This window comes from Phycodurus eques, chromosome 7, assembly GCF_024500275.1.
Source record: "Phycodurus eques isolate BA_2022a chromosome 7, UOR_Pequ_1.1, whole genome shotgun sequence".
Taxonomy (NCBI): Eukaryota; Metazoa; Chordata; class Actinopteri; order Syngnathiformes; family Syngnathidae; genus Phycodurus; species Phycodurus eques.
The window spans coordinates 2,588,077-2,870,296 of record NC_084531.1 but is presented as its reverse complement, the minus strand read 5'-3'; the positions used below and the strand labels follow the sequence as shown (position 1 = coordinate 2,870,296).

Sequence of the window (282,220 nt, the reverse complement as noted above, 5' to 3'; positions counted from 1 at the left end):
ACTACAAAATATTTGAATATCATTCATTCTCACATTACCCAAATGCTACTCTTTTTCCATATAGAAATGCCCACATTTTCCCCACATGAACAGGAAGTGTCCCAAAATGGACAGGAAGGTTGTGGTACTAAATAGTTGTTCAAATAGGTGGGTTAATTTAAGTGGATACAGTAAAGATGTTTTATATTGGAGCCAGTTGTATTGCCTTCTTCCATTAGGGGTTGAAGTTTCATACATACAAAAACATACACAAAACATGTTAAAAATCAGACGATATGAAAACAATTAAGATCATTTTTTGCCATATTGCCCAGCCCTAACTGGATGTTTCCAAATATATCAGCATACAAATGCACCTTGAAATAGCTTCTTGGGAGGTCATTTATGCCGATACAAAAGAGAACTGGTCCCCAGAACGCGCCTTGTGGGATCCCCCACTTAACGACGAAGGCGTCTGCCATGCTTCCATCTCAAGGGTACTGTTCGAATCACATTGTATTTGGTATCCAAATACCAAAGGGTGAACAAAGAATGGTTTTGATCAAAGTTTAAATACTGTGTAGTTCACTGGCTGTTCACTGTCGGTTTGTGCTTGCTCATTGATATTTATTTCAGAGTCCTGATATGTGCCCTGTTACAGTATGTATGAGTTTGTCACAATGTGAATGAAACTCATTCTACAGGGCATATATGTCAAACTCAGGGCCAGGGGCCAAATTTGGCCCACGATGAAATTATATTTGGCCCGCAAGACCATATAGAAATGTGTATTAGAGCTGGCCCGCCAGTATATATCATATGCGCCACTAATATTACAAATCCCAGAATGCTTTGCTAGTGTGTTGGCCCATCAGTCTAGACTGGCATGCGCCCCTTCACTTTCTGTTGGAATCGTTAGCAACTATGCTACCAGTCTCCTCGAGCAAATTTACACTTCCCCTTCCCCAAAATGGCCAAACGAAAGATGAAAAACGGTTAACTTCCAAGACAGGTGGGAGGTAGATTATCTGTTCACTAAAGTAAAAGACAGACTTGTTTGTCGTGTGCGGAGTAACGTGGCTGTAACAAAGAATATAACATAATGTAATTAATGTTTTTTTTAATGCCCTTTATCAACTCCTAGACAGGAACTGTTAATAGTTTGAAGTTTGGATTTTGATTGAAGTACATTTTTATTTTTTGGGGTTGTTTTGTTGTTGGCCTTCGAAGAAATATTTACATAAAAAAGAGGTTGTTGGAGATAGATAAATAGAAGATAGAGAGGCAAAAGAATTCATGTTATCTATTTAAATACAAAACAAAAAACAAATACCACTGATGTCTTTTATCGCACATTTGATTTCTTGTGTTTATAATTTTAAAGTTTGTTTCTTCCCGATTCGGTGTTGAAGAGAAATGTAAGTTTGTTGTCATATGATAAACTTTAACGCTACATTTCTGCTGAGTGGGGAAATACGCACATCGCCGTGATTTTTCATTAAATATTGAGTTTGGCCCGTGACGTTGTCCCAATTTTGAATTTTGGCCCACCGTGAATTTGAGTTTGACACGCCTGGTACAAAGCATCGTTACATGTACACAATGCTCCCACTCAATGTGACATTGTCACCAGCCCATTTTTAAACAATTACACATTATTTATGCTTTAATCTTCTTTTTTCAGAGTTGCAGTTCTGTACAGTATTTCCAGCACTGACACGGAATAGGTGGACCAAAACACCTCACCAATATTCCACCTTCAGAGGTAATATCAGAGTTGTAACTTAGCCAGAACAAATAGAATAGAATAGAATCACCTTTTATTGTCATGAACATGCATGCATGCATGCATGCACACGGAATTTGTTTTCTGCATTTAGCCCATCACAGTGAACACAATCACAAGTTCGTGGAACACACTGGAGCAGGGGGCAGCTGAAACGCCCGGAGAGCATTTCGGGGTATCAGTGTCTTGCTCAAGGACACCACAGCCGTTGGCGGATGGTCCAGTCGGGGACGTGAACCTAGGTCCCCCACCTAGGTTCACGATGATCAGGCAGGCGATGATCTTAACAGGCAATGATCTTAACCATTGGGCCACGGCCACTATAAAAAAAGTGTCCTTCATGTTTTCTTAAAAGAATTGTACACATCTTACAAATCCTGCCTGGGTAATCAAACATATGAGCACAACTTTGTGTTTTCTCATTTACAAAATAAAAGGAGGGCTGTGAATATCAAAATAAGAGCATCCATCCATCCATCCATCCATTTTCTGAGCCGCTTCTCCTCACTAGGGTCGCGGGCGTGCCGGAGCCTATCCAGCTATCATCGAGCAGGAGGCGGGTTACACCCTGAACTGGTTGCCAGCCAATCGCAGGGCAGATACAAACAAACAACCATTCGCACTAACATTCACACCTACGGGCAATTTAGTGTTGTCAATTAACCTACCACGCATGTTTTTTGGATGTGGGAGGAAACCGGAGTACCCAGAGAAAATCCACGCAGGCACGGGGAGAACATGCAAACTCCACACGGGCGGGGACGGGGATTGAACCCTGGTCCTCCGAACTGTGAGGCAGACGCTCTCACCAGTCGTCCACCGTGCCGTAAATAAAAAGAAAGTATTGTGTGTTCAAATAAGGTGTTTAACTTCAGAATAATTCTTTGAAAGAAACTATCAAAATACAGATAATACTTCATGTTTTGATCATATGGGTAGAAGCAAAATCATGCATTGTAAAAATGTATTATACATAGGTCGAAGGGTTTTCCAGAATTTTGAGGTCAAATTTGGGGTGCGCATTATACATGGTTGCACATTATGCACGAGAAATTACAGTATACATGGGGGGGGGGGGGGGGACACAGTTGCAGCAATATCATACCTTTTCTGGGTTCTGTGTAAATAGAAAACATGACTTATGGTTTTCTTTCGCGAAAATGATCCTGTTGAGGCCACAACACATCTGACCATGTCTTACACCCTTCATGATAGATGAAGCACACTTCCAAACATGATATTGCAGTTTCTCAAGGAAAACATGTGAAAGCATCCTTAGTCCTCTTTCTTTTTCAATTCTGGGATTTATTGTGGCTGTAAGAGCGATTTGCAGGTAACGCATACTACCAAACTCCATGTTGAGGTCTTTGTTTCAGTATTTTCTGGTTCCTCTTTGTTCATCCTGACAGTAGAGTGCCCTTAGAACCCTTCATTTTTCAAAGGAACACTTAACAAAATGAGGTGCGCTTGTCACCCTAACAGCCTTTTGCCATTGGCTAACAGGTTTCCTATAAAGGTCAATTGCTCTCATCCGTAATCTATAAAGAGTGTCACGTAAGCACCGATGTATGTTTGTCCATCTGGCCAGGCCCAGTGTTTAAACCAGGGAACACACAATGCCCATCAGAATCAGAATCAGAATCAGAATCAGACCCATGCCAGATTTTGCTCTACAGTAGTTCCCCTTTGCGCACACACAATTAACATTCATATCCACACTGTGGCCAAGGTTAATCACATGCACATTTCATTTCACCCTGACATAAGTACAACATGCTCTGCTGCTAATGTGGTTAGAATGATTTATGGAGCTCGTGCACTGAATAATTCAGTAGCAATAACGTTTTCAAGAGAGTAAGGTAATATGTATTCATATAGTTGCTCAGTTGTTTTCACCTAGATTAAGTGCATCTAACCTTGAGCATGTCTGTTCTCCCAAGATGTTTAAGCGGTGATGAATTCAAACATAGGCAATACATTTACATTTTGTAAAGCTAAAATGATAGGCTCATCTTAAAGACAGTAATTCTTCTGTGGATGGGTCATTTTGTGTCTGCTCTGTGTATGGATGTGTTTGAGCGTGTGCGTGTGTGTGTGTGTGTGTGTGTGAGTGCATGCACAGCAAAATAATTTATTTACACGTGTAACTATTACTACTATTGACAGTGTTCACATTGATGAACTTTGAACTATGTACAGTTGCGTGTGTGTTGGCGTGCATATTTACAACTACCCCTGTGATATTCAAGCTTGTGCTTGCTCAGCTGTCCCTCAACTCTACTTGAAGGGTCAATACTGTCAGTATTTCAAGACGTCAGCACCCTCATGTCGCGCGGTGGTCCAGGACTTTACTACCCCTATTACAAACTGCAGGAGGGATAGAGATTTATTTGGATGTTTGATTCTTTTTAGGTACAAAGGCTTTGAACATGCTAATCTGAAAAAGATAGGCCACTAACTTCTTTGGCCAGTTTAGTGAGCTTCGAACGAGTGGATAACAAGCAATGTTCAGGTCAAGTTTATCCACTCCATTTATGTGCGTTTTGTATTCCATATCACACTCTTTCTATGTCCTTTTTTCTACACATCCACTATGTGCATTGTATTGTGGTGGCATGTTGTAAGCATTTTCACAATGTGTTTGTCCTACCACGCAACCACCATTACCTTGCCGTTATGGTAGGCAACCTTTCGCTTTGGACCAAACGTATTTTATGTTGCCATTTTTATGGGCTGAGATTGCCCTGTGTTCTTCCTCAGCGTCCCGCAGACAGTCTGTTTGTCAGGTAGACGCTCACACAGGTCCGCTGAATTCTAAAAATTGTCCATGAACAGTGCGCAGCCATGTCCTGCGTGGCGGTCAAGGAGCACAAAAACAACATGAGAGAGTACAGGCTTCCCCTATGTACGGCAGCATGTTGAAGCGATATCCCGTCTTCGAATCACACAAGATTTAGGAATCTATTCCATACTTGACCAGTTTTTGTGGCTTATATACGCAGAAGGACAGGCGCCCCTGCAACTTCATCATGACTTCATTGATGAATGTTTTCTTCAAGCTGGTACAATGTCTTGAACTTGCCCACCAAGTTGTCAGGCACTGGCCAGACTGTGCATTCTATCAGAAGCATCATGTGATGTAGGAACCGCCATTTAATTTGGCCGCATAGTATTGCAAAACATGTGCTTACGTGTATCCACTCATCTGTTCCTCTTGGCTCGGCATCCAATTTATTGCTCCTCATTTCATTTATTCAGTGTTTTTAGCCAAACTTTTTTGTGCACTGCTGTTGAAAACTAAAAGAATGACAGTAAAAAATAGATTTAATTCATCTAGCCATCAATGCTCCACGTCACATTTTGGCCATTTCTGCAGGGTTCATCATCTGTACATGTATAGTATCGTGGGGCAAACTGGCATGCATGATGGAGGGTAAAAGTTAGCTTGCAAGTTAGTTAGTTCTTACCTCTTTCATGACCTTCTGGGGGTTCAGGGGAGAACGCCCTGCTGCTCCCGGTTGAACTCGACGGACAGTAGTCGTCGGACGAATCCACTTCAGGCTCAGGGCTGGAAGTCCAAATCGCCATCGGCAGACGAAGCCTCAGGTGAAGTGGAAGTTACCTGGTCGCAATCTCACCGCTTGGTTTCGATTGTTCGACAGTACGGTTGTTACGGCTTTGAAGCATCGTCATCTCCCCACGTCTGGCATCTTCATTTGACAAACGTGACATCAGGTGTCGAGTGTCTGTATTTATCCATATGTATATATATATATATATATATATATATATATATATATACATGTCCATCTTCCATCAACCATGCTCCTACACCTCTCCACACCCTCTCTGCTGATATTTTCTTATGATCATGCTGACAGAGCTCTGATCAAAGGCACTGGTGCCATCTAGTGTCAATTCACCACAGTAAAATCCTTCCCAAACCTTGATATTTACAGTGGAGCAGCACCAAGCCTTGCAGTACCTGTTTCCATGAAAAAATTTTAAAAAGTATGAATGTTTATGGCACTTAACAGATGGATTTTAGCAAATGTATTCATATGTTTTTGGCACTAAATGAGTTAAGATGGAAACAGAAACTAATGTGTTAAAATGCAAGAACAAAATCAACATCAACATCGGCCACCCGGGGCTCTCTCATTGGGCTGGCGAGTGATGGATGTATTGTTTTTACAGTGGGGTGTCGGCTTACTCATACCCGCCCGAGGTGCACTCTTTGCGGGCATGGGATGCAGACAGACTACGGCTTCACCTGAGGCCTTAATGGATCTTTTTTTTTTTTTTTTTTTTTTTTAATAATCCCCCCCAAGTATTTGGGTTCTGCCGGTGGGTGGGTGGTTATTATGGGAGTTGTATACATCCGATTACCCGATTAGTTAAAAAGGAGGGGGGGCAATTACTCGTTTCGTTGACGAAATATATATAAGGATAATCGATTCTAAAAAGATTTGAGAGTGACAGCCTTAGCAGGAGGAACTGTTGCATGCTTAGGGCATTGTGAGCAGGCGTATTGTCATTGTGAAGAAGCCACAAGTTGTCCTGCCGCAACTTTCACCACTTCTCGCGTACTACATGATGCAAACGCAGCAGGATCCCGTTGTCGATGTGGTGATTCATTGTCCAGCCCACATTGAAAGGGAAAACCCGTAGTTTGTGTTTAAAATATCTTTTGTGACACCAATCCTGGAACATTTCTCACACACCTCCTCCATACAGTATGTATGTAATAATCTGTGGGGCAAGGACCTTTGACTTGAGTGTGATCCACATGTGTCACTGTTCTGGCCAACCAGATGATCCTTGGTGTATAAGTACTGTTTTCTGTATAAGGCCCTGTATTTTGGGAACATTTTTGCTCTGTTCCTAAGAGAATGCCTTGGAGGAATCCAAATAACTGAAATGCTCCTCTCAGCAAGATCTTGCATGGAGGAAAGGAAGAAGGGAAGACTAAACACTATCTGGGATTACCGAGGTGCACCATGAGATCTGTGCTTCATACAGATATGGGGACGATAGAGGTGATATCTTCAGTCTGGTACACATAAGATTTTGAACATCAATTTTTGGAATGTAGGAGACCCCATACATGACGAGAAATTAGAATTATTGTGAGGAAGCAGTGTAGAAAATGGATGGATTCATCAAGTCTCTACTCCTGCCCTAAGGTACGGAAACTGCTTTAGAAATGAAGGAAAGCAAGCGTGCATTACGTGGCGGGGGTCGCTCAGTGTGTCAGAACTTGGCAGTGAAAAGCCTTGGCTTGAGGATCATAAGGTGGCCACTTGAATACCAAATATGGACCAAAAAAATCGACAAATTGGGAATGGTTACTTTGTAGCTTGCTGCTGCTGGTGTCTTGAGACGTGTTGCCTGCCTCTGGACATTTCTTCCTCAAAACATCTATAGACACTGAAAAGGTCAAGTATGTTTCTTCCATATGGTATAATAAAATAGCGTAAATAATTTTCCGTGAGTGTACCAGCTCACATATTTAACAGTGGGGGGGGGGGAGTGCAATTTCATGAAAAGATGAATGTTAGACAAGAGTCACAGTTTTCATTTCCCAATGAATCAGTCAAGTTTCCCTGGTTAATGAGACTTCCCCAGTCCCCAGGTGCCAAGATGTAAATGTACAGACCCCACTTGAAATGGTGACCCTCTTAAAAGTTTTAAACTGGATTTCCCTCCAATAACCAGAAGTTGTTTGTGTTTTGGAAAAGATGGATTTAGGTGAAAAACCTCAAACAGAAAATACAAGCATGTATATAAATACACAGTTAAACAAAAAGTGCAAACAAAATACAAAGCATTTATCAATTACATTTAACCACATAAAAAATGTTTAAAAAAAGATTATTAATCAAGTGAACAAAGGTTAAGGTAAGTTTAAGATATGTTTGTTAAGCAAGGTGATTAAGCCAATTTTTGTTTTATGAAAAGCAACGTTTTAAAATAAATCTTATTTGAATACATTCTGGGCGGCACGGTGGACAACTGGTTAGAGCGTCTGCTTCACAGTTCTGAGGACAGGGGAGGGCCGCTTATCCTCACAAGGGTCGCGGGAGTGCTGGAGCCTATCCCAGCTTTCAACGGGTAGCTCACACCCTGAACTAGTTGCGAGTCAATCGCAGGGCATGTTTTTTGGACATACTTGGCAAATAAAGATGATTCTGATTCTGATTCACACCTACAGGCAATTTAGAGTTGTCAATTAACCTACCATGCATGCTTTTTTTGGGATGTGGGAGGAAACCGGAGTGCCCGGAGAAAACCCTCACAGGTAAGGGGAGAACATGCAAACTCCACAGAGGCGGACCCGGGGATTGAACCAGCGTCCTCAGAACTGTGAGGCAGACACTTTACCCAGTCGACCACCGTGCCACCTGATTGAGAGTCGTTAGCGCTATACTGTTTATCCAACTTTGCTGCATAGTTCCTCTGCAATGTTAATTTCTTTAGTCAGCAGGTTTCTAGCTCGATTATACAGGGTCCTGTCCCCGCTTTGATATGCGTCCTCCTTAGCTTGGCCTGCCCGATGATAGCTGGGATAGGCTCCAGGATGCCCGTGACCCTAGTGAGGAGAAGCTGCTCTGAAAATGGATGGATGGATGGATACATTCTGAAGATTTTAACTTCAGATACAAATGCAGTATCTAAGTAAGCAATACATTAGCACCCTCATGCATTTGACATTGGCAATATGGAATTAACAATTGAAACAAATTGCAACAGAAGAACATTCGCTCACACGCTTACCGGCTGTCCTTCTTAGTTGAAAGGGTTTGGTTTCTGCACAGCTTGAAAGTCTTTTCCTCTGAAAAAGCCCGAACAAAGTCTTTCCGTTGTTTGGCTTGGACATGTGTCTGCTTGGTCCAGTGTGTTCCTTTGCAGTGAGTGTATCACTGTTAAATTCACCATGTGCTTTGATTGGGGCTGAGGGCAATCCAGGGCCAGGCAGGCACATTGACAAAACAATCACGAAACACCAAATCTTGATGTGAGCAAAAGTAAACAGACATCATGAAGAAGACTTAATATTTAAATAATCACTTGCTTCTAATCACTGCATCAAGCCTGAGAAAGACATTGCCACACTTTTGCGTTTATTTCTTGTGATTATTTCTTTCACAGTTCTTTTGTGTTGGGGAATTACGCCATTGAGTCTGCTCTTTAGCAGGTAAAATGAATGCTCTGTTGTGGTTGAGTGTGGCCGTTGACTGGCCATCCGCTGATGAACTCTTTTGTTGTTTCAGCCCGAGCCCGAGCCACCTCATCTGGCTCCTCTCAATGCGTAGGAGCAGCAGCTCAAAACTGAGCCCCTCCCAGATGACCGAGATTCTCACCCTATCTCTAAGGGAGAGCCCGGACATCCTGCGGAGAAAACTCATTTCGGCCGCTTGTATCCGCAATCTTGTTCTTGTGACCGAAAGGGTAGGAACGTAGATCGACGGGCAAGGGTAGGAACGTAGATCGACCGGCAAATTGAGAGCTTCGCCTTTCGGCTTAAATTGAGAGCTTCGCCTTTCGGCCTTCTTCACCACAACAGACCGATACAAAGTCTACACCACAGCAGACGCTGCACCGATCTGCCATTCGATCTTCCTTTCCATTCTTCCCTCACTCATAACCAAGACCCCAAGATACTTGGACAGACCCGGTGACAAAGGGCAGTCTCGGTGGAGTCCAACCCTCACCGGAAATGAATCCGACTTACTGCTGGCAATGAAGACCAAACTCTGACACTGATCGTACAGAAACTGTCATGGGTGTGTGTTCCGGTTGTTGTCTTCACCACCTGTGCCTCGTTCACCCTAATTACCCCTTGCATTTAACTCCGTGTCTCATTCTTTCTAGTCGTCAGTTCGTTGTACCTTGTCGTCGGGTTCCAGCATTCCTTGTTTCCACGTCACCGACTTACAGTAAGACTAGACCTGTTCCGATTATCGACCTTGCCTTTTTGCCTCACATTTTTGGATACTGTTGCCTTTTCGGATTGCCTGCCTGTGTACCGACCGCTGCCCGTATATTAAACCTCTCTTTTTTTTAAACTGTCCATTTGTAGTGGAGTCGTGCATTTTTGGGTCCTATCCTCTGTTCCGTTCATGACAGAACAAACTGGCGATAACATGAACCCAGCAGACTCAGACCTTATTTTATGACCTTATTTTAGGGAACCCATGGTTGAAATTACATAACCCCCACATTGACTGGTCCTCTGGGCATGTTATGTCTTGTGCCCAGAACTGTTTCAAGCCTCCATGTGATGTTCAGGGATATGTTTCAAATGAAAATCTACAGACCCCATCAGGGGATCCTGATTTATCTGCCCTCCTGTTACCAGGACATGAAAGACGTTTTTTCCAAATCCAAGGCAAAATCCCTTCCACCCCACAGAGCTTATGACTGTGCAGTTGACTTCCTGCCTGGAACCACACCTCCACGAGGGAGGTTGTTCTCTCTTTCAGGGCCAGAACACAAGGCTATGAAGGAGTATATGGATGAATCACTGGAAGCTGGGATTATTCGCCCATCTTAATCCCCTGCGGGAGCCGTATTTTTCTTTGTGGACAAGAAGGACAAGACTCTGTGACCCTGTATCGATTACCGGGGTCTCAACGACATAAATGTGAAAAACAGGTACCCTCTTCTTCTCATCTCAATTGCGTTTGAGTTCCTGGAGGGAGCCAAGATTTTCACCAAACTGGACTTAAGAAATGCATTTCATCTAGTCAGGATAAGGGAGGGGGATGAATGGAAAACAGTATTCAACACACCAACGGGACATTACGAGTATTTGGTAATGCCTTTTGGACTAACTAACGCTCCAGCTGTTATCCAGAACTTTGTCAATGATATCTTGCGTGACATGTTGAATGTGTACGTTTTTGTATATTTGGACGATATTTTGATATTCTCCCCGGATGAGGATACTCACATCATTCATGTCCGCTCTATGTTGCAGCTTTATGTGGTTCCGACCTTAAGGGGAAGAGTCATCCACTGGACTCACACTTACCGGACCGTATGTCACCCAGGCATTGTCAAACTCAATCGGTGGTCGAACAGAGCTTTTGGTGGCCCAATGTTAGAAGGGATGTTATCAACTATGTCAATGCTTGCCATGTATGTGCTGCAAACAAGCCCTCTCGTAAACGTCCTTCTGGGGAGTTGCGACCCCTGCCAATACCACAACTTCCTTGGTCAGACATCTCCGTAGACTTTGTGACGGGATTACCGGGACTCTAAAGGAAATACCACCATTCTCACAGTCGTGGACAGGTTCTCCAAGATGACACACTTCATTGCACTTCCGAAACTCCCTCAGCTATAGACACTGCCGAGTTAATGATACACCAGGTATTCAAGTTTCATGATTTCCCCAAGAATGTGGTATCTGATAGGGGTCCCCAATTCATTGCGTGATTTTGGAAGGAGTTTTGTAGTCTCATAGGTGCTACCGTCAGTCTGTCATCTGGGTTTCATCCTGAAACCAACGGACAAACCGAGAGGCTGAACCAGGACCTGGAGACTGGGCTCCGATGTCTCGCTGTACAGGAGCCACATTCCTGGTCTCAGAAACTGGTTTGGGTCGAGTTTTCTCACAATTCCCTACTCTCTGCATCTACTGGTCTATCGCCTTTTCACGTTGTGCATGGTTACCAATCATCTCTGTTTCCTGCCATAGCCCCAGAGTCCACGGTTCCAGCTGCATTGACCTTGGTGAGACGCTGCAGGAGGACCTGGTAGCGAGCCCGCCAGATGCTGCTGCTCCAGGGACGGTCCTACAAGATAGCAGCTGACCGTAGGAGGACATCTGCCCAGAACTACAAAGTGGGAGAGGGAGTTTGGCTCTCTACCAAACATATTCCACTCCGGGTGGAGTCCAGGAAGCTCGCTCCCAGGTTCGCGAGCCCGTCCAGCAGGGGACCCAACCAGGGGCACGCCACCGACCCCCTCAGGACCCAGGGAGGTTCCGAGCCCAACCGAAGCGCCCCGACCAGTCCCAAAGGGAGGGGCATGGCCACCGGACCACCGCTCCCCCCACAACCCCCCCTCTCCCACCCTGCCCAGTGGGCCCTACCGACACCATCACCACCACCCCCACCCCGGGAGAGCATGGGAGCCCCTCACACACAGTGTCATTAACCCACTAAAGACGCCCAAAAAATGTGGGCTTTGTCACTGTTTTTAAATGAGATGCTATACATTTTAATATCGCTGATATTTTTTAGTCTTTATTTTATAAATGTTTTTGTTTTATGCACTGTATAATTTATATTGCCTGTATAATTTCTGCTGCCTCTTGGCTTTTGAAAAGGGGATTTTCTTTTCTCTCAGTAAGCTTTTACCTCTTTCAATAAAGGATAAATAAAATGGAAAATAAGGCCAGCCTGCTGGAATGTGATGTGAGACCTTGATCTGTCAATCAAATTACACTGAAAATGAGTTCGCTGAAGTCAACTACTGTCTGAATATTGATGTGTGGTGCTGTGGTATATGGTGGTCCATATGTGTGGGTGTGTGCGCGCTGATGTTTTAACGATATCGCCGTGGTCAAGTGAGCTTGAGCTCCAGCCCTTAGCTCGTTAGCTCGCATGCTAGCGAATGTAATATACAGTTACCGTATTTTCACGACCATAAGGCGCACCGTATTAAAAGGTGCAGTCTCAGTTACGGGGTCTAGTTCTGTATTTAACACATACATAAGGCGCACTGTATTATTGGGCGCAGGCATGGTAAAACATACGCTAGCTTAAAACATACGGTAGCATGCATGCATGCACGCTAAAACAATGTTTTTAAAAAGACTGAGTTCAGTTGTACTTTATTGAAGTAATTAACAATGCACTCACGTTATTTTTTTTATCAACCCTCATCCACAAATCCATCAAAGTCCTCATCTTCTGTATCCGGAATGAACCGCTGGGCAAGTACTCCATCAAATACTCTAGGTTCCCTCTCGTCATTGTCGGAGTCAGTCTTGTTGCCGTGCGGCTCCTCGGAAATGATGCCGGCTTTTACGAAAGCTTGAACAACAGTGCAAGCAGACACAATCCATTCACAAATTGTGGCGTAACTTGCCCGGCGCAGCCTCCTAGTCTTAGTAAAGCTGTGTTCGCCGTCTGTCATCCATGGCTCCCACGCCGCTCGCAACTTTACTTTGAACGCCCTGTTTACACCATGTCCAGCAGTTGGAGTTCCTTCGTCAAGCCTCCCGGAATGATGGCAAGCTCCGAGTTATTGCACTCAGTCGAATGGTGACTGTAGAGACGCTTCTCCCAGCTGTTCTTTGATCATTAATCCATTGCTCGAGTTGGTCTTCCAACTCGGGCCACCTCGCCTTGTTTCCTTGGAAAATCAGCTTCGTCTTCTTGACTTGGCGAAGCTCATTTTCGTGCTTCCTCCACTTGTGAACCATGGATTCGTTGATCTTGAATTCTCTCGCGGCTGCTCGATTCCCATGTTCCTCCGGGTAACTAATAGCTTGCAGTTTAAACTGTGCTTCGTAAGCGTGTCTCTTCGTAGGTGCCGTTTTCGGGGGGTCCTTAGCCAAACCGATGTTGTTTTGCACAATGCACACCCCGGCACTATATACCTACTGGGGGTGTGCCTTTAGCGTCCTACTTCACACGTACCCTTCCCCCTTTAACGTCTGCATGCTGTCCTCAGTCACGTCCGCCTTTCCTCTATATAAGCAGCGTGTCGGCAGGAAATGCTCCCAGTCAGTCAAGCGGAGCGCTCATCAAAGTCACACAACAACATTTACAGATTTTGGAACTTGGTGCACACATAAGGCGTGCCGCATTATAAGACGTGCCCGTCCATTTTGGGGGAAAAAAGATTTTTAAGTGCGCCTTAAGGTCGTGAAAATACGGTAACTTTCCCTTTATTCCAGTTGTGTGCATCTATGGAGCAAACGCCGTTCTTCCAGCGAGTTGCTGTGTTATGAGTGGCACGGTGAGTGTCACCACAACAATTAAAATTTATCGAGTCAAGAAAAAAGTCCTGTGTCCGTTGTATGGAACAATAACCTGCCCAACTCTGCCTCTGATTGGCTAGCACCGAGACAGGATTCGTACTTTTGATTTGCTGTGTGTGGAAGCTCTTCACCAATACACACACCCAGACACACCCACCCACGCACGCACACACACGCACACACTTACACATACACGCACACACACTCGACCACAAAGCCCTCCAGCAGATAGTAAATGCTGCCAGACTGCTCACCAGCTCCACTTCAGTTCCATTGATTACAATTACCACAAGTGCTGTTTGGGAAAGGTGAGGGACATTATCCAAGATACTGTACCTCCCACTCAAAGCGTGGATTCCATCCCTCCCCCCCCCCCCCCCCCCACCTCCCTATGTTTCACATTTATAATCAGCTGCACATTTCTTTTCATGATACCTGGTAAGGATTCTCATATACAGTTGTGCTCATAAGTTTATATACCCAGGCAGAATTTGTGAAATATTGGCAATATTGCCAAATATGACTGATGATTAAATGGGGACCATCTCATTATTTTCTTTGTTGCTGTTTTGTTTAAATGATTGTGCTAGTCTGTAATGCCTTGTAGTTAAATTTTAATCCCATTAAAACTATAATAATGTGTTTTGACTGATAACTTCATGTTTTCTTTAAAGAGTATATTACACATCTAACAAATTATGCCAGGGTATGTACACTTGTTACCGAATGTATCCTACAGTTATGTACTGTATTTAGATTTTTAAAACATTTGTTTTTAAAAAAGGCACTAAACATGCCCAAAAAATGTCATGTAAATTTGACACAGCACAGAGAAGAGTAATGATAACAAGCCTGCCAAATTTGAATGAATAAAAAAAATCGCTAAGTATATAAAATCAGGCTTCAAAACTTGAATAATAAGGGCCACCTCTCAGCTCTCAGACGCTATGGGCGTGTCGAATGGATGCACCAAAAGGAATCAAACATACCGATTGAGTGATAGCATAAACGATGTAAAATTACGTCAGGAGGCTCCTCTTCAAAATTGAATGGTTATTCTGAAATATAATCATTAAACAAGTCAACTTACACTCGTTGTTGGTGACTTAATGTCGCAGCCGAACCGTCCATCGCTTTTTTATTTCCTCATTTTATTGGCGCTTTGGGCGTCACTGAGCTGTTCTGTAAATTGAGGCACCCAGCGAAGACGCATTTTCGGGGTGTAGCTGTCGTTAGCTTACTATCTGCACGCCGGAGAGGTAAATGGGCCTTGTTATGGAAGGTAAGCACAGCTCACACTCAACTGAGCAGCAGCCAAATGAAATGACGTCACTTTGTAGTTACAGTATATAGTGGGGGAGGGAACTCGCATCTAGAAAGTATACGTCCCAGCCCCGTCACGGGGCTGTTTTAACCCGCCCAGAAAATCAGGAAAACTCAAACGGTGAAAAAGATGCTTTCGCTATATCTCAACAATTTAGCACGATATTGTTAAATCTTTGCATATGTTTTCAGCACCTATCTTCGAAACAAAACACAGATATCTGCTTAGTGCCACTTTTCAACTACAGTTCATTGACTGGGTACCTTTCACCGTCTCTTCAGCCTTTCCATCTTCACTTGCTGCTCTCTCTTTTCACTCTTCTCTGTGGCATTGCATGGCACTGAAATACAATTTAATCCTTTTTTAATGGCTGAATTGCACTCTGGTGAGAAATTCTGAGGTATTCTTGAATTCTCACTTGATACTTGATCTCTAAATTTTGGGGGCATATTTTCTTTCCCGTACGTTCTGGTTTGTTTCTGAATGCTACAATTGGGGAATTCATATTTCACTCCACATTCAATGATTGTCTGGAGAAATGAAGGAGGCTGTAGGGATTTTGAAACTAGATCAGTCACACATATATATATATATATATAGAGAGAGAGAGAGAGAGAATATATTTAATTTGATCGTAACATACAACCCACCTGGAAATATCTGCATTTATCTTCATAGGATTACAAAAATGTGTAGATGCTTGCATATGGATGAGTGCACAGTATCTGTGAGTCATTGGGAAGGTATTGTGAAAAAATACTTTCGTCCAAGTCACTTGTTTATCAAGATCTCTTGTGTTTTGCATAACTATTGTAACTGTAAGCTATCAAAGGTTATCACGCCCAAAGTAGTCAAAGTGTGCGCGTGTGTGCGTGTGTGTGTGTGTCTCACTCACTTTCACGTTTACGTACAAAGGCACGCACACGCACTCACACACACAGTTGCTTTCACGGACCTCAATCGGCAGTGTCCTGAGAACGGTGTGCAAGTTTAGGAACTTACTGTATTGTGTTGGCATGTCAAATCTGCACTAAGTTGCTGATTTAATGTGGCTTCAACTCCACTAATATTTAAGTTATTGCTTCATGTTGATGACATCATCCTGTAACGTGTGTGGCGTACATTACCAAGTAATCGGTATGGTTAAGCTTATGCTTTTTTGTACTGTGGATACATGATATTCCTGCCACTTGGCAGCTGCCGAAAGTCACTAAAAAGTTACTTTTTTGTATAACTTAGTTACTTCTGAAAACAAGTAATCAGCAAAGTAACTAAGTTACCTTTAAGATCAAGTAATCTGTAAAGTATCTAAGTTACTTTTTCAAGGTAACTGTAGCAACACTGAGAGCTCGTTTGATTGGACACGATTGAACTCGGCTGTGATCACACCCACAACAGCGCAGTCCACCCTCTGTTTTTTTAAGTCCAGGTTAAAAAAATCTTCTTTTGTTCTCATGCTTTTTAGAGTATTTCCACTTTTAAATGATATTTCTTACACTGTACACTGTTTTAATTGTACTTTTATTTTATGTTTTTTTTCCCCTTTGTTTTAAATGTTTCTAAGATATTTTTGTCTTTGTTTTGAAATGCTTTTAATAATGTAAAGCTCATTGAGTTACCATGTGTATGAAATGCGCGATATAAATAAATTGGCTTTGCTTTGCTTTTGGCGGCACGGTGGTCTGAGGACCCGGGTTCAATCCCCCGCCCCGCCTGTGTGGAGTTTGCATGTTCTCCCCGTGCCTGTGTGGGTTTTCTCCGGTCACTCCGGTTTCCTCCCACGTCCCAAAAACATGCATTAATTGACAACTCTAAATTGCCCGTAGGTGTGAATGTGAGTGTGGATGGTTGTTTGTTTGTATGTGCCCTGCGATTGGCTGGCAACCAGTTCAGGGTGTACCCCGTCTCCTGCCCGATGACAGCTGGGATAGGCTCCAGCACGCCCGCGACCCTAGTGAGGAGAAGCGGCTCAGAAAATGGATGGATGGATGGATGGATGCTTTGCTGCCGGAGGTCTAACCCGCATCTGCGCAGCGTTATCCCACACGCCATGCCGGATTTGCGCCAGTCACAAAGATGAATAATTTATTCACACAATTTCATACTTTTATCCAAGGAGGACTTTGTTGAGTGTTGTAAAGCACTCCGAGACCTGCTCCAAATGCCTTTGCATAAACATTGTTGTCGTTACATAAGGCGCACACAATCAGAGGAGAAGCCAAACCAAAGACATTTGGAAGATCTGTAAAACCGAGGCATAAACACAAACGTAAGGTTAGTGGGTTATTAAAATCACAGTCAAGAAGACAGATCTTGCCACGTTCCGTTGGTGATTAATAAAATATTACGTCAAGACAAAGGATTATACCATTACAACAACAAAAAAATGCATGGAATGCAGGAACTGAAGAGCAGCCAGTGCGCACAGATATCAACAGAATACCAAAGGAGATTTAGCAAGTTGCGTGTAGTTCCTCCGAGATTAGAGGAGAAGGAAGGAAAGGAGATGTGTCGGAGGAGGCAGAAATGAAGAGAAATGAGGAGCAGCAGTTTTGGAGAGGCAGAGCGGTCGAGAGAATAACAGCAGGTGGTGTGGAGACCCATGCGGCTGTATCTCTGCTGTCAGCTTCGAGGATCCCTGAAGTGTGCATGGATCTCTGCTGGCTGCGGTCCGCTCCGCGTGGACTGGCTGGGGGCCGGCGGAGGGTCTACGGGCTGTGGAGGCAGTAAGAGCGCAGAGAACGCCTGCGACTACTGAGCGGCACGCAGCCGATATTTGGGACATGTCGGGGTGGAGAAGAAAAAGAACGGAAGCTATCTGCCACGCAGGGGAGTGAAGCGAGAGGGGGAGGCTATGGATATGCCGGAGGATGAATCGTTGTTGAAGAATGAGACGCAAGACGGGCGGGAGCCGAGCCGGGGAGGCGCGCGTCCTGCATGGGCAGTCACAGCGCTGGCCAGCGTGCTGATCTTCACCACTGTGGTGGATGTGTTGGGGAACCTGCTGGTCATCATCTCTGTGGCCAGGAACCGTAAACTCCGAAATGTGGGTAAGAAGCTAAAATCAAGTGGCATACACGTGTGTGCGTGTCAACAAACAGCCTCGCGCATGTGGCGTCGGCTGAGAAACAAAGCGTTTTGATGCGAATCAACCTTGACTGAATGAAAGATACAAGTCAGTCGAGATTTGAATTCATTCATGTGCCAAACCCAGTGGGTTGTTTTCAACCGCCTCCTTCATTCATTACAGACGAGTAAGTCTTGCTTAACGTGTCTGGTCATGGAGCCGTTCGCCTTTCACACAGTGACAAGAACTTGACTCTTGCAGGTTGAAGGTTTCACTTATTTACTGCATTGGTTTGCTCATGTAAAGTGACTGAGGAGCCATGGATCAGATCATTACCACATAATCGTGTGCAATTACTGTGTTCCTCCTTGTTGGTTAAAAAAATTGGGTGATGATGTGTATGTGTGACAATGGGGGGGAAAAAAGTTGCAATCATAATTGCTAACACAATTACAGCTACAGTAATTACAGTAAACAAATGGGATGGATACAACCCGTTTTAAATCTGCATAAACCTTGTTAAGTTGCATATTTGAAGATCACTGATTCCATCTGTGGAGGTGGCATCATTGAGGTGCTCTGGTGTTAAGGTCTATTCTGTTTATGTAGTATATTCATAAGGACACTGGAATGGTGCTTGGATTCTTTCGGAAACAACGACATTTAAATGTATTCAAATAAGAACAAACAGCTCCCTTTTAACGTTTACATACAGTAAAACAACATCACCAGTACTCAATATATAGCTTCTATAGGTCATAAGATCACATTTTCACGTGATTAATAGCCATCAATCTCATTTCCATTCATCATGGACACCTCCTATCCTTTCTTTGTTCTCTGCCATGGTGGTGCTCAAGAATTTCAGCTGATTTTGGGATAGAGGCAGACAATATAGAATCTTCAGTTAAGTGAACATATGTGATTTTGGAAGCAAGTTAGTGTAGCTGGAGAGAATCCACACAAGCACTGGGAGAAGGCGCAGAAAAATACACAACCAAATATATCGAATTAAATCGTTTTAAAAGGTAACCAATCGATTATATCGGTATTAGGAAATAACGCATTGGATTTATTTTTATATAGATGCATGTGTGTGTGTGTGTGTGTGTGCGTGCGTGCGTGTGTGTGTGCGTGTGTGTGTTTTAGCACTTTCATTGGTAAAGGCGTTAAGTGTTACCCGATTAATTTTTCCTGTCTGTGACATCGCATGTGATCATGGAAGTACCAAACACATTTTTTTTTTTCCGCCGCTATTTGGTGGGCCGGTCTGAGTAGCAAACACCATCTCCCATGAGCCCCTGCGCACTGCACAGGGAAGGAGCACAGCAAAGCGTAAAACAAACGCGAACGTTCTGTGAAGCTTAAATCAGAAGTGTGGACGCATTTTGGTTTTGCAGTAATCAAAAACAATCGAGGAGGAAACATGATGGACATTCAATAAACTGTTTGCCGACCGTGGTTGTCTATAAGTCGGGTAAATCAAGTAATATAAGGACTCAAAGCCACTAAGTATTTGAACAATCACTGGGAGCCAAGAAGCAAGCGAGCAAACATCAATTCGTGAGACATTTCAAGCAGGTTTTCCTCATGGGAGTACGAGAGCTCAAATGTCGGTTAACACGTTTGAGCCAAGATACATTCCATCACGGACATACTTCAGTAAAACGCTCGACGGATAGCTGTACGTCACAAACTACCCAGCTACGTAATCACTCCGGCACACATTGTGACTGCAGGTGAGTGAGTAAAAATAAATATGATTAGAACATTTGAGCATTATGTATTCTGTGTTCAATTACAATGTGTTGATTCTTAATGTTCGTATTATTTTTATGTTGAAAAACAACATCAGAATTAGCAGGTAAACCTATTGTTAATCCAACCTGAAGAGATGTTACTTGCACTTCATTCAAATAAAGTGTGAATGCATATGCCATTAATGCTTGTTTATTGTATCTATAATTACTTTCACCAAAATGACAAAATGAATTTCGGAAATTTCACCTGTACTGTCTAGTATCCAGGTATTTACGTATATCATAGTCACACTGGTTGAATTTTTGGCTAAAAGGTTACTGAATCGATTTCAAGCCACTGAATCGTTTCGGGTCATATCGTTCTCGAACCATTATCAGAAACAGAATCAGAATCAGAATCATCTTTATTTGCCAAGTATGTCCAAAACACACAAGGAATTTGTCTCCGGTAGTTGGAGCCGCTCTAGTACAACAGACAGTCAATTTACAGAACAACTTTGGAGACATAAAGACATTGACAAAAAACAATTGTGCAAAAAGATGCCTCTAGCACTTAGAGCAGTTCGAATGACTAATATTGCGATAGTCCGGTGCAATGACCATAGTGCAAAGGGCGCTGAGACTTCAAGGAGTGTATGCGGTTTAAAGTGACGAGTAGTGCGATCATCTGGGACAATGTTGGTTGTGCAAATCTTACAGATACTCCTCAATCAGTGTGCAAATGGAGCAGTCCTTGAATCGAATCGTGATACAAATCATTGTTAAAACGAATCATGACTCCCGCTAATTGATATGTATTGTGCCAGAAAATCCGTAGAAGCTTTTCACTGTTCCCTTCTGCCCCTATAAAATTGCAGTAACTCTAGCTAAGTAATGATTACCCAGTGATATATAGACCTTGTTTTGAAAATAGAAAATTCATCCATCCATTTTCTATACCGCTTATCCTGTTGAGTGACTGGGGGAGCTGTAGCCAATCCCATCTGACTTTGGGTGAAAGGCAGACTACACCCTGGAATTGTCTCCAGTCAATCACAGGGTACATAGTGAGAGACATGCATTTATACTCACATTCAGCGAGTGGCAAGTACCACTGCCCGCACCCAAGTCAGGAAAATGACTTTCTAGTAACTTCAGTAACAACAGGACTTTTATAAAAATCAAGTGAATTGGATTTTAAGGGGAGTTTTTTTTTTTCTAAAGAAGCTGTGGCATTGGTGCCTTTGTGTATTGTATACATTATTTGAGCGGGCCAGGTACTGTATATCATATGTTTGAGTTTCAGAGGTATTTGTGTAATGGGGGCAAGCTGGGCTTTGTGGATGTAATACGAAACCTCACTTTCCAATCCTAAAAGACGGTTCTGGCTGCTGGGTTAGCAGCCCTGGCTGTTAACTCAGCGGTCAGTCAGTGCTCTCGTCTCCCGATGCGGGACAGAGTGGCGGTGTGAGATTTATCCCTGGTGGGGGGTTGATGCCACACAGAAAAGTGTCCGTGGTTACATTTGGATAATGACTGAGTTATCATTTGGTTAGAAACCATTTATGCATGTAGTTTTGACATTTTGAAAGTTCAGAAATGACCACATCGTAGTCCACATCCTTTGAGACAATAGAGACAGCACCTATGCACGTCGTTTAGATGCAAAAAAAGGAAGAATTAGATCTTAAACTTGAAAAATCTAGCAACAACAGAATTATTTTCAATGCTGCCATTGCAGCACTTCGTTATATTTCTTCACCAAAAGGTTGACACAATAGACATGAACGCTTAAAAAAAAGAAAAAGCGCCTAATAATAAAGGGCTAAAAGACAGCATTGTGCCACAGATGATGGACGCAGATATACTGTCCATCCATCCATTTTCTGAGCCGCTTCTCCTCACTAGGGTCGCGGGCGTGCTGGAGCCTATCCCAGCTGTCATCGGGCAGGAGGCGGGGCACACCCTGAACTGGTTGCCAGCCAATCGCAGGGCACATAGAAACAAACAACCATTCGCACTCACAGTCATGCCTAGGGGCAATTTAGAGTCTGCAATTAATGCATGTTTTTGGGATGTGGGAGGAAACCGGAGTGCCCGGAGAAAACCCACGCAGGCACGGGGAGAACATGCAAACTCCACATACGAGTCTTCAGAACTGTGAGGCTGACGCTCTAACCAGTCGGTCACCGTGCCGACCAGATATACTGTATTGTCAAAATGTCAGTTATACTGACTTCCTCTGATACTCCTAATATTTCCACAGAAAAAGAAATTATGAGAATACACTGCTACAGAATAGGTTGTCGTGATTTATTCCAACCACTCAAGTAGTTGAGAGGATCACAAAAGCTATGATGGTTCCTAATTTTCAATAGCGACTTTCAATGAGCCGGCACAGTGATCGACTGGTTAGCACATCTGCTTCACAGTTCTGGGGACCGGGGTTCAAATTCCGGGCCCACCTGTGTGGAGTTTGCATGTTCTCCCCCTGCCTTGGTGGGTTTTCTCCAGGCAATCCGGTTTCCTCCCACATCCCAAAAACATGCGTGGTAGGTTGATCGGAGACTTCCCGTAGGTGTGAATGTGAGTGCGAATGGTTGTTTCTTTCTGTGCCCTGCGATTGGCTAGCGACCGGTTCAGGGTGTACGCCTGAATGCTATGCTACATGCATGTATCTGTGTTGAACAGGCAAAGCTACTGAAAGACCAACATCGGCATCTTCAGGCCACAGTGCCAGAGTGAAGAGAAAGAGAATTTTCAATCCAGTGCTTCTGATGCTCTAATTAGAAATGCCAGATTAGATATGCTCCATGAAGTTTCATCTCCCTCTTTTGTGTTCAAATCATTTGCTTGTCCACCAAAGTCAAGAATCTTGGGATTCATCTCCCTCAAAATACCAAGAATTTAACTCTCGTTTAACTGTTCATTTGAAGCAGCAAAACAGAATACATAAAGTAAATTGGCAGTCGTTCCAACATGAGTTTCAATTATGTCCAATAAAACAGACAGTCTTTCCCCTGTTTGCAGGTTTAGCAGCTTGACTGCTGTAGTAAAAGGCTTTCCTCCATTTGTGAATTTTTGCCCATCAATTAAAAATAACATTTGTAAGGATGAGAGCGCTCACAAGTTATTTTCTTCCATCTTTACTGGATGTACCAGTCAAGCATTTGTCAAAATGATCACAAATCAAAGCATTGGACACAGAATTATGCATATTATGCAGCAGAAATGAGGGTATTATCCATTTGATTGATTCATGAATTGATAAAGCCTGACCAACAATTTTTCATTTTGCAGGGATCTCGTTTGATGCGCGTCCCACGTCTGAGACACAAAAATTAGCAGGGACGCATGAAGCATATTCAATCTGTGTCTATAGACATGTGGTTCAAGGCCCGCCCTATGTACAGTATGTGTCTGTGTGTGTGTTATATGTGTATGTGTGTTGGTGAAGAGAATCCACACACAATGAATCAACAGTACGAATCCTGGCGTGGTGCTAGCCAATCAGAGGCAGAGTTATCGTTCCATACAATGGACACAGGAGTTTTTTTTTCTGGACTCGATAAATTTTCATTGTTGCGGTAATACCCGCCGCGTCACTCACAACGCAACAAGTTGCTGGCAGAACGGCGTTTGCTCCGTAGATGCACACAACTGGGACAAAGGGAAAGTTAACTGTTTATTACATTCACTAGCCTGCGAGCTAGTGAGCTAAGGGCTGGAGGTAAAAAGCTAACTCAACCGCAGTGCCATCGTTAAAATGTCAGCGCTCGGAATTGTGTGTGTGTGTGTGTTCCCCACATAACACACACACACACACACACGGACACACACACACAAACGGGAAAGTCAGCTGTTTATAAACCATAACCACAGCGACATATGTTATCAATTTTCAGGCAGTAGTTGACTTCGGTGAACTCATTTTCATCGTCATTTGATTCACAGGTAAAGGTCTCACATCACCCTCCAGCAGGGCGGCCTCATTTTCCATTTTATTTATCTTTTATTTAACCAGGTAAAAGCTTATTGAGAGAAATCTCTTTCAAAAGCCAAGAGGCAGCAGAACCTATACAGACAGCAGAATTGATACATTACGTAACACGACAACATTCATACAATAAATAAAAATAAAGACTAAAAAATAACATTGATATTAAAATGTATGGCATCCAATTTAAAAAACAGTGACAAAGTGTAAATGCTTTCGAGTACATTCATGGGGATTTTTTATTCATTCAAATTTGGCAGGCTTCAATAATTTTTTTGGGCCCCTTTACTGGGTTAATGACTATATAGCCTTTGTGCCAAATATTTAATATTTATTTAAGTGAAGTTTTTGTGAACAGAGAATGAGTCTGATTTGTTTGTATTTTTTATTTATCTAAGATATTTTATTTATTGTTCTACATTACAATGGAAATGTGCAATATAGTTTAGAATTGAAAGTTAATTGTTCTTAATAAGGATGTACTTGACTTATTATTCTCGATAATATTATATCAGTGGCATAAAAGAACATTAACGACACAATCATTTATTGTGATAGTTTTTGGGAAAATATATGGTCCTAAAAAATTTGCTACCATGGCAGGCTGGAGCATAATACAACCCCAATTGCAATGAAGTTGGAACATTGTGTTAAACATAAATAAAAACAGAATACAATGATTTGCAAATCATGTTCACCCTATATTTAATTGAATACACTACAAAGACAAGATATTTAATGTTCAAACTGATAAACATGATTGTTTTTAGCAAATAATCATTAACTTAGAATTTTATGGGTGCAACACATTCCAAAAAAGCTGGGACAGGGTCATGTTTACCACTGTGTTACGTCACCTTTTCTTTTAACAACATTCAATAAACGTTTGGGAACTGAGGACACTAATTGTTGAAGCTTTGTAAGTGGAATTCTTTCCCATTCTTGCTTGATGTACACCTTCAGCTTTTTAACAGTCCGGGGTCTCCGTGGTCGTATTTTACGCTTCATAATGCGCCACACATTTTCAATGGGAGACAGGTCTGGACTGCAGGCAGGCCAGTCTAGTACCCGCAGTCTTTTACTACGAAGCCACGCTGTTGTAACACGTGCAGAATGTGGTTTGGCATTGTCTTGCTGAAATAAGCAGGGGCGTCCATGAAAAAGACGTTGCTTGGATGGCAGCATATGTTTCTCCAAAACCTGCATGTACCTCACAGCATTAATTGTGCCTTCACAGATATGTAAGTTACCCATGCCATTGGCACTAACACAGCCCCATACCATCACAGATGCTGGCTTTTGAACTTTGTGTCCATAACAGTCCGGATGGTTCTTTTCCTCTTTGGCCCGGAGGACATGACCTCCACAATTTCCAAAATTGTTGATAAATGGCTTTTGCTTTGCATAGTAGAGTTTCAAGTTGCACTTACGGATGTAGCGCCGAACTGTATTTACTGACATTGGTTTTCTGAAGTGTTCCTGAGCCCATGTGGTGATATCCTTTACACATTAATGTCTATTTTTGATGCAGTACCGCCTGCGGGATCGAAGGTCACCGGCATTCAATGTTGGTTTTTGGCCTTGCCGCTCATATGCAGTGATTTCTCCAGATTCTCTGAATCTTTTGATGATATTATGGACCGTAGATGATGAAATCCCTAAATTCCTTACAATTGTACATTGAGGAACATTGTCTTTAAACTGTTCGACTATTTTCTCACGCACTTGTTCACAAAGAGGTGAACCTGGCCCCATCTTTGCTTGTGTGTGCCCAGAGGCAGAAGGGATAGGCTCCAGCATGCCCATGACCCTAGTGAGGTTAAGCGGTCAGGAAAATGGATGGATGAATGGATGGATGGATGGGAAAAAAAAGCAAAGCAATAAAATTAATCCATTCCACCCTCAAAAAAGAAGTTACGGTAACCTTGTTTGTATCCACCCGTCCACTGTCCATTTTTTTCTGCTTATCTGGGGTTTGGTCGCCGGTGCAACAAGGAATCCCAGACTTCCCTCTCCTCAGCCACTTTGCCCAGCCCTTCCCTGGGGATCTCGAGGTGTTCCCAGGCCAGTTAGATAACATTGTCTCTCTAGCGTGTCCACCCGGTGGGACGTGCCTGGGACACCTCATCAGGGAGATGTCCACGAGGCATCTGAACCAGATGCCCGAGCCACCTCAACTAGCTCCTCTCGTTGCGAGAGAGCAGAGGCTTTACTCTGAGCCCCTCCCGGATGGCCGAGCGTTTTACCCTATCTCTGAGGGAGAGTTGAGACACCCTGCGGAGGAATTTTAATATATGAGGATTTTTTTCGATAATCGATATTATCCTGTATAGTTATAAATGTGTGGCCTTACACATACACCATATTTTTCATCTTTAAGAAGGTTTTTGAATCTGGTTGATCGATCTCACTACTTTCTGCATGGGTCAGCATTCCTTCTGTTCTCGTGGATGTATTCAGATATCCGGTGACTGCTGCTGTGCCGTAATTTGATATGTAGGAGAAATGCCACATAGTTTCACTTAAACTATGCATCTCAAGTCTCACAAGAAAGTTACAGAGGAGGAAGCTTCTGCCGTTTTTCATACTTGTTTTACAGTCGTGCTTACCATTATTGGCACCCCTTCATTTTTTTTGTGTAACCTGTATACGGTAATATCTACAAAAATAAATGGAAATGTACCAAATTTATATCATCATCTATTAATTGGAGGTTCAAAGTAATTTAACAAAGAAAGATAATGTAATTTCAAAGAAAAATAATCAGAGAACATATATCCATCCATTTTCTGAGCCGCTTCTCCTCACTAGGGTCGCGGGCATGCTGGAGCCTATCCCAGCTGTCATTGGGCAGGAGGCGGGGTACACCCTGAACTGGTTGCCAGCCAATTGCAGGGCACATAGAAACAAACAACAATTCACACTCATAGTCATGCCTACGGGCAATTTAGAGTCTCCAATTAATGCACGTTTTTGGGATGTGGGAGGAAACCGGAGTGCCCGGAGAAAACCCACACAGGCACGGGGAGAACATGCAAACTCCACACAGGCGGGCGGGGATTGAACCCGGGTCCTCAGAACTGTGAGGCTGACACGCTAACCAGTCGCCCACCGTGCCCACACACACACACACACACACACACACACACACACACACACACACACACACACACACACACACACACACACACACACACACACACACACACACACACACACACACACACACACACACACACACACACACACACACACACACACACACACACACACACAACAGTGCAGGGACCTGCGCAAGGATCCTGTTCGTGGACTTCAGCTCAGCGTTCAACATTATCATCCCTGAACTCCTTTCCTCCAAGCTTCTCCAGCTCAGCGTCTCGCCTGCCATCTGCCAGTGGATTTGCAGCTTCCTCACGGGCAGGACACAGCAAGTGAGGCTGGGAGAGACCACCTCATCCACATGCAGCATCAGCACTGGGGCACCCCAAGGTTGTGTCCTCTCTCCGCTGCTCTTCTTTCTCTACACGAACGACTGCACCTCAACGCACCCGGGTGTCAAACTCCTGAAGTTTGCAGATGACACCACTGTCATCGGCCTCATCAAGGACAGTGACGAGTCTGCATATCGACAGGAAGCGGAGCGGCTGGAGCTGTGGTGCGGCCGACACAACCTGGAGCTGAACACGCTCAAGACTGTAGAGATGATCGTGGACTTCAGGAGACATCCTTCGCCACAGCTGCCCCTCACGTTGTCCAGCTGCCCTGTGTCAACCGTCGAGACCTTCAAGTTCCTGGGAATTACAATCTCTCAGGACCTGAAGTGGGCGATCAACATCAACTCCGTCCTCAAAAAGGCCCAGCAGAGGATATACTTCCTGAGGCTTCTGAGAAAGCACGGCCTGCCACGGGAGCTGCTGAGGGAGTTCTACACAACGGTCATCGAATCAGTCCTGTGTTCTTCCATCACAGTCTGGTTTGACTGCTACAAAAAAGGACAAACTCCAAATGCAACGGACAATCAAAACTGCTGAAAGGATTGTCGGTACCCCCCTACTCACCCTTGAGGACTTGCACGCTGCCAGAACTAAGACAAGAGCGTGCAAAATCCTCTCGGACCCTCTACATCCCGGTCACCGGCTCTTCCGGCTCCTTCCCTCAGGTAGGCGCTACCGATCAATGCAAACTAGAACTAACAGACATTCCAACTGCTTCTTCCCTCTTGCAATCAACTTCTTAAACAGCTAACTTACAATTTCATTGCAACATCCTGCCAATTTCTTTTGTCTGAGTTTGTTGTCACATTTCTGTCGGGCCAATTATATACTACTCGTGCACTCACTGTAGTAGTCTCATGACGCTGCACTATTTGGATATCTGTTGTTGACCAATACTGGCCACTCATGCCAGAGTAGCATCTTCGCGATTGGCACACTGACTGAGTAGTATCTGCACCTTTTGTACAATCAACATTGTCCCCGATTATCGCGCTACTCGTCACTTTAAACTGCATACACTCCTTGAAGTCTCGGCGCCCTTTGCACAATGGTCATTGCACCGGACTATTGCGAGATTAGTCACCCGAAACTGCTCTAAGTGCTAGAGGACTCTACATCTTTTTGCATAATTGTCAAAAAAATAAATAAATAATTGTAACGGCATTACCAGATAACTAGCAACCCTTTATTGCCCAGTGACTGTTTTTCTCAATGTCTTTATGTCTCAAAAGTGTTCTCTGTCAATTGACTATCTGTTGTCCAACTACGGGAGTTGCTCCAACTACGGGAGACAAATTCCTTGTGTGTTTTTTGGACATACTTGGCAAGTAAAGATGATTCTGATTCCAATTCTGATTCTGAATAATTCCACAGAGGTCTGGCCACTACAGCTTACCCAGGGCAACTCTGTGGGAAAGGGTCAAATGTCTTCCTTTGGGTGTTGGCTACGTGGGTAGAGGTCTGGAACTACTTAACCTTCCCACTCTTTTTTCCACACCACAGGAGGTCCCATATAACTTTAAACACCTTATATCTAAAGTGATTTCAGAAATGTGTTTCAAGATAATTGCTGAAAACATACAAGGACTGAGAGCTGTGTAGTACTCAAATGTGGAGATTATTAAATTGTTTTTCACCATTTCAGTTTCCCTAATTTTTTTTTTTGGTGCCCATTAACCCACTTGGACATCCAGCACGATTAACCCACTTGGACATCCAGCACGAGCTGCCTCTCTACCACTATACAACAAATAAGCGCCTTTGTTCCATCAGTGTTTCAATTGCAAGTTACTCAGTTATAGTTATTTGGCCCATTTCTACCACTAAAGCGTGCAGTTAGCTAGCTAGTTATGCCTACAACATGAAAATTGCATCTTCCCTGGATTTTCAGAACAGGTCGGTGTTGTTATTTAAATTCCCAGGTGTTATGTATTTTGTGTTATTCAGGCCACCGTAATATGTTGAAATGCAAAGCATTGTGGGGTTTATATAGTAACTAGCAGGAACCATGTGCTTAAATGTCTGCCATGTTTGTCTTGGGAGTTGCAGGCGTAATAATGTGTCCCGCTGGGTTTAATAAATGGTTAACTTTCCTTGAAGTGTCTCTGTTATGTGGATCCACCGACTCAACACTAAGCGAGGCAGTGACATATTCAGTTTCAGGTTACTTTATTTGTAGGTATATTTGTTTTGCAGCAAGAGTTATACATGCAAAGACAACAACCACAACAGTAGACAAACAGGCTCCTATGGAAACTAATCCCTAAACCTAAAATGTACATTAAAAAAACAATAATAATAAATAAATAAACAAACCTCACCTCTACCTTATGTGCGCAATGTTACTATGTTGATATGTCGTATTGGATGATCCCGCTGTCAGTTTGCGAGCTAGCTGGAGGCTAGCACCTGTCGTTGCAGCGTGAAAAAGCCCTGCAACGACTTCAAACTAAGCTCCAACATGAGTAAAAGCAATAAAGTAAAATGAAGGCTTCCGTTTTTATGCATTTTCACCTGTGTACAAGACAAAACATTTGTCCTTCACACAAATATAAGCAGCTTTTTGCTTTAAACTGGAACATACTGTGTTGGTCATGTTTATCTCTGACATTCCAAACACATACAGTCTCCCCGGACCTAATTATTTTACAGCCAATCCAATTAAGTGGCTACCCGTTCTGTTTCTCGATGGGTTTCAAGGGCTTAGAGAGGAAGATCACTATGTAAAGCATGTAGATGTTCTGAGACCAACCATGTGAACAACTAATTGTGCAGCGAAATACCAGTATCATTGATGAACTGCATATGAACAGAGTATATCTTAAATAACTGTAAAAATCATTTGAATGAGACTTTAAGAGACTTACCTTTTCAGCTACTTGCAAGTTTGTTCCACGAACTATTAATCTAGTTTACAACTTTGTAAATGTGTTTGAGTCGGCACGGTGTACGACTGCTAAGCACATCCGCCTCACAGTTCTGAGGACCCGGGTTCAAATCCGGCCTCGCCTGCGTGGGTTTTCTCCAGGTACTGTGGTTCCCTCCCACATCCCAAAAACCTGCACGGTAGGTTGATTGAAGACTCTAAATTGCCCGTAGGTGTGAATGAGAGCGCGAATGGTTGTTTTGTGTTACATGTGTCTTGTGTAGTGTATGTTGGTTGTGAATAAAAGCGTAATTAATTTAGGAAAAGAATAAGCCGGAAGTGAACGCATAGTTCGACATACGTTTAACGAGATAATCAAACTTTCTACCATGTATCTTTTTATGTGTATATTTGAGGAACAGTGACGAAAAACCTCGATCAATCTCAGAAATTTAGAAGGCTGCTACATGAATGAGATACGAGTTCTCGATTACAGCAGTTTCACTATTAAACTCAAGCACACCCAAAGCACGACAGGAAGTGTAATTTTATAGAAAATTGTATTCAATCTAAAAGGGTAATAATAATAATAATAATCCATCCATTTTCTGAGCCGCCTCTACGCACTAGGGTCGCGGGCGTGCTGGAGCTTATCCCAGCTATCATCGGGCAGGAGGAGGGGTACAGCCTAAACTGGTTGCCAGCCAATCGCAGGGCACATACAAACAAACAACCATTCGCACTCACAGTCACACCTGCGGGCAATTTAGAGTCTCCAATTAATGCATGTTTTTGGGATGTGGGAGGAAACCAGAGTGCCCGGAGAAAACCCACGCAGGCACGGGGAGAACATGCAAACTAAACTCTACACAGGTGGGGCCGGGGATTGAAACCCGGTCTTCAGAACTGTGAGGCTGACGCTCTAACCAGTCATCCACCGTGCCGCCAATAATAATAACAATAACAATAACAATAATAATAATAGAAAGGAAAATAGGCATACGTAAAGAAAATTAGGACATCGCTGGACTAAAAATGAGCGTGAATAGGTTACAGCTCGTATAAAGTTGGAACTTGTGTGAAACTGATCTTTTACCCCAAAATTATTAGCCACTAGTTTTGTACATTCTGGCAACGATTGCCATGCTCTACTCACGACTGTAGATCAGTTGGCCCTGGGGATGGTCTGTTTCCGAGCATCTCAGGAGGAAAGGAGGCAGGTTTAGTTGAAAAAGAAGATGGACAAAAAGTAAAAACAAAAGAGATGCAAAAATAAAGTTGTTGTTCCGTTGGGGTGCGCGCGTAACTTTTCCTGCCGTTTGACCTTGTTGCAGGCCCCGCTCTTGCTCACAACTGCGGGCGCAACGGGTACGGATGCCGGGAGTTTTTTTTCTGGAGCTCTGCCAACAGACCAAGGCTGGGATAAAACGATCGAAGCTGCATGGGCGGCTCCTTTGATCGGACGCCGCCCCCGCCTTCATGGTCAGGCGCCGCTTGCGCATGTGGTGGCAACAAACGACAAAGAAAGTGGGAGGCAACAAAGGACAATGAAAAGGGGAGGGGGGAGGTGTTGGCCGAAGCTGCCCCATAGCTGAAGGGATGTTAGCCAGGAAGGACAGAGAGCCAAGAAGACCAACAAAAAGAGAGAGATCAAGCATATAGAATAAGTCGCACCCATCGACTTGGATTTAGTCTAAAATTTTGGCCCATAAAATGGGTTTAAAAATCATATATTAATCTAAAACATTCCCAAAATTGTACTCTTACTCATAGATCAAGCATATAGAATAACTGTCTAAACTTTAGTCTTGGCAAATCAACCAATTGTTCAATACAACATAATTCCGTACTGTTTGGCTTCAAATCAGTTATTGGTGGTGACAGCAGATAAATTTACCACAAAGCCTTTGTTTAGAAGTTTGGGAAACAGATTATTTCAGTTCTATCCCATAGCTGGGTAGACTGCATGGATTGAGATTGACAGAGACAAGAGAGGGAAAGAAGGTACCGTAGATATATAGACAAAAATAGGATAGGTTGATTGGAGGCTCGGGAGGGATAAAACGTGAAACAATAGCTGCATCAATACAGTAATATTCCAACGAAGGTAGGAATTAAAATAAAGTGAATTTTTAACATAACTATGAATAGTATTACTAATAAAAATAATAATAATAGCAACAATGGCATTGTTGTTGGCTGCATTTCTGGGAGCAAGACGACTGACTACAGGGGAGTCAAACATGACTATTCACCCAAATACTAAAAATCATGAATTTATGTAACAGTGTTGTTTTATGCAGCTATGGGAGCGGTAGAGGCTTCTACAAGAGAATGAGGAGATAAGTTGGTAATATACAATATGAATGTGAAGAGGTCGCGATAGAAATGAGGAGAAGCTAAGCTGTCCAACAATATACAGTTCAGTATGTAAAATGTACAAACAAAAATACATATCAGGATTCAGTAGCTTTTTGTAGTGAACAGTGGGGCAACAAACACCTTAATGCGTGACCATCTCTAAAATTTTTAATCCACATGTCAAACAGTTCAATGTTTCTTTACTTTGTGCACAACTTGCTGTTCTCTAACTAGAACAAGAACAACTTTATTTGGGGTTAATCAGAGCCTTTAAATGGAGACAGATGTGTGCGTACTCCCATTTAATACGAGTTTGAATATCATAATTGTTAACACAGCCACACCCCATTTATTAGTGGTTGTGTACAACCACATTATCTCAGTTGTTTAATTTTGCTTCTCCTCTTGAACAAATATGAGTTGTACAGGTTAGAGGGCACAATAATGGAAAAAGATTTTAACTTATTTATCTTGGTCTAATATTTTTGTATCACATAAAATGGCTTTTGAACATGGGTGGATAAACTTTTATAGCAACTGTGGCTACAACATATGTAATAATAAATAATAATAAGCAGTGAACCACGGCTTGTTGTTGTTGAATGTGCGAAATGATTTTGTTGGTACACACACATCTTCACAGAAACTGATATAGGATGTAACAGTGTCCGTATATTCATCCAGGAATTTTCAAAGACACTCCAGTCTGTGCAGTCTAAGCAGCTTTGAAGTTCCATCCTGGCTTCATTGGTCCGCTTTTCACTGTTTTCACTGTAGACTTCGTGCATTTAAGTTCTTTCCTGTACGTCGGTATTAAGTGAATCAAGCAGTGATCAGACGAGCCCAGGGCTGCACGAGGTATAGCACGGTATGCGTTTTTTACCGTAGTGCAGCAGTGTTCTAAAATGTTATTTTCCCTGGTAGGACAGTCGATGTGCTGCTTGTATTTAGGGAGTTCGTGGTTGAGTTTAGCTTTGTTAAAGTCCCCGAGAATAATGAGGGGTGAGTCCGAGTGTTTTTTTTTTCAATTTCGTTGACTTGTTCGGCGAGCGTTAGCAGTGCAGCGTTCGTGTTAGCTTGAGGCGGAATGTAGACAGGATGAATGATGCAAACTCACGCGACGAGTAGAATGGCTTACAGTTTAAAAACAGCAACTCCAAATGCGGGCTGCAGTGCATATCCCGCCAACCACACGGTTAGGCTTCATCTTGGATTCTCATACTAACATATCAACTCACAGGTTCTTACAGGTGTTTAGACACTGAAAAAGAATCCCATCGCACCACTCATCTGTAGCATTGCCTTGCTCATTTCCCACATCCTGTCCTGTCCTGCCCTTTTCTCTCCTCTCTCATCTTGTTCTCTTTGTTAGTTATTGCATGTCCTCACCGGGTGTGTCCCCACATCCACAAATAAGAACACGATTTGACTGTTGTAACGTTACTTGTGCTCAACTATCTAGACTGTCTAACTATTGTGTCCCATTTTGCTGTTTTCCTCCTTTGTAGATGTGCGAGTGTAAACAGATGATACATTCGGCGATCAACCATGGCCAAGATGCAATTGCTAAGTGTTCTGCTACTTAAACATACCTTTACTTCTCTGTATGTACCGGTAGTTTTATTACTACATGTTGGAGGGAATTTTATGTGTTTGTTTTTTCAAAGTAACAACATATTAGACATGCATGAAGAAGCAATCTTACGATTGAGATGATCGCAATTTGGAGCATTGACACTTTTCCAATTAAAGGAGAAGTCTACAGCATCTCAGCCATGAATGGTTTTATGGGGGTTGTGTCGGATTTAAAATCCTTCTATGTCTATCGTTTCTTTGGGAATCACTCAGTTGTGAGAGCTGGTCTGATATTTCACCATACACCTTTGCCATGTTTATTTAAGAAAAAGGAATTGGTTATTCTTGTCACCTGGACCGGAGAAACTGCTGCACCGTGGTGTGACATCATCTTTATTCAGCGTTACGAAGATTGAAAATTATAGAATGTTACGAATCTCTGTTTTGATCTTTCAATATTTGTTTACTTCTGTAAATCAAGCATAAAATACATGCTTTTAGTCAACATTAACAACTTTAAATGTTAATGTGAATTCCACATTTTGTGTTTCTATTTTCCGTTGGAAGTGCTGTGTCTCAGGTTTTTGGTTGTTATTTTCTACTATGTAAACAGTGCATTATGAATGTTTTCCCCCCCACAAAATTTGTCATATCCATTGTCAATGGGATTTGTGTATTTGCCAATTTTCACTTATTTGGAATTTCAGTAATAACTTCTCCTGGCTCTGCCTCATGCTCCCTTAATAGATTTATCTCTGCTCCACCCTGTCTTACAGTCTCTTATCATCTTTATGGACTTACGTCCTTTGTCCTTCCTTCCTACTCACTGCCAAGGTCACGCTTTACTTTGCTTTCTTGTTGACCCGGACTCTGTGCTGAATCGTTGAGTTTCTCCTTTAACAAAATAAGGTTGTCAGGTTATCCTGGTGCTGATTGTTGCACCTGAAAATGTAGATGGAATTCTTGCAAACAGTACTTTGTTTAAACATGATAAATCCATAATTTATCTCAGCGACTGCTGGTAAATAAACAAAAAGGTGAGCACTGAATTGTCTTTTAATTAAAATAAATAATAATAGATATCAATAGATATCTCTGATTTGAAGTACAGTATTTGTTTTAATGACTTAGCGAAGGCTTCTTTCTGTCCTACATCGGATCCACGCACCCCTTTTATCACATGCAATATTAAAAAAGTACACGTGACATCCGGTTGAAACTAACACAATATTTTTGTGTTCATTATTGCAGCCCAGCATTTGTAATTTACAAGACCTCAATGCAAGTAGCAGCAAAATACCCCTGAGCTCTATCTGTGCTTTGAGAGTCTATATTTAAGCATGAGAATGAATTGACATAGTAGCTTTCTATTAATACCTGAGAGGCTGTCAGCTACCATCTATAATTAATATAACTCCTGCTTGTGTTGCTTTTTTCCCCCCAAGTCTTCTGTGCTCTGATCTGTGTTTTCTTCAGGTCACACGCACACAGTGATGGAAGGTGGAAATACGTTGTTCAGTCTTCTCACAGTCCCATTATATAACCATCGTCATCACTTGAGATTGTGTGTGCGTGCGCGCCCCTGAGAGATCTCCACCTCAAATGATCTCTGTTTGCGTCTCTGTTATGCTGTATATCTCCTTGTTTATTACTGTTCAGTTTCTCTTCCTCGGCATAATAATTGCATCAAGCATGTGACCCACTGATTTCACCAACTGTTGCATTCTTCTTTTTAGGATGATTTTCCAGGCTTTGGCCACAGCCCTCTTCAGTCATTGTTAGTTTTGGGGGGTTACTCCCTTCCGTATCCTCTTTAGCAGATAATATGCATGCACGATAGGGTTTGAGTCTGGTCATTGATTTAGCCAGCCCAGTACGTTTCATGAAGTTTTTTTGTTAATTTATAAATAATAATAAATAATAATAATTAATAATAATAAAAGTCTCGTGAAGTTTTTTTGTTAATTTGCTTTATAATGAAGGATTTCCCGATACGTTTGGGTTTTTCAACTGGCACAGAACATGTGTCTGTGGACTTTTCAGGTCTGCCGGAACAATTTTACTGTGTCACAGTGGACTTTTTAATCTGCCGCTGTGGTTTCTTAGTATTTTAATGGATATTTATTGAGAATCAAATTTCATCAGTCAAACAGAACAAGGTTTCCAGAAGGGAGTGAGAAAAGAAGACAACAAAAGACAAAGCACGAGCTGTAAACAAGATGAGGAAAGTAAATCATTATATCAGGGCTATGAAATGGAAAAAGTAAAAACAAGGAACAATTAGCACACACACACATATATATATATATATATATATATATATATATATATATATATATATATATCCATCCATCCATTTTCTGAGCCGCTTATCCTCACTAGGGTCGCAGGAGTGCTGGAGCCTATCCCAGCTATCAACAGGCAGGAGGCGGGGTACACCCTGAAATGGTTGCCAGCCAATCGCAGGGCACATTTAAACAAATAACCATTCACACTCACATTCACACCTACGGGCAATTTAGAGTCTTCAATCAACCTCCCACACATGTTTTTGGGATGTGGGAGGAAACCGGAGTGCCCGGAGAAAACCCACGCAGGCACGGGGAGAACATGCAAACTGCACACAGGCTGGACCGGGGATTGAACCATCAGAACTGTGAGGTAGATGCTCTAACCAGTCGCCCACCGTGCCGCCATATATATATATATATATATATATATATATATATATATATATTTTGAAAGGTTTATCGCTCTGACTCAATGCATTAAATGCTCACATTTCCAACTTTAGCCCCACAACACATGATGTCCTATTTCCCTTTTCATATGCCTATTTTTCTTTCTTTCAGCATCATTTGTTGTTTCCTTTTTGTAGTTAGACACCTCCGTGTGTTTCCCTATAGATCCCTTGTAGATTTCATTAAATATTCTATAATATTCCACTCCTTGTTGTGTTTGTGTTTTGAGTTTAATAATGAGGCCTCTGTAATCTAGGATTCGTATTTCATAAAATGTAGCAAACTTTAGATTATGAGACTCATAAAAGGTTTCTCGTCGCTTTTTCTACATTTTATACATATTAAAAAGAGACGTGGCACCCTTTACGAGACAAAATAGTGAGATTATAACGTTATGTGTCAAATCCCGCTAAACCGGAAGCAACACAGGCATTGCTGCTTCGACAATTTTTTTTCTTAAATAAATTACATTTTATCCAAACGCCAATATACGCTACAGTGATCACTAATGTCATTTGACTCCAATTCACCAATCAGACGATACAAGGCAGTCACATGACACACGTACCCTTCGTGAGCCAATCAAAATGACTCATTTTGGGGGTGGGGGAACAGCCGCACGAGTGTGTTTACTTTCCAGACTCCAAAAACCAACAGCTTTGTCATGCAGCTCTTGAATTGTGACTGGCTAAACTCGGACCTTTCAGCCCACTTCTAACTTGAGAAAACACCTTGCGGTAATGTTTCTATATTTCTTTTGGCAGTGGATATGGCAACATTAACCCTATCCTATGGTGTCGCACCTGTACACGCACACACAATGACTACGTCTGGTCAGCACACAGCTTCTTCATGAAATCATTTAAATGAATAAAGCAAATGTTTCTGTAGGGCCCAATGCTTGTGTTGTTGGTTTTGGGACAGTTAAAAATTTAAATGGTGGCCGACCCCCATATATTATTGTTTTTTTATTATTATTTTGTTTTATGTTGTGTATGTGTATGTATATATATATATATATATATATATGCATCACATAAGTCAACAATATTACAAGTTAAACAACTAATGTTAACTACGTTAGTAAATCCATAGCAAATTCATAGAAATTTGATAACAAAATACCTGGTAATCTATAATTTGACTGCTTCATTTTAACGAGCTGTGTGTGTTTCTTACCGACGACGTGATCGACCAAGCACGTTCTCCCTCCTGATTCATACTTCATATCCTGATGACACAACATGCAGGATGCCTTCCCAGGTTTTTTAATCTTTCTAATATTTTCGTGAAGGTTTTATTTCCGACTTTTAATTCCAACCAGCGGCAATTCCACGGATTCTTGATCCCATTATCCTGATCAAGCTTCTTTACAATGTCGGTCTCGCCGTCCTCCTTCCGTACTATGTCCCTCCGTGGCACCAACATACCGCAAACTTATTAATGTAAAAAGCTGATGGCATACAATGAATTTAAATGTGTAGACAGATGGCACCGATAAAATATAGAGATTTTCACCTTGCCTGCCGTATTACAGTCTTCAATGCTATAAATATGACGGTCATGGTTACAGACCGTCATTGTCAATGTTGACAGAGTACTACGTTAACCCCTCTCCAGAATTTCTTTGGCAAATTTACACGATTTACATATATGATTTCTCGACGAGGAAAATCTGCGGAATTCTATGGATCCGTGGACTTTTCCCAGCCCTGTTACTGTATACACCTAGAACAATGACACATTCGATATGAGTGATGTATGGGGCAGTAGTGCTATACCCTGTGAGGGAAGGACAGGACAAGCTAGGACAGGAGGGGAAGAATGCAGGACAAGGGTTGTGAACCCGGCTGTACAACTGAAGTGAGGTGGGAGTGGCTATGTACAACTCCAATTCCAATGAAGTTGGGACGTTCTGTTAAACATAAATAAAAACAGAAAACAATGATTTGCAAGTCATGTTCAACCTATAGTTAATTGAATACACTACAAAGACAATATATTTAATGTTGAAACTGATAAACTTTATTGTTTTTAGCAAATAATCATTAACGTAGAATTTTATGGCTGCAACACATTCCAAAAAAGACTGAGAAAGTTGAGGAATGCTCATCAAACACCTGTTTGGAACATCCCACAGGTGAACAGGCTAATTGGGAACAGGTGGGTAACATGATTGGGTATAAAAGGAGCTTCCCTGAATTGCCCAGTCATTCACAAGCAAAGATGGTTTGCTTAAACATATGCTGCCATCCAAGCAACGTCTTTTTCATGGACGCCCCTGCTTATTTCAGCAAGACAATGCCAAACCACATTCTGCACGTGTTACAACAGCGTGGCTTCGTAGTAAAAGAGTGCAGGTACTAGACTGGCCTGCCTGCAGTCCAGACCCGTAGCCCATTGAAAATATATGGCGCATTATGAAGCGTAAAATACGACAACGGAGACCTCAGACTGTTGAACAGCTGAAGCTGTACATCAAGCAAGAATGGGAAAGAATTCCACCTACAAAGCTTCAACAATTAGTGTCCACAGTTCCCAAACTTTTATTGAATGTTGTTAAAAGAAACTGCTGCCTAAGAGCCAAACCGCTGCTTTTGCGGGAGAAGCTTCACTATTTGCTTCACAAACTCCGGCAGTTCGAGAGTGCTTCGGAGTGTTGGTATTCTTTTTTTTATTGCTGCTTTTAATTTATTGTATTGAAGCAATTTTCCGCCTGTTATTTTAAATTATTCAAACAGTTCATTACGTGTCCTAAAAATATTATTGTTAAATAGTTGTCGTAGGTGGTGAATCCCACGTTGTTCCCATGTGGTAAAATAAAGGGATATATTGTTAACTTTGAAATCCGGATTGTGCCAGACTGGGGAGAGCATATTGGGAGCTAATTGAGATCCTGTAGTTTCAAGACTTTTCCACCAAGCCGTTAAGGTGGATGCGATTATTGGGTTCTTGAAACATTTAGAGAGTTTAAAACCTGTAGAAATAAATGGGAGTTTTGAGAGTTTGAGGTTGTTGCAGTCTCTCTGTTCCAATTCTAGCCAAGAATGATGCTCCTCATTGTGGTGCATCCTTTTAATGAGGTATTGTAATTGGTTAGCTAATGTAAATAATAGTGTTTAAAGTTGGGAGCATTTAGGCCCCCCTCCTTTTTTGAAAATTCCAGCTTGGCATTCCTATTCTTCTTGATAATGAGCATCTTCTGGCGAGGCTCCTGAACTTATGTATGTTCATGAAGTCTTCTGTGAAGAGTAGATTGTGATACCTTCACTCGTGCCCTCTGGAGGTTGCTGCTGCTGATGTCGCTAACGGTTGTTTTAGGGCAGCTGTTTTCATTGATCTACCCATTCACTATCTTTAATTGATTGGACAAGTGGTTTTGTTTTTTCACCAGTACCCAGCTTTCTGGTTGTCATGTTGGTTATACCTCTAACGAGTATGAATATAGTCTTCACAGGGAAAGTCCAAATCTGAAACTGAGAGCAGACCTGCAACACAATGATTAATAGGACACATCAGGACAACTATGAAACAGGTACCTGTCAGTCACACATTCGAATATTTTGCTCAAATGAAAAATGGTTCCGTTCAAACAAAATGTGTTGTCTTCTACATTGTTTATCTGGAGATCTACTCAATGTAACCCTCTGGAATTAAAAGTTAAAATGTTGATCTTATAATTTTTTGCTTTAAAAAACACATGTAATCAGTCTACAACAAAAATAAAGGAATTGGATTCACTGTCAGGTGCACTTGCACTATCCATTTGAAGTTGTTTATTATTGTAGTTGTACTTAGTAGTAGTGTATGATTGTATTTCTTCAAACTTTTAGAGTTGTTTTTAATAGTGTGATACTCCGATGCAGTTGAATAAACACAAACTCGAGGCATCTCTAAGTAAAATAAAGTTCTCCAAAACACTATATAAAATAATTGACTGTTGCTGTAACCTAGCCACTGGTGTGTGTGCGCCCGCATATAGAAGGTCACCTTGAATCAGCTATGGGGGTGCATGGGGCGTTTCGGCTTTCCTGTTCTCTATTACAAAGGTTATAGAAATAAAATGCGCTAAAACGGATCCTAGTTCCTAATTTTCTCAGTCTGACACTTAATTTACACTGATGTAGAAGCTGAACGTACACACGACTACAGTATTACAAAGTTGTTGTTCTTTCATTCTGGTGCAGCCATCACATTCAAGTTACCTTCAACATTGAATGGTGCAAGTGTGCATTTACTGTACATAAAACACCTGACTTATGACTTTTGAAGACATTAAGGTCAATGTGGTTGAATGGGTTGATGAGAATGGAGTAGGGTACAAACTATGTATGCACCTGTTCTTTCTGCCCCCCATTTATCTTACTGCCCTACAGTTAGGCAGGTAACGGTGCTGTGTAGAGTCCAACCTGTCGTTCTCTCTTAGTCACACTCTCTTCTTGTCCCGATGAATAGCCAGCGAGATGAGATTCTCCAGTGTGGAAGTCCCATCTCAGGTTGCTACTTTCATTTTAGGATCGAGGTTAGCCCTGAATAGACTCAGGGCTTCATCGTACCATCCGCTCTACGCCGCCAGAATGCAGATGTAACAGAATATTCTGCGACAGATTACTTGTCTGTCTAAACAGTTTGTTACTGGTCCCCTCTCTCCGAAGGGAACTCTTCTCTTCTCCCCCCCAAAAAATTCAAAAGAAGACCGTATCTCAGGGCAAGCACTAATACCGGCCATGGCCCATGTGGCAGCTTTAACGCCGCCTCTCCCCCAGTCAGCTGGGATAGGCTCCCCACGACCCTAGCGAGGACAAGCGGAACAGAGTATGGATGGATGGTATCAGTGAGTATTGAAATTTTAGTCCTTGTACTTGGTTTTTAAAAATAAATAAATAAATAATTTCAAAAATGCTATTGGTAAATCCCTAGGTTCTGCTATTCTGCGTTTCCACTCAGGTGCTAATTTTAGACCTTGAGCTGTTGGCGCACAGACATTTATCAATTTAAGTAAAAATATTTTGTATAGCCCTATATCACGAAAGAGTCTCAAAGGGCTTCACAGGCCCACATTTATCAGTCAAAATAAATTCATAATTGAGAATCCAAATTTGAAGACACTTTTTGCTAATTCAAATAAGCAATTCTTTGTGGTAGGACATTTTTTAACATGACACGCCAAACTGCACTTATCAAGCAAGTAAATCAATTTTTTGTGCAAACTCGACGATGTTTGGTTTGGAGTTTTATCACTCTAAATTTGTGTCACTAAGCTTCAGGCACTTGTTCATAAGCCTGTAGCACAGTTTCTTTAATAGTCATCATAAACGTTTTTTCTCAATGAACATATTAGCACACACCGCTTGGGCTTCCCCCACGTTTACATTGCAAGATTAAAGACCAAAATTCTACTGGCCACTTTAAGGCAACAGTAACACAATCAAAGTAAGACTACACTTCACTCGTGAAATGGAGGAAGTTTTTTCCCACTCCCAAGTGACTAAGGGAAAGAATCAAGCAAGTGGCAAGTCAAGTCATGCAATCTTGCTCCAGTCACAACATATATTGGAGTGGTAATAAAACGTTTTTTTCCCACATTTAATTTCACAAATCATAACAAAAAAAGTAAAAGTAAAAAAAATAAATTTTAAAAAGTAAAGTAAAAGTATTCACACCTTATAAAAGTTAAATGAACAACAACTGATATTATGATTGATTTAATTTATTGCACTGAATTGTTTTTAAATTGTATTTCAAACTCAATTTAACGCAATTTTATTTCTGAACAAACTATGCTGTGTACATTGTGATGACAACCTTGTAACTCCTGCGGTTCTTAAGAGAGTTAACTTTTCTGTTGGTCAAATATTGATGTGTACCTAATGGGCTAATGGAGAAATGGATTCGTAATTAAGGGAATAATAAATGACAAATGAATAATGTTGCTATCTTCCAAAAAAATAATGTGAACAAAATCTGCATTACTCTTGTGTCCTCTACTTTAATTAAATCACTCAGTCGGGCTTATTTATTTAGAAGCACTGACTCTGGACAGTTGTCATTAGATTGCTTAAAGGTTTTGTTTCATATTTTATGGTCTCAATTTAAAAAATATAGTGCAGACAGGGTGGCACAGTGGGAGACTGGTTAGTACATCAGCCTCACAGTTCTGAGGACTGGGGTTCAATCCCTGGCCCCGCCTGTGTGGAGTTTGCATGTTCTCCCTGTGGGTTTTCTCCGGGCACTCCGGTTTCCTCCCACATCCCAAAATCATATGTGGTAGGTTGATTGACAACTCTAAATTGCCCGTAGGTGCGAATGTGTGCACGAATGGTTATTTTTTTTATATGTGCCCTGCGATTGGCTGGCAACCAGTTCAGGGTGTGCCCTGCCTCTTGCCCCCCAGTTAGCTGGGATAGGCTCCAGCATACCCGCGACCCTAGTGAGGATAAACGGTGTATAAAATCAATGGATGGATGGATGGATGGATGGATAGTGCAGACAGCTTTATCACAGAGCCAGGTGACATTTTAATGGTGACACTTCAAAAAATACCTTCAGTCGTATAAAAATTATATTCACACGTTGCTACTCACAATTTCTACCGTACTTACTAATGATGGAACATTACGGAAGCGTATTGTATTCATTTGGATTAAAAAAAAAAAAAACTCCTGTTTTTGTGAGTAATTTTTTTGAGGGCTTTGTTTTTCTGACAACTTTTTTCATTTTGGAGACCCCTCTATACGCCCACTACAGAGAAAAATCTTAAAGTCGTTTAATGTAAAAAAAACTGGAATCAATCGTCACCTACATGTATGTGAACATATGTACTGTATGTATGCCCACTTCAGTCTCTGAAAATATCAGAACGATCCCCCATTTTTGGGTGATTATATTGACAAAGTGTTTTCCTGATTAGAGGACTGTCCCGGTATCCGTGCTCCACCGACTGAGTGCGGAGCACGCACCCACACGCACGCACACAGACACACACCATTTAAACTCTATATACTGTATACTGCCTATATCAGTGACTTCCAGGTGAATTAGTTGTCACGTTGTCTGGAGATGTCTCCCAGATATCTTCCTGGTGAGAGCACAAGCAATATTTTGGTCTACCAGTGGTGTCTCCGCCAGTGAGATAGGCCCTTAATATATTGTTTGTTTCACAAGTCCCCTTTTCAATTCTTCACACCTTCTAATTTAACAAAGAGAGTCGTATGGTTAGTTCCATGAAGCGCTTTTGACCCATGCTCCTAAACTGTTTTATTCATTTTTTGTTAATATAACAGGGATCTTGGCACAAGTAAACTCCCTAGAAAGTGCCCTTCTATTTTAGTCCCCTACCAGTTTCCAAGCGCGCGTTTGTCTCTCCTTTAACTGACACAGTGTTTTGGGTCAGATTGCTGAGTCGGTAACCTTCCTGTCACATGACAACAGATTAGAGATGAGTGCTTACCCCGGCTTTGTTTGACTTTTCTACACTCACATTTAAGGTTTTTCCTCTGCTGTTAAATGATGGATAGAGTTTCCCCTTGGAAGTACATGAAGAAGACGAAGTCACTTCCTGGCTCGAAAGTAGTGCTGATAAACCAATATATGTCATTGTACATCTTGCTTTCAGAGTGTAGACTATTAAGTTCTCCTATAAAATTCCACTCAGTGCTGAAACTATCCTACCGACTTTGATGTATCTGTCTCATTAATGCTTCTTAAATCACATAATTATAAGTGTTAGCTATTTTCAGTGATCCTTTTACTAGAGATATACAGGACATTATACATATAGTATTTGTGTGCCCAATTATTTATGGATCAATGATTCTAAAGCAGTCAGGAGTGCAGACACCTGGAAAATAATGTATACCTCATAAACATTCAAAAAATTAAATATGAAGGCAGAGTCACAAAGGCTTCAAAATCCAAAACTGGCAAAAGGTTGCTGGGACAAGGATTGATGTGGTCTCTCCTTGTGGCCCTGAATACTAAACGCAGAGAAGTCAGTGATTTCTTGGTAATGTGTGTTTTGTGGCACAGTAGTATGCAATCCAGTAAAATGCAAAGCACTTTTCTCCAAACCAGGTTGTGTTCCAAATTTTTGATAACTATTGACACATCGATATAAAATGCATGCAATGGATAGAGTCACTGATGGTGTAGTGGTACACTTGCCTGACTTTGGTGCGGGTAGTGCGGGTTCAGTTCCCACTCAGTGACGGTCTGAATGTGAGTGCGAATGTGCCTTGTGACTGGTGACCAGTTCAGGGTGTAGTCCACCTTTTGCCCAAAGTCAGCTCGGCGTCATGATTCTGGAGAAGTCAGCGTTTTCCACACACATGAAGAGTTTTGGTCGGAAATATTGAACACGTTAATAATGTGAGATTGTCGGCCCCGGCCTATTTCAGACCCTAAAACTGGGACAAATTCACTCTTTAGAAATTCACGCATTAGAACTAAGGACAATTTTGTAGGATAATCTCATAGATTTAAGATTTCTGGCGTTTGACGTGCTTGGTCGGGAAGGGGCAGAATCGGCACAAAAACTTTATGTGTGCCTGAATTGTGTCCTTGTTTTTCGATGGGTTACCACTGTTCCTGGTTTTGTCCAAGCATGTCGCGGTTGCACCATACAGTTGTCCAGGTTTCAAGACTGACTATTATGATGTTTTCTTTCTCTTACCTTTAACAGGAAATGCCTTTGTGGTGAGCCTAGCCTTCGCCGACTTGGTGGTAGCATTCTACCCTTATCCTCTGGTGTTGTATGCCATCTTCCATGATGGCTGGTCATTGGGAGAGACCCAGTGCAAGGTAAGCAATTATATGATCTAATTTAAGTAGACCTTGGTTTCAGTAATGGATACATGATTGGGAAACTGCCAATTTATTAATTATTTCTTTTCATGCCCACTTATGGCGGCACGTCACACGACTGGTTAGCACATCTGCCTCACAGTTCTGAGGATCCGGGTTCAAATCTGGCCTCGCCTGTGCAGACTTTGCATGTTCTTCCCGTGCCTGCGTGGGTTTCCTCCCACATCCCAAAAACATGCGTGGTAGATTGATTGAAGACTCTAAATTGGCCGTAGGTGTGAATGTGAGTGCGAATGGTTGTTTGTTTATATGTGTCCTGCGATTGGCTGGCGACCAGTTCAGGGTGTACCCGGCCTCTCGCCCGAAGATAACTGGGATTGGCTCCAGCACACCTGCGACCCTAGTGAGAATAAGTGGTACAGAAAATGGATGGATGGACGATGTTTATTGAAAATGCAGCCGGACAGAAAAGGGTTTTAGGGGACAGACAGAGGGAGAGAGTGGACAAGGGGAATAGGCGTGAGAACCACAGCAGAACAATAGTCAGACAGTGTAGATATTTGAACAGAAGTAGCATTCCAACAGTCAAATCGTGTTCTTGTTTGTGGATGTGGTGGGGCAGTGAGGACATGCAATAAATAGCCAAGAGAACAAGATGAGAGGGGAGAGAAAAGGGCAGGACAGGATGTGGGAAATGAGCAAAGCAGTGCTACTGACGAGTGGCGCGGTGGGATTCTTTTTTTAGTCTAAACACCTGTAAAAACCTGTCAGTTGATATGTTAGTATGACCTGTGTTGTTATTAGTGGTCCCAGCACAGCAATTAAAGCCTATAGTGTGTCGATCGAACTCATCTGTCACATCTCTGTCAGGACAATTATACTGTACATTACTCGTGCAGCGGCACGGTGGGTGACTGGTTCGCACATCTGCCTCACAGTTCGGAGGGCCGGGGTTCAAATCCTGGCCCCGCCTGTGTGGAGTTTGCATGTTCTCCCGGTGCCTGCGTGGGTTTTCTCCAGGTACTCCCACATCCCAAAAACATGCATGGAAGGTTGATTGAAGACTCTAAATTGCCCGTAGATATGAATGTGAGTGCGAATGGTTGTTTGTTTGTACAGTATGTGCCCTGCGATTGGCTGGCGACCAGTTGAGGGTGTACCCTGCCTCTTGCCAGGAGATAGCTGGGATATGCTCCAGCACGCCCGCAACCCTAGTGAGGAGAAGCGGAACAGAAGATGAATTAATTACTTGTGCACTCACTGTAATAATCTCGCCGCCCTGCACTACTTGCATATCTGTTGTTGACCAATACTGGCCACTTATGTGCTGGAGAAGTGTCTGCACCATTTCTACAATTAACATTGTTCCAGATTATCGCACTACTAGTCACTTTAAACTGCATACATTTCTTGAAGTCTCTGCGCCATTTGCGCAATGGTCACTGCACCAGACTATTGTTCTATTAGTTATTTCAAACTGCTCTAATTGCTAAAGCACTCGGCATCATTTTGCACAATTGTCTCAGAAATAAAAATAAAAACATTGTACCAGCATTACCACGTAACGTTTTATTGCTCAGTGACTGTTATTATGTTTTTATGTCTCAAAGTATTCTCTGTCAGTTGACTGTCTGTTGTCGTACAAGAGCGGCTCCAGCTACCGGAGACAAATTCCTTGTGTGTTTTTGATATACTTGGCAAATAAAGATGATTCTGATTCTGATTATGCAAAATCACAGGAGTAAATGATTTGATACTCTTAGGCTCTCATGTACAGTATACTGTATGTTTGTTTATTCTATGCTGTCATTGGTCAAATGGTAAATGGGCTTTCAGTTGGATACTGCTGTTCTACCTTCAAGGTACTCAAAGCGTTTTAACACTGTCTTCTCATTCATTCACTGATGACGCAGCATCAGGAGCAACTGGGGGTTCAGTATCTTGCTCAAGGACACGACATGATCACAAGGGCTGAGGGTCGAACCCACAACCTTCGGGTTGGGAGACAAGCCATGTCGCCCCATTTATCTCTCTAAATGTCCATCTCTTTCAGATTAGTGGCTTCCTGATGGGTTTGAGCGTCATTGGCTCCATCTTCAATATCACAGGTATCGCCATCAACCGCTACTGTTACATCTGTCACAACTTCAGCTATGACAAGCTGTACAGCAACCGGAACACACTGCTGCTGGTTGCACTCATCTGGTTCTTGACAGTCATCGCCATTGTGCCAAATTTGTTTTTTGGTTCCCTGCAGTATGATCCCCGTGTCTACTCATGCACATTTGCACAGACTGTCAGCACTTCCTATACCATCACAGTAGTGGTCATCCATTTCTTTGTGCCAATTTCTGTGGTCACTTTCTGCTACATGAGGATATGGATCTTGGTCATTCAGGTAAGGCGCAAGGTGAAATCTGAGGTACGTCCTCGCATCAAGCCCAGCGAGTTGAGGAACTTCATCACCATGTTTGTTGTGTTTGTGCTTTTTGCAATTTGTTGGGCACCACTCAACTTTATTGGGCTTGCTGTTGCCATTAACCCAGAAAAAGTTGCACCTCGCATCCCGGAGTGGCTCTTTATCGTCAGCTATTTCATGGCTTACTTCAACAGTTGCCTTAATGCCATCATCTATGGCCTACTGAACCAGAACTTCCGGAGGGAGTACAAGCGTATTGTCATGTCTGTATGGTGGCCACACCTCTTCTTCCAAGAAACATCGCGAGGAGGGACTGATGGCATGCGGAGCAAACCATCACCAGGACTCAATAACAATGACCAAGTAAAAGGAGAAACTCTGTGACACAGTTTGTCACTACTGTGCCAAAGCCTCAACAAGCACTTGAAACAAAATGGTCGCGTGAACTACAGTCATATGAAAAGACAAAAAAAACATGTTCATCCTTTTTGTGTGCCATTCGTAACATTTAAAGCTCATCAATTAAATTTTTTTACTGATTTCATCAGCAGTCTTGGGGCCTGATTGAAAATGAAAGCCGATGAGGAGAACTTTTCCGCTCATATAAACATTTTTAAATGCCAGAAACAAAAATTATCACGACAAGATGACAAAACTCCCTTGAACTCTCGATTTCTTTGCATCTGGGTCATTTCAGCGCAAGGTGACAAGTCGTGCTGATGCATTTTTTTGGTGTGCTCTCTCAAGTTGGAAATGTAATGTTTCACAGGATGGGCATATACATCCAACTGCCACCCGTCAGTATGAATTAAAACAAACAAAACATGGCTTTTCGCCCAAAATGATCAAAGCGATAACAATTCTTTACTGTAACTCAATAATATGTTTGTGTCTTCAACTGTCACTTCCAGTTCTATCACAGCAAACGTCTTGTGTGCTTGAAGTGCCCTCCCAAATTTTCCATGATGAAAACCATCAGAGCTACCAAAGGTGCAAAAGCCTCTTAAATTTGGCGGGCTGTTAGCAACAGCTTTTACAGCTGTTGCTAACAGCCCGCGCAATCTGTTAGAGTCAGTCAACATGCAATTTAGTGCCTGCTATTTGGGGTCTTAGTAAAAGATCAGAATCGTATTAGATCACACGCAACATGCCAACCATCAGCACTCCTAATCTGTGAGAGTGAACACGCAATTTAGTGCCCGCTAATTGAGATCTTAGTCAATCAGGCCCTTGGTAGGAATTAGACTGCTATTCGTGTACTACTTTTTCTTTTTTTTTTTTTTGTAAGCACGCATGAATTGCTGCTCAGAGAAGAAAAGTTTATTTAAGGAGGGCAATAGTGGGAGATGTTGTCTTGGGCCTTTTTGTGTGACGTTTGCATGTTCTCTTGCCTCTTCGCTTCCAAAGCGGTTTGGTTAGTTAAAAACTATATTACCCAGACATACATATGAATGTGAGTGTGAGTATTTGTCTGTCTCTATGTATCAACCACGTGATTGACAGGTGATCAGTACCAGTTGCACCCCGCCTCAGTTGAGACAGGCGCCAACTTCCCTGTGACCCTAAAAAGGATGGAAAATGAACAGAATATTTATGTAGCATAAGTAAAAAAAAAAAAAAAAAAAAAAGCCTTTCACTTTCTTTTCATCAGTCATGAAATTCAGACACATTTTATAATGTCATATGATTTTATGTTTGTGGGAATTATAAAAATAAATACTGTAAATAAATTGATGAGCTTTAACATGCAAAATGTTTAAACGCACACTCAGGGTGCCTGTGTTGTTTCGGTAATATATCTTTTAAAACAATGGCACCAAAATACAGTTGTAGTCTTACAATGTTTGGTGACAATTGTATGAAACACAGCAGCTTGTTTATCTTCTTAATATCATATTAGTAAGGTACAACCGTGCAAGGTGTTTGGCAACACCAACTGTTTCTGAAGGTACAGTATATTGTATATCAGATTATTCTATTACAATTTTCATTGTATCACTTTTATGACTACCATGACAAAAATGTGTTATATTTTATTCACTTTGATGGTGGTTGATACCTCAAGTTTTTAATTGTCATAAAAAGGTGCCTGTATTGCTCATTTTCTTAACCTGACCAAAAACATTAACCACTTATACCAGACCATACATGGACATCCTGCTGTAAGATTGTTTACACTCTGATGTCAATGTTTCATTAGACTTAATGGGAATAGGCAGCATAACTACATACAATATATATTGTAAATGTTTTTGAAAAAACAAAACAAAACAAAACAAAAAAAACATGCAGAATATACCATAATTTGGGGGTTGGAGAAATATCTTTAAAAATGTTTTTTTTTTTAAACCATTCAGGTCGTTTCATGGATGTACTACATCACAATCTAGGTGGAATTAATATTGATGTTTTATGGAATGGTAACGCAGCATCTTTATGACTTTCATGGCACATACTGGCATAGACATAAAGCTGCCATAGAAAGGAGAGAGTTTTTTTTCTCTCCAAGCACTTAAAAAAGTGCACATTTCTTAAATTTAAGTCTCATGAAAACAAAAGGACATTTGGTACAGTGGTACCTTCAAAATTGAACACGATCTATTCCGGCCAGCTGGTCAACCTCCAGTTTGTTTAAATTAAAAACCATTTCCCTTCTTCAGTCAAACTGCCACCACAATCTTTAAAGTGACAACGATTGAAAAGGAGCTAGCCAGTCACCGAAAAACTAATTAGAATTTTGAGGTACCACGGTATTCACTTTTTTTGTCAAAAGTCATTCAAATTCTAAATAATGACTACGATGGGCTTTACCTGCGTCATTCCAATCTGTTGGTATTTGGGTCAATGATAAATTATTTTTTTTAAGTATTTTCAATATTGATGTAATGCATATTTTTTTAGTCCAGAACAGTGTGTTTGAATAAGTCTCATTTCTTGAATAACTGTTTTAACTTCACCACAAAAAAAATGTTTCTTTCTTTAAATGCTGCTTTGTCAGCATGTTCAATGGCTACATCTCTTTACAATAGTAATGCTATACTGTATATAATGTGAGGATACGTACGCCATATTCACGTTTGCATTTGCATTGTTGGGCAAAGGGTTCCATAATTGCAAGCTGATGGCAAACAAGAGATGTCGCACCATGTTTTTTGCTCTCAGCTGAAAAAAGTAAGTGGGATAGTTGTGTTTAAAATGTATTTTGCCACTGAGGTTTTAAGTTGTGTTGTCTTTGTTGCGACTTCAAACAAATTTGACATTCCAGCTCTTTGGTGTTAGCGGGATAGCTGCGTTCATCTGGCTTGTATCCAAAATGTTCCCACATATTGGTGGTGGCGTTAGGCTTTGGAACTAATTCCATTAATTGCATTAACTGTGCAGCTACCAGCTCGGGGTCAGAAAACTTAGCTTCGTGTATCCGAGCGCAGGCATCGTCAAAGGCACGCACGCGCACACGCACGCAGACACGCACACGGCCAAACAGATGGAGGGTCCCCGCTCTTCACCATGTCTGATTGGTTTAGAGACCACGCTGAAACCCATCGTGTCTGCTTTCAAGCCGCGGAAATGTTTTTTTTATTTCTCAAATGACTGGGCACCTGTACGCACTCGCTTTTTTCCCCCTTCAAATTACCGTATTTTCACGACCATAAGGCGCACTTAAAAGTCTTACATTTTCTCCAAAATGGATGGGGCGCCTTATAGTGCGGCGCGCCTTATGTGTGAACCGAGCACCAACATCTATAAATGTTGTTGTGTGATGAACGACACGCTGCTTACACAGAGGAAAAGCGGACGTGGCTGAGGACAGGGGAAGGACGCTAAAGCCTCGCCCCCAGTAGGAATATAGCGCCGGGGTGTTTATTTATTTATTTTATTATTTATGTTATTATTATTTTATTTTTTTACCACTTTACTGACTGGGAGCATTTGCGGGGTGTGCATTGTGCAAAACACATCGGTTTGGCTAAGGACCCCCGAGCAGACGCGAGAGAATTCAAGATCAACGAATCCTTGGTTCGCAAGTGGAGGACGCAGGACAACGAGCTTCGCCAAGTCAAGAAGACGAAGCTGAGTTTTCGCGGAAAAAAAAGAAAAACAAAACGCGGAAACAAGGCGAGGTGGCCCGAGTTGGAAGACCAACTTGAGCAACGGATTAATGAGCAAAGAATAACTCGGGGCTTGCCATCATTCCGGGAGGCTTGACGAACCGCTGGACATCCGTATAAACAGGGCGCTCAAAGTGAAGTTGCGAGCGGCGTGGAAGCGATGGATGACAGATGGCGAACACAGTTTTACTGAGACTAGGTGGCAGCGCCGGGCGAGTTTGTGAATGGATTGTGGACGCTGGGCTAACATGTCTGCTTGCACTGTTGTTCGAGCTTTCACGCGGCAACGAGACTGACTCGAACCTGGCATGTTTGTTTGATGGAGAACTGGCACAGCTGTTCAATTCGGAAACAGAAGATGAGGACTTTGATGGATTTGTGGATGAGGATTGATCAAAAATTAACGTGAGTACATTGTTAAATACTTCAATAAAGTACAACCGAACTCAGTTTTTGCTCCCACTGCCTTTTTCAAAACATTGTTTTAGCCTGCATGCAGCGTATGTTTTAAGCTAACGTATGTTTTACCATGCCTGCGCCCAATAATACGGTGTGCCTTATGTATGTGTTCAATACAGAAATAGACCCCGCGACTGAGACTGCGCCTTTTGATACGGTGCGCCCTATGGTCGTGAAAATACGGTAGTCGCACTCTAGAGTCCTGTCTCGTCCCACAAAAATATCATCGGCCAGATTTCCAGTACCAGGCCAGAGTACGAAGCCATGCGCCCGAAGATGCAGATCGATCGTACTTTATGCGTCCCCTGCTAATTTCTGTGTATCTGAGACGCGGGAAGCACATCAAACGTGTTCCCTGTATATTTTTTTATAATAATGGACCCAAACACAAAAATATGCATGTCATGTCATGTCATTGACCCATGTACCAAATCCAAAAAACATACTTGGCTTGGAGTAAATAGAAATCTCTTTTGACAATTGTTGAATTTATCACCTTTTGCAACAATTACGGCTACTTTCAGAAAAAATACGAGTCAATTTTTGTCCATATGCGGTTATTTTGATGTTGAGGTGTTGACGGCTCATGCAACGCTGCTGGCATGAATTCTCCTTGAAATTTCTGCCTAATAAAAGAAGGAAATGATATGCATGGAGCAGTTTAGCTTCCAGTTATGTGTTGAACCAGTAGCTGATTGTCAAGAATAATCCCAAAGATGGAGAGATCACTGTATAAAAAAATAAAATAAAAAAAAAAAACCAACAACATCCTTATAACCACAAACTGCTAGTGATTGAACCTGGACAAATATCCTGCAGGTTAAAATGCAACAAACTAAGCCACTCGAGCCACCTGGTTTATAGTGAGAGTACCACAGATGCAATATTTGCCTTGAGGGTATTGATGGAACAGTACAGAGAAGGTCAGAAGGAGCAACATTGTGTCTTTATAGATCTAGAGAAAGCCTATGACAGAGTACCCAGAGAGGCACTGTGGCACTGCATACAGAAGTCTGGAGTGGCAGAGAAGTATGTTAGAATACTACAGGACATGTATGAGGGCAGCAGTACAGTGATGAGGTGTCCTGTAAATGTGACAGAGGAATTTAAGGTGGAGGTGGGACTGCATCAGGGATCAGCCCTGAGCCCCTTCTTGTTTGCAGTGGTGATGGATAGGCTGACAGATGAGGTTAGACTGGAATCCCCGTGGACCATGATGTTTGCAGATGACATTGTGAACGCAGGGAGCAAGTGGAGGAACAGTTAGAAAGATGGAGGCATGCACTGGAAAGCAGAGGAATGAAGATTAGCCAAAGTAAAACAATATATGTGCATGACTGAGAAGGGTGGCGGGGGAAGAGTGAGGCTACAGGGAGAAGAGATAGCAAGGGTGGAGGGCAGTTGGTGTTTGAGAGGAGGATGCAGGAGATAGGCTTACATGGAAAAGGATGACCTAACGGGACAAGAAGAAGAAGGAATGTAAAACAAAGGTTAGTCTCTAAAAGCACAAATACCTAATGAAAGCAGGATCACGCTGTACTTATGCAGTTTACAGTTTGGAATCTTAGTAACATTGTAATCTTAGTAATGATGAGAATCAATACTTTCTCTATGCATTTTATTCTTCAATTGATTCTAAGAGAACACGAAACACGGACAAAGGCCACTCATATGTTTGTGAATAGTGCTCTCTTTATTTAATGTATCTATCTTAGTCAAAAAAAATAAAAAGTGGCTCAGCTGGTGCAGGCTGATCTTCAGGCTTGTGTTTTCTTTTGTCGCAAAGAATGTGCATGTTTTTAAAGAATCAGAGTTTCAGTTATCTCTGTGATTGTGGAATTATTATGGACAATTGCTTTTTTGTTTTTTGCTTTCTGTCAAATGCTCTTGAGATTGATTGACACCTGATACACCTAACAATGGTGATAAAGCATATTTAATGACTGTTATCAGTAATTGCATTGATTTAAAGTTGCACTTATCACTGTCTTCCCCTTTTTTGATCCTTTTCATCCTCGTCAACACTTTTGTCACACATGATATACTACTAGTATAGTAGTACTACTCTGCTGTTAATCTCCAATGTCAACCTTCCTGCCATAAATTATGTGGTAAGTCAAAATTGGTAGAACGCTTACATAGAAATATGTCCGATGTACCAGTATTGAGAAAAAGTATTTGCCTCCTTCTCATATTCTTATTATTTTTTTTTTTGCATAGTTTCCCAATGTTAATGTTTAAGATCAAACAAATGTAAATGTCAGACAAACCAAAGTAGACATAAAATACATCTATTCAATGGTGATTTTATTTATTAATGAAAATGAACTCAGCTTTCCAAAAAAGTTGATTAACCACAGCTATTTCATCATTTTACAAGGGGTACAATGACTGTTTCACACAGGGTCAGGTAGCTTTAAATATTTTTTTCCCCTTCTGAATAAATAAATTACTGTTTACAGCAGCATTTTAAAGACATAACTTGGGTTATCTTCATCCGATATTTACATTTGATGATCTTAAACATTTTAGTGGGGGAAACTGAAAAAAAGAGAGAGAAGGGGCCGAATACTTTTTCACTGCATTGTATGATGATGTTTGATCCCAGATCATTTAAGCCTGTTTGATCAGATATTATTAAAATGACACAGAACATATGACATCAATAGGGTCCGTGCTTGGGCATACAGTAGAAACAAAATTACATATAGCATGGTGCTGGCATGCTAGGCAACTAGTAAAATCTACACAATTATATTTTTCTGATGTTTTCCCCATCTTTGACAAATTTCACATTTTGTATGACCTCAGGCAAACTCAACTTTGAGATCCACTGTACTTTCAGGTAATATTGTTTTATGTCAGAACAAGAGCCGATGTTAATGATGTCTGATCTAAAATGCTTGGATTAAATGTAATTTTGGTGCAAGTTAGCACTTCACTGGGTTCAGAAGTTAATAATTATAATTGTGAAAATAATCTTACATGTGGTTTTCTGTCTTCGGTCAACACTCACAAAGTAGCAAAATTAGGTTTAAGTATTTAAAATAAATCCTACATTATATTATATTAACTATGAAGTAAATAATCTTGATTTTGTTTTTTTAAGAACCCTAAATATTATGTGAGGTTTTTTACAATTTACAGTGCTTAACTTTTCGTTGGTTACCCCATGAACTGTTTGTAAAAAATAGGTGGACGCTACCTATTTTAATCTGTGTCAACAATCATGATACAGACATTTCATGTACAATTGTTTTCTTAACTTCTTACACTATATTCATTGGAGAGCATCCATTGAGTTGTTCACTCTGCCTCTATGTCATTTTTGTCTTTTTATAGAGTTGAAAATATGGGCTTGGAGCAGTAGCACCAGACATGACAATACTATCCTTCTTACTGACTTCCCTTTGCATAGGGAGGAAAAACAACAACAATGCCCCATAGTGTTTTCTTTTTTCTTTTATCAAAGAATAGAGTGCAATGTACTGCTTACTGATTGTGAGGAACATGGTCGATGCATTCATTGACTGTGAAGACGTTAAGACTGAATTTCTAAAAGGTTATTACATAGTGATTAGTTTGAGGTGCAAATGGTTCATGAAATAATTTTGAGGCTAAAGAAACAGAGAACAAGTAGCCGCTGAATATGGCAGCTTAGATTTGAGCTTGTTTGACTGTTTTTCTGCCCATGAAAGAAAATATATTTACGATATGCAGATAGAAATCCTGATTTCTTGATACATTAACACAATATTTGCCAGATTACATCATGGAGTTGTCAAGTGTTTCCATTTTGGGAAAACGTGCCAGTAACAGAGGTATAACACAGCGCCCATCTGATAAGAGAAATTACTTTGTGATTCTGTAAGTGACAGAAAATACAAAATATATTGCATTTATTACTGTGACATATGAGAAGTATGTACAAGTTTGCTGTTGTAAAACGTTAATATGTCAATAAAAATATTTATGATTCTTATTGTGTTAATTTTTTTTATTATAAATGTAGTGTTTTAATAGTGGGGGCTATACATTTACAGTATATAACTTTTACTCTCTGATCGGGTTCACCACAGTACAGTAGAGGTGTCCAGAGTAAATGGGATAGGAGACACTCCACTCAAAAGTGTGTGTGTGTGTGTATATATATATATATATATATATATAAATTATGCACAAAGTATTAAATATAACAACATATGGAACCTGGCCATCAATGACCAATTATTGATACATGAAGCAATAATTGTGCAATTAGAGGCCCCAACACTGACAAAGCCTAGCCAAGGTTCACTAGTCATCAACATGGGACAAAACAGTAGCCGGGTTTACACGCAGACTTTTTTGTCATTCCGATTGAAGATTTCTAGTCAACTGTTCACATGTGACGTGATCTATTCTCATCTGGTGTATACAGTGCACGTCACTACATTGAATCGGAATAGCCGTGTGACATGCGCACATCGACGTCACTTCATTTATCAAGATGGAGGTCAATTGTCTATTTAGCACAGTAGTTTGGATTGTTTTATACACTTCTATTAACGCAACAGCTTGATAAAAAGTTACGAGCGACTTACGACACTCAGATTACTGCCTTAAAAGAACATGGGAAAAAAAAAGAACATCTAACATGGACTTTGTATAAAAGTGTACATTTCAGTTAAAAAAAACCCACCTTTGTTTTGTCTTACGTGTCCAGGAAAGGCCCCTCTGATAGCTACTTCTGTTTGACCAAGTTTTGTACCCGCTTTGTCCATATTTGGCTAAGACTGCCCCATTTCCTCTGATTGGTTGCCTCTGTAAAGAAGACCCACTTCTGAGAGCACACGTGTTTGTTGTGTTGACGACTGGTTAGCACATATTTTAAAATAATTAGATTTGTAGATAATTTTAGAATAACTCCAAATCGTACATTCCTTACTGCGATTAGCTGGCAACCAGTCCAGCGTGTACCCGGCCTCTCGCCCGAAGATAGCTGGGATAGGCTCCAGCGCGCCCGCGACCCTAGTGAGGAGAAGCGGTACGGAAAATGGATGGATAGATGTACATTCCTTTTAGGCATTCTTTGGCGGTTCAATTATTAATAGTTAAGGTTTGGGTGAAGGGAGCTACAGTATTGAGAGGAAGATTCTGTCTCGTAAATGATGACTATTTTTAGTATTACTATTTTGTGTTTTGTTTATGTTTTGTGTACAGTTTGTGTAGGCCTACATCACATTGTACAGGTTGTTGTATTCTGTATGTCTTTATTTATATTTGATTTTGCCTTGTTTTACTCTGCTGTCTCCAGCTCGGTCGGCATTGCAAAAGAGAATCTGTTTTCAATTGCCCACCTGGATAAATAAAGGTTAAATAAAAAAATATGATAAAACATGACTGTATGTCTGTGCAGCAGAATGCAACCAGTGAAGAATCAGGATTCAAACTTTTAGACGATTACTGTACAATTATGTACTCCTTGCATGACCTCCATCCATCCATCCATTTTCTGAGCCGCTTCTCCTCACTAGGGTCGCGGGCGTGCTGGAGCCTATCGCAGCTGTCATCGGGCAGGAGGCGGGGTACACCCTGAACTGGTTGCCAGCCAATTGCAGGGCACAAAGAAACAAACAACCATTCGCACTCACAGTCATGCCTACGGGTAATTTAGAGTCTCCAATTAATGCATGTTTTTGGGATGTGGGAGGAGAAAACCCATGTGCCCGGAGAAAACCCACAGAGGCACGGGGAGAACATGCAACCTCCACACAGACGGGGCTGGGGATTGAACCCGGGTCCTCAGAACTGTGAGGCTGACGCGCTAACCAGTCGGCCACCGTGCCGCCGCCCATGACCTGCTTGAGGATAAGCGGTACAGAAATTGGATGGATGGATGGACTCTCATTGAAGAGGCTGTAATCTTTTTTTTTTCTTTCCGAGATTGACCCAGATTAAAAAAATATATTTTGTTTCAAGCAATATGTGTGTTAAACTGTGTGTATTGTGAAGCTGAGTTTTACTTTTGGAATTTAACACTGAAATGTTTTCCTCAAGTGTTCCCTTGCTATATCGTGGCTCACTTACTGCGGATTCAGTGGATTACAGATTTTCTTTTCAAATTCATATCGCGCATAATTCGCCATATTGCTGGATTTTAAATTTATTCTGTAATTTTTTCGTTGTGGTAAAATAAACGCTTCTGATCCTAAAACATTAAAACTGTCAAAAATAATAATAATAATACCTGGAAAAAAATCATTAAAACGTAACGGAATAAAATGTACATATCGTGTACAGTAATACCGTGCATTACTGTATGTTTAAGAGTTTAAATGGCGTTTAAGAGTATACAAAGTGTTTATAAAAGTAAGGTGGAGGTTAATAGGAGTGTCGGGAAGATTAATAAGAGTCTGGGAAGGTTAATACAGCTTTAAACTGTTTAATAATAATAATAATTTTATATATATGTATATATATATATATATATATGCGAGTGTGTGGTTGTTTCTTCAGGGATTTCACCTATTGTGGGGGTGGTCCGGAACCATAAGGGATTACTGTATTCCAAATTGTTTAGATACACCTGTATCTATTAGATGATCAGATAACCTTACATGTGGTAAAAGTCCTGTATAATAATTTGGGGTGGGACCTGATAAGAAAAAAAAATAATTAGAGGCTTTGTAATTAATTAATCTCGATTAATTGAATTTTAATCATATAACAATATTGGTCCTAAAATGCAACACGGCTTAAAGTCAATGGATTTTAGTGGACGATTGAATTAAATAATAGACACAGACAGGAATATTTTTAACTCTGGAAAAAATGCATTTCAATAAATTATAGTACAAAAACTGATAGAAAATATCCCTGGCCGAAATTAAACAGACACAAAATTAAACTGGCATTTTAGGACCTTTTTTATTCGAACAGTTTTTGCCTTTAAATGGTTTCTGCATGGCAGTTAAAAAGTTGGAGCACATGTAGGGCGGGTTAAAGCGCTTCGGTGGTATGAAAACTCCTTTTTGCGCAATTCGCACAAGCCAAGCTTATCAAGGCTTTCATTGTTTTTTTTTTTGTTTATTTATTTAAAAAATATTTTTTTTTAAATGAAATTGTTTCATCCAATTTCTACATTTTGGTGGCCCAGCTTTGATGTGTGCGTCAGTGTAATCGGCGTACCAGTAAATCCTGCACTGACAAAGGTTGCGTTGTTTGGAACACAAAATGTGATTTAAATGTTAACTTTTAAAACGAATTGATTTGTAATGAATGCGTTTAAGTCCCACCCCAAAAAATTATATAAAATATTAGTACACTGCATTCAGATAATACACAAACAAACTTCAATATTTTCAAGTTTAATAGTTAAAGAATGGAAAAAGAACTTTTGTTCATCTTTTGGCACGCACTCTCAAACAATCCTTCCATATCCATCTTCACAGAGGCACTTTGGTAACAAACAGGCCAACTGTGAGCCAGCGAGCTGGTAAACACAATGTACACCTCCACGGTTATTGTGGAGAATTCTTAGCTCTAGGCGTCAAACCACCTTTGCCACCCAAAACACATCATACGTAGGTCTCAACATGGCCACTTTGACAATCATGTTTTACTTCTTTTATTTAGACAAAACCAAATAAAAGGCACATAAAACATTGCGCATGTTTTCATAATATTTCTCCATCAACATTTTAAAAAATGTAGGAATGTTTTACCTTTCTGCTAATCAGAAAGCCTAACCTTCGTATGTACAAAACTTGTTAATGATCTAATACAAAACGTTTTTATAAAAAGATTTTTTTTCTTGCATGTGTCTGTCATAACTATAACTAAGTCCTCTGATCTAAACAGTTTGTACAAAGATATACATTCATTTGCCTTCACAACATTTGCCATATTAAGCCCCCCCCCCCCACCCCCCCAAAAAAAAGAACAGATTACAGTTATTTGGCCAAATAAGTGTTTTTAAAGGCCCCCTCCAAAGTTATTAAAAATGTCATTCTTGCACAATCCTTGACTCAATTCTACTCCCATTTCAAGGTGTTTCCTTAACTGGACAATTGTCACAATCATGTTTCATCAAATAAAATGCTAATGCCATAGTTTGGTTGTCAGACAGCTGTCAACATCTGAAAAAGGGTTCTTTTAGAGTATATTTCATCAAACAAGACCGGGAGGAAACATCACCGTGTGGAGAGGTCTTGCAAAGTATTTCAGGCACATTTGTTGATGGCCACTAGAGAAGGACATATAACAGCACATGCTCGATTTTACCCTATTATTTTTTTTTGTGTTTTGTTTTCATATGTCACTAATCCTTCTATTTAAAATAAAAAATAAAAAATAAATGTTCACCTTAAACCTATAATGGAGACACTCAGTCCACATGCAACATTGTGAATAAAAATAATAGCTATTAAATGAATACAAATTTCAAAGATCATAATGCCATTCCACATTAGAGCATTTCCATTGGGGGACAGAGTTGAGATGCATAATGAAATGAGAACATTTGGGCATTCAAAAAAACAAGGAAATGTGGCCTGGGCAACAACAGACAGAGCCCTTATCTCATTTCAACAAACTAAAATGCCCGTTAAAGTACCACTGTGTTGTAGTGTGCATATCCTTGTTTGCTGCAAGTGCTTCAGAGCCAAAACTGAACGAAATCCTCGACTTCAAACAGGCTTTACATTGTCAAATTTGTTTGGCCCAAACATCACACAAAGCCACAGAATAATTTAGGCTTGGAATAAAAACAAATTAGTACTGCACTGCATTCAGCCGGTCAAGAAATAAGGATATAACTCATGTTGGGGCGTAGTCTAAAGGATCAAAGTGTCAACGCGGTAACACAACATGACACTCCAAATATGTAGAAACCAACATCTGTAAGAAAAGTTCATGCTGTGAGACAATATGGTAGGCTACTATTGCTGTGTACTTGTGAAAAGAAACCAAAAAAATATTTTTCTCAGACTTTGTAGAATGTCGTGATATTAACAAACAATGCTTTTTATTTAAGAAAAAGTTTGAAAATCAGTGGTTGACAAGTTGAAAAACGCTGTCTGACCCTTGACCTTTGCTTCCTCTGACATGAGTGAGACAAACTTAAGCCTCCAAGTTTCATTATTATTTTAAAAACAATTCGGTACAAGGACCAGCCAATCAGAGGGAAGGGAGTGAAATGAGGCTACATTCAAATCTTGCTAGCAGCTTGAAAACTGTGTACTCCAGGTTTAAGAATTGCAACATGTCTATTAGCCTTTAAAGATTATCAGGGTAAAAACCTAACTGGCCACTTCACAGGAGCAATAAATCTTCCTTTTAGATCACAGCCTCAACAGTTTCATGCCAAACCGAAAAAAATAGTTTAAAAAAATTCAAGATGTACAGAGGAAATTCACATCAAAAGAATGCTGGTGATAATTTTTTTGCATTGTCTTTGGAAAACCCAAAATAAACAGTATATTGGTGAGAAGTGTTTTTACAACAAAAACTTTACTTTTTGACGGTGTTGATCTCAGGATAGGATATCCTCACCACCCCATGAGGCATGCAGACTGTTTTGTCCAATGGGATTGTTGCCCTGCCACATCAAAGCCACCTCGAGTTTAAATTTATTACAGAATAATCTGGTACATTTATGCAATTGGTGGAGAAAGCTTTATCTATTGATCATTGCAAAAGCTGTTGGATGGCCATATCAATGCTCGTAGTTATTACATTGTAGCTTGTGGTGCAAAGTCAGACTGGCACTTCCACAGGTAAAAGGCTACAAAATAGTGTTTTACATTTACAAAAAAAACAATAATAAAATAAAAAAATAATAAAATTACACCAGACATAATATATTTCAAGAGACTAATCTCAGTGATCAGTTTAACTTGCAAAATTTGGATCCTATGCCTGTTGAAGTAAACATTCTAACCTACCCAACAACTTTGGGCTTGCACATGTGCAACTAAGCAAATCTATTGACCTCTACAGTTAATACACACACAAAAAAAAAAAAAAAACATTCTATTTGACCTTTCATAATACTGTCTTTTAAGGGTGAAACCTCAGGAGACTTGCTTTCAGTTGAAAGAAAAAAAGAAAAAAAAGAACACCCTTCTTGCTGTACCGTTAACTGTCATGTCCACATATACAGTACATTAAAATAATTCCAAATTGATGACATCACATAAGTGTGTAGTTTCCAGCAGTGATGACAAGTGACTAGTTTCCAGCCATTTAAAAATGCAGACAAAGGAAGAATTGATTTAAAACAGTTGTTCTAACCAGCATCAGAAACATCAATGCAACTGAAAATATTGCTCAACATCGCCCTCCAAAATGAAAGCCGTTTTCATCCCCTTAAAATACATTAACTACTAAATACTGATTAGTCCTCTAAAATATTTCAAAACTAAAAACAACCTTATTAGGAAGCATTTTTTGCACCCTCTGACAATACACCTCGGCATAAGATTTGTTGTAGTAAGGTGTCACACTTTGACATCAAATGCCCAGCAAATCATATATTTCCAACTGTTCACTTCGACGACCGTGACACTGTTGTTCAGTGATTTAGCAGAAACTGAGAAATTAGGAACGAGTATAGGCCCTTTCCATGTGTTCACTAGGAATGCAGCTGCAATGAGCAAGCTACCAACTACTTCTTGCTTATGTATTTAAAAAAAAAAAAAAAAAAAAAAAAAAGTTTAAAAAGCAAGAGAGAAAATAATGGGTGGAAGTGTAACTGCTGACAATGTAGTAATACTATAATAATAAAAATTCATGATCATACTGGTGAATATCTGTTTGAAAATACAATTAAAAGTAGTGTACTACCTGTACTAAAATGTAACAATATACAATTGAGTTGACTATGATAGATGCAATGATGATGGCATAGGTTAAAATACGTGGAGCAAAATTTAAATCTAACTACCGGTAACAGCTTCTAATGTGACGCCTTTGTCAGGAAGCGGTTGATTTAAATTTATTTTGGTTTCCCAATTTTTTGAAATATATGATTCAAAAGGGAAACATGTTACTTCAAAAATCTTTGGCATACGTGTTTGCTTACATGTTTGGATAAAAGAAAAATGAGAGTTTGATCATTTAGACACCAGCCAATCTAACAGTTGTTCTTCTACATTTGTCCCTTTTATAGATAAACGTCCGAACTCCTGTTTTCTAAGATGAGGATCAACATGGAAAGTCGAACTCTGTTTTTTTTTTTTTTTTTTTGTCTTGGCAGGAGTTTTTTTTTTTACAAATGTATAGGGACGGTTTTGGAGGTAATATTTGATTTACATTTTGCATCAATGTGATGAATTCATTTGTCAGATATGTAGATCATTGAGTTTATAACTTACTTTTTTCAGGATCAAGTGTTTTCCCAAGTATCTTCCTCTCATAAATAGTTACATTAATTTTAGCACTAATTTATGCAATTCATAATCCATGTAGGCTGTAGGGTGTTGTTGCATTATTTAGGACGGTATGCCAACTTCAGTGTTGAACATATTGCCCATACACTGAAGAACACAATTTACTAAGATTTGACAGATTAATCTATTATTAGGCAGTTACATTCTCAACAGTTACTCAGCGGCTAGAAAACAAACTACCAAGGGGGTGAGGATGGCAGGACTTGGGATAGAAAAGGCAGGCTCTCCATGGGCCTCATTGCAATGTTAAGTGGGCCGGTGATATTCATGGGCATTGGGGTGGTGATGGCCACAGGGTGGGCGATATTCATGTGGGCAGTTGTAGGGATGTTGACAGAGGCTAGGTTCACAGGGCCCGTGATGGTGACAGGGTGCTGCAGGTTGACGGGGTTTGTAATGTTGACCGTGCTGGTGGTGATGTTCATCTGAGCGGCAATGGTGACCGGATTGCTGGCATTGCCGCCACGGTGCATGGCCGAGGTAATGGCTGCAGAGTTGGTGACTGGCGTTGTCGTGGCGGAATTGTGCACGTTGTTGGTATCTATGATAAAAAAAATAAAATAAAAGCCCAGTCACCTAGGGATGAATTTTCAGAACTTCTAAACACGTACAGTAAACCCTCATTCATCCTCGGGGTTACGCTCCTGAAAGCCCCCGCAATAATTGAAATTCGCAACTTAGTGGTCAATTATTTATTACATCATTATATAAAATAAGTTTCATATATGCAATACAATGCCAATATGTGATACTTTATTGTGGTGCAGATATTTTATCTGTCCACTTGAGGTCACCATCCACACTCTACACAAACACATGCCTTTGTGCTCTCCTTGGGTGAAGCACACAACAGCACAGATGGACATGGTGTGAACAGGCGGTTTCTTGCCTTAAGCATTGGCACCGTTGCTCACAATGACGGGCCTGGCAATGTAGTCAGCTAAAAGCATTATCGGAACCCAGAATTCATTATGGTGATATTTTTAAATACAGTTACAGTAGTAGAAAATCAAGCTAAACGTTGCTCTTTACTTGCATTTGCGGACCTATAGAAAACATATATTAAGGTGAGTAACTGCACTACACGGACCTAGAGAAAACAATCTGTGATGCACTGAATCTGCAATAAGTGAACCGTGATAGCAAGGGATTACTGTACAGTAAAGCGATCGTTCCAATCAGCTCCGTAATGTTTTTACCTGGGTCACTGGAAATATAAATACATCATTTCAACATTATGCCAACTGTAATAATATTGTTGGAGAAACCTACCTTTGTGAGAGTTGTCAATTAGGACTTGAAAGGAGTTATTTAAAATCTCTCCTACCGTCAAATCACCTAAGGGGTAAATTCAAAAAGCAGGATCAATAGACTAAACGGCTAACTGTCTGATTGCTTAAAAGTTACAATTTTGAACATTAATACATTGTATAAAACATCCTCAAATCTATGTGTAGGAGGCTAGATGAACAAAAATGCATGACTGTTAATAGGACTGTCCGATTAGTTTATGGCAAGGACATTGTCAATGTCAGCAAGTCTTGCCCAAGCAGCAGCATGATTTTTAGCTGTTGGGGCATTTTTTGTCCCAGTTTTATCTAAAATATAATATCAATTATAAACGGTTCAGACAAACAAAAAGTTGAAAAAGCCAATCTAATAAATAACAAGATAACAGCCAGGTAGTGTGCATCTAGCCTGCATGATGGTCCAGTTTTTGTATAAATCAAATCTACTGATCCTGCTTCATGAACTTTAACCTAACACTGGCACAATCATACATACTACAAACATAGAAACCTTAATTTCACCAGTCCTCAAAGAAAACACATCTTCAAGGGAAAAGGTGCAACATGACTAAAAACTGGCCACTTGTGTTTAGTAGAGTCTATAATAGCATGTTTAGGGTTTTTTGCTACCAACTACAGGACTGGATTACCTTTTCGTGGCCCTGAGTGGTTCCACTGCCAGTCACTTATGCCTATTCAAAAATACAGACACATGAGGGGTTACAAAAGCACAGGGCAACACTGCCATCATCTGGGAGCATTGGTTGGCATAGTTAAGAGTATTGAATTTTTGTTAAAGGGTGTTTACCAAGGATGTGTCACAAAGTGGTATAGAGGGTTTAAGGAAAATAAAATATTGAATCTTTATTTGGCTCATTTAGAACCTTATTCAAGACATACTAATCAGAAAATAATAATACACATCGTGCTTGCACCTGGACACGGTCGTTCTTGCGCGCTGCCCCGTAGCCTTTTAACACTGCACCAGTGCGGTGTGAAAAGGCCTTAAGGAGTATTTGATTCATGAGTGTCTTGGACTGCAGAATTTGTTATACCTAATTAACATACTGGCCACTGTTAACCATAAGAGGACTACAATAGAATAGAATAACTGTCGTCACTGTTACAGGAACAAGAAATCAGGTAGGCATCTCACAATTTGCAGCGCTGAGGTAAAAAAATATAAGCACGAAATTATCAAAAACTCACATTTATAGAATATGCAGTTATTCACATTTGGGATCAATGTCCATATGATATGGTAGGAGTGCGATATCTACGTTCTGGTATTGCACAGATTAATAATCTGACAATATTGCACCGATCTTGTTCATTATATCCCACTTACGTGTAAAAGGGGTGTAGTTCTTACCATGGAGGGTTAGAGGGACTAGAATATATAGAGAGATGTCTAATGGGAATGCTACATCTGCTACAATTGATGTCATGTCAATTGTGGTTCGAATCTCTATTACCCCAGAGTTGGAGTTCACCTGAAGAAGTTACAAGTATTTTTAGACCGACTCGAGCGATAGCAACATTATGGAAAATAGACTTTTTAACTGCTTGTATGCAAATTGTTGGATCTCTGGCGTGCCTACCTTTCCATTCAATTGTGAAATAAAACAAATATTTTTGTTAACTGCCTATTTCTGCAAATAGGCCTGTAAACAGGGTTATCGAAATTTCTGGCCCACTGTTATGGAGGTATTTGTATTTAGCGATGTCTCCGCACAGACTCGCTACATTAATTGACAGTGTGATTCCGCAGGATGGTGAGGTGAAGGTTATAAGAGTAAACAAAAACTAACAAAATAACTAACTAAAAGTGAAAAAAATGTCAGTTTTCATCTTTGTTAATTTCATACGTGAGCTTTCTGGGTTGACTTTAAAAGTTATTTCGGAACAAGGAAGGTCAAACAGTCGTCGTAGATTGTAATTGTAGATCTTTTACTGTGTGTCACCTAGAAACTACGTCATCAGGCAGTAGCCAATAAAAAGGCGTTGCCTGATGATGTCACTTTTAGGCCTCCCTCTGCGCTCTCCGCTGGCCAGATGACAGGTTTGACATGGGTCCCCGTCGTGTGTCATACAACTCAGCCTGAAACACAACACTAGGTAATAAACAAGTGTTCTCCTTTTTTGGTTCATATATGAACAAATAGTACATACAGGGGGGCAAAAAAGTATTTAGTCAGCCACCAATTGTGCAAGTCCTCCCACTTAAAAAGATGAGAGAGGCCGATAATTTTCATCATAGGTATGCCTCACCTATGAGAGACAAAATGAGGGAAAAAAAATAAAATCCAGAAAATCACTGTTGATTATTAAAGAATTTATTAGCAAATTATGCTGGAAAATAAGTATTTGGTCACCTACAAACAAGCAAGATTCCTGACTATCACAGACCTGTAACTTCTTAAGAGGCTCCTCTGTCCTCCACTCGTTACCTGTATTAATGGCACCTGTTTGAACTCATCAGTATAAAAGACACCTGTCCACAACCTCAAACAGTGACACTCCAAACTCCACTATGGCCAAGACCAAAGAGCTGTCAAAGGACACCAGAAACAAAATTGTACACCTGCACCAGGCTGGGAAGACTGAATCTGCAACAGGTAAGCAGGTTGGTGTGAAGAAATCAACTGTGGGAGCTATTATTAGAAAATGGAAGCCATACAAGACCGCTGATGAGCTCCCTCAATCTGGGGCTCCACGCAAGAGCTCACCCTGTGGGGTCAAAATGATGACAAGAACAGTGAGCAAGAATCCCAGAACCACACGGGGGGACCTAGTGAATATGACCTGCAGAGAGCTGGGACCAAAGTAACAAAAGCTACCATCAGTAACACATGGGATTCAAATCCTGCAGTGCCAGACGTGTCCCCCTGGTTAAGCCAGTAAATGTCCAGGCCAGTCTAAAGTTTGCTCGAGAGCATTTGGATGATCCAGAAGAGGATTGAGAGAATGTCACATGGCCAGAAGAAATATCGCATCACATGGCCAGATGAAATATCGCATCAAAAGTACGTGAACATACCTCAAGCAATCCTTGAATTAAAGTCCTCTACCGAGCACCGGTGAACACCAGCCCACGTTTTTCCTCATTTTGTTCTTATAATACAAACAGTGCAATCCATTTTTGTCATCGTCGCCATGGTGACGGTGTATCAGGTCACGTCTGAGTTGACAAGATAAAGCCCAGTGATCGTAAAAGACGGGCTGCGTTGGTATCGGAATACAAGATTTTATTGCAGTTGTCTGACATAGTGCAATTGTGAAAGACCAAATTTGTCTTGTAGTCTGATCCACGCATTATGTGTTGTCTGTCCCACACCGCTGACACGTTTTTTTTTTTTTTTTTTAAATAACTATTGGTTGTCAGATATTTACAGCCGGGCAGCGACGTTTCGGACGTTATCTTTTCAGACCCCTCTCGTAAATGAAGCAAGCCTTGATACGCGCTTTGCGGAAACGCACCCCCATTACCCGACACACATTTGGAAGACTCAGCACATCTCGTAACATCCCCAACCACATGCATTTTTCATCCATCTGTTCGTCTGTCTGTCCGTCAGTCTAAGCATGCACGAGTACACTACACCCAAAAACAATGACGCACCACAGCACTGTTGTAGTATCCGTGCATTAAAAGGTTTCTACGATACAGTGGAATGTAATGAATGCACTGCTACAAGAGGTATTGTAACTGTGAGGCCAATTCTTTTATTTCCGTCCAGACTGAACACAACTGGATCTGACATGAAAAGATATGAGACAGTCAGAGATCCACATTTCCAGTATGCATATTAGTTACCCCTCTAAGAATTGAGTACATTTTCTTTGAAGAGACAAAGATTTTCCGAACCAAAGTGATGGAAACTGTAACTATTTAGGGGGGGGGGGGGGGGGGGGGGAATTGTTCAGGATCCACAACATGCAACCTCCTGCGAGAAACCCAGTTGAGACGTCGTCATGGCTTGGGCTTGCATCTTCTAGGACGGGGTCATTAATACTAATCGATGTAATATGAAGGCAGCAGTAAAATGAACTCAGAAGTCCACAGAGATATTTTGTCTTCAATTTTGAAGAAAAAAAAAAAAAAAAAGATGCAACGGAACTGATTGAGAGCTCTTTATTTGTGTAGCAAGATAACGACTCAAAACACGAACAAAACAAAAAGGATTTTGTCAGAAAATGTTTGTAGTTTTAGACTGGCCAAGTAAATCTCCAGATTTATAGTCAAAAGAATACATTTTACCCGCTAAAGAAGTGACTGAAGGTATTATCCTCCAAACAATTTAAAGAGGCTAGGGTAAAATCCTGGAAAAGCATCACAAAAAGAAGAATGCAAAAGTTTGGCAATATCATCCATCCTCTCTAATGCTTATCCTCAATAGGGTTGCGAATGTGCTGGAGCCTATCCCAGCTGACTTCAGGCAGAGGCGAAGCACACTACCATAATTTCTCATATATATATATATAATGCGCAATTTAGGAAAAAAAACAAAATCTTCAGAGGCGTGTATGATACATAGGTATGGCAAAAGTTAGAAAATTATTTTACAATGAAATGTGGTATATTACGAGATACCTTAGAAAAGACAGTTTTAATGTGACGCTATAATTTTGTATTCTATTGCGGTTTACATTAATGAGTATCAGATGCAGATCTAAGTAACTGTTGATCTCTGCCTCTCTGTGAAGCCCTTGTGTGATTAAGGGCTATACAAATTAAGGTTGGGAACGATAAACCGACGCAACCGTCCGTAAAGGTGAGAGATAGGACTGTATCGGTAGCAGACTAAACTATCAATACAAAATCCGCCACGGTAGTAGGGCTGTGGACCTGATATCGCGAATGCTAGGAATCTGTTGCCTGAAGGTTTATCGTAATCATCTCGTAAAACAAGCCCAAGAGGTCTCGCGCTATGCTCCGCAGGTAACATATTTACAACCAAACATAGCAGTGGTGGATCTAGCAACACTACTAGTTTAACTACATATCTTCATCGCGTCACTATTTCAACATCAAATAGCTTTTTCAGTAGTTAAGCTACTTTCGTGGTCACAGCGATAGTAAAGTAGCATTCCCCCAGGAGTTGTAAACATTGAATGTCACGTTACGTACCTTATCTCAAGTCCGCCGTCGACACCGGGGCCGGCAGTGAAATGTGCGCCACAGATAGTAACGATGCAGACAATATGGCAAAGGTATGTACAGCTCGGCAATTTCATTGGGATGTAACTCAGCAAACTAATGCTTCTTCTTAAGTCCTCGCGGTCCACTGATACGTTCGTGTTGGTACTGTGCGACCCTAAATAGAAACTACCTAGAGGACACACAGCCAGGTAAATACCGAAGTTGACACAACAATCGCCAGTTGAACTAAGCTAGTTATTGCGACGTAAAAATAAAAAAAAGTCAGCCTGCACTGAGGATAAAACAACAAACAAAAAAAACATTTTAAAAAAAGCAGGTGTGTGTGCGCCGTGGCGGTCCTATCTTGAATGGCACAGTGTGCAAGACCCCCGATAGCTCTCTAAATATTGTTTCTGCAGAATTTGAGAAGAGAACCTCTTCAAAATTAATTGTTGTGGACCATTTAAATAATTAATTTGATATTTAAACAACAACAACAACAAAAAAAAGGAACACACCGTATTTTCCGGACTACAGAGCACATCGGATTACAAACCGCACCCACTTTGTGTATAATTAATTTTTTTTTTTTTTTTTACATTAGCAGCATCGGACTATACGCCGTGGATATATACGTTGTGAAATTAGATATTGACACAAAGATTTTGTAAATGTTTATTTACATACCTGGTTTCCAAACAGTGCCTGTAACACGGCAGCAAAATGGCTCAAACATAACAGAAAAGTCATTGTTTTTATTCATCCTCCTCCTGTTCACTGAAACCACTGAAGTCGTCGTCTTCAGTGTCAGAGTTGAAGAGCCTCAAAACGTCTCCGTCACACACCATTTCAGACTCTCTGTTGCTCTCATTTTCATCTTGAGACACAGTTACCACTGAAGTTGTGCTGTTCTCCTCACGTAGCAGTCCAAGCCTTTCGAAATCCGTTGGTGATCGTAGATTCTTTCACACTGATCCACGCTTTTAAGATCCACTGGCAGACCTTAGAAAAGGATGATCTTCGCATGCGGCCTGTTTTTCTGAAAGATTTCTCGCCGCTGGTCATCCAAGCCTCCCACTCACCTCGGAGTGTCGCTTTAAAAGCACCACTCTCACTGCTGCAAAATCTTTTTTGTACCTCCAGGAATCACAGCTGGGATTGAGTTTGATCTCTTGATGGGTGTTTTCACAGAATGTGTTATATGGGCCCTCATACTGTCCAAAACAAGCAATGCTTTTTCCGGTGAAAAAAATCCTCCCGGACGCCTACTGTAACACTCCGTCAGCCATTCAGTCATTAAGCTTTCTATCATCCACCCTTTTTGTAAACTTTTATAACTATGCCTTTTAGGAGTTTTTCTTTCGGCATAGTAGTCTGCTCAAAAAAAAAAAAAAAAATCACTATCGGTGCAAGTTTTTGTCCAGACGCAGTGCAGCTCAAAACGCACATGAAGTGCATTCTCTCGTGGGCAGTTACGTGCAGCAGCTCTATTCCCTTCCTGGATGGACGGATCGATGGCTTTCAACTCAATAGCTGCATCATACGCTTTTCGTCTTATACTTTCCATGACGAGGGTGTGAAAAATAAAAAATATTTTGCATTCATGCGTGTCGTGCTGCGCTTTGCGTTGAGCGCGACAAAAAGTAGCGTCGTCTTCTACATGCAGGAGGCATCTGCGCATGCCCAAACCCTAGTGCATTATGGGAAGCCGTCATGTTTTAAGCAGAACAGGTTTTTGTTGTACGTTTAAACAAGTTGGGCCTGTCTTGTTTTTGCACTCATTGCATCCCCTGATAGCCGTTAGCGGAAAAACAAAAATCTATATTTTAGCCGCATCATTACGTAGGCCGCAGGGTTCAGAGCACGGGGAAAAAGCAGCAGTTTATAGTCCGGAAAATACGGTATATTCTATATATTTTATATATCCTGGACAAAAAACTTATCCAGACTGCTCAGGACCTCAGACTGGGCCGAAGGTTCACCTTCCAATAAGACAATGACCCTAAGCACACAGCTAAAATAATGGAGTGGCTTCAGAACAACTCTGTGACTGTTCTTGAATGGCCAAGCCAGAGCCCTGACTTAAACCCAATTGAGCATCTCTGGAGAGACCTGAAAATGGCTGTCCACGAACGTTCACCATCCAACCTGACAACACTGGAGAGGATCTGCAAGGAGGAATGGCAAAGGGTCCCCAAATCCAGGTGTGAAACACCCACTTTAAGGGGGTCTGAATACTTTCCGTACCCACTATTTTATTTTTATTTTATTTTTTTAAACAGTGCTATACAGCAACAATACTCAGGGTTAAGTGGTCTTTTACATGTTTGAAAATAGGGTTAGACAAATGTCATTTTATAGAATTAGGTTAAGTCAAGGTTCTTTATGATTAGCACATCTGCAAATGTTAACTATCAAATTTTTTTCTGCACCGAATCAAATCAATAATTGTATCACTCCCATACTGATTTGAATCATATCTAATGGTTCCGCCTGTAAAGATATTGTTTTTGATCGAATTGCTACTTGTGTATCTAGATATGTATCAAATTGGCCTTATGCCAGAGATTCCCAACCCTAATGCAAATAAACTTGACTCATATTAATGGTCGATGTCACACTGTCTACCACAAATAAGGGAATTGCGCTCACAGTTCCAATACTTTTCGTAGGGAGTGTGTATTCAGTTCTAAACCCCCTCATCTGTCAATGAATTGTGTTCAACTAGGTAAAACTAGCTATTTGCATTTTTGTCACATCTACTACTGTATTTGCACAACCATAAGTCGCACTTAAGTCTTAGATTTTCTCCAAAATGGACGGGGCACCTTATGTGTGCACAGAGTTCCAAAATCTGTAAATGTGTGACTTCGATGAGCCCTCCGTTTGACTGACTGGAAGCATTTCCTGCCGACACGCTGCTTATATAGAGGAAAGGCGGATGTGACTGAGTACAGCATGCGGACGTAAAGGGGGGAGGAGGATGCTAAAAGCACGCCCCCAGTAGGTATATAGCGCCGGTATGTGCAATGTGCAAAACAACATCGGTTTTGCTAAGGATCCCCGAAAATGGCACCTACGAAGAGACACGTTTACGAAGCACAGTTTACACTGCAAGCTGTCAGTTACGTGGAGAAACATGGGAATCGAGCAGCCGCGGGAGAATTCAAGATCAACAAATCCATGGTTCGCAAGTGGAGGAAGCAGGAAAACGAGCTTCGCCAAGTCAAGAAGATGAAGCTGAGTTTCCGCGGAAACAAGACGAGGTGGCCCGCGTTGGAAGACTAACTCGAGTAATGGATTAATGAGCAAAGAACAGCCGGGAGAAGCATCTCAACAGTCACCATTCGACTGGGGTCAATAACGCTTGCAGAAGAAATGAAAATCGAACATTTTCAAGGAGGTCCGTCATGGTGCTTTCGTTTTATGAAATGGCGCCATCTATCCATCCGGGAAGGACTACTGTGGCGCAGCAACTTCTGGCGGATTACAAGGAAAAGCTGGCCATGTTCCGCTCCGACTGCAGTAAAAAGATTGCCAACAAACACATCCAGCCCAACCACCTCACCAACATGGACGAGGTGCCGCTCACTTTTGACATCCCGGTGAACCACACTGTAGAGAAGGGGACCACCACGCTAGTGATGCACACAACGGGGCACGAGAAGTCGGCTTTTACTGTTGTGCTTGGTTGCCATGGTAATGGACAGACATAAAACAGCATTGTAAAAACAATTTACACCACCTTTTTATAGGAGATGAAGTGGCATCACAAATTGTCAAGTTTGTTCTACAGCTATGCACTGCCACCCCGTGCTGTTATACTTGAGTACTGTATATGAATTAATCTTAAACAAATTAACAGAATGCATACAATTGTAGCATGGCACAGCAATTGCAGCATTTTGGTGGGGGAACGAGAAATAAACCATATGCAGTACTTTTAAGCTAAAACTAACATAACATCAAGAATTTCAATATTTATCATTTTAATTGCTCTATTATATAAATTATAGGTTACATTATATCCAAGGCTGCATGCAGAAAAATCGAAGGCTATAAGAGCAACTTTGATATCCTTCAATTTAAATTTTAAACATGCCAAAACCACGTTATTCACCACTGTGTACCAGTACTGACGACATGTATAACACGTGTCCTAGCTTTAATCACTACTTAGAAATTTCTCACACGTTACAATTCTCAGAAATTTCCTGAACTTGTAGTTCACTAAGCCCCTCAAAAAATTCTAGTCGAGTAATATAATTTTTAAAATCCATATGATAATCTGTATTACCGTAATTTCTCGTGTATAATGTACATCCCCCCCCCCCCAAATGTTTTTTTCAAGTCAATAGTGCGCATTATACATAAACACTTCAGAATAATTATTTGAAAAAACTAACAAAATTCAGATAATACTTCATGTTTTGATCATATGGGTAGAAGCAAAATCATGAATTGTAAAAATAGATTATACATAGGTTGAAGGGTTTTCCAGAATTTTGAGGTCAACTTTGGAGGCATTATTAAAGGCATTAAAAGGCAGTGGGCCGAACTTGGCCCACAGGCCGTAGTTTGGAAACTTGCTCACTGCACGGGCGCTTCTAATACCAAACAAGCCCATATCTTCAGGAAACCTATGAGATGTATCAACACTGCAAATACACATTTGACTGGATTGTATTCAGGATTTCGAGTAAAGTCGGAATGGAATTGTGAGTGTTGAAGACAGCCTACCTTTATTGTTACATTGGTTGCTGAAGCTGGCCTGACCATGAGTCTTGAGGTGACTTGTGATGTAGGCAGCACTTAGCATTTTGCCACAGATGTTACAGGTAACTTTGCCTTCATGTCTGATCATGTGGGAGCGTAGACGGTCTTTGGTAGCGAAAGCAGATGTACAGGCCTTAAAGGAAAAGAAAAAAAACACAGATCGCCCCCTCAAATTATTACTTATGAAAAAGCTAGATAGAAGCTCATTGCATGCAAAAAATATACACAAAAACGCTCTTTAAAGGAAACCTTATGACAGCATAAAACAAGTTCTAATATTTTCCATTTAATTACTTAAGAATACACACGTCATTGCAAACTTTGACTTTCAACACTGCTCATTATTTGTAAAGCAGAGGTGGGAGAATATGCATTCATTAAAGATCAATCAAGATGTATAAAAAAAATAGGTAACGTGATCGAAGCCAAGTCGTCTAAATTGTAACCGAATCAAATCGTGGTGACTAAAGTTCCCACCAATAAAGTAAATGCTGAACTTCTGATAAATCTCTCGTATTAGATCGGCAAGTGTGGCCAAATGCTTGAACGCTACCATACATACATAAAGTACATACATACTGCATCTATGGTCACGTTAAATGTGACATAATCACAAAAGGATCTTATTGATTGTGTCGTCATCAGTTACCGTTACTTGGCACTTGAAAGGCCTCTCTGAGGAATGGACATGCTTGACGTGACAGCTTAGGTGATCAGGCCTGCACAGAAAGATGGAGACATTGAAGGCAATTGAGAGAGTGATCTACAGTGTTAGCAAAAAGTAACAACTGAAGTTGGTAATTTCTTAGTTATTGTTTCTCAATCCATTGTGGCGCTATATAAAGGCGAAACCCCCAAATTTCTTTTTAATAACAATACAAATCTCATTGTCTTTTATTTGATTAAAACAACAACACTTTTTGGTAAATAAGCTTTTCTACCTTCAAGGTACTCAAAGCGCTTTAACACGGTGTCCTCATTCACCAACTGAAGATGCAGCATCAGAAGCAAATGGGAGTTCAATATATTGCACAAGGATACTTGGACAGAGCCCAAGACAGAACTCCCTTTTTTTGAAAAAGTACATGGGTTGATTTTACTTTTCTTTTTTAATTCTAAATAAAATGTTCTGCAATGTTTTTTCACAGCGGGCTTCTTTTAGCAATATCGTAATAATGCCGAGAATCTGTATAATTTTGGTCATACCATGATGTGAAATTCTCTACTTGTGCAAGTACTACTTGTGCATGTCCTATTAGTATTTTTTTGTGCATATCAGGTGCATAAATACAGGGACATTGGCATAATTCTCATCTTTTTGGCTCTAAGCACCAACACACTGGATTTAAAATTAAAGAGATGCAGCTTTAATTTGAGGGTATTTACATCCAAATCAGGAGAACAGTGTAGGAAATTAGGATATATAACAGTTTGTATATGCGCCTCCCACTTTTTAGGAGACCAAAAGTAATGGGACAAATTAACAATCATATCAAATTTTCAGATTTTAATACTTTGTTGCAAATCCTTTGCAGTCAATTACAACTGAGGTTTGGAATGCATAGAGATCACCTGATGTGGGATTTCATCCCTGGTGATGCTCTGCTAGGCCTCTAATGTAACTGTCTAATGTAACTGTCTAAATATCAGTGGGCAAGTGAAATGCATTTTCAATTGGATTAAGGTCAGGTGATTGACTTGGCCACTGTACAACATTGAACTTCTTTGCCTTAAAAACCTCTTTGGTTGCTTTCGCAGTATGCTTTGGGTCATTGTCCAGCTGCACTGTGACACGCCGTCCAATAAGTTCTGAAGCATTTGCCTGAATAAGAGCAGATATCTGAAACACTTCAGAATTCATTCTGCTGATTTTGTCATCAGGCATATCAATAAATACAAGGGAATCAGTTCTGTTTTCAACCATCCAAGCCCACTGTTGGCCAGCCATGGAAAAGCTGAGTAGCCAATTGTCCCACTACTTTTGGTCCCTTAAAAAGTGGGAGGTATATTACCAACTGTTGTAATTCCTACACTGTTCACCTGGATTTGGATGTAAATACCAAATTAACATTGAAAGGCTGCAGTTTAAGCACATCTTGGTCGTTTCATTTCTAGTCACTTGTGGGGGTGTTTAGAGCAAAAAAGATGAGAATTCCGTTGAACTTTCTCTGTCCCAAAATTTATAGACCTGACTGTTTCATCTTTAATACAATGTATTGCACCTGATTTACTGCCATTTGATAGTTCTTAATGTGCTCAAATGTGTTTGGAGGTTTTAATTAAAATTAAACAAGAACAAATTAGCATCCACGTACCTGGAGAACCCTTTCCCACATACAGAACAAATATAAGGCTTGTGAACTCCACCATCATGGGAGCGCGCATGATATGTCATTCGATCCTTCCTCTTGAACCGCTGATGGCAGATGGGACACTCAAAGGGCTTCTCATCAGAGTGCGACAGCTTGTGGCGGTTCAGGTGATAAACATCCCTAAAAGCCTTTCCACACATATCACAGCCGTGGTTCTTTTTCACAGGTTTGGGGGGTTTCTTAGGGATGTTCTGCTGCTGTTGGTGTTGCATCGGAGTCATGATACTCGTGCCCGTTGCGGTTGATGTGGTGGCTGTAGTCAATATACCAGCTACAGTAGTAATGTATGAAGGGGTTCCACCATTATCACGAGATACAGTGGATATGATTGGCACCATGGTGGGAGCTGTTTGTGTCTTCTTAGGCCGCGAAACCATCTTAATGCCGGTGTGGCATGACTCGTGTCGCCGCAGGTGGTAGCTGTCCCGGAAAGCCTTGTTGCAATAGCCACAAATGAATGGAGTCTTTGATTTAGGCTCTTTTTTGACCACAGCAAGTGGAGGTCCACCACCACCACCGCCTCCCCCAGTCCCACTAGCCACATTGTCTTTAAGAAGTTCTGCAGCACTGACTGGTGGTTTCTGGTCCAACACTATGGGCAGCACTGGTTTCTGATCAGGCGGCTCTGTTCCAGAAGTAAGCAAAGGCAAGAGGCTGTTCCCGGCTAATTGGTGCTGGTGGTGTAGTGCCTCATTAGCCTGCTACATTGAGAAAAAGAGAGCCAGAGAATTCTTTTGAGTCAAACAGAATAGAAAATCAAGGATGTTTGCATTCAGTGTCCAGAGTAGGGCTGTCATTATCAAATATTTTAGGATGCATCAATTACTCCATCAATTAAGTGGATAACAATATTGTTTTCGGATTACTTTTCATTAACAGGGCTCGAAGTTTACCGATTCCTGATTACCCGTGGCAAGTCAAAAATAGTCACTGGCAAGCTAGCAAAACAACATTCCCGATCAGGCAAGAGTATGTAAAAAAAATAAAAATAAAAAAATAAAAACATTGTATGTGGAGATGTTACAATATTCACGTTTTCACAAAATTAAAAGTGGCTCGATATTATCGTGGCCTTGTCTCGGTATAAAATAATGAGCCATTGTGCTTGAAGTGTAGTTTTCTATACGAAGCCAAGCCGCTTCGCCAGGCTACTAGTCATTTCAGTGTAAACGCACCCGATTGGACGGATAGCTCATGTGACCATGTGTGTGTGAGTCTAAAGGAATACACTGATTGGCTGACTGGCCCATGTGACCACAGCATTGAGAGGAGTGTGCTATCGTAACTTTGACGGCGTACTACGCCTGTCAGAGCGTCACTTCACAATCAACTAGATGAAATCGGGGCGGCTTGTTGTTCACGCCAGCCTCTGTGCCAGCAAATGCAGACCCACAGGTCGGGATCGATTGCCGTGGACCTCCACTTCGCGAAGCCAGCATCCTGGCTCGGTGGCGGCCGCCAATGGGAAGCCCGTGAGTCGGCTCTCCGCCTGTTGCCGCCGCCGCCCCCTCTCTTCCGCCGGATTGTTTAAGCATATTGTAACAGTATCACTCTTTAATGGTGTACTAGTAAGTTGAAAGCCCTGTGAATGAATGTCACACGGAGAGGAAATAACGATTCTCACTCCCTTTAAAACATATACCTCCGCAATTACAACCCCAATTCCAATGAAGTTGGGACGTTGTGTTAAACATAAATAAAAACAGAATACAATGATTTGCAAATCATGTTCAACTTATATTTAATTGAATACACTACAAAGACAAGATATTTAATGTTCAAACTGATCAACTTTGTTTTTAGCAAATACTCATTAACTTATAATTTTATAGCTGCAACACATTCCAAAAAAGCTTAGTCCCAAAAAAAAAAAAATAAGTCCACTCCATATTACTGCAAAAATAAATCATCTTAGGTACTTCCCTCTTCAAATGTAATGTCTGTGTTTCAAATAAAAACTGCTCAGAAAAATCATTTTACAATATCAATATGCCGAGGAAAAGAAACTACGTAGGAGTCCTATGATTAGTTTACAGTCACTTGGCTGTTTCTAAACATGCATTGCCTTTCAGAGTTGTTCCTGCCTTTCTAACTTGACTTTTTGTACTCAAGCAAATAAATCACTGTTAGTAGGCAGTAGTTAGAATAGCAGCAATCTCTAATTTTATAACAAAAAAAAGACAAATTCTGTTAAATTACTGAAAAGAATTTCTCAATGGACAGTTTTGTTATTGTAAGCATAGCATGATTATTATTTATTATTATTACAGCATTTTGGAGGTACTGCATATGAATGTAGACATTGGCTGGAAGGGGATAGAAATGCACAGTAATGTGTGTGACACGTAAAGATCTCTTTTCCAAAACAAACCTGTGGGGAAACGCACAGAAACTACTGAAGCCTATTGGGAAGGACTCGGCGAGCAAGAAGAAAAGAGTGGTTTTTCGGTATTCCTGCTTTCACCTCTTCGTCCCACCTGTACCGTCAACCTACCTGCAGTAGGTTTCTGTGTCGCTTACCATTTGAGTGCACTTGACCAAACAGGGCAAGCTCAAGATTGACACTGGCAAGCAAAAACCTTGCTTCGAGCCCTGATTAACCAATTATTGTTGTTTATTTCGTACTGTTTAAAGATTAGACAAAACCAAACAACTAAGTAAAATCACACGAGAGGGAGTGATGATGTGTACACCGTTTTTGAAAGAGAGCTTCATCTTGGGTACCAATTAATGCGAAGGGCTATTAAGTTTGATATACACTTCTGCGGCTGCCTCCGGTTCAACTATATGTCAATTGCAGGTTATTCATACGACGGCTGCAAGTAAAGATTATTTTGGTAATAGATTAAACTGACAGAGGCCCCCTCTGGAGCCAAGCCTGGAGGTGGGGCTCGAAGGAGAGCATCTGGTGGCCGGGCCTGCACCCATGGGACCCGCCCAGGCACAGCCCGAAAGGGTAACGTGGGTCCTCCTTTACATGGGGTCACCACCTGTGGGAGAGGGCATAGGGTTTGGGTGCAGTGTGAACTGGGTGGTGGCCGACGGCAGGGACTTTGGCGATCCGATCCCCAGCTACAGGGAAGAAGCCCGGGTTGGTGTGTGAGGCTGAGAAGTTCCGACAAGGGTCCTGACTGTTGTTTGTGCCTATCCACCAAACAGCAGTTCAGAGTACCCACCCTTTTAGGAGTCCTTGTATGGGGTACTGGAGAGCACTCCCGCTGGAGACTACAACATTCTGCTGGGGGACTTCAATGCTCACGTGGGCAATGACAGTGACACCTGGAAGGGCGTTATTGGGAGGAATAGAGGTTCACCTCTTTGTGAACAAGTGCGTGAGAAAATAGTCGAATAGTTTAAGGACAATGTTCCTCAACGTACAATTGCATGGAATTTAGGGATTTCATCTACGGTCCATAATATCATCTAAAGGTTCAGAGAATCTAGAGAAATCACTGCATGTAAGCGGCAAGCTCGAAAACCAACATTTAATGCCCGTGTTCTTCGATCCCTCAGGCGGCACTGCATCAAAAACCTACATCAATGTGTAAAGGATATCACCACATGGACTCAGGAACACTCCAGAAAACCAATGTCAGTAAATACAGTTTTGGCGCTACATCCGTAAGTGCAACTTGAAACTCTATGCAGCAAAGCAAAAGCCATTTATCAACACCATCCAGAAATGCCGCCGGCTTCTCTGGGCCCGAGCTCATCTAAGATGGACTGATGCAAAGTGGAAAAGTGTTCTGTGGTGTCTGACGAGTCCACATTTCAAATTGTTTTTGGAAATTGTGGACGTCGTGTCCTCCAGCCCAAAGAGGAAAAGAACCACTGGTATTGACGCAAAGTTCAAAAGCCAGCATCTGTGATGGTATGGGGCTTTGTTAGTGCCAATGGCATGGGTAACTTACACATCTGTGAAGGCAGCATTAATGCTGAAAGGTATATACAGGTTTTGGAGAAACATATGCTGCCATCCAAGCAACGTCTTTTTCACGGACACCCCTGCTTATTTCAGCAAGACAATGCCAAACCACATTCTGCACGTGTTACAACAGCGTGGCTTCGTAGTAAAAGACTGCGGGTACTAGACTGGCCTGCCTGCAGTCCAGACCTGTCTCCCATTTATTATTATTTATTTATGTTTAACACAACGTCCCAACTTCATTGGAATTGGGGTTGTAAACATGCGCTTTACCTTTTCAATACAGACATACATGTGTTTACTTTTGTACTCCATATCCACAAATAAGCTATCTTGCAAATGTGTATGTTTTGATTACAATTTCCATAAGGAAATACTTTAACTACTTGTAACTTGTTTTTAATCAACGTAAACATCACATAATTTATCAAGATGGAGGTCAGTAGTCTATTTAGCACAGTAGCTGCTATTGTTTTGATACTTTTATTGAAGTAACAACTTTATGAAAACAAGTTACAAGTAGTTAAAAACATTTCCGCAGCAAACCAGCTCTGACAGCAAGCTGGCATGTTTTGAAGTGGGTAAACGATGACATCACAGCACGGCGTCAGATAAATTCCCTGCATGCTCAGCGCCTTCCATCCATCCATTTTCTGAGCCGCGTCTCCTCACTCGGGTCGCGGGGGTGCTGGAGCCTATCCCAGCTGCCGTGTACAAGCAACGCAGCGTGGGGTGGGGGAGTAAAACGGACTCGAACTCTGGACAACACCCGTCCATATAGCTGGGACAGTGAGAAAGTTAGAGTAAACATGTCATTAACAGTATTTATTACAGTAATTTAATGACAGTAAGTTAGCACCCATTATTTCTGTCATGTAATGTTGATTTGACCTAAACTTATTTCCGTGGCCAAGTCTTGAATGCCCCCTAGAGGTAATTGGTGTTTTAACTTCTGTCTAAAATGCTAGAGAATAATTTGAGCTAGGCTCCAGCACACCCGCAACCTTTGTGAAGATAAACTGTACAGAAAATGGATGAAGGGATGGACACATTGCTCCATCTTGTGATCAGATCGGTCATCGGTTATCGTTTTTTTGTAAACTTGCTGATCGGCCCCAAAACTCGTGATCGTGTAAAGCCTAGTACATACAGTAACATCATGGCCCACGGGGATTCCAGTCTAACCTCATCTATCAGCCTATCCATCACCAATGCAAACAGGAAGGGGCTCAGGGCTGATCCCTGATGCAGTCCCACCTCCACCTTAAATTCGTCTCTCACACCTACAGCACACCTCACCACTGTTCTGCTGCCCTCGTACATGTCCTGTATTATTCTAACATACTTCTCTGCCACTCCAGACTTCCGCATGCAGTACCACAGTTCCTCTCTGGATACTCTGTCATAGGCTTTCTCTAGATCTACAAAGACACAATGTAGCTCCTTTGACCTTCTCTGTACTTTTCCATCAACATCCTGAAGGCAAACAAAGCATCTGTGGTACTCTTTCTTGGCATGAAACCATACTGTTGCTCGCAAATACTCACTTCTGTCCTGAGTCGAGCCTCCACTACTCTTTCCCATAACTTAATTGTGTGGCTCATCAACTTTATTCCTCTGCAGTTCCCACAGCTCTGCACATCACCCTTGTTCTTAAAAATGGGCACCAGCACACTTTTCCTCCATTCCTCAGGCATCTTCTCACCCACTAGAATTCTATTGAACAAGCTGGTCAAAAACTCCACAATCACCTCTCCTAGATGCTTCCATACCTCCACAGGAATGTCATCAGGACCAACTGCCTTTCCATTTTTCATCCTCTTTAATGCGTCAGATATTTACAGTACTGCGTCAAAAGACAAGGCTAAAAATAAACTAGCTTTTGGATTCAAATATACTGTGCACGATGGCGACGCGGAGTAAATGTCTTTTGCAGCGCCGATCATCGGCGAATTATGACAAAGCTGATCAACCGTTCAGCATAAAATGCTAATTATCGGCAGACACCGATCAGGCCGATAAAATCGGTGTAAAGTCTACTGCCAACTTACTGTAATTAAATTATTTTATTGTAATTAAATTACTTAACACACACCAAAGCTTCAGGGAATGATTCGACAGAACGCTGACATGTTTACATACCACCGTTAGTGCTAGCCGTAGCTTGCTACGTTACATAACGTTTTGTTGCCTGCTTACGAGCCCTAGCGTATTAAAAGTACGTGACCATACATACCTCAAGCAATCCTTGAATTAAAGTCCTCTCCCGAGCACCGGTGACCACCAGCACATGTTTCCCCTTTCTCCCATTTTGTTCTTATAATACAAACGGCGCGATCCAGTTGTTGTTGTTGTCGTCGCCAAGTGTATCTGGTCGCGTTTGAGTTGACAACATAAAGCCCAGTGATCGTAAAAGACGGGATGTGGTGGTATCAGAATACAAGATTTTATTGCAGTAGTCTGACAATGCAATCGTGAAAGACCAAATGTGTCCTGTAGTCTGACCCACGCATTACATTTTGTCTGTCTCAGACGTGTTGTCTGTCCCACACCGCCAACATATATTTTTTAAATGACTTTATTGGTTGTCAGCTATTTACAATTCTATGTCAAATGACAAGGGTAAATATAAACTAGCTTTTGGATTCAAATATACTGTACACGATGGCACCATGAAGTAAATGTCTTTTGCGGAACTGACGGATCGGCAAATTTATGACAATAAAGCTGAGCAGCATAGAAAGATAATTATCGGCCGATACCGATCTAGCTGATCAGATCGGTGTAAAGTCTAATAGACAAAACAAAAAAGCTGAACTCCAGCAGTTCTAGATGTTTCTGAAGAGCAGAGTGGATATTTGCCTTTGGGTATTGTTGGATGTTGTATTTGTATAAGTTACAGCCATATTTATTGCAATGTAAGTTATTTGATGATAAAACAATCGCATTAGTGATGCTAATTTTTGGTAGCCAGTCGATGGTGTTTCCCATTGCATGTTACCGTTAAGAGAGCAGATTTACTTTGGCTAATAAACATTTATGACCAAACGCTTAAAGCAAGAACCCTTTGGCTCTAATTTAGAGAACTGTTCGCTATCTGCCGAACAAAACTGCATGTTCACGAAAGGGAGAATTCTTACATTTACAAGAGAAAACAAAAACTATTGCCACAACAAAATTTGTATGTCACGTTTTCCACATGAGAGGGTGTGCTTGAGCAGCACTTCAACACTTCAACATGGAGCTCATCAAATATTAATCAACAGTAAGCAATTTTGATTAGTTAAAAAGCAGCTAAGAATAAACGAGAATGTGACACTCTGGGATAAGGAAAGTCCACAAATAAGGCGCATCTTTAAGCCATAAAAAACTCAGTGCATGTATCTGGGGTATTTTTCTCCTTACATTTCGCTACATAATGAAACTTGAAACTTGTTGTCACTAAAAAGTGATCAAATATTTTCATCCCATTTCATCTCTAAATTTGCCTCATGAATTACAAAATGTCCCAAATTAAAAGACCTGGTGGATTTAAGTAAATAAATACAGTGGAACCTCGGGTTACAAACTTAATTGGTTCACTGACCCCGTTTGTAACCCGAAATGTTCTTAACCCAAGGTAACGTTTCCCATTGAAAGGATTGGAAATGCAATTATTAAGTTCCAACCCCAAAATTAAATTATACTTACCTTTTTTTTTATCTTTGTGGTGTTAAAAATAATTATAGTACAACACAGAAATAAGTAAAAACACACTATATTAAAGAAATAACACTAAATAAATATGACAGTTTATTGCTCATTAACTGAGGAGGGGAACAGGGAGGAGGACTAAGCTCATTGAAGAAGAGCCTTCTTCCGTAATAACGGGGAAATTCTGAGATTCAGGTGTTTTTTGTTTTTTCCCCCGGCTGTTTCTTTTTCAATTCATTGGTTAAAATTGGAACAACAAACCTGATCCAGGGAAGCGTTTCTTTAAAAAAAAAAAAAAAAAAAAAAAAAAAAAAAAACAAAATCAGAACTGGGATGTCACATTGTCATCTAAATTATTAATTGCTCTGTTGGCCAATTTGATACACATTTCTTTTGATAATTTTTTGTATTGCCTTGCTCACGCCAACACCAGTGAGGACTTTCTCAGTTTTGTCAGTCTAATAAAGAGCACACACAAAAAAACAAAGACACAGCGCCTAACTTAGTTCCATTCCATGACGCAGTCAATGACGGTTGCACAACCCACAGAACTTTCTGCTCATCTATGAAAAGCGCTTCGTAACATTATCTTGAGCAGTTTCCCTTTATATCTTGGGTGCTATTCTGACTTGTTAGCCCTTTGTTTATTTTGTATTTTTTTTTTTTAAAGTTCCGCACGACGATAGCGCACCTCCTTCAGACTTCATAATGTGGCGGCTGCTGTTCGCATTTGGCTGAATGTACGTATAGGCGGAACTTCCACCAAACGAACGCCTCCGTTGAGAGCTATTTTGACGTGATTACGGCAACATTAACCATTTGTTGTTTTAATTAAAGAGATGCTACAATTCAATAACATACATACTCTAAATAGTTTTTGTTTTTTAACCAAAATAGAATGATTTTCAGACTTTTAACGTCAATCACAAACGCTATTAGATATGCACAGAGTCAATGGGTGCCACGTCGCGAGAGTAGAAGCACAAGATTGATCCTTCAGTTCATCCATACCAAAACCGTTCGCAAAACAAAAATAACATGTAACTAGAGGTACGTTTTCTACGATAATTTTGTAGGTAATCTGAATTGCTCGTAAACAGAATGGTTTGTAACTCGAGGTTCCACTGTACATATATTATTGGACATGGTGCACGGGTTGAGTTTTGGGAAAGGTAGTGATGATGCAGAGAAACAGAAGCACAATTTAAAAAAAAATTTAAATTAAAATTAAAAAAAGAAGGCCCTCAACCAAAGATCAGGTACAAAAACAAGGCTCTCGCAGGGAAGGTCAGCATAACAGCAGCTTTTGAAACAATCTGTACAGAGGACATCTTAAGTCTGCAGCTGCTGGCAGGCATTGTACAATTGGTCATGGCAGATTCACAGTGGGATAGACAGAACAGACGGCGGGAGATTGTATGAATATTTTGGCAAGAGAAAAAGAAGAAATGCACATTGTAACTGGCTGGTTTACAACTGGTCAGCTCAGAAACGTGGTGATTGAGAAAGACTAGTTCTTTTCTTCAATTAACATAGGGCAGGGTTAAAGTCCTGACCCTTGGCTTTTCAGGTTCAGCCAAGCATCCCAACACAGTCAGCCAAGCAGGGGAGATGTTGTGTGATTGGTAGTGGGGGGTGGGGGGCAGGAACCAATGTGTTCTGTTTTACCCCACTGTGTTCTTTTATGTACAACACAAATCAGAGCCCTGATACGCTTGCAGCCCTGAGTGGGGTGGGGAACGTTCAGCTGCCACCAGTATCCCGGAGCCGTGCTCTGTGTTTTAGCGTGGCGGAGCGAGTCGGGGGCTGTCACACATTGTCGAATCGCTTTTATATTTGCCACACTGCAGTACTTTGACTAGAATTATTACTGCAATTAGCATTTTCTGAGCATATGTATTCACTATTGAGAAAACCGAAGCCTTCTGTCATACCACGCTGCTCTGATGGTTTTGATACAAATTTGCTCTGAAGGGTGAAATCCCTCTTTCAAGATAAATGACAGAAAAAAGGGAGTAACGGCGAATGGAAGGAAATGTCATCACTCCGTAATTACTTTCATTTGGAAAAAAATTTCACAAAATTTGGAGATACACGTTTATCACTGGACAGTGACAAGACAGTATATAAAACCAACTTGCACACACAAGATTATCTTTCTGTCTCCATTGTATCCCTAACTGCCACAATGGCACCAAACAGCATCACTCTAAAGTTGTCTGTCCACACCAGTTCTTTGCCATTTTTACTTACTTGAAATTTGACAATGTTTTAACCATAAATGCTAAAAAAAACAAAGCTACACACTATTGAGTCTTTGTATTTAACAACTAAGAAGACAATGACGTCATGCTTTCTAAGTGTATTGGTTGCGAACATTAAAAATATTTCTTGTAATGTGTTTCATATATAGGCTGGATCCAGGGACGGGATGGGGTTTATACCATCTTGCTGAAGTGAGAGGAGGAGTCAGGAAACTTATCTGCTGAGTCAGAATTAAACTAAGCTATAACATTATTTAGCACGTACCACAGCAAAACAAATGATCATCCTTCTCAAATAACTCCTACACTATTATATCATGTATTAGAGTGTAGAAATTGTTCAACTTATACCAATTCATACAGACCATAGCCCTATCTAATAGAAAATAAATGCTTTACCATCATTTTGTGGCATATGTAGGCGATTATAAACCTTTAAAGCAGACGCGTCAATGACTCACAGATTTTTGCTACTCGTGGCAGGATTCCGGGAACACTGTAGCTCAACTTCACATAGCTGACGTTATTAATTTTAGATTGTACACGAGTTGAGACTGCTTCTACATCGCTTCTGCTGGTTGCAACTAGGCTTTTTTGGGGCCGATCACCGATCAGCAAGTTTTAAAAAAACGATAACCGATCACCGATCTGATCACAAGATGGAGCAATGCGTCTATTTATATGACTTGTTCATTTATTGTAAAAACTTGTGTACTGTATCCATCCATCCATCCATTTTCTGTACAGCTTATCCACACAAGGGTTGCGGGTGTGCTGGAGCCCGTCCCAGCTCAAATTATTCTCTAGCATTTCAGACAAAAGTTAGAACACCAATGACCTCTCGCGGCATTCAAGGATTGGCCACTGACATAAACTTTGGTCAAATCAACATTACATGGCAGAAATAATGGGTGCTAACTTACTGCAATTAAATTACTTTAATAAATACTGTTAATGACATGCTTACTCTAACTTTCTCACTGTCCCAGCTATATAGACGGGTGTTGTCCAGAGTTCGAGTCCGTTTGACTCACCTCGACCCCACGCTGCGTTGCTTGAACACGGCATTTGCCTCGTGTACATTCTTCAGGTGCTTGATCAAATTTGTTGTGTTAAAGCATTTAGATAACGTTCACCACGATGTACTTCAGTTGTGCACAGACTGCAAATAACTTATGTGTTGTAAGTCTGAGACACCGCAAAATAGTCCCACACCGATGACGCGTTTTTTCACCGACAAGATTGAAAAAAAAACTTTATTGGCTGTCAGATAGTTACAGTACTGCGCAACAAGACGCGTGACAAGGCTAAAAATAAACCAGCTTTTGGATTCATATGCGAAGTCACGGAGTTAAATGTATTGTGGGGAGCCAATCAATGACGTCATAGATCGGATCAGCGACTTATGACATGAAAGCCGATCAGCATAAAATGCTAATTATCGGCCGATAACACCGATCAGATTGGCATAAAGTCTAGTTGCAACCAAGTAGTGCACTCTATTGTTCTTCAACTGCTTTAAGATACAATAAACAGAATTCTATTCAATCAACTAATCAAATGTTTTCACTAAGCTTTTGAAAATAATTTTTTTTCCGTCATAATGGGTAAGAGCGAGACAGCACCTAAAATTTAAGTCAAAGAATCCACAGTTCAGAATAATTGCTGAAGCAAGTGTGACAGTCTTATTCTAAATATTGTTTATTCCTAAATTAGCATTCCATCCATGTGGTCAAATAAATAAATACAAATAATGCACTATCAGCATAATACAGCAATTACTTTTGACTTCAGTTGTGTGCCAAGCCAAGTTATGATTCCAAGCAAATCAAAACCTTCATTAGATCAGAAAATAAAACCTATTGAGATCAAAGTCTCTTTTTTAAGGGTGATCTAATTCAAGTCCTACAAGTAAATGATTATTATTAATCACTATATTTTGTACAACTGGTTTGACTGTTTTGGGGTATCAGACTATGTCAGATAAAAGAAAAGTGTGCAGTAGCTGGAAACATCTTTCTGCAAGCATTAAAGATCTAAGAAAGGAATTGTGCCAATACAATAGTTAAGTAAAGGTACTTTACGAACTTTGAATCCCTCTGTCTTAAAATGTCAGACACTGTCCACCACTAACGTTTAATTTCGCAATGGTGACAGAATGTATTCATTCGTGGTGGTTGTTTTTAAAGGCCACCATCAAGGTAGAGAACACAGTTCTTAACCATGACCATATACTGAGAACTAAACTTTTAAATTAAGTCGTTCCCTGCCTTTGCTGTACCTCAAGTTGTGACATAAGTTGCAAATGGAAAGTGTATTCACAATATTCAATAGTTCTAACTGGTTGGTCATGTTACACATCTATCTATATTATGGCCCTATATTATGTTTTCAAATAAACATAGATGTCTACTAAAAACTGTTACGTCTGATGTACTGGCCTTCCTAAACTTAATTCGTGTTCACGCTTGTTATTAATGCGATGCTCGTGCGGTTTGTGGTAACATCCAAAAGTTTGCAATCGTTGCGTTTTAGCTTCTCGCAAGGGCTCCGCGTGCTATCTATTTTAGCCTCGAGTTTACATCGTTATCAGCTAACTTAGCTTTGTGGTAAACCCAGTTCCTTCCATGCGTCCCGCATGGGCGTGCGCTCATCAAATATACTAAATCACTGACAGAAATCCGATAGGTCAATTGTGAAGGAGAATTCAGCAGTGCTGAGGAGAAATGAAGCCTGCTGGGCTAAACGATGAGCCGACACGCTTAGCATGGCTACATTGAAAAGCATTGAGTTAGCGCGCGCGCAACAGTAGCTCAATGGCGATTTGATGTAAATGCACTGTTTTAAAACACCGAATGATGCAAGTCCATTGTTATTTAACCAGCTCAAACGAAGTGGGCTTCAGGTAATATGTGCACCAGACAAATGGGAAATGTCTTCGATACAGGAGTTTGCTGCTGGATGAGCTAGCTAGCGAGCTAATGCTAAAACCTTTGTTTTGCTGGGCAAACTCTACTTCAGTTTCAAAACGCAATACAAACATCGCTATTTGACTAACATCACTTGCACCTTTCTACAACGTACCTGTATTTTCTCAGACAACATGGGTGCTGTGTTACTTACCTGAAATAAAAACGTACTCCAGCTCGGTTCCATTGCAACTCTTATGCTAAAACCTGCAGGAAACCAAGAAGGAATCCTCAACAAAGCAGCCAACTAAACATGGCAGCAACTTCCTGTCACCCCGCAGGCTGAACCAAATAAAATCGACCAGTCGTCTGGATTTGACCAATAATATTTCGGATGGAACATTTCCGTTTTGTCAAATTGTTAATGAAATATGTTTCCACCCTAAAATTAAATTGGGATTCTTTTTTATATATTATATTATTACATTATATCTATACTTTTTACGATAAATTCTGCTTTAATTAATATGTAAACCTTAAGAATTTTAAAATTCAAAGGACAAAATGTGAGAAAAAGATGTACACATACCTGCGCCCACCTGTGCAATATAATAAAGAGATCAATCCTCTGCCACTAAGAGATATTTTTAGTTTGTTTACTATAGATATTGTTTGCTGTGATATAAAACGGCAACTATTACGTACAGCTCTCAGTATCCATCCATTGTCTTCCGCTTATCTTAGCTTCAGCAGGGAAGCCCAGACTTCCCTCTCCCCAGCCACTTCCTGCAGCTCTTCTGAGGGGATCCCGAGGCGTTCCCAGGCAACCCGAGAGACGTTGTCTCTCCAGCGTGTTCTGGGGCGTCCTCGGAGTCTCCTCCCGGTGGGTCGTGCCCAGAACACCTCACCAGGGAGGCATCCAGGAGGCATCCAAAACAGATGCCCGAGCCACGTCATCTGGCTCCTCTCAATGCGGAGGAGCAGCAGCTCTACTCTGAGCCCTTCCCGGATGACCGAACCTCTCACCCTATCTCTAAGGGAGAGCCCGGACACCCTGCGAATCACATCCACCCCCGGGGCCCTGGCACCAAGGAGCTTTTTCCAACCACGTGTTTTTTAACCACCTCGGTGACCTGGGGTATGGGGGTACCGAACCCCCTGATACAGGCTGTTCAGGCCCTGTACGACCAGTGTCAATGTTTGGTCCGCATTGCTGGAAGTAATTTGGACTCATTTCCGGTGAGGGTTGGACTCCACCAAGGCTGCCCTTTGTCAGTGATTCTGTTCATTACTTTTATGGAGCGAATTTCTAGGTGCAGCCGTGGTGTAGAGGGAGTCCGGTTTGGTGGCCTCAGTATTGCATCTCTGCATTTTGCAGATGATGTGGTTCTGTTGGCTTCATCAAGCTGTGATCGCCAACTCTCACTGGAGCGGTTCGCAGCCGAGTGTGAAGCAGCTGGGATGAAAATCAGCACCTCCAAATCTGAGACCATGGTCCTCAGTCGGAAAAGGGTGACTTGCCCTCTCCAGGTCGGGGATCAGATCCTGTCCCAAGTGGAGGAGTTCTATTATCATAGGGTCTTGATCACGAGTGAGGGGAAAATGGAACGGGAGATCGACAGGCGGATCGGTGCAGCGTCTGAAGTGATGCAGACTTTGTATCGGTCCGTTATGGTGAAGAAGGAGCTAAGCCGAAAGGTGAAACTCTCGATTTACCGGTCGATCTACGTTCCTACCCTCACCTATGGTCACGAGTTGTGGGTCGTGACCGAAAGAACAAGATCCCGGATACAAGCGGCCTAAATAAGTTTCCTCCGCAGGGTGTCTGGACTCTCCCTTAGCCATAGGGTGAGAAGCTCGGTCATCCGGGAGGTGCTCAGAGTAGAGCTCCTCCGGATATAGAGGCGCCAGATGAGGTGGCTCGGGCATGTGCTCAGGCTCGGGCTTGTGTCTCCTGGACACCTCCCTGGTGAGATGTTCCGGACACGTCCCAAGGGACGACCCAGGACACGCTGGAGAGACTACGTCTCTCGGCTGGCCTGGGAACGCCTCGGGATCTCCTCAGAAGAGGAAGTGGCTGGGGAGAGGGAAGTCTGGGCCTCCCTGCTCAAGCTACTTCCCCTGCGACCCGACCTCGGATAAGCAGAAGAAAATGGATGGATGGATAGTATCTAGGAAAATTTGCATGATAGTATTTTTTGTCTTGTTTTAACAGACCCAAAAACATTTCTTGTACATTTTACACATAACAGCAAACAGTCTAGTTAACAAGGCGGACAATCAATGAATGGATAAAAAAATAAAAAGATCACAAAGTATGTGAAATCAGGCTTCAAAATGGTCAAGAACTGAAACATTCTTTCAGCTTGCAGACGCTGTGGGCGTGTCGCTGAATGCTGTCAAAATCCCGCCAGCCTGGAACTTACAGCTGTCAATCAAATATATGCCTTCTTTTATGGTTCCTAAAATGGGAGAGTAGAATTTCCAGCATCAGAGATTGCACATGGTTTCACAAATTGCAGAGACGCAGCCTCTGAGCTGGCATAATGACCATAAGCCACGCCACCAGGACAATTTTCCTTCCTTTCAAATTAAGCAGGACAACGAGCTTCTTTGGCCACCAAGGTGCGCCATAAGCGGCCTTAGTCGCGCGACACGCACTGGTCATCCTGGATGAATGTTTTCCCCTCCTTCTCCTCACCTCACGATCTGCGGCTGGCAACTGTGAGACTAATGGCCCTAACATTGTCCGGCGGCTTCTCTAACCACTATCGAGCTGGCAATGGGCCACAGCGGATCCTGTCAGGTTGGCCACTGCCTTGCAATGCAATTTGCGTGGTGCCAGATGGCAAGACGCTATAGCCTAAATAACAAAAAAAAAAAGATTGATTGCTTGATTTGGTGATCGGTTTATATCCCAGAAATAAAATGGACTTGGCATTACATGGAAATTGTTTAGCTTTATATGAACAGAAAACTATTCAGTAATATTGTCCTCCTTTAAGGAAAACTGCTCTCATTATTCAAATATCAAATTCAAATTCAAATTAAATAATAATAATAGTATTAAACTCACCAAAGTTATGTTTTTGGTACAGTTGGCATATGAACATGAACATTAATTGTGTTCTCTAATGTAAAACAAAAAACTGGAACATGAAAGTCAAACATCCATCTATCATTCCATCCATTTCCTTCCGCTTATCTGAGGTCGGGTCGAGGGGGCAGCAGCTTAAGCAGGGAAGCCCAGACTTCCCTCTCCAAAGCCACTTCGTCCACCTCTTCCGGGGGATCCGAAGGCGTTCGCAGGTCAGCCGGGAGACATCTCTCCAGCGTGTCCTGCGTCGTCCCCGAGGCCTCCTCCCTGTGGGAGGTGTCTGGAACACCTCACCAGGGAGGTGTCCAGGGGGCATCCTAACCAGATGCCCAACCTACTTCATCTGGCTCCTCTTGATGCGAGGAGTAGCGGCTTGACTCTGAGCCCCTCCTGGATAACTGAGCTTCTCACCCTATCTCTAAGGGAGAATAGGGACAAAAACTCATTCTCCATCTTGTTCTTTCAGTCACAACTCACAGTTCGTGACCATAGCTGAGGGTAGAAATCTAGATTGACCGGTAAATTGAGAGCTTTGCCTTTTGGCTCAGTTCTTTCTTCACCACGACAGACCGATACAGAGTCTGCAGACGCTGCACCAATCCGCCTGTCGAGCTCCCGCTCCAGTCTTCCCTCACTTGTGAACAAGACCCTGAGATACTTGAACTCCTCCACTTGGGACAGGATCTCTTGCCCGACCCGAACAGGGCACTCCACCCTTTTCTGACCTTTTCAATGGCCTCAGATTTGGAGCTGCTGATTTTCGTCCCAGCTGCTTCACACTCGGCTGTGAACCGCTCCAGTGAGAGTTGAAGGTCACGGCTTGATGAAACCATCAAGAAGCAGATACACAATGCTGAGGCCACCAAACCAGACCCCCTCAACACCTCGGCTGAGCCTAGAAATTCTGTCCATAAAGATAATGAACAGAATTGGTGACAAAGGGCAGCCTTGGCAGAGTCCAACTCTCACTGGAAATGTATTTGACTTATTGCCAGTCATACAGGGACCGAACAGCCCTTATTAGGGGTTCCGGTCGAACGTCTGAAAGTCAAACATATAAGTAAAAAAAGACTGCTCTCTGGTGCAGCTTTTTTGTTTTGTTTATATATTATTATTTTATTTATTTATTTATTTTTTTGCTGTTGAGCACTATTTAACCACTAAGTCCATAATACCTCTCAATATGCCAAACCACGGTTAGTGGAAGAAATTGTAAAATAATAATAATAATAATAAAATAAATAAATAAATAAATACAATTTTTAAAAAAAAGGAATACAGTATAAAAGACACTATCCATATCCACTGACTTTGTGAAGTAAAGGCCTTGACAAGCCGATAAGCGTTGGAACTGGAGCAACTGTCATGTCTCTAAAGACTGTATCTGTGTAATCCTGTCCCTCCCAATGAAAGTGAGAAATGTCTCAACCAGCAATTGTCAAGCCTTCTAAAAATCGTAATTCTGCAACACTCATTGTTACATTCACTGTGATATGAAAACTGTATTTCACTCACATTGTCAGTGCTGGAGATGTAATTTTGTAAACACACAAATGTATAATATTGTAGTTCCTAAAAACCTGTTGTTTTAATATAATTTAACAGCTAATGTGTAACCTATTTTACCAGCTAAACACAGAGCTTTTACATAAACTGGCATTGTGTCTTTCCAGTTTGTTCCATACACTGTTGAACCGTTTCACCGTTCCCAGCTTTTCAGAAAAGGAACCCCCTCATTGTGGTTTGCACTGTACATTGCCTGCCTTTGTAGTCCCACTGCACAATGCCAGTTTCAGACAGACTGGTTTATTATGTGTGGTCAGCCTATTCTCCCATACCAGGCTCGACAGGATTCATCTCATCAAAATTTGAAGATTTAAAAAGCCATAAAAATGCATTGCAAAGCTTAGTTGCAAGGATTTATTCCGAAAAGTTCTGTTTTACATGAAGGTAAGTTAAAATTAGATTTGTTACTCATCATTTAATTTGTCAAGTAAAGCATAATTTGTTCTGTATAGCAACCATGTAAATTTTTTTGTAAAATGATGCAGCAGTAATTTGTTTATAGGGTAAAAAACATGGAAATAAAATCTTATTAGCACCCCTTTATGAACTTTTTTTCTTTTTAAAAAGCTATTTTTGTACAGTATAGTTCCAGAATAAAAACAATATAGCACTTGACATCTGCATAACATCAGGAATGAACTCTCAGGAGCTAATTTATAAATTAGATAATAGCAACAAAAAGTACATAGCTGTCAGTCTTCTACATGGATGAATTCACAGCATCTGTATTCTATGTATTCCACTATATGTTTTATTATTTTCAAGAAAAAATACAAACAGTGCTGACATCTTTTACTTCCTTACTAAGGTCAAGTCATGGGTGACTGGTCCATTCTTGGGCGTTTTCTGTCTGAGGTCCAGAATCATTCTACAGTAATAGGCAAGATCTGGCTGACTATGCTGCTAATTTTCCGCATCTTGCTGGTAGCCTTGGTGGGAGACGCCATCTACAACGATGAGCAATCCAAGTTCACCTGCAATACCCAGCAGCCTGGATGCAACAACGTCTGTTACGACACATTCGCACCGGTTTCCCATCTGAGGTTCTGGGTTTTCCAAATTGTACTGGTCTCCACCCCATCCATATTCTACATAGTATTTGTTTTGCATAAAATTGCCAAAGACGAGAAGCTAGATGGACAACGGGCACAGTTGCTGAGGCAAAGGCCTTCAAGGCAATGTATTGGGAAGAAGGACGGCAAGGAGGCGATGAGGGTGGGTGTGCCTACTTACTGTCCTCATTATAGGGAGGATTGGGATGAGAGGGAAACAACACAGCAAAGCTTTCTGGAGGAGGGTCATAGTGCACTAGCAGAAGACCCCACTCAACAGTCTAACCAGGTTTTGCTCATCTACATCCTTCATGTGTTACTTCGATCCATCATGGAGATCACCTTCCTGGTGGGCCAGTATTTGTTATTTGGGTTCGAGGTGCCTCACCTCTACCGCTGCGAGACCTATCCTTGCCCAACTCGCACAGACTGTTTTGTGTCTCGTGCCACAGAGAAAACAATTTTCCTCAACTTTATGTTCAGCATTAGCCTGGGCTGCTTTGTGCTCAACATTGCAGAGCTTCACTACCTGGGCTGGGTCTACATTTTCCGTGTCCTCTGCTCAGGCTGCTCCAACTGCTGCAGTCAGGAGAAGGATCCAGATAAAATGTACTCCAAGCAAAACCCTCTATTGCTTCAACTCAGGCATTCTCTGAGAGGTCAGCTGGTTCTGCAGAGCCGATCGGCCATGGCTCAAGAGAAGACAGGAGGTCTCCTCACACATGCCCCAGCTATCTCTTTTGAGACAGACTCAACTGTGGAATGTACCTCCAAGAGGAGTCCAGAGAACATGGACAAGGTGAAGGTTAAGTTGGCCAACATGGCCAGATTGGGACGAACTAAGAAGTCTTGGCTGTGACACTGTCATTTGTGGTCATGTTATAATCATGTCTGATGTCTTTTGTTTTCATTCATGTACTGTAGTACTGGCAAAATGTGTTGAATATGTGTTGTAGTATATAGGTTTAGCTTGGTATTACCATTGGGTATAATAATTGATGAATTGGTTATCTAGTTGTGAAGAATTCTATCGATTATGTTGAAATGATTGTTGATTAGTTGCGTCTCTGAGCAATTGAAGCACTACTTGAGGCACTGCTGATTCAGTCTCATTTGCTTCCTGAAGATGTCAGCTATGTTATTTTTAGATTTAATGCTTAATTGTTAAAACTATTGTTGAAATAAATACGTATACATGACTAGTGATATGGAAAACACACTTTTGATGGGATCTATCTATTTATCTATCTATCTATCTATCTATCTATCTATCTATCTATCTATCTATCTAGCTATCTATTCTCAGTTTATTAAAAATTCTGACAATGACTATACATTGAAATCATTTTCATTGTAATAATTTTATTACATTTTACACTGCATTAAACGGCAATAAATTTATACTAGATTGGTTGCTTAGTGATTGAATATAGTGGCTATATTTTAAAAGAAATCTTTCTAACTGTTCAGTTTGAGTTGATTATAGTTTGAACAAATATCACACTACTACAAATGAAACTTTGTTTTAATTTTTATTTTTGCATCCATAGGTATTGCCAGTTGCTACTGTACACAGTGTTCAAACCAGAGGCCTTCGTTATGGCCAGTTGTGTGCTTATCTATGTTTAGCTACTCAGTATGTGAGTAAATACGACGTTTGTGTAAATAAAATCACATAATTGCCATTGAACTCCTGGCATTCTGTCTTGGCTGCAATGTGATTTTTCACCTGTAGATGGTGGTCTAAGCTCTCAGTTGCATTTGAAGAGAGTTTCATTTTTAACATACCACCATTTATTCAATTAAATGTCTACAGTTTAAAAACATACTGAGGCGCACCTAAACCTTCTGCAATAAAGTATATGATTAGTCCTACCATTTACAGTGATTAAGAGAAACAGGAAGTGATACTGACTACTTATGCAATCAAACATTTTGCATTAATGTTTTCCTTCATACGCACTGCAGATGCACTTAACCATACCGCAGACTCTGAATTGTTTTCATACTGTCAAGGTAAGAGCTTCAACAATGTCCCCTGATTCACCCACACAGACAACGATTAATGACAGTGCTTGTTACTATAGACGAAGAGGAGTTTAAGACCTCACTCACACAATGATAAAGCATCTGAGGGTTCAGTATCTTATTCAAGGGAACGGCAACAGGGCCACATAAGACCTGGGAATTGAACTTGCAACGTTTAGGTTATAATATTCCTTCGGAACCAACAGAGCCAGATACTTAGTCAGTTATTCCTTCAGTCTGTCATTCATCAATTTTCTGTCCTGCTTACCCGATAGAGCAGTATCGTATGAGTAAGTATGGAGAGTGTACCAGAAGTGACACTGTTTCTTATTCTTCTGACAAATTACTCACCCTTTTGGGGCCTAAACAGACCCCACAATTTACCAAATTAAATTTGCAGGCATGTATACCCTGGTGAAAATTTCCTGACGATAATGCCCCAAAATTCATACAGTCGTGCTCCCTCTGTAAAGTTACAAAAGATTTGCCCCCGAACACAGTTTCATCTTAGCATCATGAAACACTTCGTTTATGTAACTGTATAACTACAGTCCAGACGCTCCAATCCTCTTGATATGAGATTATATGGAAGTACAGATCTGTTTGTCAACAGTGGTTTAGAGTAGTACCCCCTAGTTGTGTAAATGTTTAACTGTATAAAGTACAGCCCAGATATTCCAAACCTCTCCAAATTTAACGCTCGTTGACAGTGTTGCAGAAAAATCTGTGACCCATCAGAATCTGTGGGCGATGTCGTCCATTGCGTGTGTTTGAAAGTTCGACAGCAAAAGAGAAAAAGAATACTTGTTAACTGCGTAAACCAGGTTTCGTTAGAAGTTTAGCATTTGGTTTAGGGCAAGGGTTAGGTGTGGGTGTATGCAGACAGGCAGCCTTAATAAGACCTTATACAATATCGCCCCCCTTGCTCATAAATTCTGACAAAACAGTCTTCTTTGTAAGTATTCTTCTCTTTTGCTGTCGAACCTTCAAACGGACGGACAACATTGCCCTCTGGGGTACCAGCTTCTGACGGGTCGGTCGCAGGTTGAAAAGTACAGTATTACAGCTGTAGCTACACTTCATGTTATTATCTACCGGTGGGTTAGGGCACCAGCGAGCAATCGCCTGCATGTCAACATTAATACCAGTGGTGCACCAATGTGGTGCAAAACTACAAAGCAATAATTTTGCTCCAAATGCTCCAACTTCCTTCATATGCACTGCATTTGCAGTGAGTGCCTGCGTCCGGCACCAATCATTCCTTTTTTTTTTAAAAAAAGAGAATGTTGTTATCATTCATGTCTAAACACTGAAAATGCATCTGTTTTGATAACAGAGATTATGCACGATAGGCAAGACAAATAGTGTCTTCTGTTGGTCCCGGAGCTCTGTGGAAACACAGATCGTTTTCACAACTTTGACACCTGTCCATGTCCATACCGTTTATAGAAAGCTTTTTTAACAGGCTGTGTGAAAAGGGCTATTGATACAGACAGCTTCAGTGTTCCAAATTATGAGGCATGCAGCATTTAACAAACATTTTAATAAAAACATTTTTGAGGGTAGTTTTTGTATGTTTTTGTCTTTTTTTTTTTGGTCTATTTAAATCACTAATATACATTTCAGACATGTTTGATTAAATTTAATTACATATCAATTTTTAAAAAACTTAAGGAGGATGTTCCACATTATTAAGAAAATCACAATTGTGTAATGGTTAAAAAAAGAGATTTTCTACTGTTGAAAAGCGTCACTGGAGGCAGCTGATAAGCTAGGGAGCCTGTTTTACAGGTGTGTCTTTCTAAATCATGTCTAATCAATTGCATTATACACAGACACAGATCAAGGTCCAAAAAAATTTCAAATGTCCTAAAATAAATAGAAGAACTGAAATCCCAAATAAAGTGATGCAACAAAATATGGCATTACTATAAAGTAAGATTCTAAAACATTTGCTAAATATTCTTAACATTTAGCATTGTCATGATGGGATAATAAACGCATAATTCATCAATCATAATAAAAATGTGCAATTTAAAATATTAACAGTAAGAAGCTGAATAGGAACAAAATATTCAGAAAGACGAAAAGGAAACATGAATACTTTGATTAATACATCTAAAAATAGCCATGCTCACTTTTATGATTTGGATGACTGCGATGAAAAGAGACTCAGCACAAACCTAAATAATTGACTAATTCCAGTAAATAAATGACTTATTAAATCAATGACTTAAATCACGATACTCATGAACATACATTTTTTTTCATTTCTTGTCAGTTCCTTGTGTTCTGATATTAGTGCAGTAGCGAGTATAGTAGAGCAAATTATTTTGTAAATACACTTGGTCAAACAAATGGAATGAGATATCCTGTACGCCCTCTTGTAGCCTGACCGAAGGCAGCTCTTTAAATGAACGCCTTGAGGCAGATGATCTGTGAGGATGTATGCCTTCACATACATCTATGTTCGAAAGCTAAAGAAGAGGAAACTACTGTCTAACTTCTGTCCCCGAAGGAGAGGAATGAGGTACAACAATTGATTGCCCCACTGCCCATGTAAGCTCGTCAAGGAGTAGCTATTAAACAGTATACAGGTCTATATGGGCCGGTTGACAACATCACGGATCTGAAGATGCCAATGAGACTTCAGGGATGTGATATATGGATTGGATTCTGGAAATGATGCCAGCAGAAGGATGGTACATTCTTAACGTTCTGTTTAACTTAACCTAATTTAAAATATTAGTGTTATATCTGGCTCAGTGATGCTTTGTGTATCAAGTATGTTTTTGAGTGACCAAACCCCAGCCCCTATAATATTCTGTGCCAAATGCTTAGGACGAGCTTTTCTTTTTCTTTTCTTTTTTCAAAGTTAGCAAACAGAATGTGCCCAAGACTGCTCTTCTACAACTGCATCAAAAATGATTCAGAGTGATGAATGTGAAAGTCTGAATAACTGTATTAACTGTTTCCTTTTAAGTATACTCTTGCTATGGTTGGAGACGGAGATCATCTGAGTTGATTGTTGGCTCTGTTGAAGGGTCCGCCCTCAGCTATGTTTTCTAATATCCTGTCCAGATCCTTCAAAGCTTGGATCAGAATACGTCGTGGTGGTTATTACACACAATCTACCTTTTAGGGTTCCTGCAATGTGAAAATCACAATTCATATAATTAATATTCCAATTCCTCCTCTTTCTGTGAATTCCTTATATGTACAAAAAATATTTTAACTTGGGAAAAAGTACACTTACTATTTTCATTCTTTTTTAATGAGTCTCTTCAATCCCATTAGAACGGATAGGTAGGTAGGTGGATTGGTAGGAAGGTAAAACAAAGGAACAATGCAGTGCAACTTCAAGTGCAAATGCAAAGAGGACGAGACTTTTGCTGTGAGAGCCCCTAATGGCTTGTGAAAAAAGTCCATAACAGAATCCAACACTACAAAAACAATGCAAGAGTTATATATCCAAAAGCATATTTTGATGAGAATGGAGGCAGAGAGCCACACCAACCCACTGCACTATTCTTCACTGTTTTACAAGTGCCAAATTACATGTTTGGAGCAGGTCTCTGGTATATTGCTGAATCCATGCATCATGTTACATTTGTTTTGGATTAGCTTGTTGTACAATACATATTTTTGACGTATAGTTTGGTGTGCCGGTAAAAAATGTTTTTAGAATATGCTGCTGGACAGCGAGCTGCAAACCTGCGTTTTACTGGTTCTGCAACAATGACAATTGTACTTATTGATTTCAATTTTCCTTTACAAGCTCACAATAACACCATATTGTGAGCATTACTTTAATTTGAGCTTTGGCTTTGGGAGATGAGAGTTGCAGTAGAATCACTGCATATTAAAAATATATATATGTAGGGAAAAAAATGGATGTGGTGATATTCTAGTTTGTTTCTTGGACACTACAGCTATGCAAGGCACTGAATCCCCAACTGTTCAGCTCAATTGATCGAAACCAAACTTTTTCAATGTATGTCAACACCTCTGACCATATTTGACATTTTAAAAGTTTGATTAACACACCCATAGTATTCAATTGTAAACCAAACTCATCTGGTATGGCTACAGTTCCACAATTGAGGGACATTTTCTGTCCAATGCAATTTCAAATAATCCATGCACAAAATACAGAAACATTAAATTGTAGTTGTCCTGAGACGAAAACGTAACTGCGAGTGTCACAAAAGTGGTTCTGAAGTATTATTTAGAATACAAAAAAACTTTTGAGCACCCCCTAAAATGGCTTTGTTTTCTTGTTTCTTGTCTTCTATCCACTATTGAATAAAGAAAAATATAGAAACTATGTCTGCATTTTGTTAGTCCATGACATTTAGTCTAGGGCTGCATGATATTGGAAAAAAATGGCATTGTGATTTTCTTTAGCCCTGCAATAAATATTGTGCTGTTAAAAATACAGGGTAACATACACATAACATGAAAACCAGCACACATTTCTTTTTTCCCTCTCTATAAAATGTATGCTCAGTAGAGCACAAAAGTATATGGAGTCATTTGTATTTTGTCTACCTGTATTTTAAATGCACTATATGTAGTATTGTGATAGTCCAGTCAGACATGAAGCTAAAATTATTTATTTTCATGGCCACTTATGGCGGCACGTTGGACGACTGGTCAGCAGATCCGCCTCACAGTTCTGAGGACCCGGGTTCAAATCCAAGTACTCCGGTTTCCTCCCACATCCCAAAAACATGCACCGTGGGTTAATGAAGACTAAAAATTATCCGTAGGTTTGAATGTGAGTGGGAATGGTTGTTTGTTTATATGTGCCCTGCGATTGGCTGGCATCCAGTTCAGGGTGTACCCCGCCTCCAACCCACAGTTAACTGGGATAGGCTCCAGCATACCCGCGACCCTAGTGAGGGTAAGCGGTGTAGAAAATGGATGGATGGATAATCCATGAGGGCCTTCAATGTAAAAGTGGGCACAAGTATTGTGTTGAAACCCTGTAGGAGCATCAGGTGATTTGTTTTCTCTGCCACCAGAACCACAAGAGTCAAGGCAGATCTCCTTTGTGCAAAAGAAGTAATAATAAGTAAGTATCCTTCGTGTTTTTGACAGAAAAATTACAGAGAACTTTTAATAAGACACCTGGGAACTATTACAATTTGTGAAAAAAAAGCATGATGTCTCCTCTAACCTAGTGTATGTAAATTGGGGAGAGCGCCCAAACTGTGTCAGTAATCTGATTAATTTTTGCATGGAAACAGTCACAGCAGTTGTGCAGTCTTTTCCACTTTCCACTTCAGAATCAGAATCAGCTTTACTGGCCAAGTATGTTACAAGACACACAAGGAATTTTCCAAAGACCAGTAATCAAAGCAGACATCCATTATCCATTCATTCATTTTCAATCCCGCTTATCCTCACTAGGTTGACTCGTGGGTGAGCTAGAGCCTATCCCAGCTGACAGTGGGTGGGATACACCCTGGACTGGTCACCAGCCAGTTGCAAGGCACATGTCGACAAACAACCATTAACGCTCACATTCACACCTATAGCTATAGATAATTTAGAGGCCTCAATGAACCTAACATGCATGTTTTTAGAATGTGGGAGGAAGACGAAATCCTGACAGAAAACCCCCACACAAGCATGGAGTGAACATGCAAACTTCACACAGGAAGGTTAGAGCCCGGATTCGAACGCCCAATCTTGTAATTGTGAGGCAGATGTGCTAATCAGTTGTTTACTGTGCTGTTCAAAGAAGACCAAAGCTAATGTAAAAAACATCAGAATAACACCATGGAGGGGAGAGCTAGGTAAGACCACGAGGTGGAGCCAATCACAGCTCTCAAACTCAAGACCCGGGGGCCACATACGGCCCGCCACTTCATTTTATGCGGCCTGTGAAAGCAAATCATTTGTGTCAACTAGTTATCCATCAATTTGCTGTGTATATGTAATAATATGATGAGACGATGAAACATTTCTCTGGTTTCACAGTCATAATGACCTCCTGAATGAAACCACAACAGGAATTAGTTTGAAACCCCTTGGGTCCCTGCGGCCTCACTAATTTTTGTTCAACACTGAAATAATTTTGCTGGTCGCCGGGAATCCAAATAACTGATTTTGAGGTAAGTTGGTGTAATATTTTGACCTTACAAAATAACACTTTTTTTTTAAAGGACATGTATCTACAAACTTCTATCCATCCATCAATTTTCTGCCGCTTATCCAAAGTCGGGTTGTGGGGGCAGTAGCTTTAGCAGGGACGCCCAGACTTCCCTCTCCCCAGCCACTTCATCCATCTCATCCAGGGGGATCCCGAGTCATTCCCAGGCCAGCCGAAGGATGTAGTCTCTCCACCGTGTCCCGGGTCGTCCCCGGGGTCTCCTCGGGGACGTCCGGGAGGCATCCGAATCAGATGCCCCAGCCACCTCATCTGGCTCATGTGGAGGAGCAGCGGCTCTACTCTGAGATCCTCCCGGATGACCGAGTTTCTCACCCTATCTCTAAGGGAGAGCCCGGACACCCTGCGGAGGAAACTCACTTCGGCCGCTTGTATCCGGGATCTCGAGAGCTTCGCCTTTCGGCGAAGCTCCTTCTTTACCACAACGGATCGATACAAAGTCTGCATCACTGCAGACGCCGCACCGATCCGCCTGTCGATCTCCCGTTCCATTCTTCCCTCACTCGTGAACAAGACCCCAAGATACTTGAACTCCTCCACTTGGGGCAGGATCTCATCCCCGACCCGGAGAGGGCACGCCAACCTTTTCCGACTGAGGACCATGGTCTCAGATTTGGAGGTGCTGATTCTCATCCCAGCCGCTTCACACTCAGCTGCGAACCGCTCCAGTGAAACTTGGAGTTCACGGCTTGATGAAGCCAACAGAACCACATCATCTGCAAAAACAAAAGATGCAATACTGAGGCCACCAAACCGGAACCCCTCTACGCCTCGGCTGCGCCTAGAAATTCTGTCCATAAAGGTTATGAACAGAATCGGTGACAAAGGGCAGTCTTGGCGGAGTCCAACCCTCACCGGAAACGAGTCCGACTTACTGTCGGATATGCGGACCAAACTCTGACTCCGGTCATACAGGGACCGAACAGCCCGTATTAGGGGGTTTGGTACCCCATACTCCCGAAGCACCCCCCACAGGACCCCCCGAGGGACACAGTCAAACGCCTTCTCCAAGTCCACAAAACACATGTAGACTGGTTGGGCGAACTCCCTTGCACCCTCGAGGACCCTGCCAAGGGTGTAGAGCTGGTCCACTGTTCCACGGCCAGGACAACAACCACACTGGTCCTCTGAGATTCAACTTCCCGACGGACCCTCCTCTCCAGCACCCCTGAATAAACCTTACCAGGGAGGCTGAGGAGTGTGATCCCCCTGTAGTTGGAACACACCCTCCGGTCCCCTTTCGTAAAAAGGGGGACCACCACACCAGTGTGCCAATCCACAGGCACTGTCCCCGATGTCCACGCGATGTTGCACAGGCGTGTCAACCAGGACAGCCCTACAACATCCAGAGCCTTGAGGAACTCCGGGCGAATCTCATCCACCCCCGGGGCCTTGCCACCGAGGAGCTTTTTAACCACCTCGGTGACCTCAACCCCAGAGATAAGAGAGCCCGCCACAGAGAGCCCAGACTCTGCTCCCTCATGGGAAGGCGTTTCGGTGGAATTGAGGAGGTCTTCGAAGTATTCTCCCCACCGGCTCACAACATCCAGAGTCAAGTTCAGCAGCGCCCCATCCCCACTATAGACAGTGTTGATGGTGCACTAGCTTCCCCCTCCTGAGACGCCGGATGTTGGACCAGAATTTCCTCGAAGCCGTCCGGAAGTCTTTCTCCATGGCCTCACCAAACTCCTCCCATGCCCGAGTTTTTGTTTCAGCGACCACCAAAGATGCATTCCACTCGGCCAGCCGGTACCCATCAGATCCTCTAACGTCACACGGTGTAGCCATCTTTAAAAGCCAACTGGGGGTAGTGAGGAAGCTCTGTCTTTCCGAATGGAACGCACACCGTAAACTACAAACTTGTTTTAAATATTAAAATGAGAGTCTTGCGTAGGGGTACGGAGGTCGACTGGTTAGAGCGTCTGCCTCACAGTTCTGAGGACCGGGGTTCAATTCTGCCTGTGTGGAGTTTGCATGTTTTCCCCGTGCCTGCGTGGGTTTTCTCCGGGCACTCCGGTTTCCTCCCACATCCCAAAAACATGCATTGTAGGTAAATTGATGACTCTAAATTGCCCGTAGGTCTGAATGTGTGTGTGAATGGTTGTTTGTTTGTATGTGCCCTGCGACTGGCTGGCAACCAGTTCAGGGTGTGCCCCGCCTCCTGCCCAAAGATAGCTGGGATAGGCTCCAGCACGCCCGCGACCCTAGTGAGGAGAAGCGGCTCAGAAAATGGATGGTTGGATGGAGTCTTGCGTAGGGTGATCAACTAATTTGGACAAAAACAAACAAAAAAAACTTTTTTTTTGCAATATGTGAAACGGCAAACGTATTACTTTGTGGGGAAAACGCCACGAAAACGAGAAGTCACCCCATGATTTTAAATATCTAGCCTCACTAATGCTGTATTTCCGAGAAAGTATGCACATGATCATCTAACGTCACTCGGTGTAGCCATCTTTGAAAGCCAACTCGGGGTTGTGAGGAAGCGCTGTCTTTCCGAATGGACTTATTTTACTTATTACTTATTTGATACTTATGAATTTGTAACTGATTGTTGAATTGGGCAACGTAAGTTGAACCAGGTACCGTATGCCGAATGTTGAAATATATGAAATATGAATTTGCAACTTAATACATTGAATATTTGACACTGAACGTTGAATTTGCAGCTGAATATGTTGAATTCTTTTTTAAGCTGAAACGTACTTTGAATATTTTGATTAAAAAAAAAAAAGAATAAGTGTAAGAAATTCAGATTCAAAATCTGATGGCACAGATATACTTCGATACATCTTCCCCCAGCATGTTACATTTTGTTTGATCATAGCAAAGTTGGTGTGATTTCATTACCCTCTAAAGGTGTTTCCTTAGGCATACATATTATGTTGAAATTTATATCATTTACATTTTCAAAGAACATAGAATTAGTTGTTAAGGGGGACGTCTTAGCCCGCTTTACCCCATTTGTGTCTTATCGCCGAAGCACACACTTGACTTTGTGAAAGGAAAAGCCCGCCCCCTTCGCATCCTCATGATTTTCATTGAGAATGACTGTTCGTATCGGTGTGGAAGAAGTGGAGCCAGTGACGGGAGAGGAGGGACCAACCTGATGTGATTGTCTACCTCGAGCTAGCCCATCGAGCAAGTAGTCCTCGTGTGTCTGCCAGTTCGTTTTAATCGCGAGGTCAGATATGGAGGGAGACGGCAGCCAAGTCACGTCTGCAAACCCGACCGAGCCACAACACGACCCGGGGTAAGGTTACGCACAATCAATACTAAACTTGCCTTTGTGGCAGGTCTCATATGATATATATATATTTCTAAAGAATAGCTAATTCTACAGACGCGGGTTACGGCAAACTTTCGTCGCCTTCCGGGTACTGTCCGCCACGACACCTTTTTTTTTGTACAGTATAGATAAAACCTGCCTCCCTCCTCGCATGTACGAAAACAAATTTACTTTGAAAATCTGCTACTTCTGTGCTATTAATCTGTTTATGAAAATGACACAAGCTCGGGCGAAGCAATTAAGACGTTTTACACATTTGAAGTTGAACAAGGTCAAGTCTGCATAACATGTCCTCCGCTTCGCCAATTTGTTATAAAGAACACAAATTCCATTTGTGTTTCAGAGTATGCAATGGCCAGAAAAGTGTGCTACCTTAATAACTGAAATGTAGTTTTTACCAGTGTGGCTAATTGGTCATTTCTAGCACTGCCGAATTGAGGTTAATTGTCCATCCATCCATTTTCTGCACTGCGTATCCTCACTAGGGTCGTGTCGTTATAATGATTTAACAGCATAAATACTGACATTACATTTCACACGAAGCTGCAGGTCTGTAAATGTTAATGTGGAAGTGAGGATGAAGTCGACATAACAGCTGGGACTCGGCAGCTCATCTGCGGCTGTCGCGCTGGCGGCAATTCCATTGCTTCTATTTTCGTTTGCATTCCCCCCCCCCCCCCCCCCCCCACTTCACCTAGTCAACTCCGGAGTCATATTTACTCAGTCATGGCTGATGTGACACCTGTATTGACTTCTCTTGCTCCTCGACAGGAAAATGTTCATCGGTGGCCTCAGCTGGCAAACTTCACCAGGTAAGGTAACACGAACAACTGGGCAGGTTTATTTTGGTGACGAGTCTCCATTCGACCTCTCTATTTCAAACAAGGACAATAACCCACACACTCATTTTTTAGTTAACAATGCTAATCTTATCCTTCTTTTCCCCCCAGACAACCTTAAAGATTATTTTAATACATTTGGTGAAATCAGAGAATGTATGGTAATGAGAGACCCAACGACAAAACGCTCCAGGTAATAAAAAACAAACACAAAAACACACACATTATTATAATTATTATTATTATTATGTACTTGTTTCTTATTGCACCACAGATTACAAACGTTAATCTGTTTATAATCATCATTTCAAATTAGTCATTAAAGTTAGTCATGAAAAATAATAAAATAATAACAATAATAATATACATTGTGATATTGTTCTGAAAACAGTGTATAGATATATAATCATATGTCATTTTATTTTGTAACAGGGGCTTTGGCTTCGTCACTTTTGCAGATTCTGCCAGCGTAGATAACGTCTTGGCACAGCCGCATCATGAGTTAGACTCTAAAATGGTAAGTCCACTTCTTTAGTCCCAAAAATACTTATGACTGTATTAGCTCAAAAGGGTGCGTCTACTAAATACTGTGCAAAGGGTCTGAATACTTATGGCTGTGTGATATTTCAGTTTTTCTTTTGTAATAAATCAGCAAAAATGTCATCAATTTACGTTTTTCATTCTGTCAATATGAGGTGCTGTGTGTACATTAATGAGGACAAAAAATTAACTTAAATGGCTGCAATATAATAAAGAGTGAAAAATTTAAGGGGGTCTGAAAACTTTCCGTACCTACTGTATATATATATATATATATATATATATATATATAAACATGCAACCCCAATTCCAATGAAGTCGGGACGTTGTGTTAAACATAAATCAAAACAGAATACAATGCTTTGCAAATCATGTTCAACCTATATAATTGAATACACTACAAAGACAAGATTTAATGTTCAAACTGATAAACTTTATTGTTCTTAGCAAATAATAATTCATTTAGAATTTTATGGCTGCAACATGTTCCAAAAAAGCTGGAATAGGGTCGTGTTTCAATAAACATTCAATAAACGTTTGGGAACTGTGGACACTAATTGTTGAAGCTTTGTAGGTGGAATTCTTTTCCATTCTTGCTTGATGTACAGCTTCAGCTGTGCAACAGTCCGGGGTCTCAGTTGTCGTATTTTACACTTCATAATGCGCCACACATTTTCAATGGGAGACAGCTCTGGACTGCAGGCAGGCCAGTCTTGTAGTATTCTTTTACTACGAAGCCACGCTGTTGTAACACGTGCAGAATGTGGTTTGGCATTGTCTTGCTGAAATAAGCAGGGGCATCCATTGCATCCACGTTGCTTGGATGGCAGCATATGTTTCTCCAAAACCTGTATGCAAATTTCAGCACTAATGGTGCCTTCACAGATGTGTAAGTTTACCCATGCCATTGGCACTAACACATCCCCATCCCATCACAGATGCTGTCTTTTGAACTTTGCGTCCATAACAGTCCGGATGGTTCTTTTCCTCTTTGGCCCGGAGGACACGACGTCCACAATTTCCCAAAACAATTTGAAATGTGGACTCGTCGGACCACAGAACACTTTTCCACTTTGCATCAGTCCATCTTAGATGAGCTCGGGCTCAGAGAAGCCGGCGGCGTCTCTGGGTGTTGTTGATGAATGGCTTTTGCTTTGCATAATAGAGTTTCAAGTTGCACTTACGGATGTAGCGCCGAACTGTATTTACTGACATTGGTTTTCTGAAGTATTCCTGAGCCCATGTGGTGATATCCTTTAAACATAGATGTCGGTTTTTGATGCAGTGCCGCCTGAGGGATCGAAGGTCACGGGCATTCAATGTTGGTTTTCGGCCTTGCCGCTTACATGCAGTGATTTCTTTAGATTCTCTGGACCTTTTGATGATTTTATGTATCGTAGATGATGAAATCCCTAAATTCCTTGCAATTGTACGTTGAGGAACATTGTCCTTAAACTGTTCGACTATTTTCTCACGCACTTGTTCACAAAGAGGTGAACCTTGCCCCATCTTTGCTTGTGAATGACTGAGCAATTCAGGGAAGCTCCTTTTATACCCAATCATGGCACTCACCTGTTCACCTGTGGGATGTTCCAAACAGGTGCTTGATGAGCATTCCTCAACTTTCTCAGTCTTTTTTGCCACCATTGAATGCTGTTAAAATAAAAGGTGATGTAACACAGTGGTAAACATGACCCTGTTCCAGCTTTCTTGGAATGTGTTGCAGCCATAAAATTCAAAGTTAATGATTATTTGCTAAAAACAATAAGGTTTATCAGTTTGAACATTAAATATCTTGTCTTTGTAGTGTATTCAATTAAATATAGGTTGAACATGATTTGAAAATCATTGTATTCTATATAATCATTGTATTTATGTTTAACACAACCTCCCAATTTTATTGGAATTGGGGTTGTACACCAAACATACTGCAACATCTGCATATAAACTATTTAATTGACCTGTATAACAGATTACCTTTGTTGCAGAGCTTTAACTCTCATTGCAATGATATAACAAATGCACCTTTACCGTGCTATTATATTTATGTAACCTCCGGTAGATATTAATATTTAAACATGGGACATCTTCAATGCCGTTTTAAATGTGACCTAGTTTAATCAATAATGCAGATTTACTGTAGTCTCTGTATATACAGTACTCTGATAGTGTTGACCAGTCAGCCTTTCAATCACAATTGGAGCAAACACATAGACTACAGTTCCATTTGATACTGTAATAATTTAGAGTTTACAGCCTTCATATGACTCACATACAATATATGACATATACAGGACAATCCATATATACACTACAGGTATACAAATGCTATTAATTTAGTGGAAATTTTTTACTGGATTGTTGTGTCATTTGTTGTTCAATAATTTATTTAGCAAATCTTGACAATTGTCTGAGAGTGAGGTCATTGTTATTTTTGAGTTGCGTGCATTTCCCTCAAAAGGAAAATCTCTTTTGTTTCTCAATACATTAAATATGTTTGAAGATGTGCAAAGACTGAGAACAATATAGTACTGAAATGTTGATACATTGTTTAAAACTCTTTTTCACCTTCAAAATTTTCCTGATTTTGTGGGCGGCGCTAAAAAGTATCCTGGTGACGTCACGAGAATGGGGCTCACCCACTATATAAACACCAAGTGCACTTACCATGCAGGGGCTATTCGGCTGGTTTACACTTCCTTGTTCCTAAATAACTTCACCCAGATCTACTAGTACAGAGTGCAATTGGCCATAAAACTATGCCCAAAACTAAAAAAAAAAAACATCTTCCCTGAAGTATAATGTGTCTTGTGTTATTTGGGCTATGTGTCTTGCCGTCTGCCACCATGAGTTGGGTTGCGAGGCAGCGGCCGGACAAGACCCAAACTGGATGAGATCCGCCGCCCTGTCCAATCGTGTATGAACGTGTGATTTTGGATGCCAAAATTGAGGAACATTTTGATCTTTGTAGGAAGTAAAAAGAAGAGTGGAAAAAAAGGTATGCATTCATCCTACCTGCATTTATAAATACCAAGCCAACTTGTCTCATCTGCAATGAGGTTGGATCTGTGACGTTGGCTGCGTGGACAGGATGTGGGATGTGCGAACCGGTGGTCCACTGCGGCTACCGGAGGTCTGCCGGGCTTTGTTATGCTTGAGGGGGAAAGAAGCAGTGCGAGATGCACCTCTCGCCCAATGGATTGCAAAGCGACGCTCAGACAGGCAAGGTGCCTTCGAAGTGATGATGTGTCCTGCAAGTCACATTAGTTGTCACCAATATATATATTTTCTTACTGGGAGATTAACATCTACCCCTTAAGTAACCTGTTACAGCTGCTTCAGCTGCCGTTTTATCGACATCACTTCCGCATCGAACAGCACTGTATTTCTTGTGACGTCGTCACGTCACATGGGTTACGTAGCCAATCAGGTGCTTAAATACCTAGGGCAGCATTCTGTGTGTGTGTGTGTGGGGGGGGGGGGGGGGGGGGGGGTGTCAAGTGTTTGCCACTTATGTGTCTGCTTAGATACGTTTCATTCCAATGTAAATCTGCTGTTGTGACAATTTTCTTCAGATAAGATTGAGGCTTAAAGCTTGTTGCTAGTTTTAGGTGGATTCTGACAAATAGGGCCGTAACCAGTCACAAAATGAAGAGGAACCCAGTCAATTCCTTACTCTGAAAGAACCAATTATCTTTCATGTAAAAATATTACCTGCTGAAGCTAGTAAGATGGCTATGTAAATGCTATTTACTATTGTGTATCTATCCATTGTGTATCATGTCATGTCAGTTATGTTTTATGAAATACCTGCAAAACACCACATGGGACTTTCGGAGTTCTGTTAGAGAACAAATAAATAATGCATAAAGTATACAATTTAAAAGAATATGCCTTTATGCAAGGTTAATGCCATGCTTAATTGAGTTTATGTATTTGGCTTAAACTGATCTGATAAAGTATTACAAAGACACACCTATTTAGAAAACAAAAGGTTCAAGAAAAAAACTGGAAAATGTAATTTTACTGTACTTGATGATGCTCATCTTTTATTAATACATGTACAAAATGTATGATACTGCTTTTATCAGACAGTGGATTAGTCAGCAGCCACTGATTTTCTTTGTTTTGATGGTAGATTTGGGGCAAAATTAAATAAGTTCCTGGGGGAAAAGCATCTGGTAGAGTCGCTGCACTTCTGCTGTGACAATCTCCCTAGCGTCTGTTTTAGCAATGAAGCCTAAAAAATTTAAAATGGCCTCTAACACTGTGTCTTTTAGTTGTTTGTAATGTGCAGTTTCTGTTTACCTTAAGTGGGAATTGTGTTTTGATATCCATCCCTCAATTTTCTGTATTGCTTGTCCTCATTAGGGATGTGAGTGAGCTGGAGCCTATCCCAGCTGACTTTGGGCGAGAGGCATGGTGCACCCGGCGGGAAATATACCATATTTTCATGACCGTATTAAAAGGCGCAGTCTCAGTTACGGGGTCTATTTCTGTATTGAACACATATATAAGGCGCACCGTATTATAGGGCGCAGGCATGGTAAAACATACGCTAGCTTAAAACATACGCTAGCATGCATGCACGCTAAAACAATGTTTTTAAAAAGGCAGCCGGAGCAAAACTGAGTTCGGGTGTACTTTATTTAAGTATTTAACAATGTACTCATGTTTTTTTTTTTTTATGAATCCTCATCTACATATCCATCAAAGTCCTCATCTTCCGTATCCGAAATGAACAGATGGGCAAGTTCTCCATCAAACACGGCAGGTTCCCTCTCGTCATTGTCGGAGTCAGTCTCGTTGCCGTGCGGCTCCTCAGAAATGATGCCGGCTTTTACGAAAGCTCGAACAACAGTGCAAGCAGACACGTTAGCCCAAGCATCCACAATCCATTCACAAATTCTCGCCTGGCGCTGCCTTCGAGTCTTAGGAAAGCTGTGTTCGCCATCTGTCATCCATGGCTCCCACGCCACTCACAACTTCACTTTGAACGCCCTGTTTACACGGATGTCCAGCGGTTCGTCAAGCCTCCCTGAGTGATGGCAAGCTCTGAGTTATTGCACTCTGTCGAATGGGGACTAGAGACTCTTCTCCCGGATGTTCTTTGCTCATTAATCCATTGCTCGAGTTGGTCTTCCAAGTCGGGCCACCTCGCCTTGTTTCCGCAGTAACTCAGCTTCGTCTTCTTGACTTGGCGAAGCTCGTTTTCCTGCTTCCTCCACTTGCGAACCATGGATTTGTTGATCTTGAATTCTCTCGCGGCTGCTCGATTCCCATGTTCCTCCGCGTAACTCATAGCTTGCAGTTTAAACTGTGCTTCGTAAGCGTGTCTCTTCGTAGGTGCCATTTTCGGGGGTCCTTAGCCAAACCGGCGCTATATACCTACTGGGGGCGTGCCTTTAGCGTCCTCTGTCACGCGCACCGTTCCCCCTTTACGTCCGCATGCTGTCCTCAGTCACGTCCGCCTTTCCTCTATATAAGCAGCGTGTTGGCAGGAAATGCTCCCAGTCAGTCAACCGGAGCGCTCATCGAAGTCACACAACAACATTTACAGATTTTGGAACTTGGTGCACACATAAGGCGCGCCGCATTATAAGGCGCCCCGTCCATTTGGAGAAAATTTAAGACTTTTAAGTGCGCCTTATGGTCGAGAAAATACGTTATACCGTAATATTCTCCAAAAGTTTTTGGAATCATTGAGATTTTTTTTTTTGTAAAAGTAAGATGAGCCTTTATGTTCTTGTTGGTAAGCAGTGGTTTTCACCTCGTAGCTCTGCCATGGATGCTGTTTTTGCCCAGTCTCTTCCTTATTGTTGTGTCATGAACTGACCTGAACTGAGGCAAGGGAGACCTGCAGTTTTTTAGAAGTTATGCTGAGTTCCTTTGTGGCCTCCTGGATGAGTCATTGCTGTTCTCTTGAGGTAATCTTTGTAGGCCGACCACACCTGGGAAGGTTCACCAATGTTCCATGTTTTCTCCATGTGAGGATAATGAGGATAATAACCTTTAAGAACCTTTTGAATGCTGAGTAGGGCAGCACGATGAACTAGTGGTGAACACAATTCTCAGATCCGGTACGGTGGCCTGGAAGTGCAAAACAATATAAAAAAATATATATATATTTTTATATATAAAACACTTTTTATATATAAAACACCTTTACATTTCACAAAACTAACAAAAACCTAAACACTTTTACATTTCAGATTAAAAAAAAAAAAAAAGCAGAAACACTTTTACAAAAGAAGAAACAAATTACAATTGAGACAACTCGGAAAGGGAACGTCCCATTTCACAGACATTCTTAGAAATCCCACACCCTTTCTCGGCAAGACCTGCCCCGCTTCAACATGATTGGCTCACTCATCGCGGGGTAGGCTACGAAGGTAACGAGATGGCAATCACAAATATAATAAAAACACTAAAAAGTGTATTATGGTTCGGTTTAGGACTAGGGTTGGGGTTAAGGCAGTTTAGGATGAGTTAAGGTTAGGATTATGGTGGTTAAGGCTGGCGCCGCCAAACCCGAGGTTTGGCATCTGTTTCCTTGAGCGGCCGATCGGTCGGCCACTGGTTTTGACGTGAATCAAAATTATAATCTCCATTGCATGACGTCTTCACGTCCCAGTTTACATTCAGTCAAAATGCACACAAACTTTCCTCTACGGTGAAAATACATTTCCGGGTTTGCGAGCCGTGCCGCCGCGTCGCTTCGGCTCGAGCCATATAAATAGTACGTAAAGCATCAAATGTTGTTTAACATTAATGTATAATCATAATGTATAATGTGCCTTTCCATGATAAAGCATAGCTTGTGACCAGAATGTATGCAAGGGATGTATGCAATGGAGTCGGCAGCTTCCTTTCAAATTTCCCTTTAATTCTCGCCAGCATCCTCTCTCTCTTTAACAACCTGCTTCTTCCTTAACTCTTAATCTATTTTTTTATGGATTAAGAAATGTGATCAAGTACAATATATTGAATATACAGCATCAAACGCCTATCCAGGCTCGCTGTTCAGGGCATCCATATATACAATCGCTATTTGGGATGGGAATCCCGTTACATTTGCGTAGCCTACCCTTCCCGCGATGCAGGAGCTAATCATGTTGAAGCGGGGCGTGTCTTGCCGAGAATGGGCGTGGGATTTCTTAGAATGTCTGTGAAATGGGACGTTCCCTTTCCGGGTGTTTCGTCTTTTGTAATTTGTTTCGTTCTTTGTAAAAGTGTTTCTGCTTTTGTTAATGTGTTTTCTGAACTGTAAAAGTGTTTAGTCTTTTGTTAACTTGTTTTCTGAAATGTAAAAGTGTTTCACAATTTATTATATTGTTTTGCACTTCCAGGCCACCGTAGTCCGGTGTTCCAATCTCAGCTGCGTCCTTTCTTTGTGGGGTCTGCATGTCTTCCATATCCTTACATAGTTTTATATACTATTTAAAAAAAAGTAACAATTAAGTTAAAATGTAGTTATTTTCTCCTATAGTTGATCAAGGAAATGTAGTCTAATCACCATCCCTACAGTTACTTACATTGTAAGTAATACCATTGTCAGTTAAGTTTTCCATGTTACTCTGCAAATACAGTGTATTTGTACTCCTGAATTATCTTACATCAAACTAGTATATGTCTGTACTAATGTGTGTGGCACTCTGTCTTCCCTCCTTCAGATTGATCCAAAAGTTGCCTTTCCGAGACGTACTCAGCCCAAGGTATGGTGACTTCCACTTGAAGTACAGTATATTGTCCCATATTCAGCTGTCCCTGTTAGATTTTAAGGGATAATGTGTTGGTAATTTTACATTATATGTTTTGAGACGTTGAGTATGAATGAATGGATTCATAGCCATCTGTCCACCGCTGCAAACCTGTTTTATGTGCATTGCACCTTGGTCAAAATGTTATTATTTGAATTGTCATTGAAAAATTACATTTGAGTTTTATTTGAACTGCAGGCAAACATGTTCGTCAAACATGTTCGTCAAATATGTTTGCATACTGTATATACATTTAACACATTTTCATTTATTTTATGAACTCATTGGTTAATTTATGATCGATCCATCTATCCATTTTCTTCCGCTTATCGAGGTCGGCTCGCGGGGGCAGTAGCTTTAGCAGGGAAGCCCAGTCTTCCCTCTCCCCGGCAATCTTCCGGGGGGATCCCGAGATGTTCCCAGGCCAGCTGGGAGACATAGTCTCTCCAGCCTGTCCAAGGTTGTCCCCGGGGTCTCCTCCCGGTGGGACGTGGCCGGGACACCTGACCAGGGAGGCGGCCAGGAGGCATCCTAATCAGATGCCTGAGCCACCTCATCTGGCTCCTCTTAATGCAGAGGAGCAGCGGCTCTACTCGGAGCCCCTCCTGGATGACTGAGCTTCTCACCCTATCCCAAAGGGAGAGCCTGGACACCCTGCAAAGGAAGCTCATTGCGGCCACTTGTATCCGGTCATTTCTGTCATGACCCACAGCTCGTGACCATAGGTGAGGGTAGGAACGTAGATCGACCGGTAAATTGAGACCTTGGCCTTTCGGCTTGGCTCTTTCATCACCACAACGGACCGATACAAAGTCTGCATCACTGTAGACACTGCACCGATCCGCCTGTCGATCTCCCGTTCCATTCTTCCCTCACTCGTGAACAAGACCCCAAGATACTTGAACTCCTCCACTTGGGGCAGGATCTCATCCCCGACCCGTAGAAGGCACTCCACCCTTTTCCGACTGAGGACCATGGTCCCAGATTTGGAGGTGCTGATTTTCATCCCAACCGCTTCACACTCTGCTGCGAACCGCTCCAGTGTGAGTTGGAGATCACGGTTTGATGAAGCCAGCAGAACCACATCGTCTGCAAATAGAGGAGGAATGGAGGAGTTCTTTGAATTATTCTCCCCACCTACTCACAATGTCTCGAGTCGAGGTCAGCAGCGCCCCATACCCACTATACACAGTGTTGATGATGCACTGCTTCCCCCTCCTAAGACACCAGATGGTAGACCCTTTCCAGCACCCCCTCCAAGGATTCCAAAAAAGGTGGGTACTCTGAACTGCTGTTTGGTCATAGATGCATTTCCGTCGCCTATCGGCGAAATTTGCCATTTACGTGAATCGTATAGATCCGATGAGTTTTTCGTGAGGGGTTGTTGTTGCCGCCGTGGCTTCTGTCAAAGGCTGTTTCGTACGCCTTGAACGCTGCCAGCTAGATCCATTCCACACATCCACCATCCACACATATTTAATTTCTGAATATTACTCCGCAGCGGACTAATATGTTAGCGTATTGGCCTGAGGTTCTGCTTCGGGATCTGCTTTAGATAAATCACAGGAGTTGATGAGACCCGAAAAAACACTTCCGCCCCTTTTGCTGTTAAGAAGTAACGGTAATTTTACTCCATTACAATTATCTATATGTCGCTCGCCTCTTTTATTGAACAATTATTGCTTATTTATCAACTATTTCGTGTCCGAGACTACGACTTCGACTTCCGCATTGGGCGCTGTTTGCTACAATCCAATTTAAGCACTAGTGACGTTTAAGTCTAGTTCACCAATCAAACGACACAAGAAAGTCACATGACCTCACACGTCTTCTATTGGGCTTCCCGGGCATAGGTATTAACACTAAATAAGCAAGCCCGGCTGATCGACTGATCGCGACGGCGCGCTACTTGTGTTTACATTTAGATGAACAAAAACAACAGCTTGCATGTATTGTAGTACTTGTCTGGCACTGTCTGCCCAAACGTTGATATTTCAGCCCACTTTTTACTCGAGAAAATACCTTGCAGTAAATTGCAGATGTAGTTTTTCCTGTGCACACGGGCACACACACACACACACACACACACACACACAGTAATAACAGAATTTGCACATTCACATTTTATTTTGTTTTTTATTTTATTGATGTTCATGCTGTGGTTAAAAAAATTTAAAATACTCATTATTTATTCTGTACTCTCAGTCAAGTAATTTTTTTGGAGAACTACTTTTTACTTTTACTTGAGTCACATTTTTGTCAAGTAACAGTACTCTGACTTGAGTAGAATATTTGGCTACTCTACCCACCTCTGGAGCGGACATCCTCTATTGCTACTCTTACGTTTAAGCAACATTTTTGGTCATCAGATCAGCCAGTGTCGTATTTGTTGCACTGGTCTTTTGTATTTTCACGTCGAGGTGCTGCAGATCGGGGCCTTGGTTGTGGTCCCAACGGAACCGCGAAGCACACGTAACATCTGTGACAAGAGTACATCTTGTATTAATTAGGAAACGCACCTACAATTATCTAATACATTTACGGATGTTAATGTTAAGTGTATTAAGTGACAAAGTGATGTTAGGGATTATGTCACAACACAGAATGAACTAACTTCAAATTCAGAATTGGTCAGTAAAAACAAAAAAATACTGAACTTAATATTTTCCTGGAGGATGCATTTGGGATTAGCCTTTGAAGTTGGTAATAGTGAAAAATAAAGTTAAACAGACAATGATTTTAGTCAATTCTTTTCCAGTTTGGGAGTGTTTAAAGAGGGGGATGCTATTCATGTGGCACAGCTTGAAGCAGGCATCAGGTGCCAGGTGGAGATGGGCCTGGCTCAAGTTGGAGGACAAAACTAAAAAGGAAAGAAATGAAGCAAATTTAATTTGAATCTTAAATTTGTACATCAACATATACTTGAGCGATGTAATTGTTTTTTTGCGTGAATAATTTTTTTTTATTTTGCCTTATTGTACTTCCAGATTACAGATTGCTTACTTATTTTTAAATCAAAAACATACTCTGTGGGGACCCGGGGAGACCCCGAGACCCACCTACAATGTTTTTTTTTTTTTTTTTTTTTTTTTTTTTTGTCATCTTTTTCATGCCTTTGGTGTTTGGATGTCTGTTTGGTGCATAAGCACAAACAACAATCAGGACCCGTCCCCCTCACCCGAAGGCGAAGGGAGGGTACCCGCTTGTCTACCGGAGTGAACCCCAACGTACAGGCGGCTAGCTGGGGGGCAATAAGTATACCCACACCTGCTCGGCACCTCTCACCGTGGGCAACTCCAGATTGGAATAGAGTCCAACCCCTCTCGAGAGGACTGATATCAGAGCCCAAGATGTGTGTGGAGGCGAGCCCGACTATATCTAGTTGGAACCTCTCGACCTCACACACCAGCTCAGGCTCCTTCCCTGCCAGAGCGGTGACGTTCCACGTCCCTAGACCCAGCTTCTGTAGCCGGGGATCAGATCGCCAAGGTCCATGCCTTCGGCCACCGCCCAGCTCGCACTGCACCTGACCCCTATGGTCCCTCCCACAGGCGATGAGCCCATGGGAAGTACATTTATTGTAATTTATTATCATACAATTAATTGTAAATAACATTCAAAATTAGAACGAATAAAATTTTATCATTAAAACAATGATAAAAAATTATTATTATTATTATTATTTTTTAAACCTCATTTACAAATGACCTGGCCCATCTGCTCGCTTTAAAAATCAAATATGGGTCATGAACACAAATGTTTGTCCATACCTGCTTTACCATACCTCATTAAGTCTCGGGAAAATCTGAAACCAGCCTAAAACCTACTACTTGTTGCCCTCCTTTTTTGTTTTGGCAGTGTATTTTGGGTCACTATCTTGCTGTATTATGGTCTCCTTATCAATTTGGTTTTCTCTATCACTCAGCAAGCAGACAAGCATTTATTTCAACCACCAGTTCCCTATACATGATATTGTAAGTTTGCCAAAGGATTGAATTGCGACCATCCAATCCGAAGTGAAGTCCGCCACCCCTAGTTAATTAATAAGTTAATTGGCAGTCGTATGAAAAAAAAAAAAGATCCCACCACTTTCAATTATGACATAACATCTGTCAGCACATCCATCCATCCATTTTCTGAGCCGCTTCTCCTCACTTGGGTCGCGGGCGTGCTGGAGCCTATCCCAGCTGTCATCGGGCAGGAGGCGGGGTACACCCTGAACTGGTTGCCAGCCAATCGCAGGGCACAAACAAACAAACAACCATTCGCACTCACAGTCACACCTACAGGCAATTTAGAGTCTCCAATTAATGCATGTTTTTGGGATGTGGGAAGAAACCGGAGTGCCCGGAGAAAACCCACGCAGGCACGGGGAGAACATGCAAACTCCACACAGGCGGGGACGGGGATTGAACCCCGCACCTCAGAACTGTGAGGCTGACGCTCTAACCAGTCGGCCACCGTGCCGCCTCTGTCAGCACAGTCGTACCAATTTTTGTGGTGACTGTATGGAGAATCTTTTTTTTGCTTCCCTACTTAAGTAATATCAGAATCTGTTCTTTGGTATTTATGTAATCTCAGTTTTGTGTGACAAGGATTCTGCTGTGTTTGTATTAGCAGGAACGTCAACTGCAGTAAAACAGCCATGTCGGATACGGTACTTCCTTGAACCAGTGTACATTGTCTTAGATGATAGGGTGGAGGAAGGACACAGGTCTTTACATATAACACGTCAGGAACTGGGGGGAAAAAATGGTAAATCAATTAAAAAGTATTTAATATAGGTGTAGATAAAAGTGATCTGCATTCATTTATTCTTCTTACCTCTGAGATACCAGGTGCTTTTTAAAATTCTTGCTCACCCATTGATACAATGCAGGTCTCTCAACTAACCTTTACACAAGTAGCACTAGTGTGACCAGCACCAGCATATGATTTGGTCGCACCCTTTTTTGAAGAGGTACAGCATGACCATGGCATACCATAGTTTCGTAAGAAGTAAAGATTGACATTGACTCGACATTTGGTATTTGCTCAATATTTTACGGTGAACAAAAAGTTTGTCTGCAACAAGCAGTGGCAAACAAAACAGGTCAATTAATTAAAAAAACGGCTTTTATTTGATAATTTGTTCAAATCAGAGGGGCCAGAAGCCATCTTTTATGGTGAGGGCTCCTAAGCCTCTTCCCCTGGGAAAACCACTTAATTTTGAGCATTACCACAACCATATGATTGACATACATTCAAAAAACGATTGCATAATTGTACCACAACCATGTAAAAGTATCGTTTATTGTTATTCACACTATTGTGCAATGTATTCACGAGCAAAATAAACCAGTTTGTTTAAAATCATAGTCCCAAACAGAACATGGATAAATCATTACTACTGCAATTATTTCACTTTATTTTAATGGTAGTTTGTTTTCCGATACAGTCCTCTTTAAAGGAGTCTGGGCTTTTTCACTTTGCGCATATCTTTATACGTCAATGCTATGAACAAGGTTGGGAGGGTCACGGTTACTTGATAGATAGATAGATAGATAGATAGATTTACTAGCTAACCTTTGCACAAGACTGTTTGCTACGATAGAAATGAAAATGAGAGACAAATTAAGCAGACAATCTTTGCAGTTAGCAATATAGCCCTCCCCCAACATACACATGCACGCACACACACGCACGCACACACACACATGCACGCACACACATAATTTTGAGACGATCATACGTGACATAACTCCGGTAAACAGCTTTTGTGACAAAACTTTTCGTGACAAATGTCGCAGCATTGATAATGTATGTAAAAAGAAAAGCTGTTGCTGATTTGAGGCAGGAGGAGTTTACCGGCTTACCGGACTTTACAAGGTAGGTGCGGGCTAGCTAGTTTGCTCACCAGCGGTCCATATGTGTTGACATCTCAAACTTGTCATTTTAAAATAAATAAATAGCGGCCGAGCCAGTGTCAATATAGGTACGTGCTGGCCACTGGCCAGAGACAACGGTGTACTGGCCTGTCTGTGAAGAAGCAGTCAATTATTTTGCAACAGGTAGCAAATCAGAATGCAGCGGGTAGCTTTTAACTCAAATGGAATTCATAACACAACGATTGAGATGGCGCTCTCTCTCTCTGTCTCTCTGTTTCTTTCTATCTCAAGCTCTCTCTCTCTCTTGCTCACAGAGCATACAGGAGGAGGAGATTGCAGTGGGAAAAAAGGTGACTTTAAACCATTAAAACATGCACTCGCGCAAGTGCGAAAATTCTTAATTGCACAAGCTCAAAAAAAGGTTGCATATGTGATGCATTTAGTCGCAGTCTCTAGCCCTGCAATGATGATTGTATGTTATGGAAGGAAATTAACCAGCAAATTATATTGTTTTTTTCCAAATAACTCTAAAGTTGAGAAAGTCTATACATCACTGAGTTTCTTACTGTATGTTTGAAGACAGTCAAACACAGCAAAAAACTAAGACATGGTGCACATGAAATTGGGCTGTGTCCAATGGGCCGTGGCTACCCTGCGGGATCCCCTCCCCCTTATCACCACCCTGTTGGGCGCCCTGATCCGCCCTCCTGTCCACCTGCATGGGTCACTGGCTCGCCCCCTGGCTATGACGGAGGCTGACTACTGTAGACTCTATTGGTAGAGCGGGTGGGGGGGGTGGGGGTTCTTTCTCTCCCGTGGGTGGGGTGAGGGGTGGGGGGTGTCGGTGATGGGGTGCGTGGGGTCTGGGGTTGTGGTGGCCGGTTTTGGGGTGCTTCGGTGGGACTGGTGGACCGGCCTTGGGTCCCTTGGTGTAGGGAGTTTCTTGTTGGCCCACCGTTCCCTGGGCTTCCCTCCACTCTCGGTTAGATGAGGCAGGGTCAGCTGCCCCTGTTGTCATATTAGCAATTCCAGGACACCTCTGACGCTTATTGTGCATGCAAGATGCTGTCAATTCACTTGCATGTGTCTGCAGATACACACCCCTGGGAGTCAGTTGCTTGGGAAGTCCCCTCACTTTGCACTCCATTTCTATAGATGTTTAGAATTTACAATACATAGCCACTCCCACCACACCCCATTTGCACAGCCGGGTCAACTATGCTTGTCCTGCTTTCGTCCCCTCTTGTTCCTGTCCTGTACTGTTCTACCCTACCTTGTTCTGTTCTTTCCTCACCGGGTGTAGCTCTACAGTCCTGTACAAAACTCTAATCCAATGTGACATTGTTGTATGCAGATAATGCTTTGTTTTGCTTATTTTCTTACAGATATTGTCCCGTCTTTTATTGTTAATTTTACTCTTTGTCCTTTCCTTCTTCTTTTCTGTCACTTCCCTTTAAGACCTTGTTGTGTCTGACTGAAATTGTCAATAAATATTCATAATAATACACCACAGTGGCAGTATAAAAAACTCCAATGTTGCACAATAAAACTGTTCTGGCATAAAAGGTAAACAGATTCTCTATTCTGCTTGACCGAGCAGCTGAATAGGACAGGTTAATTAACCACCCCAGACCATTGCACTCATACTGTCACTTAGAGTAAGATGTTAGTTTAGAGCAGCCAGTGTGATAGACAGCCCTCAATTTGTCAACACACACACACACACACACACACACACACACACACACACTAGTGAACACATAAACCCACAGTTTGTCTCATTTTCATAAATGCAGCCTCACTCTTTCTTCAGCTGGCTATTTAGTTTGCTGCAGCCTTCCCCGCTGCATGATGAATTTGATGCTAAATTTAGAGACCGTTTTTGAACAGTGAGGGATTACTGAGCAGGAGGGAGAATGACAACTAGAAAGCGAGTAAGAAATTATTACAACAAGCAGTTTAGTATGTGCCAACCCTTGTAACAGTTTCCAGGTACTTTTTTTTTATCTGCAACACCCTTGCCAACAAACAGAAGCCTCTTTCAAAAATCTCTTTGTGAAATCTCAAGTGATGGGGATGTTCCCAATATACTAACTAAATAAAAAGAAGGGAAATTCAAATTGATTTTGCAAGAAGGCTTTTTTTCGAGAGCTGATGGGCTGTTATAATAGTTACAATAGTCAGTGTGCTAACATATTTTGGTTGGAGAATCTTAAAGCGGACGTCTGGAGGTCAAAACTGTTATATTGTAAACGTCCATATATTTATCCGATCTCAGTATGCTAAGTATTTATCCTAAAAAAATACGTTTAAAACAGTACATCGTAAGGTTGACAACGAACATGAGGTGCACGTTTGCCTCCGCGGGACGTCATCGTATTTAGCCGAGTTAGCTGTAGTTTGTAGGTAGCTGGGGCATCACAAAATAGCATGCAACAAGCATTCCCCTTACCTGAACAGTGGAAAGCAGCAAGGTTGCGTGACAATAGGGACGCTCCGTTTGGGCTAGTAGCCACTAGCATGATGACGGAAAAGCCACGCAAGTTGCAAGATGCAAGATGCAAATTTGCAATATTACAGTAAAAAAGACATTTATCTTTGTTATTAATGTGTGTTTATGTTACGAGTTGTTTGTTGAATATGCTTATTTCACATTTATGGTTGATTTGGCACTACGGCGCAATGTCATGATCAAACCATGAGTGTAGGGTGTGTGTAATAAAGTGACCTCCCAGTCAATTTAACTGGCTGCTTATTAATAGTAAATTATTCTTTACCCCAAGTGTACACACTCGCGTGTGACGGCTGTCAGTGTAGCGTATATGAGTTGAATAAAAATTTAATTAATTTAGGAGAAAAGAATAAGATGGAAGCGAAGCCTGCTTTACTTCCGGTTTATCCATCCATCCATCCATCCATTTTCTACTGCTTATCTGGGTCGGGTCGCGGGGGCAGTAGCTTTAGCAGGGACACATAGACTTCCCTCTCCCCAGCCACTTCATCCAGCTCTTCCGGAGGGATCCCGAGGCGTTCCCAGGCCAGCCGAAGGACGTAGTCTCTCCAGCGTGTCCTGGGTCGTCCCCGGGGTCTCCTCCCGGTGGGATGTGCCCGGAACACCTCACCAGGGAGGCGTCCGGGAGGCATCCGAATCAGATGCCCCAGCCACCTCATCTGGCTCCTCTCAATGCGGAGGAGCAGCGGCTCTACTCTGAGATCCTCCCGGATGACCGAGCTTCTCACCCTATCTCTAAGGGAGAGCCTGGACACCCTGCGGAGGAAACTCATTTCGGCCGCTTGTATCCGGGATCTCGTTCTTTCGGTCACGACCCACAGCTCATGACCATAGGTGAGGGTAGGAACGAAGATCGACCGGTAAATTGAGAGCTTCGCCTTTCGGCTTAGCTCCTTCTTTACCACAACGGACCGATACAAAGTCCGCATCACTGCAGACGCTGCGCCGATCCGTCTGTCGATCTCCCGTTCCATTCTTCCCTCACTCGTGAACAAGACCCCAAGATACTTGAACTCCTCCACTTGGGGCAGGATCTCATCCCCGACCTGGAGAGGGCATGCCACCCTTTTCCGACTGAGGACCATGGTCTCAGATTTGGAGGTGCTGATTCTCATCCCAGCCGCTTCACACTCGGCTGCGAACCGCTCCAGTGAGAGTTGGAGCTCACGGTTTGATGAAGCCAACAGAACCACATCATCAGCAAAAAGCAGAGATGCAATACTGAGGCCACCAAACCGGACCCCCTCTACGCCTTGGCTGTGCCTAGAAATTCTGTCCATAAAAGTTATGAACAGAATCGGCGACAAAGGGCAGCCTTGGCGGAGTCCAACCCTCACCGGGAACAAGTCCAACTTACTGCTGGATATGCGGACCAAACTCTGTCTCCGGTCGTACAGGGACCGAACAGCCCGTATCAGGGGGTTCGGTACCCCATACTCCTGAAGCACCCTCCACAGGACTCCCCGAGGGACACGGTCGAATGCCTTCTCCAAGTCCACAAAACACATGTAGACTGGTTGGGCGAACTCCCATGCACCCTCGAGGACCCTGCCGAGGGTGTAGAGCTGGTCCACTGTTCCACGGCCAGGACGAAAACCACACTGCTCCTCCTGAATCTGAGATTTGACTTCCCGACGGACCCTCCTCTCCAGCACCCCTGAATAGACCTTACCAGGGAGGCTGAGCAGTGTGATCCCCCTGTAGTTGAAACACACCCTCCGGTCCCCCTTCTTAAAAAGGGGGACCACCACCCCAGTCTGCCAATCCAGAGGCACTGTCCTCGATGTCCACGCGATGTTGCAGAGGCGTGTCAACCAGGACAGCCCCACAACATCCAGAGCCTTTAGGAACTCCGGGTGAATCTCATCCACCCCCGGGGCCCTGCCACCGAGGAGCTTTTTAACTACCTCGGTGACCTCAAACCCAGAGATAGGAGAGCCCGCCTCAGAGAACCCACACTCTGCTTCCTCATGGGAAGGCGTGTCGGTGGAATTGAGGAGGTCTTCGAAGTATTCTCCCCACCGAGTCACAACGTCCCGAGTCGAGGTCAGCAGCGCCCCATCCCCACTGTACACAGTGTTGGTGGTGCACTGCTTTCCTCTCCTGAGACGTCGGATGGTGGACCAGAATTTCCTCGAAGCCGTCCGGAAGTCTTTCTCCATGGCCTCACCGAAATCCTCCCATACCCGAGTTTTTGCTTCAGCGACCACCAGAGCTGCATTCCGCTTGGCCAGCCGGTACCCATCAGCTGCCTCAGGAGTCCCAAAGGCCAAAAAGGCCCAATAGGACTCCTTCTTCAGCTTGACGGCATCCCTCACCGTTGGTGTCCACCAACGGGTTCGGGGATTGCCGCCACGACAGGCACCGACCACCTTACGGCCACAGCTCCGGTCGGCCGCCTCAGCAATGGAGGCGTGGAACATGGTCCACTCGGACTCGATGTCCCCAGCCTCCCCCGGAACATGAGCAAAGTTCTGTCGGAGGTGGGAGTTGAAACTCCTTCTGACAGGGGATTCTGCCAGAGGTTCCCAGCAGACCCTCACAATACGTTTGGGCCTGCCACGTCGGACCGGCATCTTCCCCCACCATCGGAGCCAACTCACCACCAGGTGGTGATCAGTTGACAGCTCCGCCCCTCTCTTCACCCGAGTGTCCAAGACATGCGGCTGCAAGTCCGATGACACGACCACAAAGTCGATCATCGAACTGCGACCTAGGGTGTCCTGGTGCCAAGTGCACGTGTGGACACCCTTATGCTTGAACATGGTGTTCGTTATGGACAATCCATGACGAGCACAGAAGTCCAATAACAGAACACCGCTCGGGTTCTGATCGGGGGGGCCGTTCCTCGCAATCACGCCATTCCAGGTCTCACAGTCATTGCCCACATGAGCATTGAAGTCCCCCAACAGAACAATGGAATCCCCAGCGGGAGCGCTCTCCAGCACCCCCTCCAAGGACTCCAAAAAGGGTGGGTACTCTGAACTGCTGTTTGGTGCATAGGCACAAACAACAGTCAGGACCCGTCCCCCCACCCGAAGGCGGAGGGAGGCTACCCTCTCGTCCACTGGGGTGAACCCCAACGTACAGCTGCCGAGCCGGGGGGCAATAAGTATACCCACACCTGCTCGGCGCCTCTCACCGTGGGCAACTCCAGAGTGGAAGAGAGTCCAACCCCACTCGAGAGGACTGGTACCAAAGCCCAAGCTGTGTGTGGAGGCGAGTCCGACTATATCTAGTCGGAACTTCTCGACCTCACACACCAGCTCGGGCTCCTTCCCTCCCAGAGAGGTGACATTCCACGTCCCTAGAGCCAGCTTCTGTAGCCGGGGATCGGATCGCCAAGGTCCCCGCCTTCGGCCACCGCCCAGCTCACACTGCACCCGACCCCTATGGCCCCTCCCACAGGTGGTGAGCCCATGGGAAGGGGGACCCACGTTACCCTTTCGGGCTGTGCCCGGCCGGGCCCCATGAGTGCAGGCCCGGCCACCAGGTGCTTGCCTTCGAGCCCCAACACCAGGCCTGGCTCCAGTGGGGGGCCCCGGTGACCCGCGTCCGGGCAAGGGAAAACGAAGTCCATTGTTTGTCGTCATCATTAGGGGTCTTTGAGCCGTGCTTTGTCTGGTCCCTCACCTAGGACCTGTTTGTCATGGGTGACCCTGCCAGGGGCATAAAGCCCCAGACAACTTAGCTCCTTGGATCACTGGGACACACAAACCCCTCCACCACGACAAGGTGACTGCTCAAGGTGACTGCTTCCGGTTTAGCGTAATTTTAAATTAAAGCATCATAAATCAAGCTATTTTATCTATTAATGGTGCACTACGTCACTTTTTAGATGTATAAAACTTCAGGACAAAGTGACGACAAACCTTTTGTCCTCAGTCTCGTAATTTGAAGTTTGCTACATGAATTCGATAAGAGTTCTAGACGGCCAGAGGTTTTTTTTCTCGAACCCAAACACACACAACAATGCAGGCAGTGAATTTTATGGACAATTTAATGAGATCTAACATGGGGAATCTACAGGGAAACAATACAGAGAAAAAAACAAAACAAACAAAGGACAGACGAACATTGGCAAAGGAAACTGACTTGTGATGTGAGGTTGGGAGTGAGCATGGGGTGACAATGCATATCGCTGGGATTCCTGTTCTTGTTAGTTTAAAACCCAAATATGCACTAATCTGTACTTTTAGTAGACAGCAAGTTTGACTTACGTGTGTTGACCAATTCAGGCAGGCGGTTCGACCTTCCGGGGGTTGGCAAGAGCGCTCACGAGGGATGGATTAAAGAAAAAGGAAGGGAAGCGTAAAAGACGCACTTCAAGTGCAGGATGGCCGGAGCGCTGGCAGTGGCAATGCTTGCCACGCGGTCAGGTAAAAGCTCGCACCACAATTACTTCTCAACGGAGCCTCGTCTGTAAACTGTCCCACACCTAAAAGGGTAGGTTCGTGGAGTCGGCAGGCAAGTTCGGTGTCTCCCAGCCTACGCCACCAGACGAGAGGTGGGGGCTCCCGGGCTGGGCCAGACCTTCAGCAGGTTGAACAACGAGAAAGTGAGAGAGCGAGAGAGAGAGAGAGAGAGTGCAGGACAAAGGAGCTTCTGCCTTTTATCTGCTGCAGAGAGCGAGGCCGACCCCTTTTGACCAAATGGAAGGCAGACCACGCCTCGAGAATCACATTTCATTTTAGGATAAATTGTGGTTTAAAACCAGTGGAATAAAATAATTATTGGATTTAAGTTAACGAGAGCATTTTCCAATTTTGCACTGTCAGACGCCCATCCTCTTTAATCCCTGTAACGAATGTTTCAAGTTTATGTGATTGTGGAGAACACTAACACATTCAAGTCCAGTGAAGATTGTGATTAGTTAATCCGGGTTTGCAGTCGCTTTCCGCCACCTGTGGGTGTCGCTAGTGCCCCGTCCATTGTCCCAGCCCAGATGGCAAGGTGTCACAGAACACAGCAGGAAGGAGAAGTCTTTGTTGGTGAGCCTCTTCAGGCTGGCAGGTGGCGGAAGTTAATTAATTTAGCGTTCTGGTGCGAAACCACATGTCTGTGTCTCAGCTTTGATGCTCCTTGGGCTTGTAATTCACTTAGCGTCTGTATTCGAAACCAAATGCCTTTGTCTTGTTCAAGCCTTTTGGGGTCAAATTCAAATTTGTGCTGTTTGAAAAACTTAGAAATCACAATTTGGCTGACGTAACGACAGGTTGTACCCAGTGTAATCCTCAATATGCCAAGCGGCATCTTTGAGGGCATCGCTGAATGAGCGAGCGGCAAGGAAGGCTTTTCCTCGGAACTCAGGATTGACATGCAGGGCTGTGGAGCTCGGAAGGAAAAGGATGCTGTCACGGAGGTTGGACCTGCTTGAGCGGTACGGTCTGACTGTGTTGACCATCCTTCGTTTTGTGCATGGTGCATCGTGGGCGGAGTCTCGTGTGACTTACTTTATATTATTCTTACTTTATATTATTCGCCAAGCTGCGGATGATCTCAAGGATAGCATGTGCAGCAGTACCAAATTATTTGTTAGGGACCCCTTGTGGGCTTGCGCAGGAGGATGCATGACTTCTGGGCTCGTCGCGTTCGAGCGAACTGGACCAGGCGTCAGTTTTTTTCCAGCAAATGTTAAAAGTTTCGGCGCGCATCATTATTTTGGTAGCTCAAGTCAAATATATTGCGGTCAGACAGCTTTGTGTTGGTCTTTTTGTGCTTAGCGAAGCCTTTAGTGGTTAGGTGTTGCAGTTGTGAGGTGGACAGCGTGCGAGGGCAAGCTGCCACTCCCACTCACTTTGCTGTAGGAAGACCTGCCGCCAGCCGACAATTAACCCGCGGGCTGCCTGTAATTCCCGTCGAACAAGTGTCACTTCGGCTTCGTGCTCCAGCCTTATTTTTTGCAGATGGCGCATGTCAAATTCGAGTACTGTCAATTGTGACATGAGTTCACATGAGTACTCAACGCTTTTACAGCGTTCTTCTTTGAGCCTCTCAAGCTGAGTTTCAACATCAACGAGGCGGGCTTATGCAAGGTTTAAACGGGTGTTGGACTCTGCTAGCTGTGCCGTTAAGTTGATTTGTTGATGCTGTTCAGCTTCTAGTTTGAGTCTCCTCATGTTTTTTTCCGTATTGCACCATTTTATCTGTGTCACTAAGTTTACAACAATGCAACTGAGCGTTCGAGCGAGATTAAGTTCGAGCTATTAAGGTTTTATGCTCAGTGTCAGTCATAACTTGTGCCATGTTGCTAGTGAGGGTGTAGCGGACACACCATGAAAAGATGACACCCAGCACCCCAGTCTCCGGCGACCGGCACGCTCCCCGCCAATATAGACGACCACGGAGTGGTGAGATTCAACTTCACATACAGATGCTAAGTGAATCACAAGCCCGGATCATCAAAAGCAAGACACAGCCTTTGCACGCTGACTCTAAGTGAATTACCAGCACCTGGAGCATCAAAGCGTAGACAAAAGATACCTAGTTTGCACCAAAACGCAAATATTAATTAGCTTCCACCACCAGCCAGCCCAGAGACCCTCACCAACAAGGCGTCTCCTCCCTGCTGCGCTGGTGTGACACTTAGCCAGTCAAGTCGGAACAATGGACAGTACTGCATCAATGAATCATGTGTAGCTACTGTATTGATGTACTATGTGCTGCCCCAGAAATTTCAAAATTGCTGCGTGGGCCGGTAGTGGCAGTAGATTGACATGTCTCCTCTAAATTGGCCACTCATAAAACCACAATAATGTTCATTTTGGTGCATAAAATTGATGTTGAAGTTGGATGAATGCACTGGACAAGGATCCCAGTTATGTGTATAACAGCAGTATAGTTGTGATAATAATGTAGTTGAACCTACAGAATTAGTGAACGGGAACACTATTGAGGAAATCGATAAAATAACTTATGAGTGTACAGTTTGTCACAGCCCACTACAATGGACTTGAACTAAAACAATGGGATTTATTAAACTGACAGAATTTTAAACATAACCCTATTTATTTAATAGCCAGATGTTCAAATCCAGAGCTCATCACAAAATTAATTTTTCTCCCTGGAAATGCTTTGCCAGGTTTGGACTGCAGCTACCTGTCGTTGCTGTTTGTTTGTGGGTCTTGCTGTGTGCATGCTCTATCTTGATTGTATGGGGTTGTCGCGGCCATTAAGATTAAATTTTCTTTGTTTAGGGTCATTATTAATCTGCACTGTGATACACCATTTTATCACTTTTGCAGCATTTGGCTGAATGTAAACAGAACGTATCTTGGTGTTCAGGCTACTGGCTGGGGGTCAATTGTGACACACAATCCTTTTTTAATTGGTCCACAGCAAATTCTAAAAATATTCTGAAATATGACCCACTCATGAAACGAGGCTTGGTAGTATTGAATTTCTGGTTGGTTTTAACTCTAGGCAGAGCTACTGAGCTGAACAATGCTGTTCCTCCACAAAACAAAATTAAGGAAAGAAAACACATAATCGTGACAATGGACAGCCTTGGCGGAGTCCAACCCTCACCAGAAAGGAGTCCGACTTACTGCTGGCAATGCGCACCAAACTCTGACACTGGGCGTACAGTGGACCGAACAGTCCGTATCAGGGGCTTCAGTACCCCATACTCCCGAACAACCCTCGACAGGACTCTCTGAGGGAGACAGTCGAATGCCTTCTCCAAGCCCACAAAATACATGTAGACTGGTTGGGCGAACTCCCATGCACACTCGAGGACCCCGCTGAAGGTGTAGAGCTGGTCCACTGATCCACTTCCAGAACGAAAACCACACTGCTCCTCCTGAATCTGAAATTTGTCCTCTGAGATTTTTTGTCCTCTGAGATTCAACTTCCCGACAGACCCTCCTTTTCCAGCAAACCTGAAGACCTTACCAGGGAGGCTGAGGAGTGTGATCTCCCTGTAGGTGGAACACACCTTCCGGTCGCCCTTCTCAAAAAGGGGGACCACCACACCAGTGTGCCAATCCACAGGCACTGTCCCCGATGTCCAAGCGATGTTGCAGAGGCGTGTCAACCTGGACAAACCCACAACATCCAGAGCCTTTAGGAACTCCGGGCGAATCTCATCCATCCCTTGGCCTTGCCACCGAGGAGCTTTTTAACCACCTCTGTGACCTCAACCCCATAGATAGAGAACCCAGACTCTGCTTCCTCATGGGAAGGCGTATCGGTGGAATTGAGGAGGTCTTCGAAGTATTCTCCCCACTGACTCACAACGTCCCGAGTTGAAGTCAGCAGTGCCACATCCCCACTATAGACAGTGTTGATGCTGCACTACTTCCCCCTCCTGAGACGCCGGATGGTGGACCAGAATTTCCTCGAAGCGGAAGTCGTTCTCCATGACCTCACCAAACTCCTTCCATACACCGACCACCTTACACCCACATCTCCGGTCGGTCGCCTCGGCAATGGAGGAGCGGAACATGGTCCACTCGGACTCAATATCCACAACCTCTCCCGGGACGTGGGTGAAGTTCTGCTAGAGGTGGGAGTTGAAACTGCTTCTGACTGGGGATTCTGCCAGACGTTCCCAGCAAACCCTCACAATACGTTTGGGCCTGCCAGGTCAGACCGACATCTTCCCCCACCATCGGAGCCAAGTCACCACCAGGTAGTGATCAGTTGACACCTCTGCCCCTCCCTTCACCCGAGTGTCCAAGACATGCAGCCGCCAGTCCGATGGCACGACCGCAAAGTCGATCATCGAACTGCGATCTCGGGTGTCCTGGTGCCAAGTGCACGTGTGGACACCCTTATGCTTAAATGCGTGATGAGTACAGAAGTCCAATAACAGAACACCGCTCGGGTTCTGATTGGAGGGAGGGGGGGGGGGGTTCCCTCACAATCACGCCCTTCCAGGTCTCATTGTCATTGCCCACGTGAGCATTGAAGTCCCCCAGCAGAACGATGGCGTCTCAAGCAGGAGCGCTCTCCATCACCTCCTCCAAGGACTCCAAAAAGGGTGGGTACTCTGAACTGCTATTTGGTGCAAAGGCATATACACAGTCTGGAGCTGTCCCCCCCCCCCCCAACGGCGGAGGAAGGCGTCCGGGCAAGAGAAACCCTTTTCCTCCTTTTTAAATTATCATAGGGGTCTTTGGAGCTGTGCTTTTTCTGGTCCCTCACCTAGGACCTGTTTGCCATGGGTGACCCTGCCACGGGCATAAACCCGCAGACTATTTAACTCCTAGGATCATTGTGACACGCAAACCCCTCCGCCAGGATAAGGTGACAGCTCAAGGAGGGGTAGATGCATTATTGCATTTGAAATATTAAGATAAATATAACTAACACGTAAATTGCAAGATTTAAAACTAATTTATGGCTGTTCTAAAACATATCTACTCATGATAGACCGACAACTTAGCTCCTAGGATCATTGGGACACGCAAACACCTCCACCATGATAAGGTGACAGCTCAAGGAGGGGTGTGTGAGGACCTGTTATTCATAATTACAATTATGTCAGTTATCCGACAACTACTGAGTCCCTGACAATTTCTTTCTGAATGTCAATAGTAGTAGTGGTAGTGTAGCGAGCTCATGTTTTGCCACATTGCATTCTCCTTGGACAGCAAGCACAGTTTAAGTGTTTGACATAAGCAGCCAGACAGAAAAATCAATGTGTTAGCTCGAGGGCAGTGGAGCTTGAAAAGATCTGACATTGTTTGTGTCTATAGAAGACTGTCAGATGGACTGTGGACCGGAGGAAACACATAAAAAATCAGCGCTTCACACACATCAGTAGGGTAGTAGTAGACCCTATATCATTCCATTTTGTATATTCTCATCTCTTTTCAAATAGCTGTTCGTTTGTTTTTATATTTAAAAAATATATGTAATTCTGTTATAGATGTATCCAAAAATATCAACACGTGAACAATACAAGATGTAATTGCTTCTGATGCTTTGGAATATATCTTTGGCTATGTTCACACTGTAGGTCAATTCCGATTTTTGTGCCCAATACGACATCTGATTTTTTTTATGTCAATGTGAACAGTGCAATTCTGATTCTTTTCATATAAGACTCAGGCTTCTTTCATATGTGGCTATAAATTGGATATTTATCCGACTCGAGTGCAATATGGACGCTTATGGCGCGCTCATCCCTCCTATACATCATCAAAAGGCGACAAACATCACAATTGTTCGACAAAACAGACATGGTGCCTCGCGGTTGTGTGCATGCGTGTGACATCACAAACGTGTTCCATCCACAGTACAAGTCGCATTTGTTTTTGTAAAAAAAAAAACTGAATTGGCCATCATTCCTTGCAGTGTGAACATAACCTTTGATGCGCAATTCCCATTCTTAGCTATAAATCTTTGCCATCTGTCAGTATCATCAGTTTCATCAAGAAAACCAGGGGCACAGTTGGGGAAAAAAAATGCACATCACAATTAATTAGTTGATTTCCAACAATGGAAAGCTTGGATGGAAGAATTAGATTTTTGGTCATATTTTACAATGGGAATTGGAACATACCCCAAAAGCCTGGTAAGATTTTAGGCTGATCTAACCGTATGCAGTACATTCTATAATTCCTCTACACCAGCTGCAGTTTATCAAAACAATATACTAAACAATTTTCTGCTTTAATTGAACACAATTCGGTTCAAAATGAATTGCCCATCCTTGGTATACATGAAATGTATTGTGCATTGCTCTTGGGCTCATGCACATGGCAAAGAAATCCGCTTTACAGTATACGGAACTTCATTTGACCAAACCCGGAAAACAGGTTCGCGGACCCCCACCTCCCATTCCACCATTCACCTGTTTTGGCGAATGCAGAAATAGGTTGCACATGTACTGTATTGGACAAGGTCACTTATATTAGTGATATGACCAACAGAGCAAAAAAAAAAAAAAAAAGACAAAAAAAGACAAATCAGGTCAGCTGCCAATTAAGGAGAACAGACCTTAAATACTTACTTCCCAGATAAAGGATTTAAATTGTTTTTATGTAAAGCAATGAAATATCAGCAAACAAAGGGAGATGCTTGAACCTCCTTAAGCAATCAGTTGCTGTGAAAGTTTCCCAGGCTGGCTATGAATTGTCACAGTTTTGCACTTCCCACTTGACTTGCCATTACTTATAACATCTTTTAGGCTACGTTTACTGACATGTAGTGTGCCATTGCATTTGGTCTTTTTTTCCTCCATATTCAAGTCTTCCAAAGTTTTCTCATGGTCTATCACTGTATCTGTGACGATCTATGGGGGGAAGTGGTTGCTGAGTCCAAGAGGCTCAAGGGCGCACTACAGTTCAGCCCATTTCAGTTTCCAACCATGCCAGTACATTCCCTCCAAGCCCGTCACGTTGCGTTTCTCATGTTCTGCCAAGGATTCCTAGAGATGATACGTGGACGCTGGGCAGTGTTGGAAAACATGTGTGGCCCCGACAGAGTTTTTCCTGCCGGGCCCGGCTCCAGAGCCGGCGTGAGGGCGAGGGGGCGCATACTTTTGCTCAATAAATATTTGATAATATTAGTTTTTGTCACCAACTAATTCACTAATCCATCATTTGTGCCAAAACATGCAAAAGACCCTGTTATTCACAACACTGTACAATGTGCTTGTGCATGCTCTCGCTCGCTCGAACATAGAGAAGAGTGTCGTTAGCGACCCTGGCAAATATGAATGAATACAAAACTGCAAAGTATATACAAACCCCAATTCAAGTGACTGGGACATTGTGTAAAACGTAAATGAAAACAGAATACAATGTCTTTGAAATCCTTTTCAACCTATATTTAATTGAATACACTAATAAGACAAGATAATTAATGTTCTAAATGATGGACGTTGAATGTTTATTTGCAAATATTCTCTCATTTTGAATTTGATGCCCACAACACGTTCCGAAAAAGCTGGGACAAGGGCATCAAAAGACTTGGAAAGCTTAGGAATGCTAAAAAAAAAAGAAAGAAAAACACCTGCTTGGAAAATTCCACAGATGAACCGGTTAATTGGAAACTAGTGAGTGCCATGATTGGGTACAAACGGAGCATCCCCGAATGGCTCAGTTGTTCACAAGCGACGATGTGGTGAGGATCACCACTTTGTGAACAACTCTGTGAGCATCATCTGCCATCCATAATATCAAAAGATATCGAGAATCTGGACAAATCCATTGTCAGTTAACGCTACTATATGTCGACAGGTGCAAGTAAAAACTCTGACACAAAAGGCATTTATAAAAGGCAAATATTCAACAACACTCGCTGTTGGCTTCTCTTGGCCCAATCTCATCTGAGATAAACTGATGCAAAGTGGAAAAGTGTGCTGTGGTTTGGCGAGTCCACATTTCAAATTGTTTTTGGAAATCATGGACATTGTGTCAGCGGCACGTCTACCTCGCAGTTCTGAGGAACCAAGTTCAAATCTGGGCTCGCCTGTGTGGCGTTTGCATGTTCTCCCTGTACCTGCGTGACTTTTCTCCGGGTACTCCGGTTTCCTCCCACATCCCAAAAACATGCATGGTAGATGAATTGAAGACTCTAAATTGCCCATAGTGCGAATGGTTGTTTGTTTATACGTGCTCTGCAATTGGCTGGCAACCAGTTCAGGGTGTACCCCATCTCTCGCCCGCAGTCAGCTGGGATAGGCTCCAGCACGCCCGCGACCCTAGTGAGGATATGCGGTATGGAAGATGAATTAATGAATGAATGGACATCGTGTCCTCTGAGCCAAAGAGGAAAAGCACCAGCCTGATTGTTATCAGTGAGATACACCCTGAACTGGTCGCCAGCCAATCGCAGGGCACATATAAACAAACAACCATTCACACTCACATTCTCATCTATGGGCAATTTAGAGTCTTCAATTTACCTACCAAGCATGTTTTTGGGATGTGGGAGGAAACCGCAGTACCCGGAGAAAACCCACGGAGGCACGGGAAGAACATGCAAACTCCACACAAGCGAGGCCGGATTTGAATCCGGGTCCTCAGAACTGTGAGGCAGATGTCCTAACCAGTCGTCCACCATGTCGCCTGCCCCATAAAGCTATATGAGATTATACATTACATACTAAAGAATTGCCTCTTACATTACTGTGTGAACATAATGCAGACGTATGGAATTATGCAAACAGGTCACTCCCTCCTCCCCAGAATATCTAATAATATGTAATATAATATAATATGAATTAGACGCCATACCCACATTTGTTTAAATCTCGTATACAAGCTAGTTAGGAGAAGTCCCCTTGCTCAAAGTAGGTCATAGGTCAGATGGTGACCAGGCTATAAAAGTTGAAGGTCACTTGCTCTGTCTTCTGAAAGAGGTCATCATATGGAGGGTGAAGCAGTCCAGAAGGAGATTGATGCTAAATGAACTAATGCTGTTGTCTGAACCCCAGTAGTAACATGAGGACTTTGACTGGCAGCAGTATTGTGTTGTCAGTTCTCTGGGGAACCCTCTGTATCAATGAAAACTGGAGTTCCTCTTTATGAAGGAAGCTGCATCGAAAATAAGGGACGGATTTGAATTTGGGTCCTCAGAACTGTGAGGCAGATGTGCTAACCAGTCTTCCACCATGTCGCCTATATTAATAATAATAATAATTATTATTATTATTGTTATTATTATTATATTTTTAAAATAATCCCACTGGGCACACAAACAATTGGGAGTTGCAGTTTTACATCATCCGCCTGAAGAGGTTTGCTTGCAGTTACCTAGAAACGTACTTTCCACACTTTGACCTCCCGGACAGATCAGATCATTTTTTTCTTGGGAAAAATTTGGTTGTCTGCCATCATTGGCAGTTTAGCCCTCCTTATTGAAGATATGTTTTGGGTTAAAAAAGTAATAAAAGATTTTCAGTGCAATTATAATGGGTGTCAATTATCCACAGATTTTCACCATTCACGGTCCGGCCCGCTCCCTATCAACCACGAATAGCGGGGTTTCCAATGTATAGCGTAATGGCAGAGCTGGTCCGTCCTGGTGGTGTATATATATATATATGTGTGTGTGTGTGTGTGTGTGTGTGTGTGTGTGTTGGTGTGTGTGTGTGTGTGTTGGTGTGTGATAGTATTGTTGGACAGCTCATTTTGCAGAGCTGTCAGGAACCGCAGGCAGGAATCAATAAAGTCCCTTCATCTCTGCATCCAGCTGACACATCCCTCAAAATAACCCATTGTCTGAGAACAGGTATTCTTTTGTCTTAAAGACAAATGTATTGTTTTTCAGTCCAACCAATGTGTGCGGCCTGTCTGTTGCGATTAATGCTCCTTTCTGAGCAGGTATCAGTTGTCTATCCAATTCTAGGTGGTACATTCATGTGTTACTTCTCCTTGACATGTCCTTACCACACTTGCATGCACTTGTTTCCCCCCATCCATTTCATCTCACTTTTTCTGCTTATTCACAGATGCAGTACCTAAACATCTGGCTGATGATGTTTCTTGTTAAAAAAAAGTCAACTATTGCAGTGATACAACTAAGGATTTGGGATCCGTGGACTACAATAGTTTTAGTGCAGCGTGTCCATGGAATATTCTCTGAATGTCGCAAAGGGTGACTCTTGCGTAAAATAGCCACTATTTTAAGGCTGCATTCACACTAATTAGGTACGCTAGTCTGGACAGAAGCAGAAAATGCTACATGATATACATGACAGTTTTCCTTCACTTAAACGTCACACAAGTGTCTTTAACACTGATTCACACGTTACCAATTAAAAGCATGTACAATCCCTTTGCACCATTACGGCATTTTAAAGATATCTCCTTGATACACCACTGCCATGGATTTATTGAACTACTGTAAAACACTATGTGATTGAACGGTAGCCTCTTTTTCAGCTTTAAGACATCTTTAAAATATGGCATTAAGCCATTTACCATTGTGGAATTATAGTCATTTCATAGAGAGTATCTTAATTTTCAGTGAACCATTTTAAATTAAAGCTCAAAACATATTGATTTTTTTAAATTTCAAATTCATTGTTTTAGTGTACGATCAGAAACCTATTAACATGCTCTCATGGTGGGATGTCAGAGTGAGGAGCCTGCAAGCATGCAGGCAATCTGGGTTTTTGTGTTACTCCAGGGTAATTCAGTAGCAGAAACAAAATACACTAATTGATAGAGGAATACATTAACTCATCAGATTACATTAAATGATAAATAACATTCAATGATAACATTGATTAATAAATACTACAAGTAAATGAATGTAATTAAATATGTGTCAGTATGGAGACAGTTTTCATTTCCTGCTGTATGCACTGAAATTTCTTCACTAATGTATCAAAAAGTCACAACACAACTTAGAATGGATAGTTTGGTTGTGACTACATCAAATGTTTGTTACTTTCTTATATACCTGACTAACCACTAAAAGGACAAAAATGAACAAAGAGCAAATTATTATGTTATGTTGCTGGAATTTAATACAACTGTTTAAAAATGTAATTATATTTTATGATTAATTAGTATTTGAGGTGAGGAGCTGAGGGTGTAGTATTGACTACATTGCTTGTGAGTCATTTATTTTAACGCCTTTAAAAACTAAAAAAATCAGACAAATCAGACAAACCCCCAATGTGCTGCCGCATAAAGCGAAATGAGATTATACATTACATACTAAAGAATTGCCTCTCACATTACTGTGTGAACATAATGCAGACTTCATATACATGCATATGGAATTATGCAAACAGCTCACTCCCTCCTCCCCAGAATATCTAATAATATGAATTAGACTCCATACCCACTTTTGTTTAAATCTCGTATACAAGCTAGTTAGGAGGAGTCCCCTTGCTCAAAGTAGGTCATAGGTCAGATGGTGACCAGGCTATAAAAGTTGAAGTTCACTTGCGCTGTCTTCTCGCCAATGTACACAACTAAGTGTTCCACTGCACCTAAAAGAGGCCATCATATGGAGGGTGAAGCAGTCCAGAAGGAGATTGATGCTCAATGAACTAATGCTGTTGTCTGTAGCCCAGTAGTAACATGAGGACTTTGACTGGCAGCAGTATTGTGTTGTCAGTTCTCTGGGGAACCCTCTGTGTAAATGAAAACTGGAGTTCCTCTTTATGAAGGGAGCTGCATCCAAAATAAGGAACGGGTCGGGAACAGGGAACCAATATATGGAGCCATTTTGTCATAAAACACGTCTTCCAGCTATAACCCTGTGACTGTGACAGGTTGTCAGTTTGGTCAGACTGTCTACCTTTTCTCTTACTTGAAGTTTGTAGTCTCAGAAGGACTCTATACGGAAGGCAGCACAGGGTGGTGGTAAAATTTTAACATGCCCAGGAATTCCAGCAAAGACTGAATACAACTGTGTGGGTATGGCGATTCCACAACTCCAACCATATCTATGATATCTACATAAAAAAATGTCAAAGGTTGTACTCAGCGGATCAAAAGCAGCCCTCAGCATTTTTGTTTTGTTTTTATCTTGGAGCCTCCCCAGCTATTCTCACCCAGAAGGAAAGATATACAAGCAGCAGCTATTCTCTCTCAAGATGTCCTTCTTCAGTTAATGGAAATGTCAGTTAACATTTCTTTCCTGTGTGTGTATTCCCTCTGTTCATTAGTATTCTATCTTCAAACTGTCCATCTTGTCTGTGCCCTCCTCTTTGAGAGGCTGCATTTAATGTGCTTTGGCCCAGCAATATTGCCATACATGTGCCAGACCAGTTTGGTCTTCTGGTATATCAATCAAGCAATGGGATGGATGATAGGCTGATGTCTTTTTTTTTATGTCACGTGATGTCATGCGATCTACGTGATCGACGCATTGAGCACCCCTGCTCTACTTGGTTGCTACGTGAAGTTGTCGCCGGAGCGAGGGGGTTGTTTATTGTTTGGGAATTCGTCCATGTGCCACAGATTTCTTTCATTGTCTTTAAGGGTTCTCACTTTTTTTTCCACACTCTGGGTTCTGCTTCTGTAAGTAGCAAAGCGATGCAGAAGAAGAGATGGCTAAACACCATCAGGAACTTTCTAGGAAGACCCAACCCACTGCTGGACTTGTCATTGTTTCAACAGCATGTGTTGTGGATGAGGGCTGGTGCACTGCATGAGACAGACTTGTCCCTGTAGTGACTCTGATCCAGTTGCCAAACCCCCGCACCAACAACTTGAGAAACTCCATTCCTCCCTGCAGCCCTGCTGTGTGAAACAGCCATGAAAAGATGCCTCCAGGAGCTTAACCTAATGAGCAGAAAGACCCCTTTCCTTCTTTTGAACATAGCGGCCAAAAGGTTGGGGGATCCTCTCTCCAAGAAGACCAAGTTGGGACAGATAAACAACGGAACGCAAATACAACAATGTAACTATTTGCTTAATATTAAACTACCACATTATGCCGGTGGACGAACGTCAACATATTATACCATATTATTTGGCAAAAAAATAATGGTGCCAGGTGACATTTTTCCCCTGCAAGGAGCTTTCTGTTTCAGATATGCTGCAGATGGCATGGAGGTTTTATTTAAAGCACAGGGCTCCCACTAATGTCATCGTAATGGCGCAACGGTGAGTTAGTTATTAAATCATTTGTTTTCTATATCGGTCGTCAAATACTAAAGTGACTCGCCTGATCCGTGTTGCAAAGGAAGCATGGGTATCAGGAAATGAAAGAAATGTCCTCATTACTTGGATCTAAATGTAATGTGCTGAAAAGCAAATAAAAACAAATAATACACTGTAAGATGCTTTATCTTAAGATGTAGAGATGAATGCAGTATTTGTTCAAAGCGTGGCCTCTTCTTTAATAGACACCTTGAACAAACAAATGTTGTTGATGCTACTAAATAAATCTAATTACCTTTACTTTTACATCTTAACCCCGTGTTGTTTTGGCAAATATCAATAGCACACCACCACACCATTTGCATCGGAGACATGGAACCTGTAAGCTGAAATTTCTACTGTTTGCATTCATGAGCAAACGCTGCTAAACATTTTCAACACTGACCCAAAAATAATTAGAATTAGGCATTGAAAAAAGGAAAACAAAAACCGGATGTTAGTTGACAAGAAGAAAGCACAGGTTGCCAGACAGAGGAGAATAGTGGGAGGGAAGGCTTTCATTCTTGACAATCCACACTGTGCTTTGGCACACTTAGCCCACAAAATAATTTTTTTTGTTGTAATCACTATGATACTTAAGGATTTAGCATGGTTGGAAAAAGTATACTTGCAAAATGCATTTGTACAAATAACATCCCCTTGAAGGACCTTACCCCTAAACATGCTTGGTACTCTTGGTAGTTGAGTAAATAAATAGCTATGGCTGCTATCTACAAGGTTTGTAATAATATTGTATCTCTGAAATAAACAGTGCTTCACGAACAAATCGGTTTACGATATATTGCTTTGGTTCACAAACTATGCTTCAGTTCACGAACACGAACACTCATTCCACGTGGAATGCTCAATTGTGGTTTTCTCATATGTAAACATGGATCACTGCGTGCATCACATTTTTTGCTGTAAATTCGCACTTACCACCAAACCACCACGCAGTTTGGTTTGGAAATCTACCATCTGTTAGGGGAGCAGCCACCTCGACGACTACCCCTCCCCACTGCCAGAGCTGTAGTGTGGGCGGGTTGTTGGGTGGGTTGATAGGGAGCTCCCGCCCGCCCAGGCACATAGGCTCTGCTGACGAAAAGTCATGAAAGGTTAATTTATTTCTGTAATTCTTTTTAATGAAACCCGTAATAACAAAGTGAACACAACTTGTTTCTGGGGCTGGAACAGATGAATTCTAACTTCTAATTTTAATGGGAGAAATTGCTTTTGGTTTTACAAACAGTCTTGGAATGAACCAAGGTTGAGTTTGTGAACCAAGGTTCCACTGTACTCACCATCATGTGAACACTAAGTCTTGTATTTCATGTTACTACAAAGCAGCAATTAGCTCACTTATTAAGATATTGAATCCCTCCATTTCTTTTTTCTCAGTTTTGAAGTGGCAGTGGAAATATTTTGTATTTACTCACTAAGATTCATGATGTTTTATGCCTAGATCAGACTACAAGACAAATTTGGTCTTTCACGATTGCACTATGTCAGACTATTCATCCATCCACCCATTTTCCGTACCGCTTATCCTCACTAAGGTGGGCATGCTGGAGATGGAGATGATGCTGGATCTCACCTGACTCTTGGTGAGAGGCGGGGTACACCCTGAAATTATCGCCAGCCAATCGTAGGGCACCCATAGACTAACAACCATTCACACTCTCTTTCACACCTATGGACAATTTAGTCTCCAATTAATTTCCTATCATGCATGTTTTTGGAATGTTGAAGGAAACCGGAGTCCCCAGAGACACAGGGAGAACATGCAAACTCCACAGAGGCAAGACTGGATTTGAAACAGAGTCCTCAGAACTCTGAGGCAGATGTGCTAACCAATCTTCCACTGTGTTGCCTATGACACACTATGCCATAAAATCTTGCCGTATCCCGGTCAGACAGTGGTAACACTCACTACACGACATGTATTCTGATACCATCGTATCCCATCTTTTACAAACCCAATTCCAACGAAGTTGGGACGTTGTGTTAAACATAAATAAAAACAGAATACAATGATTTGCAAATCATGTTCAACCTATATTTAATTGAATACACTACATCCATCCATCCATTTTCTGAGCTGCTTCTCCTCACTAGGGTCGTGGGCGTGCTGGAGCCTATCCCAGCTATCATCGGGCAGGAGGCGGGGTACACCCTGAACTGGTTGTCAGCCAATCGCAGGGCACATACAAACAAACAACCATTCGCACTCACATGCACACCTACGGGCAATTAAGAGTGTCCAAGTAATGCATGTTTTTGGGATGTGTGAGGAAATCGGAGTGCCCGGAGAAAACCCACGCAGGCACGGGGAGAACATGCAAACTCCACACAGGCGTGGCCGGGGATTGAACCCCGCTCCTCAGAACTGGGAGGCTGACGCTCTAACCAGTCGGCCACCGTGCCGCAATACACTACAAAGACAAGATAGTTAATTTTAAAACTGATAAACTTGATTGTTAACTTTGAATTCTATGCAACACGTTCCAAAAAAGCTGGGACAGGTGGCAAAAAAGACTGAGAAAGTTGAGGAATGCTCATCAAACACCTGTTTGGAACATCCCACAGTTGAACAGACTAATTGGGAACAGGTGGGTGCCATGATTGGGTATAAAAGGAGCGTCCCCGGATTGCTCAGTCATTCACAAGCAAAGATGGCGCAAAGTTCACCTCTTTGTGAACAAGTGCGTGAGAAAATAGTCGAACAGTTTAAAGACAATGTTCCTCAACATACAATTGCAAGGAATTTAGGGATTTCATCATCTACGGTACATAATATCATCATCCATCCATCCATCCATTTTCTGAGCCGCTTCTCCTCACTAGGGTCGTGGATAATATCATCATCACTTCTTAAACACCTAACCTACAATTCCATTACAACATGCTGGCAATTTTTTTACTTGAGTTCGTTGTCATATTTCTGTGGGGCCAATTATGTATTACTCGTGCACTCACTGTAGTTGTTGCCATGCTGCACTATTTGCATATACTGGCCACTCATGCCAGAGTAGCATCTGCTCCATTTGCGCACTGATTGAGGAGTATCTGTAACATTTGCACAACCAACATTGTCCCAGATGATCGCACTACTCGTCACTTTAAACCGCATACAAGTCTCAAAGCCCTTTGCACAATGGTCATTGCACCGGACTATTGCAATATTAGTAATTCGAACTGCTCTAAGTGCTAGAGGACTCTGCATCCTTTTGCACAATTGTCAAAAAAAAAAAAAAAAAAATGTACCGGCATTACCAGATAACTAGCAACCCTTTACTGCTCAGTGACTGTTTTTTTTTTTTGTCAATGTCTTTTTGTCTCCAAAGTGTTCTGTAAATTGACTGTCTGTTGTTGTACTAGAGTGGCTCCAACTACCGGAGACAAATTCCTTGTGTGTTTTTGGACATACTTGCCAAATAAAGATGATTCTGATTCTGATTCTGAAAAGGTTCAGAGACTCTGGAGAAATCACTGCATGTAAGTGGCAAGGCTGAAAACCAACATTGAATGCCCGTGACCTTCGATCCCTCAGGCGGCACTGCATCAAAAACCGACATCAATGGGTAAAGGATATCACCACATGGGCTCAGGAACACTTCAGAAAACCAATGTCAGTAAATACAGTTCGGCGCTACATCCGTAAGTGCAACTTAAAACTCTACTATCCAAAGCAAAAGCCATTTATCATCCACACCCAGAAACGCCGCCGGCTTCTCTGGGCCCGAGCTCCTCTAAGATGGACTGATGCAAAGTGGAAAAGCGTTCTGTGGTCCGACGAGTCCACATTTCAAATTGTTTTTGGGAATTGTGGACGTCGTGTCCTCCGGGCCAAAGAGGAAAAGAACCATCCGGACTGTTATAGACGCAAATTTCAAAATCCAGCATCTGTGATGGTATGGGGCTGTGTTAGTGCCAATGGCATGGGTAACTTACACATCTGTGAAGGCACCATTAATGCTGAAAGGTACATACAGGTTTTGGATAAACGTATGCTGCCATTCAAACAATGCCTTTTTCATGGACGCCCCTGCTTACTTCAGCATACCACATTCTGCACGTGTTACAACAGCGTGGCTTCGTAGTAAAAGAGTGCGGGTACTAGACTGGCCTGCCTGCAGTCCAGACCTGTCTCCCATTGAAATGTGTGGCACATTATGAAGCATAAAATACGACAACGGAGACCCCGGACTGTTGAACAGCTGAAGCTGTACATCAAGCAAGAATGGGAAAGAATTCCACCTACAAAGCTTCAACAATTAGTGTCCTCAGTTCCCAAACGTTTATTGAATGTTGTTGAAAGAAAAGGTGATGTAACACAGTGGTAAAAATGACCCTCTCCCAGCTTTTTTTGGAACGTGTTGCAGCCATAAAATTCTAAGTTAATGATTATTTGTTTTAAAAGTTTTTCAGTTTGAACATTAAATATCTTGTCTTTGTATTGTATTCAATTAAATATAGGTTGAACATGATTGGCAAATCATTGTATTCTGTTATTATTTGTTTAACACAACGTCCCAACTTCATTGGAATTGGGTTTGTACCATCACCGAGCTTTATCTTGTCATATCTAACACTGTCGGGGAGGCGTGACCCGAAAAAAATGTCACCTTTCACCGTAACTGGATACAACTGTTACCATGGTGACAACAAGTTGTTGTCAAACAATGGAGCACCAAGGGAATGTTTGAGAAAAAAGAACAAAGAGAAAAAATAACAGGCTCAGGAGAGGACGTTTTTGGCTCAACATTCAAGAAGGGCTGAGGCATTGTTTTTACATGCTTTCAACACGATACGGCTCGCAAGCAGGCAACAAAACGTTATGTAGACTAGCAAGCTAGTGCTAGCACTATTGTTTGTATGTAAACATCTCGACGTTCTGTTGAATCATGGTCTAAACTTCGGTGAACATTGGTTTGTGCGCGTGAATAAATGTTGACAAGTATGTACGGCAAGCACGGGAGGTGATGCGCTGGTCACAATAAGCAATCCTATTGGTTGACGTTAATGTGCGCTGTCTGAGAGTTGTCTTTGATATGTCACACAACACGGGAGATATCAAAAAAATCAAACATGCTAGACTTTTCATTTTGGCGTCGTATGGCTATCGTAGGGCCAAATCGTCGGTCATTGATTATGTCACAATACAAGAAGTTTTGTCGTTCCCGACAAAATATGTCTGGCCCGAGCTGTGAAATCACGCACAATAGATAATCGGGCCAATATCGGGGCTAAAATCCTGTAGTGTGATCTTGACATTACACTAGTAACAACCACCAAATGAGGTAATGTTTTTTTCTCAGCTTGGGTGAAGACTCTCCACATTTATATTTTTACAAACATATAAATCCAGGCATATATAGGAAGAAATTGTGCTACTTTTTCATACATTTTGTGATGCATCAAGACATCAAGTGCAGAAATTCCATGTATTTGAAATGCATCACACGTATTAGCAATGGGAGATTTCAGACTAAATTGTCCATTAAGCATTACGTTCTGATCACAGACACACATACACACATTTACACATCAATGATGACGAAGCATTTGAGATGGGGCTCAATGATTTATTTGTTTTGTAAAAGCTACCGTATATTGACCTCGTGTCTCTTCTTTCTTTGTGTATTCTCTCTTCTCCAGATGGTAACAAAGAAGATTTTTGTGGGAGGATTATCAGCAAACACAGTAATTGAAGATGTGAAGCACTATTTTGAACAGTTTGGCAAGGTAAGACCATTTGGCGTGTCTCTTCATGCTCACTTTATTTAAGTGCATTTGCAGTTGTTATTATAATTATTTTTATTATCCATCCATCCATCCATTTTCTGTACCGCTTATCCTCACTCGCAAACATGCTAGAGCCTATCCCAGCTATCTTCGGGCAAGAGGCGGGCTACACCCTGAACTGGTCGCCAGCCAATCGCAGGGCACATATAAACAAACAACCATTGTCGATCACATTCACACCTATGGGCAATTAGAGTTTTCAATCAACCTACCATGCATGTTTTTTGGATGTGGGAGGAAACCGGAGTACCCAGAGAAAACCCCGCGCAGGCATGGGGAGAACATGCAAACTCCACACAGGTGAGGTCGGGATTTGAACCACTGTCCACAGAACTGTGAGGCAAATGTGCTAACCAGTCATCCACAGTGCCGCCTTATTATTATTATTATTATCAAGTAAAGTCATTTTTCACGGCAAGAAAATAAAAGTTGATAACGAATGCCGTGTTTTCAACAAGACATGGACTGCCAAGTACTTCTTAACAGAAGTCAAAGGTAAAGCCATGTGCTTAATTTGTGGTACACAGGTCGCTGTGTTAAAAGACTACAATTTGAAACGCCACTACATGACCAAACATGAGGATAAATACAAATCTGTCTGATGAAGAGCGTGCAAGCGAGTCTGATGGGTTGCTAACAAAACGTTTTTACAAAACGTTGCACACCCAGAGATGCAGCCGCCAGGACAAGTTATGTCATTTCTCACAAAGTCGCCAAAAAAAGTAGCGAGTTTTCTGACGAAGAGTTTATTAAAAAGTGCTTACTGGACTCTGTTGCACTGATATGCCCGGAGAAAAGGGGAGCATTTGAGAACGTGCCACTCTCCCGACGCACTGTAACGAGGCGGGTTTAGGACATCGCTGGAAACTTGAAGATCCAGCTGAAGAACAGAGCGGCCGACTTTGACTATTTTTCTATGACTTTGGATGAGAGCTGCGATGTACGTGACACTGCCCAGCTGCTCATCTGCTTACGTGGGAAGACAGAACATGGTGACATAAATCTATCACTGTGCCGCCAGGTGGCTCAGCCTAGGCAAAGTACTGAAAAATGTCTGAGACCTGAAAGACCAGATTCAGGATTTCTGTGTGAAGAAAGGACATGACATCCCACAGCTTTCAGATGAAGACTGGGTGGCAGACCTTGGATTTGTTGTGGATGTGAGTGCACTGTTGAATGAACTAAATGTCAAACAGCAATGCAAGGGCCTTTTTGTACATGAAATGTACAGTGCAGTGAAGGCTTTCATGAGAAAGTTGCAACTTCTCTCAAGCCAAGTGGAGAACAACATTCTCACCCACTTGCCATCACTAAAGGAAGCGACAAGATCAGCTGATCAGAATCAGAATCATCTTTATTTGCCAAGTATGTCCAAAAAACACACAAGGAATTTGTCTCTGGTAGTTGGACCCGCTCTAGTACGACAACAGACAGTCAATTGACAGAGAACACTTTTGAGACATAAAGACATTGACCAAAAAAAAAAAAAGAACAGTCACTGAGGAATAAACGGTTGCTAGTTGTCTGGTAATGCCGGTACCGGAGACAAATTCCTTATGTGTTTTGGACATACTTGGCAAATAAAGATGATTCTGATTCTGATGTTAGCAGCACTGCATGGAGAGTTTTCAAGGCGATTTCAAAACAGTTGAAAGGGAAATGCAAAGTGCAAATGTGTCACATCATGGACCGTTTTTCTGTTACAGTATGGGCTTCTACAGACGTGAGAGCAGAGATTTGAGAATTTTGTGCAGAGAAAGCAGCTCCCAGATGCAGGCTGTATTGCTGACCTCGGTTTTGCTGTTGATGTGACTCACGAATGAAGAAACGAAATGTCAGTTTGCAGTCGAAGGGTCTTTTTGTCTGTGAAATGTACACCTTATTGAAGGCGCTTATGACAAAGTTGCAACTTCTTTCAAGTCAAAATTTATTTCGCACATGCAAAGTGATTTTTCAAACCTGAGATGAATTGCAATGTCTGATTTTGTGTCTTTGAATAGCACCTCTGAAATGCAGGTTCAAACCAGGATGCAATTGAGTGCCAGCATGGCGCTGGCAAAATGAAAGGAGGCGGGGAGAAAGGATCTTTTCTGCTGTTGTAAACGTTTTTGAAAGGCCACACATAAGTGGAGCCTATCCCAGCTATCATTGGGCAGGAGGCGGGGTACACCCTGAACTGGTCGCCAGCCAATCGCAGGGCACATATAAACAAACAACCATTGTCGATCACATTCACACCTATGGGCAATTAGAGTTTTCAATCAACCTACCATACATGTTTTTCGGATGTGGGAGGAAACCGGAGTACCTGGAGAAAATGCACGCATGCATGGGGAGAACATGCAAACTCCACACAGGCGGGGCCGGGATCTGAACCCCGGTCCTCAGAACTGTGCGGCAGATATGCTAACCAGTCGTCCACCGTGCCGCCTTTTCTGAAGTTAAGCACTTTATTTAATTTTACTTCATAACTTTGTCTTTTAATTGCTCTTATTGTGATATGCAGCCCTACAATTATTTAGTAAATGAGAGAACATTACACAGTTTGATTACCAGGGTAGAATTTATACGATGTGTACAAGTCTTTATTATGCTCTAATATCATTATATCAATATAATAAAAAAAAAAATGATAATAAAAAATCAACAATATGTTGACATATCGGACCTCCGTATGACCTTGGGTGAGTTTCAAATGAATTGATAGAATGTAAACACTGTCGTGATATTTTGAACTACATATGCTATGAATTAACAAGCAATTGGGTTATTTTCAAATTTAAGAATATGATCTTTACCAGTTTTATATGAAGAATACCATCACTACATGTTGATGATAATGTTTTTCTTGGTTGTTGTTTTTTAACACTTTTAGTAAAGCAACAACTTGATACTAGCACCATCATATTGTGAGAACTGAAGAGCAGAAGTTGTGTGCATACAATATCGTGGGAATATTTCGCTGATGATATCACCATGTAGCAATTAATTGATCTGAAGAAATTCATGAGCGAATGTTACTAAAGTCAAACGATGACTAGACAAAGTACAGAAATACTTTAAAAAGTAATCAACTGTTTTCTATTACAATATACTGTATCGTGTAACGGTAATTCGGAGAATTTGACTGAATAATGTTGTCAATATATCAATTTGAGTTGAAAACGACGGACTGTAAACGTCATCTGTTTTGTTTAAATAATGTAAGATCGTACTGTAGAAAAGTGGTTTAAATGCAGCAATAGTCATGTATATGCTGTAAATTGTGTAGAAAATAATTTAAACTAACAAAAGCAACAACACTAGTGAGTTGATGAACATAGAAATGTTTAAATATTGTAATATCCTACTTCAGTATAGTGATTGGATTAAATACAGCGACAGTAAAGTAACTCACACTTCTTTCATCGGTTTTGTTTAAATAATGTAATGTAATATCATACTATAGTGAAGACTGCGTATGTGCAAACATATCTCTGAAAGTGGTCAGCAAGAATATTTAAGATGATGTATTTGCTACTGTTTATAAGAACACAGAGTACATGGCTGGAAAGTATTGTTGTTTCTAAAGGATGACTTCACATAAACATAAGTAGAGGAATCCCCTCTGATTTGTATCACTCAGTTTTCCATGTTCCACACGGCATGGCAAGAAGCCTCCTGTAATTTTATTGATGCTAACTGGAAATGTGACTAATATGCCCCTAATGTAAGAAATGTTAGAGGTGCAGGTGTGTGCTCTGTTTACATGTTGCAAAATGGGTAGACGATGAGATCCCTGTGACGGTTCAGGACTGAACATTTCTAGACATGTGTTTAGTGGAGTTGAGGCGTTTATATTTCTGGTGGTTTCTAAGGGCATATGTTTATTGACATAAACGGACCCTCTCAGATGTTGTGAGAAAACAGGACTTCACCCAGGAATATAATTAATCTTTCTGACACGAATCTTCATATGTTGAGAATGTGTTAGGCTGTGACTGGAAGTGTGGGGGGAGGGGACCCGCTTGGGGGCTCCCTTGAGGGGCCCGCTTGGAGGCAAGAGGGTTGTGGCGTTTATGGTGGTTGGGGGTCAAGACAAGTCTAGGACTTGTTCTAAACATGTTTAGGACATGTCTGGACATGTTGAAACATGGTGACATACTTTCTCATTTCCGGTCACAACATTTCACACCTTCCACGCTTCCCGCTACAACAACCGATGGCGTCACATCTGCTAACGTCACTTCCGATTTCCGGTCAAGCTTTCCAGTAATAACACAACTTCCTGCAACAAACAATGACAACACGTCCGGCAACAAACAATGGCGGCACATCCGGTCCACTTCCGGCAACAAATGATGACGTCACTTCCGACACACTTGTGGCAACACAAGTGTGGCAACAAATGACGCCACTTCCGGCCCACTTCTGGCCATCCATCATTTGCTGTATAGTATACTTTTTTTGGGCCTGGCACAAGTGTGTCCATGTTTAGCATTGGTTGCTAAGCTACCGAACAGGTGGTAACCTGGTGTCTCTTCTATCTGGTTTGTATGTAAAGAAGTAAAGGGTCTATCTCACTGGCGCAGATGTCACCGCCAAGTCACGGCGACTCAAGCGACTTATAGAGCAGTCGTCCCCAACCACTGGTCCGTGGACCGGTACCGGGCCGTGAGGCATTTGTTACCGGGCCGCAGAGAAAGAATGACCGATTTATATAATTTCTGTTGTCTTGCAGTTCACGTGTCAATGTGTTTTATTTTGAAAATTGACCGGATCTTCTCCGCCGCACCAGCTGCGCATCTCAATTGACACGTCAAGACTGCACAGAACGCTTCCATTTCCGGTCCCATCCGGCTCGAATGCTGCTGTTTACGGTCCGAGCGGGCTGGCTAACGGCAGGAGAGCTCAAAGAACGAAATAATTTCATAAACTAATTCAGTTCATTACGTTTACTGAAAAGATTTGTTCTTTTGAAAGAAACATTCGCGAACTAAACAACACTAAATCAGGAGTCCTACTTAAAATATGGGTTTATCGCAACAGTTAACTCTCACGCACCAAGTCCACTCTGATAAAGATACAGTCGAAGGTTGCTGCTTGACACAGGCCGAACTCGGCCAGTATGTCGCTGTGTTGGGTCACCGTGTACGCTGGCTCGCTTGGGTCAGTACAAATTTCGAAGTCACCCAAAAAATTTTACCCTCCTGTCCTTGTCCTGTCCTATATTGTCCTGTCCTTCCTTCACAGAGTGTAGCATGACTGCCCCAAACAACACTTGAACCTAGTGTGTCATTGTACTAGGCATACAGTATAATGATTTACTTCTCTCATTTTTATTACAACTAATGTCCTGTCTTTTGTTGTCTTCTCTTCCTATATTATTTAGTTACATTTTCGCTGTCTCTCCCCTTTGTTTTTTTTTCTGTCACTCGCCTTTAAAACTACTGTATATTCTGTCCGACTGACTTAATTGGAGACTCTAAATTGCCTGTAGGCATGACTGTGAGTGTGAATGGTTGTTTGTTTGTATGTGCCCTGCGATTGGCTGGCAACCAGTTCAGGGTGTACCCCGCCTCCTGCCCGATGACAGCTGGGATAGGCTCCAGCACGCCCGCGACCCTAGTGAGGAGAAGCGGCTCAGAAAATGGATGGATGGATGCATTATTTCTCTATGTATTTATTTATCTAGCACCATGGGATGCATCATCAAGGGGGTCATTTCAACACATACAGTTTTTCGCTCTTTGTTACATTGCAGCCATTGGCTAAAATCATTTAAGTTAATTTTTGTCCTCATTAATGTACACACAACACCCCATATTGACAGAAAAAACTGAATTCTTGAAATTTTTGCAGATGTATTAAAAAAGAAAAACTGAAATTTCACACAGTCATAAGTATTCAGACCCTTTTCACAGTATTTAGTAGAAGGACCCTTTTGAGTTAATACAGCCATGAGTCTTTTTGGGCATGATGCAACAAGTTTTTCACAATTGGGTTTAAGTCAGGGCTCTGGATGGGCCATTCAAGAACAGTCACAGAGTTGTTCTGAAGCCACTCTTTCCTTATTTTAGCTGTGAGCTTAGGGTCATTGTCTTGTTGGAAGGTGGCTGCAATATAATAAAGAGTGAACAATTTAAGGGGGTCTGAATACTTTCTGTACCCACTGTACACATAATCAACAATAAAAATAATAGTTAAAGGTAAATCAAAATCAGAATACAAGTACATTTAAACAAATACACACACACGCAAACACACTTAATGCTGCCCTAAGCTTAGCCTCCCACCAACCAGCCAATATTTATACATATACACAGTGTGCACAATAGCAATGCACAAGATAAAGCATTGTTGGAATGTCAGTGCTGAGTAAGTATTTTAATAATTTTGTAATTGATTTTTTCTTTAAAGCATTATTATTAAATTGTGAAATTGCAATGCCTTGATTTTAGGGAGGTTAGTACAGTCATAGCCATGAATAAAACTGTACGAATAATTTCTTAAAGGGGCTCAAATAATATATAAAGATGCTAAATACGAAATAAACACTAAAACTTAACTTATTATATTATGAATACACGTGGCCAGTACAAGTTCTGACAGGGCCACCACACCTCGGCTCATCGGGCCACCACTCAAAAAGGCTTAATGTCGGAACCTGTCACATTCCTCATAGCCCAACAATACATCCAGGCTATTGGTAAAACATGCATTAGTTCATAATTCCAAATGTATTCATGGTTTCCCAGTGCTACGTACTTATAGTTTTGTGTTATCAGCATCACAAATCCCACGTGTGCTTTCTCGAGTGAATGAGAGAGAGCTCTGGGACTGTGTGGGACTGTGAAAAGCAAGTTGAATTGTTTTTGTTCGTCATGACATTCCCTCCACAGGGATTGCTGATGAAGGGTTGATATCTTTCACTGCAGCATAATAGTTAACAGTTAAAATTATGGAACATTTTGTGTCTGCCGAGCCTTTGTGTTCTAAATAACCGCTCCCTCTGTTTTTTCAACACAATCGCTTCTTTTGACAGTTCTTTACAATGATCATCATCACTATCTTCATAATTTCCTCGTCATTCTTAATTCAATTACTGTATGTGAGCGACACTTTGACTAAGTCAGCTGAAATATGCCACAATTCGGCACGATTTCTTTTTATTGTGCTGCTTGAATTGAATTCTCTATACACATACTTTTTGTGCATTGTAAGTATGGCCTCAGAAAAGACCAAATTAAGTAGAAGTGGTATCAGGCCAGCCAGCTATTTTTCAACACTGTCTCAGTAGATAAAGGCAGCCAATGGGCAATTTGCTTACAAACTCTGGGTTTGGTTAAACCATTCGTTCGCTTCATAATGAAAGCACAACTTACGGGCTGTGAGTGCAGACACAGATGATCGGAAATAGAATACTGTATATTTATTTTGTCTCTTGTCATTTCTGGGAATAATTTGAACGTTCTCATGGTAATCTAGTTGGTCTGAGGCTGTGGTCACTTTCAGACAGAGACCTACCGTGAGCTCACTCCAGTTCTTGGGAAGCAATGATAAGAGCAGCCGCTGTGTGTGCATGTTTGTAAATGTGGGAGCTTGTGTACGTGTGTACCCTTCAGCACCATGATGAATTACCTTCTTATCTGGCTGAGTCCAGAGAGAGGAGCTCATGGCAGCATAGAATTGACAAGCCTGGAAAAGACAGCAGTGGTAGCTGGTGAAAGTGATGAAATGATGCCAGAGGCTGAGAGGTTTGGTTTTGGGCATCACAAAGATGGAATAGCTATAGCTAATAACGGGTCAAAGGTGATGGAAAAATTAGGAAGGGATATTATGCACCAGGAGTAGTGAAACAACCATTTCTTTAGGTAGGGCATTTCCTTTTACTGGGGAAAATTAACAATCCATTCATTTTTATTTTTAAAATATTTTTCTGTAATTCTGTATAACATTTCTCTGAATTTCTCTGAATTGGTTTTACCTCCTAAAATAGTGTCAAATTTAAAAGAGGAAATAAATATAGTAATAAACCAGTATAATAAATTATGACATTAATTACATACTTATTAATTATTTTATGTAAAAAATACATTCAACATGTTTATTTCCCAAAAAGAAAGGCGTTTTTAGGCAGAAATGTGAATGTAAACAGAGAACTAGTAAACTTGTTAGCTTTTAGCTAATCCCAATAAATCATCCTCGTGTCTATTACAGTACACATTCATAAAAGGGCTATTATTTTCCTAACAAAACGTTAAACTTAACTCTGACTCCAATTTATGATTCATAGCATGTTCGTATACAAGAACATATATAATTATCACTGCTAAAAGAACAATATCTTAACAATATTTTACTTACCTTTTCTCTTTTCCTGGCATTTGTTTTTTGTCGCAGCAAGAAAGCAAAGTTCCTTTGATCTCACCCAAACACATGCAATATTATTGGAAAGGCCAGGATGTCCTCTACTGAGCACACCAGGACCGAGTAGGATAGCCCAAATGAGCCAAATGATATAAAAAACAAAATGTCCACCACAGTGGACACAAATAAATACAGTAGGCTGGGTCTCGGGAGGATTTGGTGTCAGAATGTCTGGGTGTTGAAACCATTCTTCATGTAAAGTGTGGGTGTGCAACACAAGCATTCACATGGATGCAACATCCCTGGCGCCGCAGCACACAATCAAGCATTGAGTTTGTTACTGCAAATGGCTGTTCATTAGTCATTACAATCAGATCTGAAATGTTGAGTGTCTGTGGGATATATAATTCGTTACTCGCATGAACATATAAAGTAAGCTAAGCAATACTGTACTGTACAGTATATTATACTGTTTTATTTTCTTTGCTTTCAGTGTTGGTATAGGTTAAATGTTATTTTATTTGTATTTATCTATTGTTTAGATTTTTTTTTTTTTTTGTTTGTTTGTTTTTGGGTGGGGTGGCTCAATGGTACTTTTTGTCTGGAGCCCCCAGCGGGTCTAGTAATGCCCCTGTGTTTTACCATCATAGCCTGAACATTGTATAGATGTACACAAAATACAATCATCACCACATTGCAGAAACTGAACCTTTAAGGCCTCTTTATACCAGAGGCCTGAAAGGTTCGAGGCCTCTTTATACTAATGCAGCCCTATGGGGGGCACAAGCCAGTGCAAACTGTAGGGCGGTCCCAAGCCCGGATACAAAGGGTTGCGTCAGGAAGGGCATCCGGCTTAAAACTTTGCCAAACAAATATGAGGGTTCATCCAAAGAATTCCATACCGGATCGGTCGTGGCCCGGGTAAACAACGTCCGCCACCGGCGCCATCAACCTGCAGGGCGCCTTTGGAAATTCAGCTACTGTGGGTCGAAGTCGAAGAAGAAGAAGAGGTGGAAAGCGGGTTCTTCGGCAGAAAGAGAAGAGGAAAGTAGCGAGCCTAGAACTGAATGTGTGTGAATCTCGGGAGTTGGTTGACATGATGAGTAGGAGAAAGGTTGATATATTGTGTGTCCAGGAGACCAGGTGGAAAGGCAGTAAGGCTAGAAGTTTAGGGGCAGGGTTTAAATTATTTTACCATGGTGTAGATGGGACGAGAAATGGAGTCGGGGTTATTTTAAAAGAAGAGTTGGCTAAGAATGTCTTGGAGGTAAAAAAGAGTATCAGATTGAGTGATCAGGCTGAAACTTGAAATTGAGGGTGTTATGTGTAATGTGATTAGTGGCTATGCCCCACAGGTAGGATGTGACCTAGAGGTGAAAGAGAAATTCTGGAAGGAGCTCGAAAAAGTCGTTCTGAGCATCCCAGACGGAGAGAGAGTCGTAATTGTTGCAGATTGTAATGGACATGTTGGTGAAGGAAATAGGGGTGATGAAGAAGTGATGGGTAAGTACGGCATCAGGAAAGTAACTTGGAGGGACTAATGGTGGTAGACTTTGCAACAAGGATGCAAATGGTTGTAGTGAACACTTTTTTCCAGAAGAGGCACAAACATAGGGTGACCTACAAGAGCGGAGGTAGAAGCACGCAGGTGGATTACATCTTGTGCAGACGATGTAATCTGAAGGAGGTTACCGACTGCAAGGTAGTGGTAGGGGAGAGTGTGGCTAGACAGCATAGGATGGTGATATGTAAGATGACTCTGGTGGCTGGGAGGAAGATTAGGAAGACAAAGGCAGAGCAGAGAACCATGTGGTGGAAGCTGAGACAGGACGAGTGTTGTGCAGCTTTTCAGGAAGAGGTGAGACAGGTTCTCGGTGGACGGGAGGAGCTTCCACCAGACTGGACCACTGCAGCCAAGGTGATCAGAGAGGCAGGCAGGAGAGTACTAGGTGTATCTTCTGGGAGGAAAGGAGAGAAGGAGACTTGGTGGTGGAACCTCACAGTACAGTAAATCATACAAGGGAAAATGTTAGATAAGAAGAAGTGGGACACTGAGAGGACCGAGGAGAGGCGAAAGGAATACATTGAGATGCGACACAGGGCAAAGGGAGAAGCGGAAAAGGCCAAAAAAGAGGCCTTGATGGGACGAGAAATGGAGTCGGGGTCATTTTAAAAGAAGAGTTGGCGAAGAATGTCTTGGAGGTGAAAAGAGATGATGACATGTATGGCAGGTTGGACACTAAAGGAGAAAAGGATCTGTACAGGCTGGCCAGACAGAGGGATAGAGAAGGGAAGGATGTGCAGCAGGTTAGGGTGATTAAGGATAGAGATGGAAATATGTTGACTGGTGCCAACAGTGTGCTAGCTAGATGGAAAGAATAATTCGAGGAGTTGATGAATGAGGAAAATGAGAGAGAAGGGAGAGTAGAAGAGGCAAAAAGAGTATCAGATCGAGTGATCTGGAGTGGACCAGGAATTGGCAATGATTAGTAAGGGGGAAGTTAGAAAGGCATTAAAGAGGATGAAAAATGGAAAGGCAGTTAGTCCTGATGACATTCCTGTGGCGGTATGGAAGCATCTAGGAGAGGTGGCTGTGGAGTTTTTGACCAGCTTGTTCAATAGAATTCTAGCGCGTGAGAAGATGCCTGAGGAATGGAGGAAAAGTGTGCTGGTGCTCATTTTTAAGAACAAGGGTGATGTGCAGAGCTGTGGGAACTATAGAGGAATAAAGTTGATGAGCCAGACAATGAAGTTATGGCAAAGAGTAGCGGAGGCTAGACTCAGGACAGAAGTGAGTATTTGCGAGCAACAGTATGGTTTCATGCCTAGAAAGAGTACCACAGAGGCATTATTTGCCTTGAGGATGTTGATGGAAAAGTACAGAGAAGGTCAGAAAGAGCCACATTGTGTCTTTGTAGATCTAGAGAAAGCATATGACAGAGTACCCAGAGAGGAACTGTGGTACTGCATGCGGAAGTCTGGAGTGGCAGAGAAGTATGTTAGAATAATACAGGACATGTACGAGGGCAGCAGAACAGCAGTGAGGTGTGCTGTAGGTGTGACAGACGAATTTAAGGTGGAGGTGGAACTGCATCAGGGATCAGCCCCTGAGCCACTTCCTTTTTGCAGGCTGACAGATGAAGTTAGACTGGAATCCCTGTGGACCATGATGTTTGCAGATGATATTGTGATCTGCAGTGAAAGCAGGGAGCAGGTGGAGGAACAGTTAGAAAGATGGAGTCATGCACTGGAAAGCAGAGGAATGAAGATTAGCCGAAGTAAAACAGAATATATGTGCATGAATGAGATGGGTGGTGGGGGAAGAATGAGGCGACAGGGAGAAGAGATAGCAAGGGTGGAGGACTTTAAATACTTGGGGTCAACCGTCCAGAGCAATAGTGAGTGTGGTCAGGAAGTGAAGAAACGGGTCCAAGCAGGTTGGAACGGGTGGAGGAAGGTGTCAGGTTTGTTATGTGACAGAAGAGTCTCTGCTAGGATGAAGAGCTAAGTTTATAAAACAGTCGTGAGGCCAGCCATGGTGTATGGATTAGAGACAGTGGCACTGAAGAGACAACAGGAAGCAGAGTTGGAGGTGGCGGAAATGAAGATGTTGAGGTTCGCTCTCAGAGTGACCAGGTTGGATAAAATTAGAAATGAGCTCATCAGAGGGACAGCTGAGGTTTGATTTTTTGGAGACAAAGTTAGCGAGAGCAGACTCCGATGGTTTGGACACATCCAGAGGAGAAATAGTAAGTATATTGGTAGAAGGATGATGAGGATGGAGCAGCCAGGCAAGAGAGCTAGAGGAAGACCAAAGAGAAGGTTGATGGATGTCATGAGGGAAGACATGATGGCAGTTGGTGTTCGAGAGGAGGATGCAGGAGATAGGCTTACATGGAAAAGGATGACGCGCTGTGGCGACCCCTAAAGGGACAAGCCGAAAGGAAAAGAAGAAGAAGGCCTCTTTATACTCGTGCGGCTGACAACGCCCGCAAAAGGAGCTTCCCTGAATTGCTCAGTCATTCACAAACAAAGATGGGGCGAGGTTCGCCTCTTTCTGAACAAGTGTGTGAGAAAATAGTCAAACAGTTTAAGGACAATGTTCCTCAACGTACAATTACAAGGAATTTAGGATTTCATCATCTACGGTCCATAATATCATCAAAAGGTTCAGAGAATCTGGAGACATCACTGCATGTAAGCGGCAAGGCCGAAAACCAACATTGAATGCTCGTGACCTTTGATCCCTCAGGCGGCACTGCATCAAAAACCGACATCAATGTGTAAAGGATATCACCACAGGGGCTCAGGAACACTTCAGAAAACCAATGTCACTAAATACAGTTCGGCGCTACATCCGTAAGTGCAACTTGAAACTACTCTGCAAAGCAAAAGCCATTTATCAACAACACCCAGAAACGCCGCCGGCTTCTCTGGGCCCGAACTCATTTAAGATGGACTGATGCAAAGTGGAAAAGTGTTGTGTGGTCTGACGAGTCCACATTTCAAATTGTTATTGAAAATTGTGGACGTCGTGTCCTCCGGGCCAAAGAGGAAAAGAACCATCCGGACTGTTATGGCCGCAAAGTTCAAAAGCCAGCATCTGTGATGGTATGGGGCTGTGTTAGTGCCAATGGCATGGGTAACTTACACATTTGTGAAGGCACCATTAATGCTGAAAAGTAAATACAGGTTTTGGAGAAACATATGCTGCCATCCAAGCAACGTCTTTTTCATGGACGCCCCTGCTTATTTCAACAAGACAATGCCAAACCACGTTCTGCACATGTTACAACAGCGTGGCTTCATAGTAAAAGAGTGCAGGTACTAGACCGGCCTGCCTGCAGTCTAGACCTGTCTCCAATTGAAAATGTGCGGCGCATTATGTAGCGTAAAATACGACAGCGGAGACCCCGGATTGTTGAACAGCTGAAGCTGTACATCAAGCAAGAATGGGAAAGAATTCCACCTACAAAGATTCAACAATTTGTGTCCTCAGTTCCCAAACGTTTATTGAATATTGTTCAAAGAAAAGATGATGTAACACAGTGGTAAACATGGCTCTGCCCCAGCTTTTTTGGAACGTGTTGCAGCCATAAAATTCTAAGTTCATGATTATTTGCTGAAAAGAATAAAGTTGATCTGTTTGAAGATTAAATATCTTGTCTTTGTAGTGTATTCATTTAAATATAGGTTGAACATGATTTTCCCCTCCTTGAGCCGTCACCTTGTCGTGGTAGAGGGGTTTGTGTGTCCCAGTGATCCTAGCAGCTAAGTTGTCTGGGGCTTTATGCCCCTGGCAGGGTCACCCATGACAAACAGGTCCTAGGTGAGGGACCAGACAAAGCACGGCTCAAAGACCCCTAATGATGACGACAAACAATGGACTTCGTTTCCCCTTGCCCTTCACTGGGGCCCCCCACTGGAGCCAGGCCTGGGGGTGGGGCTCGAAGGCGAGCGCCTGGTGGCCGGGCCTACACCCATGGGGCCCGGCTGGGCACAGCCCGAAAGGGTAATGTGGGTCCCCCTTCCCATGGGCTCAACACCTGTGGGAGGGGCCATAGGGCTTGGGTGCAGTGTGAGCTGGGCGGTGGCCGAAGGCGGGGACCTTGGCGATCCGATCCCCGGGTACAGAAGCTGGCTCTAGGGACGTGGAATGTCACCTATCTGGCAAGGAAGGAGCCCGAGCTGGTGTGTGAGGTCGAGAAGTTCCGACTAGATATAGTCGGACTCGCCTCCACACACAGCTTGGGCTCTGGTACCAGTCCTCTCGAGAGGGGTTGGACTCTCTTCCACTCTGGAGTTGCCCACGGTGAGAGGCGCCAACCAGGTGTGGGTATACTTATTGCCCCCCGGCTCGGCACCTGGTGGACGAGAGGGTAGCCTCCCCCCGCCTTCGGGTGGGGGTGTGTGTCCTGACTGTTGTTTGTGCCTATGCACCAAACAGCAGTTCAAATTCTGGTCCACCATCCGACGTCTCAGGAGAGGAAAGCAGTGCACCACCAACAATGTGTATAGTGGGGCTGCTGACCTCGACTCGGGACGTTGTGAGTCTGTGGGGAGAATACTTCGAAGACCTCCTCAATTCCACCGACACGCCTTCCCATGAGGAAGCAGAGTGTGGGTTCTCTGAGGCGGGCTCTCCTATCTCTGGGTTTGAGGTCACAGAGGTAATTAAAAAGCTCTTCGGTGGCAGGGCCCCGGGGGTGGATGAGATTCTCCCAGAGTTCCTAAAGGCTCTGGATGTTGTGGGGCTGTCCTGGTTGACACGCCTCTGCAACATCGCGTGGACATCGGGGCCAGTGCCTCTGGATTGGCAGACTGGGGTGGTGGTCCCCCTTTTTAAGAAGGGGGACCGGAGGGTGTGTTCCAACTACAGGGGGATCACACTGCTCAGCCTCCCTGGTAAGGTCTATTCAGGAGTGCTGGAGAGGAGGGTCCGTCGGGAAGTCGAATCTCAGATTCAGGAGGAGCAGTGTGGTTTTCGTCCTGGCCGTGGAACAGTGGACCAGCTCTACACCCTCGGCAGGGTCCTCGAGGGTGCATGGGAGTTCGCCCAACCAGTCTACATGTGTTTTGTGGACTTGGAGAAGGCGTTCGACCGTGTCCCTCGGGGAGTCCTGTGGAGGGTGCTTCAGGAGTATGGGGTACCGAACCCCCTGATACGAGCTCTTCGGTCCCTGTACGACCGGAGTCAGAGTTTGGTCCGCATATCCGGCAGTAAGTCGGACTCGTTCCCGGTGAGGGTTGGACTCCGCCAAGGCTGCCCTTTGTCGCCGATTCTGTTCATAACTTTTATGGACAGAATTTCTAGGCGCAGCCAAGGCGTAGAGGGGGTCCGGTTTGGTGGGCTCAGTATTGCATCTCTGCTTTTTGCTGATGATGTGGTTCTGTTGGCTTAATCAAGCCGTGAGCTCCAACTCTCACTGGAGCAGTTCGCAGCCGAGTGTGAAGCGGCTGGGATGAGAATCAGCACCTCCAAATCTGAGACCATGGTCCTCAGTCGGAAAAGGGTGGCATGCCCTCTCCAGGTCGGGGATGAGATCCTGCCCCAAGTGGAGGAGTTCAAGTATCTTGGGGTCTTGTTCACGAGTGAGGGAAGAATGGAACGGGAGATCGACAGACGGATCTGTGCAGCGTTTGCAGTGATGCGCACTTTGTATCGGTCCGTTGTGGTAAAGAAGGAGCGAAGCCGAAAGGCGAAGCTCTCAATTTACCGGTCGATCTTCGTTCCTACCCTCACCTATGGTCATGAGCTGTGGGTCGTGAACGAAAGAACGAGATCCCGGATACAAGCGGCCGAAATGAGTTTCCTCCGCAGGGTGTCCGGGCTCTCTAGGGTGAGAAGCTCGGTCATCCGGGAGGATCTCAGAGTAGAGCCGCTGCTCCTCCGCATTGAGAGGAGCCAGATGAGGTGGCTGGGGCATCTGATTCGGATGGCTCCCGGACGCCTCCCTGGTGAGGTGTTCCGGGCACCCCACCGGGAGGAGACCCCGGGGACGACCCAGGACACGCTGGAGAGACTACGTCCTTCGGCTGGCTTGGGAACGCCTCGGGATCCCTCCGGAAGAGCTGGAGGAAGTGGCTGGGGAGAGGGAAGTCTGGCCGTCCCTGCTAAAGCTACTGCCCCCGCGACCCGACCCGGATAAGCGGTAGAAAATGGATGGATGGATGAACATGATTTGCAAATCATTGTATTCTGTCGTTATTCATGTTTAACACAATGTCCCAACTTCATTGGAATAGTACATTATGTGGGGAAAAAAAAATACCTTTCAATGAATGGTCAGTGTTTTTGCTTACTTCTATGTGATCAATACAGAACATGACATAAAACATCTTGCAAGCTAGGAATTCTTGAAATTAGAAATATGCTATCACAGGTGTAAGAATACTGACAATCTTTTCAACATAATACAGTGATACTGACTGAGCATGCTTACAGGGCTAATAAGCGGTGGGGCTCAGATCCCATACCTGTATCCTGTACATTCATCTAATGTATATACTCTGTATTGTACTTAAAATGGTGATTCTAATATGTTTTCCCACTTTCCCTTAGGTAGAAGATGCCATGCTAATGTTTGACAAAACAACTAACCGACATAGAGGTATGTTTAGCAACTCTACTGCCGTGCAAATATGCACCATTATGCGTGTTGAGCATGGCACCCAAAATTGTTGAGCTTTTTCTCAGTGTATTGTGTCTGTTACAAAATAGTGTACACATCATGCAGAAAAAGACACATTCATGAACAATCTCATAAATACTGTACATTCCTTGAAGGATGCCTGTATCCCTGAAGGTCAGGTTCATTGTTGTTCATTACAAATAGCTTTCACTCTGCCAAACAAGCCATACTAAATCCATCCCCTTATCATAGAAATTCCACACTTCTGGCTGATACACACACAAACAGACATAACTACATGTGCAAACAACACCCCACCAACTAAACGCACCACATAGACATTTATATTCCCTCTCAATTTGATTACTCCCATTCCCATTTGGCTATTTTACCCCTTCGATAAGTCAATAGGGATCAAAACAGACATTCAGTTGATTGGATGATGGAGGACAGAGCCATGGAGAGTGAGAAGGGGGCCAACGAAGGGAAGGAGAGAAGGAATAAAAAGACAAAACAGAAAAGGTGCCCCAAGTTGAATAGGAGTGAGACTGAAGGAGGGAGGCCTGTGTGGTCCGATAAGGGGTCAGATAGCAGATTCTGCAGAGCCACTTAGGTGGCAGGATTGTTATCTCCACCAACTCCTCCCTGTCCAAACACCTTATCTTGGCTTTAGCAATGCAGCCCTCTGCCCCAAAGAGAGGACTTAACAAAGACAGAGAGACAAAGGACAAGACAGATTTGGTTGTGTGTCAGTTTTAAAAAGTGATAGAACCAAGAAACAAATATCAAGAAATGCTCAGTCCTTAGTTTTTTCTCAAATATAATTTCATTTCTCGGCCACTGGTAATGTTGTTTATGCAACACTAATAACTAACCAACAAGCCAAGAGCCAGGATTAGCTGCGAAATGTTTTTCATTGTCAGAGGAAATAGGTTACCTTCATTCAGGATGTTTGTGTTGCGTTGATGATGGGAACTAGACTGGCCACATTCGCTTCCACAGGGAGGTGATCGGAGTATACTCTAGATTACCAAGTGTGGCAGACATAAGAAGAAATGCACTCAAATGTAACTCGTAAGAGGTACATTTCCAGATGAGATTATTTAAATTGAAAAAAATCACAAATTAATCCGCACCACGGTGGACGACTGGTTAGAGCGTCTGTCTCACAGTACTGAGGACCGGGGTGCAATCCCCGGCCCCGCCTGTGTGGAGTCTGCATGTTCTCCCCGTGCCCGCGTGGGTTTTCTCCGGGCTCTCCGGTTTCCTCCCACATCCCAAAAACATGCATGGTAGGTTAATTGACAACTCTAAATTGCCTGTAGGTGTGAATGTGAGTGCAAATGGTTCTTTGTTTATATGTACCCTGCGATTGGCTGGTGACTCGTTCAGGGTGTACACCCCTCTCGCCCAATGATAGCTGGGATAGGCTCCAGCACACCCGCGACCCTAGTGAGAAGAAGCGGCTCACAAAATGGATGGATGGACAAATTAATTTGAGAAACAATACATATACTCCCTTCCAAAGTATTGGAACAGTGAGACCAATTCCTTTATTTTTGCCGTCATTTATTTAAACCCCAAAACTTCTTGAATAAACGGAAATATACTGCCAATAAGCATTTTCAGGTTTGCCCCCCGGTGAATCCGCGGTTGCCATACTCCCGAGTATGCGGAGGTCCAGTGTATAGAAAAAGGATTAATGAATGTAAACATGGACTGAATGTGAAGCCAGGGATGTCTGCCTCTTGTGGCTGCGAGTCATGCACTACTGTATCCTCCATTTTTTCTGCCATTCTTCACATAATTGAGTCACTTTGGCGAGTCCGCGAAGACTGTGTGTGGAAATGTGACTGCATGACTGATCTTTTTTGTGGTTACATTGCATTGGTGAAACAACACACAAAGCGGAAGTCTCACTGACAAACCAAAACAATAGATTGTGGAAGCAATAATCGATTAATAAAAATAAAAGGAGCTATCGAAATCTAGCTCAAATTAACGGATTAAAAGTACCATTTCTTCTTAACGTAAATACTCAAATACAATTAAAATGTGCCATTCTAACTTCAAGTTAGTACACTACTAACTAACATTTTGCTGTTTGCTGCTTGTTCTCTATCCTTGAGTGCAGGATTGTGCACCTCTTTTTTATCTTGCGGGGGAAAGAGATGTGTGTGCGCGTGTGTGTATGGACTGATTGAAACAAATACAGTATACTGTATGTGGTATGAAGACTCTGTATAGCTATATTCTTCTCTACACATGCTAACTCTCTTTGGGCCTCTCACCCAAAGTCAGCTGGCATAGGACCCAGCTCACCCGCCACCCTAATGAGGAGAAGTGGTGTAGAAAATCAGGTGTAATAATTTCTTATAATTTCTTACTGACAATTACTTAAGATCCTATATAAATTTATTCATCAGGCCTTTATGAATCAAGTTTTTCAATAACTGTCACTAAATTTAATCATTGCTTCTGCTTTGTCAGAGCAGCTTCACCGAAAATGTTGAACTTCAAAAGCATGATGCAGACAAGCACAATCTTGCCTTCCATGTAAATTTGACTTTTAAAATGAAAAATGAAAAATCAAGTTTTAGATACAGTATGCTCCTTTTAATTAGCTTATACATTGCTTACTAATACACCGCTTGTTTCTTTTGTATTATGTTCTTACTTCTCAAACAAACCGTACTATATAAACTCAAATCAATCATTCTGAGTGACAAATTTCTGCATTTTTCTTTTTTTTATTTTTCTACAGTGTGCAAGTATTATTTTCTTGGTGTTCTCTTTGACTTGTTACCTGCGTGACAGGGAACCTCCCTGCATGATGGGTCTCTGGGCCCATTACTTTTCCTCTGACTGTGTAGGAAGTCTGGAGGGGGCACTTCATGCGGAAATAGCTCTTATAAATAATATAGCTGTGGTAATAACCAGCTGCTTTTGACCTTGACCACCACTGTGTCAATTGCTATTAAATGATTTCAACACTGCCTGTGATTGGGACATGTATTATTAAGTCAATACTTTCTTTAAAGCTTACAGTTGCTCTCTGTCAGGTACCCATTTCAGGCCCATTTCTTTATCATTGTTGAATGCTGGAAGCATTCACACATGTTATTCCTATTTTTGAATCAGACCACTTTTTCAGCATCAAACTTCTTCCACATTTCTCAACTGATTCAAATCATTCCCACTTACGCATATTCCCAAAATTTAGGAGGGGGTGGCATTATTTTTCTCATTCCAAATATTCCCACATTTTACACCCAAAAATCCCAATTCATTTAATTTCCCATGAGATTCTCAGCAAAAAGTGTACCACATCATTATCATTCCTAATTCAAAATGTTTAGCACATTCAAATCATCTTGGAAACTTTTATCAACATTCATATAATTACATTACAAAAATAAAACATTTTCCCACACAGACTTCCCTCTCCCCAGCCACTTCATCCAATTCTTCCGGGGGGATCCCGAGGCGTTCCCAGGCCAGCCGAAAGACGTAGTCTCTCCAGCGTGTCCTGGGTCATCCCCGGTGTCTCCTCCCGGTGGGACGTCCCGGAACACCTCACCAAGGAGGCGTCCGGGAGGCATCCAAATCAGATGCCCCTCCCTGATGACCGAGCTTCTCACCGTATCTCTAAGGGAGAGCCCGGACACCCTGCGGAGGAAACTCATTTCAGCCGCTTGTATCTTGTTCTTTCGGTCACGACCCACAGCTTGTGACCATAGGAGAGGGTAGGAATGTTGATTGACAAGTAAATTGAGAGCTTCGCCTTTTGGCTTAGCTCCTTCTTTACCACAACGGACCGATACAAAGTCCGCATCACTGCAGATGCTGCACTGATCCGCCTGTCGGTCTCCTGTCCCATTCTTCCCTCACTCGTGAACAAGGCCCCAAGAGACTTGAACTCCTCCATTTGGGGGGGGGGATCTCATCCCCAACCTGGAGAGGGCACGCCACCCTTTTCCGACTGAGGACTATAGTCTCAGATTTGGAGGCTCCAGTGAGAGTTGGAGATCACGGCTTGATGAAGGCAACAGAACAACATAATCTGCAAAAAAGCAGAGATTCAATACTGAGGCCACCAAACTGAAATTCTGTCCATAAAAGTTATGAACATAATCGGTGACAAAGGGCAGGCTGGTGGAGTCCAACCCTCACCGGAAACAAGTCCGACTTACTGCCGGATATGCGGACCAAACTCAGACTCCGGTCGTACAGGGACCGAACAGCCCGTATCAGGGGGTTCGGTACCCCATATTCCTGAAGCACCCCCGACAGGACTCCCAGAGGGACACGGTCGTACGCCTTCTCCAAGTCCACAAAACACATGTAGACTGGTTGGGCGAACTCCCACACACCCTCGAGGACCCTGCCGAGGGTGTAGAGCTGGTCCACTGTTCCACGGCCAGGACGAAAACCACATTGCTCCTCCTGAATCTGAGATTTGATTTCCCGACGGACCCTCCTCTTCAGCACCCCTGAATAGACCTTACCAGGGAGGCTGAGAAGTGTGATCCCCCTGTAGTTGGAACACACCCTCCGGTCCCCCTTCTTAAAAAGGGGGACCACCACCCCAGTCTGCCAATCCAGAGGCACTGGCCCCGATGTCCACGCGATGTTGCAGATGCATGTCAACCAGGACAGCCCCACAACATCCAGAGCCTTTAGGAAGGCCTTTATGAAGGCTCTGGATGTTGGCCCTGCCACCGAGGAGCTTTTTAACCACCTCGGTGACCTCACCCCCAGAGATAGGAAAAGCCGCCTCAGAGAACCCGACTCTGCTTCCTTATGGGAAGGCGTGTCGGTGGAATTGAGGAGGTCTTCTAAGTATTCTCCCACCGACTCACAACGTCCCGAGTCGAGGTCAGCAGCGCCCTATATACACAGTGTTGATGATGCACTGCTTCCCCCTCCGGAGACGCTGGATGGTAGACCAGAATTTCCTCGAAGCTGTCCGGAAGTCTTTCTCCATGGCCTTATCTAACTCCTCCCATACCCGAGTTTTTGCTTCAGCGACCACCAAAGCTGCATTCCGCTTGGCTAGCCGGTACCCATCATCTGCCTCAGGCCCGATAGGACTCCTTCTTCAGCTTGACGGCATCCCTCCCTGGGTTCAGGGATTGCCACCACGACAGGCACCGACCACCTTACGGCTACATCTCCGGTCGGCCGCCTCAGCAATGGAGTCGCGAAACATGGTCCACTCGGACTCGATGTCCCCCGCCTCCTCCGTAACATGAGCAAAGTTCTGTCGGAGGTGGGAGTTGAAACTCCTTCTGACAGGGGATCCTGCCAGACGTTCGCAGCAGACCCTCACAATACACAAGTTTGGGTCTGCCACGTCGGACCGGCATCTTCCCCCACCATCGGAGCCAACTCACCACCAGGTGGTGATCAGTTGACAGCTCCGCCCCTCTCTTCACCCGAGTGTCCAAGACATGCGGCCGCAAGTCCGATGACACGACCACAAAGTCGACCGTCGAACTGCAACCTAGGGTGTCCTCGTGCCAAGTGCACATGTGGACACCCTTATGCTTGAACATGGTGTTCGTTATGGACAATCCGTGATGAGCACAGAAGTCCTATAACAGAACACCGCTCGGGTTTTGATCGGGGGGTGGGGGGGCGCGTTCCTCCCAATCACGCCCTTCCAAGTCTCACTGTCATTGGCCACGTGAGCATTGAAGTCCTCCAGCAGAACGATGGAGTCCCCAGCGGGAGCGCGCCGGAGGACAATAAGTATACCCACACCTGATCGGCGTGGGCAACTCCAGAGTGGAAGAGAGTCCAACCCCTTTCGAGAGGACTGGAGCTGTGTGTGGAGACGAGTCCGACTATATCTAGTCGGAACTTCTCAACCTCACACACTAGCTCGGGCTCCTTCCCTGCCAGAGAGGTGACATTCCACGTCCCTAGAGCCAGCTTCTGTAGTCGGGGATCGGATCGCCAAGACTGCTAATAATAACAATAATAATAATAAAATGTTTTAAGAAAAATAAAAATAATAATACTAATATTGAAATACATGTGTTAATTACTTGCGATTAGCTGGCGACCAGTTCAGGTTGTACCCCACCTCTCGCCCAGTATCACCTGGGATAGGCACCAGCACGCCCGCAACCATAGTTGACGAGAAGCGACACGGAAAATGGAAGGATGGATGGATGTGTTCATTATTATTATATAAAATGATAAATAATTTTTCAAAATTGAGCTTGACAGCATCAGTCTGAGAAGAACAGTGTAGCTCAGGAGAGTGAGATAAGCACAAAAAATGAAGAGAATGAGACTCGAGTCGAGCGCACGTGCTACTATTGGCTACTTTGGTCGCACCGGTGAAGCCTCAGCTAACAGGATCAAATGTGGTTTTATAATTGGAGCGGAGTGAGGAACAGCCCAGGCTGCAGTGTATGGTATGTGGCGAGGTTCTTCCAGTAAATGCATGAAACCATCGCATACTGTATGTAACACCATCTTACAACCAAACACACATTTTTTTAAATGAACTGAAACAGTCAAAGTCCGATGGTAACACCCATACCAAAAGCACAGAAAGCTACTGTACATTTGTCAAATCTTTCAAAACTCTTTTTCCATCCATCCATCCATTTTCTGTACCGCTTATCCTCACTGGGTATGCTGGAGCCTGTCCCAGCTAACTGCGGGCAGGAGGCGGGGAACACCCTGAATTGGTTGCCAGCCAATCGCAGTTAAACATTTCATTTAGGTAAAATTTTTATTATACTTTTATATGCAGTACATTTGAATTGAATTATTATTATGAAGTTGTGCCGTTTTTTACCCTATATTTAAGCACAGTGTTAATGCTCAAACTGTGCATAATGTGACAGTGGTGTGGACTTTTTTAATCCAGTTAAGTGTGTGTATGTGTGTGTGTGTGTGTGTGTGTGTGTGTATATATATCTTTCCATCCATCCATTCATTTTCTGAGCCGCTTCTCCTGGAGCCCATCCCAACTATCATCGGGCAGGAGGCGGGGTAAACCCTGAACTGGTTGCCAGCCAATCACAGGGCACATACAAGCAAACAACCATTCACACACACATTCACACTTACGGGCAATTTAGAGTCGTCAATTAACCTACCATGCATATTTTTGGGATATGGGAGGAAACCGGAGTGCCCGGAGAAGACCCACCCAGGCACTGGTACAGTCAATTGACAGTGAATACTTTTGAGACTGTTCACTACTACTAAAGCAAAGCAAATTTATGTATATAGCGCATTTCATACATAAGGTAACTCAATGTGCTTTACATGATTAAAAGCATTCAAAAACAAAGAAAAAAATCAGCTCGTAAAATTTTAAAATAAAGAGGAAAAAAAAACATAAAATAAAAGTCCAACTAAAACAGCATACAGTGCAAGAAATATAATTTAAACGTGTAAATACTCTAAAAAGCATGAGAAAAAAGAAGTGTTTTTAACCTGGACTGAAAAACATTCACACTTCACACTTCGTCACTTCTGTTGGCAACTTATTCCATTTGTGTGCAACATAATAGCTAAATGCTGCTTCACCATGTTTGCTTTGGGCTCTGTACTCCACTGTTTGAGCCGAATCTGTTATTCTCAGAGCCCTACTGGGTATATATATACCATTAGCATTTCTTTCATGTATTCAGGACCTAAACCATTTAGTGATTTATAGACCAGTAGCAAAATTTTTAAATCTATTCTAAAGCTGACTGGAAGCCAGTGTAAAGACTTTAGAATTGGAGTAATATGCTCTGACCTCTTTGTTCTGGTCAGAACCCGAGAAGCAGCATTCTGATGAGCTGTAGCTGTTTAATGCTCTTTTTGGGGAGCCCAGTCATAAGACCTTGACAATAGTCAAGTCTACTTGAGATAAAAGCATGGATGAGCTTCTCGTGGTCTGCTTGACACATGCAAGCCTTCACTCTGGATATGTTCTTCAGATGGTAAAAGGCAGTTTTAGTAATTGATTTGATATAACTGTTGAAAGACAGGTCGGAATCTATCAGACCACCAATGTTTCGGACTTGGTCTTTGGTTTTGAAAGAGAGTAACTCCAGGTATTTACTAACAGCAATCCTCTTTTCTTTACTGCCAAAAACAATTATCTCAGTTTTCTCGTGGTTTAATTAAAGAAAATGTTGGCTCATACAGTTATTTATCTGTTTTAGACAATGATACAACACCTCAATTGAACTCTAGTCAACTGGAGACACTGCTAGATATAACTGTATGTCATCTGCATAGCTATGATAATCAAAATTAAAGTTCTGAAGAATTTGACCCAAGGGTAGCATATACAGGCTGAACAGGAGGGGTCCAAAAACTGACCCTTGAGGGACCACATAGGTCATTGCCATTCGATGAGATTGAACACTTCCAATAGTTATAAAATAACTCCTTTCCTCCAGGTAGGACCTGAACCATTTAAGGGCTGTTCCATTTAGTCCTACCCATGTTTCCAACCTGTTCAGCAGTATATTATGATCCACCGTATCAAAAGCCACACTGAGATCCAACAAGACCAGAATTGACCCCTTTCCTGAGTAAATTTTCAACCTTATATCATTTATCACTTTATTAAGAGCAGATTCTGTATTGTGATGAGTTCGGAAACCTGATTGAAATTTGTCAAAAAGTAAATTTTAGTTCAAGAAATTGCCGAGTTGATGAAAAATAACTTTCTCAACAATCTTGGCTATGAAAGGGAGTTTTGAGCTGGGTCAATAGCTTGCTAACATGGAAGCGTCCAGCGTTCTATTTTTTAGAAGAGGCTAATGGCAGCTACTTTAAGAGCTTTAGGAAACTCACCTGACTGAAGTGAGCAATTGATTATTTGCTGCAAATCAGCTAGCACAGACTTCGCAATAGCTTTGAAAAAGTCATATGGTATTGAGTCAAGAGAGCTCATTGATGGTTTCAGCTGCTGAATCGTTTTCTCTACAGTTTCTTTGTCAACTGTATCAAATTCTGACATGGTAATAGAGTTTTTCCTGGGTGGCTTCAGATGTAGTTTCATTTGATCATTTTGCTGATTTGTGCTGATATTTAACCCGATGGATTGATGGATTGTATTTTTTCACTAAAATAACAAGCAAATTCATTGCATTTATCAGCTGTGAGGAGTTGTGGAGCTATCTGATTCGGGGGTGGGGGGTGGGGGGGTTGTGAGCTTGTCAACCACAGCAAACAGAGTGCGAGTACTGTTGATGTTCTTACTGATGATTTCAGAAAAGTGTTGCTGTCTGGCCCTGACTAACTCTTGGTTAAAATTACAAATACTTTGTCTGTAGAGGTCATCGCCAATTTGGAGTTTAGTTTTTCTCCGCCATTCTGCTTTCCTACACTTTGATTTAGAGGTATTTACTATCATAGTGCTCCTCCAAGGTGTTCTAGGTCGCCTCAAGATTGTCTTAATTTGAATACTACTACTACTACTAACTAACTATCATTTAATTCTGCATCATATGTTTGCTTCAGGCGGCACGGTGGCCGACTGGTTAGAGCGTCAGCCTCACAGTTCTGAGGACCCGGGTTCAATCCCCGGCCCCGCCTGTGTGGAGTTTGCATGTTCTCCCCGTGCCTGCGTGGGTTTTCTCCGGCCACTCCGGTTTCCTCCCACATCCCAAAAACATGTTAATTGGAGACTCTAAATTGCCCGTAGGTGTGACTGTGACTGTGAGTGCAAATGGTTGTTTGTTTGTATGTGCCCTGCGATTGGCTGGCAACCAGTTCAGGGTGTACCCCCCGCCTCCTGCCCGATGACAGCTGGGATAGGCTCCAGCACGCCCGTGACCCTAGTGAGGAGAAGTGGCTAAGAAAATGGATGGATGGATGGATGTTTGCTTCAATGTAGTTATAGTGTGAGGCAGGAGCAGTCTTAAGGGGGGGGCACAAAAAAATCAATGGGGGTGTCACAATTATTATTACTACAGACAGTACATATTTTGTAGCTTACTCTATTCACGAAGCACTGACGTAGTTTAGGAAACATCATGTTAAACCAACAGCAAATATGAACACTATAGATATAGCAAATAGAACACCAGTCCTAAAGCAATCAATAGCCACAAAACACTTGTGTTAATCTGATGAGATGTAACACCAGTAGCATCTCGCAAACTGAAACGCACCACGGCAGTTGCATTTTATGGGCTCAACAGAGGGACATGCATTGCCAACACACACGCGCACACACATACTTCAAACCTGCTTTGGGTTGTGTGTCAATATTGCGAGTGGGGGCGTCTCTCTGCGCCGAACCTCCTCATCAACACATCCTTCCACTCAGACTGAAATGTGTGAGTGAGGTCCTTTTCAAAAGCAAGCTGAATCTGCTGGGCAGCATGCAACGGCAATGTTCAGAGGAAAGAGTTTTCACACATTACTGTGGAAGCTCCTAACGTTAGGGCAGGCTGAAACAACAGTTGGGATATGGCTTGGAATGAGTACACATTTGGACGTACAAACTACTGTACTATGTACTGTACTATTCACTTAAAAAAATTGGGCAGGACACTTGTGCGCCAACATGACGTACATACCTCACACACACAGTACATAGGCCTACACATTATGCAGCGGCCCGCCTTTTTTTTTTTTCCTGGCCAGACCGTGATAGGCTGTTGGAGATTAGGTTCCCTTCAATCAAAAATAATCACACTATTGTTTCTTTATATTTTGAATGTCTTAGTGATAAAGAACTCAACATTAGTATTTAGTAACACAAACATAGCTACTATGATAACATAAAATGCAAGTAAAAATATGTTTGTTTTTAGAGTTCCGTGTCTCAAGTGGGGGGTGTGGGGGGGACGGCCCACTTTGGCCCGCTCATGACGATGGGTGTGGCACCAGCATTATACAAATCAACAAATGGTGGTTGATCAGTGCTGCTGAGCAGGTTTTACTTTCAAATGGCCCTTTACACCAGTGGCCTTAAATCTTGTTGTGAATCTGGATTAATTTATTTCATTTTTGCAGTTGAATGTGGCATAAATACGATACATCACATCAGTGTGAACTAACATGCGGGCTTGAATTCCTTGCAGCAAAGAACAAATATACTAGTTTGTGTATAGCGATACTCATCCCCAGGCTCTGTTCAGTCTTCTTTTAATTAGACTTGGAATAGTAATGAGACCAAATGGTTTGATGAATGTTACTTTGCAATGTGTCTTTGAATGACATTGTTATAAATTATGTATTCCTGGTTGTAGTTCTGATTCTCTTTTGGTCACAAAAGTGGAGCAATAACTGTGTTTTCTTAATAATGCACTCATGGTTAGTTTTGTAGTGCCCAATGACTGACTTTTTTGGAGTTTTTTTTTTTTTTTTTGTGCCCCACTACTGCAGTTGTCACCCCTCCAGCTATTAAAGCCTTCTCCTTGGAAAACTAGAATATAACAAGTAAAGCTCCTCGCCGTTGACTTGTGCACTGCCATACACTCTCCAGGGTTCATACCCTTTCCAATGCATCTAATTACAGCTGCCAAATGCAACATCTTGCTTTATGACTCCCCCCGAGGGCAAAGTCATAAACAGTCCTTCAGTTGTCTTTGTATACTAATGCCCATCTTCTCTCTGTGCATACAGAAATGTCTGACTGCTGGGTCAGGGATTGGGATAGATGATTAGAAGACAGAGTTGTTGTTCCTATGTGTCCCTACATCTCTGTCTGACATATATTGCTAGGCAGGCTGCTATGGCCCCAGGGGGAAACTGCGTGCATAAGGGTGGTCAGAAAAGTGTCATTGAAGTGTCATTCCTCAGCAAAGGCACTGCATTAGTGACTATTAAAATTATGTGCACAGTATTGGGAGTGACCTCCTCAGCTTGGAGTACCTTATGAGAGTTTAATTCAGCATGAAAGGGTTAACATTGCACTTGTTTGACTTTTTCTTGGGCTTTTGTGGCTTTTTGCCGAGACTTATTTCACAAGTAGTAAGCAGCCTGAAATCAGAGTAAGCTCATACGCATCGTAGTTTATCACAATTAAGATAGAGTTCTGCATTGTGTTTTTATGACTTGCAGTGGTTAACTTAGTTTTACACTTTGACAATGAATATATTTTTAGATTAGATGCATGAGGGGCATTTGTAACACAAATCAAATTCACGGTATGCCTTTACTGTTCCTAAAGAGAGTGAATTTAGATAAGAACAATCTAGTGATAATAACATTTTTAAAAAGTCCACATACATACAGGCCCACATAGAGGACATTTTCCAAAAAGATGGATCAGAAGAAATGACTGAAAACATAAGTGCATGCAAGGAAGTACCGCACGCATGTCTACTGATTGTTGTTAATACTGTATTAAAATGAGTTAGCAAATTTGTACTATTATGAGAGTTTAGAATGCTGAAATGCTGCTTCCCAATAAATAAATAAGTAAATATGGCCTTTCTGATAGTAGCAGTTGGAATAGATTATTTCCAATTCTATTATTTACAAATGGAAAAAACTCTTAAGTCATATCGGCGGTTGACCATCGTCCAGAAAGTATTTGGGTTCTACTTCAGAGGTTCAGTTGTATCTTATCTGCCTTGCCTATATGAGTGTTATCTTAGTCTGTTATTTTCCTAACTGAACTTCAATTACTTCTGGTTTTACATTATTTTGAAGGTCTTTTATAGAATTGTGTATGGGGCTACTTTTGCTATGATACAGCTGTTTCTACAGAAGTTGCTTACTCCACTGACTGAGTTATACTCCCAGCTACCAGTTTTCTTTTAAAGAAAGAACAAGGTATTCAGCTCAACCCCCCCCCCCCCCTCATTACCTGCTCTCATTCCAGTGTGCCAACAGTGAAGTAGGACAGTGAAACTGATGAGGCATTATGTGCTTGTGACCTACATAAATGCATGTAGACAGTGCCTTCTTTCACACCTGAAGTAAAGATATGCTCTAATTGCAAGAGTCAGCAGAACAGGGACACATAATCTGTTCTTGTGCTGTAAGTGCAGCTATAATTGCTTATGTGATGTTCAAGTGGAAAGTCATCTAACCACTGTATTTGTTGCCAACAACATTTTATAAACTATTTTTTGTACTGTATATAGGCCATTTACCGTGATCCTCCACGGAAGTGTCTGCACTCCATTTTATATCACAGATTTCCAAACCGAACAGGACTGTTTGCAGCAACGGCTATACCCAGTGTTGGGAAAGTCCATTTTCTACGCAAACTATTTCAAATATAAGTTCACCGTTCCAAAAATGAACTACTTCAGTTCATAGTTCATAATTCAAACTTCTGAACTAACTTCACTGTTCCAAAAATGAACTAGTTCTTTACACAGCGGCTGAAATAAGTACCATAATTTCTCGTGGGTAATGCGCACCCCCAAAGTTGACCTCAAAATTCTGGAAAACCCTTCTACGTATTTATAATGCATTTTTGCAATGCATGATTTTGCTTCTACCCATATGCAAAATGAAGTATTATCTGTATTTTGTTAGTTTTTTCAAAGAATTGTTCTTTTTTTGAACACTTTTTTGCTCATTATAAACGAGAAATTACGATATTGAACACGTCACCATTTTTCTCACTAAATATACTTCCAAATGTGCTATTGACCTGAATATTTCACCAGATGCTGGGAACAACCCAAGTAATCCATACATACAAAGAAAGAAGAACAAATAAACTCAGAAATTAAGTTGTGTGTAAAAATGTGAAGACATGGAAATCCAAGACAACACATAAAATCTATCAATAATCAAACAGCAATCCAGCCCCTTGTCAGTGGAAATGAATATCAGCTGGTTGTCCTAATTGATTGCCTACAAAAAGGTCATTGTCAAGGTGTGAGTCAAGACACATCTCATGATGGGTAAGAGCAGAGAGCTGTCTCAAGACCATCACAAACTAATTGTTGCAAAACATAATGATGACATTGGTTACAGACACAAAGCTAAGCTTCTGAACGTTCCAGTGAGCACGGTTGGGGCCATAATACGTAAGTGGAAAGCCAATCATACCACCATAAATTTGCTTCGATCAAGTGCTCCTCGCAAGAAGAGTGCAAATAATGATCAGAAGAGTTGTCCAAGAGCCAAGGAACACCTGTGCAGAGCTTCGAAAAGACCTGGAATTAGCAGGTACTGTTGTCACAAGGAAAAGTGAGTAATGCACTCTGCTTCCATGGCCTGTATGCATGCTCACCACGCAAGACCCCATTGCTGAACAACCTTTGGACAAGCCAGTTAAATACTGGGAGAATATAGTCTGGTCGGATGGGAGCAAAATTGCACTGTTTGGATGTTATAATGCACACCACGTTTGGAGGAGAAATGGCACTGCACATCACCCTAAAAACACCATACCAACAGTGACGTTCGGAGGTGGGAACATGATGGTGCGGGGCTGCTTTTCAGCAAATGGTACTGGTAAACTTCACATTATTGAGGGAAGGATGAAGGGACAAATGTACCGAAACATTCTTGACAAAAATCTGATGTCAACTATAAGGATGATGAAAATAAAACGAGGGTGGACATTGCAGCAGGATAATGATCCAAATCATACTGCCAAGGAAACTCTCAATTGGTTTCAAAGAAAAATAAATAAAGCTGCTCGAATGGCCCAGCCAATCACCTGACTTGAATCCAATCGAAAATTATGGAATGAACTGAAACTCAAGGTCCATAAAAGAAGCCCACGGAACCTTCAAGATTTGAAGACTGCTTGTGTGGAGGAATGGGCCGAAATTATACCAGAGCAATGCATGCGACTAGTTTCTCCATACAGGAGGCGTCTTGAAGCTGTCATTGCAAACAAAGGCTTTTGTACAAAGTATTAAATAAGTACCAGTTGGCGTGTTCACTAATTTTTTCCTGTCATTTCACAATATTCCACACAACTTAATTTCTGAGTTTATTTTTTCTACTTTCTTTGTATGTATGGATTACTTGGTTTGTTCCCAACATCTGGGTAAGATTTCATGTCAATAGCACCTTTGGAGCACCCTACAAGCTTCATTTTATTTTTGTCACACATTCAGTCCACACGAACCAGCTGCGGCTTTCACCCGACAATCTCAAAAACATGAGGAAAAACTTCAAATGAGTAATTAAAACAAAAAAAGGATTTTGCCTTGAATCATACCTGCTAATTATTAACACGAGATAAACCAGCCCGGCTGATTGTCGTGCCTACGTGGCGGCCATGTTGGGAAGGTCATCGTTATCATGAAGGCAACGTTGTGCTACTCGTTTACATTTAGACTAACAAACACAAGAGCTTTCATGTATTGTAATATTTGTCTGGCACTGGCTGGCCAAACGTGGATATTTCAGCTCACTGATAAATTTAGAAAACACCGTGAAGTAAATTGCAGATGTTTTGACACACACACACACACACTGCAGCATCAGAATTTGCACATTCACATTTTATTTTTTAGTTTTTTTGTTCATGCTGTGGTTAAAAAAAATCAGAAGTTCCTATTTACTCAGTACTTGAGTAATTATTTCACTGTGTACTTTTTACTCATAAGTCATTTTTGGGAGGACTACTTTTTACTTTTACTTGAGTCACATTTTTTTTACTTGAGTCACATTATTGTCAAGTAACAGTACTCTTATTTGAGTATAATATTTGGCCACTCTACCCACCTCTGGAGTGGATTTGCTCTATTGCTGCGCTTACGTTAAACGTTAAATTACGTTACATTTTTGCTGATCAGATCAGCCAGTGTGGTATTTGTTGCACTGGTCTTTTGTGTTTTCGTATTGAGATGCTGCGGGTCATGTCTGTGGTTTTGGTCCCAGCGGAACCACGAAACACGGGTAACATCGGCGACAAGAGTTGATCCGCTAGTACATCTTGTATTAATTAGGAAACGCAGCTACAATTATCTAATTAGTTTACAGATGTTAATGTTAAATGTATTAAGCGACGGAGCGATGTTAAGGATTATGTCACAACACAGAATGAACTCACTTCAAATTCAGAAATGGCCAATAAAAAAAGACAAATATTGTACTTAATACTTTTCCTGGAGGATGCATTTGGAATTAGCCTTTGAAGTTGGTAATAGTGAAAAATGAAGTGAAACAGACAATGATTTTAGTCAATTCTTTTCCAGAATGAGTGCTTAAAGTTGAGGATGCTATTCATGTGGCACAGCTTGAAGCAGGCATCAGGTGCAGGTAGAGATGGGGCTGGCTCAAGTTGGAGGCCAAAACAAAAAAAAGCAAAGAAATGAGGCAAATTTAATTATAATCTTAAATTTGTACAGCAACATATACTTGTTTTTCTGCGTGAATAATTTTTAAAATTTTATTTTTATTTTTTTCTCCTGATTGTAGTCTTCAGAGTCTTCCAGATTGCTTAATTGATGTTCAAATAAAAAAAAATTCTCTGCGGGGGCCCTGGTTAATTCAATGTTACACAATTGTCCTTATAAATCAGTGCTCCTCAAACATTTTACATCAGTACCAGCTCAAAAAATACTTAGCTTTCCAAGTACCACCATGATGACCAACATTAAAATAAGTAACATAGTAGGCCAAAGTGTACATAAAAAAATGATGCAGAGGCTTTATTCCTGAAAAGTACACTATATTTAGCATTGTAAGCCACTGTAAAATAATGCACAGTTTGAACATATAGGAAAAGCAAAACATGTACTGTAATACTGATTCCATTAAAATTTATTGCACGTGACATATGTAAAAATTGTACTTCGATAAATGTTTAAAAACAAACAGTTATACAAGATTAAATGCAAATGTATTGTACTGTACTTGGGGAAAAAAATGTACTGTACTTAATTTTAAAAAGGTTAAGCTGGCTGCATGCATTCCTACAAGCTTCATTTTATAAATCAAGCTTCATGTTACTAATTCATTAATTCAGGGATTCTTTTGCATATCACTAGAGAGAGCCCGCGTACCAGTACTGGTACTCATACCATACTTCACTGTTCTAAATAGCTTTGTACAATATAATGAATCACATACATTTTTGTTGGTTCTATATTTTGTTAATGGATTAAAACATTACTATCTTTGAAATCAATTGTGTATTTTATTTTCAATCATGGTTGCCATCTTTTTGGAAGTGCCCCCTGAGCACTGTGCCCAACATGTTGGACATCGAACATATAGTGGATTGCAGATATGTGGCTGAACTGACAGTTTACACTGTAAAACTAAGTAATCGTATGTATAGTATTAACGTCTGGACCCAAAAAAACACGTGTCTACCATATGTGGTTTTGTTTCTATCGTTTGCCGAAACCAAGATAGATGTAGACATGTTTAACCCCCAAAGGCTAGTAGTCCATGATGCATGCTATTTGCTGTTTGATATTCACTAAACAGGCACAGTTCTAGTGTTTAAATAATTACTGCCATGCATGTGATCAGCCTTGACAAGTGTAATCCTGTATTTGTTTGTCCTGGGCAAGAGCCCCACTTATAGCTTGTGTGCTAGCAATCAGCAACCTCACAATTGATATTCAAGTGTGAATGCTGAGATGGAGAGCAATAAATCCATGGTAGCAGAGAGATAACACCATCCACAAGGCTTCAGTGTCTCATTTATCACACACCTAGATTGCTATTAAAGTAGTCTACGAGCATTGCCATCATCTAATTAGAAAAGCTCTCTGTCTGTCTTTTCTACCAGCCACCTCTCTTTCTCCTTTCTGTTTACCTCTCTATCCTCCTTCTCACTCTCTCACAAATGCCAAGTTGTTGATTCAGAGAAAATCCTCCCGTGGTTTTTGGATTAATGTGTCTCTATTTGAAGTCCAAACTGTCTTTATGTCAGCTTTAATAAATTTGTCAGTTATTTCTAGGAAAACGAAAAAAAATAAGACAACAATGAAATTGTTGCCCATACACTTTGTGTGACTTTGATATATGTTGTGGAGTGAACATGTGATTTGCATGGCTCTCAAAAGCAACAGGACAGGATCAGGACAGTCTCTGGAAATGGAGGAGTGGAGTCTCCTCTCATCTCAGGAAAGAGAAGTGGGATGCTATGAACACTGTGATTGGATGGATGGGGCGATGCTGACCTCATTTTGGGGCGGTTGTGGGTCGGTTGAGGGGATAATTTGAAGACCTTCTTAATCCAAACAAGATACCTTCCAAAGAAGGAGGAGAGTCTGATGACTCAAGAGGTGGCTTCTCCTATTTCATGGCCAAAAACCATAATCATATCACACACTCAAAGTATGCCAACAATATAGATTATCTAACATGGGGAATCTACAGGGACGCGATACAAAAAAACACAAAACAAACAAAGTATAGATGAACATTGGTAAAGGAAACTGACTTGTGATGTGAGATTGGTAGTGAGCATGGGGTGTCAATACCTATAGCTGGAATTCCTGTTGTCGCTAGTTTAAAACCCAAATATGCACTAATCTGTACTTTTAGTAGACCGCAAGTTTGACTTACGTGTGTTGACCAATTCAGGCAGGCAGGTCGACCTTCCAGGGGCTGGCAAGAGCGCTCACGAGGGATGGTTTGCAGGAAAAGGAAGCAAAAATCAAAAGACGCACTTCCAGTGCAGGTGGGCCAGCATGCTGGCAGTGGCAATGCTTTCCACGCGGTCAGGGGAAACTCGCACCGCTTTGCATTGTCACATGCCCATCCTCTTCCATCCCTGTAACAAATGTTTCAAATGTTATGTGATTGTTGAGAACTCTGTAATATTTGCAATGTGGCATTCATGTTGTGGGGTGAAACATTTCATCTGGTTCAGTTGACAACAGATTTGACATCAGACATTGAAGTTTGCAGAAATAGAGTCACTAGTGCCGTTCATGTAAAGTTCTTAAAATATTAGATCCCAGTCAAGTCCAGTGAAGACTGAGGTTTATGAACCCGCGTTTGCAGTTGCGTTCCGCCGCCTGTGGCCGTCGCTAGTACGCCGTCCATTGTCCCGGTCTGGCTGGGAGGTGGAAGTTAATTAATTTAGCGGTCTGGTGCAAAACCAGGTGTCTTTTCTCTCCGTTTTGATGCTCCTGGTGCTGGTAATTCACTTAGCATCGGCATGCAAACCAAATGTCTGTGTCTCACTTTGATGCTCCTGGCTTGTACAATGTATAATAGCACTAATTCCTAGTCCCCAGAACTGTGAGGCAGGTGTGCTAACCAGTCGTCCACCGTGCCGGCTGACTAATTTGTCTAAAAATAAAATCACTTTACTAGTGCAAAGTCAGATTTGTTATTAAGTCCTAAACATAATTTCTCAACAATGTTTCTCCAATTTCAAAATGTATTTTGACTATTGGCTTTTTAAACATGTTATCCATGTGGGAGACAAAGGTGCAGTAAGTCAAGATGGAGGACTAGTTTCTCCTGAGGCCTTGTTAATTGAGACATTTCTTTAGTTCTGCTCAAAAACTCCCATCTGAGCATGAGTACGAGTGATTAACAAGCTGCTCTATTACATGTCAGAGGAAATGGATTTTGTGATTCATGTCGTCCTTGTTGGATAATGATATTATTCAGGATGCCAAACGACTATTAATAACATGACATTTTTGAGCAGTTGAAATCCCTCATGGCCTTTGTACTGGGGTTGACCTTTACATAATGCAAACAGATACAGTATAGCCAAAGGATACCTTCTGTATAAAGGCTGAATCTCTCGGGGTATCAGAGCCAGAAGAGCTATACTCCGGAATACAATTAGTATGTTTACAAGCACATATTAATTGAGTACCTGACATATCCATCCATTTTCTGTACCTCTTCTCCTCACTAGGGTAACGGGCATGCTGGAGCCTATCCCAGCTATCTTCGGGCAAGAGGCAGGAAACACCCTGAACTGGTCGCCAGCCCATCGCAGGGCACATAAACAAACAACCATTCACACTCACATGCACACCTATGGGCAATTTAGAGTCTTCAATTAACCTACCATACATGTTTTTGGGATGTGGAAGGAAACCGGAGTGCCCGGAGAAAACCCACGCAGGCGGGGCCGGGATTAAAACCCCGGTCCTCAGAACTGTGAGGCAGATGTGCTAACCAGTCATCCACCGTGTCACCTACCTGACATATCTAGTTCGCAATTCACATGACTACAGGTACATCTCATGTGTGCAGTAACATTTTAGGTTTTGAACAAAAGAGCTGCACAAATAACTCTTTTGGTTATCGTGGCACTCAGTCAGAGAAAATCCCCTTAATGCTTGTGGAGCATTGAGTACTATTTATTTTTTTTATTTTATTTTTTTTTTGTCCTGTTCGGCTGTTAAGTCAAGCAGAATGTAAAATCTGTACCCCTTTTATGCCGGACAAGTTTTACTGTGCCACAGTGGAGTTTTTAAGCTTCCGCTGTGGTATTATAATTGAGGTTTATTGAGAATCAGACTTGATCAGTCGAACAGAACAAAGTTTCTCGAAGGGAGAGAGAAACAAAGACAACGCACTCATTTTAAACAGGATGAGAGAAGTAAATCATTACATTATCTACAACAATGAAACATTAAATATGAGTATTGCATGGGGATGTAGTGCTTCACCCTGTGAGGGAAGGACAGGACAATATAGAACAGGACAAGGACAGGAGAAGCATGCAGGACAAGGGTCTTGAACCCAGCTGTACAACTGAAGTGTGATGGCATTAATTATGTAAATTATAAAAGTCTACAGGACGAGAGTATAAGTGAGGGGATACACAAGCGATTTGCATATTCATGAGTTATTTGTTGCAGTAAGTGCGTGACCCCACACCCAGTGAAAGAGTCCTAGGGGTGTGTGCCTGCGGATACATGCAAGTAAATTGAAACCGTTTTAAATGCACAAAGACTGACAGAAGTGTCCTGTAATTGCTGTGGCCGCACCGCGGCAGCTGAGGACCCCACCCAATCAATCGACGGGCGGGATCAGGCCCTAGGGTTCACCCGAGAACAGCCCGGCGGACGGGATACGTCCCACACCGAGGGACCCAGGGCAGTCCGCCGGCCCCACCGAGGCGCCACGACCGAGGGCCACAGGGACCCAATGCCAACCACCCCACTTCACCCACCGCCCCAAACGCTCCGCCAACCCCCCACAACCCACCTCCCCCCAGAGATAGGTGTATGTGGTGCATTAAAACATGGGGAGTGTGTGTGATGCATTTAATATCCAGGGGGGCAGGCAGGGCGGAGGGGCAGGTTGCACGGACCGAGAAACAGCACAGACATGCTGAAACCCAATCCAACACCCCACCCTCCCGATCCCATAGCAGTCCCCCAGGAACCCTTTGGAATGTGTATGTGCGAAGATGTGATTGGTGAGAAATATATACAGTCAATGGTGTGAGTGTGTGCTCAGTGAGTGATTAAGAGGCATGGCTCCCACAGGTCGGGCCCATTAGGCCGGACAACCACCGACGAAGAGGGCCATCCCACCCGGACCTGCAGCACCAACTCCGCCCCTGAGCGTGGGAGGTGGACTCCCCCTCTCCCCCCTCCCCAAACCAGGCAGGGAGAAGAACCCCATAGCAGGCCCCACAGCCCGCAGGGGACCGCCTGTCTCCCCCACGGGAAGAGGAAGAAGCGACCGCAGCGTGACGCAAGGAACGTAGACAGGAGGAAGCAGGCCCGAGGAGCGACATGGGGGCCCCACCAGCAGCCAGAGTGGGGGACCCAGGCGGGTGCCAGCCGGCACTCCCCCCAGCACCCACGGAACAACCATCACACCACCATTACTCTCCAGTAGGTCACCCCAGTGGTTACCCCCCACGCCCGAGATCAGGAAGGAGTGAAAAAAAAGTCCTGCCCCCACAGACTCCGGAACGGCAAACACAGGGACAAGAGGAGAAGATCCCCACAGCATGCATGTGTCTTTTCACCATGCAAACCGATCTAAAATGTGTGAAAATAAAAAGAAATAAATAGAATAATAAAACAACAACAACCTCGACAACAAAGAATATAGAATTCCATTGTTTACTTTCACACTTCTGAAAATAGTCTTGGTATTGTCAAATGTCACCCTACTCAGGCAAAGGAATTAAGAATCTAGATTTAGCATGTTGAGGAAAGGTGACCAGCTATCTACATATATGTGTAATTGATTTTTTCGTTCTGCTGATATTTTTTTCTAACGCAATGTATTCTATAATGAGATTTAGCCACTGATTGATGTTAATAGCTTGTTTGTTTTTCCAGTTTAATAGAATTGTTTTCTTAGCGGTAGTTAACGCGACAAGTAATGATTGTGTATATTTATTACGGAGGTCAATTATGCTTAACTTGCCAAGTATGCACAATCTTGGGGAAAGTGGAATCTCACAGTTTAAAATATACGAGAGTTTTTGTATAACCGAAGACCAAAAGCATTGAATTGGTGTACATTCCCATATAGCATGAAAATAGGTGTCTGGGGTATTTTTGGTGCATTGCATGCATATATTAGATGGAGAGAAGCCCATTTTATGCATAGTGTACTGAGTAAAGTGTGTTCTACGGAGCACTTTATATTGTATAAGATGTAGATTTGTGTTTTTTGTCATTCTAAACGTATTGTTACAAATGTGTATCTAGTAGCTACGGTCAGCAGACATGGAGAGGTATTCTTCCCATTTGGTGATTGATAAATGCATTGATTTAGTACATGAAATTAATTTATAAACTTTTGAGAGATTAATTTTACTTTGCGGGAGAAGCTTCATTATTTGCTTGACAAACTCCGGCGGTTCGAGGGTGCTCTGGAGTGTTGGTATTCTTTTTTCTATTGCTGATTTTAATTTATTGTATTGAAGAAAGTTTCCGGCTTGTATTTGGAATTCTTAGAACAATTCATCACGTGTCATAAAAACATTATTGTTAAATAGTTGTTGTAAGTGGTTAATTCCATGTTGTTCCCATGCACTAAACTAAAAGGGTATATTATTAATTTCTAAATATGGATTATGCCAGATTGGGGAGAGCATACTGGGAGCTAATTGAGATCTTGTCGAATCTAAACTTTGCCACCAAGCCGTTAAGGTGGATGCGATTATTGGATTCTTGAAACATTTATGGCGTTTAAGACTAGTAGAAATAAATGGGAGTTTTGGTAGTTTGATGTTGTTGCAGTCTGCTTGTTCCAATTCTAGCTAAGAATCACACTCCTCACTATGGTCCAACCATCTGATGAGGTATTGTAATTGGTTAGCTAAATAATAGTGTTTAAAGTTGGGAGCTTTTAGGCCTCCCTCCTGTTTACTTTTCTGAAGAGTAGATGGACTGATTCTATTTTTTTTTTTTTGAATAAAAATGTATCACAGCAGAATCTTAAGGTTTGCAACCATTTAAATGTGGGCTTAAATTTAATCATTGAAAATAAATAATTTATTTGAGGTAAGGTTTTCATTTTTATTGTAGCTATTCTTCCCAGTAATGATATAGGCAAGTTATTCCAGCGTCTTAAATAAAATTAGATTTTTTCCATAAGTGGTGTGTAATTTAGATTGGTTAGCTCTGTGAGTTTTGACGAAATATTGATACCTAAATACTTAATGTTTCCTGTAGGAATAAGGTACTCTGGGATTTGATCTGCAGGAGTCCATGAATTTGCTGTTATTGGGAGCATTGTTGATTTTGTCCAGTTAATAGAGTCGTCTGATATTTGTGAAAATGGTTTAATGAGATTGAAAACTGCCTGAATAGAATACTTGGGTTGATTCCTTTAAGTAAAAAAGAATATCATCAGCATATAGATTGATTTTGTGTTCTGTCACTAGTGAGCAGATACCTTTAATATTAGCATTCTGACGTATAGCGGTAGCAAGAGGTTTGATAAATATTGCAAATAGCATTGGTGAGAGTGGACGTCCTTGTCTGGTTCCTCTTTGTAATGTAAAACTTTGTGAAGTGATCCCATTTGTGGTGACTGTCGCTTTTTGGCGAATTGTATAATGTTGCTATCCAATGTATAAATGAATCTCCAAAGCCAAATTTGCGAAGTACTGCAAACAGGAAAGCCCAGTTAACTTTATCGAAAGCTTTCTCTGCGTCAAGTGACATGATGATTGCGTTTAGATTTTTACGCTGTGACATGCTTATTAAATTCAACAGACGTCTGACATTATTTGTGGAACTTCTACCTTTAATGAAGCCTGTCTGGTCATAGTGGATTATCGACGGAAGTACCTTTTCAAGTCTCGCTGCGAGGGTTTCTGAGATAATCTTGATATCTACATTAATCAGTGATAAGGTCCAATAATTCGCCGGGAGAGTGGGGTCTTTACCTGGCTTTAGTAATAACTTACTAAAGCTTACTTTATCTCATTGACTATTCTGAATAATAGAGAATCAGAATCAGAATCATCTTCATTTGCCAAGTATGTCCAAAAAACACACAAGGAATTTTTCTCCGGTAATTGGAGCCGTTCTGGTAGGACTACAGACAGTCAATTGACAGAGAACACTTTTGAGACATAAAGACATTGAGAAAAACAGTCACTGAGCAATAAAGTGTTGCTAGTTATCTGGCAATGCCGGTACATTTTTTATTTTTTGACAATTGTGCAAAAAGATGCAGAGTCCTCTTGCACCTAGAGCAGTTCGAATGACTAATATTGCAATAGTCCAGTGCAATGACCATTGTGCAAAGGGCGCCGAGACTTCAAGCGAGTAGTATGATAATCTGGGACAATATTGATTGTGCAAATGTTGCAGTCAGTGTGCAAATGGAGCCGATGCTACTCTGGCATGAGTGGCCAGTATTGGTCAACAACAGAGATGCAAATAGTGCAGCGTGGTGAGACTACTACAGTGAGTGGACGAGTAATATATAATTGGCCCGACAGAAATGTGACAACAAACTCAAGACAAAAAAATTGCCAGCATGTTGCAATAGAATTATAGGTTAGGTGTTGTTGATTGCAAGAGGGAAGAAGCTGTTGGAATGTCTGCTTGTTCTAGCTGGAAGAGCTGGTGGATGTGGAGGGTCTGAGAGGATTTTGCACACTCTTGTCTTAGTTCTGGCAGCGTGCAAGTCCTCAAGGGTGGGTAGGGGCGTACCGACAATCCTTTTAGCAGTTTTGATTGTCCGTTGCAGTCGAAGTTTGTCCTTTTTTGTAGCAGCACCAAACCAGACTGTGATGGAAGAACACAGGACTGATTCGATGACCGCTGTGGAGAACTGCCTCAGCAGCTCTTGTGGCAGGCTGTGCTTTCTCAGAAAACGCAGGAAGTAAATCCGCTGCTGGGCCTTTTTGAGGACGGAGTTGATGTTGATCGCCCACTTAAGGTCCTGAGAGACTGTAATTCCCAGGAACTTGAAGGTCTCGACAGTTGACACAAGGCAGCTGGACAGCGTGAGGGGCAGCTGTGGCGAAGGATGCCTACTGAAGTACACGATCATCTCTACAGTCTTGAGCATGTTCAGCTCCAGGTTGTGTGGGCCGCACTGGAGGCGCTAGTATTGGCAAAAATGTTTAATGAATTCTACAGGGATTCGGTCCGGGCCAGGCGTCCGTCCCGGTTGCATATTTTTTTAATGCGTTATGTAATTCTATGATGGTTTTATTCAACTTTTAGATTGAGAGAAATCGGTGCGTGATCGCTGATGATGATTGGATGTATTTTGGGAGTAATTCTTTGAGCTGCCGAAATGTTTGAAAGAAAGAAATCTATTCTTGAGAAAGAGCGGTGAACTGATGAGAAAAATGTGTATTCTCTTTTTGTACGGTTTTTCAGCCTCCACATGTCAATGAGACCAAAGTCATCCATATACTGCTCTAGTATATTGGAGCATTGTGGCTGATTACTATTTTTGAGATTTGAGCGATCTATTAGGGGATTTAATGTAAGGTTAAAATCATCTGCCATAATAATTGTAGAAGTGGCTGTCAAGTTGAACAAGTGTGAAAAGACCATGCAAAAAAAGGCTGGATCATCTTTATTTGGAGCGTATACATTGACAATTGTATTAACCTTGTTAAATATTGTAGCCTGTATAATTATATATCGGTCTTCTGGATCTGCTACTGTACTATTTATTGTAAAAAGTAGTCTTTTATGGACTAATATTTAGACTCCTCTTTGGCTACAGTTATACAAGGCCGAGATAACCTGAGTGAAATGAGAGTCAATGAGGCATTTTTCTTCTAACTTAGTAAGGTGCGTTTCTTGTAATAGGAGGAGGTCTGTTTTAAATTTAGTGGTATAATCCATAATCTTAATTCTCTCTGCCTGTGATCGAATGGCATTGACATTCCAAGACACAAATGTTAAGTGTGACATATAACGGGTGTGTGTATCATAATTTTAAATAGATTTGGTACTATGCATTCTTTGTTGTTGTTTTTTTGGACAGTTTTCGCGAGATTTGTTGGTATAGTGTTGACAAATGTTATTTAGAGAGGGTGACAGAGATGCTATATTTGAGTACTGCAAAGCCAGGCTACATAGAAGGGTAACAAGTAAACACTGAACATAGGAAACAAACAGTGACAAGGGGATAATATGGTGTGTGGTGGTGGTTTGTGGTGTGCAAAAAGAGTTTTGAGCGACTTGTTTGTTTAGTGTGTGTGGAAGCAAGCAGAGCAGGAAAGCAGAGAGATAGGAGTGAGGATTCATGCTGGTGGCATGTGTGATTCCGTTTTTGTTTATCTAAGCAAAAGTGGAAAGAATGAAACAAAATAAAATACATTTTTAACAATTCATAACGACAACAGATCAAAAGTAGTAGTAGTTATCAAGAGCCAGGGTGTGAAGTTGGCATCACGAAAGAGTTGGCCGTCGACATAAAGCTTGTCGACAACTAACCACGCTCGTTTGCCTTTGTTGCGGAACTCCTTCATCAACAGGTACAAAACGCTACGCCTCTCATTAATCTCCTTGGAGAACTGGTCGTTCATTCCAAACAAAGTCCCTTTAAGCTCCCGACCTTTGAATTTTACAAACACTTTTTCCTGGACGAGGGCTTCCCAAACGGTGGACACGGTTTAAAGTAATCTTGTCGACTGTATCTTGCTGTATCTTGAGCGCGGACATCACAAACCTTTTAATCAGCACCTCGGGGTCTTCCGGAGCATTGTCTGGAATGCCTGAGAAAATGAGGTTCTCACGCATGCTTCTTGATTGAATGTCCAACGTAGTTTCTTTCATGAGTTTATATTCCAGTCTAAGAGTTTGTAGTTCTGCTGATGTTGACATCATGTTTGATTGAAGCGCAGCATTATCTAATCTTAGCTCATTCACTTGTTGTTGCATGTCGTCTGCCTTCCCATCCAAGTACTAACCAGGCCCGCCCCTGCTTAGCGTCCGAGATCGTACGAGATCGGGCGTTCTCAGGGTAGTATGGCCGTAATTCAGTACTATTGACCACTGCACTACGAAGGTTTTGTCATAATTGTTGGATGTTGATTAAATGCACAGACATGTACAGGCATCTTATAATTAAGAATAAAGTTTAGTATTATTTATTTTTTATTTCATGACCTAACAAAATATGGACGTAGACTTTTTTTTCTATTTTGGTGTTAAAATATGACAACTGCATTACATGGCTACGCTGATTTGCTCAGTCGTCATGGCACAGTTTAAGTCAAGTTTATTTGTATAGCACTTAATCACAAAAGAGTCTCAAAGGGCTTCCCCCCCCCCCACCCCCAGCACTGGTTGTATGTGCTTCATTCTTTATTACAAAATGAAATTCAACAGAGAATTAAAAGGCATCATTTAGCATGTAAGTGAAAATATTTTTAGTCAGTTTACAAGCACATTAAGCACATTAGTAATGGCTTTGCAATAAATTTAATAGATGGGCATTCTCCTCTTTTTTAGGCTTCTCTCAATCCACACAGCCTCCTAAAGTGCTCCCACCACTGCACAAGTCAACTGTCGCCTGAAATTTACCACCACCCTGTCGATTCTGTCGCACAAAGTAGTGTGTATTGATGTATTTTACTGTTAGCAACAAACAGAATAGTAATGTAATTACACATATACGGGCTTGTATATTTTCTTGCTGGTTTTTATTGGCTCACAGTCAATAGTTGCCATTAAATCCATTCTTTTTTCATTCATTTTCATTCATTTCCTATACCACTTGTCCTCCTTAGGGTCACAGGTATGCTGGAGCCCATCCCAGCTGACGTGGGGCGAGAAGCATGGTACATCCTGGACTTGTTGTCAGCCAATCACAGAGCACATATAGGCAAGAATAGACAAACAACCATTCATTCACACCTATGGACAGTTCAGAGTCTTCAATTAACCTAATATACTGTACATATTTTTGGAATGTGGGAGGAAAGCGGAGTACATGCAAACATGCAAGGGGAGAACATGCAAACTCCACAAAGGAAGGCTGAAGCCCGGATACAAACCCACGACCTCTGAAATGTGAGGCAGATGTGCCAACCATTCGGTCACCGCGCCACCCCCATTAAATCCATGCACTTTAACTGGTTGGGCAGGCATATTAAGATGTAAATGCCTGCGTAACGTCAACGTCTGAAACTATTTTTTTTCAAGCGTTCAAGCCTGATAAAACAATATGAACACTGCGCCATAATGGCAGGTGTCTGCCATGTTGACAGCCAGCAGTGCCCATCAAAGTCCACAGTGACATGACGCTACCAATCATACAAAAACTTGGTAAAAGCTAACGCCTGTGTTATGTCATTTTCTTGTTTTTCAAAGGTGAGTGATACAATTAACCCAACCAACAGTTCACAAAAATTGTGAATATAGGCGGAAATGAATCACTTTCCTCAGGTGACTGCTCTCACCAAGGAGGTTACAGCGATCGAACAAAACAAGCCTACACAAATTTATCTGCCCTTCACTATTTTCACCCGTTATTGTCTAAAAAAAACAAAACATCCAGACTCTGAATATCGGAGCCAATTACGCCCCAGGCCTGCCTGTGAGCCAACCAAGTATGTTAACTAGTATGGGCAAATCAGATCTGCTTCTGTCGCTGATGTCACAAGTAGAGTTTCGACAGAAATGTGGGCGGCCCAAGATCTGTTAAAAACCATCAGAAAGTAAACCTTAAATGAATAGTGAATAGTGTTTTGGGGAGGGGGGATTCTTTCTGCAGACAATGTTTTTAAGTCTAGAACTATGTTCACAGGCTTACAGAGCTTCTTTAAAGAGGTGGCCTCAGCTTCTCGCTTCATAACATACTAGTTACTGGGGTTGCCAGGTTTGCGGCTCGCACGATGAAATGAATAATAACTTGTCTTACAAAACCAAAAACCACACGATATTGAAAATTTAGATTTTCAAATGTAAACAGTATGATATGTCAGGTCATGTCATTCAAGTCGAAGTCAAGTCGGCACGGGTCACCAGGGTACCCCTCTGGAGCCAGGTCTGGAGGTGCGGCTCGAAGGAGAGTGCCTGGTGGCCGGGCCTGCACCCATGGGGCCCGGCCGGGCACAGCCCGAAAGGGTAACGTGGGTCCCCCTTCCCATGGGCTCACCACCAGTGGGAAGGGCTACAGGGGTTGGGTGCAGTGTGAGCTGTGCCGTGGCTGAATGCAGGGACCTTGGCGATCCGATCCCCAGCTACAGGAGTTGGCTCTCGGGACGTGGAATGTCACCTCTCTGGCATAGAAGGAGCCCAAGCTGGTGTGTGAGGTCAAGAAGTTCCGACGAGATATAGTCGGGCTCGCCTTCACATACGGCTTGGGCTCTGGCACCAGTCCTCTTGAGAGGGGCTGGACTCTCTTCCCCTCTGGAGTTGCCCGTGGTGAGAGGCGCAAAGCGGGTGTGGTTATACTTTGTTAGATATATTTTAGAAGTTATCATTTATTTGCTTAGCTTGCATTAGTATTATGGACAATTTTTAGAAAGAAAGATGTCTCGCCTTCAAGAAGATGACTCAGCATCATCCGATGGAAGGGCGCCTTGACCAAGGACGTGATCGGATGTGGTCGGGGACGTGACAGGTGTTGGTCTGGTCCCATGTTTTGTGTTGTGTCTTAGTGCTTAGAACATTATGTCTTGTAAAACCCTCCTATTTTCAAATAAATGTAGGAGCGATGGGGGAGATTGTTTAGAGCGTGTTGAGAGGCTGTAACCTGAACAATCTCCCATGCGCCCTCCTCATGAGAAAAAGAAACCAGCGTCTTCATTCCTTTTGTGTCTATTTTTTATAATGTTGGGTGAGATAAATCCAACATACTTATTGCCCCCCGGCTCGGCAACTGTACATTGAGGTTGGTGGTCGAGAGGGTAGCCTCCCTCCACCTTTGGGGGGGGGGGGGGGGATGGGTCCTGACTGTTTGTATGTGCCTATGCACCAAACAGCAGTTTAGAGTACCCACCCTTTTTGGAGTCCTTGGAGGGGGTGCTGGAGAGCGCTTCCGCTCCATCGTTCTGCTGGGGGACTTCAATGCTCATGTGGGCAATGACAGTGAAACCTGGAAGGGTGTGATTGGGAGGAACCCCCCAAACCACCCACCCCCTGCACCCCCCACCCCCTGAGCACAAGCCGAGGGGTGTTCTGTTATTGTTATTTTGTGCTCATCACGGCTTGTCCATAACGAACGCCATGTTCAAGCATAAGGGTGTCCACACGTCACTTGGCACCAGGACACACTAGGTCGCAGTTCGATGATCGACTTTGTGGTTGCGTCATCGGACGTGCAGCTGCATGTCTTGGACACTTGGGTGAAGAGAGGGGCAGAGCTGTCAACTGATTACCACCTGGTAGTCTGTTGGCTCCGATTTGGGGGAAGATGCCTTTGCTCATGAAGATGCCTTTTGCTCATGGGAGGCGGGGGACATTGAGTCTGAGTGGACCCGTGTTTTGGTGGACGATCGGAGCTGTGACCATAAGGTGGTTGGTGCCTGCTGTAGCGGCAATCCCCGAACCCGTTGGTGAGGGATGGCGTCAAGCTGAAGAAGGAGTCCGATAGGGCCTTTTTGGCCTGTGGGACTACTGAGGCAGGTGATGGGTACCGGCTGGCCAAGCGGAAAGCACCTTTGGTGGTCGCTGAAACAAAAATTAGATTTCTCAGTGCACCATCAACACTGTGTATACTGGGGATGGGTTGATGCTGACCTCGACTCGGGACGTTGTGAGTAGGTGGGGAGAATATGTCGAAGACTTCCTCAATTCCACTGACACGCCTTCCCATGAGGAAGCAGAGTCTGGAATCTCTGAGGCGGGCTCTCCTATCTATGGGGTTGAGGTCACCGCGGTGGTTAAAAAGCTCCTCGGGGGCAAGGCCCCGGAGGTGGAGGTGGATGAGATTCGCCCGCAGTTCCTAAAGGCTCTGGATGTTGCGGGGCTGTCCTGGTTAGCACGCCTCTGCAAGATCGCGTGGACATCAGGGAAAGTGCCTCTGGATTGGCAAACTGGGGTGGTAGTCCCCATTTTTAAGAAGGAGGACCGGAGGGTGTGTTCCAACTACAGGGGGATCACACTCCTCAGCCTCCCTGGTAAGGTCTATTCAGGGGTGCGGGAGAGAAGGGTTCATCGGGAAGTCAAATTTCAGATTCAGGAGGAACAGTGTGGTTTTCATCCTGGCCGTGGAACAGTGAACCAGCTCTAGACCCACAGCAGGGTCCTCGAGGGTGCATGGTTCGCCCAACCAGTCTACATGTGTTTTGTGGACTTGGAGAAGGCGTCCGACCGTTTCCCTTGGGGAGTCTTGGGGTGGGTGCTTCTGTTCGGTCCCTGTACGACCAGTGGCAGAGTTTGGTCCGCATTGCTGGCAGTAAGTCGGACTCCTTTCCAGTGAGGGTTGGGCTCAGTCAAGGCTGCCGTTTGTCACTGATCCTGTTCATTACTTTTACGGACAGAATTTCTAGGCGCAGCCGAGGCGTAGAGGGGGTCCGGTTTGGTGGCCTCAGTATTGCATCTCTGCTTTTTGCAGATGATGCGGCTGTGTTGGCTTCATGAAGGAATGATCTCCAACTCTCACTGGAGCGGTTCGTAGCCGAGTGTGAAGCGGCTGGGATGAATAGCAGCACCTCCAAATCTAAGAACATGGTCCTCAGTCGGAAAAGGGTGTCGTGCCCACTCCAGGTCGGGGATTACCGGGGATTTGTGTCCGCAGGGTTTGTGTCCTTCCCCAGATTTGTGCCTTTACACAATCCTGTCTCAGAGGTCTGCAGAGAATTCCTTAGACTTCATTGCTTGGTTTCTGCTCTGCTATGCACTGCCAAATATGAGACCTTACATAGACAGGTGTGTGCCATTCCAAATGATGTGCAATCAATTCAATTTGCTACAGGAGGACCCCATTCAAGTTGTCGAAGCAGCAGTGGAAATCAGATGCACCTGAGCTTAAGTTTGAGTGTCATAGGTACATAAGTATTCTCATCCTATTATGTTTAAATGTTTAATTTTGTTATAAATGTACACAAATGTCTGAAAATATGTTTTTATGTGTTTTTAAAATATATTTTATGTCAATTTTTGTTTTTTAAAGAAAACTATACTGAAATCAACTTTAGAATTAACTCTGTAACTAAGCCAAATTTGGAAAATGTGAAGGGGTGTGAATACTTTTTGGTGGCACTGTATATTTGTAGTCTTTTTTGTAATCCAATGAAATAAATGTTACATTGTCGCTACTTGAATTTGACTCCTCTATTTATTGTCAATGTCAGGTTGCGCTCTCTGTTATGCTAAGTATTTGATTTTCAAATCATTAGGGAGTGTTAGGTACAACTTTTGAAATTTCTCTTTATGGTCTCAGTTGGGCAGCATGGTGAAACATTGGTTAGCACATCCGTCTGACAGTTCTGAGGTCCTGGGTTCAAATCCAGCCTTCCAATATGGAGTTTGTATGTCCTACCCATACCTGTATAAGTTTTCTCCGGGTACACTGGTTTCTTCCCACATTCCAAAAACATGCATGGTAGGTTAATGGAAGACTCGAAAATTTATGTAGGTGTAAATGGTTGGTTTTTTTCTATGTGCCCTGCAATTGGCTGCTAACCAGTTCAGGTTGTACCCCGCCTCTTGGCCCAAATTTAGCCGGGATAGGTGCCAGCACACTCGCAACCTTAGTGAGGATAACCGGTTCAGAGAATGGATAGATGGTTTGAGTTGGACTAAGGTTGGTACATGTTTTTTGAAGGTTACAGTCAAACTAATGTGTTATGTAATCTTTCAAGTGTTTGTACTGCTCACTTGTAGAGCTCACGAAAACACTAGAACGACCACATTTGCCGGCAATAAAAGAAAATGGTGCAACAGGCAGAGACAATTATTCAGCCAATCGTGCAAATCGGAGAAATGTGTCGTAAGGGGATTTATTTTCCAATGATACATGATTATTGATAGAAGATTGATCTGTGATACTGCTTTCGTCATTCACAATGGTTAATGGCTAGTCAATTTGAGAGGTTAAATACTACTTAGATTGGGAATTTTTTTATCATGGCTGTTCAGATGCTTGTATTGATCATTTTAGTATTGTCGGGTTTAGTATTCAGACTTGTCATGATCAACAACTTCTACAATACAAGAGGGAGCGTGGGGGTGGGGGCCTGTAGTTCAGCTGTGAAGACTTGGGCTTTCGAACCGGAGGATCAAAATGTAAAAATGGCAACAAGCTGTTGGAGAGATGCTAGTCTGCTTCCTGACCTCTGTCAAGGTGCCCTTCCACAAGGCACCATGCCCACTTGCCCAATTCAAGAGGTGCAGCACTGTTTGTGCGCCCCTTTATTCTTACATCTCTCCTTGCATACCTGCATCTGTGTGATTTGGTTTAATTGTGGTGTCTAACACATGTACAACCCCAATTCCAATGAAGTCCGGACGTTGTGTTAAACATAAATACAACAGAATACAATGATTTGCAAATCATGTTCAATCGATATTTAATCGAATACACTACAAAGACAAGATATTTAATGTTCAAACTGATAAACTTGATTGTTTTTAGCAAATAATCATTAACTTAGAATTTTATGGCTGCAACATGTTCCAAAAAAGCTGGGACAGGATCATGTTTACCACTGTGTTACATCACGTTTTCTTTTAACAACATTCGATAAATGTTTGTGAACTGAGGACACTAATTGTTGAAGCTTTGTAGGTGCAATTCTTTCCCATTCTTGCTTGATGTACGGCTTCAGCTGTTCAACAGTCCGGGGTCTCCGTTGTCGTATATTATGCTTCATAATGCGCCGCACATTTTCAATGCGAGACAGGTCTGGACTGCAGGCAGGCCAGTCTAGTACCCGCACTCTTTTACTACGAAGCCACGCTGTTGTAACACGTGCAGAATGTGCATTGTCTTGCTGAAATAAGCAGGTGCGTCCATGAAAAAGACGTTGCTTGGATGGCAGCATATGTTTCTCCAAAACCTGTATGTACCTTTCAGCATTAATGGTGCCTTCACAGATGTGTAAGTTACCCATGCCATTGGCACTAACACAGCCCCATACCATCACAGATGCTGGCTTTTGAACTTTGTGTCCATAAGAGTCTGGATGGTTCTTTTCCTCTTTGACCCGGAGGACACAACGTCCACAATTTCCCAAAACAATTTGAAATGTGGACTTGTCGGACCACAGAACACGTTTCCACTTTGCGTCAGTCCATCTTAGATGACCTCAACCCAGAGAAGCCGGCGGCGTTTCTGGGTGCTGTTGATAAATGGCTTTTGCTTTGCATAGTAGAGTTTTAAGTTGCACTTACGGATGTAGCGGCGAACTGTATTTACTGACATTGGTTTTCTGAAGTTTTCCTGAGCCCATGTGGTGATATCCTTTACACATTGATGTCGGTTTTTGATGCAGTGCCGCCTGAGGGATCGAAGGTCACGGGCATTCAATGTTGGTTTTGGGCCTTGCCGCTTACATGCAGTGATTCCTCCAGATTCTCTGAACCTTTTGATGATATTATATTATATATTATATTATTTTGCCACCTGTCTCAGCTTTTTTGGAATGTGTTGTGATTATTTGCTAAAAACAATAAAGTTTATCAGTTTGAACATTAAATATCTTGTCTTTGTGGTGTATTCAATTAAATATAGGTTGAACATGATTTTCAAATCATTGTATTATTCTGTTTTTATTGATGTCTAACACAACATCCCAACTTTATTGGAATTGGGGTTGTACACAGCAGCGTGTACGTTGAATTTCACCTTGAATGATTAAAATCAGGATAAAAATATATATATAAAACCCCTTTGCTCATCTTCCCTCCCCTCTCTCTTCTTGTTGTTCCTCTTGCTATACAGGTTTTGGATTTGTATCATTTGAAAATGAAGATTTGGTGGAGAAAGTCTGTGACATCCATTTTCATGAAATCAATAATAAAATGGTGAGTGGCTCGTGTTTCACTTAAAATGTGTTCTGCGTGCTTGTGTGCTTCATAAAGCATGGCAGCAATTATCTAACAGCACTAGCTTTTTCTTGGGAAACCATTCATGAATTTAATTAAGATTGTGAATACTTGTTTCTGATCAACATAAACTTGGGTGTGAATGTGTGCAGACCCATGCAATACAGTGCAAAACAATGATGAGTTCTGTCACAGGATGCGCCAAAATTGCTTGTCTTAATGTAACTCGGTGTTACTTTCATATCCTATGAACAGAACAGGGTGTAAAATTACAAAACACACTCAACACAATGAATCCAATAGGAGTGACAATTTTGACAAGGAAAATAAGGTACAGTATAAGATAGAAGATCAAGAGTCAGGTCCAACATTTTTGACTCAAGCATCCCTCTATTGCTGATAACTGAAACACTGACAGTTTCTTTCACAGTTTCAGTTTATTTCAGGCAAATGTACCATCCTTCATTTGATTTATTTGGATCATGCACCTCTAATGTGCACCTGTGATTTTGTTTTTGTTTTTACATTCCTTGGTGATGAACCATCAATCCATTTTCTTCCATCTATCCACGGTTGGGTCACGGGGGCAACAACTTTAAAAAAGAAGACTTCCCTCCCCGCAGCCACTTTGTCCAGCTCTTCTGGGGGGATCCCGATGTGTTCCCAGGCCAGCCATGAAACATTGTCGTATCCTGGGTCTACCCAATGGCACCCCACCAGGAGGTTTAGACTCCTTCAGCTTGACTGACTAGACGATTAGACTCCTTCAGCTTGACTGATGTCCACCAACGGGTTCAGGAATTGCCACCACGACAAACACCGACCACGTTACAGCTACAGCTTTGGTCGCCCGCTCTTGTTGAGCAGTTTGAGTGGCAGATTGCGTTTCCAAACAAGGTTGCATTGGAGAAATATTAAACTAAAAGCATATACAAGGCGGCACGGTGGTTGACTGGTTAGAGCGTCAACCTCACAGTTCTGAGGACCGGGGTTCAATCCCCGGCCCCACCTGTGTGGAGTTTGCATGTTCTCCTCGTGCCTGCATGGGTTTTCTCTGGGCACTCCGGTTTCCTCCCACATCCCAAAAACATGCATTAATTGGAGTCTCTAAAATTGCCCGTAGGTGTGACTGTGAGTGTGAATGGTTGTTTGTTTGTATGTGCCCTGCGATTGGCTGGCAACCAGTTCAGGGTGTACCCCGCCTCCTGCCCGTTGATAGCCGGGATAGGCTCTAGCACGCCCGCAACCCTTGTGAGGAGAAGCGGCTCAGAAAATGGATGGATGGATGGAGAATATACAATAGATAAACAGTCTTCAGACAAAGACTTTGATTGTATTATATGGATGTATATTTTCTAATGTAATGCTGTCAGAGGCTTTCAGAACTTCCCAAATAATGCTAAATATAATTCAGAATTTCTACTTTCCAAAGCTTTTCTTCCCCCCCAATTCTCACATTACAGTGCCTTTATTGCCTATGATTCACAGGTAGAATGCAAAAAAGCGCGACCAAAAGAAGTAATATACCCATCTGGGACACGGGGTCGGGCCAGATGTCTGCCATATACAATGGATGCGTTCATGCTTGGTATGGGCATGCTGAGTAAGTAAACTGTTCAGTTTTATTGTGGCGGGCGTACATGGGGTTTTGGCATGTACTGTATTTTCCACATTATAAGGCGCACTTAAAAGCCTTTACTTTTCTCAAAAAACGAAAATGTTCCTTTTAACCCGGTGTGCCTTATGTGTGCACTGAGTTCCAAATTGTTTTTGTATGAGTTTGGTAAGCGCTCCGCTTGATTGACTATCGGACAATTTCCCGCCGACATAGGGACATAATACGTACACTTCGTACGCTGGCAGTGATAAACCAATTAGAGAACATTACGTAAAGCTACGTACAGTACGTACGCTTATCTCCTTCACGCCTCTGGTAGGTATACTGTACTTCCGGTATGCTGCTAAACAACATTTGTTTGGCTAAGGACCCCCTAAAATGGCATCAGCGAAGAGACATGCTTACGAGGCACAATTCAAACTACAGGCTATCAGTTACGCGATTGTAAATGGGAATAGAGCAGCCGCGAAAGAATTCAAAATCAAGCACAAGAACAGCCGAGAGAAGCGTCTCTCCAGTCACCATTCGACTGAAGGCAATAACGATAGCACAAGACGTAAAGATTGAACACTTTCAAGGAGGTCAGTGTTTGTGCGTACGTTTTATGAAAAGGCGCCATCTCGCCATCCGTGCAAGGACTACCGTGGCACAGCAACTGCCAACGACTCCAACCGCTGGACATTGGTGTAAGCAGGGCGTTCCAAGTGAAGTCGCGAGCGCCGTGGGAGCGATGGATGAGAGACGGCGAACGCCTTTACTGGGAGGCAGCGCCGGGCGAGTTACGCCACCATATGTGAATGGATTGTGGATGCCTGGGCTAAGGTATCTGCTTTGACTGTTGTCCGAGCTTTCGCAAAAGCCGGCATCATTGCTGAACAGACACCCGGCAACGAGACTGACTCCGACAATGACGAGAGGGAACCCGGCATGTTTGATGGCGAAATTGCCCAGGTGTTCAATTCAGATACAGAATATGAGGACTTTGATGGATTTGTGACAAAAGATTGATCAAAAAAATAACGTGAGTGTATTTTTAAATGCGTAGAAGAATAAAATTCAACCAAACTCACTGTTTTGCTTCCGTTACCTTGTTTTAGCATGCTCCGAATAATACGGTGTGCCTTATGTATGGCTTAAGTACAGAAATAGACCCCGTAATTGAGACTGCGCCTTAAAATCCTTATGATGCGGAAAATACGGTATTTACTTTTTCATACCCCAGAATTTACCATATAACATATCGCTAGTTAAGGAAAAATGTTGATGTCTAAGTCCGACAAGTTTTTGACCTTACTGAATTTGCTCAGCACCAAAAATATTATTGAATAGAATTATTGCCACATAGAGTGGTGCCTTGAGATACGAATGGCCGGATTTTCGAGATACGAGCCATCATTCAGCCGCTTTTTTTGCTTTGATCTGCGAGCGTAAACTTGAGATACAAGCGCTGTCTGGTGACAGTGAACTCAATTCAACACCACAATAATCAAAAATTTCATCAAAAAAAGAGGCTTCAAGCTTTTTAATGTCACTCCCAGTTGAAGTTTATTGTCAAACTAAAATAAACAAAGAAAATTACAAGTGTATTTAAACAGCCACAGGTTCGCCTCAGGAAACAATGCAAAATGGTATTGACATGCTCATGGTTAGCATCGATAGTCACGGTCATTGAAGCAACGGATATTTGAACACAAAACGGCGGAACAACACATGTAAACAGATAATAAAACAATCCTCACAGTGTATATATTCTTTATCCTCTACCAAAAAAATTACAATTATTAGAGAATCTTACTGAGTCTACTTACAATAGTAGTAGAGGAAGAAGTACAATTCTTCTTTGTGTCTGCCTGACTGTCGGCAGGGCATGGCAAGACAAGTACTGTATATTTATATAGCGCATTTCATACACAAGGTAAATCAATGTGCTTTACATGATTAAAAGCATTTAAAAACAAAAGGCAGTTTACTGAAATTACTATAGAACCTACAGTGCAAGAAATTTAAAAAATAAATAAAATGCTCACTAAAAAAAAGTTTTTAATCTGGATTTACAACCCCAATTCCAATGAAGTTGGGATGTTATGTTAAACATGAATAAAAACAGAATACAATGATTTGCAAATCATGTTCAACCTATATTTAAATGAATACACTACAAAGACAAGATATTTAATGTTCAAACTGATAAACTTGATTGTTTTTAGCAAATAATCATTAACTCATTAATTAATTTTTTGGCTGCAACACGTTCCAAAAAAACTGGGACAGGGTTATGTTTACCACTTCTTTTAACAACATTCAATAAATGTTTGGGAACTGAGGACACTAATAGTTGGAGCTTGGTAGGTGGAATTCTTTCCCATTCTTGCTTGATGTACAGCTTCAGCTGTTCAACAGTCCGGGGTCTCCGTTGTCGTATTTTACGCTTCATAATGCGCCACTAATTTTCAATGGGAGACAGGTCTGGACTGCAGGCTGGCTAGTCTAGTACCCACACTCACACTTTTCCTACGAAGCCACACTGTTATTACACGTGCAGACTGTGCATTGTCCTGCTGAAATAAGCAGGGGTGTCCATGAAAAAGACGTTGCTTGGATGGCAGCATATGTTTCTCCAAAACCTGTATGTACCTTTCAGCATTAATGGTGCCTTCACAGATGTGTAAGTTACCCATGCCATTGACACTAACACAGCCCCATACCATCACAGATGCTGCTTTTTAACTTTGCGTCCCATCTTTGCTTGTGAATGACTGAGCAATTCAGGGAAGCTCCTTTTAAACCCAATCATGGCACTCACCTGTTCCCAATTAGCCTGTTCACCTGTGAAATGTTCCAAACAGGTGTTTGATGAGCATTCCTCAACTTTCGCAGTATTTTTTGCCCCCTGTCCCAGCTTTTTTGGAATGTGTTGCAGCCATAAAATTGTAAGTTAATGATTATTTGCTAAAAACAATAAAGTTCATCATTGTATTCAGGACCTAAACAATTTAGGGATTTATAGACCAGCAGCAGAACTTTAAAGTCTATTTTATAGCTGACTGGGAGCCAGTGTACAGACTTTAGAATTGGAGTAATATGAAGTACAAGATTATATAGTAGTATTTTTCCTTGTTAAAAAATTGTTTTGGAAGGGGCTGGAACAAATGAATGGCATATCCATTCATTTCAATGGGGAAATATGATTTAAGAGTCTTTTGAGTTACGAGCGTGGTCACGGAACAAATTGAACAAATTTCTTAATGTACCAATGGGAGAGAGAGAGAGATTAGTGACATACATGCGCAGAATATGAATGTGAACAGGCAGATATAGGAAGAGAGAGGAACTTGGTGCATCCTAAGGGATGCCCTCCAGTCTAGGCCGAAGTCATCTTAGCTAAGAGATAAGCCAGGCTTGCCTGAGTCAGCCCTGACAATAAGATTTATCAAAAAGAGAGGTTTAAGTCTCAATAACACTGAGCGGGTCAGTGCCCCCGAAACAAATCTGGAAGATAGTTTCACAGGAGGGGAGCTTGATAACTGAAGCCTCTGCCTCCTTTTCTGCTTTTAGAAATTCAGAGAACTTCAGTCTCACACTTTCTATCCTATTCAACTTTACGTTCAACTATAAATATGAACAAATAGATATAAATATAATGACAAAATGTAGATGGTTACATTTTAGGCTGAATGTACAATGCATTCAAATTTAATGCCATATCTAATGTCTATTTACCATATACATTTCAAGATTCACATTTCTGATATCATTCATTCACCTGAACATATGAAACAATCAGCATGTGTACATGTAAATGGCCTGGGAAGACGCTCCACCCCATTGGTTAGAGTGACCGTAAGTAACCTCAATATTTCTGTTGTCCGCAGCAGGCAATTATTTACCTCAGTTCAAGATCGATATACTTCTAATGTAACCTATTTAGATGTAGATATAGAAATGCTTTTTTTCTATGCTTTTCAGTGCTTTTTATTTGTGTTGTTTGGGCAGATGTGTGTGTTTATACATCACAGATTGGCAGATTTTAATGGTAATTTTGAATTGACGGGTTTAATCCAATCTATACGTTTGTGTGCTTCTTTTATTTTCATCCACATTTGGAAGAGGCCTCGTTCGAAGCTGAGGATATCTGATTCACGATAAAAAACAGATTACCTTTATTCGTCCTACAAAATGTACAGTTCGATACGTTATTATTATTATTTTTAAATCTTTATACGCTGCAATGACACATATTTGAATTGTTCCACTTGGAAGCAAAATCATTGAAATTGTACAATATCCCTTGATTCATGTCGTGTGAATCCAACCTTAGCAGCAGCCTGTTCCACCTGACTATAAGGTGCATAAACACCTGATTTACATATTTGAAAGAGGTTTATTTGATTTTATTTATTCACACTGCATTATTTTTAAATGACATTTTAGTTCAAGATGTTTTTTTTCTTGTTCAGGTTATCCCAACGTTGTAGCCACATATGGCAGAGGATATGGTAGTTTTGTGCCAAGTTATGGTTCCCAGTACCCAGGTAAGTTATCTTTTTACATATCTGAAAAATAAGAGATGACTAAGCACATGAGGATAAATGTGTAAATCACCATCAATATTCTATATCTATGTGATTGACAAATCATTTTTTTCAGGATGAACATCTAAAGCAGCTCTCATTCTATAGTTTGTACGAGTTGCTAATCAAACATTCCATTCATAGTCCTTTTCAAATGTTGCAGCGGTAATTGTCAACTATTGTTGATACGGCCAACCGGAGCTGTGGCTGTAAGGTCGTCGGTTCCTGTCGTGGCGGAAATCTCTGAAACGTTGGTGTACGCCAGCGGTAAGGGAAGCCGTCAAGCTGAAGAAGGATCTAACAGCCCTTTTTGGCCTGTGGGACTCCTGAGGCAGCTGATGGGTACTGGCAAGCCAAGCGGAATGCAACTTTGGTGGTCGGTGAGGCAAAAACCCGAGCATGGAAGAAGTTCGGTGAGGGCATGGAGAACGACTTCCGGACAGCTTCGAGGAAATTCCATCCGGCACCTCAGGAGGGGAGAAGCAGTGCACCACCAAGACTGTGTATAGTGGGGATTGGGCATTGCTGACCTCAACTCAGGATGCTGTGAGTCAGTGGAAGCAATACTTTGAAGACCCCCTCTATTCCACCGACACGCCTTCCTATGAAGAAGCAGATTCTGGGGACTCTGAGGCGGGCTCTCCTATCACTGGGGCTTGAAGTCACCGAGGTTTAAACCCTCGGTGGCAATCCCCAGGGGATAGATGAAATCCACCCGGAGTTCCTTAAGGCTCTGGATGTTGTAGTCCTGTCCTTATTGACACAACTCTGCAACATCACGTGGACACCAGGGACAGTGCCTCTTTTGTAGACCGGGGTGGTGGTCCCCCTTTTTAAGAAGAGGGCCTGGAAGTTGTGTTCAAACTACAGTAGGCTCACACTCCTCAGCCTCTCTGGTAAGGTCTATTCGGGGGTGCTGAAGAGGAAGGTCCATCGGGAAGTCGAATCTCAAATTCAGGAGGAGCAGTGTGTTTTTCGTCCTGGCCCTGGAACAGTGGATCAGCTCTACACCCTCGGCAGGGTTCTCGAGGGTGCATCGGAGTTCGCTCAACCAGTCTAAATGTGCTCTGGAGACTTGGAGAAGGCGTTCGACTGTGTCCCTCGGGTAGTCCAGCACTATGGTGTGCCGGACCCCCTGATACGGGTCCTGTACGACGGGTGTAAGAGTTTGGTCCACATTGTCGGCAGTAAGTCGGATTCATATTCCATATGTAAGAAATTCCTTGCAAATTATATCACCAGGAATTGACGGGCAAATTAAAAATGAGTGAATTAAAAATGTGCATTGGTTTAACAGAGTTGTGTGATTTAACCTGTCATTGATCACAACCACATGCGCATGCACCTTTTTAGAACCTCTGAATACCAGAATTTTCTAATTGTCCGTAGTCATCATCAGTGTTTGTTCCATATGATTGAGCTTTGAATGCAGGTCCCAAGCACATTAGGAACACCTCCCTGCCATATAATATTTTTTTTTACTCCTCACTAATCTCAGGCCATTTGTAAAGACTGAAAGGGGAGCTGATTTCTTTGTTGCCTTTCTCCGCGGTCCCACAGGCCCTCCTTTGAAATGATTTTACTTTCCTATCCATCCTCCTCCCCCTCATTTACCTCACCCTGTGATTTCCTGATAGCAACAAATTGACCTTGGTGGGCAGAAGTGGAATGGGGACAGCCTTTATTTCTCTCATGCCCTGCTTATTATAGTCTCTGGCTGACTGCATGGGGTTCAAAATGGACAAGTTAACAGCAAGTTCATCTTTACATGAAGTGTTGTCCATAATACTCTACAGAGAGCCTTATTGACAGAGGGTCAAATATAGTTGGCTGCAGCGGTTTTCCATTTTTTGCGAATGGCAATTGTGCCTCTCCACTTCCAACATTCTTGCAGTACAGTATTTCAATGTGGCATCTTATACCATGACACTCTTTCCATGAGATGAGAGGCATACCACTTGATGTGTTGCGCTTGAGCCACTAGATTGTATTATCATTTGTTGTCCATAACAGTAGAGTAATTATACCTGACATGCAAACAAAAACTATAGCTGATAGGGTGCTGCCTGGGATTTGTGCCCCATGGAAAAAAAAGTCACTTTTGGGCACTCTCCTTAGGATTTAGGAATCATCATCACTTGTCCAACGCTCCAACCCCACCCCTGCTTACAGTCCAGTATTTAGTGGTGTTGTTTGCATTTTGACTGCTAACTATTAGCACAAGAAATTTACTCTTACACCACCTTTCCTGGCCGCTCTCATCCTTGACCAATTTTTCACAGAGTAATTACATCTTTATTTTTGACCTGTGTTATTTCGAGAGGATATGTTAGTCAGCGATTAGAGCTGACTGCAGAATAAGCCTGTGTATTCCTGTGTTTAGCGGCGCTCACCAAGGTTATGTTCTCTGAGAGGAAATATTCCCTCTGCAGGCTCAACTAATAAACGCTACCCCTATCTTTCCTCTCTCTCATATTGTCTTTCTTCAGGGTCATGTCTTGTATGCATCATGTCTAACATCACTCATCATGTCTAATGTCAGTGGTGAAGTTATTTTACACTTAATAATAGTTAAGGAATGTTGTTTCTTTTAAACTGCCTTTCCTTTAATAAACCTGATATAATGGCAGCAGTTATACCTGCACAGTGCTTCAGTATCAAGATAGCACATCATCTATGCATACATTTTCTCTGACCTTGTTAAGGGTTACAGTGAGCTAAAGCTTATCCTAGCAATCAATCGCAGGGTGCATATAGAGACAGACAACTATTCCCATTCACCTACCTCACTGAGCGGGAACTGAGTCTGGATCATAGACTCTCGTCTCCACGTTATGATTCACATGGCACCCACATGCCCCGCGGACATGCGGCCCGTGGGGCTCCAGTTGCACGCCACACAATTTCTTGGTTTGACAGCGTCCTCCTGATGCATTGTGTACCATAGTTGTACTGCCTGTGATGTTGGTGCACACATGGCACAGAGGCTGCAGGCTGACGCACTTTCACTGGCAGTAAACAAGCCTATATTTTCCTCAGAGAATCTGTCAACAGTGGGCTGTCTATTTTGAGGGAAAGGGTGGACGGTGGCACCAATTGGATCTTTGCCAGGCCTCAGTGCTCTCGAAAATAACTGTGAAATAAACCATTAACCTTGACAGGAGACATCAAAAATCTAGTGTGTGTGTATAGGAATCTAAAGGTAAACACCATGTAATATTTTTTGTGCCTGCTTTCTGCTTCTAGTGTGTTCAGAAATATCGGAAATTAGGTTGAGTTTTTAGAAAATGCAAGACATGCCACTCGTTAAATTTGAGTGATTCATTTGAGCAGCAGTTTTGCAGTTACTTTTTCCATTTACCATTATATAATTACAGTGTCATTATACAGGGAAACAGGCCTGCCTGAGTCGAAGACTTAAAAGTGTAAATTTTGTTTTGCAAATGTTGCACCAAACAGCAGTCAAGAGTACCCACCCTTTTTGGATCCGCCTCCAATTCAGCATTTCCAAATTTGCACATTTGTGGATTTTTTAAAGTGTTTTTTGGAACCTTTCCTCTGTTATTTGCTGAAAAACTAATATGTTTGCTGTTTTTGTGCTCAGGCCAAAGCAATAAAAGTATTATTTTGGCACCATGTTGCGGAATTTTGGTGTTGTTTTTGTTGTTAGGATTAATTACTAGATGGTGTTTTTTTCATCTGCATATGAGATGTCCCGTACTGTTTGGCGGTCCTTTGAATGCACCTTTTGTGTACTTTCAGCGTGAAACTGAACGTAAAAGTTTGTTTGGCTTCCCTCCCTATGCAGCTACTCATAGCCCATGTAGTCTACTACTTTGCCATTAGAATTTGCCTGTATTCCCTAATATTTATTTTTGTGTGTAAATGCCAAAACGTATCCCGTAAAGGGTTAGTGTGCATTTTGTTGCGCTAGCGTGTTATTCCGGCTAGTATGCTAATACTATGATGAGCCTCATGTGAAGGTGGTTTGTTTGTGCTGAATAATTTAACTACTGAATGCATCTGTTTATGTACCATGGGTTCATCATTTTGCACATGCTTGATGAATTTTGTTGATGCTTTATGATCCTCTGGGTTTTAAGTGCTTTGCCGCCATCTTGTGGCACCGATATGCAATTAAAAAAACCTTGGCCTGGTTTGGTCCCTGCAGGGGCGTTTTTGGCAAAACGCCCCTGCAGGGGTTTACTGTAGCTGATCTTCTCCAGTATTCTTTTTATATAAAAGGAAGATTGGTTATGGACTGAAAATTAGAGAAAATGTGTGTCTTGGCCAGGCTTCTTTAACAGTGGTAACACTACGGCATGTTTAAAATGGTTCGGTACAACCCCAGAAGTTGTCATTCGGCGCTCAAGTTTAGATTTCTGTTGATATATTTAAAGGTGTCGCAGGGTCAATGATGGTCTGACAGATTTTGTAAACTTTTCAATATATGAACTCAAAGAGGGTCTGTTGAGTTATTTTATAATTAAAAGCAGTGGAGAACTGAACAGTAGTGGAAGAGTTAATAATTCGATATCGGCGACCAGGAGCTCGTGTCTAAGTAATGATGTCAAAAAGTACAGGCATGGGGTAAGAATGGATGGCCTCTAAGGTTTAAAAGTCAAAAAGGGCAAAGACTGGAAAAAGTCAATAAAATGTAGAAAGTCCTTTGTCAGTCTGGACATCACATGTCAAGATGTAAATCTCCAACAATTAAAACATTCATCTCATGCACTCGAAAAGGTGACCAATGAAGTTTTTATTTCACCAAGGTGGTCCGTAAACCACCACGTACAACAGTCCAGAAGAGTGACCCAGTTCAAAGAATCTCTATTGGAAATTATTGAAAGGAGCCAGCGTTGCTAATCCTACTGCTCTGCCCAATATCCTCAGGAAATAATAATACCGACAGAGTTCAGATAAGATGGCAGACTCACTGGGTGTATGCCTCTTGTCACCAAAAGAAAATCTAAACTCCAGGACCCAGGAGAAGAACAAATGCTGAAAAATAGAAGTTGTATCTGTTTATGCCCTAGTATTCACCAGGCCTATCCCGTTTGGAGCTGCTGCATTAACCGACCATGTTGGTGCTGCAGGTTCTGGAGGTTGGTTCTGTGTCATTCTCACCAAGTACAGTCGATAGAAAAAGTCTACACACAAGAAGCAGGGCCAATGCAGGAGGACAAATACTACACACAGGTGTAACTAATGACTTAACAGACATGAGGTAATAATGGGGAAATAAAACAGAAAACACACACTCAAATCTAGCAACAACTATCCTAAATGTTCACATTTATGTACCCTCAATAAGTGTACATCTATCAGGAGTGTGTTTAACTGTATTGCAATCCCCCTTTATACTTTGCAGCTGCATTGCATCACTTTGGCGAGAGGCATCTATTGGCAAATAAGTACATGACAGGGTTGTGTTTTCAGCAGCTTGTCTTTTCTTTTGTTTTATCCATCCACCCATTTTTTTTATACTGGTTGTCCTTGTTAGAATCACGAGTGAGCTGGAGCCTATCCTAGCTCAATTGCAGGGCACATAGTGTATAGACAAACGTATATTCACACACACACGTCACCTATGGGCAAATTAGGGTCCTCAATTATGGTAATAGTTGCTGGAAGTTCAACTGAATGTAAAAAACAATGACTCAGATAAAATACATTCGTTGCATTAAAAATTTTGTGTTGTACAGTATTCATGGGCGGCACGGTGAATGACTGGTTAGAGCGTCTGCCTCACAGTTCTGAGGACCGGGGTTCAATTCCCACCCCGCCTGTGTGGAGTTTGCATGTTCTCCCCGTGCCTGCGTGGGTTTTCTCCGGGCACTCCAGTTTCCTCCCACATCCCAAAAACATGCATGCTAGGTTAATTGACTACTCTAAATTGCCCGTAGCTGTGAATGTGACTGTGAATGGTTGTTTGTTTGTTTGTGCCCTGCGATTGGCTGGCAACCAGTTCAGGGTGTACCCCGGCTCCTGCCTGATGATAGCTGGGATGGGCTCCAGCGCTCCCGCGACCATTGTGTGGATAAGCGGCTCAGAAAATGGATGGATGGATGGATGGACAGTATTCCTGTTTTAGTGGGGGTAAGTAGACAAAGTTCTGGATAAATTGGGAGGGATTTGACCATGACACCATGAGCGGGGTTGTCAATGCTTTTGGTTGTCGTTAGGCAAGCTGACAACGAGTCAAATTGGCTGTTAAATGAATACAAATATGAACATGAAGTTAATATTAGGATAACAATTTGCTACTGATCATTCATTTTCTCACATGTTGAGTACAGTAAGGCTATGTTCACACTGCAGGGCATTCTGCCCAAATCTGACTTTGTTGTTAAATCTAATCTTTTAAGTCAGTTTCTTTGTATGGTCATCCTTAGACACATGCATATTCACTTAGCAAGATTTACGGTGACAGCATTGAAAAGATTAACTATACTCTGAATGCACTGTACTATTAAACACATTCACGGACAATATTCAAGTCTTATTTATTATCCTCTGTATCAGTCTCTGATCTATAAAACCTTTTAAGGAGGAGATAAGTACTATGGCAAATTTAATTCGGTACATTGACTTTATCCTTTCAGCAACAAGGAGTCAATGACATGGATTTAACACTGCATAACATTTTCCTGGTTGCTCAGCATCTCACAGAGGTCCCACAAAGCATTGGACCTTGCTCATTACGCTCCACTGAACTCCTGAGGGAACTTAACAATGCTCCAATGTCAAGATGCGAAAACATTTGTGAACTACATAAAATGTATTCTACTTTAAAACCCCAAAAATGTAGTCTATTTCACAGGATTGCCAGGTATTATATTAAAATATACAGTACATCATATACAAGGTCGCTAACCGTGTGGTTGTGTCAGTAATGCACTCTCTAGTATTGTCTGTGTTTTGTGTTCAGCTTTGGAGACATTACGCGACTCACTTCCACAAGGAAATACTTGGTAAACATTAGGGAGTTTACTCCGGACTTTCTTTCACCAACTTTCACAATTCCACTGAGTTTTTTCTCGGAGTTACTCACGGACGGAGTGGCCGCGGTCTATTGCGCATGGAAAAGCTGAGCCTGATCCCTCACCTAGGACCTGCTTGCCATGGGTGACCCTACCAGGGACGTGAAGCCCCAGACAACTTAGCTCCTACGATCATTGGGACACACTACCCCCTCCACCACGATAAGGTGACAGCTTCCAGGAGTGGATATTGTTGTTGACCAAAACTGGCCACACATGTGTTTGAGAAGTATCTGCACCATTTGCACAATTGTCACTGTTCCAGATTATTGCTCTAGTAGACATCTCAAAGTAGTCTAGTAGACAGCTCTAAATTGTGAGAGGACTGCGTCATTTGCACAATTGTCAAAAAAATAAATACTTTTACCACATTACTGTAACCTTTCGTTGCTCAGTGACTCTGCGTACGGTGTTTTATGTTTTTTATGTTTCAAAAGTATTTTTTGTCAAACAGCTGTCTCTTGTCGTACTAGAGCGGCTCCAACTACCGCAGACACATTCCTTGTGTTTTTGATATACTTAGCAAATAAATATCATCCTGATTCTGATTCTGAAAAAGTAGTGAAAAGTGTGAAGGACTTAATGTATTCATAAATCATATTCGTAACAATGATGTCTCACTTAAAGTTTCTGTATGTCCCTTTGTCTGTTGATACATTGACTGTACAGTCTCTTCACTCTGCCGTTCTGTTTGCAGTCAAACATGCCACTTCACTGTAGACTGTCGGCTTTGGCAGAACATAACCATTTCATGCAATTAGAGTCTGATAGTCCATAATCAGAAGCACTCGGAAGGGGCTGTTTACTCTGGCTTGTTTTTAAATAAAAACTGAGGTAAAACAAACACTGCCGTGTTTGTGCTGCTCAAGATAATGGGCTTCATAACGCTTGTGTATGTTTACTGTGAACAATATACGGCAAGCGGGGTATTAAAAATAATGGTCTGGAAGATCACATGGTCAAGCGGTTGGTGAGCATGCTCGTGATGTTCGCCTGGAATGCATGTTCAGGTTTTTCCAGTCCCTTTTACAGCTCCATGTGTGCAGGGATTGGTTTAATAACATTGCTGCGCATATGTGAAACTAAAAACAAATCTCATTTTCAGCAGACGATTGGTGTCTAAACATATCTTCTACGTTTTGCCATACAAAGTATAAAGACAAAGAAACATAATTTACAGTACCTGTACTTATGACAATTGGCTGAATTCCTGTAACATCAAAGGCTGTACTAACAATACATTATAGTTGTTGTTGTGTTGTTGTCTTTTAAAAAGCTACCAAAAAACCTGGGTAGATTGCTTGGAATGGCCAAAAACTGAGGTTCAGGCTAGTATGGTTTATTTTTCAGAAGAAATATTTAAAGAGACAATTTGCATACTGAGTTACATCATTTCCTTTGGAATAATTTATGCAGGTATGCATGTATTGTGTGTTACTTCGGTTCTGAATCCTCTCAGCTCAGGCAGCTTCTATGGTCACCGTTCTCTTGTGTCTGGATTTGTCAAATTCCTTTTTAAATGTTGTTGTTAACCAATGGTGAATATTTCACCATAGTTTTAGCAAAGCTCCTAAAGCTCGAGAAAACAGGTTCAGCTCGAGGCTGCGGCAGTGTGCCAGCGATTGCACAGCAAATGATTGAACACTCGTCGGTCACACCTTTTATCTGTGGTTGTTTTTTTTCCCCCTGAGGTGCCGTGGTTTCTTAAAACTCAAGTCAGATGTACAAAATGGGGCCTGAGTGGGCTGATATTTTTCACAGATTATTTTACTGAAATACTACTTTCAGGTTTATACTCACAGTTTTAAAATAAAACAAAGGGCCCTATTTTTGTGAACTGTGTAAATCTGCGCGGCGGGCGGGGCACCTGTGCAGAGGTGTTGATCATTACGGAAACGAGCGCAAGCCGCGGGGACCTGAGGTTTTGGCGGGCTGTGCCACTGTGGGAGTGTTTACTGCTGTCTTCATTCACCACCAATCAAAGCGGCTTCTCTCATTCCCTCTAAATGGGGCGCAATTGACAGTCTTGACGGAGACATGAATTCTCAGTGCAGAAGAAAACGATCCATACCTGCAGCGATCTGTGCGTGGTGGAGTGGAGCATTGTCACTGCTCTGGCCATGGTGTGGCAACAGACAATGTGAACGGGTGCCCTTATTAAATTCAAAATGAGCGGAATGAAAAAAATCAATTACATATACTGTAGCTGGTCACCCTTCTTCAACATGCTAAATCTAGATTTTTGATTCTTTTGTCTGGGTCATGTGCCATCTGACAATAACAAGACTATTTTGTAAGTTTAAAAGTAAACTTTTGACTTCTGTATTCTTTGTTGTCGAGGTTTATTCTATTTTTCATTCACTTTGTTTTTTTCTTATTCATTTATGTACTTGTTTTTGTTTGTCACCCTTTAGACCGATTTGCATGATGAAAGGAGACATGCATTGAGTGGGGATCTTCTCTTCTTGACCCTGTGTTTGTGGTTCTGGCCTCTGTGTGTATGTGTTGGGGGGGGGGGGTGGGGGGGGAATCGCTGGGGGGGGTGAGAAATCACTGGATTGACCTCCCGGAGAGCATTGATGGTGGGATGGTGACTCGCCCATGTTCCGTGGGTGCTGAGGCGGTGCCAGCTGGCACCCCCATTGGTCCCCCGCTCTGGCTACTGGGTGGGGGCCCCCTGTTGCTCCTCAGGCCTCCTTCCTCCTCTTCTCTCTGTTCCTTGCTTCCCACTGCGGTAACCTCCTCCTCTTCTCGTGTGGGGTTTTCATCCCTGCCTGATCTGGGGGGTCCACCTCCCACACTTGGGGGAGCTGGCTGGAATGAGGGGGGGATTCCCGGGGTTGGTGCTGCGGGGCTGGGTAGGGCCGGCCCTCTCTGTCTGTGGTTGTCCTGGCTGATGGGCCCGACCTGCAGGAGCTATGCCTCTTAATCACTCACCTAGCACACACTCACACCACTCACTGTAAATGTTTTTTTCACTTGTCACATCTGGGCACACACACATATTCAGGGTTTCCTGGGGTTGCTGGTGTGGGATCGGGAGAGTGCACGTGCCGGACTGGGTTTCGGTACGTCAGTGCTGTTTCCCGGTCCAGGCACCCTGCCACTGTACCCTGCCTGTCCCCCAAGATTTTAATGCATGACACGCACTCGTCCCCCTTTCTTTTAATGCACCACATACACCCATCTCTGGGGGGCGGTGGGGGGGATTTGGCTGTTCGGCAGCAGTGCCTGGACAGGTGTCACAGAATACATATACCGGTGTTACGTATTCAGGATTTTAAAAATAAAAAAATAAATATATTAACTGTGATGCCGTACAGTTACTTAACAAAGATGTAATCAAATTACAGGTACATTTATTAAACATTTTGATTATTTCGCAGGATTACATTTTAATTTTGTGGTGTGATTTCAGCACTCGCCCGCTTTCCCACTAGCGGGCCGAGCAACCTTGTCAGAAGTTTAGCAGAGCAACAAGTGGGTAAGCGGTGACAACATAAATGGACCGCGGCCAGCACGGCCACTGGCTGAAAGGCTGTCTTGCCGTCCCAAAAGCGACTATTTTAAAGGCGAAGGAAAGGGTGATGACTCTGGATCGTATTCATTATAGGACGCACGCTGTTGTATCAAGTGCAGAATGTGGTTTGGCATTGTCTTGGTGAAATAAACGGGCGTCCATGAAAAAGACGTTGCTTGGATGGCAGCATATGTTTCTCCAAAACCTGTATGTACCTTTCAGCATTAATGGTGCCTTCACAGATGTATAAGTTACCCATGTCATTGGCACTAACACAGCCCCATACCATCACAGATGCTGGCTTTTGAACTTTGCATCCATAACAGTCCGGATGGTTCTTTTCCTCTTTGGTCCGGAGGACACGACGTCCACAATTTCCAAAAACAATTTAAAATGTGGACTCGTCGGACTACAGAACACTTTTCCACTTTGCATCAGTCCATCTTAGATGAGCTCGGACCCAGAGAAGCCGGCGGCGTTTCTGGGTGTTGTTGATAAATGGCTTTTGCTTTGCATAGTAGAGTTTCAAGTTGCACTTACGGATGTAGCGCCAAATTGTATTTCGTGACATCGGTTTTCTGAAGTGTTCCTGAGCCCATGTGGTGATTTCCTTTACACATTGATGTCAGTATTTGATGCAGTGCCGCCTGAGGGATCGAAGGTCACAGGCATTCAATGTTGGTTATCGGCCTTGCCGCTTACATGCAGGGATTTCTCCAGATTTTCTGAACCTTTTGATGATGTTATGGACAGTAGATGATGAAATCTCTAAATTCCTTGCAATTGTACGTCGAGGAACATTGTCCTTAAACTGTTCGACTATTTTGTCACGCACTTGTTCACGAAGAGGTGAACCTCGCCCCATCTTTGCTTGTGAATGACTGAGCAATTCAGGGAAGCTCCTATTATACGCAATCATGGCACCCACCTGTTCCCAATTAGCCTGTTCACCTGTGGGATGTTCCAAACAGGTGTTTGATGAGCGTTCCTCAACTTTCTCAGTTTTTTGTGCCACCTGTCCCAGCTTTTTTGGAACGTGTTGCAGCCATAAAATTCTAAGTTAATGATTATTTGCTAAAAACAATAAAGTTTGTCTGTTTGAACATTAAATATCTTGTCTTTGTAGTGTATTCAATTAAATATAGGTTGAACATTATTTGCAAATCATTGTATTCTGTTTTAATTTATGTTTAACACAACGTCCCAACTTAATTGGAATTGGGGTTGTAATTGTATTTCTTATTGTCCTACAGGTTTTTATTCTGTCCTATTGTCTTTTAGTCTTCTTAACCTTAGTCTAAAGTTTAAAGTTTAAATCGAGTGTCTCCTCATTGGGAGCCTCCACGTTGGAAGCTGTGTTTGGTCTACCCGGGGGATGCCATTCTGCAGCGCAAAATGTGGGGAGTCCATCCCGGTCTTCTTGGGTCATGGTGGTTTTCGGAGTAGCATCCTCTGTGGCTGCTGTCTTTCCTGACCTGGATCCTCAGTGCCTTAACATGTCTCAACACTATTAATCAATATGTGCTTTGTGCGTGTGCACGTGCAGGTTTACATGTTCATGTGGGTGTGTTTTGCGTTAACTTGTGGGGGAGGGAGCGGTGAGTATACTCTTTGTATACTACTACTACTGTACTTTGTATACTTTTTTTTGTCAGTTTTAATTTCTCCAAAACACTTTGTGTTGCATTTTAATGGATAACAAGTGCAATATAAATATATGTGATTTGATTTGATAACATGCAGCGCACAACCAGTTCAGGGTGTACCCCGCCTCCTGTCCGATGATAGCTGGGATAGGCTCCAGCACTCCCGCGACCCTAGTGAGGGTAAGCAGCCCAGAAAATGGATGGATGGATGGATGGATAAACATGCAGCGCAAACATCACCTGAACAAACCCAGAGATCAGGATAGCGGGACCCATGTACGCTGCAATAACAAGCAAAACTACGGGTTGATGACATTAAACATTGAAGTTTAATTTCAGTCGACAGCAGAGGGCGAAATTGCCCAACATTGGCCCCTCCTGAGATTGTTGAAAATAATTTATTTCATTTAATTATATTTTTATATTATTCATCCATCCATTTTCCTTACCACTTATCCTCACTAGGGTCATGGGAGAATGGTTTATTGTGGAGGGAGTCAAAGGTGGATCCTCGAGGCGTACTGGCCGGTCGTTGAGACAGGGAGCGTGCGGCAGGCGGTGGTGTGGTGGAAGAGGTCAGCAAGGCGGGGAACACGGAAGGAGCACTGAGGACAAGGAAGAACATGGAGGTCCGAAATATTGTGAGGACTGGCGTGTAAGTTGAAACCCGCTGTACCAAGGGTGAACTTGAATACTCTGGCAATGGAGTCTTGGATCTGCCAGGCTTAAATGCAGGTGATGAAGGCTGATTGACAACAGGTGTGCAGCTGAGGTCGTGCTGAATACTGGGAAGAGATAGAGAGAGAGGGCGAGAGGGGCGCAAAGCGCCACCCAAGCTCCAACAAAGGAACTGCAGGGCACAGCTTATGACAGTATCCCCCTCTCAACAGACCCTTCTTGGTGTCCTGCCCGGCTTCCCGGGGTGAGCCGCGTAAAAGTCAGAAATCGTCAAGAATCTGCTTGCAGGAGATCTAGGAGCGTTCCTCCGGACCATACCCCTCCCAATTCACCACGAACTGGTAATCCCTGCTCCTGGGCCTCAAAAGGATGCGGGACACTGTGAAGGCCGTATGGTCGTCGATAACGCGGGGGGGTGGAGGGGGTACGGCCGGAGGGCTAAGAGCGCAGGTGAAGATAGGCTTGAGTCGTGACACATGGAACGTCGGATGAATCTTAAGAGATTGCGGAAGTTTTAGTTGTACGGATGTGGAATTGATGATTTTAGTGATCGGGAACGGACCAATAAAGTGCAGAGTGAATTTGCGGCATTCCGTCTGGAGTGGGAGGCCACGGGAGGAAAGCCAAACAGTCTGACCAACCTTGTACTCAGGTGTAGGGGAGAGACGACAGTCCGCAAGCCGTTTATTTCTCTCCGCGGACCGAGTTAAGGCCGCCCTGACCTCCTTCCAAATGGACTGGACCCTCTTTAGGTGATCCTTCTCCGCGGCAACCGCCACCGCATGCTCCCGTTCCCTCAATAATGGAGGTTGCAAACCATAGCAGGCCATGAACGGAGACATACCAGTGGCGGAGCTGGTGAGGGAGTTGTGGGCGTATTCTATCCATCGGTTGAATGAGCTCCAGGAGGTGGGGCTGCGTGCGGCAATGCAGCAAAGGGCCGTCTCCAGGGACTGATTTGCCCGCTCCGTCTGGCCGTTGGTCTGTGGATGGTATCCGGAAGACAAGCTTGCTGCTGCACTCACCGCTTTACAATACTCCTTCCAAACAAGGGAGGAGAACTGAGGACCTCGGTCCGAGACGATGTCAATGGGGATTCCGTGAAGTTTGAAGAGATGATTGACAAGGAGGTTAGCAGTTTCAAAGGCAGAGGGTAGCTTGGGAAGCAGTATTCAATGGATGTATTTGGAAAATCGGTCGATAATAGTAAAAATGATAGTTACCTTCAGAGGGGGGTAGGCTGGTAACGAATCTCCAAGGCGATGTGGGACCAAGGGCGGCTCGGGATAGGTAAGGGGTGCAGCAGACCAGCTGGGGGCAGGTGTGAAGTCCTCCCTTGGGCACAGACTGAGCAGGCTTGGACAATCTCCCGGGTGTCTTTCACCAGGCTATGCCACCAGAAGTGTTGTTGTACGAATTGGATGGTGCGTTGTTTCCGGGCTGACAGGTGAGTTTTGAACTGTGGGCCCACTGGAGAATGTCAGAACGTGCAGAGTCTGGTACAAACAGCCAGTTAGGAGGTCCAGTCTTGGGATCCGGTTGGATCTCTTGAGCATGTTTCACAATCTGCTCGATTTCCCAGGTGCCTGCCCCAACGAAGCAGGAGGAAGGGAGGATGGTTTTGTGTTCTGCAGGGCTGGAGGTGGGTGAGTACCTGCGAGACAGGGCGTCAGGTTTGCCGTTGCGGGAGGAGAGGCTGAAGTTAAATCGGCTCAGGAAGAGGGCCCAGTGAGCTTGTTGGGGGTTAAGGCGTTTGGCAGAACGTAGGTAGGAAAGATTCTTGTGCTCAGTCCAGATGACAAACGGTGAATCAGTCCCCTCCAGCCAGTGCCTCCACTCCTCCAATGCCCAGATGATGGCCAGCAGCTCTTGGTTGCCAAAGTCATAGTTCCGTTCAGCAGGGGATAGACAAGGGGAAATTAAAGCACAGTGATGAAGTTTTTGGGAAGAGTGGTCCCGCCTCAAGAGAACGGCCCCCGTCCCAGTGTCCGAGGCGCCAACCTCCACCACGAACTGGAGGGAGGGTTCGGGGTGTTGTAGGATGGGAGCACTGGTGAACAGGGTCTTGAGCTGGTCGAAGGCTTGGGATGCAGCCGGGGTCCACTGAAACGGAGAGCTGGTGGGGGTAAGGCTAACAAGAGGAATTGCGACTTTACTATAATTGCGGATGAAGCGGCAGTAGAAAGTGGCGAATCCCAGGAAAAGTAATTGTTTGCTGGTGTTGGAAGTGGGCCAGTTAACGACTGCATGGATCTTGGCAGGGTCTGGTTGGAATTGTCCTTTGGCAATGATATAGCCCAGGAAGTGTACGGAGGAGAGGTGGAATTCAGATTTTTCTGGTTTGACTTACAGGTACGGCACGGTGGACGACTGGCACGAGGTTATGCTTCTTGAGCCAGGGAATTCCGAGGACGAATGGGGTCACAGGGGAAGGGATGACAAATAGTGGGATGTCCTCATGGTGATTTCTGGAGATTAACAGGGTAAACGGAACTGTTTGGTGGGCGACAGGGGAGATGACTCTCCCATCCAGGGCTGTGACTTTCTTCGGTGACTGGAGTGGTTTGAGAGGGAGTTAGGATTGACGTGCCAATCCTTCGTGAATGAAATTATTATCTGCGCCGGAGTCAATGAGGGCAATAATGGGGGTGTTGTGAACGGCACCAAGAATGCATGGGAGAACGGTCATACGGGAGGGAGAGCTTGGGGAAGTGATAATTTGGGTCACTACGGCGCTCTTGGGTCATGGTGAGCCTGGTCTTTAGATCTCAAGGGGCATGTGGAAATGAAATGGCCTGATTTTCCGCAATAAATACACAATTGCTGGGTAAAACGGGAGGTGGGATGGATTGGAGGCTGCGGGCTCGGAAGGAGTACTTACGGGAGGGTGGTCGGACTGTGGCAGGTGGTGGGGTGAGCAGGTGGATGGCTTGGCGGCGTGGTGGAAGAGGTCAGCAAGGCGGGGAACACGGAAGGAGCACCGAGGACAAGGAAGAACATGGCGGTCAGAAATATTGCGAGTACTGGCGAGGCTTACGAGTTGAGAGCTGTTGTACCACGGGTGAACATTTATACTCTGGCAGTGGAATCTTGGATCTGGCAGACTTAAATGCAGGTGAGGATGAAGGCTGATTGACAAGAGGTGCGTGGCTGAGGTAGTGCTGATTACTGGGAAGAGAGAGAGAAAGAGAGAGAGGGAGGGGGGGGGGGCTAGAGGGGCGCAAAACGCCACCCAAGCTCCAACAAAGGAACTGCAGGGCACAGCTCATGACAAGATCAACTCTAATCTGTAAGGTCGCAGGCTATATCTGATGCAACCCAGTCGAAGTATCCTCAAGTAACATAAACTCCCATTTGCACCTGGCGCTGTGTGGATGAGCTGTGAACTTGAACTTTCCAACCACCCCAGCATGCTCTATTGTCATTAATCATTGTGTGAATGGGGTGACATTGTAAATTGCTCAGTAAGTAGAGTAACTTGTTCAGTGCTAATTTGATATGTTGTTTGTAAACATTTTGGCAACTGTTTCTACAGATCTATTGTTACTTTGAAAGAAAGCTGCTAAACACAGGCATAATCAAACCACGTGGTTGGCTCCTGTCTATAGGCTTTGCTCAGTGACATAAAAAAGAGCGAGCTATCCGTGCCACTATAACTGCAGCATGTAATAAAGGTAGATGAATGATGTATACCGCATTCATATTTTCTCAGGGTTTGCAACAGCATATGGACCAGTGACAGCAGCAGTAGCAGCAACACGTGGCTCAGGAAGAGGTGGCAGCTACATGGCATACGGGCAGAACACAGGGGCAGGTAAACGCTCTGTCTGTATTCTGTGTGGCCTGGCACGCTTTCCTCATCGTAATACCTCGCTTTAACACATAAGTAATACCTTACATTCTTAAGCAATCTTATATGTGGGTGCACAAAGTTTAGATTATTTGTATCCTCTGTATCTCCAACTTTTTTCTATGTTAGCAGTGTTGATTTCCATTTGTCTTTTTAAAATGCGCAGAGAAACACCAATAAATATATGTCATTGTGGTTTTATATGATGTCCAATATGTCACCCTGTTGTGCTGTACATATGATTACCTTTGTAACAGTATTTTTCTATTTGAATTGAGGGTCTTTTTTACATTTCATTATTTGGCAGCATAAATACTATTTTAATATGCTTTAGTGATGCCTCAGCCTTTGGACTGTTGACAATTCTTTCCTCAGCCTACTTGTGTTACCAATTTTTAAAAAGTGGGAATTTGTTGAAAAATAATAATTTAAAAAAATAAAACTAAATTTAGTTAGTTTGTGTTATCGCACAAATAATTTTAACTTACAATGATGACAACAATATTACAAATACAAGGACCTAAAAATACCAACAATTGTAAGTTTAAAATGGGGATTTTGTCCCGTACTTTAAACAAAGACAAACCCTGAGACCGAACTCCTCCTCTGGTCCATGAACTCTACCTTATCAACATGTCAGTATGACATTTAAAATGGATGAGGCATTTTTTTTTAGCTTATTTTCATTGATTGAGCACAGCCTGACATAAATGATTGGTTGTTCTCTTAATAATTGTTCCCGTATTGTTTCTGTTGAAGATTTTCTGCAACCAATTCTTCCACCTCAAAAGAGTGTTTATTGGGGTGCTATAAATAAGCCATTGTAATATTTTATTTGTTCGCACATGTGCTTAGGCAAAGGTGTGTGTGTTCATGTGGTATCCAGCTTTTTTTAATTTGCATAGCTGCCATGTTTATTAGTCCTAGTGGGTTTCAAAGATGAGTGGTATAAAGTATGCTTTTGATTGAAGTGTCATGTATTCAGATAGCTTCATGACCCATCGTTCAATCAATGCCTTTTGATTGATAGTCTTGGTTGGGGATCACAACAGTGACATGCAAAGACAACACGAGACTACTGGTGTCCCAAAAATGACGGTGTTAAACTCTTCACTCCCCCTCATCCTCCCAACCTCACACTTCTCCCCTGTCTCCCAGGGCTCCCTGATTATGGGTTGTGCTCTTTGGCTGGAACCAGCACTGACATGAGGGGCGGAGCACCCTACTCCGTGACCGACTACGGCTCCCTCAGGCCACAGACGGCAGCTCAGATGCTACCTAACGAGCATGCCGGCTCGGGCTGCAATTCTCCCACCACCCTTCAACACCACCTTCACAGCCCGGACCCTTTTAAGAGCCCAGGTGTGTAAATTCACGTATCCACTCCTCGTACATATTTATTCCGAGGATAATGGTAAAAGTGGTGAAGCATGAAGCTATAAATGTAATGGACATTTGCGTAAAATATGCAGCATGCATTTGATAGCACTGAATTTGGAGAGGTGTTAATTTGCCGTCTGCTGTTTTGTTTTTGACTCTTTAAATTCTCAGCCACTGTTGGCTTTAAGACCTGACATTTTCGAAAGGATAAACTACATGCTGTGTAGCTCTGGGTTCATCTTATCGTGTGCAACATTTGCTTTTTGTTGATATTACATAAAACAATCTTTCAAGGGGGCGGCACGGTGGCCGACTGGTTAGAGCGTCAGCCTCACAGTTCTGAGGAGCGGGGTTCAATCCGTGGAGTTTGCATGTTCTCCCCGTGCCTGCGTGGGTTTTCTCCAGAAAAAGGTTTTCTCTTTTTTTTTTCTCTGTTGTGGTCAGTCCTGTTCACTCTGCACACCTCAGACTTTCATAATACCTGCCTAAAGGTGTATTGAGGACAAACTGAACTTCAGTGTCAGCCTTACTGCAGGTACACAATCCTGTAGGGCTGCAATGTTAGACATTACATAGGGTGTTTACTGTAACCTACTATAAACTTGAATTACAGTAACTTACTGGTAGCAGTGTTGCCAGTAAGTTAGTGTGCAAAAAAAAAAGTTGGAGGAGAGTAGTCTGAATTGGACTCTGGAGACATGTACCTCTTTATACCTTAAACTCATCCACCAGCCGTTAATTCCAAGTATTGGCATAGATGTATTTTATTGTTTCACTCACCCAATGGACTGAGAGTTGACGTCACTGAAGCTCCGTGCGGTGTCGGCTGAGGCTTGGAGCGCGTCAGACGCTACACATCGGGAAAAACTCCTTTGCACAATATAATCGCATTCCAAGTGTTGCACTGAGGCGACTGGTTATTCATTTTAACAAAGTTAAGACCCACTTGTTCGCCGCCACTGACGTTGGGCACAAGCACGTCATCGTGGCCGTTCTCCGGTAGAACCGGAACATTATTCTTGAAATAGCAACAGGTAAAATATCCATCCATCAATTTTCCGTACCGCGCATCCCACTTGGGTCACAGACGTGCTGGACCCTATCCCAGCTGAGTCTGGGCGAGAGGGGGCGTACACCCTGAACTGGTCGCCAGCCAATCGCAGAACAGGTAAAATAGGGCCAAAATATTTGGTACTTGTATTACTGAGTTACAGTAAGAAAAAAATAATGCATTACTATAATTCTGTTACTTTTGTAATACATTACTCCTCTTTGTGCTGTACTGTATTTCAATAGAGAGCTCCTCAAAATGATAGATGAGGGTTGAGGGTTAGTATTTGCTCTTTTACTGCTTTGTAACATGGGTTCTTGCAAATATGACTTCCCCCCTTCAATCGTTTATTACTCAGGGCACCTTGTGTAATTTCCTGCCTGTCACACAGCTGGCTCCATGGGTACAATACTCTAAGCACTTTAGAAAAGATAATCACCAATATATATTTAAAAGAGGCTCACAAAAGAGCATTGGGAGTTACTGTTAGTTAGGTGAAGAGTATATTATATGGATGTCTTATAGTTGAGAGACATTTTAGCGACAGGTGTTGATAAGATGAATTGTTATGTCCAAATCCCCTGTGCAGTTTCTGCTTTGCATTCATTGCTGCAAACTGCCTGGTTGTGATCACTAATGGTTGCCCACACTTCTGAAAGCCAATGAATAAAAATTATAACAGAATTTGGTGAATTAACGGAATTAGAGTATGCTGTTTAAGAACACAAAATGACAACCTGTGGTTCTATATCAAATTACTAAAACTAAAGTAGGTACCTGTAGTCAGAGTCAATCATTATCTTCAAGGTTAGTTGTAGCAGACATTACACTTAATTGCATCATTCTGTGGAATCACAGTGCAACCTCTAATTTCAACCAAATTCCTACAGAAATTATGTAAATGTCATTGATCTGTTCCAGGGCAAATGTTTTAGACTATATTCAGCCCCTTTTCTGGTGTACTTTTCTTTCATATTCTTTAATTCATAGTCATAGTGAACTGAGGAACCAGGACAAAGGTATGTGGAGATGGATGGACCACTTGGCTAATTTGTATTAGGTACTCTGGCTGTGCAGGAGGAAGAAACGCCGCTGAGCCTTCCTCACCAGAGATGTAGGACTTTATTTTCCTCAAAGATGCATATCCTGTGAGGTGGGTGTCGCATCTTTGCGCCAGAAGTGGGTTAGACCGGTGTTGCTAATTTCATAGACCAGCACAGGCCAACATATCTGAAAGTGGGCAGACAGCGCCACTGTGGGAGTGTTTACAGTAGACTTCAGGTGCCGCCAATGAAAGCGGCTCCTCTCTTTCCCTGTAAATGTGGCGCAACTGAGAGTCTTGACAGAGACATGGCACCTTTATTTGTGCGTAAGAGGACAATGGGTAATCGCAGCAATCCGTGCGTGAGTGGAGCATTGTCACTGCTCTGGCCATGATGTGGCAACAGACAATGTGAGCGGGTGCCCCAATTAAATACAGATTGACCTAGTAACTTAAATATGTCTGCAACATTTAGTATCTATCTGTCTGCCTCCAGCCCGATCAATTTCACCAAAATTGTGTTACACCAGCAGTCTATCTACTGCGCTGGACTTCGACATGGTCCGAGCAGGTCTAAGTATAGACCCAATTGTCACTACGCCAGGCGCATCTCCAAGGACACGCCCTCACTGCACCACAATGCCCAGCTTGGCACAGACCGGTCTGCCAAATTTGCGGCCCGCCGCTGAAGCGCCATCGACGAGAACAGAACCCGTAGTGTTACTGGTCCAGGAGAGGTTCTCACAAATGTTCAAGCCAAAGAATATAGTTCTGCTCACCCTCTCTACTACAGCACAGGTGATGGCCAGTGGCAATGGTTGATGATGTCCCTTCCTGAAGTCATTAACAATCTTGGTGTTGCTCGATTGGCAATGGCACCCACCACATTTGTGTCATCTGCAAACTTGACAATGTGATTGGTCATGAATGTTGTACAGTGGTGGACTCGAACCGGGAGAGAACAAAACCATCCATCCAACCATTTTCTGAGCCGCTTCTCCTCACTAGAGTCGCGGGCGTGCTGGAGCCTATCCCATCTATCATCGCGCAGGAGGCGGGGTACACCCTGAAGTGGTTGCCAGCCAATCGCAGGAGAACAAAACCTGACTCACGAATGTGTTGAAGATGTTGTTTTTTGTTCATCTAACTAATCCCCTTGGTGATTCTTTCTTAACAGATGTAACAAGGGCTGGACCCTTTCCCGTTCCTAGCAGCCCTGGTCATGGAGCTGACCTCTATGGTACTGTCACTCAGGACTCCGGTGTCAGCAACTACATCAGTGCCACAAGTCCTCAAACAGTTCCTGGCTTTAGCCACAGTATTGCTGTGAGTGTCTATTTTTGCACCATCATAACATCTCTCCTGGCAATACAACTGTTCAGATGTATTTTTGTTTAGGGCTGTCACTATAGAATATTTTTAGAATTGATTACTCTATTGAGTATTGCTTGGAATAATCAGATAAAATTAATTTTGCATTCATGTTTATTGCAAAACAATTGCGGGGGTTACTGTTCATTAACAGACTATTATTTGGTATTGTTTAATGATTAAACAAAACCAAATAAACAACAGTTAAACGATATCAAACGAGGGATTGATGTACTCACCATCGGTTTTGAAACTGAGAGCTACTTTTTGGGTACAGATTAATTCAAAGGGTTACTAGTTGGATATCCACTTCAGCGGCTGCTTCAGGTTCACCTACCGTACATGTCAATTACAAGTTATTCATACTTCTGCTGTAAATATTTATTCTTTGCAATAGATTAAACTGGCTATTACTTTTTCCATAAATCGATTATAACTCGGCGACTGGTTTCCAATGTAAAAATGTCATTTTCCGTACCGCTTATCCTCACTAGGGTCACGGGCGTGCTGGAGCCTATCCCAGCTATCTTCGGGCGAGAGGGGTGTACACCCTGAACGAGTCACCAGCCAATCGCAGGGCACATATAAACAAACAACCATTCTCACTCACATTCACACCTACGGGCAATTTAGAGTCTTCAATTAACCGACCATGCATGTTTTTGGGATGTGGGAGGAAACCGGAGTACCTGGAGAAAACTCACGCAGGCACGGGGGCCTCATGTACAAAAGGTGCGTACGCACAAAAACGTGGCGTCCGTTCTTTTTAACGGCAAAGTTCAGATGTATCAAGAGTGACATGACCGTGGGAATGTGCGGCCCCTCACGCCAACTGCATGGCTGGCGTACGCACGTTTCTGCAGCTTTTGGTGCTTTGGCGATACTTAGAGGTGAGGCTGGGAAACTGTTCTCATAAATCAGCACACCAGAGACACATGAATAATTAGCACTGATGAGCAATTCATGCCCGGCAACATTTGATTTCAACAATGCAATTGAGGCAAGGACTGAGAATTATTTTGTTAACCAGTGTATTTAATGAACCACTGATATTTGTGAGGACACCTACTAATTGATCAAGGCGATCATTTATGCCGCCTATTGCCCTCACAATCGCTTCGTGACTCCAGCACTGAAAAAAAGAGTCCTTTGAATTTACCTCATTTGAACATGTACATCGGTTGCACATTATAAAAATGTGTTTATATTGACATAATTTACCCCTCCTTCTCCTAAAAAAAAAAACAATGTCAGTGTGCGTGTCCCCTCCTGTGTATTAAAATAATAAATTGAGTAATCAAAAAGGAGTCAAATTTTTTTTATATCCTCTTTGATATGCTGATGTGCTTCTATTTGAATTCAAAAGCTTGATTGATCCTCCCACATCCCAAAAACATGCATGGTAAGTTAATTGAAGTCTCTCAATTGCCCCTCGGCGTGAATGTGAGTGCAAATGGTTTGTTTATGTGTGCCCTGCGATTGGCTGGCAACCAGTTCAGGGTGTACCCCGCCTCCTGCCCGATGATAGCTGGGATAGGCTCCAGCACGCCCGCGACCCTTGTGAGGATAAGCGGCTTGGAAAATGGATGGATGGATGGATGGAATATTGCAAGGCAGCACGGTGACTGACTGGTTAGCACATCTGCCTCACAGTTCTGAGCTCCCGGGTTCAAATTCAGTTTGCGTGTTCTCCCTGTTCCTGTTTTCTCCAGGTACTCCGGTGTCCTGCCACATTCCAAAAACATGCATGATAGGGTAATTGAAGAATTGAAATTGTCCATAGTGTGAGTACAAGTGGTTGTTTGTTAATATGTGCCCTGCAATTGATTTGCTGGCGATCAGTTCTGGGTGTACCCTGCCTCTCGCCCGAAGACAGTTGAAATAAGTGCCAGCACTCCTATGACACCTTGTGAGGAGAAGCGGTGAAGAGGATGGATGAATGGATATTGCAAATTATCAGTAAACAGCCTTAGTTCAAAAGATGTTGGTTTGGTGGAACTCTTTCATATATGTATTTTTTTTGCCACAACTCGTATGTATATATAATTTTACCCTTGAGACTATATTAGTCCCGGGTTGCACGTTATGCAAACAATGAGTACTAACCCAGGAACAATGAGTCCGTGCAATTTACCAACACGGACTACAGATGCAGTAATCCTACACTATATCTTGCTTCGCGGTCCCGCTATATTGCAGTTTTTATTACATTTGTGACAATTTTTTTTATACTGTTTGTCCAATATTTTTGTGTTATCCATTGCTCTTGCTCTCTCTTAATATATGTATCTAGGACTGTCACGATAACGATATATTTTATATATGATATATGACAAACATAGTATACTTAGTTAATAATCCAAGTGCATGCTTTTTAAGAACATCTAATTAATTCGACAATTCTAATTCTAAGAATAATGAACATTGACAGTGTAATGTAGAACAATAAATATATATATATTTTTAAAACATACAAATAAAACAAACTCAGGCTCTGTTCATAAAAATTGCACTTAAACAAATATTCAACATTTGGCACAGAGGTATAGTCATTAATGCCTTAACAGGCAATATAGTGCCAATGACGTTTCCAGTTGGTTAAGAAAAAGTGCCATGTAGCAACATTGATAACAGCACAACAAGTAGATCAAAGAAACCTGTTTTGATTTAAGATTTGCACTACTTTTCAAATGTCTGCAGCCTTTCTTTAAACGCCACTGTGTCAACATGTTCAATGGCTACATCTCTTACAATAGTGAGTAACGCTATACTGTATATCATGTGAGCATACATGGAGCATAAACACTATCACATTTGTATTTGCATTGTTTGGGCAAAATGTGTTTTTTACCGAGCTGGAAAATTTGAGTGGTATGGTTGTGTTAAAGTCTTTTAAAACGACGGGGATCACCGGTGAGACCACGGCGCACGTGTATTTCAAATTACCGTAACTCCTCGCTACTTCGTGCAATTGTAATAATTCAAACAGCCCCTGAAAGCTGTGAAACTAATAAATATATCTATTATTATGGTGCTAAAGGATTCAAAAGGATTCAGTCATTTTGAGATGTTAAGTTGTGTTGTCCTTGATGCGACTAATTCGACATCCCAGCTCGTTAGTGGGATGTTAGTGGGATGGCCGCGTTGTTCTAGCTTGAATGCAAATTGTTTCCACATCGTCGCTGTGGCATTAGGCTTTGGAACTAATTCCATTTATGCAGCTCAACTTTCTGTAATTGTACAGCTGATGTAATTGTAGAGCATTTGGATGATCCAGAAGAGGATTTGGAGAATGTCACATGGTCAGATGAAACCCTAATAGAAGTCTTTAGTAAAAACTCAACTTGCCGTGTTTGGAGGAGAAAGAATTCTGAGTTACATCCAAAGAAGACCATACCTACTGTGAAGCATGGGGGTGGACACTTCCTTTGAGGCTGTCCCTGCAAAGGGACCAGGACGACTGATCCGTGTAAAGGAAAGAATGAATGGGGCCATGTATTTTGAGTGAAAAACTTCCATCAGCAAGGGCATTGAAGATGAAACATGGCTGGGTCTTTCAGTATGACGATCCCAAACGCACCGCCCTGGCTTCGTAAGAAGCATTTCAAGATCCTGGAGAACAGCGGCGTAGAGCACAGCGTCAAATGCGCAGAACGCAGCGTCAAATGTTCATTTTAGTTTATGCTGCAGGATGCTAAGAAAATGGAAGGTCATAATTTGGACACCCTTTATTTAAACCATGCAAACGTTTTTGATCCGGCCCGCTAAAAGAATCGGAATCGAAAATCATTTGGAACCGGAATCGGGACCGGAATCGCTCGAATTCAAACGATGCCCAACCCTAGAAATTACGTTTCATACTTTGTTGTTCTCCTGCTAATATTTGCTCAGAAGACTGTTAAGGCCTCCATGATGCCACAGGATAAATTTAGTTTTTTGACAAACACTCTTGTCGTAGCAACATGCTGTTCGTTACGTTGTTTCCCGAGAAATCAACTCTGGTTTGAGGGTCTAAACATGCATGCAGACTCATGAAACTTTGCACACACATAAACCCTATCGAACATTTCAATATTTGACAATTTATTGTGCCATTTTTTAAAAAATGGCTCAGTAGCCAGGGCTGCAAGGGCCCTTAATAGCTCCTCTGAGCTCCAGTTAAAATTGAAGTGAAGCTTCACCTTAATCCTGTAGAATTAAAAAAAAAAAAAAAGACAATTAATAAAAAATATATTCAGCATTATATATAAAACATACAGAAATGTTGGTGAATGATGCCCATTGTCAATAAGGCAGCTCAGTCATTGAGTGATTTCCTATTAAATTTATGTCTGTATCAGTCAAACTGATGCAGAATTTTTTGTGCATTTAAGGGTCCATTGATTGCAACAGCTTTTACTAATGGATATCACTGAAAGTCAACGTGGCTGGTTGTCGTCTCGTTTCAGGTAAATAGAAGTTACACATTCACACAGTAATTTCAGTTGTATTCCTTGTCATTTCTGTTCCTGTCATACCTTACAGCGTGAACTTCAGGTTCTGATTTTATCCTGTCATCCCAGTTCACATCACAATCACAGTGTCAGCGGCTTGGCCAGACTCGATGTTGACCACACATTCACAAAAGCATTTGCGATCGTAAATATTGAACAGGTTTTCTGAGCAGGTTAAGGAGGAAAAATAACTCGACATACTGCACACCACGGGATAATGGGTCAGGAAAATGTTTGAGGCGTCCGATAAGCTGGCCTTTGCTCACTTATCGGCATTTGTTTACCTCGCTTTACTAAATGAAACAAAACTATTTGTTTATGTGCGTATATGTCTGTGTGATAGTTTTATGGAAAAACACATCACTTAAGACAGAATGCAGTACACTACTGAACTTGATATACACTATATTGCCAAAAGTATTTTCTCACCTGCCTTGAGTCACATATTATTTTAAGAGATATCTTGTTCTAAATCCGTGTGGTTTAATATGATGTTGGTCAACCGTTTCCTGCTGTAACAGCTTCAACTCTTGTGGGAAGGCTTTCAACAAGCTTAAGGAGTGAATTTATAAGAATTTTTGCCCATTCTTTCAGGAGCATATTTGTCAGGTCACTCACTGATGTTGGACGAGAAGGCCTGGCTCACTGTCCACTTGAAATCAACCCAAAGGTACTCTATCCGGTTGAGGGCAGGACTCTGCAGGCAAGTCAAGTTCTTCCATACCAAATTCTCTCATCCATGTCTTTATGTCCCTTGATTTGTGCACAGATGCACAGACATTGTTGGAACAGGTAGCGGTGTTCCCAAACTGTTTGACTGTCCAAACTCTCTTGGTATGCTGAAGCATTCAGAGTTCCTTTCACTGGAGTGCAGGGGCTAATATTTTGGACATTTCCAACTTTGTGGGAACAGTTTGGAGATGGCCCCGTCATGTTCCAACATGACTGTGCATCAGTGCACATATCAAGGTTCATATAGACAGGGATGAGAGGATTTGATGTGGAAGAACTTGACTGGCCTGCATAATCCTGACCTCAACCCTATAGAACACTTTTGGATGAATTAGAGTGGAGACTGAGAGCCAGGCCTTCTCGTTCAACATCAGTCTGTAACCTCACAAATGTGTTTCTGGAAGAATGGTCAAACATTCCCATGAACACACTCCTAAACCTTGTGGAAAGCCTTCCTTGAAGTGTTAAAGCTTATCACTGCAGAGGATGGACCGATGTCATATCAAACCCTATGGATTTGGAAGGGGATGTCACTCAAGTACATATGTGAGTCAAGCCAGGTGAGCGAATATTTTTGGCAATATAGTGTACTACAAACCCTAGTTCCAATGATGTTGGGACATTGTTTAAACATCAATAAAAACAGAATACAATAATTTGTTAAATCATTTTCAACCTATATATTACATTCAATACACTACAAAGACAAGATACTTAACGTTGAAACTGATAAACTTTTAATTGTTTTTTTTTTTTTTTTCAAATTTGAATTTAATGCCTGCAACAAGTTCGAAAAAAAAAGCTGGGACAAGTGCATGTTTACACATTTGTAGTGTATTCCGATTAAAATAGGTTGGAAATGATTTGCAAATGAGTGTATTCTGTTTTTAATTTACGTTTTGCACAATGTCCTAACGTAATTGGAATTGGCGGTTGTATAAACAACAAAAGAGGTGGACAATAATCTTTGCTTTGTTGAAAGAAATCCATGTGACTCTGAAACTTGCAGTATATCACTAGTTGCATTGTGGGTGAGATATGACACTACAAAGAGACTAGTGAAGGTGAAGAGGGAAGATGAATAATGACTTGCTTTTGGTTGTGTGGTCTTTGCAGGCCATGGAAACGGGGGAAGTGTATTAGGTGATATCACCCTGCACTAACCATTACAGCATCGGTTTGGCAGCGAACCAGAGCAACGGCGTGGCAATATCATGAAAATCACCTCAGAATAAAAGATGACATTTTGCTGTACTGTATAGCCTAACCTTCAGTTAAGTCTGATTTCACTCCAAAATCTTTGTGTTTTTTGTTTTTGTTTTTTTTTTTAAATCTAAGGTGTGCTTTTTGTAAAAGGTTTTCAATGACTAATACTTATTGATTACTTTAAGAAATACTTTTGGATTATGTGGGTTTTTTAATATAAATGTGTGCTTGTTTTTCTTTTGATGTGTCACCGGTCTCCAAAGGGGGTAATGTCAGAACAGGTTTTAAAACCATTGCATGAAGATGAATCCATTAAGAGACTGGTGGGCAAAAGGGTATCTTTGAAAGGTGGTTTGACACTGGAGATAATACTGGTTCAACTCAACTTTATTTATAGAGCACTTAAGAAAAAAACACCACAAGACATACCGTATACATACTTCACAGTGTGGTCACCAGACGTCCTGGACTTGGTTTAGGCAATAAGAGGACAATAAGAATTTCACAGTGCTGTAGTTTAAGACAATTTGCTGCTGTGTGGAAAAGAAGATATATTTTCTTTATTGATTTAGAAGGGACCGTGTGATCTCAGAATGTAAATACTCCCTTTTATTTTAAACTAAGATCACTGCTTTTCACCTGAGGCTGTTTACCCACGTTAATTGACTGCATGCACAGTTGGATTTAATCTGACACAGTCACAGAATGATGAGATTCCTCTCTCAGTTAGCCTGTGACCGTGACACTGGAAATCAACAACACGGAAGTCCAAAACAAGCATTAAGGCAAAATCTGCTACTGTATGTATTCCTATGATACTTTGTAACTGTCTCTACACATTACCAGTAGTTCATATCTCAGGCTCAGTCCTGTACGTTTCTACCTGGTTAATGAAATGCATTTGGTATGCTGTGATTAGAAAGTTTCAGAGCAACTTGCTGTCATTTGCACAATTTAAGCTTCTTTAATGAGATTCAATGATGTGAAGGCTTGTCATTTAATGTTAAACCAAACCTCTATTTAAATTGATAAAGCTATTCATTACCAGACAGATTATGGTAAACGTTTTATTTATTTTTGTAAATATGAAAATGCAATGAAATGAGAAACATTGTTCAAACCAGCAAGTTTCAAATGCTTTATGCATGGATGTACAGTATATGTACACTAATTTATATGTACACTAGTTAACAATTTGACCAAATGAAAATATACTTACTTCATTAAACCTTGTGAATTTCAATACCGGAGAGTCTCTGTAAAATGATAATCTCAAATGAACAAACACATGCATATGATTCAAACAGGAAAAGTTCTTTTTCTTGTATGATTTCTTTGTGAAACTGATTTGTAACCCCTAATTTTGTGCTTTTTTTGTGGCCTTAATGATAATCTGAAGTGCTAAAATACAATACATGCGTCCTTTGCCATATACTGTAGTGGTTATCCTTTTGCCGGTCTCACTTTATCACAGATTTTTAAATCGTGCATATCTAATTTCCACAAGAAATAATGACTGCAGACTTAAGTAGTAATAATAATAAGTGTGAGCCAGGATGAAATAGCGTGTAAAAGATAGAATCTCCAAAGTTTGGGATCATTGCACATTTAAAAAAGAAGACAAAGTGCAACATGTCAATGTGTGCACATTTGATTGCTTCATTGAACAAACGGTAACAAGATAAACACGTAACAAGCACATTCATACACCAGCTGCGATGGCCACAACAGATACCCAGGGACTCAATGTGCAGACTGGGTAACCTGAACAACCTTTCGGCTGCTTGTATCCGCAATCTTGTTCTTTCGGTCACGACCCACAGCTAGTGACCATAGGTGAGGGTAGTAACGTAGATTGACCGGTAAATAGAGTGATTTGCCTTTTTTTTCTCAGCTATTTCTTCACCACGACAGACCGATACACAGTCTGCATTACTCTAGACGGTGCACCGATCTGCTTGTCGATCGCCATTCTGCCCTGTGTCATGAACAAGACCCAGAGATACTTGAACTCTTCCACTTGGGGCAGTATCTCTTCCTAGCCCGGAGAGGGCACCCTACCCTTTTCCGACTGAGGACCATGGCCTCAGATTTGGAGGTGCTCATTTTCATCCCAGCTGATTCACACTCTGCTGGAAACCGCTCCAGCAAGAGTTGAAGGTCACGGCTTGATGAAGAGATCAGATCCACATCATCTGCAAAAAGCAGAGACACAATGCTGAGGCCACCAAACTGGACCCCCTCAACACCCTCCTGCTCCTAGAAATTCTATCTGGAAAGGTAATGAACAGAATCGGTGACAAAGGGCAACCTTGGCGGAGTCAAACTCTCACTGGAAATGTATTCGACTTATTGCCAGCAATGTGGACCAAACTCTGACACCGGTCCGAACAGCCCTTTTTAGTGGGTCCGGTACCCCATATTCCCGGAGAACCCGCCACAGTACTCCCCGAGGGACATGGTCATATGACTTCTCCAAAGTTCACAAATCACATATAGATTCGTTGGGCGAACTCCTATGCACCCTCGAAGACACTTTGAGGATGTAAAGCTGGTCCACTGTTCCACGGCCAGAACGAAAACCACACTGCTCCTCCTGAATCTGAGAATTAGACCTTACCAGGGAGGCTGAGGAGTGTGATCACCCTGTAGTTGGAACACACCCTCTGGTCCCAATTCTTAAAAAGGGGGTCCACCACCCCAGTCTGCCACTCCAGAGGCACTGCCAGGACAGCCCTACAACTTCCAGAGCCTTTAGGAACTCCGGGCGAATCTTATCCACCCCCGGGGCAATGCCACCAAGGAGCTTTTTAACCACCTTGGTGACATCAACCCCAGAGATAGGAGAGCCCGCCTCAGAGCCCCCAGACTCTGCTTCCTCTTGGCAAGGCCGGCCGTTCAGTAGAATTGAGGTTTTCGAAGTATTCGGCCCACCAACTCTCAAGTTGCGGTCAGTAGTGCCCCATTCCCACTATACAGTTTTGATGGTGCACTGGTTCCCCCTCCTGAGATCCCAAATGGTGGACCAGAATTTCCTCAAAGCTGTTTTGAAGGCATTCTCAGTGCCCACACCAAACTCCTTCCATGGCCTGGTTTTTCCTCAGCGACCACACAAGCCGATTCCGCTTAGCTCGCCGGTACCCATCAGCTGCCTCTGGAGTTCTACAGGCCCGATACCACTGGTTTCCAAAAACGCGTCCGGGGATCACCCCCACGACAGGCAAGGACCACCTTACGACCACAGCTTCGCTCGGCCCCCTCAACAATGGAGGCGAAGAACATGGTCCACTCAGACTCTTCCGCCTCCCTCGGAACATGAGCAAAGTTGCGCCAACATCCAACATCCCCCGGACTCACGGCTGTGGTGTCCTTGAGCAAGACACTGATACCCCGAAATGCTCCCCGGGCGCTTCAGCTGCCCCCTGCTCCAGTGTGTTCCGCTAACGTGTATGTGTTCACTGTGATGGGTTAAATGAAGAGAACAAATTTTGTGTACATGCATGCATGTTCATGACATTAAAAGATTCTTCTTCTTCTTCTATTGTCACATGCTGCTATCTGGTCTTACCATATCTAGTATTCAAAGCCTGCAGTTAGTACAAAACGGCATGACTTTTGATTAGGACGAGAAAGAGAAAGAGAAGAGAAAGTTTTATCATATTACCCCGATACTGGCCTAATTTGAATTGGTTGCCTGTCTACTTGAAATGTGATTTTAAGGTCCTGTTACTTACTCACAAGATATTACATGGGTTAGCACCCTCTTATCTCGCTGACTTAGTTGTAATGTTCTGTCCCAAAACCTACGCTCGCAAAATGCCGGTCTTTTGGTGACTCCGAGAGCCAGAAAGAAGTCCACAGGCCCTCAAGCATTTCTATTCGAGCTCCAGTACTCTGGAATACCCTGACTAGAAATGTTTAAATCCCGACTTAAGACATATCTACTCTTGGCATTTAGTTAAAGTACATGTAAGCCTGTTTTACTGCTGCTTGCTATCTCCTCCCCCCTCGTCTCCTGCTTGGTGAGAGGGCTAGTTGACGTTGACCGAATCTGAGGCTGTTGCTGTTTGGATTCTGCACCGACCAACTGGGACAAGATCTGAGAAGGACCACTTCCCCCGGAGTTGTTACCATGGAGGATTCTGCTCTGACCGACCGAGCCAGGTCCTGAGGCAGAACCACCGAAGGCATCATCCCTGAGGCGCCTTTTCTCTTTAGATGGACTCTCATGCCATCTTCATGAACATTCTACAGCATCTTGCAATCGTAACAAACATTGTACAGCACCAGACTATGTGATAAATGTTGTCCACTCGACAGCCATTGCAGTATGGTCATCCTGGAAGGGAGATCCCCCCCATCTGCGGTCCCTTCTCAAGGTTTCCTTTTTCGCCAAATGGGGTTTTGAGTTTTTCCTTGCCGAAATGGGGGAGTTAGATTTGGGGATGATGTCAATCATTGCCAACTCTGTTATATATTGGTTGCATATATAAAGTATATCCACCAATCGTATTTCTCCATTTGGTCTTTTAAAATAGAGATGATCATGAACTGCAGTTACTTTGGTTGCAGTCATATTTTGACCTGTCATATGCCTAGATCAGACTACAGCATTTTAGCCCCGATATTGACCCGATTAGCTATCACAGCCGATTTCCCAAATCGGGCCGACATATTTTGTCGGAAACAACAAAACTTCTTGTAGTGTGACATAATCCACGACCAACGCTTTGGTTTTACGATAGCCCTACGACGCCAAAATGAAAAGTCTACCATGTTTGATTTTTTAAAATTTATATCTTCGTTGTAGTGTGACATATCAACGACAACTCTCCGACAGTGCACCTGACGTCAACCAATGGGATTGCGTATTGTCGCCTCCCGTATTTGCTGTTGTCAACATACTTGCACGGCGTTGTCAATATTTATTCACGCGCACAAACCAATGTTTACCGAATCTTTAGAGCGTGATTCGACAGAACGGCGGCATGTTTACGTACAACCGTTAGTGCGACCACTAGCTTGCTATTCTATATAACGTTTTGTTGCCTGTTTGCGAGCCGTATCGTATTAAAAGTATGTGATCATACCTCAAGCAATCCCGAGCACCGGTGACGACCACCGGTGCTCGGGATTTGTTCTTTTTTCCCCCCACACACACACACACGACCAGTGACACATTTTCTAGTTCCGCCTCCCCAACAGTGTTTGATTTGACAAGAGGCCAGTGATCTTAAAAAATGGGATGTGGTACATGTCGTGTAGTGTTGCCACTGTCTGACCGAGATACGGCAAGATTTGATGGCAGTAGCCTTACATAGTGCAATCGTGAAAGATGAAATGTGTCTTGTGGTCTCATCCAGGCATTAAGGGAATTCATAAAAGTTGAATACGTCTGTTGGCTCTTTTCTCCACTTTTGAATTTGATATTGAATTTGATATATGCATTCTTCAGTAGGTTAAAAACATACTATTCAGTCAATCAGTATTTAAACTGGGATATTTTATTCATCCTGTTCTGGCCTCAAGTGATCCCTTTATTATGTTTTGTTTTTTTGCTGTGTTTTTCTGTTATTATGTGAACATTGAGTACATGTTATATAAAACAAAGAGAAAAGTATTCAATGATCCTAAAATGTGATTTAAGGAATTTCTCAAAAGAATAATCAGGGATGGGTAAGGAGATGGTAAAATAAAACGAGGAAAAAAATGTAGCAGAGCAAAGAACCAGATGATGTAACATTATTAATCATCGTTAATGCCATAATTAATATGAGGGCTGCTTTATCATGCACCCTCCTGTGACAGCTTCAATATTTAATACATCAAATATGAGGTAAAAATGGAAAATACATTATTGGAGGGTAGGCAATGCATAATGATGATCTTTTGTAAGGTAAGGGGGTTTAATGTGGCTTTACTTATTTTATTTTATTATTTTTTTATGTTTCAGTAACAGAGGATCACTGGCAATTGTGTCTCGGATTTTATTTTGTGAGATGGAGAAATGACATCACGAATGGAAACCCTGCCCATGTCTGAAGTGATAAACTGACAAATCTCGCACTTAACACTGACAATATATGATTTCGAGCTTTTTACAACATGACTGGGAGATCCACCATTAAGCGGCAAATTAATGACCTAAAATACACCCTTGATCCATTGCCTTGTACACAAGTAAGATCAGACGTTGTTTGTTTCTTGACTAACTTTTGCCTCCCGTTCGCTGATTGAGTGCTTCTGTACCGAACACAGTGTGTTTTGGGGTCCTATTCCTGGTAGTCTTCATGACAATCGGGGAATATACAAGTGGAAGGTTTTAGACTGTCAATCTCCAGACTCAAATCACATAGAGCATGTCGCAAAAGTTTAAAAATCAAGACAACTGGACGCTTCTTGTTTTTTTTAAATGTTTCACCTTTACCACAAATTCAACTCTACAACACCAGTACCTAATCCAGGACAAAGCCAGTCCACAGAAGTTTTAAGTAAGGTTTAAAACACCTCGGTCCATTTTGGCCGAAACAAAATTCAAAATAGCCTCAAATTACCTGTTTTACCGAAAACGATGAACGGTTCATAAACTCCAGGCCAGATCCAGCCCGCCACATCATTTTATGTAGCCTGCGGAAGCAAATTGTGTATCAACTTCCATGATTCTTGCTAAAATCTGTACCAAAATGAATATGTATTAAAATGAATAATAACTAGGATATTACAAGCATTTTTTTTTGGGCTCCCAAACCCCTTTTTACAGCAACTTGAATAGTTGAACTAACTATTCTTCTGATTTCAAAAGTTGTTTTCCATCAATTTGTTGTGTATATGTATTACTGTGAGGCGATTAATCTTATTTATGGTTTCACAGTCATAACGGCCCTCTGAGGGTAACCTTAACTACGATGTAGCTTGTGACAAAAATGAGTTTGACACGCCTGATTTAAAAGAAAAAGGAATTGCTGCCTACTGCCTAGCTGAGATGGCAACATTGCGACAGCAACAGGCACTGCTCCGTTACAAAGCTTGAAACATATCTTGAGGACAGTTGTGGACTGTATTGCCTCCGGCGGAACGTTTAGCTTTCGGCAGTACCCTTCAACTTTTTTCATGTCTTTTTTTACGCTGGCCCATCTCTGCAGGTTCCCAGTAGATAATCCATCAATGACCAAGGTGTCCTTTCACCTTTCCTTCTCCATGTGCCTCTGGAATCCATTCCAGCATTTTCGCTACTTTTGTGGCAGCAACTACAATCCGTTCCATGGTGGTCTTAGAAGTGTCCAAAGGGGAAGACCGGAGGGGTGCACAATCAGCTCAAGCTGCACTTTGCACTGGTACCGCTTTGTAGCGACAAATCTAATGAATTCAATGCGAGAATATTCATCGCAGGTTTCATCTCTAGGGTTGACATGCAAATTCTGCAGACATATTTTGATGGTTTATTTGTAATAGGACGATCGAGATCCTCCAGTAGGCCGTTCAGACAAAGACCACATTAAATCCTGTTAAAGTGTCATTAGCCTTGACCCACACCAGCATTGCTTAGACTTTTTTTGACTCAGGAGTCATGAATTAGCACCCCAGAAAATGATATAGTTGCTTAAAGCCACTGTGACGTATCAGCTCACTAGCCAATTATTTGGAATATTCCTTTAATAAAACATTATGAAACAAAAATCTATATCGGTATAGTCAAGCTTGCTTCATCTTGCAAGAATATTATATAATATAAAAGGTATTAAACCTGTTACTTACACTCCCCAGTCACCTTATTTTTATCTTGATCAGGGGCAGCAGGTGCAGTCTCAGGTGTGCTTATGTCATTAAATAAATGATGATAATTAATTTTGTGACAGTGTACCAGCTGAATAATTGCTTGCATATGACAACATAACAGATTTGTTATGATCAAGTGAGCAAAAACACACTAATCATAATCAGAGCTGAGAGAAATCAAAAACCTTGCATGCAAACTCAATGACTAATTCTAAAGTTGTGTTTAGACCTGATTATATTTAGATCAGATTACTTTTACCACCAAGACAATATTTCTTGTGTTCAAAGTGTGACAATTATTGCTTTCCAGAGTCTGGTTGCACTTTAGAGAATTTATTTATTGATTTATTTTTAAGAACCTGATAGAAAAATGTAAATAAATTATCATGTGTTGTGCTTTTCTGCTTACTTCCAGTTAGAGAAATGTTTTATCACTGTGTGCAAAGTTTTCTCCCACAGGATGAGTCATGTCCTTGCAGGTGCAAGGACAAATTTGAGCTGGAGTCTTCCTGTGTCTTGATAAGAAGTATATAATTCTTCTACTGTCTCAACCACAACAAAGAGTGTTATGTGCTGATCAACAAGCATGTATGCCCCCACCTTTTTGACGTTGTAACTCATATGTAACAAGGGAACTGCCCTAAAGTAATAAAAAGAGAGAATCCGGCAGAGTGAACTCAGAAAATGGTTGGGGACTGTAACTAAGTACACTCTCGGCCGTTTTCTCCTTGCAAGTCTGAAAACTGAACTACCTCTGTGTCTGTCTTGATTTTGTGTTTTAGGTGTCTTGAACCTGACAGAACCCATTCAAGGTCCATGACACAGAAACTGAATAAATCTGCAAGCAAGTTTTACTTACTAACATTTTTCAAAAGCTTATCCTTAATTATACACCGTTGGATGAATTGTATAAACCACTTACTTGTTTTGTCTTGTGACAAAGGATTTTGTCTATTTGAGATATACAGTGTTCCTACGCCATATCACAATTCACCTATTGTGGATTCAGTGCATTGCGGATTTTTGTTCATATACATATCGCGCATAATTTGCTGTATTGTGTGATTTTGAGTGTATGCTGTAATTTGTTTTTGTGGTAAAATAAACATTTCATGGCCTAAAACAAAAAAACTAAATTCATTAAAATACATATTACAAGGAATAAAATGTGCATAGTGTACAGCAGTCATTCTCAACTAGTGGCTCGGGACCCAAGAGTGGGTCACGAATCCAATATGGGTGGGTCTCGAAGAGATAAAGAAAGAGAAAAAAACTACAGGGGTGCCTCTGTTTACAACGATACTGACATACAACGAGTTTACGAATGGTGCCCACCGTAGTCAACAACACATAAGGGATTACTGGAGTTGGCCTATGCCCAAAAAGCATGCAATTTTTGTTTTAAGTTTAGGAAGTGTGTGGAACAATGGCTAAAGTTCATCCATCCATCCATTTTCTGAGCAGCTTCTCCTCACTAGGGTCGCGTGCGTGCTGCAGCCTATCCCAGCTATCAAGGTTGCCAGCCAATCGCAGGGCACATACAAACAAACAACCATTCGCAGAAAACCCACACAGGCACGGGGAGAACATGCAAACTCCACACAGGTGGGGCCAGGATTTGAACCTCGGTCCTCAGAACTGTGAGGCAGATGTGCTAACCAGTCATTCACCGTGCCGCCTGTATAAATGATATCAAATCAGATTTAAGAAAGACTAAAAAACAAGAAGAATAAAGCCATACAGCACATGCTACAACATACAGTAAATGTAAGGAAACTGCTCCAGATCCACTATACCACCATAAAAACGTTAAAATGGTCAATGTGTGGACAATTTGAATGCCCCAGTGTGTGAATGAGCTGTCATTTCATATCATACGAACATAATCTGCTGATCAAGGTGTGAATCATGTTATAGTGTAATACTGCTTTCAGTGCCTTGATGGTAAAAAAATTGCCGTACCAATTAAGTTCAATAATTGGAACCCAGGAACCTGCATACCTGCCTCAGCCGCCCCGCTGTGACAGACAGCCACAAGGATGCCTAATTTATTTAACCCGGATGCTAAAAAAAAATCTATTACCAGCCAGTCTGAAGAATCTAATCAAAGGAGAAACACAGGAGAACTGGTTTCTCACTCGGACGCTAAGTAAGTTAATTAACACTCCCCCTAATCACGTGAGAAAAATATATACAGTGAGTGTGTGCTAAGTGAGTGATTAAGAGGCATGGCTCCTGCAGGTCGGGCCCAGCCGACGAAGAGGGCTGCCCCACCCAGACCCGCAGCACCGACCCCGGGGCCCCGCCGCCCCCCACCGGCAGCCAGAGCGGCGGACCCAGGTGGGAGCCAGCCGGCACGGTTCCAGCACCCACGGAACATGGGCAGGTCACCATCACACCACCAGATTTAAGGCTTTGTAATTCGCTGTCTTCGTTTGGGGAAGACGTGATGTCATCGTGAAGTCGCCACTTTGGTTCACTTCTTCGTGGCATTGAACCGTATACGCTTCGGTTTGTCCTCGGGTGCCCCCTTGCGGGCGCTCATGTCATTAAGCAGCTCCCGTTCAACTGCCTGAAAGCTGTTAGCCGCCAAGCTGCTGCTCCGCCGTGAGGAAGCTGTTAGCGAACATGCATTGAGACATCGTGTTCACTCTTGGTCGTTGCTGTCGAAATAATAAACCTTAGCTTGCCTACAGCACCTCCGAGTGCTTTCTCCTGCTGGTTTTAAGCTTTCATTGTATGCTGATCTACAATGAGTGCTCTGCTGCGAGTGACATGCGAGCTTGACTCACACGTCGCCTAGCAACCGACCACCATTCGAGAGCACGGCTAACTAGCTGCCTCCACCCACGATCGCGATAGAGTGCTCTTATTAATTTAAAAGCCTCCATTTTCGCTCATTTTTCGAAACGCAGACAGAAAAAGGAATAACCTGCTTTGATTAGATTTTTTTCCGAAAACAGATTTTTTATTTTTTGAAATTTTGAATGTTTATTTTTAAAACGTTTTTTCTTGAATTTTTAATTTTTGGGGGGGAATTTTTTTTTAATTCTTTGTTTGTTTTGTTTTGTACATCTATCTTTCTGTAAAGGGTTTTGAAGCCATTTCTAAAGCGTTTGCTTCTCGTGGAATCAAATTAGCCGGCACGGTGGGCGACTGGTTAGCACATCCGCCTCACAGTTCTGGGGACCGGGGTTCAAATCCCACCCCCGCCTGTGTGGAGTTTGCAGAACATGCCGCTTCGAGCCACTAATTGATTACAACAATCTTCAGCTGAGGGCGCAGGTGGAACAGGCGTTACCACCACCAACTCGGGAACTGTCCTCAGACCAGGTGCCTGGTGTTAGATCACTCGGAGGACTGCGCCCTGTCAGGCCGCACTCCTTCAAGTGACGACACCCCCATTGACGACACCGCCGAGTCCCCTGTAGCCCCTCACCACCGCTGAACCGACTTAAAGAACTCGACACGTTTCTCTGCCATCTTGTCCAATCACGGCACGAAGAGCGCTACTGCCCCAATGTTGCTGGTGGGATGAATGTGCATGACGTCATCCTGACCTTGTGGGCAGGCATATTGGCAATTTCTCAGGCACTGTTTGACACCCTACGATTTTAAGCATCCTGACCTTCAATTAACGCTGAAAACTTTTCGCTTTCCTGTTAATACCGTGCCGCCATCTGGCGTCACTGCAGTGGGCATGTGCGCCTTGAACGTGCAATAGAACCAATGTTCGTTAACTCACTGGTTCATAGTAGTCCCCAATTTGCGGATGTACTTGTCCGACAAGCCGTTCAAGTTGACACCATTAACAATGTTTTATGGTCGTGCACTAATACTGGTTCCGCTAACCGTGTTTTTCAACCATTAAACCTTAAGTTGGGATAAACCATTCCCAACGCTTGCAAAGTTTTGAGCGAAGACCCAATTATAATAAAAGCGTTGCCTGTTAACTTCCCTATTCGACTGGCCATGCGCACTAACCAATCAGTGACCGGTCCCCACGCGTTCTTTCAGCTGTCGCTGCATGCCACACCCCTCCTTGACGCTTTCCGGACTCAGACCACCGTGCTGCTAATTCACAACCACACACGAAGCAACATCCATAATCCCAGATCTACTAGGCTTGGCCTGTTGATCTGCTCCAACTTCCACGACTTCAATCTCACGATCCCCGTGATTGGTCACCTCCCACTATACCTCTCCCTTTTGCCTAGCTCTGGTGGAGTACAACTCACTGTTCCTTCGCGACACATTGCTATCGTTGCAGTGGGACCTAGTGAGTGTGATAACATCATCAGAGTGGACCAGCCTGCGGACCAACACCTGGTGATCCATACACTCAGTACAATCCCAACTACACCCGTAAGCGCGTCTCCCGCGACTCCCTCAAACTCCTTGCAAATCATCCCGTTGGTAACACCGTGTGATAGTCGCCCGCCCCCTTATTCCGAATTCTAAACTCACGTGCAGCAGGTCCTGGCAGATGTTGACGCCCTGAGTTCCAATAACGAATGACAGCTAATCAAACACGGCGCTTCATTCGCTAAAGACTCACTAGGTTGCGGCCTAACTGACTTGCACATGGTCCGCATTCCGACCCCTCCAAATGCGCCGCCCACTTTCGTGCGACAAAATAAAATTCCACTTGTCTCTTACAAGAAACGCTATGTTAGAAAAAGGCATCATTCGGCTATGCAACAGTCTCTGCGCCTCCCTGGCCGGTTTTAAAACCAAACGGTAAATGGAGGCCCACCCATCGACTATCCAAAATTAAACACTCAAATTCCCTTGTCACATTGGCCTATGACCCAGCTCGAACAAGAACTTCCAAAAGTGCGTGATGCAAAATTGAGTAGCCTCTGGCTTTTGGACCATTCTGGTGGATCCTGCTGACCAACACAAATTGGCTTTCACTTTTGCTAACAAATAATACACATTCACCAGGTGTCCATTTGGCTATGCCAACTCACCGGCGGAATTCAACATTTTCCTAAACAAATCCTGTCCTGATGCTGCAGCCAGGGGCAACCTCAACTATGTTGATGACATCATGATGAGAAGTCTCTTGCCGGATGCCCACCTGGTGGAAATTGACCATGTCCTATCACAGCTTGCCGCCCCCGGGGAAATAATCTCCCTCCTAAATTGACAATGGTGCCGCAAAAGTCAATTTTGTGTTTCCCCTGGTTGGCCCGATGTGCATTGAACCCCAATCCAGCCGTATTTAGGTCCTCCTAAACATAAGCGCTCCCACTAATGTGTCCAAACTTTGCAGTTTTCTTGGTGTGTGTAATTATTCCCGGCAGTTCATTGAACTTCCCAGATATGGCGCGTCCCCTTACCGAACTACTGAAAAAGGACACTCCTTTCGTTTGGGATGAAGAGAAAGATGCCGCGATTAAGTCCTGTAAAGAACGGTTATGCTCCGCCCCATGTCTTGCCTACCCTGACAGCGAAAAATATTTTTTCCTCGAAGCAGGTTTTTCGCACCATTGCCTTAGCGCCGGTCTTTATCAAATGTATGACCAAGATAAGCGTGTTGTCGCCTACGTGAGTAAAACTCTAGACAGTCCCGAACTTAAGTACTCAGACTGTGAAAAAGCCCTGCTGTCCACAGTCTGGGCCATCAAGCATTTCTCCAACTACATTGGAGGCCAAAAAGTGACCATTGACACGAACCACCATCCGGTTACCTTCCTTCACAACCAACGCATCAGAGAAGGGACCGTCACCAACGCTCGTATCGCAGCCTGGCTCATGGCGTTGCAAAGCTACAATGTTCAAGTCAGTGATGCTAAAAACTCCAGACTCTCCTTGGGAGACGCATTCACCAAATGGATAGAGTGCTTGCCTGCACCAAGTGACACGGCACAAACTACTGCCTACTTGCTTATGAACCACGTGTTCTCCAGATATGGGTTACCCTCTCAGATCAACTCAGACATGGGAACCCACTTCACCAGCAAGGTGGAACAAGAACTGTGGTGGCTCCTTGGGATCAAGTCCCAGTTACACATCATCCACCAAAACAAAACCACAAAGACTGGGATATAAAACTCCCATTGATACTGATGGCCATCAGAGCCACCCCACACGAATGAAGGAGTGTCTCCTTTTGAAATGATGACAGGGAGACACATGGCACTCCCTCTGAACTTGTTATACCAACAATTTAAAGGCTACATTCGCCTTTGCCCAGCAGCATCTGGGGAATAGTGCGGAAGGCCAGAAGGCATATTATGACCACAAAGCATCACAATACGAATTCCAGGTAGGGGACAAGGTGTGGTATTACCTGTTTGCACAACCAGGCAACACCAACCAGAAAACCCTATGACCGATTTTTTGGTAAATTCATCCCCCGCTGGGCAGGACCCTACGAGATTGTAAACAAACTCTCACCCGTCGTTTACCAAATTAAAATGAACCAAGGCCGCAAAAAATCTAAATCAAATAAAAAAATACCATCGTCCCATGGTCCCCTGTGAGGAACCACCGAGTACCTCATTGGAGCCCCGACCGCAGCTCGGTCCCAACCACAAGGGACCAGCGGACCCGGTCCCACAGGAATGGTAGTTTGACGCAACCCATGTTTACAACAACAAACCTGATCAGGGCCTGGACTCTGTGTCAGACTCTGTGCCAGTGCTCCTCTGAAGTTCTCAACCCCAGGGCATGAAAACTCTGAGTCATACCATTCAATTGACCCCAAGCTCGTGAAGTCACCTGCCTGTTCTCATTTCATTACCAGAAAAATGCTGCTGCTGCTGCTCAGCCTCGCGCTGTACCTCCTTCCCGTTACTGCGCACCCTGAAATTATTTGGCCGGGACCCGCCTCCAGAATCTCCCTGAAGGACCAACCAGGGCTGCTTATCAACAACTGTCGAACCCACACCCACGTGCACTCGGAGGTGCTGTTAGGCAACCCACAAGTGTTCGTCCGCCTCGAACCGCGAGAAGTGTACCTGAAACACGTCGGAAAGTCCACCAAAACCAGCTTCGCCGGAGCCACTTGGTCCAACAACGCTGTCAGCCATGCTGCCTCCGACACTACACACATGATCCAACAATTAGAGAAATATGCCGTCACTCAGGCCAACCTCAGCGGGATCCCCAGATGATCAAAACATTTCATAGAGGCCCTGCTCATGGCTGCCGCATCCCTCGGCACCTTATTCAGCATAGGATTCACCACAGTCAACGCCATTATCTTAAACACTGTTAAGAAACAGATTGGGGAACTTCAAGCCGAAATACCTCACATCCGACGCAGCATGAACAGACAAGCCGATAACCTCCAGTCCTTAGGGGAAACACTCAAAGGCATGATTTTATTTTCACTACTGTCGGTGGTCCAAACGGATTACGCTCACACACAGATCGTTACCACATTGATGAATGACATGCTACGTGAAATCTCTGCATCCATAGACAACTTAGCAATGGGTAGAATTCCTCCATACTTTTACTCCTTAGACTTGTCGAAAATATCATTTCTAAATCTCTAGCAAGCCCCATCAGTCCGGTCCAAGGCCACTTGGCTTTTTCTCTCGGGAGTTCCACTGTCTTGTATGTCAACCCTGAGTTCCAAGAAATAGCCTCTCTTGTTACTATCGACTCTCAAAACATCTATCGCTTAAAAGACGTAATTAACGTTGGCACCTGGCAGACGGACGCTCACATCCGAGTCAATACTTCCCACGGTGGTCGCTTAACATGATAGTAATCCTGATTTGTATCTGCCGCCAAATTTGCACATGTGCATCCTGACAAAAGACATCCATTACCTGTGTCCCAGTAAGCCATTCATCCGAGATGCAGTGGATGGGATCTGTGGCCTGAAGCCCATGAAGGATGGTTCGCGGTGTAGAGCAGAAGCTACACCTCGCTACCAGGTTACTACTACTCATGTGGAAATTGTTGGGACCAAATGGCTAGTCAACACACCACCCCTAAGCGCAACACTAAGTTACGACCACCACAACACCACAATGAGACTCGCCCTGCCAAATCAAACCATGTGGCTCGACGTCCCCAAAGATGCCATTCTGCATATTGAGGACGTCACCCTTTACCACCTGCCAGCTGACATTTACATTTATTCTCCTGGATTGATGAATGAGGTTTTACACCTGACTGTTATGCCCCCTGTGTGCTAAATTGAAGCTCGCTTCCTCTTCTTTCTCTTTCTTCTGTAGAGCCGTGTTGAGTTTCTCCTTTTTTTTTTTTTTTTTTTTTTTCTTGTTTGACTTTTACTGAGAACTCTACACCTAGTTAATGTTTACCCTTAGTTTTAGCTTCTCCCCTGCCACGAATTACTGGTCTCACTGCCATCCCAATATACACACATACACACCTCTATCCCCACACGTTCCTCCTGACACCGACACCTATATGCACACCTTAAGTAAGAAGTTGTCATGGGCAACTGTTATAGCCATAAGGGGGGTGATATGCACTAATGCACATTGTTGCGTGTTCCTACCAACCTGTGCCATCTTCCAAAGAGACGTTGCCTAGAACCGCCATCGAGTCGGATCAATCGCTACTTTGTGCAGAAAAGGCCAAAGCTCCTTTGTCCTTGGCTCGCTCTCGCTCGCTCGTTCACCTTGCAGAAGAACCTGGCTCAGCCAGGAAGCTCCACCTCTCACCACGAGGTGGGGAGGACGCACCTGACCTTCGCCGTCCGCAGGGCACCCTCCCAGCATCCTGAGCGACCCTTGAGTACGGTTGGGTAGCTTACGGACAAAGCTCCCATGGGAAGGAAATGGGCAGCGCACTTCCGCTCCGAGTGCCTGCCGACCAGCACCACTCACTGGCTTCGGCCGCCCTGCATTTGAAACTTTTTGGGTTGTTTTTTTCTTCCTCCTTTTTCCATCAAAACCACTTGATCCTCGACCGGACCGGCCAAGCATCCGGAAGATCAACCAGCCTGCCTAAATTGTGTTCCACGCAATGCAAGTCCAACGTGCGGTTTACTAAAGCACAGATTGGTGCATATTTGAGTTTAGATCAACAGGAACTCCCAGCTCTATGCATTGTTCACCGCATGCTCATATCATCATGCTCATATCACGAGTTCAGCCTCCTTTACCAATGTTTGTCTGTCCTTTGTTTTACTTTTCTCTGCATTGCTCCCCTGTAGATAGATTCCATTAAATTTTCCATCAAAATCCACTACCTGTATCGTTTGTGTGTTTGGATTCGACAAAAACACCTGTGATTGAGAACTTGTATTTCATTACTGTAGCAACCTTCGGATTATGACACTGATAAGAGGTTTTTCATCACCTTTTCCTTAATATTTACACAAAAAAAGAGACGTGGTGCCGTTTATGAAACAAAATTAGTTTGATTGTGACGTAAAAAACGTAAATCGGACTAACCCGGAAGTGAACGTAAGCGTTCACCTTCGAGGTGTTTATTTCTTAAATAAATTACATTTGATCCCAAACCATTATACGCTACAAATATGACGACTGCAAACTTGTGTAAAACTATACCTATTAAAGTTGCACAAAAGTGAAGTCCAAGCAGTGAAGTATTAGCTGCCATTCACATCGTTTGTTTTGAAAGTTGGAGTGTTTTGTCATTGTTTTATATTTCTTACAGAGGTTAACTGCTTCATACACTCATGAGACCAGTTTTTTAAAAATGTATTTATGTATTTTAATGGTACATCCCTAGCCAGGTAATGAAGTTTGTTTTATGTCGACAGTTTGACTCTGTTACAGATTATTTTCTACTGCCATTATTTGGAAAGATTGGAAAGCCTGTATTACATTCAAACCCAAAGCATAGCAACACACCCTATCACTGTTGCGTGACATATTGTCATCATGTTGCGCTGTAAACGATACTTTCAGGCATGATTTTGTGTGCCCTGTGATTGGCTGGCAACCAGTTCAGAGTGTACCCCGCCTCCTGCCCGCCGTTAGCTGGGATAGGCTCCAGCATACCCGCGGCCCTAGTGAGGATAAGCGACTCAGAAAAGGATGGATGAATGTTAAAAGTTGGTATGTGTGTATCCCGCTTTACTGTGTCTAACGTTTGCCTGGTCACTGATGATGTACTTGTTTCATGGCCAAGAACCCCTGTACAAAAAAAGCCTCCACAAGGAGTCCTCGATTTGAATTCTCCTTTGATACAGCAGTTGGTAAGATCTATTATGAAAAAGGTGACAATATGAATAGATACAGTATGTGTCATTGAATACAAATTGAAAGCTCTCCTGAGTGAGAGTAATGAGAGCAATGCTTAAAGTTCGGAATGCCAGCCATCCTTTCTCTGAGGACTGATGTGCTGTGACGACAGCATTTGCATAATGCGTCCTGTGGTATTTGCCCTGTCTGACTGTGGTTGTGGATCAAGGGAGCATTTGCCTGTCAGTCATCCTTGCGCAGAGTGTGACATTTGTTCCTCTTCAGTTGTCATGGAGACTCACTGATGTATTCAGTCTGCTGTTTGGAGGGGCGTAACACCACAAATTCAAGCTTTAAAACCCTCAATCTTACACGTTTTGTTTCCCATCTGTTCATTAGTGACGGTTTTGCTCCTGTCAATTCACCATATTCATGCCTTCATAGTGTCTGAATTAACATGCAATGAAGCTGTTGGTGATGACATAGCTGTCTGGACCTTGTTAGCAAGGGACGCATTTTATCCAGCATTGAGCATTTTAAAGCAATCAAAACATGACTTTAAAGTTGCAGCGAAGGAATTTCATTTTGTTAATTTGATTGTTACTCTTTATTGTGGGTGTATTATCCATCCATCCATCCATCCATCCATTTTCTGTACCGCATATCCTAGACTCTGAACTGGTCACCAGCCAATCCCAGGGGACATACAGTATAAGCAAACAACCATTCACACTCACATTCACATTCACACCTACGGGCAATTTAGAGTCTTCAATTAACCTACCATGCATGTTTTTGGGATGCGGGAGGAAACCGGAGTGCCCGGAGAAAACGCACGCAGGCATGGGGAGAACATGCAAACTCCACACTGGCTGGGGCTGGGATTTGAACCCGGGTCCTCAGAACTGCGAGGCAGACGAGCTAACCAGTCAACCGCTGTGCCGCTTATTATTATCACTATTATACTCATTTTTTTGGCCTTCAACAACCGCTCATTTTTCATGGTATTCACACCATTCCAATTTCAACTTTCAGACGATGGCCAAAGACATTTTCAACACAACTGATTCACATCGTTCCCATTCGAAATTCTAAATGCTCAGCTCATTCAATTCACCTCGGGAACAATTTTCAACATTCCCGAAATGCAAGCATACCAAAGATGTAATATATTTTGCTGGGTGAGTCTTCCTTGATTGGGTTAAATTTTGACGCCTGTGGCATGCAGGAGTCCCAGCCAGTTAATTAAGGCTTGTCCTTATTTCTCAACCCATTTCGACCACTCCTACTTCAAACTGTTCTGCTCATTCCAAATTATTCCATATCATTTAATACCATTCCAATTCATTCAATAACATGTCATGTCATTCAGCATTGTTCCATAGGATTTCATTGGGCATTTACACGTAATGTCTCAAGAAATTGCAGTCCAGTTTCACATTAGTTTTTACTTTGAATTAATAAAGCAATAAGTTAGGATCAGTTTTGGGGAGCAACTAATTAAGTGTAACAGGAGTCGGCAATTTATTTACAAAATGTATGTAATTTTAATTCTATTACGTTACTGGCAGAAAATGTGTAATATTTCCATAATTACATTTTTAGTCATTATTATTTGAAAAATAGCTGCAAAGGCTCCGATTTTTTCCCATATCATTTCTTCCTTCTAAAGCCGACACTTGTGATTGACTCTCTATTACCATGTGACATTCTGTCTCAAAGTTCACCTTGAAGTGGTGGCACGGAGGTCAACTGGTTCGCATGTCGGCCTGACAGTTCTAGGGCCTCAGGTGCAAATCTGGCCTCCCTGTTTGCATGTTCTTCCAGTGCCTGTGTGGGTTTTCTCTGGCCACTCCAGTTTCCTCCCACACTCCAAAAACAATGCATGGCTAGTCAATTGCAGACTACACAACACTGTTGTCTATAAGGTACTGTACACTTGAGTTAACACAAAACAGTAGCTCCGTTGACTTGCAGAAGAGGCAGCCAAGGTAAAACAAACCTCAGGGTACAGTAGAACTGACCTGGCTGTCACTCTATCGCATACAAGCCACAGTCAGGGTTTCATGGGAAAAACAAAACAAAGTGCAACATACATGTAATGTGAGAGTTAAATAAGACACACATTCAACGACTTACGGGTACCATAAACACACATGATCCATGTTACGTTAATCCTTATCATTCATGAACATTAGGGAATGACGTCTTTATTATGGTAACAGTTCAACATTTTATGGTGCAAGGCATGCTGGGAGCACACGGCTTGGCAGTTCTGCTGCATGCAAAATAGGGATGTCAACCAAAACCCATGATCCTGTGGAAACTATATTTAAGTACTGTACAATCACTACAAAGTAATTTATTGTAAGGTGCGTGGTAAATAACTGTAGAATTTACAGGAATGTACAACAGTGAATACAAAAAAATTGGAAAAATTATTAAAATATTTTTTTTTCAATAAAAAAAGAATGCAACAAGGATGAATGATACAATGAATTAAAACAACTAGCAGAATATATTTTATGAAATAATAAAATGAATACCTTGAAACACAACAATCACAGGATAAAAATAAAGAAATCAGTAGTATGCAAAATATATGAGGGGGAAAATGTCTAAATGTATAAATGACAATTTAACTAAAAACCACACCTTACTCAAACATGATTTCAAGAATCTGGCAGTTAGATTAATAACAGATATGAGACACTAGAGGGCAGCACCAGTCTTTTTCAAACACAGCAGCAAGAATATGAGACCAAAGACACGAATCTCATCTACTTGGAACAGTACCTTAATTAAGTGCTTCCCAACCTGTATTGAGACAATACAAACATTTTCCATCAATCCATCCATCCATTTTCTGAGCCGCTTATCCTCACAAGGATCACGGGAGTGCTGGAGCCTGCTAAACTAAAGATGAATGCAACAGAATGATGGTTACAAGTGTTAAGATTAGCACAAAGGGTTATCACCTGCATATGTAAACATTAACACAAGTAGTAATATCCACATGCCATTGATACGTCTCCGACAGTGCACCTTGGCAAATTATGTAAGAGTACACTGCTCTTTATTTAGCAAAAGCTAAACATTTGATCCACAGAATGTCAAATACTTTGACCAAAAGCTAAATATGTGAAGGTGACTGGGGATTATTATTATTATTATTATTATTGCCTGAGTGGTTGGAAGTTAAATTGAGGCTTGTTATGAAGTCCAAAGTGTGAAAAAGCTGATGAGGCATAGACCTAGCAGGTGGCAGCATTACTCCAACTTACTAAATTAATGCTACTAACTTACAGTGCCATAAAAAGAAGTAGACCCCTTCTCAAATTCTTTTTTTTTTTTTTTTTTTGCATTGATTCCCCACTTTGTTTAATAACATCAAACAGATGTAAATATCAGACAAAGATAACCCCAGTAAACATAACATGCAGCTTTCAAATGGTCATCCCAAATAGCATATGTGCTAGGTTAAATAAAGACTCTAAATTGCATGCAGGTGTGAATGTGAGTGCGAATGGTTGTTTGTTTCGTGTGCCCTGCGATTGGCTGGCGACTGGTTCAGGGTGCACCCCGCCTCCCGCCCGGAGATAGCTGGGATAGAATCCGGCACGCCCGCGACCCTAGTGAGGAGAAGCGGTAAAGGAAATGGATGGGTAGATGGAATCAAATTAAACTCAGTTGTGATCAACGTTATTGCTCTTCACCATGAGTAGGACCTCACCCCCTGTTGCCCGCACTCCTCGCTTGCAGTGCATATTTGTCATGACTTGAAAATATGTGCACTGTGTTATATTGTTTATGTATTAGGTGGAATGAAAAAAAATAGTGGAGAACCATCAGGAAGAACCTTTTTATTTTCTTGAGGTGGCATTTTTCATAAAATTACGTCCTAATTATTACAGACTTTCATTGTGTAGTAAACATGAGCCAATGTAAGTCACAGTAGTAAATACTGCCCAAAATAAAACAGACATAGCAAAATATGTATATTTGAACTAGAATAATCAAGGAATGACAAAAAGAGAAGATTAACGAGTTCCGGTCCACTTCTGATCCAGCTGGTACACACATTTTCAATTCATGCTCCGCTGTGGAACCTCCTCGATGCACATTTAAGAATCGAGATGCTCCTTAATATGGTGCTGTGAGAACCACTTGCGGGTTGCTCTCCAATCATCGAGGAGCAAGCAGCTGGGAACTCCGAAAATAATAGACATGAGATTCACCCATTATGTTGTATGATACTTTATTTTTAAAAAAATGCCATTGGGGAAAAAAAACGCACACAAAAAACACGATGAAACACTTCAGGTCAAAAGACAATGAAAGCTTTGCTGCGCCTAAAGCGTTTCACTTCTTAACATATCTGCTTGCCCCATGAGGGTTTAAAAAAAAGAAATAAAAAAAAAGTGTAACCACTGTTAATAGTAACGTGCAAAAGCAATAAAACACATCATCTTTGATAACAAGCAATGGCATGTATGGTGATGATGAAATATTAATGCTTCGAATGTGAGTTCATTCACGTTATGTAACTTCTAATGTGTATTCTTCGACTCGTGTCCTGCTTTTCTTCTCGAACATACCTTTTTGAGGCTGGGCCTTCTTTCCAAGCAGGGTTTCCAAAAAAAAAAAAAAAAAAAAAAAAGCCACAAAAAGCCAAAGAAAATCCATTATACACATGCAGAATTAATCAAATGCCTTGTGAACAAAAGTTTCCTGATGTATGCTGAAGTCTGGCGTGATATGCTGTCACCTTGCCTGCCATCACCAGAACAGTTGGTCCCATTTTTGTCAAATTTTGAATTTTAAAACCTCGGGGTTGTTTCAGTTTAGAGGCTCCCCAGTAAACATAACCAAATTGTTGTATTAATAAGCACTTGTATCGATTTGTCCCACTTGCGTGACTTATTACAGAGGGTCCTCGGCTAATGATGTTACCGACAGATGTTTCGAACAGTTTGTAATTAACGACTGTAATTCGCATGGCAGCATGAGACTACGTCATCTCGCAACATAACAAGTCATGCGCAGTTACTGCCGCACTTGTTTTATGTTTGATTGTTTTAGATTGAGGACTTTTTTTTCATACAAACATTTGCTGCAATTAATGACTTAACTACTGCATGAGCAAAGGTTAGCGATAGACTGTGTGCTTTCTGACCTACAAGCAAATTCAGGTTGTAGGAACAAAACTCCATCGCAAACTGTGGACCCTCTCCACCTGTAGTAATTAATGAAAGTGGACTGTTTTATTTGTATTTGTTTACCCAAGTGTTTATTATTTAGCTGGATACTTCCTGGTTTATGGAGGCATGCCGAACATAAAGGCATCACCATTATGATTTGAAGGTCCCAAAATGTTTGACAAAAAACATTACATTTACTCAAGTAGCATTTTGGATAAATTGTACTTGTCAAAGTAGTTCTAATACTGCATACTTTTTACTTTTACCCAAGTATTTATGTTAAGAAGGAACAGTACTTTTACTCCGTTACAATGGTCTAAATGCTGCTAGCTACTTTTGTTGATCAATTATTGCTTATTTATCAACTATTTTGTGCGCGACCTGTTTAGACTATGACTTCCTCATTGGGGGCTGTTTGCTCCAATCCAATCATTCGTTGTGTTTACGGTCACTACTTATTTCAGATCTTTTTGGAGTTTATTGATTGTTATAGTTTGTGTTGTGTCTTTTTTGTTAATAATTACCTTTTTTTTTTGCGATTCCCATGAACTCCAGCCTTCCTACACACCCTTCAAACGTGACAGAATCGTCATAGCAAACCCAAACGCAGCAGAAAGGACCCGGCGTCATCGCCCTCAGTCTACCGACCAAACCAACCCTCATCCAGTCAGGCCTCTCGATTCCTTTCCGTTCTGCACACAGGTGTCCTCTTTTCATCGCAGTGTAGCTTGTGATAGTTTTGCATCTGACCCTACCGATTCATAGATTATAAACTTTCGGATTTTGAAGAATACAGCGCCGATATACATATACTGTAAAAAAAAAAAAAAAAAAGAAAACACTGCATCAAATGGACTTCACTTATATAGCCCTTTATCTTCACCATCACAGTGGCCAAAGTGCTTTACAAAGCCTCTCATTCACCCACTTGCCCAAACGCATTTTGACATGCGGAGAGTTGAAATGTGGATTTGAACCAGTGACACTGGACGACCCGCTCTACCTACTGAGCCACAGCCGCCCTGTTATGTTAATTCTAAATGTCGGCATGGAAGAATGGAACAGGAGATCGACAGGGATCGGTGCAGCGTCTGCAGGGATGTGGACCTTGTAACGGTCCGTTGTGGTGAAGAAGGAGCTGAGCCGAAAGGCGAAGCTCTCGATTTACCGGTCAAGCTACATTCCTACCCTCACCTATGGCCACGAGCTGTGGGTCGTGACCGAAAGAACGAGATCCCGGAAACAAGCGGCCGAAATGAGTTTCCTCCGCAGGGTGTCCGGGCTCTCCCTTAGAGATAGGGTGAGAAGCTCGGTCATCCGGGAGGATCTCAGAGGAGAGCCGCTGCTCCTCCGCATCGAGAGGAGCCAGATGAGGTGGCTGGGGCATCTGATTCGGATGCCTCCCGGACGCCTCCCTGGTGTGTTCCGGGCAAGTCCCACCAGGAGGAGACCCCGGGGATGACCCACGACACTATGTCTCCCGGCTGGCCTGGGAACGCCTTGCGATCCCCCCAAAAAAGGTTGAGGAAGTGGTTGGGGAGAGGGAAGTCTGAGCTTCCCTGCTAAGGCTACTGACCCCGCGACCCGACCTCGGATAAGCGTAAGAAAATAGATGGCTGGATGGATAAAGTCAACATGCACCACTCACAAAACGTTAGGGATATTCAGCTTAAGGGTGACATTTCAGGATGAACTTAACATGCTTATAGTGCATGTTAGGTTCACTTTTACACATGATCTTAGTTGGACCACCTCTCAACTTTTCAATGTCTAACTGTCCAATGTTTCAGTGCTTTCTGCACAACTTCCTGTTCTTTCACAAGGAGTTTAATGTCAAATTTCACAACAGGTGTTTGAGCCATGAATTGACCACATAATATCCAAATGCAATTGGAATTGGCATTTAAACACTCCTCTCATCATGCTGTTCACATTTTGACATCGCTACCTACAAACAGGATGTTCTTGGAAATGGCCACTGAGCTTGGAGTGTCATAGAGTGAGCAGGTTGCAACCCAGATACAGAGAGACTGTGAAAACAAAGGCAGTCTGAATTTACCAGAATGAATTTTGCTGTTCAGCTCCTTGGCACAGAAATTGAACAAATTAAGTTCACCTGCATTTTGGGATCATCCTGAAATTCACCCGAAAGCCAGATATCCCCACCTTTTCATGAGTAGTGTATTTCTTTGGTGTAGCAATGGCAATGTTTCATGATTACAAATGATTGTCAAGTTGAAGTGTATTGACTCAGTACATCATAGATAGACACAAGATATTTCAGTGTTTGTCAGTGGGTACTTTTGCAGGTCTTTTGACTGTTAAGGTTTTAGGTAAGTTGTGTGCCTGTCTTGGGCTTTCCTTTTCAAGGCTTTTCTTGCCAATTCTGTAATTTCCGAGTGCTGACTTTGTATGGCAGCCCTTGCTTTTCTGTGCTTAGCCGCTAACTCAGGGAACTGCTGGGTGTAGAGCCTATCTGTATACTGCAGTTCTGGTGTTATTAGTCTCTCACATTTGGTTTTGGTTTGTGCATCTATGTGTGGATTGAGGTTGTAGCCCTGGATGACAGCTGCTCCATACTGGAATGGCTTTAATCTGGCTTCTTTTACTTGGAGTGGGTCAACTGGCCCGCCATCTGTCAGACAAGTGTTAGCTAATTTAGCCTGTAACCTTTTCAAATGAGAAACTTCAACTTTCATCTGCTCTCGTCCAATAAGAGTATCCACTTTGTGCCAAAAAGTTCTGTTGAAATGCATGTAGATCCTCCAGTCGAGAGCATTCCACCTCTTGATTTTTTCTGCAGTTGTAGGTAAAAGTGGGCGACGCGTGCGTTCACTGCGGCTGTTCAGTTTAAATGAAACGACGTCATCAAGAGACCAACAAAGGCTGTGTTTGAGCAAGACCATAGACTCTTCAAAGTATTCCGAAATAAGAATGAGGTGGAAGTCCTGTTCAACTGCAGCAATAGACCTATTAGTTCTTTCCTCAAAGTCTTCAACAGCTGCAGTAACATCGTTGTTAAAGCCAAAGTCAAATGCCAAAATATTGTGAGCATAATGGTTGTTAAGAACTGATGAGCTGTAGTTTTGGAATCTGTTGTCAAGGAAGTCATCCAGGCTTTGAGTCTTGTGGAAGGCTGGGATGCTCTTGTAGTAAATAAAGATGGACTCCATCATGGCAACTGGATTTCTTATGATGGAGAAGTAGAATGCATCCGCAGGCATCACCTTTGCCACCTGGGACAAGAAAATAAATTTTTTAAAATTAGATATTGTCAATCATTTTCATGTTTTTAAGACTTCTAGAGAAATTCACTCAATTTTCAGAGAAAGAAAAATACGTCAAAAGTCACACAAATGACTGTGTTTTACTTTAAGGCTTTTTTTGGCGGTGAAATCCAACTTCGGAAGTTTCACCATGGCTCAGAAGTAGATTAAGTCACTTGTTGCTATAGTTATTAATTATGAGTCTACTTTGTCGATCTCCATCTGACTAACCCTGAAGAAGGGTTCAATGTCTACTAAAACTGGCAGAGGAAATGTTTGATTGTTTACTATTGTAAATTTGCCATTCACTTGGTCGTGTGTCGTGAGTCAATGTACAGCCAAAGGTATTGTGTGGGCTATCTGGAAAGACACAAGAAAGTTGTGATCGAGAAATATTGTCAGTTCTCTTTTTGTAAATTATTCATATCATTGAACTTATCAGACAATTTTAAGGAAGTGTAACTTTTGCACATTTCTAATGGGTCCTGGTACCTTCTGGCCTAATCTAGAATTTCATATTTAACTGTATCCATCCATCCATCCATTTTCTGAGCCGCTTCTCCTCATTAGGGTCGCAGGCGTGCTGGAGCCTATCCCAGCTGTCATCGGGCAGGAGGCGGGGTACACTCTGAACTGGTTGCCAGCCAATCGCAGGGCACATTCAAACAAACACCCATTCGCACTCACATTCACACCTACGGGCAATTTAGAGTCTCCAATTTAGAGTCTCCACACAGGCGGGGCCGGGGATTGAACCCGGGTCCTCAGAACTGTGAGGCTGACGCTCTAACCAGTCGGCCACCATGCCGCCATATTTAACTGTACATTTATAATATTTGATATGACTGTGATAAAGGCTACAAATGTTTTTGGATATGCAGGGACTTCTTTAAGCATGAATTAAAAAAAACAAAAAAAAAACAACATAATCTTGTGCCACTTGTCTTTTTAGCTCAAACCCATTCAACAAATACATTTTCATTTCATTCAAACTTTGGCGAAGGTATGAATAATTTCGGGCTGAAATGTCGGGCTGAAATGTCCAAGGCCAGCCGTGTCCTGGGTCGTCCCCGGGGTCTCCTCCCGGTGGGACGTGCCCGGAACACCTCACCAGAGAGGCGTCCGGGAGGCATCCCAGCCACCTCATCTGGCTCCTCTCGATGTGGAGGAGCAGCGGCTCTACTCTGAGATCCTCCCGGATGACCGAGCTTCTCACCCTATCTCTAAGGGAGAGCCCGGACACCCTGCGGAGGAAACTCATTTCGGCCGCTTGTATCCGGGATCTTGTTCTTTCAGTCACGACCCACAGCTGGTGACCATAGGTGAGGGTAGGAACGTAGATCGACCAGTAAATCACCTTCGAGCCCCACCTCCGGGCCTGGCTCCAGAGGGGGGCCCCGGTGACCCGCGTCTGGGCAAGGGAAACCTGAATCCATTTATTGTACTCGTCATAGGGGATTTTGGAGCCGTGCTTTGTCTGGTCCGTCACCTAGGACCTGTTTGCCATGGGTGACCCTGCCAGGGGCATAAAGCCCCAGACAACTTAGCTCCTCGGATCATTGGGACACACAAACCCCTCCACCACGATAAGGTGACGGCTCAAGGAGGGGTAGCTAAGCGAGCATCTTTTAAAATACTGTATCGATCCCATGTCCAGATTCTGTAGCAACGCGCTTCTTCCGACTATTACTCGATCTTTTTATGGTTTAAATAAATCTGATAAAGTACAGCATACTGTACACAGCATCAAAACGTGCATCCACATAGCCAATGGCTGAAGCCTACTTGACACTTGACAGACGTTTTTCACCTGTCGTCTTGCTCTTATTTCTCTATTCCTATCTGGAAAGGAAGCAGCGGTACTCATTTATAATCGAGTTTGCGCAAACCACATCGCTATGTCACTAGCAAGTTTACTTACACGTTAAAAGAAATGCGATAAGGATAAACAAAATTAAGAAAAACAGATCAGTAGGGATGAGAGGAATGCTGGGTCGGAGACGTGACCACCCGCAGAGCGGCTGGCAGCCAACGTCTTGAAAAGAGGTAAGTGTTGTTCATTTGGGCAATTTAAATTTTTGTTTACACAGTAATTATTCTATGACTATTTTTTGCTACAGAAAAGCAAAACAATATTGTTTGTGAGCTTTATTCAGCAGCGCTTCACCCATTGCTCGGCAAAATGCCTCATTTCCGTCCCGTCGTTTCCTGAAACTTGGCCAGCGCAGGAAATGAGTCAGGCATTCACTCAATATAAAAAAATAAAATATTGAAAAATACAGCAACATTAGAAGCGTTAGAGGAGCTGAAAGGCTTAATCGGCATTATGTCATCTCCTCTAGTAGTGGCTTGGGGGAAAATAAAAATTATAATAATAATATTTTTTAAAATTGCAGTGTTTTTTAGGTGTTGTGTCACTGTCTAAAACCGATAAATAACTGGATGAGCTACAATTTTCTACAATTAAACCACAAGAAAACGGAGATTATTGTTTTTGGCAATAAAGAAAAGAGGATTGCTGTAAGTAAATACCTGGAGTCACTTCCTTTAAAACCCAGAGACCAAGTCCGAAACCTTGGTGTTCTGATAGACTCCGACCTGACTTTTAACAGTCATATCAAATCAATTACTAAAACTGCATTCTACCATCTGAAGAACATATCCAGTGTGAAGGCTTGCATGTGTCAAACAGACCAGGAGAAGCTCATCCCTGCTTTTATCTCAAGTAGACTTGACTATTGTAATGGTCTTCTGACTGGACTCCCCCGAAAGAGCATTAAACAGCTGCAGCTCATTCAGAATGCTCCAGCTCGGGTTCTGACCAGAACAAAGAGATCAGAGCATATTACTCCAATTCTTTACACTTGCTTCCAGTCAGCTTTAGAATAGATTTGAAAGTTCTGCTACTGGTCTATAAATCACTAAACGGTTTAAGTCCTGAATACATGAAAGAAATGCTAATGGTATATAAACCCAGTAGGGCTCTGAGATCGACAGACTCGGGTCAAATAATGGAGCACAGAGTCCAGAGCAAACATGGTGAAGCTGCATTTAGCTTTTATGATGTACACAAATGGAATAAGTTGCCAACAGAAGTGACGTCAGCCCCAAGTGTGCATGTTTTTAAGTCCAGGTTAAAAACACTTCTTTTTTCTCATGCTTTTTAGAGTATTTACACGTTTAAATTATATTTCTTGCACTGTACGCTGTTTTAAATTGTATTTTTTTTCCCTCTTTGTTTTAAATGTTTATAAGCTGTTTTTTTCTTTGTTTTTAAATGTTTTTAAGCATGTAAAGCACATTGAGTTACCTTGTGTAAGAAATGTGCTATATAAATAAATTTCCTTAGCTTTGCTTTTGCTTCCCATTCTGAACAGAAATAATTGTGTTAGTGGTTATCATGAGACCGCTCAGAGAAATGAGCTGACTGAAATTTTGGTAATAAGGTGAATTCAGTTTGAAATTCCTCAATCCTGTTCATACTTTTAAAGCGTTGCGAGCTGAAAAGGTCAGCAGTAAAGTATTTCATGGTACTGTACTGCATGGTCTCTGAGACAAATGTGGTGGTGGTGATCTAATACAAGTTGTTAAGCCCTGTATATGCATGCATGAGAAAAATGTTTAAATGACAACAGCAAGACTATTAGAAGACATTTTAAAAATACAATGAATCCATATGCTGTACTGTACAACACTAACTGCAATTTTGCACAAGAAAATGTGTCTCATTAAAAAAATAATCGGTTTTACTGCATAGTATTTTACTTGAACATGTCACCACACCACCAAATGGTCAAATCAAATTTAACTGCATCAATCCATCCATTTTTTACTGCTTAAGGGTATGGGGAAACTGGATTAGCTGCCAGCCTGCCACAGAGAGACAGTCAACCATTCACACCTACTACGACCCAATGGGATTGGGCTGCATGACAATTAGCCATGTGTACACTACAAGTAACCCAAATGTAACTGCTGTGGATGCTTTTAGCACAGCACATTTTTAGAACACACCAAATAGCTAGTCCTTGTAGGTAAGCTACCTCTATCACTGTAGATAGACAGATATGTAGCCTATTTTGACACGTTTTTGTTTTTTTTCCCAAATATCAGCATTCACCTCAAATGTGATTCTAGATGGAAGTCTATTTGTGATTACACACTCACCTCAGCTTTTCTGAACCTCATGTGATTGCACATGATGTGGAACTCCTTCACATTTCTGCTGCTGCAACCTTCCACAAAATGTGAAGCAAATAAGTGGGGGTAAAACAGCTGTTTTTGTTTGTTTCGGGGAAGTGCAAAGGTCAAGTTCCGACTTTCCCCATAGCGGTAAAGGATGTTTAGAATTGTGCTGCTTGCCGTCTTGTGTGTCTTAAGGAATACAATGTGAGAACTTGGCAAACACTTCCTTTCAGTATAAACAGTTGTATTGTTTTGTTTGACTGCATTTGATGAAGAGGAGGCGTTGAGGTGGTTACTGTATTTGCCAGCTAAGAAACTCTTTGCATCACTCTCTGGGGCCAAAGAAACTGCATGTCTAGTCTTCAGTTTGTTTTGATCATCCAGCGGCAAAAACTTTCCTGGTAAAACACCCTTGGTCTGAGAGCCTGTGGAATGGAAGATGGTTGTATCCACATATTTTGACTGGATATCAGTGTCTGGTTTTCCATTTTGGTCAGTCTGATAATGAACCTTTGCATTTCTTTCTGTCTGTGCTGATATCACATCCTCCATTTCTGCCCCGACATTTTGCAGAGGCGGGAACATGTGTTCATTGCCAGCAGTGAATTCCACATGTGGGAGCTCGTCATACCTGAAAGAAATCACATGCAGTAAGAGTGGTGCAAAATATTTCGTGTTTCTATTTTGTCTATATGTGCCATGCGATTAGATGGAAATCAGTTAATTCAATTAATTCAAGCAAGGAAAAATATTTTCGAACCGATGAACGTCATGCTATCCGTTGGTCCCTACAATACTGTATATTCATATATGACTGGGGCATGTTTACTGCTCAGTGTAATGTAAAATGTACACTCAGTTAATGTTAAAATAAATTCAGAATACAACACGTAAGCTAGTGAATAACACACAGAAATAAGAATGAAAATTATTCAGACTGAAACCTGCATCATTTTTGGTTCCTACACGTGTACCTGCTAAACCATCATAGAGCCTTGAAAACATCACAGTCCGGTTGAATCCCAAAGCAGATTCAAGAAAAATATAGCAATCAAGCCAAATTCATTAAACTAATGGCGCACAGTAAACGTGCGAAACAGTAAACGGAAAACTGCTAAAAGTAAACAGAAAACTACATCGGCAAAAGTTTGATGTACAACCCCAATTCCAATGAAGTTGGGACGTTGTGTTAAACATAAATAAAAAGAGAATACATCCATCCATCCATTTCCCGAGCCGCTTCTCCTCACTAGGGTCGCGGGCGTGCTGGAGCCTATCCCAGCTATCATCGGGCAGGAGGCAGGGTACACCCTGAACTGGTTGCCAGCCAATCGCAGGGCACATGCAAACAAACAACCATTCGCACTCACATTCACACCTACGGGCAATTTAGAGTTGTCAATTAGCCTACCATGCATGTTTTTGGGTTATGGGAGGAAACCGGAGTGCCCGAAGAAAACCCACACAGGCACGGGGAGAACATTCAAGCTCCTCACAGGCGGGGCCGGGGATTGAACCCCGGTCCTCAGAACTGTGAGGCAGTCGCTTTAAACCATGCCGCCTTCAGAAAACTAATGTCAGTAAATACAGTTCGGCGCTACAGCCGTAAGTGCAACTTAAAACTCTACGATGCAAAATAAAAGCCATTTATCAACAACACCTAGAAATGCCGCTGGCTTCTCTGGGCCCGATCTCATCTAAGATGGACTGATGAAAATCTGTGAAGGCACCATTAGTGCTGAAAGTTACATACAGGTTTTGGAGAAGAGCCATCCAAGCAACGTCTTTTTCATGGACGCCCCTGCCTATTTCAGCAAGACAATGCCAAACCGCATTCTGCACGTGTTACAACAGCGTGGCTTCGTAGTAAAAGAGTGCGGGTACTAGACTGGCCTGGCTGCAGTCCAGACCTGTTTCCCATTGAAAATGTGTGGCGCATTATGAAGCGTAAAACACAACTACGGAGACCCCGGAATATTAAACAGCTGAAGCTGTAAATCAAGCAAGAATGGGAAAGAATTCCACCTATAAAGCTTCAACAATTAGTGTCCTCAGTTCCCAAACGTTTATTGAATGTTGTTAAAAGAAAAGGTGATGTAAAACAGTGGTAAACATGACCATGTCCCAGCTTTTTTGGAAAGTTTTTTGGAAGTTAATGATTATTTGCTAAAAACAATCAAGTTTATCTTTTTGAACATTAAATGTCTTTGTATTCAATTAAATATAGGTTGAACATGATTTGCAAACCATTGTATTCTTTTTGGCCGGCACGGTGACCAACTGGTTAGAGCGTCTGCCTCACAGTTCTGAGGACTGGGGTTCAATGCCCGGCCCCGCCTGTGTGGAGTTTGGATGTTCTCCCCGTGCCTGCGTGGGTTTTCTCCGGGCATTCCGGTTTCCTCCCACATCCCAAAAACGTGTGGTAGGTTAATTGATGACTCTAAATTTCCCGTAGGTATGAATGTGAGTGCGAATGGTTGTTTGTTTGTATGTGCCCTGTGATTGGCTGGCAACCAGTTCAGTGTGTACCCCGCCTCCTGCCCGATGACAGCTGGGATAGGCTCCAGCACGCCCGCGACCCTAGTGAGGAGAAGCGGCTCAGAAAATGGATGGATGGATGGACAATGTCCCAACTTCATTGGAATTGGGGTTGTAAATGACCAACTAGCACAACACAAAGCTAAACTCAAATAGGTGGAAGGAAGACGCAAATAACAGAAATATATCCACCCAGTCCAAACAACACAAGAATAGAAACACGAGGCAACATAAATCACAGAAGTACTCACAATCAGCAATGGACAAACGCTAGGCACAACCAGCCAGATTCAACACACATAACATATGAGGAATCAGCTTCAATACTGAAGTACGTGAGAGACGATGGTGGAAAATAATGCAATAATCCCGTGTCTTCCGTATACTTTTTTTATATGCACCTATAAACCCATCTGATTGTCATTGTCAGCAAGTGCGGCGCAGGAGGCTCCGCCCACTAAAGCTCTTAAACTGACTTCACAGCGTAGGCCGGCTGACCATAAATCAGATGCGTAGGATGAGGTGCTACCAGATGACTGGTGGAGATTGGCTTGATCTTGAAAACATGAAACACCTGCTGAATCTTCAGGGAAGGTGGAAGCCTGGGTTTCATGGCATTGGGGTTGACAGAGTCTATTTTAAATGGACTGATGAATCCTGGACCCAACTTCTTCCTCACCCTATCCAAATGCAAGTCCCATGTGGAGAGCCAAACCTCTTGTCTAGGACAGTAGGAAGGAGATGGAAACCTGTGGCTTTAGGCAATTTGCTTGTTTGCGAGCAGAAATACGGGACAAGACAGCACGAATATCCCGCCAGACATCATGGTCCTGCTTGGAGGTGAATGTGAACAGACGGAACGCAAACGTCGGTTTCCTGTACAGGAAACACAGGAGGTTGACAACCATAAGCAGTCTTGATTGGGAACATACCTATGGCCGAGCAGAAGAACGAGGTGAGTATTCCACCCAGGGAGGACCGGGAAGAAGGATGCCGATGGCAGGCACAGCGAAGCGCGGCTTCCAGATCTTCATTTAATCGCACTATCTTGCAGTTAGATTGAGGATGATATTGATTTTTAAAAAAGGGTTGAAGAGGCCCCCACTGCCTTACAGAATGCCCTCCAGACTTGGGACATGAAATGAGGTCCTCTACCTGAGACCAGGTCGGAGTGGTTGTCGTGAAACCGAAAAACCTGTTTAATTAGGATACTGTATTCCAAGTGAGCAACTCAGGAATGAAAATTAAGTGGGCCATCTTGAAAAAATAGTCAACCACACTGATGATGACTGAGTTGCCGCGGGACAGAGGAAGACCGATAATGAAGTCAAGGGCAATATGAGACAAAGGACGGTGATATGGGAAGCGGATGGAGAAGATTAGATGACGAACAATGTGATAGTTTATAATGGGCACAGACAGAGCAGGCAGAGATTAATTGTGTCCTTGTTGAGTCTTGGCCACCAAAACCTTTGGGCTATCCAAAATTGAGTTTGGTGGACTCCCAGATGACACGTCACCTTCGATCCGTGTCCCCATTGTAACACTTCAGGCCGGAAATCCACGGGAATAAACAGTTTGCCATTTCAGCAATCCTAAGGCACATTAGTGCCTTTTCTGTCCACCTCCCAACTGGAACGCTCCAACAACTTGAGCCACAGGTACAAAGTCTTCGTCCAACCAAATATAGGCAAGGTTCTTGTGGACTGTGTAAATTTGAAAGGGAACTGAAGTGCACTCCAGCCAGTGCCTCCATTCCTGTAGTTCAAGAATGATGGCCAGCAACTCCCTATCACTAACATCATAATTGCACTCTCCCAGACTGAGTTGACGCAATGAAGAAAGTGCAGTAGTAAATCTACTGATCAACTGTAGATCGCTTGGACAGGACAGCCCCCACCACTGTATCTGAGACGTCAACCTCAACAAAAAAAAACGGAAGATCGGGGTTAGGATGAGTCAAGGCAGGTGAATTGGTAATCAACCACTTAAGGCACACAAAGGCTGCTTCAGCTTCTCGAGTCCAGATAAAAAGTATTTTAATATACTGAACAAAATGTAAACACATTTTTTTTGGGGCTCCCATTTTCATGAGTTAAACTGAAAGATCTAAGACTTTTTATAGTACACCAGAGGCCTAATTCTCTCAAATATTTGTGGAACAAAATGGAGTTCTCGGATAAGTCTCTTTGTGCCCAGTCCAGTCACCAACTATCTGCTTCCTTTCCTTTGAATGGGTGCTTGAATACCCTCTTCATTTCAGCAAGGAATATAGGGAGTGGCAACTGCACAGCTGGACAATGATTGCTTCATCGATATGGCCCAAACAGGAGCCTTATCGGTAAGCAAACTCATAAGAAAAGCAACTTTAGATTTATCTTGAGAATACGTGACTGGCTGCTGGTCAAAAGTTAAGGAACACTGATGAAGAAACTGTCCACAAGAGCCGAGTTCACCACCGTTACGAGGAGGATGAGGAATGTTAGGTTTCTACAGTATGTGTACTGCATGCTAGAAGCTGGAGGTGAGACCGTCCACCAGTAGGTAGCGTATCAGTGACGGAAGAGGTGCTTCTAGATGCAAATTGGGGACATGTTTGATGTAAACGTAAACCGTAAGTGTTTGTATTGGAAGTCAAGATGTTAGCTGCTCCCATAATTTTGCATAATGAGTGCTCGTGCTGGCTAACAACCAGCTTCCACTGGCTTGGCAGAGCCATGTGAATTTGCTCTGAGTCTGCGGGGTCCATATTGGTCGGTTTATTTTGTCGGGTTAACGGAAACATTGAATATGGGACTGAAAAGCAGACTTAACAAAAACAGAGCAATCAAACAGAATTTATTAAACCAAGGGAGCACGATAAACATGAGAAACAATACAATCTAATAAAAAAACAACAATGAGAAAAGGTCAATGTGAATACCGAACTAGCAGAATATGAAAATCTAAACACAAAGAAATGGAAAGAGCCACAGCTGAAGGATGACACAAACAACAGTATTACTTATATTTATATTGATTTTTTTTTCTTTTTTAGATGAGGGGATATTAGTGCACACATGGATAAAGTTACAATGACTCAAAAGTAGTTATTTAAAGGGGACATATTGTGTACAAAGGTCTCTGGAGTGCCAACCCACCCATCAAATGTGACACTACATAATAAAGTACTCTAAGTATTTTGCCACCTGCCTATTTTCAAAATTACAATGTTTCTGTGAGCGAGCTCTTCTGAATTTTGTGATGAAAAAGTTAGCTAATTTACATACCTTAACATTGCTGCAACACCAACAATTCTCTGCCTTTGATTTAAAAGATAGTAATTAAACTGTTCCAAATGATTACGGATTACAAACAAAAGACGAACATGAATTCATTCTTTTAGCATGAATTTGTTCAAAGGACACTTTTCAGAGACATCTCACATAGTTCAGTCTGGTAATTTAACCTTACCTGGCTTGGCGGGCCACCAATGTCTGAATGGCAATGCAGACCACTAACAGGATGAGTAATATCCACAGAAAGTGATGCTTTCTGCACAATGTCCTGTGCATGCACCTGGAGTGGAAAACATAAAATCAAATGATAACGGGGCTGATTCTTGTATTGTTATTTTATCAGTTGGCTGCCAAATACCAACAAATGATTTTTCTCCCATTGTCTAAGAGCTTTCTTTATTCGTAGAGCTGGTTGTTTTGTTATGCGTGACAGGGCTTGTTACATTTGACCTCAAAGAACTGAAAATAATAAAATAATCGAAAGACTAGGTCGTATGTTTATTGCTGGTCCAAAGAAATCAGCAGAATAAAGAAATACAATTTTCGTTCATTCATCTTATTTTGTAGTACACATATATTCCTGCCATTCTGGACATTGGTAGTGTAATGATTCACATTATTGCCTTAATGCAACTAGTTTGGCTTTAGTTCCAAGCCAATGCCCCAACCTTCAGCCATTGCAATTTCCAGGTCTTATCCTAAACTCTGAGAACAACCCAGTGAAAACACGAATTCTTCTTTATTTTCGCTTGTAATGTAAAGATAGTCCACATAAAAATGCCATTTTTACATTGTTACAATGATCCCCCTTCACACAGAACTGCAAAAAACAAACAAACAAAAAATGCAATTTGTACACCTTGCCAGTACTGCTTGTCCCTAATTTGAGGGATTTGTCTTCGCTTAGGAGGGTTAGCAAACTCATTATATTGCCCTGTGTTCTCCCATCCATGAATGATTGTGACATAGGCAAGTAGAGAATCTACATTCTTCAGTGTTTAGACAGGAATAATTACATTTAAAGTTTTAAAAACTTCTACTTTTAGACACTTTTAAAAGTGTCTAAAGTGCCTCACGGTCACTACAGACACCAGAGATCAACCACACCCAAGTGCTGGATCACCACATCCACCAAGCATATCTCTAGAACGGTTGGATATTGGATAGTTCAGCCCACTTCTAAATTGAGAGCTGCAGATGTTTTGTTGTTGTTTTAGCTGAAACATACATCTTTTGGGGTACCTTCTGTAAATTGTTGTGGAAATTATAGGTCACATTAATGGTGGAAAAAGTTATAAAATCATTTATTTTGCTCTAAATTCTTTATATAAAAAAACTGCAATTTGATCAGTGATGCGTAGACTTTTTATATCCACAGCAGCCTTGGTCCTGTTTTTGAAATACTACAGTATTGTGCTGTTTAACAAGTAGAAACAATATACGTAGTATAAGACCACTTCTTGGAGCTGAATTTGCCTTAATTTGTTATTTTACAAAGATTTTATTCATTGTTTGTTATTTGCGAAAGATTTTATTTAATGTTTTAGATTAAGTAATATTGTACAGTAATATCTGAATTTGCACATTCATATTTAGTTCGTTATTTTTATTTTATTTGATGGTTATGCTCTAAGTTACTCAACAGTTACTCAAGTAATTATTTGGAGGGCTACTTTTAACTTTTCATATTATTCTAAAGTAACAGTTCTCTTACTTAAATACAATATTTGGCTACTCTACCCACATCTGTTCTTCAGTAATTGTGAACAAATTGGTGGTCGACCATCCTCCCGGAATGGAATGTCTTCAATTTTAGAGGTTCCATTGTATGTTCCTCCTACATGTCTCACTCTGCTACCCTTCCAAACACACATGAACTTTTGCCCTTTGTCTCTGGAAATAAATGGCTTCAGGTGAGTAACTCTCATTTGAAGAATTCCAGACATCTTTTCCATGTGTGTGTGTGTGTGTGTGTGTGTCTGTGTGCCTGCATGCGTGTAGGTTTGTGTCTTGTGTCTCCAACTTCAGCCAATATTCTGTCCAAGAGAAGGGATACCAAAAGAATCTTAAGTAGATACAACGAAACTGCAGACTGCTCGTAACCTGAGACCAGTGTAGAGGACTGGATTTAAATCTGTTAAAGGAACAGTACTTTTTGTTTAACTTCAGTCACATAAACTCACAAATAAGAGCATCCCTTATACAAAAAAAAAGGACCCCACTGAAAACAAATGCTAATGCCCAAAACGTTCTTTTAATTTACAGTAAACATTACATTAATTTCTATAATAATTAATTATTCATTAATTAAGCCATTCTAAAATTTAAGTCATATTATAGGCAGTAATTAAATGCTTGAGGGAAAAAATGAGGTGACCAGATATGATAAATTTAAATAAATAGATAAATTTAAATAAATTTGTTTGTGGACAGGTATCCACAAACCACCAGTTTTATTTTTAATTATATTATATATTAGGCTTTACACGATCAGGATTTTTGGGGCCGATCACCGATCAACAAGTTTAAAAAAACGATAACCGATCACCGATCCGATCACAAGATGGAGTGATGTGTCCATTTACATACTTGTGTACTGTATGACTTGTTATTTTATTGTATATACTTGTGTATTGTATACTGAGTACTGTATCCATCCATCCATCTTCTGTACCGCTTATCCTCATTAGGGTCGCGGGTGTGCTGGACAGCAACAAGAGTGGATCGTGCCGACTGTATTATAAGGACAAAATAGGGGAAAACGGTGTCGGTGGTCAAGCTAGTGCTAGCACTAACGGTTGCATGTAAACATGCCGCCGTTCTGTCGAATCAGGCTCTAAAGTTTCGGTGTGGGTGAAGTAATTTAATTACAGTAAGTTCTTACCCATTATTTCTGTCATGTTGTAATGTTGGTTTGACCTGACTGATTAGAATACACGATCTGACTAGAGCAGTGATTTCCAACCTTTATGGAGCCAAGGAACATATTTTACAATTGAAAAATCTCACGGCACACCAACAAATTATCCATCCATCCATCCATCAATTTTCTGAGCCGCTTCTCCTCACTAGGGTCGCGAGCGTGCTGGAGCCTATCCCAGCTATCATCGGGCAGGAGGCGGGGTACACCCTGAACTGGTCGCCAGCCAATCGCAGGGCACATACAAACAAACAACCATTCGCACTCACATTCACACCTACGGGCAATTTAGAGTTTTTCAATGAACGTGCATGTTTTTGGGATGTGGGAGGAAACCGGAGTGCCCGGAGAAAACCCACGCAGGCGGAGCCGGGGATTGAACCCCTCTCCTCAGAACTGTGAGGCTGACGCTCTAACCAGTCGTCTACCGTGCCGCCACCAACAAACTAAAGTGTCACAAAAAGTGGACATGAATTACTGTATGTACGTCCTGCCATCTAGTAGAAGACCATTCATTTGTTCTGTCTGTCACTATGTCTCACTGGCATAAATAGATTAACAAAGATACATTATTTAGTATAAATCAAATTTTTTGAGCAATTAAGTACACAAGTATTTACAGTAAATGAACAGGTCATTTAAATAGACACATTGCTCCATCTTGTGATCGGATCGGTGATCGATGATCGTTTTTTTTTTTAAACTCGGTCGGTGACCGGCCCCAAAAATCCTGATCGTGTAAAGCCTAGTAGTATTGTAGTAGTAATTCAAGACAAACATGAGAGGACTTACAAGGAGACAGAGCTGAGAGGCTGGTCCGGCAGCATCTCCTGCGAAGCCCCAAGACAACTCCCGCTCAATCCAACCACCAAGTGTAGTGTCTTTGTGTTGTTGCGGGATAGACGACACTCTCTCGCCCTCTCCCGCTCTATCTCTGTCTCCTACTCTCACTCTCTCTCTCTCCCACTCTCTCTACCCCCCGTCTCTCTCTCTCTCGCTCTCTCTAACCCCCCCCCCTCTCTCTCTCTCTCTCGCTGTCAGTCGCTCCTCTTCCTCAATCGCTCTCTCTCTATGGGCTACCACACTGTGTTTTAAAATGTCCTCATATACTGTCATTGAAAAAATGCGTTTTGTGTTACCGAACTCCTTTTTCCAGTACTTGGACTGTGAGTCTCAGGTGTCAGACCTTACCCTCCGCTTACACACTGGCGACGTTCTGCCTCTGTTACTGCTTTCTGATACTGCTTTCTGATACTACAGCAGAAGGAACTAAATTCACCAGTCAAACTTAAACCCTCATTCCGCATCAGTAACACATGACATCAAGTCAGGGAAAAAGGCATAAAAAGGCCAGTTTAGAAGCGTGAAATACAACCCCAATTCCAATGAAGTTGGGACGTTGTGTTAAACATAAATAAAAACAGTATGCATCCATCCATCCATCCATTTTCTGAGCCGCTTATCCTCACTAGGGTCGCAGGCGTGCTGGAGCCTATCCCAGCTGTCATCTGGCAGGAGGCGGGGTACACCCTGAACTGGTTGCCAGCCAATCGCAGAAACAGTATGCAATGATTTTCAAATCATGTTCAACCTATATTTAATTGAATACACTACAAAGACAATATATTTAATGTTCAAACAGACAAACTTTATTGTTTTTAGCAAATAATCATTAACTTGGAATTTTATGGCTGCAACATGTTCCAAAAAAGCTGGGACAGGTGGCAAAAACGACAGAGAAAGTTGAGGAATGCTCATCAAACACCTGTTTGGAACATCCCACAACAGGCTAATTGGGAACAGGTGGGTGCCATGATTGGGTATAAAAGGAGCTTCCCTGAATTGTTCAGTCATTCACAAGCAAAGATGGGGCGAGGTTCACCTCTTTGTGAACAAGTGCGTGAGAAAATAGTCGAACAGTTTAAGGACAATGTTCCTCAACGTACAATTGCAAGGAATTTAGGGATTTCATCATCTACAGGCCATAATATCATCAAAAGGTTCTGAGAATCTGGAGAAATCACTGCATGTAAGCGGCAAGGCCGAAAAGCAACATTGAATTCCCGTGACCTTCGATCCCTCAGGCGGCACTGCATCAAAAACCGACATCAATGTGTAAAGGATATCACCGCATGGGCTCAGGAACACTTCAGAAAACCAATGTCAGTAAATACAGTTCGGCGCTACAGCCGTAAGTGAAACTTGAAACTCTACTATGCGAAGCAAAAGCCATTTATCAACAACACCCAGAAACGCCGCCGGCTTCTCTGGGCTTCGAGCTCATCTAAGATGGACTGATGAAAAGTGGAATAGTGTTCTGTGGTCCGACGAGTCCACATTTCAAATTGTTTTGGGAAATTGTGGACGTCGTGTCCTCCGGGTCAAAGAGGAAAAAAACCATCCAGACTGTTATGGACGCAAAGTTCAAAAGCCAGCATCTGTGATGTTGTACATCAAGCAGGAATGGGAAAGAATTCCACCTACAGAGCTTCAACAATGAGTCCCCTCAGTTCCCAAACGTTTATTGAATGTTGTTAAAAGAAAAGGTGATGTAACACAGTGGTAAACATGACCCTGTCCCATCTTTTTTGGAACGTGTTGCAGCCATAAAATTCTAAGTCAATGATTATTTGCTAAAAACAATCAAGTTTATCAGTTTGAACATTAAATATCTTGTCTTTGTAGTGTATTCAATTAAATAGAGGTTGAACATTATTTCCAAATCATTGTATTCTCTTCTTATTTATGTTTAACACAACATCCCAACTTCATTGGAATGGAGGTTGTAGAACAATAGATACATAAGGTATCCACAAATGTATTTTTTAGCGGCTTCCATTGGACTCGAGCCCTAGAAGTAGAGAGAGTTACACAGACACCTTTTGGCCTCAGATATTAATCAACATTGCTCTGAAACAGCTTTGGTTATAATTAACATAATTTGTATCATTATTTCCAGTGGAAAATAACTTTTTATCACCAGTCTCTTTCACCGCTATCTTCGCCATACTTGCTCTTCTATTTTTGTCTCAGGACAGTGTTCTAGACTGGAGCAAAACACCATATATTGTAAGTAACTGTCTTGTATCAGTTTGAAAATAACCACTTCAAAATTTGAGTCACTAACTTTTTAAAAAGGAATAGCTACAATTCATCAATGACAAACATTACTTCAAATTATATATCATATAGTTCAAAATGGTTGCATGCTACAGTATTTATTAGTCTAATTGTAAGAAAACAACGTATTCTCTGTGCATGCTTGATTGTAAATAAGTAGGTCCAACTGAACAAATGTCATGTGCTTCAACAGAAAACAAATAACTATATAAGTGAATGCCAGCTGGAAGTGGAACATTTAGAACTCCATCATGTGGTTTTCTCTCGGGCGGTACAGTATAACATGCTTGGACAGATTCTGCTGTCTGCATCTATCTTGAAGTATTTCTGTTGGCAAAAAAAAAAAGAAAAAAAGAAAAGACAATTTAATAATTTTTTCCCCACATTTTCAGGTTTTTAATTTCTCATTTGATGGATTGCTAGCTAGGTATTATTCACACTGAATGCTGCATCTGGATACAATACCTAGGTCTTAAGCATCCCCAGAAGAAACCATGGTGCAGTGACTACCATTTTTGGACAATGTTTGTTTTATGCTCAGCCTACCCATATAATCTGATGTCTGTGCCTTTCTTGTGTTGCTGCTAAAGGGTGGTAAGATTTAGTAGCTGGTGGTTGTGTGTGTGTGTGTGTTGGGGGGGGGGGGGGCATTTCAGCCCACAGAACCCCTCTTTGTTCCACAGCACAGAGGTAAAATGAGCCGGCACCATTCACTCTCTGAACATGGCATTGTGTGTTTCCGCACACATTCAACTCGCTGCTTCTGAGCACAGATAGGATGGCATCGTGTAGAAATCAATGCATTAAAGGGAAGCGTAAATTGTGTATGTGTCCTCTAGTGTACATAGGGTGGCGTGCAGGGGGTGAGCAGGCATCAGACAGTTTTACAGTTAAGTATCAAAACTATGATATCTCAGCTGCAATATATTTTCACTTCATTCAAATTCTCAGAAGAGAATCAATACATTTTTTTCTCTTCTAGTTAAAGGGTTTCCACCAGGGGTGTGAAAAGCTGTGAAACCAAGAGCAACATTTAGAAACAGCTTTCACAGTTATTAGAAAATATTTTGCTCAATGAATAAAATCAATTATAATTGCTTTCCTTAGTGTCCACTAAACAATTTATTGGGGATGTGACAACATACAAAAGGTTTTCAAGCAGATGTGAGGCACAAAAAGAATTGGACTCACTGCTTAAGTTGAGTTTGTTTCTACAGAGGTCACTGATGGTGTAGTGGTACACTCGCCTGACTTTGGTGGGGGCAGCGTGGGTTCAGTTCCCACTCAGTAACGGTGTGAATGTGAGTGCGAAAGGTTGTCCATGTCTATATGTGCCCTGCGACTGACTGGCGACCAGTTCAGGCTGTAGTCCGCCTTTCGCCCCGGTCAGCTGGGATAGGCGGTGTTGAAAATGGATGGATGAATGGATGTTTCTACAGATACCAACCAGATACACAATGGGTTATCTTCCTTGTGGTTGCATGCCGTGTTGTTTGGTTCCCAGTGTGTTTGGATGCTGTTTGTGGAGAAAAGTGTTTGTTAAATGCTTAATATCTAAAATTGCATCTTTTAAAATAACTTTTCAGTGTTGTGCAAACAGCCCTTTTCAAGTAAAGTACTGTTTTCTACTTGTAGACATCTTAGCCTGATGCGCAGATTTTATTAGACGCTGTCAGAAACTGTCTGTCACCAGACTAATAGAACGTAAGCCACTTGGATGAAAGGTGAAAGGTTCTAAACCACCAAACTGGTGTCCAGTTACTGTCACTTCATTTACCATGGATTGCAATGAGTTATAAGGAGAATATAATGCATTAACATTACTTGAATTGGATTTAACATTGAATATATGTGAGGCGGCACGGTGAGTGGACGACTGGTTAGCACATCCGCCTCACAGTTCTGAGGACCGGGGTTCAAATCCCGGCCCCGCCTGTGTGGAGTTTGCATGTTCTCCCCCTGCCTGGATGGGTTTTCTCCGGGCACTACGCTTTCCTCCCACATCCAAAAGAAATGCACCGTAGGTTAATTGAGGACTCTATATTGTCCGTAGATGTGAATGTGAGTGCGAATGTTTTTTTTTTTTTTTACATGTGCCCTGCGATAGGCTGGCGACCAGTTCAGGGTGTACCCCGCCTCTCGCCCGAAGATAGCTTGGATAGGCTCCAGCACGCCCGCGACCCTAGTGAGGAAAAGCGGTACAGAAATGGATGGATGGATGAATATATGTGTGTAATTACATTATCATGATTGAGGTTGTTGATAATAGTCTCTTCTCCAGACTTCATGAGAGTATAATAAATTACCAATTACCACCGTTTTATATGTGTCACATATAGTGGTATCTCAAAGCTCCACCACAATCTAATTTTTGATACTGGTGGAACTTTTATACGGTCACCTTTAAAAGCACATTTTTTCATTGAGATCATTTTATATTTAGAATAACTCCTTGCAAAGTCCAAATTGTCTCTTTCATAAACCCTTTTCACATTATGAATCCACATACTAGTATAAGCAGAAGTTAACCAGTCAGTATTGATATGGTGAAGTCGAACAGCCAGGTATTTATAGTATATTATCCATCCATCCATCCATCCATTTTCTACCGCTTATCCGGGTCGGGTCGGGTCGCGGGAGCAGTAGCTTTAGCAGGGATGCCCAGACTTCCCTCTCCCCAGCCACTTCATCAAGCTCTTCCGGAGGGATCCCGAGGCGTTCCCAGGCCAGCCGAAGGACGTAGTCTCTCCAGCGTGTCCTGGGTCGTCCCCGGGGTTTCCTCCCGGTGGGAAGTGCCCGGAACACCTCACCAGGGAGGCGTCCGGGAGGCATCCGAATCAGATGCCCCAGCCACCTCATCTGGCTCCTCTCAATGCGGAGGAGCAGCGGCTCTACTCTGAGATCCTCCCGGATGACCGAGCTTCTCACCCTATCTCTAAGGGAGAGCCCGGACACCCTGCGGAGGAAACTCATTTCAGCCGCTTGTATCCGGGATCTCGTTCTTTCGGTCACGACCCACAGCTCATGACCATTGGTGAGGGTAGGAACGAAGATCGACCGGTAAACTGAGAGCTTCGCCTTTCGGCTTAGCTCCTTCTTTACCACAACGGACCGATACAAAGTCCGCATCACTGCAGACGCTGCGCCGATCCGTCTGTCGATCTCCCGTTCCATTCTTCCCTCACTCGTGAACAAGACCCCAAGATACTTGAACTCCTCCACTTGGGGCAGGATCTCATCCCCGACCTGGAGAGGGCATGCCACCCTTTTCCGACTGAGGACCATGGTCTCAGATTTGGAGGTGCTGATTCTCATCCCAGCCGCTTCACACTCGGCTGCGAACTGCTCCAGTGAGAGTTGGAGCTCACGGCTTGATTAAGCCAACAGAACCACATCATCAGCAAAAAGCAGAGATGCAATACTGAGCCCACCAAACCGGACCCCCTCTACGCCTTGGCTGCGCCTAGAAATTCTGTCCATAAAAGTTATGAACAGAATCGGCGACAAAGAGCAGCCTTGGCGGAGTCCAACCCTCACCGGAAATGAGTCCGACTTACTGCTGGATATGCGGACCAAACTCTGACTCCGGTCATACAGGGACCGAACAGCCCGTATCAGGGGGTTCGGTACCCCATACTCCTGAAGCACCCTCCACAGGACTCCCCGAAGGACACGGTCGAACGCCTTCTCCAAGTCCACAAAACACATTTAGACTGGTTGGGCGAACTCCCATGCACCCTCGAGGACCCTGCCGAGGGTGTAGAGCTGATCCACTGTTCCACAGCCAGGACGAAAACCACACTGCTCCTCCTGAATCTGAGATTCGACTTCCTGACGGACCCTCCTCTCCAGCACCCCTGAATAGACCTTACCAGGGAGGCTGAGCAGTGTGATCCCCCTGTAGTTGGAACACACCCTCAGGTCCCCCTTCTTAAAAAGGGGGACCACCACCCCAGTCTGCCAATCCAGAGGCACTGTCCCCGATGTCCACGCGATGTTGCAGAGGCGTGTCAACCAGGACAGCCCCACAACATCCAGAGCCTTCAGGTAACTCCGGGCGAATCTCATCCACCCCCGGGGCCCTGCCACCGAGGAGCTTTTTAACTACCTCGGTGACCTCAAACCCAGAGATAGGAGAGCCCGCCTCAGAGAAACCACACTCTACTTCCTCATGGGAAGGCGTGTCGATGGAATTGAGGAGGTCTTCGAAGTATTCTCCCCACCGACTCACAACGTCCCGAGTCGAGGTCAGCAGCGCCCCATCCCCACTATACACAGTGTTGGTGGTGCACTGCTTTCCTCTCCTGAGACGTCGGATGGTGGACCAGAATTTCCTCGAAGCCGTCCGGAAGTCTTTCTCCATGGCCTCACCGAACTCCTCCCATACCCGAGTTTAATAAGTATACCCACACCTGCTCGGCGCCTCTCACCGTGGGCAACTCCAGAGTGGAAGAGAGTCCAACCCCTCTCGAGAGGACTGGTACCAGAGCCCAAGCTGTGTGTGGAGGCGAGTCCGACTATATCTAGTCGGAACTTCTCGACCTCACACACCAGCTCGGGCTCCTTCCCTTCCAGAGAGGTGACATTCCACGTCCCTAGAGCCAGCTTCTGTAGCCGGGGATCGGATCGCCAAGGTCCCCGCCTTCGGCCACCGCCCAGCTCACACTGCACCCGACCCCTATGGCCCCTCCCACAGGTGGTGAGCCCATGGGAAGGGGGACCCACGTTACCCTTTCGGGCTGTGCCCGGCCGGGCCCCATGAGTGCAGGCCCGGCCACCAGGTGCTCGCCTTCGAGCCCCACCACCAGGCCTGGCTCCAGTGGGGGGCCCCAGTGACCCGCGTCCGGGCAAGGGAAAACGAAGTCCATTGTTTGTCGTCATCATTAGGGGTCTTTGAGCCGTGCTTTGTCTGGTCCCTCACCTAGGACCTGTTTGTCATGGACGACCCTGCCAGGTGCATAAAGCATAAAGCTTTATAAAGCCCCAGCCCCAGACAACTTAGCTCCTAGGATCACTGGGACACACAAACCCCTCCACCACGACAAGGTGACTGCTCAAACCATATTGTTATCGGGAATAAATCTTTGTTTAGGTTATTGTTAGGTTATTGTTCAAGAGTTATCATGAATCATACCAGTGGGGTGAACAGAATGGACACACGCACAAACACACACAGACACACACACGTTGACCTCCGCTGAACCCATTAGATCCACTCAGCAAAACCTTGAGGTTCAGTCGAACCCAGGT

General features: G+C 42.5%; 5 protein-coding genes across 17 annotated transcripts; 3 read left to right on the top strand and 2 right to left on the bottom strand.

The window, feature by feature from the left end:
• The first annotated feature begins 17,926 nt into the window (after positions 1-17,926).
• Positions 17,927-48,587, top strand: mtnr1ba (melatonin receptor type 1Ba). The gene is made up of 3 exons (XM_061681459.1): positions 17,927-18,140; positions 45,614-45,732; positions 47,789-48,587. Exons 1-3 carry the CDS (start codon positions 17,945-17,947, stop codon positions 48,536-48,538), a joined length of 1,065 nt encoding a protein of 354 aa, XP_061537443.1. The 5' UTR covers positions 17,927-17,944; the 3' UTR covers positions 48,539-48,587.
• Positions 48,588-63,422: 14,835 nt separating this feature from the next.
• On the bottom strand, positions 63,423-90,810 carry LOC133404949 (vascular endothelial zinc finger 1-like). 3 transcript variants are annotated; one of them, XM_061681488.1, is made up of 7 exons: positions 90,740-90,810; positions 77,678-78,435; positions 76,012-76,081; positions 75,327-75,495; positions 66,094-66,135; positions 65,427-65,492; positions 63,423-64,695 (listed from the first exon to the last, which is right to left on the bottom strand). In XM_061681488.1, the coding sequence occupies exons 1-7, from the start codon at positions 90,770-90,772 to the stop codon at positions 64,331-64,333; spliced, it is 1,503 nt and encodes a 500-aa protein (XP_061537472.1). In that variant the 5' UTR covers positions 90,773-90,810; the 3' UTR covers positions 63,423-64,330. The 3 variants fall into 3 exon arrangements, with proteins under 3 accessions (XP_061537472.1, XP_061537473.1, XP_061537474.1); XM_061681489.1 differs by lacking the exon at positions 65,427-65,492; XM_061681490.1 differs by lacking the exons at positions 65,427-65,492; positions 66,094-66,135.
• Positions 90,811-96,004: 5,194 nt separating this feature from the next.
• LOC133405114 (gap junction delta-2 protein) lies at positions 96,005-97,099 on the top strand. Its single transcript, XM_061681775.1, has one exon. It carries the CDS (start codon positions 96,005-96,007, stop codon positions 97,097-97,099), a length of 1,095 nt encoding a protein of 364 aa, XP_061537759.1.
• A 10,383-nt stretch (positions 97,100-107,482) lies between these two features.
• LOC133405008 (RNA-binding protein Musashi homolog 2-like) lies at positions 107,483-243,401 on the top strand. Of its 10 annotated transcripts, XM_061681610.1 has the most exons (15): positions 107,483-107,699; positions 108,507-108,547; positions 108,686-108,767; positions 109,007-109,091; positions 116,788-116,829; positions 148,473-148,559; positions 165,031-165,079; positions 200,237-200,319; positions 201,829-201,943; positions 206,416-206,490; positions 223,129-223,230; positions 224,425-224,628; positions 227,917-228,065; positions 232,484-232,558; positions 234,452-236,378. In XM_061681610.1, exons 1-14 carry the CDS (start codon positions 107,638-107,640, stop codon positions 232,523-232,525), a joined length of 1,218 nt encoding a protein of 405 aa, XP_061537594.1. In that variant the 5' UTR covers positions 107,483-107,637; the 3' UTR covers positions 232,526-232,558; positions 234,452-236,378. The 10 variants fall into 10 exon arrangements, with proteins under 10 accessions (XP_061537594.1, XP_061537589.1, XP_061537591.1 ...); XM_061681605.1 differs by lacking the exons at positions 232,484-232,558; positions 234,452-236,378 and adding an exon at positions 236,436-243,401; XM_061681607.1 differs by lacking the exons at positions 148,473-148,559; positions 232,484-232,558; positions 234,452-236,378 and adding an exon at positions 236,436-243,401.
• Positions 243,402-257,158: 13,757 nt separating this feature from the next.
• Positions 257,159-274,763, bottom strand: gal3st2 (galactose-3-O-sulfotransferase 2). Of its 2 annotated transcripts, XM_061682654.1 has the most exons (4): positions 274,643-274,763; positions 271,106-271,210; positions 265,097-265,745; positions 257,159-260,899 (listed from the first exon to the last, which is right to left on the bottom strand). In XM_061682654.1, the coding sequence occupies exons 1-4, from the start codon at positions 274,675-274,677 to the stop codon at positions 259,985-259,987; spliced, it is 1,704 nt and encodes a 567-aa protein (XP_061538638.1). In that variant the 5' UTR covers positions 274,678-274,763; the 3' UTR covers positions 257,159-259,984. The 2 variants fall into 2 exon arrangements, with proteins under 2 accessions (XP_061538638.1, XP_061538639.1); XM_061682655.1 differs by lacking the exon at positions 271,106-271,210.
• Positions 274,764-282,220: the final 7,457 nt, after the last annotated feature.

Excerpts from the sequence above, each read along its gene's own strand:
- LOC133404949 (XM_061681488.1), bottom strand. The coding sequence starts at position 90,772 with ATGGAACCGAGCTGGAGTACGTTTTTATTTCAG. Across the intron at positions 75,496-76,011 it reads CTTTCAAGTGCCAAGTAACG|GCCTGTACATCTGCTTTCGC; the intron begins GTAACTGATGAC and ends TTTTCCTTTAAG. Across the intron at positions 64,696-65,426 it reads AATTGACAACTCTCACAAAG|ATACCAACAACGTGCACAAT; the intron begins GTAGGTTTCTCC and ends TTTTTATCATAG.
- LOC133405114 (XM_061681775.1), top strand. The coding sequence starts at position 96,005 with ATGGGTGACTGGTCCATTCTTGGGCGTTTTCTGTCTGAGGTCCAGAAT.
- LOC133405008 (XM_061681605.1), top strand. The coding sequence starts at position 107,638 with ATGGAGGGAGACGGCAGCCAAGTCACGTCTGCAAACCCGACCGAGCCA. Across the intron at positions 165,080-200,236 it reads AACAACTAACCGACATAGAG|GTTTTGGATTTGTATCATTT; the intron begins GTATGTTTAGCA and ends CTTGCTATACAG. Across the intron at positions 206,491-223,128 it reads TTATGGTTCCCAGTACCCAG|GGTTTGCAACAGCATATGGA; the intron begins GTAAGTTATCTT and ends ATATTTTCTCAG.
- mtnr1ba (XM_061681459.1), top strand. The coding sequence starts at position 17,945 with ATGGATATGCCGGAGGATGAATCGTTGTTGAAGAATGAGACGCAAGAC. Across the intron at positions 18,141-45,613 it reads CCGTAAACTCCGAAATGTGG|GAAATGCCTTTGTGGTGAGC; the intron begins GTAAGAAGCTAA and ends TACCTTTAACAG. Across the intron at positions 45,733-47,788 it reads TGGGAGAGACCCAGTGCAAG|ATTAGTGGCTTCCTGATGGG; the intron begins GTAAGCAATTAT and ends CATCTCTTTCAG.
- gal3st2 (XM_061682654.1), bottom strand. The coding sequence starts at position 274,677 with ATGCTGCCGGACCAGCCTCTCAGCTCTGTCTCCTT. Across the intron at positions 271,211-274,642 it reads CCTCTCAGCTCTGTCTCCTT|GTGCATGCACAGGACATTGT; the intron begins GTAAGTCCTCTC and ends TTTCCACTCCAG. Across the intron at positions 260,900-265,096 it reads TGAGGTTCAGAAAAGCTGAG|GTGGCAAAGGTGATGCCTGC; the intron begins GTGAGTGTGTAA and ends TTCTTGTCCCAG.